This window comes from Thamnophis elegans, chromosome 8, assembly GCF_009769535.1.
Source record: "Thamnophis elegans isolate rThaEle1 chromosome 8, rThaEle1.pri, whole genome shotgun sequence".
Lineage (NCBI taxonomy): Eukaryota > Metazoa > Chordata > Lepidosauria > Squamata > Colubridae > Thamnophis > Thamnophis elegans.
Genome location: NC_045548.1, coordinates 66,602,535 through 66,817,130, shown reverse-complemented (window position 1 = coordinate 66,817,130; position 214,596 = coordinate 66,602,535). Strand labels below are relative to the sequence as shown.

Here is a 214,596-nt window from a genome sequence, read left to right as displayed (position 1 = left end):
GTAAGCTAGTTCTAAGGCCCAAATAGCTTACTCATATTTCTTCCCAAGTGGGGAAAATGCAGGTGTTGGAAAATAAGGCTGTTCTGTTGTCTCAGAATGCAAACTTTTCCTGTTCTGCCACATTTGCTGGTCTGTTAGGAAGCGGGATAAAAAATTGTCACCCACATTTGGGAAAATCCCCCGTTCTATCTCTGGTTTGGTTGGCTCCAACTTCTGCCTACGAGGGTGCAGGTTTTCAGTTTCCTAAATGACATCCAGAGGCATGGAAAAAATAAGCTTGTACTATTTTCTCACATTCATCCCTAAGAGAATTCTCTGGTATCCCAAGGTTGGAAATTTCCCAGGTCTGATTTTGTTCTTCCTGATATAGATTGACCTTCAAGCAAAGCATGGAGCAAGTATAGAAAATAAACGCTGAAACAAGTGGATCTTTGCTCCAAGTATGTACTCCAGTCTTCAGCACTTTTTAAGAAGCTACCGGTTGGATTTCTGCATTCTGAGCGGTTTGATATTTCTTTAATGCACACAGACACAGACACGGAACATAGAATAATAGAGTCAGAAGGGACCTTGCAGGTCTTCTAGTCCAACCCACTTTCCTATGGCAAATACACGGAGGAAAGACACAGAGGAAAGGAAAGACAAACATACACATTAAATAAGTCGTTGCTCCTGCTCCAGAGCCCAATCTCTACTCCATACTGGACTTCTGTGCCATTGTTACTACCAATGAAAATGAGGTTTACATCTCTGAACAACACATGATTTATATATTCAGATTCTATCACATTTATGGGTTCTTGAAGTTCACAAAGAAAGATGCTTTGTTGGACGGCATCAAATCAAGGCAGATAAATTCTGCTATAGAGTGCCAAAGTCATATCAGCCCTTCAGGGTATATCAGATGAGGAAATCATAATAATGAAGGCCAAGAATACTTTTATTATAAAACTAGATGATCAACCGGCGTTGCTCAGGTAGTTATTTATAGGGGAGAAATGTCGGGACCAAATGTAATTTTGAATGTTGCATTTTCCTCCTTACCAGAGGGAGCCCCCTTGTGGAGTACTGTGAAGCTGTTACCATGGCAACTCCACTGCGGTGCTCAGTAGAAGCCATTTTACGGCAGTACAGTAGAAGCCATTTAAAGGCACAACAGGCTGTATCTTAACAGAACACATACCACAAGGGGTGTTAGGGGTGTCTTACCCCCACAGTATTTTTCTCCAAAGGGTAAGTCATCTGTGTACCAAGTCTGTTTGAAATTGCTCTAGTGTGTTGTCTTAAGATATTTTCTCAGATTATAATTCTGCCTCATGCTCGGGTTTCTTTCTTCCTGTCCATCAAGGTCATTCCTACTGCACATTACAGTTGGGAAAGGAAGGAAAGGGATTCTATTTTCTCTTTGCAGCCATATCAGTGAAGCAGGAATGGTAGATTCTCTTGACCCATTGAGTTTTGCTTATGCAATACACATTTCATAAATTCTCCTTCAGGCTAGATTCTGCTGTCCTTTCAATTAGGAGATTGCAAATTCAGGTCTTCAGATAGTTGACCAGCGGTTCATAGAGGCCTTCCAGTAGTTGCTGCCAGATTGTAATTAGTAGCGTGGCCAAAGGGAGGAAAGATAAAATACAAAAAGAATAGCTTAAAATCAAGCAAGGAAAGCGCCAAGAACAAAGCTGTGGGATTTTAATTGAGCCAAGGGTGCTTTGAACCTTTGAATAACACATCAGGGGCTGCACCCAGCAAAGAACGAAGAACATGATGACAAGCAAAGATCCCACTATCAATTGGAATAGAGCTGGAAGGGATCATGGAGGTTTTCTAGTCCAGCCCCTGCTCAAGCAGGAGACCCTACCATTTCAGATAGGTAGTTGTCCAATCCCTTCTTAAAAGCCTCCAATGATGAAGCACCTACATCTTCTGAAGGCAAGCTGTTCCGCTGGTCAATTGTTCTCACTGTTAGGAAATTTCTCCTTAATTCCAGGATGTTTCTCCTCTTGAATTAGTTTCCAGCCATTGTTTCTTGTCTTGCCTTCTGGTGCTTTGGAAAAAAAGTTGACCTCCTCTTCTCTGTGGCAGCCCCTCAAATACTGGAATGCTGCTGTCATTGGCGGTACCAATACTTCACGTGATTTTGATTCTATCGAGGATTGTATACACTTTTTTGGATGCTGCAGCGCACTGCTGGCTCATGTTTAAGTGATTGTCCACAAGAACTCCAAGGTCCCTGTTAGGTAAGCTCCCCATTGGGAGAGCGAGTACGTTCAGAGAAGCGTTGTGAGTGTGGTGTTGGAGAACACACAAACCAGCATACAGAGACACTGCAGTTTAAATAGGCTTTTACTTTCATGGAAATAGAGGTATCAGAGTCCATCAAACACGGATAAGTCATACACGGATAAGACAGTCAGTCATCAATGTCTTTCAGTTAAGGGACAATCCAAATAACATAGTCCAGTAATCATATAATCAGTTCAGTACTCAAAGTTTGCTAACAGTTGCAAAACTTACAATAGCTCACGGCACTTTCTAACAGCCAGCTTCCAAAACACTCAGATCAGATCAGCCCAGCATCTAACAAACAGTCATTCTGGCTCCCTCTTATGGCCGATTGAGGAAAACAGCAACCAATCACATTTTACAGTATGATTGAAAGAAACAGGTATAGCATTGTTACATGATTTATATATTGCCAACCCAACCGTTAGAATTATATTCCTAACAGTCCCTCTCATAGCGACTGTTTTTGAGCCAGGTTTAATCTAATCTGTACTTGTACCTTTTCCTGCCTCAGTATAAAACCTTGCTTTTCTCCACATTAAATTTCATGTACTTAGTTATTTGTGTCTTAGTTGGTGCACCAGTTGCATCCCTACCTGGACCGGGAGGCGCTCGCAACAGTCACTCACGCCCTCGTGACCTCAAGACTGGACTACTGCAATGCGCTCTACACGGGGCAGCCCTTGAAGAGTATTCGGAGACTTCAACTCGTCCAGAACGCAGCCGCGTGAGCGATTGTGGTATTGGATCTGGGTACTTGAGAGACCGCCTGCTGCCAATTACCTCCCACAGACCCATTAGATCTCACAGGGTTCCATCTACTAGCCAATGCCATCTGGCTACGACCCGGGGGAGGGCCTTCTCTGTGGCAGCTCCGGCCCTCTGGAATGAACTCCCCGCAGGGATTCGGACCCTCATCTCTCTCCAGGCCTTCCGAAAAGCCATCAAAACCTGGCTTTGCCGGCAGGCCTGGGGGTGATGAGTTCCCTCCCCTCTCGACTTGTATGATTGTGTGACTCTTGCTTATTTTAATTATTTGTATTCGTTTTATGTTCCCCTTCTTCCCCTTTTGAATTGTTCGCCACCCTGAGTCCTCCCGGAGAAGGGCAGCATATAAATAATAAAATTCAATTCAATTCAATTAGTTTGATTTTTTTTTTTGAGCCTGGCTGTCTGAGAACTCCCAGTTACACCCCACAATCTAAAATGAAGACGACAACCATGTGTTATCATTAACATATTTGGGACTTCAAAAAATCTAAAAAGTCTGCTCATTTATGTAGAGGTGCTTTAAATCATCTGGGAAAACCCTAACTTGTAAAGATACATCTGGGAGATTAATGTCTCCAGGTGTGTTTATTTTAGGCATTTACATAAATTTCTTTTCCTGGCTGATTTCAAGAGCTTGAGCACATTTTTATTTCTATCAACCTTCCTCTTTGGACACCCAAGATGTTTTGTGGCTATGGATTGCACCCAAAATATGATGAAAATTCTAACCGATAATAATTGTATTTAGGGGAGTGCATTCGTGCTGTAACAGGAAACAAAAATGATTAAAATCCCTGAGGGTATTTAGATAATAATTCAAAATTTTTAAGAACTTGTTTGTCCATGGGCAACATTCCTAACTGTTCCTGCATACTCCTTCACTCTAATAAAAATTACATCAAAATTATGACTCTTGATTGATTATTCTTCTAAGAACCTGTAACCTAAAGTTAGGATCTGAGCAGAATTTTTCAGAGTAACAAACCAGGAATTCAATCCCGACGTTATGCAAACGTTTTGCATTTCACTGTCATCCTGATGGCAGTAGAAGTCAAGGGAGTCTCATCTGGAACAACATGCTAGACTTCTGTAGGAATCTAGCTTATTTATATACAAACAGACTCAGAGGAATCCATGATTGCTTTGAAAATTGAAGTACTACCCCTCATTTTCTTCCTTGGCTCTGATGTTTTTTGCCTGACAAATCCCAGAGATATTGTTTATAAATCATGTGTTTAGAAAATTCTTTGAAGTTTCATTTCCATTTTTAAATTTCCTTTATACCCACATTTCCCAAGGAAAATAAGAACACTAAGCAAACTACCGTATTTTTCAGAGTATAACACGCACCTTTCCCCCCCCCCAAAAGAGGGTGAAAATCTGGGTGCATCTTATACACTAAATACAGCATTTTGGCCTCCTGAAACCCTGCCCCCTTTGCAAAAATGGCATTGCATAGCCTTTAGGAGGCTTCCAGAGTGATCCTGGGGGATGGGGAGGGCAAAAGTGAGTGAAAAATGGGCCATATTTTGCTCATTTTTGCCCCCTGCAGCCCCCAGGACCACTCTGGAAGCCTCCTAAAGGCTATGCAAGGCCATTTTTTTTTTGACAAAACCTGGGCCTGTATTTGCGAAAAAATGGGGCATTCTGGGGAGGTCTGCAGAGTGCAAAAACTTTTTTTTTTTAATTTGCCTCTTCAAAATCTTGGTGCGTCTTATACTCCGGTACATCTTATACTACGAAAAATACAGTATATCTTGTTCAAATGGTTCTGTAAGTTCTGTGAAATATCTCCAATACAATTGATGAAAGTTCTAGTTCCATTTTAGGCCCGAAAGCCATCTGGGTGTCTTTGGGCCAATCACCAGAAGACAGTGAGGTTTAGTCCCACTTTTGGCATGAAAGTCAACTGGGTGGGCCAATCACTAGGAAACTGTGAATTTCTAGTTCTGCCTTAGGCATGAGAGCCAGCTGGGTGACTCACTCCCAGCCCAACTCACCTCATCTTAAAGTTTTTGTTGTGAGGAAAATAGAAGAAGGAAGGAATATTATGTCTGTTCTCCACCTTGAGTTACCTATAAAGGTAATTAAAAAATCTAATAAAGAAATACTTTAGTTTTGTGCACTTCATCCAACAGGCCAATAAAAATTCATATATGCTCTAAGTCCGTGATGGCGAACTGTTCTGTCCCCGCTTCACGGCTCTTAACAAACGGCAGACAAATAAACTTAAAAGGAAGTCTTTTTATCAGTTCTCGGCTCAGACTGGCTTCGAGCTCAAAAATAACATAAATACAGTCTCTAACGAGATAATATAATACTAAACAAAAACTCTTACAACGCAATGCACTTCTCCAAGTGTATCCTTGAATCAGGGTTACATAAAACCAAGCACACAACCAAGTGTAAACCACGACTGCTGATTAATCAATGTTGAACAAACCAAGGAACGCACGAAGGAACATTGACTCCTGCGACTAGGGCGTGGCAGCATCCGTCCTTTTATCTCCAAAACCCCACTAACGAGCCCCAGCTGCATCGTTAATCTTGCATTCCGAAAAGACTCACAGAAGACTGCTGCTGAGTCACAACAGCGAACCTATGGCACTATGTGCTGGCACACGAGTCGTCAGCTCCAGCGCACATGCGCACACTAGCCAGCTGATTTTCAGCCTTCCGGAGGGCCGGGAGAGGCCATTTTCACCCTCCCAAGGCTCGAGGAAAGACTCTGGAACCTGGAGGGGGCGAAAAACTGGCCCAACAGGCCAACGGAACTTCCAGTTGTCCCGCTGAGCCCGTTTTACACCCTCCCCAGGTTCCGGAGGCTTTCCTGGAGCCTTGGGAGGGTGAAAACGGCCTCCCACGGCCCCCTGGAGGAAATACCAAGCTCAACTTGGAGGCGAAGTGCGGCCCGTGTTGAGAGGGCGTTGTACGCACATGCACATGTGGGGGGCGCTTTGCATTATGGGTGCTGGCACACGCGCATATGCATGCGCCCTTGCATTTTTGGCATCCAACAACAAAAAGATTAGCCATCCCTGCTCTAAGTCCATGTCTCCCGATTTTTCACACACACACACTAAAATGTATTATATTTCAAAATATTGTGAAACATTCATATTGGGTAAAACAAAACACACAGAGAATGGAAGAAAAGTGCACAAAACAATACTAGTGGAAAACATTTTTTAGAAAAATCACAAAGCACAGGTAGTTGTCAACTAATGACCACAATTGAACCTAATTTTTTTGTTGTTAAGTGAGACATATGTTAAGTGAGTTTTGCCCCATTTTACAACCTTTCTTTCCACAGTTGGTAAGGGAACTACTGCAGTTCTTAAGTGAGTAACACAGTTGTTACTCTGGGACACTCAGCTGTCATAAATATGAGTTGCCTAGCATCTGAATTTTGTTTTCATGGGGATGCTGCAAAGGTCGTAACTGAAAAAGCAAAAAAGTCACATTTTTCAGTGCTGTTGCATCTTTGAATCGTCACTAAACAAGCTGTTGTAAGTTGGGGACAACCTGTAGAAAACCTTGAATGGGATGAACTAAACTGAATTTATGAATAGAAGATTCAGATACTGAGAGTTACTGAAAAAAGGCGAATTTATCTCCTTGGTTTATATTTTGCTTTTTTTTTTTTTTCCCCATATTGAGACCGTTATCCATGAACCAATAATCCTTACTAGAAATTAGCCCCCTCGAACACGAGTAGCTGAAAAGAAACCAATGTCCCTCCAGCATCTTCATTCCATTGGAGGCAGATCCATAATTAGAAGGACCTTCTGTGGGAGGTTGGCAGGAATTGCTATCAAGGGGACTCGAGCAGACTTGTTTATCCACGTGGCTCAGAGGTCAGTTGGGGTTTAGCAGACTTGAATCTGAATCAAGAAGGACAACGTGATGTCCACGCAGAACAGATCTGATGTGAAAGTACATTAGATACGGTCTAATGTTGCGGATCGTCTATGTAGCATCAATATGAATGTCATCTCGCTAATGAATCTAGTGCAGTAGCTGCAGCTTACATTCTCCATGTGATGTTTTTCCTACAATCATTTGCTTAATATAGCCTTGCTGTAAAAAAAAACACAGCACAAAAAATGTTATGCCACAATGTTTTGGGCCAGCTTGCTTACCCGTGATATATCATTTATAGCACATTACAGTCTGAAAAAACAAATCGCTTTTTTGCATCATCCAAGCACTCAAAAATATCCCTGTTGGTTTGCCTTGGGGAAAAAATTCACTTGCCATGGGTATTAAAGAGATACTTCGGTTTAATATGATGTAGAGATTACAGTTCTTTCCCATTTATGAATTGTTTGACTTACCTGTTTCTAAAGGTAAAGATTCCCCTCACACATATGTGCTAGTCGTTCTCAACTCTAGGGGGCGATGCTCATCTCTGTTTCAAAGCCGAAGAGCCAGTGCTGTCCGAAGACGTCTCCATGGTCATGTGGCCAGCATGACTAAACGCCGAAAGCGCACGGAACATTGTTACCTTCCCACCAAAGATGGTTCCTATTTTTCTACTTGCATTTTTACATGTTTTCCAACTGCTAGGTTGGCAGAAGCTGGGACAAGTAACGGGAGCTCACTCGGTTACACAGCGCTAGGGATTCAAACTGCCGAACTGCCGACCTTTATGATTGACAAGCTCAGTGTCTTAGCCACTGAGCCACCATGTACCTGTTCCTTAGAGACTAATAAAACTGTCTTTAAAACTCTGCTTATTTTGAATTAGGATGCTTCTAACATAATTAGAATCCCACACAGTTGATGTTTCTTCAATAACCATCCTAGTCTAGAATGTAGAGGTTGGAAAGAACTTTGAAAATCATTTATTCCAATCCTTACTAGCATAGGAATTTACTACTAAAGGTTTCCTCTGGAGTAGTAATTCACGCATTTGAATCACAGAGGTGGAGGGATACAAAGAACTTCCCGCTTTTTGAAGAATCCTTCAGAACATCTCTGACAGGTTTCCATCTGGCCCCTGTTTGAAGATTCCAGTGAAGGACATTTTAGCATTTCATGTGTCAATATGTTTCGGATTGACCAGTCAAGATATCCCTCCTGATGTCTAACTGGAACCTTTTGTAGTTTTAATCCCTTAGTTCTGGGATTGTCTTCTGGAGCAATAGAAAATAAGTCTTTTAAAATATTTTTTATTAAATGTTTTGATCTTTAAAAACAATAGGAAAGACACAGCAAAGGAAAAAAACACAATAAGACAAATAGAAAATAAGTCTGTTCACTTCTCCATGTGACAATTCAGATGTTTGAAACAGCTGTCATATTCAATTTTCCCTTTGGTAGTTAAATATACTGGTAGTCCTTGACTTCCAACGGTTCATTTAGTGACCATTTGAAGTTACAATATACTGAAAAAAAAGGTGCCTTATGATCAGCTGGGGAATTCTGGGAGTTGAAGTCCGCACATCTTAAAGTTGTCAAGTTTGAAAAACACTGATCTAGTCCGTGTTTTATGCTTTTATCAAAGAGAATTTTGTGACTTTGCTGAGATCTAAGTATATAAAATCTACTTCATTCCCCTGATCAGCTAAGTTAATTAACCTCACTGGTGAAATTCAAAAGTTTTCCCTACCACAGTGGTGGGTACGTCCTGGTATGGGCATACCGGAGCCTGCCCTGAGCCTGCCTGGAGCATCGGATACCATTCTGCTATGGTGCTCCAGAGGGCCCACCCGCCCAAGCTCCTTACTGTCTTTTAAGGCTTCCTTGCTTCTGCGCACGCGCATGGCATGTACAGTGCCTGTGCAATGCTCCGTTGAGCAGCTGGAGCATCACGGAGGCGGAAAGATGCATGTGTGCGCTGTGTGCATATGTGCACGCACTGCGCACATTCACGTACACGCCGCCGAGCCCATTCCAATCGTACCGGTTCGAACGTGATCCGGAACCCACCACTACCCTACCGGTTCTGTGTGTGTGGCTTGGTGGTCATGTGACCGGGTGGGCGTGGCTGCACAACTGACTCACACACAGTATAAAAGCAGCTGGACTTCACACAAAATGGCCCCGGCAACAAGCAGGAACCTCACAATCAGGCACACAACTGACTGACGCACAGCTGATTGGTAGTTAAAAAATGGTAAAAAAAAGTTTAAAAAAAGTTCCCACGATTGCCCAGCACAGCTGATTGTTGCACAGCTGATTGTCGGAACGTTTTTTCCCCCCACTTTTTAAAGCATTTTTTACTACTGGTTCGGGCGAATCGGCCCAAACCAGTAGCATTTCACCCCTGGTAAACCTCCTCCCTAGTTAGAGGAAAGATGGATTAAGATGGAACAAACAGTGTGAAGAACTTTCTAGAAGCTTCATATTGTTTATGCCCTTTAGCATTACTAACCTCTGGGCCCTCTTCCTCCTCTTAGCCAAGACTTTGGCCAGTATCCCATCCCTAATCTCCCCTTCTATTTTCATTTGCAAGCCCTTTGGCACAAGAGCGCTCCTTGGCAAAGCAGAGATGCGTCCCCTTGGTTGCTAGAGAAGGCAATTGGAAAGTCACACGTAGCAACATTGCGGGGAAAAGCAACCGGCTTCGCTATTCTTAGCTCAGGAATGCACACAGTGCCCTGTTGTGGTACCTCGCTAACCACCCTTGGAAAAACAAGGACAGCTCCGTGATGTTAAACAAACCTAGAAACCATCCCCAATGAATCCTTCAAACGGCGAAAGAATAATATGGGGAGGTTTCATCATGGCTTCTCCTCTCCCTCTGCTTTTCAAACATTAATCTTCCGAGGCAAGTTATAAGCATGGAAAGTTTCAGCAGAGGATAAACAAGCCAGAGACACTGAAGGTTGGGAAAGGATTAAGGTAAACAGATCTGCCCCCATATTTTTTTTTAAACTACAAGCAAAAGCCATTAGATCTTGGAGAAAATTGCTTTGGGATTGTTGGGGTTTTAAACCTCTCCGTGCAATATATGCCGGTTATATTTTGTACATTTCGTTGAAGAATTGGATGATGGGGTGGAGGTGGGCTAGCAGCTGTTGTCCTCTTTAAAAAGTAGAGGGCTTTTTTTTTACAATCTATTGTTGTTTTGTGGTGCAGTCAGAACCCAAACTGATGCATTGAGAAAGAAAAGCTAAGCATTGGCTGCATCTTATCGTGGGTGTACAGTAGAGCTGAATATAATTATAGAGTTGGGGACAATGTTTTAGCAGACTTTGAAATCATGCAAAGAAAACAAATCCTGTTTGGGACTTATCTGAAATCATCACTGGAGGATTTCAAGAAGAGACTGGACAGCCATCTGTCAGAAATGGTGTAAGGTCTCCTGCTTGGGCGGGGGGTTGGACTAGATGACCTACAAGGTCCCTTCCAACTCTGTTCTTCTGAAAGCAAAGCAACTCACAGTTTAAAAAAAAAGTTTTTCCCTATAGAGTCCTAGACGCAGTTAGTTTAATTTATTGTGTTGTTCGGCAAAGTTACATTCTTTAGAAATGACTAAGGTTACTTTTTTGGTGGTGGGGGTGGGGATGTTAAATAGCCTAGAATTTTGAGAAAGTTTCCTCCTTATGAACAATTTTTCTTGGTCTTTCAATAATCCCTGATTATTGAAAGCATTTGAAACGTTAAGAAAAATATTTTTAACTCATTGGGCTATTAGAAGCCTAAAACAGGAATTGAATATCAGGTTTATTTAGCACGAGGAATGTGATACAGATAGTTCTCGACTTACGGCCACACTTGATTGTTAAGCAAAACCACAGTTAAATGAACCACTGATTCATTAGGCACTATTTTGTTGATCCAGCGAGGTAGCTGTTAGGTAACGTATTTTTCAGAGTATAAGACGCACCAAGATTTTGAAGAGGCAAATAAAAAAAACTTTTTGCACTCCACAGACCTCCCAAAAACGCCCTGTTTTTCACAAAAATGGCCTCATTTTTTCTCAAAAAAGGGCATGCATAGCCTTTAGAAGGTGTATAGAGTGCTCCTGGGGTTTGGGGAGGGAAAAACGAGCAAAAGATTCCCATTTTTCACTTGTTTCTGCCCTCCCCAGTCCCCAGGAGCACTCTGCAAGGCTCCTAAAGGCTATGCACGGCCATTTTGGTGAAGGGGGAGAGGTTTGAGGAGGCTAAAAATGCAGTGTATAAGATGCACCCAGATTTTCACCCTCTTTTTTGAGGGAAAAAGGTGCATCTTATACTCCGAAAAATACTGTAAGATTTGCTCCATTTTTATGACCTTTCTTGCCTCAGTTATTAAGCGAATTGCTGCAATTATTCAGTGAGGAACATGGTTGTTAAGTAAATCTGGCTCCCCGATTGCATTTGCTCGTCAGAAGGTCGCAAAAGGGGGATCACGTGACACCTGGAGACTACAAACGTCATAAATATGAGTCAGTTTCCAAGTGTCTTAATTTCAATCACGTGACCATGAGATGATGCTGGAGTGGTCATGAATGTGGAAAACAGCCATAAGTCACTTTTTTCAGTGCCATTGTAATTTTGAACAGTCACTAAATGAACTTAGTTGTTTAGTGTAAGTCAAGGACTACATATATATATATACCTTCTTTGTTGGTGTAAGCAACTGTTTTCTCCATTCTGTAATAGGTAAAGGGTCCCCTCACACATATGTGCTAGTTGTTCCTGACTCTAGGGGACGGTGCTCATCTCCATTTCAAAGCTGAAGAGCCAGCACTGTCCAAAGATGTCTCTGTGGTCATGTGGCCGGCATGACTAAATGCCAAAGGCGCATGGAACACTATTTACCTTCCCATCAAAGGTGGTCCCCATTTTTCTACTTGCATTTGTACATGCTATCGAACTGCTAGGTTGGCAGAAGCTGGGACAAGTAACGGGAGCTCACTCCGTTATGCGGTGCTAGGGATTCGAACTGCCGAACTGCCGACCTTTCTGATCGACAAGCTTAGCGTCTTAGCCACTGAGCCACCATATCCCTTTTCTGTAACAGATGGACAATATTTCAAGGGGACTTTTGCATTGCACCCCAAATAATTTTTGATACTGTCATCCTAAGAATTCTCCTTTGGATTCTCCTGTTTACGTCATGGAAGAAAACTGTCTCCAAGGCCTGCTCTTCAGAGACCAAGATTTCTCGTCGGATCTCCTAAAGCAGCTGAACGTCTTGAGACAAAACAGAATCCTAACCGACGTCCTCCTGTGCACCAACGACGTTGAAATTCCCTGCCACAAGAATGTCCTTGTCTCAAGCAGCCCCTATTTCAAGGCCATGTTCTGTGACAACTTTAAGGAGAGCATCCAGGAAAAAGTCAACCTCCAAGGAATGGACTCCAGCATTCTGCATTCGATTATCCTTTATGTCTACACGGGAGAGATTCTCATGACCCCCGAGAACATCCTGAGTCTCATGGAGACGGCATCCATGCTCCAGTACATGAAACTCTTCGAAGCTTGTTCAGCTTATCTCCAGGATCAGCTGTCTCCAGAAAATTGCCTCAGTCTCAGCAGGCTTTCTGAAATCCTCCATTGTCGGGATCTTAATCAGAAAGCGAAAGAGATGGCTCTGAGGTATTTCCCTGAAGTAGCCACTTCTGAAGATCTGAAAGAACTTTGTGTGTTAGAGTTGATAGACTACCTTGGGAATGACGAGCTTTGCGGAGAGGAGGAACAGGTTTTTGAGGCTATCATGGTCTGGGTAAGGCATGACCTTCAAGCGCGACAAGGCTATATTCAAGACTTGTTCCAAAAGGTGAGGCTTCAGTATGTCCACCCAACCTTCTTCTTCCGCTTCATAGCCAACGATTCCCTCATTCAGTCATCCCCCGCCTGTCAAAATATCCTAGAACTTGCAAATAAGCAGATGTTCTCGCTGTATAGTGTCAGTGCCCCTGACGTCAAACCCTTCTGGCATGTTCCGCGGCGCTATTCATGTCGGGAATTCCTCCTCTTAATCGGCGGTCGCAAAGACAATCAACAAACGACCAGGGACGTCTTGCTGTATGATGAGAAAACAAATCAATGGTTGAGGCTTGCCAAGTATCCAACCCGTCTCTACAAGGCCTCGGCCGTCAGTCTGCACAGTAATGTCTATCTTCTGGGGGGAATTCCTGTAGGTAATGGGAGGAACCAAGTCAGTAACAACGTTTACATCTTCTCTCTCAAACTGAATCAATGGAGGCCAATAGAGCCCATGTTCATGGCACGCTATTCCCATAGAAGTGTGGCCTACAAAAACTATATCTTTGCCATCGGGGGCATCGGCGTGAACCAGGAAATCTTAAATTCCATGGAGAGGTACGACAGCATCTACAACGTTTGGGAAGCCATGGCGAATATTCCCACTGCGACGCTGCATCCTGCTGTATCTGCCAAAGACCAAAGAATCTACCTGTTTGGGGGGGAAGACTTGATGCAAAACCCAGTCAGGCTAATACAGGTAATTCCCATTCTTAATCATCTCACCTGGGTTTTCTCAATTGCATGCTTCCCGCCATGTCTGACCTTTGGCTCAAAGTCTCCGGGCTATTCTCAGGGGTGGGCTTCAAAAATTTCAGCAACGGGTTCTCTGCCTGGTTGCTGGGTGGGCGTGGCCATGGTGGGGCGTGGCCTAGTCGGCCTCCTGCACTATGGCGGGGAGGGGGACGTTTTCGCCTTCCCCAGGCTCTGAAGGCTTTCTTTCAGCCTCTGGAAGGGCAAAAACTTCCTCCCCGGGCTCTGGAGGCCTTCCAGAAGGCCAGTTTTCCCCCCTCCCTGAGCTTCCGTGCGGCCCCTGCACTTAACTTGCATCCAAAACGGGCTGCGTGGAGACTCCTGAGAGGAGCGGAATAGGGTGGGAGAGATGGAAGCCAGGGGTGAGATTTGGAGGTTCTCCAAACTGGCCATAACATTAGCTACGGGTTCCCCCAAACCCGGGCGAACCTGTAGCAGCCCATCCCTGGCTATTCTTATGCTTTGCTAAGAAAATATCCTTAACAGAAAATGGAAAAACCTAGCTGTTATTTTAAGAATCCATTGGGAAGCCATGCAGTGGATAGCCAAACTCATTGGCTAAGCTAAAAGCTCCTGAAAAACCACATAAACATTCCTTTTTATTCATACAGGCAATCATTTTGCTGTTAAGAGCTTAAGCAACAGCCACAACGTCATTTTGCTAAGAGGCCCCACCATTATTTACAATATGCAATCCAGGGTGGTGTAAATATTACAGGATGGACAATGTGTGTATGTGTGTGTTGCATTTGTGGTGATAAATAAATAAAGGGAGACTAGTATAGATCTATTTCAAGCTATTTAGCTCTCATTAGCTAGCCATACCCTTACTGGGATTCGAACCTGGGCAGTTTTTACATGTTAGGCAGTTGTATTAGCCACTAAGCCACAAGCTCTCCTCCCTTATCAGCTGAGCCAAGGAAATAAGTAAGTGTTATGTCAAAGCACCTGGTATGCCTGTTATAGGGTTTCCTGCCTGGAAGGCTCCTAAAGTGGAGCTGAAAGGCAAAAAGCAGTATGCATATTTGGGCATACCAAGTGCTTTGACATATCACACACACACACACACACACACACACACACACACACACACACAATGTAGACAAATCCATTTTTTCAAAGGCTAATTTTGGGAACAATTGCAAATGTGAGTGTGTCTCAGCATTCCAATGTCAATTCAACAAGAGAAGGATTAGTTAGAGTGGTTGCATCCAAGGGCATCTACGGAAGGGAGAAAAAAAATATCAAGATGGTGGCTGCAACTGTGAAATAGGAATCCCGCCCCATCGTTCTTATTGGCTACAACAGCCAAAGAGAGGCTGGTCCTTCGGGGATCAGTAAAATAGGGGTGGGGCTTCAGTCACATGGTTGTGGCCGCCATCTTGACTGTTTAGACCTAACCTACCTTGCCATCCCAACCTGGCTTCCTAAATCCACAATGCAACCATCGTACCAGGTCAAGTGGTTAAAATGCATTCTATTTCATATTTACACACTTCTATGGCTGCAAACTGTTAGAAGATAGCAAAATAAGACCAAATCAATATTTTCCTGCCTGCTTCATGGGCTCATGAGTGCAACAGATCAATACCTTCACCGAGGCCAAGGGTCAAAAACAGGAAATCAGCTCCATGATTTCAACCAGACTGGTAAAAAAAAAAGGGGAGACCAGGTTAGATAAACTTGGTTTGATTCAGAGGTGGGTTGCTGCCGGTACGGCCTGGTACAGCCATACAGGTAGTGGCCGGGCGCAGCTGAGAGCGTACCGGTACGGTGGCTCATTTGGCCCACTCGCCCACGCTCTAGAGCTGTTTTTATGGCAAACAGCAAAGTGTGTGTACGCCAGGGATGGGTTTCAGGCGGTTCGTGGCGGTCCCCGTGAACCAGTTGGTCGGGCGAACCCAGAAGTAAATAACTTCCGGAAACGCCGAAGGTCCACCCGCCCGCCCGCGTTTCTTAGCCGGTTTTGACAAGTTCTGCGCTTCCACGCATGCGCAGGACGCATACAGTGCCTGCATGATCCTCCAGGAGCAGCTGGAGCATCGCACAGGCGCTAGTACGCATGCGTGCACTGCGCGCATGCATGAGGACGCCACCGGCCCCGTTCCAACCGAACCAGTTGGAACGGGGCGAGAAACCCACCCCTGGTGTACGCGCACAGCGTGCGGAAGCCCCAACAAGCAGCTGGTTGTCCCAGGGGCAGTGGATTGTACATGCATGCACAGTGCACATCCAGCACATGCGTCAACAGACTGCAATGTACACGGGTAGCGACAGTAAGAGCAACTCACCACTGCTTTGATTCCTTCTTTCCAAGATTCTGGACTTCCAAGCATAATAAAGATGACCCCATGGTTTTCTCAGATATAATTCGTTATCTGAGCACAGGTTCAAGGTTCAAGGTTCAAGGTTCATTTTATTTATATGCTGCCCTATTCCCAGCGGGACTTAGGGTGGCGCACAAACCCAAAGGAGGGGAAGGGAAACACAAAACCTACAACAAAAAATACAGGGCATTTAAAAACAACCAACAGCCACACGATTCGAGAGGGGAAGGGAACTCATCGACCCCAGGCCTGCCGACACAGCCAGGTTTTAATGGCTTTTCGGAAGGCCTGGAGAGAGATGAGGGTCTGAATCTCTGCGGGGAGCTCGTTCCAAAGGGCCAGAACCGTCACAGAGAAGGCCCTCCCCCGGGTAGTAGCCAGATGACATTGGCTAGTAGACGGAACCCGGAGGAGGCCTAATCTGTGTGATCTAATGCAGTGTTTTTCAACCTTTTTTGTGCAAAGGCACACTTTTTTCATGAAAAAAATCACGAGGCACACCACCATTAGAAAATGTTAAAAAAATTTAACTCTGTGCCTATATTGACTATATATAAAGTAATTCTCCCATGGCACACCTTACACTATGTCACGGCACACTAGTGTGCCACGGCACAGTGGTTGAAAAACACTGATCTAATGGGTCTTTGGGAGGTAATTGGCAGCAGGCGGTCTCTCAAGTACCCAGGTCCAACAGGATTTTTTTCAGCCAATTCAAATTTAGGGTTACATTATATCAGTGGTGAAATTCCTTTTTTTTTTTTACTAACTGGTTCTGTGTGCGTGGCTTGGTGGGCGTGGCAGGGGAAGGATACTGCAAAATCCTCATTCCCTCCCCATTTTGGGGCCAGCCAGAGGTGGTATTTGCCGGTTCTCCAAACTACTCAAAATTTCCACTACCGGTTCTCCAGAACCTGCTGAATTTCACCACTGCATTATATTACTTCACCAGTATTTCAAATTTTAAACTTAGAATTCTCTTAAGCCATCTTTCCTCAGCTTTGTGCCCCTGTGCATTTTATTTTCACGCCTATATCCTTCAGTGGCTATGCTGGCTGGAGATTACAGGAATGGAGGATACGAAAGTGGATGCCCCTTTTATAATATACAGCAATATGTTCAAATATTTGGTTTCAGAAAAAAGCAATTTGCAAACTGTTTCTACACCAGATGTTCTTTTAGTTACGGGTGGTCATTTAAAAAAAAAAAGAACCCTGAAAGTTAGGCAATTCCAGATGTCCATTGCAAGGGTTTTATCAGCATTTGGTGGCTATCATGATTCAGGTTTCAGTTAAATAGCTTGCAAGATACATTAACTGTTGACTTTCCCATTATATTTAATACAACAGCTAACATGGACTAATAGCAATAGCACTTAGACTTATATTATTGCTTTACCACCCCTCTCTAAGCAGTTTGCAGAGTCAGCATATTGCCCTCAACATTTGAGTTCTCATTTTGCCCACCTTGGAAGGATGGAAGGCTGAGTCAATCTTGAGCCTGGTGAGATTTGAACTGTCAAATTGGAGGCAGCCAGCAGTCAGCAGAAGTAGCCTGCAGTACTGCACTCTAACCACTGCGCCACCACTGCATCCTTTACAAGACTTTAAAACAAGCTATGGCATTGTTTTATCGTTTATTTTTTATTTACGCACTGTCTTATGTTTTATCTTGCACCCCCCTTCCCATGAACTGTAAAGCCGCCCTGAGTCCCCTCAGGGAAAAGGGCAGCCTATAAATAACAAATAAATTCTAAATTCTAAAATTCTAAATTCTTTTCATTTCTCAACTGCCAAATGGTATTAAATTGTGTGTGTGCGTGTGCTTGAATCTAATTGACACACAAGAATAGCTGGCCACAGAGACAAATGAGGATGGAGCTGAATATTCAAATGCCATTCAGTTTCTTGTGCATTGAAATGACGGCACACCCCTGTTGTAGTTTCCATCCTGTAAGCTAAAAACAGTATGCTAGTAACTGTCGACTTAACAACCATTTGTTTAGTGACCCAAGTTACAACCGCACTGAAAAGGTGACTTGCAACCAATCCTTGAACTTACAGCTGTCACAGCATCCCTAGATCATGCTGCCAATTACCTCCAACAGACCGATTAGATCCCACAGATTAGGCCTCCTCCGAATTCCATCCACTGGCCAATGCCGACTGGTGACCACCGGAGGAGGGCCTTCTCTGTGGCTGCTCCGGCCCTCTGGAACGAGCTCCCCGTGGAGATTCGGACCCTCACCACCCTCCAGGCTTTCCGCAAAGCCCTTAAAACCTGGCTGTTCCGACAGGCCTGGGGTTGACGAGTTCCTGTCCCCGCTCGAATGGTGTGGCTGTTGAGTGTTTTTAAATTGTGGTATTGTTTTGTCCATGTCTTTTTTTCATTTGTTTCCTTCCCCCCCCACCCGACTTGGGTTGTCAGCTGCCCTGAGTCCCTTCTGGGAATAGGGCGGCATAGAAATATAATAAATTCAATTCAATTCAATTCAATCAGTGATCCAAATTCAGGCACATGGCAATCGGCATGTATGAAAAGTTGCTGCTTGCTGGGGTCATATCATTGCCACTTGCAACTTTCCCTGCTGGCTTCCTACAAGCCAAGTTAATGGGGGAAGCAGATTCACTTAATAGCTGCATAATTCACTTAACAACTGTGGCAAAAAAAGGTCTTACGCAGGGGTGGGATCCTACTGGTTTAACCACCCGTTCACTTATCACTCGCTTCGCGTGCTGCACGCACAGTTTACAAAAAACTCACCTTTTGCATTACTGCTGGTGAGGAAAACAGCTGAGGCTGTTTCAATCCACTCTGCCATGCCGAACACCTGGGCTTCAGAAAAGGAAATATACTGTATTTTTGGAGTATAAGAGGGACATTTTTCCCTCAAAAAAGAGGCTGAAAATCTGGGTGCGTCTTATACACTGAGTACAACATTTTTTTGCCTCTTGAAACCCCTTCACCAAAATGGCCGTGCAGAGCCTTCAGGAGGCTTCCAGAGTGCTCCTGGGGGCTGGGGAGGGCAAAAATGAGTGGAAAATGGGCCATTGTTTGCTCAATTTTGCCCCCCACCCCACAGGAATACTATAAGCCTCCTAAAGCCTACGCATGCCCTTTTTTTGACAAAAAATGGGCCCATTTTCCGCAAAAAAAAAACCAGGCCGTTTTGGGAGGTCTGCAGAGTGCAAAAAACTTTTTTTAATTTGCCTCTTCAAAAACTTGGTGCATCTTATACTCCGGTGCGTCTTATACTCCAAAAAATACGGTAGGTGAGCATAGCGCAGGGGGCGGGCTGACAGGCCCACTTCAAAGTCAAAGCAAACCAGTTCACTCCCAGTTGATAGTCGGAGCTACCGGTTCCCCCGAACCGGTCTAACCAGTAGAATCCCACCCCTGGTCTTAAGGTCTACCATGACTCAATTAACAACTGCCTTGCTTAGCAATGGAAATTCTGGTTCCAGTTGTGGTTATGTCAAGGATTACCTGAATGATAGTAGTTAAGTAATTGAACTAGGACTAGGGAGTTCCATGTTCAAATCAACACCTGGGGATGGAAACTGATTGGTTGGTTTTGGGGCAATCACTCAAGTGAGGTGTAGAATTATATCTGCTAATTTACTTGGATTTCCAGATCCAGATCCAGAATTTAGTGCCTATTTGCCAAATAGGTAAACAATGGTAGCCTATTTGCAAATAAATACTGCATATTTATTGTATGACTATGATAATGCTCTATCACTATTATTGTATGTACATGAAGAGCTTATGCACTGGAGACAAATGCCTTGCGTTTCTAATCCCACTTGGCCAATAAAGAATTCTAACTCTATATCTTCACTTTTTTTAAAAAAAAATGGATTTATTATTAGAGATTTCCTTTTATGTCAAATCCCTCCATTTCATGCCCCTCCGTTTCATATTTTCCAGGTATATCATGTGTCCAGGAACATGTGGTTCCGAATGGAGACCAGGATGGTGAAAAATGTCTGTGCACCAGCGATTTCGATTGGAGACCGGATTTTTATCGTTGGAGGTAACATAAATTGAGAATCGCTGTCATGCAGGTGTCCCAAAATACAGCAATTTCTTTCTGCTTGACGTCATAGTGTAGATTTTCCCCCCCTTACATCTGGAGTGTCTGAATATGTCTTGTGGAGTCTATTACCATAGCAGCCTCGGATGTAATTTATATGAAATTCAATTTATGTTTTCTTCCCTCCCTACAATTTCATGTACTAATACGTCTTAATCCAGCACTCAAAGACTATTTACGATCCTTGATGCAAGCAAATTTTGCATATCTTTATTCAGAATGACCACTGAAAAAGGAAGCAAAACACACGGAGGAAAAAAGTAGAGTAGGTTAGAGGTAATATTTGGACAAAACCTTCAAATAATGTAATTGAAATTTACTATAGATGATATGCAACTTGTATGCAAATTACTATAGACAATATGCAATTTTTTGCTCCATATCTTACTTCTGAAACTTTGATCCAGAGATGGGTTCCTACCGGTTCGCACCAGTTCGATAGAACCGGTTCGTCAAATCTACCAAACCGGTTAGAAGAGGTTCCACCAGTGGACCCGGAAAGCAGGCCACACCTACAGAAGAGGTTGCAAAAAATTTTGAAACCCACCACTGCTTGATCTCATATTTAGATACTGCGAAACCCAACATTTTCTTATAATTTCCAGCCTGGAGATGCTATGAACTAGGTAGCACTCAAAGGAAAATCCTGATCTGGAGGTTAAGGAGAAAAACAAAGGCCAAGTCCAGGAGTTGGTGTGGGATGAGATGAAATTCATCCTACCTTAGACCTCTTCACCCTCCAGTAAATTACTCCTCATTAAGTCCATTGTCTATGCACTTTGTGAAATAAGATTGCAAGTCTTATGACTATATAACATTTGGAGCACTGAAATCTGGAACAATCTGCCTAGCAGCTTAACTTCACTGAGTTAGTAAACAAAAGAGCCATCAAACTGTTTCCTCCAGAAATCCAGTGGTCCTGAGTCCTCTTCTCCCTTCCTTTAATCTGTAGAAAATCCCTGTCTGCAGTATTGATCCTTATCCTGCTACTCTGAAGAACCTGCCAGCTTCAGTCAAGGCCTAAAAACTCAGAAAAAATCAAAATAACAAAGTTGGGTCTTCTACTCCAACTTCCCCCACCCCACTCAAGCAGAAGACTCTACACGAGTGATGGCTAACCTTTTTTGGACCGTGTGCAAAAGCGGGGGGAGTGCAGTGAGGTCGTGCACGGGCATGTCTACATCCATAATGCTATGGATGTGTGCACCCACCCCTTTTGGTGTGCTTTTTCCACCTCCCCAGGCTCCAGAGGCTTTCTAGGAGTCTGGGGAGGGCAAAAACAACCCCCCTGCCCCCCAGAGGCCCTCCAGAGGCTTCAGAAGCTTCCCTGAAACCTCCGGAGTGCAAAAGACCGGCCCTATGAGCAAACTGGAAGTTCAGAAACAAACTTTTGGTTTGCTCGTAGAGCCTTTTTTTGCCCTCTGGAGCCTTCAGGAGGCTTCCCTGAAGGCTCCGGAGGGCGAAAAATAGCCCTACGAGCAAACTGGAAGTCCATTCCCAAAGTTCCGGTTTGCCCATAGGGCCGGTTTTTCGTGCTCCGGAGACTTCAAGGAAGCCTCTGGAGGGCAAAAAAGGGTCTTAAAAGAAGGCTGAAATCAGCTGGCCAGTGCATGCATGCGTGCTGGAGCTGACAAGGCATCGCCTCGCATGCCCTAACAAATGGTTCCACATGCCACAAATGGCTGTCCAATCTCTTCTTTAAAACCTTCAGTGATGGAGCACTCACAACTCCCGAAGGCAAGCTGTTTCACGTTCTCACCGTCAGGAAATTTCTCCTCAGTTCTAGGTTGGATCTTTCTTTGATAAGTCTCCATGTGTTATGTCTTAGCCTGCTTTCAGGTGCTTTGGAAAACTCAACCAAATTCAGCTTTTGAAGAATGTATTCTGGAGATGTAGGGACACACTGTTGTTGGTAGTCTAACTGTATCATGTTTTGGTGTTGTGGTTTTTTTACATTTTGTAGGATCGGCAACACCAACTGTGCAACTACCTTCAAGCAAACCAAATAATTGTTCCTTTCCTGTTTTCCAGAAGTATATCTCAGTGTCCAATTTTGGTGCCACAATTTTTCATTTAGTTCTATACAAGAGAGAGCAGGAAGACCACAATGTGAACACTGGAAGAGATATACAAGAAGGATTGTAAAAAAAAAAAAAAAAACAACCCCAAACCTTGTTCTCTATTTATTCTGAAACTTTGTGCAATGACTCAGCAGACAAGCTTAAGCCACCAGCGTTTTGGTTTATTTAAGGAAAATCACAAACATTTCATCTAATTTCAAACATAATTCATTTTCCTTTAAAGCAAAGAGATTTACTACCGATAAATTTTCAGTTACCGAGTAAGTATGTCATAACATCATCTAGTGGTTCCTGGCTTATCGAGCAAATTGGAACTGGGGGGGGGGGAAATCTCAATAATAACAAACATATTTTTGATATTTTTCAAAAAGCATCTAATATATGACAAGTTTCCCTTGAATAAATCAGATCAAAACAAGACAAGAGTTTATTAACCGCAGCAATGTGACACTTGGCTTGAATTAGATAGAGTTCTTACTATTTACTGCAATTATGTCTGATTCTGTATTAGTTTTGAGCTGATCCAATATATGATAAAGCTTTATAGCTAATAGTATAGAAAGATAATTTTGCAGGTCTGTCTACCAGCTTTAGATTAAATTCAATGGGATATTTTTAGGGGAACACAATGGGGACACTGATTCTTCTTTCCTTGACGCTCATATTTCTGTAAATATTTCATCCATTCCTGTAGCTTTCCAATTTAATGCATACAAGGCATTGCCCTTTCAGATTAAATTAAATTCAATGGGAAAGCTGACTTCAGCTTTCTTTTGAGACTGTTTTTCACCCTCCAGAGGCTTCCCTGAAGCCTCCAAAGCACGAAAAACCAGCCCTAGGGCAAACCAGGAATTCAGGAACGGACTTCGGGTTTGGCTGTAGGGCCATTTTTTACCCTTTGGAGCCCTCAGGGAAGCTTCCTGAAGGTCCCTGAAGGCTCCGGAGGTCGAAAATCAGCCCTTCGGACAAACCCAAAGTCACCATTCCCGAACTTCCGGGTTCCCCATAGGTCTGTTTTTCGCCCTCTGGAGGCTTCAGGGAAGCTTCTGAGGCCTCCAGAGCGCATCAGGGTGGCGGGGAAGGCTGTTTTCGCCCCCCCCCCCAGGCTCCTAGAACTCCTTGAGCCTGGGGAAGGCAAAAAAATGCAGCAAAAGCAGTGGTGGGGGGGGTGTGCGCTGGGGTGGGGTCGCGCGCATAGCATTATGGGTGTGGCACACCGGCTCACAACCCCCCTGTGCTCCCCACGCTTTTGGCACGCCAGCCAAAACAGGTTTACCATCACTGTCCTAGGGATATGTTGGATGTTAACATCTGTGCTATACAGAATTTCAACACCAGCCTGAAAATGGCGAGTTAGACCTCGCCAAAATGTTGCCAAGACAATCTCAATTTTACACCGGAAAAGACCCAAATACAACAAGACCAGCATACCTACACTCGTGAAAATCTACAAATATATATATGTGTTTGTGTGTGGTGTGTGTGTGTGTGTACACACTATACATATACATATACATATACATATACATATACATATACATATACATATACATATACATATACATATACATATACATATACATACATACATACATACATACATACATACATATATATTCTTTGAATTACTTACTATCTGTTCGCTGACCTTCTTTAGCAACCATCTTCTAATCTAGGAGAGAAACTATCTAGAAATAAATAGAAATTTCCTAACAGGTAGAACAATTAATCTGTGGAACAGCTAGCCTCCAGTGCTTCAACAGTGAGGTTATAAGAAGACATTGGACAACTATTTGTCTGAAATGGTATAGGTTCTCTTGCTTGAGCAGGCTGTTGGACTAGAAGACTCCCAAGGTCCCTTCGAACTCTGTTATTCTATTCTGAGTTTGGAGATTTTTGGAAGACTGTCTTTGACTGTCTGTGTTTGTTTCAGAGGTGGGTTCCGGATTCCCTTCCAACCATTACGGTTGGAACGGGCCCGGTGTCATCCTCATGAATGTGCGCAGCGCGCACATGCGTCTTACCACTTCCATGAGCCTCTACAACGCTCCAGCTGCTCAGCGGAGTGTCGCACAAGGGCTGTACGTGCCGTGTGCAGAAGCGGCGAAGACTTAGAGCCGAGGTGGCGCAGTGGTTAGGGTGCAGTACTGCAGGCCACTTCAGCTGACTGTTATCTGCAGTTCAGCGGTTCTGATCTCACCGGCTCATGGTTGACTCAGCCTTCCATCCTTCCGAGGTGGGTGAAATGAGGACCCAGACTGTGGGGGCGATATGCTGACTCTGTAAACCGCTTAGAGAGGGTTGAAAGCCCTATGAAGTGGTGTATAAGTCTAACTGCTATTGCTATAAAAGACCAGTAAGTAGCTCAGGCGGGTGGGTGGGCCCTCCACAGCACCGTACCAGAACGGTATCTGGTGCTCCGGGCAGGCTCCAGTACGCCCTTACTGGGGCGCACCACCTGCAACCCACCACTGGTTTGTTTCATCTTTGATATCATTGTAATCCTGTCTCTTGCTCTTCTGAAATTCTTTGTTAAATTCCTTCCTAAGACTTTTGTTTTTCTTGGCTTCAGCTTCCCTTTTCTTCTCTTGGCAATTTCAGGGCCCTGTTCTGAAATCCAGTTTGTTTTATTCTTTTTCTGATCTTGGGTAGTTACTTTTCACACTAATCCTTAACAATTTATTTGTGTTCCTTCCACAGTTCTTCTGGTTTCCTATCAGTGTGGTTCAGAACCAGTGGTGAGTTAGCAATAGCAATAGCAATAGCAGTTAGACTTATATACCGCTTCATAGGGCTTTCAGCCCTCTCTAAGCGGTTTACAGAGTCAGCATATCACCCCCACAGTCTGGGTCCTCATTTCACCCACCTCAGAAGGATGGAAGGCTGAGTCAACCTTGAGCCGGTGAGATTAGAACCGCTGAACTGCAGATAACAGTCAGCTGAAGTGGCCTGCAGTACTGCACCCTAACCACTGTGCCACCTCAGCTCTAGTTGCTACCGGTTCAGACCAGTTTGGACGAACCTGTAGTAACTTGGCGGCCTGGGTCGCTGGAACGGACTGACACGCCCCCAAACTGGTTCTCCCACACCACTGAAGACACTGCCATCTTGTTTTTTGCTTCTGCACATGCACACATAGCCCAAGTGGCTGGGCGCATCCCTGAGTGAACCAGCAGTACCCTCTGCCGGAACCCACCCCTGTTCAGAACTCACTCTGATTCAAAACCTGATCATGGGACCCCAGGACACTGCAACCGTCATAAATATGAACCGGTTGCCAAGCATCTGAATTTTGACCACGTGTGACCATGGGGACGCTGCAACGGTTGCGAGTGTGAAAAACAGCCATAAGCCACTTTCTTTCAGAGCCGTGGTAACTTTGAACAGCCACTTAATGAACTGTTGTAAGTTGAGAACGATCTGTAAGTATTGCTGGCCTTGATAAAACAGTATTGTGGGAGTTGAAAAGGGTGGTAAATTCTGCTTACGGTCCCTACTTTACCCTCATCCTTCTGAACCCACCTCCCCAAATTGGCCTGGCCCTGCCTACATTTTTCATTACAACCCACAACCAAAGTCTATTGTGGCCCTTGAGCCGAAATTTTGCCCATCTGTACAAAGCAATGATCTGTTGAACTATTATTTATTTCAGGGGCCTCCAACCTTGGGAACTTAAGACTCGTGGACTGAAGTCCGAGTCTAAAGTTGTCAAGGTGGAGGCCCCTGATTTATTTGACTCAACGAGCCTGCCTCCTTCACATTCAAGGACTGTCATATGGGTGTAACAGGTCTGACTCGAGCCACGCAAGGGAAGAGCATAATAATTACGGAAAGATAAATCACCAAAATGAGAATACAGTAATATCATTTGTAGGGATCATTTAGGCCATGAGTCAGTGCGGTGCAAGCGTAAGGGAGGGGAGTGTCAAAGCAACATGCCAGGTGGTGCATCATGACCTAATGGAGTTTCCATTGCATGACTCCTCCGCCATCTTGCTGCAGTAACACACAAACTCTCTGGACGCCACTGCTTCAATTCAATCCTCTGCTCAAGACAAGAATCCAGATAAAAAAGAATTGCAGTGGAGAAACTTCTTTGACAAGGGTTTATGTGCTGCAACCGCCCAGGTGGATCCAGGCCCCAATCTTACTACAGGTAGTCCACCACTTAAAGGCATTTGTTCTGTGACCATCACAAGTTACAACGGCAATGAAAAAAAGGTGTGGCTTATGACCGTTTTTCACTCTTAGGACCATTTGTAGCATCTCCATGGTCGTGACAAAAGTACGACACTTGGTCATTGACTCAAATTTATGACGGTTGCAGTGTTCCCTTTTGCGCCTTCTGACAAACAAAGTCCACGGGGAGTCCAGATCATTGAACAACCAGGTTACGCATTCAACAATTGCAGTGATTGACCTAACACTGCAGCAAGACAGGTTGTAAAAATGGGGCAAAATTCACTGAACAACGGTCTCGCTTAGCCACAGAAATTCTGGGCTCAGTTGTAGTTGTAAACTGAGGACTATCTGGTTTCCATTGCCCTTCCCTCCCCTTCCAGAGACATTTTCCTGCTTAGCCTGTCACTTATGAATTTCACAATTTATTCTTTGGGTTTTTTTTTCCTAGGATCAACGAAGAGTAATTGCTTATGATACCAAGGACAATAATTTGTGAAGTGTGGGCCATGAAGGAAAGGCGGATGCACACGGGTAGTGCCATCAAGAGAAGCTGTATTTGACGCGGGGCGCCTGCTCTAACACGATAACGCCATCGTGGACTCGGATTCACTGGACTGACTATGACCCTCAGAGATACTGTGTTCAAAGGGGAACTACCCCCATAGACGTTTTGACCACGGATGCTCCCGCTTACAGTGTGTCCTTATGCAAACTATCTCGGGACCTTTTCCTAGGCGAGAAGGGAATGGAAGTAAAAGTAAAAGGTTTCCCTGATGGCAGAGAAGAGGCTAGTAACCTTCCCAAGCCATGAAAATGGATTCAGGACAGGGGTGGGATTCTACCGGTTCGGACGGTTTAGGCGATGATCAGCTTTGAGCGAACTGGTTCAGCCCAACAATCAGATTAGGAGCCGAGGTGGCGCAGTGGTTAGAGTGCAGTACTGCAGCCACTTCAGCTGACTGCTAAGCTGCAGTTCGGCAGTTCAAATCTCACCGGCTCAAGGTTGACTCAGCCTTCCATCCTTCCGAGGTGGGTTAAAATGAGGACCCAGGATGTGGGGGAAATATGCTGACTCTGTAAACCGCTTAGAGAGGGCTGAAAGCCTATGAAGCGATATATAAGTCTAATGCTATTGCTATTGCTAGATTAGCCCGCCCGCCTGGTATTTTCCTCCCTTTATCTTCTCAGCTGATTCACGCGGCAAAGCAAATTGCCACGCAAATCAGCTGTGTTACTCCTCCGAAGAAACCCGGAAGGAAGAGCAAATCGTGCCATCACAAAACCAGTTGTTAAACGGGAGGATCCCACACTAACTGGGGAATAGGTTTGAGAAGGTTCATCGTAACATGAGGTAAAATGAGCTCTTTGCCTCAAGCAGCAGGATACAGGATTCGATTAAAGCAGTGTTTGTGGTGTGTTGGCATGGTACACTATCCGGAGAGATTAACCCTGGTTTCTCTCCATTAACCGAATGTCCTGGGTTCACACAGCTTCCTGAATCCTGGACTAAGCTCTTGCTAGATTGCACTGTAATGTCTGCCAAATATACCTTACATGTTGCTAAAGATTTTCACTTTGTTCTTCAATTTGTTCCCTAATTTCAGGGACACCATGTTTTACGCAGGATTTGCCTCGTAGTTATGTGCATGAATTGAATGTTCTTTTTTAAAATTCTTTGGATTAAATGGATACAGTGCAATTCTGAAATAAATGGATGCCAGAGACATATAGAGCTGTGTCTGTCCCTCTCTTTTACTCTCGCTTGCCTTTTTTTTTTTTTTCACAGCAAGCTTGATGGAAGGGATATTAGTTTTCGTTCTAAGAAGTCCTAGCTCAGGGGTGGCAAACTTGATTTCATTGAGGGCCGCATCAGGGTTATGTTTGACCTTGGTGGGCCGGGGTGGGCATGGCCAGCTAGATGTCACTTGCGTCAGGGGTTCCTGTGATGGCCCGAGTACTCTGCCAGAGAAAATGGGCTCCGAGCTCTGTTTCAACTGGGACGGCCTCCTCAACCTCTACCAGCAAAAACGTAGCTCAGGAGGGCCACATGCAGCCCTCCCAAACTCTATTTTTGCTGAAAGAGACAACTGCGGGCCAGTCTTTTGCGTTTCCAGGATGGCCATGCGGGCCAGATCTAAGCACCCATGGGCCGGATCTGCCCCGGGCCTTGAGTTTGACACCCTGTCCCAGGGTGGGATCGAAAAAATTTAGCAACCATTTCTCTACCGATTGCTGGGTAGGCATGGCCATGGTGGGCATGGCCTACTCGACCTCCTGCACCATGGTGGGAGGGCAAAAATTGCCTCCCTCAGGCTTCAAAGACCCTTCAAAGGCCAGAAACGGGCCTCTTTCTGGACTTCCAGGAGTCTGTTTTTTGCCCTCTGCAGACTCCGGGGGCTTTCCTCAAGCTCTCGGAGGGCAAAAACAGTCTCCCCAGCAGATGTGGGTTCCTACCAGTTCGCACCAGTTCGCGTAGAACCAGTTCGTCAAATCTACCGAACCGGTTAGAAGAGGTTTCACCAGAAAGCAGGCCACACCTACAGAAGAGGTTCCAAAAAATTTTGAAACCCACCTCTGACACACACACACACACACACACACACAAACACACCAGACTCACACAGAGAGAGAAAGAGAAAGAGAAAGAAAGGAAGAAAGAAATAAAGAAAAAGAGGAAAAAAAAGAAACAAAAAGAGAGAGAGATGAAAGATAAAAAGGAAAAAGGGACAGAGAGACAAAAGGAAGGAAGAGAGAGAGAGAGAGAGAGAGAGAGAGAGGGAGAGAGAGAGAGAGAGAGAGAGAGAGAGAGAGAGGAGAGAGAGAGAGGAGAGAGAGAGAGAGAGAAAACATGGCCGGCAAGCCACTCCCACCAAGTCACATGACTGGCAAGCCACTCCCACAAAGGAGGCCACACCCACAGAGTAGGTTTGAAAATTTTTTGAAACCACCACTGTCCCCCAGGTACCAGAGGCCCTCCAGAGGCCAGAAACAGGCCTGAACTTCTGAACATTCCACGCGGCCCTTTTTTTCCTTCCCAGAGCCTCCATGCAGGCCCTGCACTAACTGGCATCCAAAATGGGCCACATGGAGACTCCTGGGAAGGGTGGGATGGGCAGGGCCAGCCAGTCCTTGCAACTACCAGTTCAGTGAACCAGATGTAAAATTAACATCCAGTTTACCCAAACTGGTCCGAACCAACGGTATCCCATCCCTGCCCTATCCTAGCTGAACAGCAGTTTTAAAGTAGGTCATCCTTCCATTCATTGAACAGAAGATGTCGAGTGAAAGAATGCCTTCCATCAAAAGTTCCCACCTGAATATTCAGTATCTAACACTTTTTTAATCTTCTTGTTTAAAAGTTTAAATGACAATTGCAGGTCGTCCTCAATTTGCGACCACAATTGAGCCCAGAATTTTGATCCTAAGTGAGACATTTGTTAAGTGAGTTTTGTCCCATTTTACGACTTTTTTCCACTGTTGTTAAGTGAATCACGGCATTTGTTAAATCAGTCAAACGGTTCTGAAGTGAACCGGGCTTCCCCATTGATTTTGCTTGCCAGAAGTTTACAAAACGGGATCACACGACCCCAAGACACCGCAACCACCATAAATATGAAACAGTTGCCACACGGCTGAATGTTGATCACGTGACTAGGGGGATGCTGCAATGGTCGTAAGTGTGGAAAAATGATCATAATTTACCTTTTGCAGTGCCCTCATAACTTTGAACAGTCACTAAACAAGTGGTTGTAAGTCGAGGACTACCTGTAGGTATTGTGGGCTGGATCACCTGGGCAGTTAATAATGGTGAAGCAAGTTGATCGTGGGTCCAGGGCAGGGGTGGGCTGCTGCCAGCATTACTGCCGGTTCAGTGCATTAAAAAAAGGGTGCACATTTGCACCTAAAATGGTCTACATATGCGCAAAACATTTAAAAAGGGTGGGGATTACATTTCTTTAATGAAAATTGTTCTGCACATGTGTAGAATCAAAAATCAAGATGGCGCCACCGTATGAGAACTGTTTCGGAGGTGTGGCAGGCCTAGGTCGCTACCAGTTCCAGGCCGCCAAGTTACTACCAGTTTGGCCAAACCGGTCCAAACCAGTAGGAACCTACCTCTGGTCCAGGAGGATGCTACAACAGTCATCAGTGTGAAAAATGCTCCCTTTTTTAGTGTCGTTGTAACTTCGAATAGTCACTAACTCAGTGGTGGGATTCAGCCAGTTCGCCCCTATTCGGGAGAACCAGTTGTTAACTTTCTAAGCAGTTCGGAGAATCGATTGTTGGAAGAAATCTCCTTTTGGTTTTTTCCACTTTACAGGGCTGATCCCTGTAAAGGAAGGCAGGAAGGAAACATTCTGGTGTTGTTTCTAGCCTAAACTTTATTGCCCTGCTTACAGAAACTGCCTCTCCTGTTAACCCTTGTTACATTGTAACAGTTGATGCGAAGCGCCCATTGACGTTAGTGACGTTGAGTTGGCCACACCTACCCAGTCACATGACCACCGAGCCATGCCTACCCAACTGGTCATAGAGAACCGGTTGCTAAATTATTTGAATCCCACCACTGCACTAAATGAACTGTTGTATGTCGAGCACTGCCTGTATATAGGAGATGAAACTGTGCCTCTGCAGGAAAGATACATCCTGTCAACAGCAGTTAACAGAGAGACCGCCAAATACAAGGAATACATTCTGTAAATCCACAGACCTGTTTATGTTGGTAGGGAAACTAGCAACGGCACTGTGTGTCCTTCATGTGACGGGACAAGTTCCTACAACACAAAGTATGGTGGTTGGATAGCAGGGGCGGTCAGGAGGTGACCGATTGCTCAAACGTAATTCCAGGAATGTAAGGAGAGAGCATGGAGAGAAGTGGAAAATACGATGGAGCAACAATGGGAGATGTACAGGAGCAGGTGGCCAGGTTGCCTGTGTCCCCAGGCAACCTTAGAAGAGAATATCTGAGTTTAGATTAGTCGGACGGTTCAGGGAAACTGTGGTCCAGCTAGGAATGTAAACAGCTTGGAAAAGAGATCTACTATGCAAACAACAGTGGCAGTAAATCAGATCATCGTTCTTTTGCTGGAGGAAAGGAACATCAACATCTCCTGCTCCGGGCATACAGAAGCCAGCAGGAGTACAATACAATAAAAGAGCAGAGTTGGAAGGGACCTTGGAGGTCTTCTAGTCCAACCCCCTGCCTAGGCAGGAAACTCTATACCATTTCAGACAAAAATGGCTATCCAATATCTTCTTAAAGACTTCCAGTGTTGGGGCATTCACAACTTCTGGAGGCAAGCTGTTCCACTGATTAATTGTTCTAACTGTCAGGAAATTTCTCCTCAGTTCTAAGTTGCTTCTCTCCTTGATTAGTTTTCACCCATTGCTTCTTGTTCCACCCTCAGGTGCCTTGGAGAATAGTTTGACTCCCTCTTCTTTGTGGCAACCCCTGAGATATTGGAAGACTGCTATCATGTCTCCCCTAGTCCTTCTTTTCATTAAACTAGACATACCCAGTTCCTGCAATTCTTCATATGTCTCCAGTCGCCTAATCATCTTTGTTGCTCTTCTCTGCACTCTTTCTAGAGTCTCAACATCTTTTTTACATCGTGGCGACCAAAACTGAATGCAGTATTCCATGTTTGGCCTTACCAAGGCCTTATAAAGTGGTATTAACACTTCACGTGATCTTGATTCTATCCCTCTGTTTATGCAGCCTAGAACTGTGTTGGCTTTTTTGGCAGCTGCTGCACACTGCTGGCTCATATTTAAATGGTTGTCCACTAGGACTCCAAGATCCCTCTCACAGTCACTACTATTGAGCAAGGTACCACCTATACCAGCGATGGCGAATCTTTTTGGGCTCACGTGCCATAAGTGGGGGGGAGCGTAGGGGGGCCTGTGCAGGCGTGCCACACCTGTAGTGCAATGTACTACCCCCCAATGCGCATGCACGCACTACAGGCGCCCCCAATTTTAAGGTGGGTGGACTTCTGTTTCTATGCTGGCTGGGAATTCTGGGAGTTGAAGTCCATTCATCTTAAAGTTGTCAAGGTTGAGAGACTTTGCACTGGCCATTGTATTCAACAGGAGCTGGATTGGTGAAAGACATCAAGGCTCTCAGTATTTAAAGAACTTTTCTGAAAAGCAACCAAACTCCCAGCAAACTGTGATGCAAAAAATTAAATGTAGTTTCATGGTGCCTTTCTGTTGATTTATAATACATAAGCTGTGAAACAAGGCCTCGCTTGAGTTGTTTAAGGTACAGGACATTATGTATTGGCTGGCTGGTTTGTTCTGATAATTGTGAAGATGTGCTGTTCTTGAACTGGAGGGAACTCTTCTTCTCCTATTAAATTTCTGAAATAATCAAGACATAAATCCTTTAAATACTGCATAGCATTAACCAGAACTCAGCGTGACAGAGAAGGAAGGAGGAAGATTTTTTTTAAAGTCCAAACTTGTTTTTATGTGAAGGGGGAAAAAGCATCTGTATTTTTCACCTGCAACCTCTTCATGCCCTATGAATACTATTCATGCAGTACAAAAGGAAAAATACATTAATTATTCCCCCTTGATTAAAACAGTTAAGGTCATATGTGTGAGTCAAAACAGGAAGGAATTAAAACCGAGGAAGGGAAAAACAGTTAACAGTTTATACTTGATGAGCTGGAAAATAATTGGCACAAACTATGCAAACAAATTAAGCATTAGGCCTTGTCGGCAAATTACGCTCTCCTTCTAGTAAAGTTGGATTCCTGATGACCAGTAGGATTACAGATAGTCTTTGACTATCCTATACCAGTGGTGGGATCCTCCCGGTTTAACTACTGATTCGGTAATTGCGCAATTTGCTCTGTTACTTACAATCTCCCTGTAACACACATACATAGTTATTTATCTCTCAGAATGTTAGCCATCAAAGTAATCCACATTCGTCTGAAAAAGAAATATGTTTCTATTTTACACCTAGCATTATGCAGGTTAAATGTCTCTGTTAGAATTAGCCGCCAAAGCAGAGGTGGGTTGCTCCCAGTTTGGACGGTTCAGGCGAACCGGGTAGTGATAATTGGAGTGGGTTCCAAGCCAGTAGTGACAGCTGGCTGGCCACGCCCGCGAACCAGCCCACTCTGATGCTCGCCCTGCCTCACTTTCGCCACATGCATCCAGAGAACTTCCGCCTTTTGCCTACACACAAGTAAACATTGCACTAGCCTGCCCCGCACACACACCGGCCAGTCTCTCCCAAAGCTGCCACTGTTGCAGCCATGGCGGGATGAGGATAACATGCTGGAGAAGCAGTGGTGTGGGAGGAGAGCCATGGCTTTGTGGGGTGGGGTCATGTGACTGAGTGCACGTGAGTGACATCAAGTTGGCCACGCCCATTGAGTCACATGCTGCTCCCGACCTAGCCATGCACACAGAACCGATAGTAAAAAAATTTGAAACCCACCCCTGCACTAAAGGATTAATACTGTCCTCAGAAAAAGGAGAAGAAGGCCTTCATATCAGCACCTATGCCAAGATCCTTTTTTATGCCGCTGCATTTGAAACAAAAGCAGTGGAAGCTATTGATTGTAGCAAACATTGCTCCAGGACAGGACGTTACAGCATCATGTGTCTCTAGCAACAGGAGCAAGCAAAGGACAAGGCAGCTTATAGAACCGCTCCAGCAATTGCCTGCAAAAAGTCACCACAGCTGGAAAATGAACAACACGCTAGAATAGCTGGGGAGAAAAAAATTAATTGGGTGTGTAATTAGACTAAAACGTCACCTCTCCTTGGTTACAAGCAGAATCAATTGAATTAGAGTTGGAAGGGACCTTGTAGGTCTTCTAGTCCAATTCCCAAATTCAAGCATAGAGCCATTGACGAGCACTCTTTGGGTGCAGTGATTCAATCAACTGTGAGTTTTGTTAACAAGAATGTCACTTACTTCGGTGTTTTTTCAAACTTGGCAACTTTAAGTTGACTTCTACACATCTTGTCAAGTTTGAAAAACACCGATCTAGTCAAAGAAAGTTTCTTGACTTGCTGAGATCTAAGTATCTAAGATCTACATCATTCCCCTGATCAGCTAATAACAGAGTTGAAAGGGGACCTTGGAGATCTTCTAGTCCAACTCCCTGCTCAAGCAGGAAACTCTATAACATTACAGACAAATAGTTGCTCAATCTCTTCTTTAAAATTTCCAGTGTTGGAGCACCCACAATGTCCTCTATGCTGATAATTATTCTGTCATGAAACTTCCCCTTAATTCTAGACTGGATTTCCCCTTGATTACTGAATTTGTCGGACTATAAGACGCACTGGAGTATAAGACGCGCCATGATTTTGAAGAGGTAAATTTTTTAAAAGGTTTTTTGCACTCTGCAGGCCTCCAAAATCCTCTGCACACCTCATTTTTTGCAAAAAAAGGGGGAGCATGCAGAGCTTTGGGAGGCTCTTAGAGTGCTCTGAGGGCTGGAGGGGCCAAAAGCAAGCAAAAACAGCTCGTTTTTTGCTCGTTTTTGCCGTCCCCAGCCCTCAGGAGTTTTTGCATGCCTCCCAAACAATCTGCATGTCCAATTTTGCAAAGGAGGTGGGGTTTTGGTAGGCCAAAAATGCTGTATTCAGTGTATAAGATGCACCCAGATTCCCCCTCTTTTTTGAGGGAAAAAGGTGCCGTCTTATACTCCGAAAAATACGGTAGTTTACACCCATTGCTTCTTGTTCTGCTTTCAGGTGTTTTGGAAACACCTTCTTTGTGACAGCCCTTTAGATATTGGAAGACTGCTATCAGGTCACTCCTAGTCCTTCAAAGATTTGAGCTTCAAATTAATCCAAGGCTGTCTGGAATGAGCTGTTTCAACTAACGTTCTTGTTCCTTAGCAATAGATTGGATATCTTTGGATTTTCAGTGTCCTTTTTCATCAACACCATGACACCAGAGCTAGTGGTGAAAAGAACTTGGACAAAAGCAAAGATCCTGTTGAGAGGGACAAGGAGTTCTTATGGTAGTCAGTAAGCCGGTGGACCTATCAGATTACCTGACCCATGATCAGGAACTCAACCTGCAAAACTACTGCTCTTCTTTGGAAATCATGGGATTCTAGAAGCTCTCTGTCCCCCAAATCATGGAAAGAACAGGTTTGAGGTCAGCTGACCCTTTCCAACTGTCCGACTGTTCTGACCGAGGCGCCCCGAGAGCATGAAGCAAACTCCTTGTCCCAACAAAACCCCTTTTATTAATTTACTGTGAATTTGGCTCATTCACATCCAGCAAAGTCTTCCAAGGGAGGATTTACAGTCACAGACCTATCTGGCTTGGGAACTGCCAGGCCGATATCTGCAAACTTGCCAAGGGGTCTTGGAGAGTCACGAACCAATTAAGTGAACTAATTGTCTCCTGCAAACTCCCCTCCCCTTTCGCTCATCTTTTATTTCCTATGGTCTTACTCCCAAGTCAACCCCTGTTCTTTAACACTGTTTCAGGGGGCTTAAGAATAATGAGTGGGGTCAGGATAAACCTTGATTTGATCTCATTCATTTCCGGCAAAATTCAGTTAAATATTGTTCAACTTTCCAGCATTTCTAGAACGCTGAAAGGTGATGGCCAAGCCGTTTGACAGCTCCCTATAAAAGGGCAAGCTGTCAAACAGAGTGGTGCTGGTTTGTACATAGTTATTGCAATAAAGAGCTGTTGTTTGTCACAAGCCTGAGTCTGCCTCATCCATTCACCCGATCTAACACTTCTAGACTGTACTTTAGAGTCAAGTTGAGTCACTCTGAAGCTGCTACTTGTCCCATAATGCTAATATCTGTAAAGCAATTTACCGTATTTTTCAGAGTATGAGACGCACCTTTTTCCCTCAAAAAAGAGGCTGAAAAACTGAGTACATCTTATACACTGAATACAGCATTTTTTGCCTCCCGAAACCCTTCGCCCTTCACCAAAATGCATAACCTCTAGGAAGCTTTAGAGAGCTTCTGGGGGCTGGGAAGGCCGGAAATGAGCAAAAAATGGGTCATTTTTGCTCAATTTTGCCACCCCCAGCCCTCAGGAGCATTCCATAAGCCTCCTAAAGGCTATCCATGCCCCCCCCCATTTTTTTTTGAAAAAATGGCCCATTTTGGGGGGAAATGGGCCGTTTTTGGCAGGTTGCAGAGTGCAAAAACTTTTTTAAAAAATTTGCCTCTTCAAAACCTTGGCGCATCTTATACTCCAGTGCATCTTATACTCCAAAAAATATGGCAGTTTTAGTCTTTGTGGCCATTAACATTTGCTGCCCATAGGCTGCAACATAAACTTAACAAAAAAGTGACCAAAAATTTCTAATTTGTTTTAGAAAACTGGGGAAGCTTTAATGCTAGCCTATCTTTTTTTAAAAACCAATTTAAGTCTGTATTCAATATTAGAAGAGGGAGATTGCGTTCATCTCACCTATGGAATATGCAAAACACCAAGCTACGATTAGCTCAAAAATAATTCCACACATTGCTATTTCCATAAAATCACACCGAGAATAAAAACTGTCCAGAATCTTATTATGGAGGAGACTCAGAAATTCGGTTGGAAAAATATTCTTTTGATGTTTCTTTATTCGGAAATTCAGGAAAAATATATTCTGCCAATAATTGCTAGGGTGTCCTGGCCATTCCGACACTGTTTATTTCCGGTGGCTGCTTAAGGATGAACAATCCAGAACTATAGCGCAAGTGGCTAGATTCTGCGCAGCAGCACTGAGGATTCGTCGGAAAAACATGTCTAATCCACCATAGTTACCTTATATAAAATTAGCTGATACCGGCATTGCCCAAGTATTTATTTATAGCGGGGGGCGGGGGGGAATGTGTGGACCAAACATAATTTCTAATGTTTGATTTTCCTGCTTACCAAAGAGGAGTACTTGTGGAGTTCTGTGAAGCAATTACCATGGCAACTCCACTCTGCTGTACAGTAGAAGCCATTTTATGGCAGAACAGTAGAAGCCATTTTAAGGCACAACAGGCTGTATCTTCACACCTCACACACCCAAGGGGTGTTAGGAATGTCTTACCCCCACAGTATTCAGAGAGTAAGTCATCTGTGTACCAAGTTTTGTTGAAATTGCTTGAGGCTTTCCAGAGTTATGCTGGGAAAACACACACACACACACACACACACACACAACACACTCCTTTACCTTTTAGTATTAAACTGACAATGGGGCACACAGTTTATGGATTGTAATTTTAGTGTAGTTAGACCATGTATAATCAACAGACTGGATTTTTTCATAGATTTTGATTGCTATATTTTTATACTAGAATTCTTAATTGTATATTTACTGGGTGTTTTTATTGTTCTGGTCTATGATTGTAAACAAAGGTGGGTTTCACATAATTTTATCACCAGCACGTACTGAAAATGTGAGTGCGCGCGCCCGCTTCATTTCCCCTTTAGGGAAATATAATATTCTGCCTTTTAAAATATTTCCCAAAATATTTCTTTCTTCTAACAGGGCGAGGTTCCCACAATCATCTCATTTGCTTAAGATTGTACACCGATCCAGGATCTCAGAGGACCGGAGCTGTGAGTCTACTATCCAGCATCCCGAGTCAGAAAAAGATTTAAATGGAAAATAAGATGGGAGGGGGAGAGAAATATGTTTTGTTTTGTTTTGTTTTTCACGCAGATGATTCCTTGGCACGGAGGAGTCCAGCAGAAGCGAGCAAACAAGTCTCCAATTTCTGAATTTGCTTTCTATTTGAGCAATCACCCTTGGCATACATTGCAAAGTTTTGCTGGGCTCCCAGGCAGGGAGGAAAATAGAGAAGGAGAACTGAGTTCTGAAGGGGAAAAAAAAACACACTTTAGAAAAACCCCACATTTTTCTTTTGTTTCGGTTAGGAAGCAGGATCGACACAGAAGGCAGGGCGGCCCTTTCCAGCATCTGGCAAATGGGTTGAATATTCAGAATTTTTCAGATACCTGGGCTGACGCTAGGATGAGGCCCAGAGAAAACAGACTGACTTTTAAATTTCTCACCAGTGACTTAGAATAGCTCATATTCCCTCAAACCGTGGCAGGAACGCATCCCCAGGAACAATTTTTAAGCATCTTTGTGATGTAGCCTTCATCTTCTGGACAATTTCACATTGTCTTAGCAGATCCACTTTTAAAGGAGAGGTTTTCCCCCCTCCCTCTCTTTTCCAGGCATGATTGTTGCCTTAGGTATGATTCAACACACTTCAATCATGATGTGGTTGATGACACCATTCGGTGCTCGGCATTTGTCCATTGTTTAACCAGCCAATTTAACTGTTGGAGACACGCTTTCCCTTCCAGTTGCTGAATGGGCCTTCTCTGTCATTAACAAGTGGTTTCACGTTACTTTATCCCTAGTTTTTATTCATTTGAATAGGGAGCACAAGTTTCCTTCTTCCGTTTGCTACTTCTATGCACGGCTGCCATTCTTGCAAGAGGAGTCAAGACCTTGTGATTTATTGCTCCCTTTCACCCTGTCAGGCAAGTTATTTTTGAACCTGGGCTTAACGCTCTTCCAGTACAGACACATGCTCAGAGATGTCTAAATGACGGGTGGCAGGTGCCTGCAATCTGTGGATGGACAAGGTAGATGAACCAGCCAGTCCCTGCCCTTGCTTACCTTTACTTGTCTTCACCTCATCACATATCAAGACAGCAATTGGTGATTGTTTGAGAAGTGAAGCAAAGGCAGGAACATTGAAAGGAAAGGATAAGTTAGGATAGGATAGGGAAGGGGAGGGGAGGAGGAGAGGAGAGAATGCAGAAGAAAATAGAGTAGAATAGAGTAGAGTAGAGTAGAGCAGAGCAGAGCAGAGTAGAAGAGTAGAGTAGAGTAGAGTAGAGTAGAGTAGAGCAGGAGAGTAGAGTAGGGTAGAGTAGAGTAGGGTAGAGTAGAGTAGAGTAGAAGAATAGAGTAGGGTAGAGTAGAGTAGGGTAGAGTAGAGTAGAGTAGAGTAGAGTAGAAGAATAGAGTAGGGTAGGGTAGAGTAGAGTAGGGTAGAGTAGAGTAGGGTAGAGTAGGGTAGAGTAGGGTAGAGTAGAGTAGAGTAGAAGAATAGAGTAGAGTAGGGTAGAGTAGGGTAGAGTAGAGTAGGGTAGAGTAGAGTAGAGTAGAAGAATAGAGTAGAGTAGAGTAGAATAGAGTAGAGTAAAAGAATAGAGTAGAGTAGGGTAGAGTATAGTAGGGTAGAGTAGGGTAGAGTAGAGTAGGGTAGAGTAGAGTAGAGTAGGGTAAAGTAGAGTAGGGTAGAGTAGAGTAGAGTAGAGTAGAACGCAACACAACACTACAGAATAGAACAAAACAGAATAGAATAGAAAACAGGACAGGACAGGGCAGAACAGAACAGAACAGAGCAGAACAGAACAGAACAGAACAGAATTCTTTATTGGCCAAGTGTGATTGAACACACGTGGAATTTATCTCCAGTGCATGAGCTCTCAGTGTAGATACAAACAACAAATGATGGGTCATAGATCATAAATCACAGTTCCAGTCATTAATCATGAGATATAAACAACAAGGGATAAATCATAAGGTACCAATAGGAGAAGGCAGCAGGAACGATGACAAGATGACAAAAGATGAGAAATGAAAAGATGAGAAGGAGAACAGCAATACAGCCCTACTATATGCTTTCAACAGTAAGAATGGCCCTCAGTCTCTGGCTTTCCAGAAAGGCAGAAGAAGAGGGATATGCAACAAGAACAAGGCAGCACATGCTGGCATTCAAATAGTCCTCATGTTAACAACCATTCATCTAGTGACCCAGGTTAGAGCAGCAATGAAAAAGGTGACTTATGAATGGTTTTCACACTTATTGCAAGACCCTGCAATCATGTGATCAAAATTTGGACTGGGCAACTGATTTGTATTTATGACCATTGCGGTGTCCCGGGGTCATGAAATCACTTTTCCAACCGTCTGACAAGCAAAGTCCATGGGCAAGCCAGGTTGACTTAACAACCGTGTTCCTAATTTAACAACTGCAGTGATTCACTTAGCAACTCTGGCAAGAAAGGTCATAAAATGGGGCAAAACTCACCTAACAACTGTCTTGCTTAGCTATGGAAATGTGGTGCTCACCTGTGGGTTGTAAGTCCAGGACCACCTGTACTGCAAAAATGCAGAATCTTAGAGTTGTTGGACTATTGCTATGACAAAATAATAGAAATGAAGACAAATTTCATATCGTGTCTGTGATAGGGGAAGCTATGAAGATTCAATGACCATAGAACATGAGTCGGCAACCTAAACACTCAGAGTCACAAAGGTCCTAACTGGAAGCCCCCATTCAATTCTGGAGCTGATCAGAAGTCCTGTTCCCCCACCATAGAGTCTCCTCCTAGCATGGTGTCCTTTTTCCTCTGCCAACCGGAAGTCCAGTTCCCCCATAGAGTCTTCTCCTAGCACGGCATTCTTTTTCCTCTACCTGTCCTAACCGAAAGCCCTATCACTTGTGGAGCTCACCGGCAACAGGGAGCCGCAGCAGAGGGATGAAAGAGCCACATGCGGCTCCAGAGCCGCGGGTTGCCAACCCTTTCTTTCTCCAACCTGCCACTCTCTGGAGGGGCAGGAGTACAATGGCCATAAATCACAGTGGAAAGGGATCTAGTGTACAGAATACACTGAATAAACCATGACTGGCTCCAATGTGCTCAGTCATTAACTATGTTCTGCAAACCACAAGGACTCAGTTCCTAGAACGGATAACACTAAAGCAAGACAAGCTACAGGATGACTTAACACATTGTTGGTTCCAATCTTCTGACTCAGCGCCAGAACATGGCTGAGGAATCTCCCACCCTGCCCTGTCAGTATCATGCTTTCAGCCAAGGTCTGGGCCACAATAAGAAAGCCTAACTGAGCAGATGTAGCTTAACCTTATAAAAAGTAGCTGTTAAGAGGATAAAATCTTGCCATCTCAATGAACATGGCCATGATAAGAGCCCAGCCCTATTTGAAACAGCTTTAGGTTTGGACAAAGCCTTGTCTGTTTAAAGCATGGATTCCAGAATGTCATTCAAAGGTTAGATGTGTGACTTTTGGCTCCAAGAAAAGTTGCACACTTTTTTTACTAGCATCCTTCAGTCCTGTTGAATGATGGCTCCTACCATCTCCACAGCTTCCAGAGAATACCAGGATGGAGTGTCTATGGAGATTCTCAACCAGGTCATGGTTGTCCCAAAGTTGCTTTTTATTTTTTAAAAAAAGACAACTGGACTTTCTGGGTTCTTTTTTCCTTTGAAAACGTTTCCTTCTCATGCAAGAAACTTGTTCAGTTCTTGGATGAGAAGCAAACATTTTCAAAGGAAAGAAAAACCAAGAGTGTCCAGAACTAAAGGATCTTTTTGAATGACAAGTGAAACATTTTCAAAGGAACAACCCAAAAAGTCCAGGTTTTTTTTTAATTAGACTTATATACCACTTCATAGGGCTTTCAGCTCTCTCTAAGCGGTTTACAGAGTTAGCATATTGCCCCCAACAATCCGGGTCCTCATTTTACCCACCTCGGAAGGATGGAAGGCTGAGTCAACCTTGAGCCGGTGAGATTTGAACAGCCGAACTGCAGAACTGCAGTCAGCTGAAGTAGCCTGCAGTGCTGCGTTTAACCACTGCGCCACCTCGGCTCTTTTTGTCTTTTGAAAAGAAAAAAACCACCTTTGGGATAACCAGGATGGAATGCTCCTGATGCATCCTATATGTCAGTCCAGGGAATCGCCTTTCCACCATAACACGAGTGGTGTGCTTTAACTTGTAAGAACAAAAACATTTATCATGTTTTGGGTTATTGCTTTCCTTTGTGCAAAAGCAATGAAGCAACTGTCTCTGAATTTGCACTGGGGCCAGGCGTTCCCATTTCCCATATTTTTTGTTTACTAACAGGGTATTAATCAAATATTTGCCGTCAGATGCTCTTCCAATTCTTTCGACCTGGGATAGGCTGGGCAGAAGAAAGACATAACATGTAGAATCAGCCCCTTCGTCCAAGTAGCCCTGACATTTGGGGGCAATTGAGCTCAGATGTTTCCTTTGATGCTTCATCTTCAATGTTAATTGTAATGGACTCTTCTTATCTTCCTCCAAGAAAAATGTGCCAGGTGCCTTCCTCCTTGGGCCTGGAACACACTGTTCCTGCACAATCCTGGAGAACCACAACAGGAGATGCACAAAGCAACAGCAGCTGTCTTTGGCATCCTGTCTCTCTTTGCCGTTTTTCAAACTGTGGTCTGTGTCCTCAGCATCGCCCCCGAAGCCAAACCACTGTACTCTTGGTGTGTGGGCTGTAGAAGCAACCTACCTACCTAAGCAGAGACAGCAGAAGAAACTCAGTTCTAGAAGAACAGCCTTTAAGAAAAGAAGACTGTAATCAGGGGTGGGCTTCAAAAATTTCAGCAACGGGTTCTCTACCTGGTTGCTGGGAGGGCATGGCCATGGTGGGCATGGCCTAGTCAGCCTACTGCACCATGGCGGGGGTGAGGCATTTTCACCTTCCCCAGCTCCGGAAGCTTTCCTTGAGCCTCTGGGAGGGTAAAAACTGCCTCCCCTGGGCTCCGGAAGCCCTCTGTTTCCAGCCTTCCAGAACTTCAGGGAGGCCATTTTCCCCCTCCCTGAGCCTCTGTGTAGGCTCTGAATTTACCTCATATCCAAAACGGGCTGCGTGGAGACTCCTGGGATGGGTGAGGTGGGGTGAGAGGGACCAGCTAGGGGTGGGATTTGGAGGTTTTCTGAACCAGCCGTAACGTTAGCTATGGGTTCTCCTGAACCCAGGTGAACTGGTAGCAGCCCACTCCTGACTGTAATCCTCTCCTAATCCCATAGCTTCAACAATAACTGATCCACCATGAGTTGGCTAAAACACATTTACATTTGGCAGTGTGTTCATGGTAGAACCTTCGACAAATAGTGTAAACATTTGTGATTATTCACTCCCCAGGAAAAACCCCATATTTTGGTTTGGAGGTATGTGATAACTATTATTCATGCCATGAAAGAACAACAACATTAAGCCGTATCTATTGCTCGGTGAAACCAATGGCGGATGTCATGGTTCCACCACAAATCCGCGAAGCCCTTATTCGCGGAGAAATAAGTGCGAAGACTAATTCGCGCCGTTCGAAGCGCTAAGGAAAAATGCAACCCTACCATGATGACATAATCGTGGAGGGCAAATCCGCGCATTCCCAAGCACTCAGTACCCTAAACCTAACCCTAAACCTAACCCTAAACCTAACCCTAAACCTAACCCTAAACCTAACCCTAAACCTAACCCTAAACCTAACCCTAACCCTAAACCTAACCCTAAACCTAACCCTAAACCTAACACTAACCCTAACCCTAAACCTAAACCTAACCCTAAACCTAACCGTAAACTTAACCCTAAAACAAACCCTAAAACAAACCCTAAAACAAACCCCTAAACCTAATCTAACCCTTATCTTAATTGAAATCGGCTTTCTGCCGCGGTGCCGTTTTAAAGCGCCCTTCTGTTGCCGCGCTGTTGTTGCGGCGGTGATGACGCGCGGTGATGACGTCGCGGCTTTAGCGACGCGATTTTATCACCGCTATTTTGACGAGCGCGGTTTTGTCGTGCCACGGGATGTCATCACATCAATGAGTCAGATTCAGAGGTGGTATTCAGCCAGTTCAGACAGGTTCACACAAACTGGTAGCGGAAATCACCCCGTCTCTATGCCGTCCTATTTAGGGATGTTGTGGATGCCAAGCGCATGTGCGGAAGCGGGCGGGGGTGCATGGTGAACCAGTGATAAGAAAATATGAAACCCATCGCTGGTCAGATCTGTTGTTTGTGCTCTTAGTGGACATTGAAGAAGCAGGATAAGAAGAGTTTGATCTTCAGGGGAAGATCTGAGAATATCATGGACAGCCAAAGGAACAAAAAAAATGGATCAAAGAAAAATCAATTCCAAGGTCTCACTTAAAGTAATATGGTAAAGTAAAGATAAAGGTTTCCCTTGCTCAGTTGTGTCCAATTTTAGGGGGCTCATCTCCATTTCCTAGATGAGGGAGCCAGCATTGTCCGAAGCAGGGACGTGCAGTCAGGGGAGGCAGGGGAGGCAGAGCCTCACCACTGTCATCATGAAAAGAAAAAAAATGTGAAAGGAAAAAGGCAAGAGCTGAGGTCAGGCTGAGCTAGTTGCTGCCAGAGTCACTGTGGATGACTCTGCTTAACTGTTTAAAAAAGCCTCTTAAAAAGCGCCCTCTACAGGAGGAGGCAGGAGAACGATGTGCCTCATCTAGTCTGACTTTAGACGTTTTATGATCACTCGAGCAGAGTTAAGCAAGGGTTAAAAGCCGAAAAATTCCTGACGTAGATGAGGCACAGTATGGCTCTTTGACTGGCTTCCTGCCTCCTCCTGTGGTCTCCCTGACTCCCTCCAATCCAACTTTGTGTGTGTGTGTGTGTGTGTGAGCGCACGTGCGCGCGCGCATGTGTGTTTGAGAGTAGGGGAAGGAGAGAAGGAGGAAGGAGGGAAAGGGAGAAGAGAAAGAAAAAGAAAGAAGGAAACTTATTTTTGCAAAGGAAAAACAAATGCTGTCGCTTTAAATCGGAACTGAGCATGCCTGGCTGTGGAATTCTGGGAGTTGAAGTCCACAAGTCTAAAAAAATTTGTGTCAGTGCCTCACCAGCCATAAACCTCACCGCACGTCACTGGTCCGAAGAAACTTCTGAAGTCATGTAGCCAGCATGATTATATGCAGAGGAGAATGCTGTTATCTTCCCACCAAAGTGGTGCCTATTTATCTACTCACATTTGCATGCCTTCGAACTGCTAGGTTGGCAGGAACTAACGCAAGGATGTCACATCCTGTCACATGGTTCTCAGGTCTTGAACCTGGGCTGCTGATTTTCCAGCCAACAAACCCAACATCTTAACCGCTGAGGCAAAGTAGTACGAGCAGCAGTGGTGGGTTTCAAAAAACTTTCCAACCTACTCTGTGGGTGTGGCCTCCTTTGTGGGAGTGGCTAGCCGGCCATGTGACCTGGTGGGAGTGGCTTGCCGGCCATGTGTTTTCTTTCTCTCTCTCTCTCTCTTTCTCTTTCCTTCCTTTTGCCTCTCTGTCCCTTTTTCCTTTTTTTCTTTCATCTCTCTCTCACTTTCTTTCTTTTTTATTTATTTATTTATTTATTTCTTCCTTTCTTTCTCTTTCTCTCTCTGGGTGAGTCTGTGTGTGTGTGTGTGTGTGTGTGTGTCAGTAGTGGGTTTCAAAAAAATTTTGGAACCTCTTCTGTAGGTGTGGCCTGCTTGCCGGGTCCACTGGTGGAACCTCTTCTAATCGGTTCGGTAGGTTTGACGAACCGGTTCTACCGAACTGGTGCGAACTGGCAGGAACCCACCTCTGACGAGCAGACTTAAATTACATTTTGAACAGATTATAAGACCCAATTCTCTTGAGAAGCCCATAATGCTAGAAAAGGAAAGGAGAAAAAAAACAAAGACTGGGCAACAGCAAATGGCACGGACTCAGTTGCAGTGGTGATGGGTGTTTTGTCGGACAGTACATCCTGAAGATCTGTCTATCGACATGGGTCAATTAAACTCTGTATTGATGCTGGTTTGATGGCACATCATCAGTCAATTGTGCTCTTGAACAGGAAATAATGAAAGGATATTAAACTTTCCAAAGAGTAGTCATGTTGAATTCATTTGGACTTATTTCTGAATCCGCATGCACAGAATTCTTGTATATTGCTGAGATGCAGACAATAAATTGTCGGCACAGCATCCTATGATCTAAAGCCACATTGCAAAACATGCTTGTCTGACCTGGTGAGAAAATATTCCAAGCCTTTTTCTGCCTTCTGCCAAGCCTGCCAGAAAAAAAAAAGAATGGTTAGCAGTAATACTATACAGGAAGAAATTTCATATAGTGTAGTATTATTTACAGTGGTGGATTTCACATTTTGTTACTCATCATCATCATCATTTATTAAATTTCTATGCCGCCCAATCCTGGAGGACTCCGGGCGGCTTACAGAAATGAAAAAAGATTAAAAAGGAATTATTAAAAACAATTGGACACAACAAGGGTAAAAAGGGAAACACAACAAACACGCAATCAGGAGGGGGCTGGACCTCAATCAAGGGGTCAACAGCCCCAAGCCTGCCGGAAAAGCCAGGTTTTAATGGCTTTGTGAAAGGCCATGAGAGTGGGCAGGGCCCGGATCTCAGGGGGCAGCTCATTCCACAGGGCCGGAGCGGCAACAGAGAAGGCCCTACTCCTAGGCGTCGCCAGTCGGCATTGTCCCGTTGACGGCACCCGGAGAAGGCCCATCCTGTGCGATCTTATTGGTCTGAGGGAGGTATGTGGCAGAAGACGGTCTCGCAGATGCCCGGGTCCTAGGCCATGTAGGGCTTTAAAGGTAAAGGTTACTATCGATTCACTGCATGCATGCCGCTCGCTTCGCGCTCGCCCAATTTGTGGGTGCACACGCCCCTTCTGCACATGTGTCCAGACTTCCACGCATGCGCTTTGCTAGCGCGCAAGCCTTCCGTGCAAGCACATCAGAAATGTGCTTAAATAGGACAGCATAGAGCTGGGGTAGGTGGGCAGGCCAACCCATGATTTCCACTACCAGTTTGAGTGAACCAGTCTGAACTGGCTGAATACCACCTCCGATTATTTAGTCTTATACTGTCATTATATGCGTACTATATAGGAATAATTCCCATACATTCCTATTTAATTCTCATCTCCTTGCTGTAGCAAGAGGATGATTACTACTGGGAATCACAAAGTACTTTCTAAAGTATGTTTCAGATAGGAGCAAATAGTTCGTAGACACAATTCACAGCATTGAAAAGCCCTGGTGATGCAGTGATTAGAATGCACTATTGCAGGTTAACTCTGCCCACAGCCAGGAGTTCGATCCTGACCAGTTCAAGGTTGACTCACCTTGCCATCCTTCCGAGGTCAGTAAAATGGGGGACCAGATTGTTGGGAGTAATATGCTGACACTGTGTAAACCGGTTAGAGAGGGCTGTACAGCACTATGCAGTGGTATATAAGTTTAAGTACTATTGCTATTCTATCCACTCTATAGAACGCAATTATTATGCTGCAAATCTTTCTCTTCAAAAGTTGAATCTCTATTATATTCTCAGTTTGCCATTTGAATCATCTAAGAAATCAGCATCTTGCAAGGATTTTGCGTATCTTAAAATCAATTTTTCCCGCTCATCCTTATTTTGGATTTTCAGAATCTACAGGGTCCTGAACTTTGAAATTTCACATAACCCTCCAAGCTGCTGGAGATGGATTTCCATAACAGTGTATGTCAGCTGTAGCTTCTCACAAACATAAGATAGCTAACTTCTCCTTTGAAAATATCAATCCCTGGGGAGGATCAGTCTAGCCCAGTGTTTCTCAATGTTGGCAACTTGAAGATGTCCGGACTTCGCTGGCTGGGGAATTCTGGGAGTTGAAGTCCAGACATCTTCAAGTTGCCAACGTTGAGAAACACTGGGCTAGCCTAAAGCCATTTAGATACTTATGGGGAAAGCCTGACCAATACCTTGCACGATAAGACCGAACTAGGTGGAAGTTTATCCACTAGGTGAAATTTTGTGACCATCAATTGTTTAATAGACAGTTTCACCATGTTAGGAATAGAATTCTGGCTCCTTGACAACAGAGTCAAACTGTTTGAGGGAAGTGGTCAATGGGTTATGAGTCTACCCTAGTTGGATGCCCTCACCAGCACTTTGATAAGGTTAAGAAGATCACTCAGAATTCTCCCTCAGAAAAATACTATTCTCAAGGTGAGAATTTGGGAAGCTGCCTTATACACAGTCAGGATGTGATCCATCTAACCAGTGGTGGGATTCAGCCAGTTCGGGGTGGTTCGAGCGAACTGGTGGTTAAATTGCTAGCTGGCCTCGCCACTTCCTGCATCGCCACTTTCAGGAGTCCCCCACGGACCCCGTTTTGGCTCCAAGATAGGTGCAGGGAGGTCTACTAGGCCCAAAATGGGGTGCAGGGGGTGCTCCCAGGGTACAGGAGGTCGAATGCTGCCTATCACATCCCCTGGCCATGCCCACCATGGCCATCTCCACCCAGCCTGTTATTAGGGCAGAGAACCGGTTGTTAAATTATTTGAATCCCACCACTGCATCTAACTCACAACTGAGAAAGCACATCACAGCCACTGTCCAACATTTCAGGTTGGAGGCATTTTCACACCACTCCAAGCCAAAGACACCAGGAAGTGGAACTGTATGACTTCTGACATGCAAAAATGGGATTTACCCCAAGAGCTATCTTTTCAGATAGAGGAAGACAACATTTTTGCAGGCAGGTGGGTGAGAGTAACTCTTATTTCAACCACCCTTATTTATGGTTTCAGGAAGCCCAACCAGATGTGCGAACTTCCTTGGAAAGAATATGGATGGAATCTTAAGTTTGGGTGTGTTTTTAAAAAAATAAAAATAGTATACTTGGGTTCAATCCACTTGAAGCTTATTGTGCCCCTATTCTTGCTTTTTAAACATTTTTTAAACAAATTCTATTTCATGAACCATTATGACTCAGCTCAGTAGGGAGAGCTGAAGCTTGCAAAAAAAAAAAAAAAATTTAAGACCTCGCCAAAAATAAGGCCAAGCGCTTATTTTGGAGGGTAAAAAGAAAATAAGAACCTGTCTTATTTTGGGGGGAAACATGGTAACAATGGAAATCTCCAGGAGCATCTTGATAGTTATAGCCTCAGTGCAGACCAAACTGAAGAAGACAATAATGATGCCTCCAGCAATCAAAACTCTGCCTGGTGTGTGTTTTGAACAGATAGCACAACAGGTCCCCCCCCCCCCCCCCCCGCACTCTCATGCACTTTGAGACAAAATAGAAGTAGCAACCAGAGGGTGACAAGACTGCATTAAGACATATTGCTGTGTTGTGATACTAGTTTGAGGTTACCATGAGCTTAACAATTCAGCTGTTCACTCAGCTGCGATCTATTTGCAATTTCATCATTCTCATATGTTGCCTTGGTCAGAAGTTATTTTCTTCAGCCACATGTGATGGGCCTTCATTTAGGCCTGCTGTGATTGTCACCATCATCCCCCTGGCTTGAGTTAGATTTCCTGGAGGAGAGATTCCTCCTGGTTCTTCCTTTCCACTTTTCACAGAAGACGAACTCTCTTGATCTGGAGTTCATTACTTTCCCAAGCAATTCACAAGGTTTACAGATGCTCTCTTGCAAAACACATGTCCACATGTCCCTGCCACATCATCAAGGGGGATGTGAAATTCTGTGGTAGGTTTGGGCAATAAGGATCTCAAATAACCAAGGTTGAGGAGTGATTTTTGCAACATTAATTAGTACATTGCTAAACAACCTTTGTTTTCCCTTTAGGGCAAGGGTGTCAAACTCGATTTCATTGTGGGCCACACCAGGGTTGTGTTTGATCTTGGGGGGCAGGTATGGGTGTGGCCAGCTTAACATCATTTGTGTTGGCACCTATGGTGGCCCAAGCACTCTACCAGCGAAAATGGGTTCCCAAGCTCCATCTTTCGCCTGCGACGGCCTCTTGCAACCCTCTGCCAATAACAAGGGATCTCCATTTTCACTGACAGAGGGTTGCAGGAGGCTGCTGTAGCCGAAAAACGGAGCTCGGGAGACTGTTTTCGCTGACATAGGCACTGCAGGCTGATCCTTCGCTGTATCCAGGGTAGCTCCGTGGCCAGATCTAAGCACCCCGTGGGCCGGATGTGGCCCACAGGCCTTGAGTTTGACACCCCTGTTTTAGGATTGCTCCATATTTAAAACCCCTAAGTTAACAGGTTCAGCAACTTATGTCCCCTAAATATTTTTGAAACTTCTCCTGTGAACCCAAGTTGGCAAGCTTATAGTGAAAGGCGCTGACTCTCGGCTGCATACATATTGCGATCAAGACAACTGCTTCTTCTTCTCGTTCCCATCCAATGGTTCACATTACAGGTAATCCTCCACTTACGACCAGAATTGAGCCCAAAATTTATGTTGCTAAGTGAGACATTGGTTAAGTGAGTTTTGTCCCATCTTACCAACTTTCTTCCCACAGGTGTTAAGTGAATCACTGCAGTTGTTAGGTTAGTGACACGATTGTTAAGTGAATCTGACTTCCCCATTGACTCCTGCTTGTCAGAAGGTCGCAAAAGGGGATCACATGAACCTGGGACATTGCAACCATCATAAATACGAGTCGGTTGCCAAGCTTCTGAATTTTGATCATAAGACAATGGGGATGCTGCAACAGTTCTGTGAAAAATAGTCATAGATCTGTTAGGTTTGAAGGCTATAACTTTAATCCGGCAAGATTCTGTCTATTAGATGCAAGCAGTTAAAGATCTGGAATTGAGTGGATCTCACTGTGTCATTCCTGGAGCTTGCCCTCCCTTGTTCTAACTCCCACCCCAAGGTGGACACATATAAGATGGACTCCATGTTTCAACCCTTTCTGGAAGACTAAATTTTCAAAATGAATTGAGTCCAAAATCCACATTATTAGGACGAAGCAATATTACAGCAAAGCACAATCTTATGGATTGCATCAGAAATCAAATTAAAAGCAAAAACAATTTTGGTCTAAACAGAACTTGAACAGGCTCAGGAGAAACAATGCACTTTTCTTAAACTTCAACCACTATTTTTCATTCTGTTTCTGCCTTTACTCCCACCGCCACATAACGAATCTGTCCTATCCAACCATATCCAATTTCAAAACCAGTAAAGGGACCTCTGGGTGAGAATTATTTTTTCTCAGTTAAAAGCAGCCCCAGAGCTCTCTCAACCCAGAATGTTGTCATGGTTAGAAAACCCAGCCAATTTATTTCTGGCTCAGCTGCAGCATCGCCAAAACCAGGGCAAAGCTACTATTTCCTACTGGAGTGCTTTGAAAGGCTGTCACTCCACAAAGCCTGAAGTCCCAGAGGTCACTCCTTTTCTCTTCAGCTCTTCTAGCAGGTTCTTCACCCAGCAGGGTAGCATCATGATTTTGAAGCTCAAATGCTCAGATTCTTTTCATTTTGTGGGATTGTAGCTTAGGTTAGGCCCATGATGGTGAACCTACAACACGCATGATGGAAATGTCACACAGAGCCATCTCTCTGGTCACCTGTTCCTCTTCCAGGTTCTAGCATGCACATGCACGCTGACCAGCTGGCCTTCGCGCACGCCAGAGCACCAGAAACCGAAAGACCAGATGACTGGCATGCTTGCGCACACCGGAAACCAGGAGCTCAGCAAGCACACAATGTTTACTTGATTGCCCTCCTCAGTGGAGTGGAAATAAACTTTCCTTCCTTCCTTTTTACCTTTCTTTCATAGGAAAAAAGACAGGGGTTGATATTTTGGTTTCTTGTCCCTAGGATAAAGGACAACTGTGGTTATGCTCAAATATTTACGGAGTGAAAATAATGGCAATGTGGAAGAAAACTAATATCAACAACCTCTGATACCCGGTTTCCCTGAAAATAAGACCTTCCCAGATAATAAGCCCAATCAGGCTTTTGAGCGCATGCGCTAAAATAAGCCCTCCCCTGAAAATATTGCAACACAGCAGCAGCCATGAGGTGACCATGCTCGCCGCTTCCTGCACCTCAAAAATAATAAGACCTCCTCGAAAATAAGGCCAAGGGCTTATTTGGGTGAGTCAAAAGAAAATAAGACCCTGTCTTATTTTGTGGGGAACACAGTATGTAGATGATACAACATTATTTGCAGAAAAAAGAAAGATCTGCAGTGGCTAATCCAGAGAGTCAAAGATGAAAGTGAAAAATTTGGTTTGTAGTTTAACTTCAAGAAAACAAAGATAACGAGGGCTGCAGAGAATACATAGGTCAGAGTCAGATCAGTCAAATTAGTAAAGGAATTCAACTTCCTGGGTTCTAAAATCAACCAACATACTAACTGAGATCTGAAGGTGTACAGTTCTTGGAACAACTGCAATGACTGGCATGAATAGCATCTGGAAGAGTAAAGAGATCGGTCTCCCAAGCAAATGCAAATTAGGATCCAATCTGGGTCGGTCACCAGGACCAGAGGTTTTATCTTCCAAGCTTTCGGACTCCTGCTGGAGCCCATCCTTAGGGAACGTATCTATGTGCTTTCTCTGTGTAGTATTTATATGGCACCTGTTGTGTGTAGCTTTTTAGATGTATATTAAGGGGTTGTCGGCTGGCTATTAAGTCATTGGCAGATTAGTCAACACAATAATTTGTCCAAAGGCTACTTAGGGCTCTGAAACTTCAACTCTGAAAAAGGCAGATAGGAGAATGGTGGACTCATTCAAATTATGGTGCTGGAGACTATTATTATGCATCCCATGGACTGCAAAAATCACACAAAAAAAGATGTCCTAGGCCAAGGGTGTCAAACTCGATTTCACTGAGGGCTGCATCAGGGTTGTGTTTGACCTTGGAGAGCCAGGGGAGTGAGCTCCTGTTACTTATCCCAGCTTCTGCCAACCTAGCAGTTCGAAAGCATGTAAAAATGCAAGTAGAAAAACAGGGACACCTTTGGTGGGAAGGTAACAGTGTTCCGTGCACCTTCGGTGTTTAGTCATGCTGGCACATGTCCACAGAGACATCTTCGGACAGCATTGGCTCTTCGACTTTGAAATGGAGATGAACACTGCCCCCTAGAGTCGGGAACAACAACTGTGAGGGGAACCTTTACCTATGACAGTATAACATGCCATATTATTAAACTATGCAACAATAAAGCATTATATTCTTTGCAGATCCTCGGATCTATGGCCAATCTTTATTTTTATAGGACTGAAAGAATAAAAATCAAAATTTCAACAATAGTGATATTTGGAACATAGAGTAAATGTGTTCAAGAATGCAAGGGCAGGGAAAAATCTTTAAACTAACATTCTTTTGCTTGATTGCAAACTCGGCAGGCTGTGGTTGGTTGAAGAAGAGCCTCATAAATTTATTTTGATGTCAGATTCCTGGCAGCTTTTTATGAGTAGTGCAGCAAAGAATGTCTATTTTAGGAATGTAGTCTGGCTGAAAATATTTGCAGATGCCAAAGCATTTCTAGCACTTTTGAGAATCGGAACTTACCAACACGAATTAGTTGACAAGGGTGGAATGTTTTACATTCGCTCCAGGAACAAAACTCCTGCCGTCCAATTATCAAAATGAGAATATCCCTAATGCTTCCTAAATTTAAGCCCCTTTCAAGAGAGCTGATATGCATTATACATAGTCCTCAACTTACAGCCAGAACTTGGCAATCACGCTCCCATGTTGTGATAGTAGCACTTAGACTTATATACTACTTCATAGTGCTTTACAGCCCTCTCTAAGTGGTTTACAGAGTCAGCATATTGCCCCCAACAATCTGGGTCCTAAATTTATTGACTTCAGAAGGATGAAAGGCGGAGTCAGCTTTGAGCCGGTTAGGATTAAAATGCTGGCAGTCGGCAGAGTTAGCCTGCAATACTACTTTTTAACCATTGCACCACCACGATAATCATAAAGTGGATCATTACATGACCAGAGATATTTTTACAGTCTTTTTGTAATAGTCATAAAGCAAATGCAGAAGTTGTTAAGCAAATGCCCTAGTCATTGTTTGCTATGAGCTGTAGAGATAAATGCTGGTGCCTACCAAAACCATCAAGAATAGACTAGACTAGACTAGACTAGACTAGAACAGAACAGAACAGAACAGAATAAACAGAGTTGGAAGGGACCTTGGAGGTCTTATAGTCCAACCCCCCGCTCAGACAGGAAACCCTATACCCATGATGGTGAACCTATGGCACGCCTGCCACAGGTGGCACGCAGAGCCATTTGTCAGGAAAGCCTCCTGAAGGCCCCTGAAGGCTCCAGAGAGCTGAAACCGGTCCTACGAGCAAACCGGAAGTCCGTTCCTGAACTTACGGTTTGCCCGTAGGACGGTTTTTTGCACTCTGGAGGCTTCAGGGAAGCTCCTAAAGCCTCCGGAGGGCTTCCAGGGGGGCGAGGAGGCTGTTTTCATCCTCCCCAGGCTCCTATAAAGCCTCTGGAGCCTGGGGAGGGCAAAAAAAGCACACCAAATATGGGGGGGAATGCTTGCTGTGCGTGCATGCACGTTGGGGTCGTGCACATAGCATTATGGGTGTGGCACGCCTGTGCACGACCCCCCTGCACTCCTCCTGCTTTTGGCACGTGAGCCAAAAAAGGTTCGCCATCTCTGCCCTATACCGTTTCAGACAAATGGTTGTCCAATCTCTTCTTAAAAACTTCCGGCGTTGGAGCAGTTACAACTTCTGGAGGCCAGCCGTTCCACTGATTCATTGTTCTAAATGTCAGGAAATTTCTCCTTAGTTCTAGGTTGCTTCTCATATCAGTCACATGGCCCCATTGCTCTACAAACTGTTGTAAATCCAGCGGTTACTGAACCCAAACTGCAGTGAACCTATGGCACTGGGTGGTGGTGGTTGCAACTTCAAAGCTGAGTCATAAATCCCTTTGGGGAGGGGCTCTCACAACTTATGTCATAAGTTATCGGCTGTAAATTGAGGATTAACTGTACTTTTCACTGGAGCATGACTGACGTTTATGATGAGTTTGAAAAGTGGTTAAAAAAAATCTATTCTCCCTTCACAGAACTATCAAAAATGGGTAGAAGGCCAATTGTGTGGTCATGAGCGCCATCTTGGCATTCTATCACCCCTTCATTGACATCAGTTGAGGATTCCTAGCAGGGGTGGGTTCCTGCCAGTTCTAATCTATTCTATAGAAGAGGTTCCACAAATCTACAGTGCCGTTTAGAACCGGTTCCAGCTCCCTCCCCCCACCCGTCCGGACATCATCAAGATGAAGAGCGAGAGGAGGAACTCTGGGAGTTGAAGTCCACAAGTCTTAAAGCTGTCAAATTTGAACACCCCTGGGGTTTTTTTCTAAAGGGTTAGGGGTGCAAGAGTCTTGTAACTTGACAGCTTTAAGACTTGCATGCTTCAATGCCACAGTTTCTGAGTGAACATTTTGGTTGCTAAGCAAGAGTGTTGTTAAGTGAGTTTCACCACATTTTGCAAGTTGGCCATGCCCACCCAGTCACATGACTGCCAAGCCACTCCCACTCGGTCACATGGCTGCCAAGCCACTCCCAACCCAGTGACATGGCCAGCAAGCCACTCCCATAAAGCAGGCCACACCTACAGAAGAGGTTCTAAAAAATTTGAAACTCACCACTGATTCCTAGATACAGGTAGTCCTCGACTTACAATAGTTCATTTAGTGATGGTTCGAAGTTACAACGGCACTGAAAAAAGTGATATAGCTATTTTTCATACGTCCGCTGCAGCCTCCCCATGGTCACATGATCAAAATTCAGACACTTGGCAACTTGCATGTACTTATGACAGTTGCAGTATCCCGGGGTCATGTGATCACCTTTTGCCAAGCATAGTCAATGGGGAAGCCAGATTCACTTAATAACTGGGTTCCTAATTTAACAACTGCACTGATTCACTTAACAACTGTAGCAAGTAAGGTCACGTAATAGGGCAAAGCTCACTTTACAACCATTCTCTTGCTTAGCAAGAGAAATTTGGGGCTCAATTGTGGTCATAAGTCAAGGACTTTCTATATTTATTTATTTATTCATTTATTTATTTATTTATTTATTTATTTATTTATTTGTTTGTTTATTAGACTTATATACCGCTTCATAGGGCTTTCAGCCCTCTCTAAGCGGTTTACAAATTTTTTTAGCAAATTGAGTCAGCAACTTGCCCCCACAGTCTGGGTCCTCATTTCACCCACCTCGGAAGGATGGAAGGCTGAGTCGACCTTGAGCCGGTGAGATTTGAACCGCTGAACTGCAGATCACAGTCAGCTAAAGTGGCCTGCAGTACTGCACCCTAACCACTGCGCCACCTCGGCTCATATTATTCCCAGAGGGTACAATTGCCACAGAGATATTTGACCAACTATCTCCACTTAGTTTTCTTTAGCGATAGGGTCGGGACTATAGCCAAGAAATTAAAAGACGCTTGCTCCTGGGGAGGAAAGCTGTGGCAAATCTAGACAGCATACTAAAAAGCAGAGACATCACCCTGGCAACAAAGGTGTGTACAGTGAAGGCTATGGTTTTCCCAGTTGCAATGGATGGCTGTGAAAGTTGGACCATAAGAAAGGCTGAGCACCAAAAAATGGAGGCCTTTGAATCAGGGGTGGGTTCCAGCAGGCACTACTGTCAGTTTGCTTGTGTGCGCACCCCATGCATGTGCATGCTTGCACAGTGTAATTAAAATTGTTCTGTGCATGCGCAGAACCAAAAAAGAGGGCGGTAGCACCTACAGCGGCGACCAGAGAACTGGTTTGGGGATGTGGCAGGCCTGGGTTGCTGCCGGTTCCAGTGACCCAGGCCGCCAAACCACTACCAGTTTGACCAATTGAGGCCTTTGAACTATGGTGCTGGAGAAGACTCCTGCGAGTTCCTTGGACTGCAAGGCGATCAAACCGGTCAGTCCTAGGGGAGATCAACCCTGACTGCTCTTTAGAAGACCAGATCCTGAAGATGAAACTCAAATACTTTGGCCACCTAATGAAAAGGAAGGACTCCCTGGAGAAGATCCTAACGCTGGGAACGATTGAGGGCAAAAAGAAGGGGACGACAGTGAATGAGGTGGCTGGATGGAGCGTGAAGCAGTCAGCGTGAGCTTAAATGGACTCATGGTAGAGGACAGGAAGGCCTGGAGGAACGTTGTCCATGGGGTTGCGATGGGTCGGACACGACTTCGCAACTAACAACAAGAGTGCCAGGGGAAGTAGGGTAGAGGGGGATGATGGAGGGAAGATAGAAAGTTGGAGGGGGGTGGAAGAAAGAGGTGTACGGAGTGTGGAAGAGATATATTGGGTTTTTATTTTTTGGGGTATTGTTGACAAGAGGAATTGCTGTGATTATTGTTTAATATTGTATGGCTCCGGCTATGCACGGTATATATGTGAGTGTATAAAATGAAAAAATGGAAAATAAAAATCTTTTCAAAGTCAAGAGTGCCAAAAGCAAAGAAAAATGGAGTGATATGCGATGCTGAACGTTTTAGTTCTTCAAGGCTGGAGATGGTTAACTGGCCAATTGTGATTCCTGTTTTTTTTAATGCATCTAAGTGCTTAAAGGAAATGCAACAGGCTGCAGTATTTTAGCAGAGACCATTCTCCTCCCTCAGGGAATGATTTAAAATGTGAGGATGTGAGGTTGAAAAACCCTGGTATAATCAGCCAAGGCTCTGACAACTTCCTTTGTTGTTCTGTTCTGTTCTGTTTTGTGTTCTTCTCACTCAACCTTCACTGAGCTTGGTGACGCATGTACAGCATCCGTAATCTTTATTGTGTAGCAGGTGAATATTACTGTGTTTATTTTGCTGTGCTTCTGCAAACCTTGGAATTCATTCAGCTATGTTGTCATAGTGTGTATCTAGCCTTGTACTCTTATAGTAGCCTGCTACCCTGTTTCCCTGAACACAAGAACCAACCAAAGAATAAGCCCTAGCATGATTTTTCAGGATGCTCTTAATATAAGCCCTACCCACAAAAAAGCCCGTTAAGATAATCAGCCAGACAATGCAATTAGTACTGTGCTTCTCCAAAAATAAGACCTAACCAGAAAATAAGCCCTAATGAATATTTGGTGGGGGGAAATAATATAAGACACGGTCTTATTTTGGGGAAAACACAGTAATACCTACGGACAGCTCATAAACAGGATGTCAGCGTTCCAAATATAATGCAGAATTAAATCAGAGTCAAAGGCAAATCTATGCTTAAAGTTCCAATTTAATAAGGCAGGCATGTTGGCATCGTGCTGTGGGATTCCAACTCTGGAAGTTACATCAGAATCCCACCCAGTTAAAAGTTCATGATCTTGTTCCCACACCCACAGTCCATCACATGGTCCAATCTTCTTCTTCCACGCTAGCACCTACGCCCAACTGCTTCCGATCAGGTGCAAAGGTTTGGGAGACAAAAGATGACCTTGAGCTTCTAGGAAGGAATTTTTTTATTTTGCAAACAACACATTCTACCCTTTGCTAAATCCCCCGCTTAATAAGAGTGTGGCAGGCCAAAGATTCTTAAAGGAACCACTGCAGGCCTGACACAGGAGCTGAAGAGTATCTTTTTGCTCTTGTGATGGTATCCAGGGAAAAGTATATAGCCAGGTAGAACTGCAATCAAAAGGAAGCAACCATTGATTTCAATGATAATCAAAAATCATTCCATACCCATTCTTATTCTTATTCTTTCCTGCACCCCAATTGCAGAAGACAGTGCCATGCTGCCCCCCTCCCCATCCTACATTTAACTATAAGGGGAGGGGACAAAATCTCTTTTGCAATGTAATAAAGACAAGATTACTCCAAGCTGTGGTGCACTGATGTCCTGTGAGGGTGCCTGTATCCAAAGCAACATCTTCCTAGAAGGAATAGAACATAAGATGATAAGCCACAAGCCTGGAACATTCTACCATATGTGGTGGGCGCGCCCCATCACAAGGAAATACTGGTGCAAAATTCGGAAATGGTTGGAAGAAATTATGGAGCGAAAAATAGAAGTGAAACCAGAAGCATTCTTATTAGGACTATTAGACCAAAAAAAATGGATAAACAATCTCAATACATAATCATACACAGACTCACGGCAGCCAGGATTGCTTTCGCACAAAACTGGGGGGAAATCAATACACCCGCAGATGAAACAATAATTAGAAAAGTACTTGAATCTGCAGAGATGGACAAAATGACAATAGAACTAAAAGAAAGAGAAGAATCAGATTTTTATAGGATATGGAATAAAATTTATAAGTGGCTAGAAAACAGAAGCCAAAACAGAAAATAGAGAATATATGGTGATATAAATAATCAACATTATTGTGTGTTAGCACTACTGTTGTTATATTATAGGATAAGGTTAAAGCAATAGGAATGCAATGCAGAAGGGAGAATTATAAAGGCTAAACAGGAAAGCGGATACAGAAGGCTGTATATAATTACTTTATATTGTTATGTGGGTTTTGTGTTTTGTTTGCTCTTGTGGTGTTTTTCTTTCTGTTTTTCAAGGTTAAAACATTCAATTTTTTTTTTAAAAAGAACATGATAAAACAGTGATAAAGCAATAACAAAGGAGGTACATATAGTCCTACATTAATATACAGTAATTATAACCCAGGGCACATACTGTAACTCCTAAATCACAACTGAAGAGAAAGACAGAGTTTCAAGGCATATTTAAAGTGCAGCAGGACTTTGGCAAACCCTGGGGAGATAGTATTCCAGAAGAAGACAGACTCTCCTCCTCCTCTACCACCTCCCACTCTTTCTCCCTCGCCTTCTCCTTCATTCTTCCCCTCCTCCCTCTTTCTTCTCCTTCTCCTCCCTCTCCTTCCCCTTCCCCTTCTCCCTCTCCTTCTTCTCCCTCTCTTTCCCCCTCCTCCTCCACCCCCACTCCTGCTGCTGCTCCTCCTCCTCTTTTACCACTTCTGGTGACAAGGGAGATACAGAGTTCTGATTTTTGCACTTCTTGTGGCCTCAACCACTGTTGCTCTACATGGGGCTGCCCTTGAAGAGCATTCGGCGACTTCAGCTGGTCCAGAATGCAGCCGCGCGAGCGATCGTGAGTGCACCTTGGTTCACCCACGTAACACCTATCCTCCGCGAGCTGCACTGGCTGCCTGTCGATCTCCGGGTGCGATTCAAGGTGCTACTTATCACCTACAAAGCCCTTCATGGTACTGGACCTGGGTACTTGAGAGACCGCCTACTGCCAATTACCTCCACTAGACCGATACGATCGCATAGATTAGGCCTCCTCCGAATTCCATCATCTAGCCAGTGTAGACTGGCAACTACCCGGAGGAGGGCCTTCTCGGTGGCTGCTCCGACCCTCTGGAACGAACTCCCCGTGGAGATTCGGACCCTCACCACCCTCCAGTCCTTCCGCGCCGCCCTAAAGATCTGGCTGTCCCGGCTGGCCTGGGATTAAGACTCTAACCCCACTCGAATTGTGTGGCTGTTGTGTTTTTTAATATGTTGTATTGTCTGTATGTTGGAAACTGTTTGTCCTCCCACCCCCCCTTTTTTGAACTGTGAGCCGCCCTGAGTCCCCCCAGGGAAAAGGGCGGCATACAAATAAAGGGAAAATGAAATGTTATTTAATCAGACATTGCAACCCCTTGAAATCCTTGGGCCTCCAAAGCCTCTCCTGCATGGTTACCTCCGTGTAGGACAGTTACCACTTCCATTTTTAATGCAAAAATCATTAAGTGAGTGGAAACAGTAACTAACTGCATCCATTTCATTTCATTTTAAATTAATTAGAAGAAAAATGAAATGATACTATAGGAAGTTATCACCCAGCCCTCTCCCAGAAAAAAATGAAATATCGTAGGACATATTGAAAAGGCAGAATATTTCTCTGGATGTGAAAAGGAAGAAACGTGTTTTAAAAGACAGATAGCTGCCTGCAGCTTCCTGCCCATCGCCCTTTGTGAATGAGCCATTAAAGCCTGTGCTAGTCCACTTTACATAATAAAGAGTTCTCCCCTTCAGCTCCAGAGTGATGGGATCAAGGCATGATAATATTGGCCCTTTACCCAACTCGCCACATGGCATCTGAGAACTCAATCAAACCTGGATTCAAAACGCAGCCTAGAGAGTTGCCCCTGCATGGGCCCATGGGAGTCTGACAACCAATCAGAATACAAGCTCAAGTTCAAAGGCCAGAGGGGGATAAAACCAGGGACTCAGCTTCTCTTCCCTTCCCTTCCCTTCTCCACCAACATTGAAGCATGTGATCACCTTTTCTGTTCAGGACTCAAGCCATGTGGCCCTATCCACCATTAAAACCATCTTTCCAAGCAGCCTCCATGTCTCCAGTGTCTTTTTCCCCACTTGGAGCTGAACCCAGAAGGACATTTCTTCCAACAATACCATGTGTATGTTTTTTCAGGCAATTTTAGATTTCGACCTGATATGACTTCTGAAGTTCATAGCGCGTCAAAGACTTATGACAGCTTTCAGCCTCAACAGCATTGTTCACTCCCACGCTATAAAGATGGGGATATTTTTTCTGGGGTGGGTTGAAAAGGTGTTTCCCCTTCCCCTTTATCTGACCACAGGGACGTGTGTTACGGCCCAGCAGTTTTTGTTCACTGGGTGAACAATCCATCTGCAGGGCTGTATTGCCTCAACCTCAGGTGTAGACTTGTGATTCTGCCTGGAGAGATTTGCCTGCATGTTTCTAAACATAGTTATACCCATGCCATTGTTGTAGCATGACCTGATGAGCAATTGGATCCAAAGTTGATACGAATCTCACTCAGCTGGCAAGGAAGAAAAAAAATGCTTTGGGCAGAAAGATGTTAGAACCTGTTCAGGTCAGGAAATGACTCTGCCATGGAAAATCCATATAGTATACATTTGCTTTGGTTTATTCCAGCAAGGCATGGAGGAGGAGGGGGAGGATTAGGAGGTGGAGGAGGAGGAGAAGGAGAAGAAGAGTAGTGGAGGAGGAGGGGGGGGAGGAGGAGGAGGAGAAGAAGAAGAGGAGGAGGAGGAGGGGAGGAGGAGGAGAAGGAGAAGGAGAAGGAGGAGGAGGAGGAGAGGAGGAGAAGGAGAAGAAAAAGAAGAAGGGGGAGGAAGAGGAGGAGGAGAAGAGGAGGGGGAAGAGGAGGAGGAGAAGGAGAGTAGTAGTAGTAGTAGTAGTAGTAGTAGTAGTAGTAATAGTTTGGTTGCTGCATTTTATGATGGTTCAGAACTGCCTTGACTCTGTGAGTCTAGAAGCTCTATGAAGAAAAATTCAGAAAGATGAATTTCTGAAATTCAGAGAAAATGGAAATAAGAATACTGAGATGAGGAGTTTTATTAAACTATTCTTAAGAAAGATTGAGAGAACTGACTATGTTTCACATTTTTCAAGTACCTGAAAGTTAGGATGCCTTCTCTAGTATCCCAAAGTTGCAGGACTTGGGATAATGGATTCAAATGAAATAACGGAATCTTGAATATTTGCAAAAACTCCTGGATACCTTCTTGGCTGAGATGCTGTCATTTGCATTCCAGCAAGTTAGATGGCACAGTTTAAGTGGTCTCTTCAGCTCTGTCAGTCAACTTCTACAAGACACTGGGCTATGTGCAAAAACCACCGTTCTGTTGCTTTAATGCTAGATCTAGTGGCATTAGTTAGACAAAAAAAAAAGCCAGGGATTTGTTTTTCTTTTACATTTGGATCTTGATTTTTCTTTCATTCGGGGTGGTTGGTCATTTCTTGAGCCGCCCTTAGGATTAGTCAGAAGCATTTCTGTCTAATACCTTTCTGCCAACCTGCCTCTGTTTGCCTGCCTGCCTGCCTGCCTGCTTGCCTGCCTGTGTATTGCCACACAGTTAAAATGCAGTACTGTAAGCTACTTCTGCTGACTGCAGACTGCCTGCAATTTGGCAGATCGAATCTCACCAGGCTCAAGGTTGACTCAGCCTTCCATCCTTCCAAGGTTGGTAAAATTAGGACCCAAATTGTTGGGGGCAATGTGCTGACTTTGTAAAACTGCTTAGAATCAGAGGAATGCTATTGCTATTGCTATGCTAGCCTATCTAACTATCTGTCTGTCTGTCTGTCTGTCCGTCCGTCCGTCCGTCCGTCCGTCCATCCATCCATCCATCCATATCTATCTATCTATCTATCTATCTATCTATCTATCTATCTATCTATCTATCTATCTATCTATCTATCTATCTATCTCCATATCTATCTATCTATCTATCTATCTATCTATCTATCTATCTATCTATCTATCTATCTATCTATCTATCTATCTATCTATCTATCTATCTGATATGGTTGTTTTTGTCCCCAGAAGTTCCACAGATTAGAATAAAAAACAATAAAATATACTGATAAAGAATTGGTAAACTATAGGCTTTAAGATGGGATAGTCATAAAATGTGTATGCAGATGTGATACAAGTGTCATCCTTCCTTCTGTCTTTCTCTCTCTATCTATCTATCTATCTATCTATCTATCTATCTATCTATCTATCTACCCATCTATCATTTCTGCCATTTCTCTATCATTAGTCTCTCTCCCTCTTATATCTCTATCATGTCTGTCTGTCTGTCTGTCTGTGTCTGTCTACCTATCTGTATCTCTATCATCTTCATTGTCATGTCATTGCTTATAGCAAGCTATGGTTTAGGACACAGTTTTATTGGATTTCTACCCCTGAGAATTATAGCCCAATATCTATAGAAAGATATTGTCTGGGTTCTGGGTTTATCCTTTTAAAAGAAAGGATAGCTTTAAGATACCAATTTCTCAATATCTCTCAGGCGTATTTATCTTGGTACGTCAGCTGGCCGTACCGCTAAGTGATAACGGCTATTACAAATGGTAAACATGTTCTCTGTTTCTTTCAGAGCTAAGTGATGTTTTTTTTTTAATTAAACATAGACGTAAACTCCAAACCTGCAGTTCCAGGAAATTCCAAGAACATTTATACAATATAAAACAATTGGGCAATGCAAAAATTGTTAGCTTTACAATAATGAAGGGAGCTCTGAACTTTAGCTTAATATTTCTCCCTTAAGAAATTCCACTACTACTTCTACAGATGATGGTTAATGTTTCTTCCCCAAAGAATCAAAGTGTTAGATCGGGTAAAGGAAGGCATACAAAGGCTCCAGTAACAACAGCTCTTTATTGCAAGTCAAGTAAACATCTGGATGAGGAAGGATCTGGCAGCATCCCCTTTTAAAGGATCTGTCAGACCTTTTGACCAATGGGATTAAACCTCTGTTCCTGCCGGAACAGAGGACCTAGGTGGAAACCTCTGTGGTGGTGGTGGTGGGGAATATTTAACACAAAAATCTTTGATCTTCGTAATGGGGATCACAAATACACCCTAAATTTTCCTGAGCACATCGTGCAAGGAAAGCTGTCCCTCAAAAACTGGGAAACAAGATGTTCCACATAAAATTATAAATATATGGATGTGGAAATGCAGAAAACATACATGACCACGGAGCATGTTATCTTTGTGACCATTTTCAGAGTTTATACATATAGGTGTAGGTCTATAGGTAGTCCTCATCTGATGACTGTAATTGTGAGCCTGGAATTACAATTGTAAATCATGGCAGTCATTAAGCAGATGATCGGACAAATTTTTACAAAAAATTTTGCAATGGTCATTAAGCAAATTTATTATCTGTTTTTTTTTTATTGGAAACTGGAAGTAAACACTGGAAACCAGCAAAACAACAATAACATTAAAATCATGATCCTATGCCATAAGACGCTGCAAACAGCTGTAAAGATGAGTCAATTGCCACCACTCAAAATGTGGTTGGTGAATAGAGTGTTTGTATGTGGGAAGCCATTATAACTTTGAAATTGGGTCATAAGCACCTTTTGAAGGTTCCATTGTAACTTCTAAAGATCTCTAAGCAATCTGTTGTAGTTTGAAAACCACCTGTAGCTTATTGGGCAATCTGCAGTTCATCACTGGTCAATATACCTGCAGAACATCCAAATTTTCCAACACAGTGCAGAAAGTTCATCTCTGGAGAGATCGTACCAGCAATGTTGGCAAAATTAGGCAACGTTTAGAGCAGGGGTGAACAACTATGCCCCTTTTACAACTTTGTGGACTTCAACTCCCAGAGTGACTGGCTCAGGAATTCTGGGAGGTGAAGTCCACAGGTCATAAGGGGGGGTGTAGTTACTCACCGCTAGTTTAGATGTCTATGGAGATTCTCAGTCATCCAGGTCATGGTTGTTCCAAAGATGCTATTTCAAGAGGCAACTGGACTTTCTGGTTTTTCTTTGAAGACATTTTGCTTCTCATTCAAGAAGCTTCTTGGATGAGAAGTGAAACATCTTCAAAGAAAAACCAGAAAGTCCAGTTGCCTCTTGAAAAAGCATCTTTGGAACAACCCTAGTTTAGAGTTGCCAGATACCCCACAAGAGGGACATAGCCCCCTTTTTTGTCCTCATGTGCTCCGTAAGCATAGTCTTAAATTCAAATAAGGTCCAGCATTTTGACTGTCCTTAAGGTATCTCTTCCTTAGCAGCTTTTCTCCAAGCCCTTCTCTAATAATGAAAAGTTAACAAGATCTGCTCTGTGACCTTAATTGGTTGATTGTATTCTCTCACAGGCCTCAAATTGACAAGACGTTAATCAGTTGCACGCTGAAGGCGTTTGTGTCCTAAGGTCTCTAGCACATTCCCAAATTAAAAACCAGTGTTTCTAGTGTTGGGAAAGGTAATTTCATAAACATATAAGTCTAAAACTTCATAATTCAACCTTAAGCTACGGATATTCTCATCCATTGGTCTTAACTGTGTCTCAGTCCTCTGGATTATTGTCAAATATAAATTGAGTAAATGAATAATAAATATCAAAAACATTTCCTTATTGCAAGTGATCCAATGGCTCTTTTCTTTTCAAGGAACACAATCAGGTAAAATATACTGTCAAATATTATGAGTATTTCATATTTTCTCACACACTCTCAGTTAATAGGGGAAGGAAGGAAGGAAGGAAGGAAGGAAGGAAGGTAGGTAGGAAGGAAGGAAGGAAGGAAGGAAGGAAGGAGGGAAAGAAGGAAATGTTGCTTTTTATTAGGATTAAAATTGTAGGAAAAGGATTTTGATTAGTCACAAGGAAAAGTTTCCTAGAAATGCAAGTGAACAAATGGTAGACACATATGGGATCTTTAGTGAAATTGTCTTTCTCCCACTAAAGATCGTTTCCCTAACAACATGTGTTGATTCTTGCACTTGTTTTCAGGTTGGTACATTTGGGGACCCAGGAAGGGCTCTCCACAGTCTGGGGTACATTTGTCGTTTGCCACTCGAATGGGCACACAACAAGGGTGCCAGGCCTGCAGCCGGTTCCTTTTAGGATCTTTGGCCTGCCACACTAATATTCTTTTCTACTATGCTTTTCATTACTGGGGAATTGGGAGGGGGAATAGTAAGGAGTAGAATGTGTTGTTGTCAAAATAAAAAATCCCTTTCTAGAAACCCAGGTCATCTTTTGTTCTCTACACCTCTGAGCCTGACCGGAACTGGATGGATGGAACTGCCAGCATGACAGTGGAAGATTGGACCATGTGATGGACTTGTGGGTGTGGGGGCAAGATCATGAACGTTCAACTGGGTGGGATAACCGGGAAGCTTTCAGATTCGGGTTTCCACAGATGTGCCAACACGTCTCTATTAATAAATTGGAACTTTGAGGAATACTTTGCCTTGGACTCTGATTAAATTTTGGATGATATTTGGAACACTGACAAAGGGATTGAGAGCCATCTTTTCAAAACCGAGACTAGCAGAGACCTTTCACTGTGGACCTGGAGCCTAATTCAAGGTTGCCACAACGCCGCTGAGCTCTCTGTGGAAGTCACAACAGGTAAATCAACAGCACAGAGATTTCTTGGCGATCAAGTTCTCCCAGAGCAGGAAGAAATCTTGGTGGACCTCCCTGGCGGTTCTGCCAGTAACAAAACAGAGACCATATCAATAGAGGTTGAAAGGATTCTTTTGCAGTTTGGAGCGATTGGCTAAAGATTTTACACTGCATGTCTTTACAGGCAGATATTTAAGGGTGTGTACAGAATGTCTTTTCATATGCCATGAAAGGTAAATCTTGATAAGGAACATAATAAAAAGCTATTACCTTGTTTTGCAATATTGGCTCCTGGAACTGTAAAAGACTGGAGAGAGTTTTTATCAGACTAACAAGTTAGTTTAACTCCTTTACGGCAAGAAAAGATGGCTCAAAGAGAACTTTGATGGATCAGGAGATGGACAAAGATTGAAGAGACCTGGATTCTAGCCCTCCTTTCAGCACGATAGCTTGCTGTGTCTTTCTCAGGCCAAAACCAGTGCCCACTGGATATATCATGCCTCGATGACTTTGCTATGTGAACCAGCTAATTATTGCAAACATGTAGGCTTTGAAGTCAAGCACTTTCGATGCTAAGAAGATGAACAAAGTTAAGAGGGTTTGCAGGATTTCCTAGAATTGCAAAAATCTGGAGGGCAGCAAAGAAACGGGGCTTATATCTCTTTGCTGCTCTCTATTGATCATCAGGAGTTTTGCAGCCCAGATGTGGCCACTGAGCTGCAATGAACAGCTCCACATGTCTACTTCGTGACAGCAAAGAGATAAACTTAAGAATATCATTTGCTGCACATCTAAGGAAATTGTCAGCCAACCAGATCATGGTTGTTTCAAAGGTGTTTTCTCAAAAGACAATTGGACTTTCTTGTTTTTCCTAGAAGGCATCTCGCTTCTCATCTAAGAAGCTTCTTCAATTCCCTTGAAGAAGCTTTCTAGATGAGAAGTGAAAAGGAAAGAAAAACAAGAAAATCCAGTTGCCTTTTCAAAAAGCACCTATGGGGTGACCTATTTACTACAGATTTGCAAATAATCTCTAGCACCCATTCATTCAACCAGTCTCTTGATCATCCAATGGCTTCTTCAAATATTCGGCTGAAGATATCTCCCTGCAAATGATTCCTTCCCCTCTTCCGTCCTTCCTGACCCATAGAGGGCAGGAACAGGATGCTACGTCACACCATGGCAGGCTTTCTCTCATACAACACCTTTATGCTAATTGTCACATGATAAACCAGTCGCCTGAATCCTTCATCACCTGATGACTCACTCAAAAACCCCTATTTTTTCACAGTAACTTGCAACAGGAGGGGAGAACAATTGTCATGTGATGAGGTCAGTCAAAGGGCTGCTGGAAACACCACTTGAAACCAGTGAGTAAGTGATACTGATGGGGTTTGTGTTATCAAACGACAGCTGAAGTGAACCAGTAAAATTCCAAGCCAATGGATGAGCTTAACCAAGCCCTTTCTGAGTCTGTTTTCCATTGACGTGGATTTTACACGTCACCTCTATATCTGATTCTGAAGTCTGTTCTCCTTCCAGCAGCTCCTGAAGGTTTTATTCTATGGATGCCAGATTAACCGTAAAGCAAGCACTCTTTGGTGAAGCTTCATAATCTTCCTGGAGGGGAAACACAAATTTATTTATTATGCAGTAAATAATAAAGCTACCTAAATAACTCGGTCCTTTCATAACGTGGTGCCTGGGCTAGAAAGAAATGCCTGGTAGGAAGGCAGATAAAGATAATTACAGAATACAGAATAACAGAGTTGGAAGCAGGGGTGGGATTCAGCCAGTTCGGACCAGTTCGGGCGAACCGGATGTTAATTTTAATTTGGTTCACTGAACTGGTAGTTACAAGGACCGGCTGACCCCTCCCACCCCTCCCCTCCCCGGAGTCCCTATGCAAACCGTTCTTCGTGCCAGGTAAGTACAGGGCCTGCATGGAGGCTCTGGGAGGGTGAAAAATGGGCTTACCAGAAGTCCGGAAATGGGTCCATTTCTGACCTCCCGAGGGCTTCTGGAGCCCGGGGAAGGCCATTTTCACCCTCCCAGAGGCTCGAGGAAAGCCTCCGGAGCCTAGGGAGGGTGAAAATGCCCACCCACCCCCCAGCCGCCGTGATACAGGGAGATGACTAGGCCACGCCCCCATGGCCACACCCACCCAGCAACCGGGCAGAGAACTGGTTGCTAAAAAAAATTCAATACCACCCCTGGTTAGAAGGGACCTTGGAAGTCTTCTAATCCAAGTGCCTGCTCAAATAGGAGACCCTATGATTTCAGACAAATGGCTGTTCAATCTCTTGTTAAAAACCTCCACAGTGATGGCGCATCCACATAATTGTGGCTGCCATTTATTTATTTATTTTGACACCTTCCACTCCCCCACCCAGGATCCTGCTGGCTTACGACTCTTCCTTCAAAAACCATTACTTCTTCTGTTCAAGAAGTGCTTTTTCCAAAAGGCAATAGGACTTTCTTGGGGTTTTTTCTTTCTTTGAAAACACTTCGCTTCTCATCCAAGTTCGTATTGAGTTAGAACGGAAGAAGCTTCTTGGATGACAAGCAAAATGTTTTCAAAGGAAAAAAACAGAACAAGAAAGTCCAGTTGTCTTTTTGGGGGGGAAAAGCACCTTGGGGACAACCATGACCTGGATGATGGAGAATCTGCATAGACGTGTCATTTTTTTTCTCTCTCCAAAAATACAGCATCTTCTCTTGCTAATAATCTGAATAATTGAGCATTGGTTAGCTTTCAAACATTCCTCCTTTCCCCTCAGGTATTTAATTGCACCTTGCTTCTCCCAACCCTAAATAAGACCCACAATTCAGAGATTAATATTTACAACCTTGAGCATTTCGCTTGGAGGAGAACATAACCCTTCAGGCACAGTGTGCCTGCCAGCTGTTGCTGTAACTCTGCCAGTCAGCAGATCAATCAAATCTGGGTCAGGGTGGGGGAAAGGGACAGTGTGGCTTGAATTATGACAACTAGACCTCCAGGGTTTGGGTGGGGGGTGGGGGCAGAGAAGGTGTTTATCTTTCAAGCAGTCTTATATAAGCAGCCATCTTTTCTGGCTATGTAATTTGCAAAGCAAGGACAAGCTCCCTCCTGTTGCAGGATCACTTTTTAACTACCAACAGCATCCGTTGGGAGAAATGTGAACAGCAATATGAGGTTTAGGATCTATTTGGCAATGTGGAGGTGCACAGCTGAAAGGGTATTTATTTATTTATTTTGTTTTATTTCTCCACGTTTATTATTTTTGCAAATCACTCAAGGTAGCAAACATATCCAACACATCTTCCTCCTATTTTCTCCACAACACCCAGTTTGGGAGGTGATTTTTTTTTTTTTTTTTTTGCCATTTTCTGGCAGAATACACAAAAAAACCCCACCCTATTGAATATGCTGGATTTGCTTAATGGCCCTGTGGTTCGCTTAACAGCTGCAGTGACCATCCTAAAAAACGGTCATAAAATCAAGCCAGGTCATGGGATGGCCTGCTTAACAACCATCCAGACTTACAATCAAAATTCCAGTCCTAATCGTGGTTGTAAATTGAGGACTACCAATATAGGGAAAACAGTTGATGAAAGAAATGTCCTTCTGGGTTCGGCTCCAAGTGGGGAAAAGGACACTGGAGACATGGAGGCTGCTTGGAAAGATGGTTTATTGTTGGACAGGGCCACATGGCTTGAGCCCTGAACAGAAAAGGTGATCACATGCTTCAATGTTGGTGGAGAAGAAGAGAAGGGCTGAGGGAGGGGCTTGCTAGGCTTTTTATAACCTGTTTAGTCCCCCCTCTCTGTTTCCTGCTCCTGTGTAAGAAATGTATTCTGATTAGTTGTCAGACTCCCATGGGGTCATGCAGGGGCAACTCTCTAGGCTGTGTTTTGAATCCAGGTTTGGTTGAGTTCTCAGATGCCATGTGGTCAGTTGGGGCCAATATTATCATGCTTTAATCCCATCCCCCTGGGGCTGCAGTGGAGAAGTCTTTATTATGTAAAGGGACTAGCTTGGCCTTCTTAATGGCCCATTGACAAAGTGGGGATGGGCAGGAAGCTGCAGGCAGCTATTCTGTCTTTTAAAACATGTTTCTTTCTTTTCACATCCAGAGAAATATTCTGCCTTTTCAATATTCCCTAGGATATTTCATTTTTCTGGGAGAGGGCTGGGTGATAACTTCCTACACAGTAATGCAGGAAGTTGAATTCTCAGTCAGACAATTGGTCTTTTTTAGCGCTGAGATTCTATAAAAATGTAGATTTCAACTCCCAGAATTCTCCAACAATATGGCCATTGGCTCGCTGTATCATTCCAGGTTTTTGATCAATATCTTCCCATCTGCGTGCACGCAGCACTTTATTCTGATCTTCAGCATCCTAAGAGTTGTTTAACAAATTAATTTAATAAATTATGCTATGTAGAGTTGTAGGACGTTAGCACCCACCCTTCTCCTAGAAAAATGAAATATTTTAGGAAATATTAAAAGGACAGAATATTTCCCCTAAAAGGGAGGCAGAAACTCAGCTCCCCCCACCTTTATCAACGGACTATTAAGGCCTGAGTCAGTTTATTCTACATAACAAAGATCTACCTCCTTCAGGCAGAGCCATAATAGGAATTGTCCAAAGCCCCTTCATTACATTATCACCCAACAAGAGTCAACCAAGCTTGGGACTTAGGACAGCCTACAGAGTTGCCCTTGCATGGCCCCATGGGAGTCTGGCAACCAATCAGAATACAAGCTCAAATTCAAAGCCCAACAGAGGGTATATATCTCTCTCTCACCCATGTGCCTTTTTGCCCAGGACCTCAAGTTATGTGGTCCTGTTCCCCATTAAACCTTCTTTCCAAGCAACTTCCATGAATCCAGTGTCCTCTTCCCCACTTGGAACTGAACCCAGAAGGACATTTCTTCCAACTGAGTAATTATGTAATTATTCTATATAAAATTATCATCCGTGCCACTTCATTTCAATCACTTTTTCAAACAGTTGTTGGGATATTGTTTCTTAAGTATATGTGCAGTGCAGTTCATCTACAACAGGTAAAAACCCAGAGTCTGCACTTCACATGCAAGATCAAACTTTTATTTTTTGAGAGCAAAACCATGGCTCCCTGACTGACCTCATTAGAAACGCTGGGAAGAAAGGTGACTTGCATAATCTTTGAAATAAGGAAAGCGTAACAATCGGATCCTTATGTGAATGCTTGAAGCACAAGAAATGGAACATGGGGGAAAAAGCAAAGACTTCTTCAGGAAAGCCATAAACATAACGAGATAGTTTAGAAGTTATGATTGTGTGTTATTGTTACGTGTACAAAACGATGTATCAGCCTTACCTCATCTAACCTCCGCTGCAGCCCTGGGAAATTAGATGAAGCAGAAGGTTTGGTGACACGATCCTTTGTCCTTGGGACGGTGATTGTCAAGATGTCTACCTTGAAGAAATACTTTCCACATGCGTTGGCCGGGCGGCCAAGAATCCTGTGCATCTGTCACAGATTCTCTGTGCTTAGCAGGGGATGTTGGAACATACAGTATCATAGAGTGCCCATTTGGGGCACACTCCATGCTACATGGCATAAGAAACAATGCAGGAGATGTACCTAATGTGTCTGCAAGATATAGGCCAAGAAATCAAGATGGTGGGCCAGAACAGGGCAATCAAAATTGCCTGTTTTTTAAAAAAAAAATCTAAGAGAGTTTCCCAAACTTTTTGGTCTTTTGAGGGGGAGGGGATGGTTCTGTATAAGTGGTCGAACCAGTGTGAGCATGCCATGCTGCTCCATTTGTGCAAATGGCAGGCAGGCAGGCTGTACTGTACTTTAACACACCACTGTTGAGCTTCAGAGCCACACAAGGTACTTCCTTTGGCAAGATTTTGATGGCTGTTGGAAGAATTATCCAGCTGATTCATTTCCAAGTGGGGAGAAAGACACTGGAAACATGGAGGCTGTTTGGAAAGAAGGTTTATTGATGAACAGGATGACATGGGTTTGAGGTCCTGGTACAGCTGAATATATGGAGGAGAGAGATAGAAGTATTTATACCCTCTCTTGGACCCTGCCCTTGAGCTTCCTGTTCCTGTGCAAGAAATGTACTATATTGGTTGTCAGCAGTGGTGGGTTTCAAAAAAATTTCGAACCTACTCTGTGGGTGTGGCCTCCTTTGTGGGAGTGGCTTGCCGGCCATTTGACCTGGTGGGAGTGGCTTGCCGGCCATGTGTTCTCTCTCTCTCTCTCTCTCTCTCCTTCCTTCCTTTTGTTTCTCTGTCCCTTTTTCCTTTTTTTCTTTCATCTCTCTCTCACTTTTTCTTTCTTTTTTCTTTTTTTATTTCTTTCTTTCTCCCTTTCTTTCTCTTTCTCTCTCTGTGTGAGTCTCTGTGTGTGTGTGTGTGTCTGTGTCTGTGTCTGTGTGTCTGCGTCAGTGGTGGGTTTCAAAAATTTTTGGAACCTACTCTGTGGGTGTGGCCACCTTTGTGGGAGTGGCTTGCCGGCCATGTGACCTGGTGGGAGTGACTTGCCGGCCATGTGTTCTCTCTCTCTCTCTCTCTCTCTCTCTCTCTCTCTCTCTCTCTCTCTCTCTCTCTCTCTCTCCTTCCTTCCTTCCTTTTGTCTCTCTGTCCCTTTTTCCTTTTTTTCTTTCATCTCTCTCTCACTTTTTCTTTCTTTTTTCTTTTTTTATTTCTTTCTTTCTCCCTTTCTTTCTCTTTCTCTTCCTCTCTCTGTGTGAGTCTGTCTGTGTGTGTGTGCGTGTGTCTGTGTCAGTGGTGGGTTTCAAAAATTTTTGGAACCTCTTCTGTAGGTGTGGCCTGCTTTCTGGTGGAACCTCTTCTAACTGGTTCGGTAGATTTGACGAACCGGTTCTACCGAACTGGTGCGAACTGGTAGGAACCCACCTCTGGTTGTCAGACTCCCAGGGGGTTATGCAGGGGTCATAGCTGAGGTTGTCTGAGATAAGTTCGGCTGAACCTTGCTGGATGATGCAATCAATTGGGTTTGGTTGTGCCACTTGGTGAGTTCTGCTGATAGATAATCCTATTATGTCCTGGAGGGTCATGTCTTAATCCCATCACCCTGGAGCTAAAGGTCTAATTGTCTTGTAGATAGGCTGGTCCAGTCCTGGTCAATGGGCACCAAATATCTGCTGGGGATGGGAGCTGTCTTTAAAAACATGTTTCTCCTTTTCTCATCCAGGGAAATATAATATTCTGCCTTTTTAATATTTCCCAGAATATTTCATTCTTCTAGAAGACGGGTGGGTGCTAACTTTCTACGTGCCCAGCCCCCAAAAGTAATGGAAGGAGGGAGACTGATCAACACCCATTACCAAGAACGCTTCTGCATATCTTCAGGCACAAAGATGGCATCAACCTCACGTTCTTCTGAGCTGTCTCCATACCATTCCTGGAACATATGCTAATCTCCCCTATTATCAGCAGCTCCTTCTGATCCCATCACAAATTGTGCTTTTCCTATTAAGCGATTACCTATCAGGTCTAACAAGATTGCTCCATTTCCTGCTTTGGCTTATGAAATCTAACCATTCTCTTCCTTCTCCACTATGTCTCTTGCCTCTATTTTTAATCAACTCCTTTATCTGTTTTAGATCTAATATTATTCAGTTTTTCATCTATGAATGTTGATTAATTGATTCATTAATTACAAGTATTGTGAATGGAACATCTCCCTTCTTCATCTATTTTAGTATAGACGAAACACAAAGTAATAACAGAATTGGAACTTGGAAGGGACCTTGGAGGTCTTCTAGTCCACCCCCTGCTCAAACAGGGAACCCTATACAATTCTGGACAAATGGCCGCCCAGGAAAACCATTATCAGCTCTGTGTCATTGAGTCTCTCTCTCCCTCTCTCCTACCTCGCAGGATTGTTGTTGAGGAGACAAAAGAAGTCCTGCACGGCCACAGCTCAACAAATACTTATTTGTATTTTATAAGTATTTTCATTATATTTCTTGGTTACATTTATATTCCATCTATCCTCCAGAAGTTCAGGACGATGATATATGTAGCACTCCTTTCTCTAATTATTTACACAGCCAACCTGTGAGATTTCATTACCAACAATAGATATGATTTCAAGCTGGGTCTTAATCGATCAACATCATGACCATTACATCTGCCTCCCTAGGTTGGATTTGCTCACAAGAATCTTGGATATTTTCCCCAAATACTAAAGTCCATGTTGGAGGAAATCTGGCCATGTGTGACTCCCAGCCACATAGGTGGCTTCTCTAATCAGCCAGAATATAAAAAGTAAAGTGTCCATTCATTAGCCCATGATTCAAAAGTGGAAGTGAAGTTGGGAGACAGCCAACAATTTCCAGAATGCCAAGGACATTTGAATTCATTATTTTTTATTCCAGGAGAAATTGCATGCAAATCATATTGAGTTTAGTTGTTTACATCCATAAAGGTTAACAGTAATAACTGTGAGAGGGATCTCGGAGTCTTAGTGGACGACCAATTAAATATGAACCAAAAGTGTGTGGCGGCAGCCAAAAAACCCAACGCAATCCTAAATTGCATTAACAGAGGGATACAATCAAGATCAACAGAGGTACTAATACCACTCTATAAAGCCTTAGTAAGACCATACCTAGAATACTGTATCCATCACACTATAAAAATGATGTTGAGACTCTAGAAAGAGTGCAGAGAAGAGCAACCAGGATGATTAGGGGACTGGAGGCTAAAACATATGAAGAACGGTTACAGGAATTGGGCATGGTTAGTCTAGCGAAGAGAAGGACCAGGGGAGACATGATAGCAGTGTTCCAATATTTGAAGGGCTGCCACAGAGAGGAGGGGGTTCAGCTATTTTCCAAAGCACCTGAAGGCCAGACAAGGAATAATGGATGGAAACTGATCAAAGAGAGATTCAATCTAAAAATAAGGAGAAATGTTCTGACAGTGAGAACAATCAACCAATAGAACAGCTTGCCTTCAGAAGTTGTGGGATATTCATCACTGGAAGCTTTCAAGAAGAGACAGGACTGCCATCTGTCAGAAATGGTGTAGGGCCTCCTGCTTGCGTGGGGTGGGGGGTTGGACTAGATGACCTACAAGGTCCCTTCCAACTCTGTCATTCTGTATTCCTGTAGAAAAACAGGATAGAATGTCATAGTGTTTCTGCCCACTCAACAATAACAGGGGAGGATCAACACACCCCTTCATTTTGCTCAATCAGAGTACAACTTATCTACAAACAAGCCTCAGATAGCTCTGGAACATGTCTAAACATCTGAACTCAGACATCACTTCTCAAAACATGTAACTTCCTTCCCTTGCACAGACACACTAGCATAGTGCTAATTTTATGGAAAAGAAACACTACACATGTGACCTATGCACATTTATTCAATTTATTGCTACATAAAAGAAGTCTATTAAACAAATAATTTCTTCTCAGAGGGAGGAATGTATTTCTCCCCCCCACACACACACGATGATGCAATAAGGAACATTTTTGGTGACATTTTGAAACTACTGTGTTATGGATGAGAGTGACTATATGTTTGGAAGTCAGGAAGTACAATCTCATACTAATCTTGAAAGTGTGGTAAAAGTTTCATTGTTTTCCTTGTAGACAAAACAGTTAACAAGCAGAAAGATTCTCCTCCCAATCTGATGCCAAAGGTTTCACTCTTGGTTTTAGTCTTTTTGAATCTGAATTTTAAGATATGTGAATTTCAGTGCTCAGAATTCCCCAACCAGCCATGCTGGCTGGGGAATTCTGGGAGCTGAAGTCTAAATATGTTCACATTCTCAAGGTTGAGAAAACACTGCACTAAATTATAGTTTTGGTGACCAAAAAGGAAATTAATAAATATAAGGAATGCATTTTATTATCCATAGTTTAATACAAACATGATGATGAATTAAATCCATTTTAGTTTTTGACACGCTCCCCAAAAAGTCACTCTTAAAAGGCACCCCAAGTTCCTACATAAGAGAATTCCAAGTAAAATATTCGCTGGACATTTGGGAACATCCTCACATGAGCATCAGTTGGGAAATTTATGTATTATAAAAATTCCATACTTATTTTTGCAGAAACGAAGAGCTCCAGGTAACTCCCAAATTTCCTAGCACTACTTTTGATCAGCGCTAATAAAGAGTCTGCGTAGCTGGGTGTCAAGAGTCAGTCAAACTTTCTTGTAAGATTGGGATTTGGGGTAGTGGTGTTCCAATGTCTAAGGAGCTGCCACAAAGAAGAAGGGGGCCAACCTATTCTCCAAAGCACCTGAAGGCAGAACAAGAAGCAATGGATGGAAACTAATCAAGGAGAGAAGCAACCTAGAACTCAGGAGACATTTCCTGACAGAACAGTCAGTGGAACAACTTGCCTCCAGAAGTTGTGGGTGCTCCAACAATGAAGGTTGTTAAGAGATTTATTTATTTATTTATTTATTTATTTATTTATTTATTTATTTATTTAGTTAGTTAGTTAGTTAGTTAGTTAGTTAGTTAGTTAGTTAGTTAGTTAGTTAGTTAGTTAGTAAATTTATAGGCCGCCCAATCCCGAAGGACTCCGGGTGGCTTACAAAGCGAAAAGAGAAATTAATAAAAAATAAAGGAAAAACAATTTAAAAACATCACACATGCACCCAATCTGATTGGGGCTGGACCCCAGCAATGAGGTCAACAGCCCCAGGCCTGCCGGAACAGCTAGGTTTTAACAGCTTTTCGGATGGCCATGAGAGTGGGCAAGGTCCGGATCTCTGGGGGGTAGCTCATTCCAAAGGGTCGGCGCAACCACAGAGAAGGCCCTCCTCCGGGGAGCCGCCAGCTGACATTGTCTGGCTGACAGCATCTGAAGGAGGCCCACCCTGTGGGATCTCACCGGCCGTTAGGAGGTATGTGGCAGTAGGTGGTCTCGCAGGTACCCTGGTTCTAAGCCATGTATGGCTTTAAAGGTGATAACCAGCACCTTGAATGGTTCCATCACAAATCCGCGAAACCCTTCTGCGCGGAGACATAAGCGCGAAGACTAAATCGCGCCGTTCTAAGCGCTAGGGAAAAACGCGACCCTACCGCGATGACATAATCGCGGAGGGCAAAATCGCGCATTCCCAAGCACTCACTACCCTAAACCTAACCCTAACCCTAACCCTAACGCTAAACCTAACGCTAAACCTAACGCTAAACCTAACGCTAAACCTAACCCTAACCCTAAATCTAACCCTAAACCTAACCCTAAAACAAACCCTAAAACAAACCCCTAAACCTAATCCTAACGCTTACCTTAAATGAAGTCGGCTTTCTGCCGCGGCGCCGTTTTAAAGCGCCCTTATGTTGCCGTGCTGTTGTTGCGGCGGTGATGACGCGCGGTGATGATGTCGCGGCTTTAGCGCCGCGATTTTGACCAGCGCGGTTTTGACCAGCGCGGTTTTGTCATGCCACGCCTTGAATTGCGTCAGGAGACCAATAGGAAGCCAGTGCAGCTCACGGAGGATAGGTTCGCTTGCACGCATGCGTTCTGGACTAGTTGCAGTCTCCGAACGCTTTTCAGGGGCAGCTATTGAACAGCTATTAGTCCACAATGATATACGGTCTCCTGCTTGAGCAGGGGGTTGGACTAGAAGACCTCCAAGGACCCTTCCAACCATGTTATTCTGTTAATATTTGGATGATGGAGACCACCAGGAAATCTCCCAATTATGAAGCGGCCTGGGAAACTGGGAGAAAAACTGACAACAAACTGGAAGAAACCAGCAACAAATTACTTTGGGGCATTTCCCTGTTCTGAAAATCATCCAGAATGGACTCAACCAAAAGAAGAGTTTACCTTTAATAACTACATTAGTTCCCAAAGGTGCTTTTTCAAGAGGCGACTGGACTTTCTGGTTTTTCTTTGAAGGAAGTTTGGCTTCTCATCCAAGAAGCTTCCTCAGCTCTTCAGAAGCTGAAGAATCGGAAGTGAAACCATCTTCAAACAAAAATCTCTTAAAAAAAAGACAACTGGACATTGTTTTTTCCTTGAAGACATTTTGCTTCTCATCCAAGAAGCTTCTTCCGCAAAGGCCTTCCGCAAAGCCCTTAAAACCTGGCTGTTCCGACAGGCCTGGGGCTAAAGAGCTTTTGCCCCCCCCCCCTCGAATGGTATGGTTGTCGTGTGCTTTTAAATTGTGTATTGTTATGTTCGTCTTTTTTATCCCTTGTCTGTACCCCCTTCCCTGACTTGGATTGTGAGCCGCCCTGAGTCCCCTTCCGGGAAAAGGGCGGCATATAAATGCAATAAATTCCAATTAAATTCCAATTCTTTAGTTCTCTTCAGTTCACTTCTCCAGAGCTGAAGCAGCTTATTGGATGAGAAACAAAACCTCTTCAAGGGGGGGGAAAAAAAGCCCAGTTGCCCTTTAAAAAAGCACCTTTGGGACAACACTGTCCTGGATGGCTAGGAATCTCCACCGACCAACTACGTTGGTCAACTTACTACTAATCACAATAATCATAACAGGGCCACCTCGGCGCGCTCCTTCTTAAGAGTAACCTCCCTTCGTTTGTTGTTTTCAAAACTTTGCTTTGGGGAGGGGGAGGGTGTCTTAAAATACCTAGGCAGCTGAGCGAGACCAAGTTTCCATTCCCAGGATTGTGCAATAAGGCACCGTGGCCAAAGCAACAACCCCTTGCACCCCTTGCCCCACTCCCCCCCCCCAAAATCTGGCAAGCTCTCTCCTCCCGAGAAACGGCCATAAACAAAGCCACGTGTCCTCCCTCCCCTCCCCGGGAGCGGGGCGGAGTTTGCGCGCTTCTTCCGGCAACAAAGAGCCACCAGCTGGCCCGGATAAATACAGATGCGGCCGGAGCCCGGGCAGAGAGAAGCGATCGAGGGGCCTGGTCACCGTCGTCCAAGGGGTGGTGGAGGGAAAGCGGCGTCCTAAATAACACGATACCGTCCAGCTCAGGCGGCATCTCCGGGTTTCCCTTCTTGGCTAACCGAGGCGTCGTTAGAGCTTCTGCTTTGGAGGCAGCCCAAGGCGCGCTCTTCTCTTGCGCCTTTTATATTTTTATTTTATTTTATTTTATTTTAAAAAACCGGCGGGCGTCTCTCTCTTTCGGTTGCCCGCAATGCCTTTTCTGGGGCAGGACTGGCGGTCGCCGGGCCAGAACTGGGTGAAGACGGCGGACGGCTGGACCAGGTTCCTGGACGGGAAGGAGCACGGCGGCTGCGACAACGAGAGGAACAGGTGAGATGCGCGGTGGGGAAGGGGTCCAAATGGCTTTTAAGGTAGCCTCGGAGTAGGAGCCGTGGAGGATGGGGAGACACTCGGGGCAATTGAGCAAGGTAATTGAGCAAGGAGGAGAAGCGGATCTTGGATGGGGAGGCGTATTTCACATATAGAATAGAATTCTTTATTGGCCAAGTGTGGTTGGACACCCCAGGAATTTGCCTTTGGTACATATGCTCTCAGTGTACGTAAAAGAACAATAAAATACATTCATCGAGAATCATAAGGTACAACACTTAGTGCTAGTCATAGGTACAAGTAAGCAATCAGGAAACAGTATCAGTACAAATCATAAGGATACAAGCAACAAAGTTAGTCATGCAGTCAACAAGTGGGAGGAGATAGGCGATATATATGGGTTGTGTGTGTGTGTGTGTGTGCCATTGCAAAAAAAAAAAATTAAATAAAAAATAAAAAAGCAACTGTACCACCAAGAACAATGCAGGATGCTTTTGTCCCGAGAGCACGTCATGTTTTGCTCCAGTCTGTTATGCCTTTTGTTTTTGTTTCTGGCGTCATCTGGGCAGGGAGATCTTGCAAGCTGAATTTAAGCGAATAACAAGCCAGGGGAAAGGAGGAACCAACCAGCCTTGCTGCTGCGTCCCCCACAAAACATCGGTTGGCTTAATCCTACTGTAGTTGATAACATTTTACCTTTGGCTTCAAGATGCCGGTCCCAACTGGCCTCCCCTTAACCTGCTATGAGTTGTCCAGATCTTTGGGGACTATAATAACAACTATGATCCTGTTTCCCTGGCCCTGGGTTTTTTTCTTTCTTTTATGGATTGGAAATTGTGAGACCTGTAACTTCTCGGCAGCTGGTTCAGGAGAGGGTGATCTAAAACAGGGTCTCCAACCTTGGCAATTTTAAGACTTGTGGACTTCAACTCCCAGAATTCTGTTGGCTGAGGAATTCTGGGAGTTGAAGCCCACAAGCCTTAAAGTTGCCAAGGTTGGAGACCCCTGATCTAAAATGTTGAAGGTGATGCTAGCTTCTGGTAGTTAAGTCTCCAGGTTCAATGATTCCGTAATTGTTCCTAAGCTTTAACTCAGTGTGTATTGCTGCTTTACTTACTGAGAACAAGTCAACATTTGGAGAACTAGAGCAGTAGTAAAGGAAATCATGGGACGATCAGAATATCCGAAGCTTAGGGATGTCTCTAAAACTCTTTTGTAGACTGGAAAACATAGAATTATGTATTTCATTGTAAATTTTCATGAACTTCAATCATGGTAATTAATTCCAGTGTTCCTCTGTATTTTCTAAGGAAATAGGTGAGCGTGTGGCTGTTTAATTAGCCATACCACTATTTTTAAAAAATTGAAAGTCATTCATGAAAGTCATGATATGCTGTCAAGTATCAGATATCCCCACCAGGCAAAAAAAAAATTGATGTGTCCTCCTTCCTGTCATCTCCTGTCCCCTCCCATTGCTCTTATGACCCCTGCCTGAAATGTACTGGTTCTATGTCAGTGTTGGTGAACCTTTTCGGCATCAAGTGCCGAAACGGGAGTGCTAGAAACCGGAAGAGCAGTGCGCATGTGCAGCAATGCCAGAAACCGGAAGAGCAATTCTCCTGCACACATGCACACGCCGGGAAGCTGAGCTTCCAGTTTATGGCATGCGCATCGGTCACATGCTCTTCTGGTTTCTGGTGTGCGTATGCACACGAGGACCAGCTCACCAGCGCACATGCATGTGCTGGAAACCAGAAGCTCAGCTTCCCAGTGTGTGCATGTGTGCCAGGGAGCTGCTCTTCCAGTTCCCACTTCTCCCATCCGTGCGAAGACGAGCTGGCCAGCGTGCATGTGCATGCCGGAACCTGTAAGAGCAAAGGGTGACGCCTGGTGTGCCTAGAGAGATGGCTCTGTGTGCCACTTTCGGCACTTGTGCCACAGGTTTGCCATCACTGTTTTATGTAAATCTGATCCTCCCGATTGATGGTCTGAAGTCTGAGACCCAATACCGGCAAGAAAAACATGGACTGAGCCATCCCTATTGCAGTGGTTCCCAAACTTGGCAACTTTAAGATTTGTGGACTTCAACTCCCAGAATTCTCCAGCCAGCTCTGGTGGCTGGAGATTTCTGGGAGTTGAAGTCCACAAGTCTTAAAGTTGCCAAGTTGTGCCACAGGTTCGCCATCACTGGCGAACCTGTTTCCACTTGTGCCACAGGTTTGCCATCACTGTTTTATGTAAATCTGATCCTCCCGATTGATGGTCTGAAGTCTGAGACCCAATACCGGCAAGAAAAACATGGACTGAGCCATCCCTATTGCAGTGGTTCCCAAACTTGGCAACTTTAAGACTCTGCTGGCTGGAGATTTCTGGGAGTTGAAGTCCACAAGTCTTAAAGTTGCCAAGTTTGGGAACCACTGCCCTATTGCATGACAGTGCTATCACAAGGAATATGAGTTTGGTGTTCCACTCAAGAGTTCCTGGGAAACAAGTGTGCTGTGAAGACATGTGCAATGTTCTCTTTGTTGTTATAAATGAGCTCCACCCATTAAAAACATGACTGTCTCCCTCGTGGAAGGGCAGCCTGCCAGCGTGCTTGAGAGGTGTCACCTTCAGCTACAAGTCGCATAACCAACTGGAGCTAATGGGAATTGTAATCCAAGACTCCCTAAAAGGGATCATATTTAATGGCGAGGATCTCCCAAAGACTGAGTTCCCAAAATATTATTGGGCTGGAAAATGAGCTATCAGCTTGTGGCACTGGTTGGTTCCATTGGTAAGACAGTTGAAAGATACAATGGGCAATAGAAATAATCTGGGAGGAAGAAGAGCCACAACCTAAAGGTGCCTTTTTCAAAAGGCAACTGGACATTGTTTTCCCTTGAAGACATTTTGCTTCTCATCCAAGAAGCTTCTTCAGTTCACTTCTCCAGAACTGAAGAAGCCTCTTGGATGAGAAGCAACATGTCTTCAAGGGAAAACAAAGTCCAGTTGCCCTTTAAAAAAGCACCTTTGGGACAAATAACTGAGAATCTCCATAGACAAGAGCCACATCTAAAAACAACAGTCAGATAAAAGAAATTTGAGTCTGGGGCAGAAATGTAAGTTGAGAAAACATCTCAGAGATGAATGTCCCTAGTTGAAGATTGAAGATAAAAGGCGAGAGGAGGAAGTCGCAAACCTGCAAGATTCTGCCATGGTAACTTTATAATAAAAGTAGCATGAGCACACATAACTCTGGCGTCCTTGTCTGATCTACCTTAAAGGGCTGAGAAAAAGACAGCAGAACTACAAATCTCCTCCTCCACCTCTAGGTCTCATTTAGCTGTGGATGATGCTGGTTGTAGGCTGATAAATCCTGGGCAGTTGTAATCTAGGGAAGGCCTGTAGAGCAGTGTTTTTCAGCTTTGGCCACTTCGACGTGTGGATTTCAACTCCCAGAATTCCCTAGCCAGTATGACTACTGGAACTCTGGGAGTTGAAGTCCATATGTCTTAAAGTGGCCAACTTTTTATAGCCTACAGCTGCCCAGCATGGCTAGCTGGGGAATTCTGGGAGTTGAAGTCCACACGTCATAAAGTGGCCGAAGTTGAGAAACATGCGAATGATAATAACAATATACCAATAACCGGGTTTGCAGTCCAGTTTGGGCAAAGTATTTTGGATTTAAACAGATGTTGGACCAAATCCTCACTTAGCTTTTCGCTAAAATCCTTCTGAGCACAGTACAGTTTGTTTCAGAGTTAGTAGGCATACTGTTGAACTGCCAAAGACTTAGCTTACATCTTCGAAACAAAGTTCATTAAATGTGACGACGTTGACTTCTTTACACAATAAATAAGTTGTCTGCAAAGGACAGAAACCAGGCTGCCGATTGAAACTTTAATGTGGTCAGTTTTTGAGGGCTTCATTTCTGCCTCTCCTGTTCTTATTTTCCAGGAAAATGTCAGTTTAAATAAACTCGGGGTTAGCTTTGCATCATAATCAGCGGGCGGCTATTGTGGTGAAATACCCATCTATATATTTTTTTAAAAAGAGAGAGAACGTCCCCAATAGTTGAATTTTGGCTTAGTTGTGTTATCTGTTCAGTTACAAGCAATCGATGCTGACAGTTACGTGGTTTCAAGGCTCCCTTATTGAGAAGTTGAACTAAACAAAATGGGCCCGAATCTATTTTTAAACTCTTGAGAGCTCTGTTGCTTTAATATGTTTAGTTAACAAAAGTCTGTATGGGTATTATAGCAGGTCATTCTGGTTTGTTTTGCTTGGCATGTGACTCAGCGTCCAGTTAAACAGTAATCTCTGTTTGCGAATTAAACCCTCCTCTGCATAACGGCAATAAAATTATTAAGCGCTGACCAATCTAGCTCCAGGATTCTTTGTGTCTTGCGGTGACTTTCGCATCACAAAGAAAGATTTTGCATCCCCGTCCGGTCCAATAAAATGAAAACCAGAAGAAAACAAAGCTTTCATAGAGGACTAGTTACTTTCCCCAGAGTTTTTCCTGTTTTGATGCAGAGCTCTTCAGAACAAAATGAAAAACAATGACTTTGTGTGAAGACTAGGTTACCTAGTACAGTGTTTCCCAACCTTGGCAACTTTCAGTCCTTTGGACTTCAACTCCCAGAATCCCCCAGCCAGCATAGCTGGCTGGGGGAATTCTGGGAGTTGAAGTCCACAGGACTGAAAGTCACCAAGGTTGAGAAACACTGACCTAGTAGAATCGACAAAGTTCTTTTAAAGGATTAGCCCCAACACATTTTTGTTTGGGATGCTAATTTTATAAAGGGTGCATTGTTTTGCCACCGAAACAATGAAGCAGCGAAATTAATTGCAACTTTTTTGAGGCGAGGGCCTTTTGTGGCTAAGTATAACAGTCCCTGAGAACATTTATTGGTAGTTCATATAAAAGTTCTCATCCTTTAAATCAACATTTTGTCAATACAGACCCAGGTGAGATTTTTAAATTTATGCAATATCGCTGATTCATCCTGTGTGAAATAGATTTTTAGAAGGTCAAATTCTGAGGTGAAATACTAGTTTGCACTTTTATTAAGCGCTTCAATTTGCTGCTTCTGCTGGTTAAACCAGTATTGCAAAAATTTTTTAAAAATGGATAACTGATCTGATGTCATGGAAAGCACTTTTGTGTGATTAATCCAGCTTCTGTTGGTTTATATGAGCGATTCTACTGTGGAATGCTGTGTGGAAATAATCTTATATCCCCAACCTGTGTCAGAGTCTTTTTTAGCAGGCACACTAACTTGGTTGGTTTTAATCCAAGCATATGTCAAAGCAGCCTATTTTCCTTTCTTCCTAATCCGAATAAACTCCGGAGAGTCAACAGAATTCTGAAGATTCTCAGCAGTTAGTATAAATTAAAACATCTGTCTATAACAGTTCCAGCTGGAGATTTTGGAGCAAGATGCCCTGAGTAAGAGGTCCCATCTCCCCATTTTGAGCACACTTATCATTGTCAAGCAAGGCAATGTACAGGAATTGGGATCTTGCCTGCCTGTTAAAATGCAGCCAATTACAACATGGAAAGGAAGAGTTATGGAAAATAGTGGTAGTAGTGGTAGTATCAGAATAGCAGAATTGGAAAATACCTTGGAGGTCAAGTAGTCCAGCCCCCTACTCAAGCAGGAGACTGCATACAATTCCTGACAAATGGCTGTCCAGTCTCTTCTTAAAAGCATCCAATGATGGAGCACCCACAACCTCTGGAGACACGCCATTCTGCTGATTAAATGTTCTCACAGTTAGGAAAATCTCATCTTCCCTTCCCTTCCCTTCTCTTCTCTCCTTTCTTCTCCTCTCCTTTAATATTGGAACACTGTCATAATGTCACCCCTAGTCCTTCCTTTCACTAGATTAGACACACCCAATTCCTGCAACCATTTTACATACTGTACGTTTTAGCCTCTTAATCATCCTTGTTGCTCTTTTCTGCACTCTTTCCAGAATCCGTACATCTTTTTTATAATATGCTGGCTAAAACGGGATGCAGTATTTTAAGTGTGGTTTTTCATTACTTGCTTGCTCAGGGAATTCGGAAAATAGGTGGTGAGAGTACAATAAATGAACAGGAAGATTGGAGTCCCTGTGTGAATCTATTCATTAACACCTTCTCAGTGATGATGGCTTCTGACTTCACCTAGAATTTCTGAAAGTCATCCGTGCTAGTGACATTTCAAAATAGTCTTTTTAAGATGTTCCAGAACCTATCACATGATGTTGAGCAATACAGTACTGTTGAGTAATCTGAGCAGGTGATATTTCAATGCCCTGGTAACATGCCCAGTAAACAAAGATATAGTTTCAGCTGAAAATAAGGAGTAAATTGGTTCCTGGGAGACATGTATTGCCTCCTTAGATAACATCTAGACCAGTGTTTCTCAACTCTTGTAATTTTAATATGTGTGGACTTCAACTTCTAGAATCCCCCAGCCAGCATGAATTCTGGGAGTTGAAGTCCACACATCTTAAAAATTACCAAGGTTGAAAAACAATGGTTTAGACAGTGTTGTTCTTCCTGGATTCAAGTTATAGCTGCTCCGGTTAATGATTTTTCATTGCTGTGTCATCAGTTACTGTCAGGTATTATATGGACAAGTACATTTGTGTAGATACATCAGAATATTCCTGGATATTCTATATTCTCTAAGCACTTGTTGATGCCCTTCCTGAAAATTATGCATTTTTGGATTGGCTGTATACAAAATGCCAACATAAATTCACTCCCAACTCCACATCAATAGCATGAAAAGAATATTTCATGATTTGATGATATGGCTCCTTTCTTTAACAGTTAATTGAAGCAGAGAACTGGAAATCAAGGCACCTAATTTGATTGGTGATTATCAAGATAGTCATAGGTGCAATAAACTCATATAAATGAAGTTTATATGGCAGTTGTACATTGGTGGTGAGGGACAGGGAGAGACAAATATTTTTGCCTTGGGATATCATTAGTATCCAATAGTTTACTCCTATGTATATGCACTTTTACCTTCCAAGTGATTATAATGAGCATAATAATATGCAGGTAGTCCTTGACTTATAACCATTCATTTAGTGACCAATCAAAGTTACAGTGGCACCGAAAAAGGTGACTTATAGCCAGTGGTGGGATTCAGCCAGTTCACACCACTTCAGGAGAACTGGTTGTTAACTTTCTGAGCAGTTTGGTGAACTGGTTGGTGGAAGAAATAATTAGGGAAGAGAACTGGTTGTTAAATTATTTGAATCCCATCACTGCTCATGACTGGTTTTCACAGTTATGACTGTTGCAGCATCCCCATGGTCACATGATCAAAATTCAGGCACTGGCAACTGACATGTATTTATCACAGTTGCGCTGTCCCAAGGTCATATGATCCACAACTTGTGGCTTTCCCAGCTGACTTCCAACAAGCCAACTCAATGGAGAAAACCAGAATTCCTTAACAAGTGAATGATTCCCTTAACAATTGCAATAATTCGCTTAACAATTGTGGTTAAAAAAAAGTTGTAAAATGGGGGGCAACTCACTTAACAACTTTTTTGGGCTCAAGTGTGGTTGTAACTCATTTCTTATGACGACCTGGATATGGTAACCTACAGATTTATAATAGATTTATTATAACTGAAGAATGATTATATGTTGTAGGTTAAAAGTCTCCATCTCTAAAACCTGGGAAATTGGCCCCTCATTTCAAACAGATTTGCTTGCTGGAGTTATAGCTAAAGCACCACATTTCCTATTTCCTTTTGCAATTGTTTGTTGTTAGTATGCAAAGAGAAAATGAGAAAAGCTCATGTTACCGGACTGTATTCCTGTGCAATACGTTCAATTTTGAATTTATATTGCTATTTCAATATACAGAAACTCTTGAGCAAGAATCTTTCCTGGGTTTTAATCAGATTTTGGAGTGGAACAGTTTTCATATATCAACACGAATATTAATTCTAATAATTAAGTTAATATTTGTGGCCCAAGCTTTGTCTTTGGCATCTCGGATCACTTGTAAGAAGGACCAAGGCTCAGTTTTCTAGAAAACATCTCTTTTCATGCATTCTCTTCCCCTTTCCTTTCATGAAGCAACGGCCTAAAAACTTTCAGGGGAATTTGAGAAGAATGATGTCCAATTCCCATCTGTTAAATATAAACATGAGTCATGTGTTCTGTTCATGTGTTTGTCTACACAGCGGAAGAGCATCGAATGACTAAGTTTACTGTACCATGCAAGTCAAACCACTTCTTATTCTTGCTTGTTGCTTTAGAGTTTAAACAACCAAGAATGAGATTGAATACAAATCCATAAATTGTCCAGGAGGTTCAACAACAGAGTTGCCTGTGAATAGGATCTTGTTACCAATGTATGCAGGAACACGATATCTTTGTAGCCAAAGCGATGGGTCAGCTTTTAGGGAAGCACTTAAAAAAACCATAACAGCCTTGTAACGAGAGAGATAAAACAGGCTGCAATGTAAATAAGAACATTTGCTACTGAGGGCTAAACAATTATAAATAGAATTTTTGCAAAGTTAGCCTGATGTGAAATATAGTTTTATTTCGTTTAGCCTGAAATACTGTAAAACTCTTCCCGGGGAGTGATAGGTGTGCACAATCCTGCATTTTGTGACAATTACTGCAATCCCAGAGGTTACACATAGTCCTTGACTTACAACTGTTTTTTTTAGTGACCATTCAAAGTTACAGTGGCAATGAAAAAAAAGGGACTTTTTCACATTTATGATTAAAATTACGGCATGCACCTGATCTAGATTTAGAAGCTTGGCAACTGGCATGTACTTATGATGGTTGCAGTATCCCGGGGTTATGCGATAACCTTTTGTGACCTTCTGACAAGCAAAAGTCAATGAGGAAGCCAGATTCACTTACAAACCGTGTTAAGCAAGTTATCTTAAGCAAGGGCAGTCATCCGCTTAAGAACTGTGGCAGGAGAGATAATAAAAAGGGGCAAAAGTCACTTAGCGTTTTGCTTAGTAATGGGAATTTTGGACTCCATTGTGGTCGTAAGTCGAGGACTACCTGTAATCAGTTTGTACTTGCATGATTTGCATGAACTGGATAGATCCTCTATTTTTGCCTCTGTACCAGTGGTGGGATTCAAAAAATTTTACTACCGGTTCTGTGGGCATGGCTTGGTGTGCGGGGCTTGGTGGGCATGGCAGGAGAAGGATATTGTAAAATCTCCACTCCAGGGGAACGATACTGCAAGATCCCCATTCTCACCTGATCAGCTGGGGCTCGGGAAGCAGAGAATAGATGGGGTCAGAGGTGGTATTTATACCGGTTCTCCGAATTGCTCAAAATTTCTGCTACCAGTTCTCCAGAACTGGTCAGAACCTGCTGAATACTACCTCTGCTCTGTACTTCTGAATAGAAAGGCAGTGGAAAGTAGATGCCTAAATCAAATGTAACTTCCTGGGTCTTCATTCTTCCTAGATGTGTAGACAGCTTTAGTTTCACATTGCTTTCCCCGGTCATCCACTTTGCAATCTCCTGCTCGCAACTGAGTATTTTTAGACCCTGGAAGAAGTCTGAATTGCAGTTAGCAAATATATGAGACATGAGTGTAACCATGCCTGAAGGTATCAGCGATATATCTTAGATGTGACACAAGCAGGAAGTTGTGACATCAAGTGAGCCAGAAGTGGTTAGTGGAAGGGCACAATTATTGCCCTAAGGTCATGAGTCTTGTGGTGCAATGATATTTAATGATTGTTACGATTGCAGAAAGCATCTGGGGGTTTTTTTTTTGGTTGAGAAAATGGCAGCTGGATCTTGTATCAAGAAACATCCTTCTGAAGACGAGACATTTTCTGGAACTGCTTTATGGTTCAACTTATTTATAGCTAGTCTTTAAAAAAAAACACCTCTAGATAATTCTTTTAACTTTCTTTTCCTTCCTGATTGCAATGGACCTTGAAATAACGGACTGTCAGAATGGTGTTGATGCAAAAACCAGGGATCAGAGTACATGGGCTTTGTATTTCTACCTACTTGCAAAAGAAATGCTTGGATTTCTTATAAGTTTGAAGATACTGCATGGGCTGCCCTTGGTTTGGCTGCCACGATGGAATTGTGATATTGAGACAAAGGATGGGGAACCTCTCTGGGGTCCTCTGTAAGGATTCTCCTCTATTCCCCAATAGGCTAACAGGGTAGTTGGGTATTTCCCATGTATTTAACCACTGAAGTGGTGAAGTTAGAAGAATGGTGTAACTAGACAAGATTATGGGGCTTACATGAACTTTCAATTCTGCCAATTGCTAACTCTGTTCACACAATATATTTAACTAGGTCAATTAAAGACCTGGGGTCTACATTTGTAGTTTGAACTAAGGTTAGTGTCTAAAGGTTTTGTTGTGCTCCTTCCCACCAGCAGCCAGGGTAGCTGGCAGCCGATTCAGACACTGAGGAGGTTGGGGAGGAACATGGGCCAGTCCTGGAGTCTGGGGAAAGAGCTGAGGATGGGTCTTTCAGATCAAAGAAATGAAATCAAAGTTTCAATTTTTTTCTACCTCAAGCATAAAGTCCAGAAATGGTTTCCAAGTAGAACCAAAAGTACTTGTGTTTGTTTTTTTGTTGTTGTTGATCGAAGCAGTCGATTTAGCCATCTCTGCTATTTTTTGTGGCATTCTCAATGTATGCAGGGTCAATTTACCCAACCTCCACACCTTTAAAGTTTTATTATCTAAACTATAAGTAGGGAAAAGAAAGGGAGGGGCAGCAAACTTTGGGAAGAGAGAATGTGGCAGATCCTGTTAGGGTATGTGCAAAGTTTTATTGTAGAAGATAGAGTAAGCCACGTTGAAAAGAAGAGTTTCAAGGAAAGAGAAGAGGAAAAGGAAGAGATGCGACACATAATTGTTGAGGGAAAAAATTCCTTTGCTTAAGGGGAGGAAGATAGAACCAATAAAAGCCGTGCTAAGAAAAACCTGAAAGAGCAGAGATCATAAACAAGCAAGAATGGTGTAAACATATCCTTCTTAATCATCTTTGCATGATAAACTGGGACTGTAAAGATAAAACCGAACTGTAAAATGCATTTCAGATAAATGTAGCATATAAATATGTAAACAACTCTTTAAAATAAATCTTAGAACCAACCTTTATTTGACTTCCAGATGTATTGTAATACAAGCCTTATTACCTTCAGCCTACGCACACCTAGAGGGTATCAGATTGATGAAGACACTAAAAACTACTGGCATGCAATAAAGGAATTGAAATAATAATTTTAAAAAATGGCCTTTGATTTCAGTAGGATCTTAGGTGTGAATGCCTTTGAGTCAGTTTTCACTCCTAGAGATTGCCTAGATAGGTCCTTGCAGACCAGAGGTGGTATTCAGCAGGTTCTGACATGTTCTGGAGAACCGGTAGCGGAAATTTTGAGTAGTTCGGAGAACCGGTAAAGACCATCTGTGGCTGGGCTTGCCCCTATCTCTTCTCTGCCTCCCAAGTCCCAGCTGATTGGGAAGAAATAGGGATTTTTCAGTATCCTTCCCCTGGAGTGGGGAGGGAATGGAGATTTTACAGTATCCTTCCCTTACCAGGCCCACCAAGCCAAGCCCACAGAACCGGTAGTTGAATCCCACCACGGTTGCAGACTTTGGGCAACATTTCTTGATAATATTTTCAGTTGTGGTCGGCAGTAGCATTCTTTTTAGGAGTGAGAGAGAATGAATGACTCAAACTCACCCAGTTGGCTTCATATCTAAGGTGGGATCATCTTCCTGTTCCTAGTCTAGTGCCTTAGATTACTACACCAAATCGGGGCCTAAGAACACTGAATATAGAGAAGATCCAGACCTATAGTTTGATAGAATAGAACTCTTCATTGGCCAAGTGTGATTGGACACACAAGGAATTTGATCTGGAACAGAAAAGCAATCAGTGGGAGAAAGAAGGGATTCCAACTACCTTGGATGTGAAATTTTAGAGGAAAGAAGCCATCCTTGATGAAAGTTTGTAGTTGTGAGATGGCCATTTGAAGAGTAAGGCAATTCTGCAAGGCTTCCATCATCCACCCCATCACTGTTTTCTCACTCCATTCATGATTATTAATGGTTCCCAAGTAGCCTTCCTCAGAGTTAGCAACTATTTCTAAGAAAAATAATTCCCTCTGGTCTTTTAGAAGAGGCTGCCATGCAGTGCCGTTTTGGGACATACGCCAACATAATTCTTTATGTTTCTAGTCCAACTCCTTTTTAGGAAGGGGTGGAGGAGTCTTCATGAAAACAAATGTATAAGAGATTCAAGATCTTTTCCCCTTTTCTTGTGTCATTTCCAGTTACTGCTGGAAAGAGGAATTCAACAAGGAGAACATCTTCCACAACCTGAACTGCGATGTGGCTGCAAAAAAACGAAAGAAGGACCAGCTGAACAATAAGACCAGGATTCAGTGTAAGACATGACCTATAGAAATATATTAGAATATTAAACTAACAAGAGACAGCTTCAATTGGAGGGAGAACTGAGGGGAAAAAAAGACATATTTCTCACACCCTGAAATGGTTTTTGCAACTCTTCCAGAGGTTTCTGGAGAGATTTTGCACTCGGATTTTGACCTTAACCAGAGAACTTGGAGTCATTGCAATATGAAGATGGATGACTTTGAAACTTTGCTCTGTGTGCAATGCCTTTGCACTGACATTTATCGTCATTTGTATTTGGCAGAGATGTCCCCTTTCTTTCCCACCAGTGAACTGATCTCAACTTTTCACAACTCTGAATGTTTGAACAGGAGTTTTTATACCCCTGTTTTTGTTTCTTAAAAACAGGGGTATCCATTGTGTGTGGGGAAGGATGGTGTTCATAAAAATCCAGATGGGGGAACTGAAGGCCTAACATAATTTCTGAGTACAAAGTATTTAATGCCTGTATGAGTTTAAACAGAATGTATTTTTCTTTGAACAGATTTTCACCAAGAAAAATGGATTTATGTACACAAGGGAAGCACCAAAGAAGTGAGTACCCATCATTATTTTAAACAAATAATCATTTTCCTTGAAAATTTCCCATCTCTTCTGTCACTGTTTCCATCGAATGCAGTTGATAACATGGACTACATGCCTTTGACAAGTGATGGTGATATGGGTATAGTTTACTAAAAGTGCTAATTTTTGACTGGCTGCACTTTGCATTTAATAAAAATGTTTTAGATTAGGAGAGTCCAACCTTGTCAACTTTAAGGCTTGTGGGCTTCCACTCCCAGAATTCTCTCACCAGCATGGCTGACTGAGGAATTCTGGGAGTGGAAGCCCACAGATCGTAAAGTTGCCAAGGTTGGACATTCCTGTTTTTAGACCAATGTTTCCCATCTCCAGCAACTTTAAGCTGCAAGGACGTCAACTCCCTGTCAACCTTGAAGTTGATCTGGCCGGAGTCATCTTGGAGCTTCAGTGCTACCACACTGGAGCTGAGGGATAGGGAGGGGATGGGATTAGAGACAGATGAAGCTGTGTAGTCAAAACAAAATACTTTCTCTTGAGAACCAAGGACGTTCTCACACCTGGCGGGAGGAAGGAGGAGTGATGTCACCAGATGCTGCCTTGATTGGGCCATGTGACTGATTGTTTGGGGTTGAGGGAAAAACCTTTGCTTTTAATTAGGTGAAAATCAAGAGGCCCCTCAGAGTTGGTTTTCACCAGATCTGTGCCAATGATACTGTGTTTCCCTGAAAATAAGACAGCGTCTTATTTTCTTTTGACCCCCTGAAATAAACTCTTGGCCTTATTTCTGGGGAGATCTTATTATTTTTGAGCTGCAGGAGGCAGCAAGTGTAGTCACCTCATGGCTGTTGCTGTGTGGCAATATTTTCAGGAAGGGCTTATTTTCAGGGGAGGGCTTATTTTCGGGGAAACAGGGTATTTCCAATAAAGCTTTATTTATTTATATATATATATATATATATATATATATATATATATATATATATATATATATATATATATATATATATATATATATATATTATATGTGACTTTAAGTGTGTATATATATATATATATATATATATATATGTTTTCTGAGGTTTTCGCGGGTGTTAGTATGTAGGTCTCTAGTTGTTCGGGTCATTTATGTACAATGGTGATAAATGTACACCTCTCTTCTTCCTGAAGTCAATTATAAGTTCTTTAGTATTTTTGGTGTTAAGTGTAAGATTGTTTTCTTTACACCACAATGGCAGCCCTTGTACTTCCTTCCTATAAGCAGACTCATTGTTCTTATCATTGAGCCTCACCACTGTTGTGTCAGCTGCAAATTTAATTATTGTGTTGGTGTTATACAATGGGGTACAGTCATGTGTGTACAAAGAATAAAGGAAGGGGCTTAGCACACAACCCTGGGGGGCTCATGTGCTTAATATCACAGTAGAAGAATGGTGAGATCCCATCTTTACTGACTGTGGCCTATCTGTCAGAAAATCCTTTATCCACAAAAAATTCATTCTGATTCATACCCAAATTGGACATTTTTAGAAACAACCTGTTGGGTAGAATGGTATTAAAGGCAGATCTATAATCCACAAATAGCAACCTTACATATGTTCCCTGTTGTTCCAAATGGTTTAATACAGTATGGACAACAATAGACACAGCTTCATCAGTTGATCTATTCTTGGAGGAATCCACCTGCCTCAGAGTTTTTGCGTGCAATGGATCTATTACCTGACATGTCTACCTGACATTAAACCATCAGTCACATGGCCCAATCAACACTGACACTCCCATCATTCTCCTACTGCCTAGGGAATTCTTGGAGTTGAAGTCCCACATCTTAAAGTTGCTGAGAATTGAGAAACATTGCTTCAGAATGTACTCGTTCAAATTAGAACTGAGAAAGAGCTGGCCTACTTCATCTAAGAGCTTGGAAGAATAAACCTTTGGTGATCTTAAAAGTTCTCCAGATCATGATTATTCAAAATTGATGGTATATTTCCCTTTGGTGCTGAGATGGGAAACATATATCATAAGCACAGTTTTAAAAATGATCTTCCATGAGCCCAAAAAAATGGACAAACTTGGTCTTGTCCATTTGCTTAATTTGGAGTTCCCCTCCTGATTCCTTTTATGGGCATTTGCCTATGTAATATAAAATAAAAGCATCATTTCTGCAGCATGATAGTTCTAAACCCCACAAAGAAAGGAATACTGCCTAGGCAGGTTGGTGATCAGCAAATCCAGGCCAAGAAGTCTCCAGTAGAAAGGTAGAATCTTCCCCTGTGATTGCTGCATTGGAAAAACCCCTCTTAGTGTTAGCTTTAATGAAAGCCGAGATCCTGATTATTTCTGAGCCTTGAAGTCAACCATACTCAGTTGTTCTACAGATCTAATTCCAGACCGTCAACCCTTTTGGTTCTAATCAGAATAGAAAGAAATCACTCATGTATTTCATTCTCTCCTTTAGCGCCATGGGTATTGCACCCTGGGAGAAGCTTTCAATAGACTGGATTTCTCTAATGCGATTCTGGATTCCAGAAGGTTCAACTATGTCGTACGGGTGAGTGTCAAGGGTTGGTTTACTCCATTGAAGCAGTTCATTCAGATGTGGTAGTTTTTGTCCCCAGAAGATCCACAGATTAGAGTAAAATTAAATTAAATACACTGATAAAGAATCAGTAAACTATAGCTTTTAAGATGGGGTAGTCATAAAATGTGTATGCAGATCTGACATAAATGTCATTTTTCCCTCTGTCTTTCTCAGTCTCTGTCTGTCTGTCTGTCCATCTATCCATCCACCAATCTGTCCGTCCATCCATCCATCTATCTAATTTCCATTTATTTTATGACCTGGGATAGTTGTTTAAAACCACTGTCCCTGGCAGTAGAGATGGACTTGTCCCTGGGTGAGATCACACGGCTTGCTTTAGCAGGTCAATTACAGATTTTATGGCTGCATTCACACAGAATAATATGTTTGCTTGGTTGCTTAATTTGTGGCTCAGCACCATATTTTGTCTGGCTCTAAATCATTGATTCATTAAGTCAACATGTGGGATAAAGTTAGACATGAAACAGGGGTAAAAAGTAGGCTTGAAGGAATTGTTTGCATGTGTGAAGGCTTAATTGCAAGCATTGCGGAGTTGTTGTTAGTTGTGAAGTAGTGTCCTACCCATCGCGATCCTATGGACAACGTTCCTCCAGGCCTTCCTGTCCTCTACCATCCTCTGGAGTCCATTTAAGCTCACACCTACTGCTTCGGTGACTCCAGCCCGCCATCTCCTTCTCTGTTGTTCCCTTCTTCTCTTGCCCTCCATCTTTCCCAGCATTAGGCTCTTCTCCAGTGAGTCCTTCTCATTAGGTGGCCAAAGTATTTGAGTTTCCTCTTCAGGATCTGGCCTTCTAAAGAGCAGTCAGGGTTGATCTCCTCTAGGACTGACCAGTTTGATTGCCTTGCAGTCCAAGGGACTCACAGGAGTCTTCTCCAGCACCATAGTTCAAAGGCCTCAATTCTTTGGAGCTTCAGTGATCAATTTAAAACCCAAGAGAATTAGTGGAAGACTTTATTTTTAAGAACAAAAAATACCCAGCCCAACCTCCTGGATTGGTTGGGATTATAACTTCCATCCTGGAAGAGAATTCGGGGAGGGGGGGGGGGAAATCCCAATAAATTTGGAAGGCAAATTTGGAGACTAGCGAAGGCTAATTGAAACCTTTTATTGAAAGACATTTCAAAAGCTACTGATAACTTCTGTTTTAAGATTGAAAGCTCAAGAGCATCTGGGTTTGGTAATATGGTTTATCGAATCCCAGAAGTATATATCATCATTTGCTATGGTTACAAATAAGTCTCTGTTCCAGAATAGTTCCAGGTCCTAAATCCATCCAGCACCTGTTTGCCCCCTTTGGCTTAAGTCTCAATTTTAGTTCTGGCCTAGTCTTGTTATGCGCTCCCATTTTTCCATTCCCCCCCCCCACCTCCCTGAATTGAATGTTGTAGGAAAGCCAGCTGGCAGGTCAAAGCTGTTTACACATAACTGTCATCCTGCTTAGTCATTGTTGTCGACTGCTTTAGCTTTTCACTTCTAGGAGAAAGTTGTGGCTGGCAAATTGCCAGAACCAGTCAAGTCAAGGGCTTCACTGCAGACAAACAAAGAGATGATATACAGCCTTTTGGTCATAGTTCGGGAGCCAGTTATATGTTGTTAGATCGAGAATACCAAACAAAGACTCAGTTGCTTTTCATTTTATCAGTCAAAAACAATCCAGGGGTCTTGTGACAGTGACTTCTCTCTGAATTGTACACTAAATAAAATAATTCCTAGCACGTAGATTATAAACAGGTTGAAAGAACAGGCAGACTGGCCCCTTCGTCTCGGGATGACTCTGTAACTGTTCTAGGCCAGGATTTGTTTTAACGATGGGTTACTGAATTTGTTGTGCAGTCCCGTCCCCCCCAACCTATTGCTAGAAACCCTGGCTGACATTCTGCAACAAATCCATAAAAGCTCCGAATTTTAATTTAGGAAACGTTCAAGCTAGACGTATAAAAATGTATGTCTGTGTGGAAAAGGACGTTCTTCTTGAATTTAAATAAATCTTTCATTGCTCGTTGCACAAGAACAGCCAAGGGCAGTTGTCCTTTATCGAAGTCATTTCCTGGAGAACTGGCATGGTGTATTCTGGCACATGATACTGAATTTTAAATTTTCAGACAAATCAATTACTACTTTTGTTTTTAAGTAGAATCGGTAGGAAGAAAAAAGGAAGAGCATAAACATTAGAGGATCGCCCACAACCTGCTTTTAAATTTTAGTGGCAGCTTTTGAAATCACAATTGCTTACTGCAACTATTTATGGGAGGAGGGACCAATTGGTACAGGTTTTATCAAATTTTACTATATTGTGTAGGAGAAGGAGCGGCAGGACCTGGAGGTGGAGTCAAATGTGCAATCAGCCTAGAATCTTTACGTAGTCACAAACAGACTAAGACCAAACTGTCTTTAATTCTGTTGATCCTTATCTTTCAGCTGAGTAAATTCTTGTGCATAAGCACCTTTAGTAATCAATCAGTTTAATTGGAACTTCATGTGTGGTCCTGAGCTTTTGTGCCTGATACTTGCCTAGTTTGAAACACATCTCATGCTGTAATTAATACAACTTGAAACAAGCACTTCCAAATTGCTTCATTGCAGCCAAGATGGAATCACAGGGTAAATCCAAAGCTTTGTTCCATTTTCAATATCCTAATTTGTGATAGATCTTTTTTTGGAATGATAGATGACAGGGTGACCTCAGGATGGCTGCAAGAGTGGAAGGGAGACTGCTATAGGTACCTGGCTATTAAGCTAGATTTGGCCACCCAAAAAACATCACTAGAAAGCAAATACATGAAACAGTTATCCATGGAAGGAGGACATATGGGGGTAAATCCGGGGTGAAATTCAGCAGGTTCGGAAAGGTTCTGGAGAACCAGTAGCAGAAATTTTGAGTGTTTGGAGAACCAGCAAACATCACCTCTGGTTGGCCCCAGAGTGGGGTGGGAATGAGATTTTGCAATATCCTTCCCCCAGGAGTGGAGAGGGAATGGAGATTTTGCAGTATCCTTTCCCTGCCACACCCACCAAGCCACACCCACAGAACTGGTAGTAAAAAAAAATGACTTTCACCACTGGGGTAAATGATGACATGTAAGGTCATCCAGATTCTGCAATTTACAACCTTGCATAAAATCTCATGATTTTAAGATGTTGTGATGCAGGAATGCAGTGGCATCATTTACTTGAGGAAGTCATCACAGTTTGCAAGTGAACTGCGAGTGAAAATGCAGTTACATAATTCATCATTTTGGGGATGATATCACAAAGTGTACACTCCAGGGTCATTATGATGAGGAGAGGATATTTTCTAGTTTGCCTTTTGGTGAGTGAGAGAAGAGGCTGGACAATCACTTGTCTGAAATGGTAGGGCCTCCTGCTTGAGCAGAGGAGGCTGGACTACAAGACCTCCAAGGTCCCTTTTAGCTCTGTTCTGATTCTGAGTGTTTGTAAAATGACTCTTTCTGCCTGAAATGGCTCAAAATAACTTACAGAGCATTTAAACCACCATATCTAAGACAGAGACAGATGGCAGCTATTTTGTCCTTTTAACATGTATGTTCAGCCTTCACCCAAAATGGGGGTTTCGTCCACCTTTACTGGAGCATGGCACTCAACATATGCTCTTGAGTTGTGCATGCTCTTGTCTTAGACTGTGCCCAGTTTAGATATAAATGAGTAGAAATGCATATGAGAAAGCATTCTTGGTCAGGACTGTGATTTCCTGTGGGGCTTCGAAAGCACACAGTTGTGGTGAGTGCGAACATTCGATTTTATTTTTGTCAAGTCCCTGGTGATTCATAAAGATTAAGCTGATTACTCTCGGCATTGGGTAGATTAGCCAATTAGCTGTGACTGTTTTCCCAGCTCCCTGGGTTTATATTATCAGTCATGTGCCTATGGAAGGTATTAATAGAACGCCCCATGTGTGTTTTCCATTGTCATTCAGAATTGGGGAGAACGATAAGCAGGAGTTGACCAGTCCTTAATACCACTTTGCTGTCATCTCCACTGTTGAAAGTACAATTGAAAAGCATATGCACATTTTCTATAACAAGAAGGGAGGGAAGGACTTTTGGCTCTCTCTCTCTCACTGCCATCATGTAGATTCATGTATATTTCTAAACAGATTAAATGTCAACCATCTGTCTATCTTTGTCTTCTGTTTTAATGACTCGGCTTGGTAAGTAAATCTACCAGAAGAAGCCAATAGATTATAATTATTTTAAATCTTGCATAATTTCGTCTGGCTCAAAGCCTCTTTTTTTCCTTTTTTTTTTCCTTTTTTTTTTTTGTTAAGTCGAGCAGCAAATAACTAAAATGGTTTCATTGGGTCACATGAGAAGAAAACCCAGATTAGAAGTGCTCAAGAGGTTGAATGTCTTATTTTTATTCACAGTTGTTGGAGCTGATTGCAAAGTCTCAGCTGACATCACTGAGTGGAATCGCCCAGAAAAACTTTATGAATATCTTGGAGAAAGTTGTGCAAAAAGGTATGGGTATATATAAATAGAAAAGGTGGAATATTGACTTTCCAAGAAACAGGCTGATCTCCAGTACATTAATTTAGCAAATAATCTGGCTGGGTTTAGGTCTTTGATTTTGGACCACCTTGTTAAGGTGAGAGATGGAACTAAATCCTACTAAATGCAATATACAGTAATAATAATTCTTCTCAGTATGATGCCCTCCAATCTCCTTGCAGCCTCCATTATATATAGCAGTATAGTAAAGGTAACAGTTCCCTTCACATATGTGCTAGTCGTTCCCGACTCTAAGGGGCGGTGCTCATCTCCATTTCAAAGCTGAAGATCCAGCACTGTTTGAAGACGTCTACATGGTTATGTGGCCGGCATGACTAAATGCCAAAGGCTCACAGAATGCTGTTAATCTTCCCACCAAAGTGGTCCCTATTTTTCTACTTGCATTTTTACATGCTTTCGAACTGCTAGGTTGGCAGAAGCTGGGACAAGTAACAGGAGGTCACTCCATTACACGGAGGTAGGGATTCAAACCGCCAAACTGCCAACCTTTCTGATCAACAAGATGAGCGTCTTAGCCACTGAGCCACCGCGTCCCTTGCAATATATAGTAATCACGATTCTTCTCAATATGACATCCTCCTTAGAACCTCCATTATATATAGCCAGCATAACTAGTGGTAATCCAACGTCTTAGATATGGAGGACACCAATTAGAAAAGGATGAAAAAATGACATGGATGAGTAAAATCGCTTTGGCTTGCTCTTCCCAACCCTCTCTGAATGTCATATCAGCCTGTCTTTCCCAAGAGTGATACCGTTATATGCATGTCTCACACTTCGGAGTGGTGACAGGTTTTGAGATAGGAGAAGGTAATGACGATTTGGCTTATCACCCAAGGCAGAAAGGCCCCAAATAATAATAAAAAAATAACTTTGTTTAAGGTCTTATGAAGATCAGCAGCACTGGTCAACATCAGGGGAACATTGGCTGGGTCATGGCGTTCTCTACATTTCTAATTATTGTTAAGTCTATGGGATAATTGCAAGGCCATTTCAAATGGTTGTGTAAGGACTGAAAGCTATATAGGATGGAAACTCTGAAATATTCCTGGAAGCGAAGGACGAGAAGTAAAAGTGAACCTTCTCTGTGGCTCTCTGGAAGAAAGTGACTTTTCTTTAGTTTGTTGGCTTCTTTCTTCTTCGCCTGTATCTGAATGTCCCTTTTCTCTCATTTCCCCCATCAAGTTCTAGAGGATCAACAGAATATCAGACTGATAAAAGAATTGCTGCAGACTCTATACATGTCACTTTGCACCTTGGTCCAGAGTGTTGGCAAGTCCGTTCTAGTTGGCAACATAAACATGTGGGTCCACCGAATGGAGATGATTCTTTATTGGCAGCAGCAGCTGAACAATATCCAGATCACCAAGGTGAGCAAAGGTGTCAGAATATTCATGACTGGCAGAGACATGGTAACAAGGTCAGCCAATGAATAGGCATAGCAACTAAGTTACAACCAACATCTTCATCAATGATTTGGATGAGGGAATAGGGAACTCATCAAATTTGCAGATGACTCCAAGCTGGCAGGAATAGCCAACACTCCAGAAGATAGGCTTAAGATACAGAAGGATTTTGACAAACTTGAACATGGAGCACTGTCTAATAAAATGAAATTCAATGGTGAAAAGAGTAAGGTTCTACATTTAGGCAAGAAAAACGAAATGCACAGGTACAGTATAGGTGGTGCCTTGCTCAATAGTAGTAACTGTGAGAGGGATCTTGGAGTCCTAGTGGACAACCATTTAAATATGAGCCAGCAGTGTGCAGCAGCTGCCAAAAAAGCCAACACAGTTCTAGGCTACATAAATAGAGGGATAGAATCAAGATCACGTGAAGTGTTAATACCACTTTATAATGCCTTGGTAAGCATTCAGTTTGGGTCATCACAATGTAGAAAAGATGTGGAGACTAGAAAGAGTGCAGAGAAGAGCAACAAATATGATTACGAGGCTAAAACATATGAAGAAACAGTTGCAGGAACTGGGTATGTCTAATGAAAATAAGGACTAGGGGAGACATGATAGCAATGTTCCAATTGCCACAAAGAAGAGGGAGTCAAACTATTCTCCAAAGCACCCAAGAAAGAAATGTCACGTGATCAAAATCCAGGCTTTTCCCGCTCCCACTTATGACCGTAGTGTGCACTTTAACTCCCCCGTCTTGCCTATCTCCCCCCCCCCCATTTCTTCCCTTTCGGCTGCCCTGCACTCTGTCTCCTACCCATTCCCAGGTGGCAGCCTAAGAGAAAGGTGAGTCCTCACCTAATGATGTCACTGTCCTCGCCTAATGACTGCAACCAAGACTACCAAAACTGTTGTTGCTAATCAGTGTGGTTGTGTGATGTTTCACTGAATGATCACTTCGCTTAGCAATGGAAATTCCAGTCCCGGTTAGGGTTGTGAAGTGAGCTAATACCTGTACCTGGCCCTGGTTAATGTAGCATGCTAAGCCGGGTTAGAGTTATTACTTGAATAGGCACCATTTGTTGTTGTTGTTAGTTACAAAGTCGTGTCCAACCCATCGCAACCCCATGAACAACATTCCTCCAGGACTTCCTGTCCTCTAACATCTCCCAGAGTCCATTTAAGCTCACACCTACTGCTTCAGTGACTCCATCCAGCCACCTCTTTCTCTGTCATCCCCTTCTTCTTTTGCCCTCAATTTTTCCCAGCATTAGGCTGCTCTCCAGTGAGGGCACCATTTAGGAAGTCTTAAAGCTATAGGCCAGGTGGGAAATAGGAAAAAAAATATTCTGGAAAGAACACATAATGGCAAACCTTTTCAATACCACCTGAAGGGTCTGTTCCTGAAGCCCCGAGGTTGTCAGCTCCAACTTGAAGGCACCTTTAATACAATAGGTGAACATTCTTACGAGTTGCATAAAAATCTTGGTATCTTTCAGTGTGGTCACCCATTCTCTTTTTCTCTCTTTTATTTCTCCCAGCCTGATTTCAAAGGGTTGACTTTCACAGACCTGCCCTTCTGTTTACAACTGGACATCATGCAGCGGCTGTCGGATGGGCGAGACATCGTGAGTCTTGGGCAAGTGACGCCAAGTCTTCAGGTGCTCAGTGAAGACCGACTCCTCTGGAAAAAACTTTGCCACTACCACTTCACAGACCGGCAGGTAAACGGCAGTGGAAAGTGATATTGTGGAAGTGTTGTGGTCCACCGGTGTGGCCTGCGGAGATAGTAGCAGAGTCAGACAATAAGGAGGTTGGAGAGGAACATGGGCCAGTCCTGGAGTCTGGGGAAGGCTCAGATGAGGGCTCTGTGTCAGAGGCAGAGAGGGGGCCAGGGCCATCTGGTAGCTATGTGCTGCCTCCGGAGTCCGACATCCAGGAGGCATAGGAACAGGGGGAGCCTGTTCCCAGTGAGCGCGTGTGCAGAGCTGCCAGAAGGCAAGAACAATTAAGAAAAAAGGGTGACTTGGGAGTAAGGCTTGGAGATTATTGTCCCCCTCTCATAAGACATAAAAGAGGAGCAAACGGAGGTGAGCCTTTGCAGGAAGCAATTAGTTCATCTCATCAGAGCCAAGATGGCGCAGTGGTTAAATGCAGCACTGCAAGCTACTGCTAGATCAGCAGTTCAGCGGTTCAAATCTCACCGGCTCAGGGTTGACTCAGCCTTCCATCCTTCCGAGGTGGGTAAAATGAGGACCCAGATTGTTGGGGGCAATATGCTGACTCTCTGTAAACCGCTTAGAGAGGGCTGAAAGCCCTATGAAGCGGTATATAAGTCTATTGCTATTGCTATCAGTTCAAGCTCTGTGAGTTCCATTTGACTCTGCTACGTTTGGCCTTGCAAAACTAATTGGCAATAAGGTCTCTGGCAGCATTTCAAGGAAGATAAAGGTGGGTGCTTATCAACATTCCCCTGAAAGACTGTGGCAACTCGAGCAGACATCTGTCGGAATCTTCATAGACGGTTGGGGAAGCAGTGCGGGCTGTGAATGACCATAATTCACAGCCGTATAAAGAAAAGAGGGTTTGGGGACTAAGATTGTGATTTATGCTTTCTCGGGAAGCCTAGGTCAGAACAGGAAGCTCCAAAGAAATATAGAGAAAATGACTCGGAATCATCCTTAGTTCACCATCCATTCTTGATTAATCATGAAGCTTATTCAACCAAGGTGGCCTATTTACACATGGAGACTAACTTGCCTCTGGGGCGTCTCTTGAGGGCATTTTGTTGTCCACAAAGCAATGGTGGCATGCAGCTTATTCTTAAACGCTCCATTTCCTTCGTGCCCTTAATAAAGAACTTTTTTTTCTAATTCCACACCATTCTTGGAGAAGGAACACCTTGTAGATGCTTCTGACGTTATTTTTAACTAGCCAATAACCCGGCGTTGCCCAGGTATTCATTTATAGGGGGGAAATGTCTGGACCAAATGTAATTTCTAATGTTGGATTTTCCCCCTTATCAGAGGGAGCCCCCTTGTGGAGTACTGTGAAGTCGTTACCATGGCAACTCCACTGTGCTGCATAGTAGAAGCCATTTTAAGGCACAACAGGCTGTATCTTAACAGAACACTCAACCCGAGGAGTTTTAGGGGTGTCTTATCCCCACAATATTTTTCTCACACTTACTGTTTTAAGGCAGCATGCATTCTCTCACACTTACTTCTTCATGGGTTCTCTTGTTGTGGAGCGACCATACCATTAGCCATATCTCCATGTATTTTTGCAAATCTATAATTTTGTGGGGTCTTTCTTCTTTGCTTTAGATACGCAAGCGGCTAATACTATCAGATAAAGGGCAGTTGGATTGGAAGAAGATGTACTTCAAGCTTGTCAGATGTTATCCACGGAAAGAACAATATGGAGATACTTTGCAGCTTTGCAGACATTGTCATATCCTTTCATGGAAGGTAGGTGGCCACTTTGTCCAGTTCCATGAAAAATACCCTGTAGAGCTGGGATTTTTATTTTGTCTACATAATTCATTGATTTTTAGCTAGCTTGTGGATTTTCAGGCCATTTAAAAAAAATCACAAATTTAAATTTAATATAATGGTGGGTAAATTAATGAATGTCCTGGTGTGTGAATGTCCTGGTGTGTGAATGTCCTGGTGTGTGTTTCTATTCTAAATGTTCCATTAACACGTGAAACCAGGAGACTGTGAGTTCTATTGCCGCCTTAGGCAGGAAAGCTGGCTGGGATGATTTTGGGCCAATCCCCAGGAGACTATGAGTCAGTGGTGGGATTCAGCCAGTTCTCACCTATTCGGGAGAACTGGTTCTTAACTTTCTAAGCAGTTCGGAGAACCGGTTGTTGGAAGAAATCTCATTTTGTCCCCCCACCCCCTTACAGAGCTAATCCTGTAAGGAAGGCAGGAAGGAAACATTCTGGTGTTGTTTCTAGCCTAATCTTTATTACCCTGCTTACAAAAACTGCCTCTCCAGTTAACCCTTGTTACATTATAACCGCTAAGGCGAAGCCCCCATCGACCTGAGTGACGTTGAGTTGGCCACGCCCACCCAGTCACATGACCACTGATCCCCGCCTAGCCAGCTGGTCATCAGGGCAGAGAACCGGTTGTTAAATTATTTGAATCCCACTACTGCTATGAGTTCTAATCCCGCTATAGGCATGAAAGCTGGCTGGGAACTTTATGCCAGTCGCTCACTCTCAGCCAAACCCATCTGATAGGATTGTTATTGTGGGGAAAATAGGAGGAGGAAGGAGTATGTACAGCATGTCACAGAAGAGAGTACACCCTGTGGGGCATCCTGAAATGAAAGGTGGAGGTACGCAAGGTCTCTAACGTCCACCAGCTCCGTGACGTCATCATGGAGGAGTGGAAGAGGACTCCAGTGGCAATCTGTGAACCTCTGGTGAACTCTATGCCCAAAAGGTTAAGGCAGTGCTGGAAAATAATATAGCAATAGCAATAGCAGTTAGACTTATATACCGCTTCATAGGGCTTTCAGCCCTCTCTAAGCGGTTTACAGAGTCAGCATATCGCCCCCAACAACAATCCGGGTCCTCATTTTACCCACCTCGGAAGGATGGAAGGCTGAGTCAACCTTGAGCCGGTGAGATTAGAATCACTGAACTGCAGATAACAGTCAGCTGAAGTGGCCTGCAGTACTGCACCCTAACCACTGCGCCACCTCGGCTCTTGTCTGCCACACAAAATATTGACACTTTGGACCCCATGTGGACATGATCACTTAGAGCTATAGTCATCTTTGTTGCCAGCAGTTTAAACATAATAGCTGAGTGTTGTGTTATTTTGAGGGGACAGCACGTTTACACTCTTATACAAGCTGTATACTCACTACTTTACATTGTAGCCAAGTGTCATGTCTTCAGTGTTGTCACATGAAAAGATATACCTAAATATTTACAAAACGTGAGGGGGTGTACTCACTTCTGTGATATACTGTATGTTCACTGCCTATAAAGTAATAAAGGGGTAAAAAAATTAAAAAGGATGTGAATTTAAACCAACTTTGCATACCTTAATATGATCGATGAATGAGTTGATCGATGAGCATTTAGTGTGCTATTTGTCCTTCTGGTGCTTGTAGAACTACCGGATACAACTTTTAAGGATATTGATGTTCTTGTTTTGTAGGGCACCGATCACCCCTGTACGGCTAACAACCCCGAAAGCTGCTTGACTGCTCTTTCGCCGCAAGACTTTATCAACTTGTTCAGATTCTGAATTCCCAAATAATTTCACTCCCTGTCGTACTGTTCTGATGGGACTCTCTACGCAGCTGAGCAAGATGGCTCAGTTTGTATCATAGCTTGTAAATAACACGGCTTGATTGTTCCTGAGTCAAAGAAGACAAGAGACTTTTTAGGAGGCAGAAGGAGCCATAATCTCGTGGCCTTGGACTCTTGAGAGAACATAGCCTCCTAGTTGGACATATGTAAAAAGGCAAGATTTTTGTAAATATTAAGCTTGGTGAGAATTGGTGTGCAAGCTGTCGGGGACAATCCATTTAGGAAATGCAATGAAGAGTCATCCTTGCAAATATTTGGAAATGTCTTCTGGATTTTCAAAGCCGGAGGAATGACACACTACCGTCAGGTTAAAACTTGGAACGGTTCCCAACTTTGCTTTTTTATTTGTTTGCAGAAGATATTTATACCTAAAACTTTTTTTAAAAAAGAGATTTACAATGATATATCCCTTTATTCTTAAATAAAAAAAAAAGAACTGAATCCAGATAAAATAATATCCCAGTTTCTACCTCTTGAAACAGCTTTCCAAATAAACCAGTGTGTGGTATGAAGCATCTGTACGTCATCTAAAGAGTTGTTGTTGTTGTTGTTGTTGTTGTTTAAAAGAAACTGTTGATAGTAGCTTTCCTGGTGCTGCTTTTTGTTAACACTTAAGTTTTAATTTAGCTGGCTGCCTTTTTTTGTGGTATTTAAATGTAACTGAGTTCTGGGAAATTTGGAAATTTCCCTAGGTCGATCTTGAAGGCAGACTATGTGGCTTAGGCAGCTGGATAAACTACTTGAGTTGAGCTTTTACTAAACACATTATGTTTCGATTTGTCAACTTCATGTGCAATGCAGAGATGTCTTAACAAAAAAACACCAAGAATCTTTGTGCAATTTCAATGTGTAAGGTCACCTCTCAATGAGGATTGCAATATTTGGGCTACAAAATACGAGCAGCCAGTAGATGTCAGCAAAGAGTCACCATTTCTTAAACTAACTCTTTGCTGACATCTGCTGGTCGTTGCGCACTTTGCAACCCAGGAATAACCACCTTATCCTTAGAGGGCATTCTATGATTTCATGAACCCAGTTTGGCAGTTTCCGTATCATTTGATGTTAAAATTGGTAATGCCACACGGGTTATACCCAGAGCCTTCTCGGGATAAACGATGAGTCAGCTAGGAAGCCTCTTCCTAATGGTTAACACGGGGTTTGAATCCTGAGTGTAGATAGCATATCTGATTTTAAGAAAAAATAGAGATACTGTACATGCATGCTACATATCCAAGTACCGTGTTTCCCCCCAAATAAGACAGAGTCTTATTTTCTTTTGACCCCTGAAATAAGCACTTGGCCTTATTTTCAGGGAGGTCCTGTTGTTTTTGGGGTGCAGGAGGCAAGTGTGGTGACATCATGACAGCTGGTGTCTTGCAATATTTTGGGGGAGGGTTTCTTTTAGCACATGCACTCAAAAGCCCGATTGGGTTTATTATCCGGAGAGGTCTTATTTTGGGGGAAACAGGATAATGACATTTCTAGTCTCAAATTCAGATTTCATTATGGCTGAGAAAGAGTGTCTGAATTACCAAGACATTACCTTAGTCCTTGAGGCATTCCCACTGTATAGTAGGAAAAATTCCCATTTGGGCATCGTCTTTGCATCAAAGGTTGAGGGTTTGAGGCACTAATGTGGTCAGGAAAATAGGAAGTCAGACTGGAATACAGGTAGTTCTTGACTTACAATCATCTGTTTAGTGACAAAGGTACAACAGCGACCCTTTTGTAGCGCTTAAAACTTCTCACAATATCCTTCTGATCACATGATCAAAATTTTGGCGCCTGGCAACTGGCATTTATTTACGACGGTTGTGGCATCCTGGGGTCTTGTGACTGCCATTTGCAACCTTCCCAGCTAGTTTCAATAAGCAAAATCAATAGAGGAAACCAGATTCGCTTAACAAACACGTGATTCACTTAACAACTGCAACGATTTGCTTACCCACCATGGCAAAAAAAAGTGAGCGTGGCTCACTGAACAACTGCCCTGCTTAGCAGCGGAACTTCTGCTCTTCACTGTGGTTGTAAACAGTCACAGTTTCGTTTATCGTGACTGCCTCGCTTAACAAGCTAGTTGCCGATCCCAATTGTGGTCACTAAACAAGGACTACTTGTGAGTGAATAGGAAACTCATGTGTTTAATAGATAGGCTGAGTCAGAAAGAAAGCCCCATTGGGGTGAAGAAAGGAGTATCAAATGTTGAGGAAAAGGTTTTATGATTGGGAGATGATTCGATGCAAATGAGAATTGAAAAAGAATCAGAAAGTCTTAGTGGACATCTGCAAGAAGGGTGCAAAATGGATGAAAGCAATATTGCAATCTTATGAGACAAGGCCCAACCCTTTTGTAAAAAGTTTGCAAAAAGTTATGGCAAGACAAAACTGCTATTACTACAAGTTCCTACAGATGCTTGTGGGAAATGGGATTTTAAAGTGTGTTTAAAGTGTAGATATGTTTGTGTGAAGCCATTTTTATTTACTGGATCACTTACTTTCAAAAAAATTACTCTGCCATTTAGCTAACCTTCCCTACAAATACATAAACACACAAAGAGACACGTCCTGCTTGCCTTTTTTTGAAACAGGCCTGGAATCTTCCAAGTGCAGTAAAGTATCTACGAAATCTTGGTATTTCTTTGATATTTCTTTGGCTCCTATTCACGCACTACAAAAGGGAGAACAGACTTGACACATTTTTCCCAGCAACCTGTTGATGGTTCATTTTAGCAGCTCTGCAGAGTTCGACACAAAATCTTGCCGTGCTTTGTGAAAACAGTTACCCTTGTTGGCTAAATTGTTGGCAGAAATACTGTCCTGCTGTCAATATGAAGCTTTTATGACTTCAAAGTGTCCTATCTATTTCACCTACCATGATTCTTTCTTTTAAGATTTGGCAGTCTAAAATTCTGCTATAATGTACAAAATGCAAAATGTTTTTTTTTTAATTGTTCGCTTCAAACCTTTTCACTGTTACTTGTCTTTTTCCTTTCCATAAAAGTATCCAGGTCATCAGAAAAAAAAAGAGAATTAGCTGCACTGTTTGTTTTTTTTAATTAGATATCTATTAAGACACCATCAACATATTATCTGTTTTGTATTTTGGTTTTGTAATTATTATTTTTTATATATTATCGTGAACCACTCTGGAATCTTTTTCGTGATAAGAGGTATAAAACTATTTTGAGGAGGATAAGGAATAGGAATCTGGAAAAAAATCTGGAAGCAAATCCAAACACTTGCCAGATAAAATACTTTTGCATTATAGCAGATTCTGTATCTTCTATATCTTTGCAAACATTTGATGGCTAACAACTGTTGCAATTCCAGGTTTTTCCCATTTCCATAATCTAAAACTTTGGAGATATTTATAAACTATCCCCATGCAGGATACAAAATAACACAAAATCAGTGCAACTAAGCCCAGAAACCAATGAGCCACATTAAAACTAGTAAAACCAACCATGAAAATGATGGCTACAATTTTCTTTTTGGCAGAAGCGCTAATTGTTCTCTTGCATGGAAATGCGCCACAAGTGCAATCCCAGATTTGATCATCGTTTCCCAACTCTCTCCAAAAGCGTGTATTTTCAGCATTCGAGCTTTATTCCACAAATATTTGGACCTGGAAATCTTGTAATGTTTACTCTTACAATGCTGAACTTAATACAGGTAGTTCTCGATTTACAACAGTTGGTGTAATGCGCATTCAAAGTTACAACAGGACTGAAAAAAGTGACTGATGATCGTTTTTCACACTTAACGACCATTGCAGCATCCCCAGGATCATGTAATTAAATGTCAGACATTTGGCAACTGACTCATATTTATGACAGTTGCAGTGTCCCAGGGTCTCCTTTTGCAACATTCTGAGAAACAATGGGAAAGCTGGATTCACTCAACTAACTTTGACAACTGCAGTGGTTCCCTTAAGAACTGTGGCAAGAAAGGTTGTAAAATGGGGCAAAACTCACTTAACAAATGCCTCGCTTAGTGACAGAAATTTTGCACTCAATTGTGGTAATAAGTCGAAGACTACCTGTATCTGTCTTCCGAAATGGCTTTGTTGTTTTGTTAGTATTTTATGTTCACTCGTATTCTGTGGTAGGAACCAGATGGTACATTGGAAAGACCCTTGAAATATTTTTTTTACCCCAGTTCTTCCATCCTCCTGTTTAAATTATTCTTTATTTATCCTTTTTTTAAACAGATTGAGATTAAAAAATAGATGGTGGTTAGATCAGATCTGGGGAAATCTGTAGGAAATCTATTCTAAAAGGACCTTTCTGGAATCTTGGGTTAGATCCTATCACAGTGATAAATACTGATGTCAGTGATCTTCTTATAAATACTGTAGGATCCACAATGTTTGAAGAGCAAGGAAGATTACTCTATTGCCATAGGACAGGGCTTACTCATCCACGCTATTATGTAATTTATTTCTCTTTCTTGAAGAAATTTTGTAGAGAAGATTCTCCTATACCGAACTTATTTTCTGCTCCTACAATTTCAGGCATTAGGCTAAGCCAACGTCAGCAACTTTTAAGAGGTATGGACTTCAACTCCCAGAATTTCTGAACTCCGCAATTCTTAAAGTTGTAACTGTTGAGAAACGCCAGGCTAAGCTATTATATCACTTCTTGTGGTAATCAGTGATTTTAGTTTCAAGAATCCAGCCACGAAAGGATTGTAAATTGTAGATTACAGTGTATCAGGATACATGAAGTTAGTCATTTGTGGCTTGGCTAACAAACCATGGTTAAATCAACAATAACTTAAAGCCTTGACTCACGCACAGTCTTGACAAATATTACAAATTTTGCTGTACATAATATCAGGAATTCAGTTCCAAAATGAGTAACAGTAATCCCATAAATTAATGGACCTTGGTTTAAATGTATACTTTGAGTACAATGCACAAATACTGGGTTTCTATTAGATTTCACTCTCATTTAACAGATTAATATCCATTTTGTCCAGTTAGCAGAGGATATGTCAAATAATTTAAGGTTTTACTGCAAATTATCCTACTTTAGTTATGCAAATGAGGCAAATTCAGATTTAATAGGCACACTCCTCCCAATGGTCCATTAAATCACCTTTTACTGTATTTTGTAATTTTTGCAAGTTTTCATTTTAGATTCTAATATGTATATATATATATATCTGCCTATATTTGTATATTTGTTTAAGCGGGTTTTTGAAATAACATACAGGAGTGATAACGATAAAAAGACCCACCTCATTATGTAATTTTAAAAATCCTTTTGTGCAGCCTTTTTTCAGGCTACTGAAAATCCTTCTGTATAAATTTTGCACATTCTTTTTCTTGCATGTTCACTATTCGACAACTGCTTGGTACAAGTAGCAATTATTCTCTTTCCTTTTTGTAAACTCTTTTTGACACTGAAATTATGAATAAAATATTGATAAGATTAAAAGACTGGCATTTCTATTGCTTTAGCTTCTTCTGGTTTCAGAATGTCAGAAAGGTGGCATTCATTACACTTCTCCCTATTTTTTTTATAGGAAAACACAAACATGTCACTATAATTTTCAGAAATGAAGATGCAGAATAATTATTGAGTGTATACAGCAGCCTTCTCGGTTTAGTGGCCTCCAGAGATGATGGGAATATAACTTCCAAGATTTTGCACATCTGCCTGGGAATTTGAGTGTGTTGTCCAAGCTTGGAAGATCAATTTTGTTATATTTATTCAATTTATTTCATTGGGGAAGCTGGCAGAAAGTTGGGAGTACTCAATGCTTTTTTGTCCACTTTTGGTCACTCTGTCTAAAGGTTGAATCATGGCAACTGGACCAAATGAACATTGGTACTTAACCTGAACGTCGATTCTAATGATGGGAACGGGAGGTGCTACCACTGGAATGGGCAATTAAGCCAGCAGCAGCGGCTTCCTTTTTTAATAGAACAACTGTTATGGTTGCAGCAACTGGAGGAGCGCGCACCACCTGAGGATGCTCGCACCCTGAAAGATCTTAGCAAGATTATTGCTACAACGCAATTCTCAGCAGATGCTACACTGGACTCCGTCAAGTTCGCTTCACGAGAGTTGTCTGCTTCTGTGGCTTCCAGGCGCCTCCTCTGACTCAGGAACTGGCAAGCAGACAACAAATCTAAATTTCATCTGGCGTCTGCTCCTTATGGGGGAGGGTCTCTTTTTGGGGAGTCCTTGGATCCCATTTTAGTGGAGAACAAGGAGAAAAAGAAAGTATTCCCCACTCCCAAAAAGCGACAGGAGAACCAGCCGGCTTTCTCCTGCCGACGATCCTCCTTCCGTCCCAGTCAGCCTGATTATCAGCAGAACAGGTAGTATGACTCGAGGGTGAATCGTTTCCAAAGTAGAAATTATTTCCCTGACAGAAGGTTGAATCATGGCAATTGGACCAAACTTGGTTGATCTGAGACATTTCATTGCTCATCCAAGCAGCTTCGTCAGTGTGGCCCACCAGCAGCCAACAGAGCTGGCAGCAGATTCGGACAATGAGGAGGTTGGGGAGGAACATGGGCCAGTCCTGGAGTCTGGGGAAGGCTCTGATGAGGGCTCTGTGTCGGAGGCAGAGAGTGGGCCAGAGCTGTATGTCAGTTATCTGAGTCAGACATCAGTGAGGCAGATGAACAGCTGGAGCCTGTTCCCAGTGTGCGCATGTGCAGAGTTGCCAGACGAAGGGAAGAGCTAAAGAACAGGGGTCGACTTGGGAGTAAGGCCACAGGTGGACAATGAATGGCCCCTCCCAGAGGAAACAAAAGAAGAGTGAAAGGGGAGTGGAGTTTATAGGAGACAATTAGTTCGCTTAATTGGTTCGTGATTCTCCAAGACTCCTTGCCAGGTTTTGCAGATATCAGCCTCTCAGCTCTCCAACCAAGATAAGATCTGTGACTGTAAATCCTCCCTTGAAAGACTTTGCTGGATGTGACTGAGCAGTAAATTAATAAAAGGTTTTTTTGTGAGAACAAGGAGTTTGCTTCATGCTCTTGGGAAGCCTCGGTCAAAACAATCAGTCAATTTCGTTGGATGAGTAATGAAACGTCTCAGATTAACCAAGTTTGGTTGAGTTGTTATGATTCAATCTTTAGACACTTTTGGCCTGAATGTCTGAGTCTTTATTGACATATCTTGGTCATTCTGTTTCTCAGTTCAGATAATGAAATATTGTGGATATAATGACAAACAGGGCATGATTTGTTTAGTATGGATTAAGAATGACTGCTTACTTCTATCCTGCTAAAAATATTCAGCTGCAAATTCCACATTGGATGTAGTACAAAAATCTTGTTCTGGTGGAATCCTTCCCATCTACCCAGAAATGAAATAGTTTCTCTGTGTCTGAACACTATCTGATTTTATCTTGAATAAGTAAATAAAGAATTCCAAACTCAAGAGAGGCAGGTTACTCTTGCTGAATCAATAAATTTCTTGATCTTTATTTCATTTGCAAAAAAGGCCACATATTTCCCTTCAAAACAGCTTAAGACTTCCAAAACTGCAAGTTAAACCAGGATTGGCAACTATAGCCATTTTACATCCTGTGGACTTCAACTCCCAGAATTCCTGAGCCAGCCCTACTGAATTCTGGGAGTTGAAGTCGACAGGTCATAAAGTTGTCATAGTTGGCCACCTCTGATTTAAATCTCTAAACCTGGAAAAGAACCTTAACACACATGACTAGCCACAATGTCAGAGAGTCAGAAACAAAAACAGCATTTGAAAAAAAATGTAAAGGCTCCATTTCAACTTGAAGATTTTGAAATGTTAAAACAGTAACAATCATTACTCAGAGAATGGAGGGAAATCAGGTTTGTGAAGAAAAAGCCAGATTTTTAGAAAGATTCCCCACTAAGCCCACAATATATTTCTTTCTTCTTTGGAAGAAAAACATTGGAGTTAAATTATACCTCTTTTATGTATCTCCCTCGGGGAAACAATATATGCATCACCTATTGTAGCTCAACAACTATATTTTGCAATGCAATACATTTTGCATTTTGTATTATCAAAGCCACCTGCTCCTGTTGAAATTTCAGAGATTTCACCTTTTTCTGGTAGACAATTATTTCACCAAAAGAGCAACCTTTTGGAACTGAATCACATTTTTATTTTGCCACAAGCCTTGCACATTGAAAAGCATGATTTCTTACTTGGTGGTTAAAATGGTAACCACCGGTATAAACCAAAATTTACACTAGTTTGTGGAGGTGCCTGGCAATCACTGTGGATGGGGTGGATGGCAGAGAGAACAAAGAAATAAGCTATATTGGAAAGAGAATATACACAGCACGTCAACCCTTATAGGGAACAGAGAAACATAAATCATTTCTGACAGCCAGTTTATGGTAGTAGTTAAGGAGTTGGACGAGAACCCAGGAGGTCACAAATTCTTCTCCTACCTTAGTCATGAAAGCTGGCTGTGTGACTTTGGGCCAATCACCAGGAGATTGTGAGTTCTAGTCTGACTTTAGTCATGAAAGCTGGCTGTGTGACTTTGGGCCAATCACCGGGAGACTGAGAATTCTAGTCCCACCTTGGGCAGGAAAGCTGTTTGGGTGATCTTGAGCCAATCACTCCCAGCCAGTGGTGGGTTTCAAAAATTGTTCGAACCTACTCTGTGGGTGTGGCCACCTTTGTGGGAGTGGCTTTCTGCCCATGTGACCGGATGGGAGTGGCTTGCCGCCCATGTGACCGGATATGAAGATGCCGACGACACTTGTCAGAACCACCTTAAATCACATCACACATGCATAAGAATAGGATGAAAACTTGTTTTTTAAAAGGCATCTTTGGTTTGCGTTAAAACAACTTCAACACGCGCAATGTTCTGATTGCACCACAAACGCAGTAGTCATCCTTACCTTCCACAGAGGCACTGAGTTTTATCAATATGAGCATGATAGTGTAGAATAATCATATCCAAGGACCAGTGGTGGGTTTCAAAACATTTTGGAACCTCTTCTGTAGGTGTGGCCTGCTTTCCGGGTCCACTGGTGGAACCTCTTCTAACCGGTTCGGTAGATTTGACGAACCGGTTCTACCGAATAGGTGCGAACTGGTAGGAACCCACCTCTGCTCCCAGCCCAACTCACACCATAAGGCTGCTTTTGTAGGAATATAGGCACTGGGCACATTCTGTACATGGCCTTGAGTTGTGCAAAGAAGGTGGAATATAAGTTATAATGCAGTTTTAAAACTGCGTGTAGCTCGAGGTTGAACTATCAGGCATTTGCAGAACTAGGTTTTCTTCCTGAGATGTTTCATTACTCGGCTAATGTCAAAAACACTTAAAGTTATTGAGTTTGCTCATAAAACATTGGCAAGAAGAAAACCAAGTACGAAACAAACTTGGATTTGCTTCTGAGATTTATTTGGGAACTGTGGAGAAGCTACAAAAATAAAAAGAAAGCCAAACGACTGGAACAGGCAACATATGCTGATCCAAGACGAGTCACATTAAATATTCCTCTGTAAATTATTCCAAGTTTAGCGCATAGAAACTGCTATGTTAAATATATATTTTTGCAACACCACAGATGCCTCTCTTTTACTGTAGAGCTGGAAAGGGCTGCTTAGGCTACATTTATGTCTCTGTTCAGGGCAGGAGTCCAGATTAAAGCATTCACTATAGAATAATTTACACCAGATCAAGGAACTTGTAGATATTTTAGAGGTCGCCTCTCTTAAGGAGTTCCATTTAGTGCAACCAAGAAGGGCCTTCTCTGTGGTTGCTCCCTTCTTGTGGAACGTAATCCTCAAGGAGGTAAGATTGGCCTTGATACTCTTTCCAAAGGCCTTGAAGACATGGTTTTGTCACTGAGCCTGGGGTCCCAGGGTGATACAGAGCCCATCAAGTGGTTTGTTTGACTGTTGTCACCAGGGGGTTGCAGTGGGTTATTGGGTTTTGTTTTGAGCCTTTAAAGGGACACGCTGGCTCAGGGGCTAAGATGCTGAACTTGCCGATCAGAAAGGTCGGCAGTTCGAATCCCTAGCACTGCGTAACAGAGTGAGCTCCCGTTACTTGTCCCAGCTTCTGCCAACCTAGCAGTTTGAAAGCATGTAAAAATGCAAGTAGAAAAATAGGGAACACTTTAGTGGGAAGGTAACAGCGCTACCTGCACCTTCAGCATTTAGTCATGCTGGCCACATGACCACGGAGACGTCTTCGGACAGCACTGGCTCTTCGGCTTAGAAACGGAGATGACCACCGCCTACTAGAGTCAGGAACAACTAGCACCTATGTACGAGCAGAACCTTTACCTATTTGAGCCTTTACTTCTGTAAACTGCCTGGAGTCACCGTGAGTTGGGCAGTCATATATATTTTCTTAATACCGTAAGTAAAAATCCATCAGACAACTCATAGCCTTGCTTGGTCTTTGGATCTATTGCTGATTTGTTCTTATATTACGATTTCCTCCCGAAAATTTGCCCAGAATCTGAGTTGTTAAACAACTGAACTTGATCGGTCATAATGCCCTTGACTGTCTTTTCCCAAGATTAACACATTCAGTCTCTTCTCATAAGATTTTCCAGTTCCTGATATCTTTATTGCCCTTCTATGCAACTGTCCGTTTTTCCTGAATCTTTGTTAAACTGCAATGCACACACGTGACTTAAAGCAGATCTGAATAATGCAGATTACAACTGAAACAGTATTTTCCGTGATCTGGACGCTGTTCTATCCACGCAGTGTAATATTGCCTTTTGTCAGCCACATCACGCTCCTGATTTCTATTTTCAGCTTGCGATCAAACTGTCCTTGAGACTTGGGATCAGTGGCTTAAACTGCTCCCAAATCAGAGGTGGTGTTTAGCCAGTTCTGACAGGTTCTGAAGAACCAGTAGCGGAAATTTTGAGTAGTTCCGAGAATGGGCAAAGAGGCTGGCCCCGCCCTCACTGCTTCGCAGCCTCCCAGCTGATCTTCTTTTGTTGCCCTGAACAGGAGAGCAGAGCTGGAAAGCAGGTTAGTGGGATGGGGAGGGAATGGGGATTTTACAGTATCCTTCCCCTGCCACGGCTACAAAGCCACGACCAGAAAGCCACACCGCGCCCACAGAACCGATAGTAAAAAAATTTGAATCCCACCACTGTGCCAAATATCTGAGTAGGATGGTGCTTCAATCAATTTCACCAGACTGGTGGTGCAACTAGAGCCCACAAAGAGTAGATCCAACCAATTTTATTTCTCAAATGGTTCAAATATTCCCTGCAGTGGACTTGTAGATGTTCTTCCAGCCTCTTTTCTGAAGAGAGTTAGGTTTAATTTAAGGCCATTGCCTGGCAATCATCAGACAGAGTAAGAACAGAGAAACAATGATTTGCCCCTGTTATAATCACAAAGTAGTGCTTAATAAAGGCTCTTATTCATATCTATCACTTATCTTTTCCCTGTAATGCACTAATCCAGGAGGCTCCAACCTTAACAACTTTAAGCCTGGAGGACTTCAAGCAAGCTGGCTAGGGAATTCTGGGAATTGAAGTCCTCCAGGCTTAAAGTTGCCAAAGTTGGAGACCTCTGGACTAGTCAACTCTTTTCATGTTTCATTTCTTGAAGTTCCTTGGATAACCAGTGGGCTCTGGGATCCAAGAGCAGGGAGAAGCCACACAGAAACAATCTGATCCCAAACCATCATCACACTTTCATTCCAGGGCCTGAGTCAAATTATATATCAGAGCCTCAAGAATAACTCCAAGCTCCTTCTGGAGTCCAGCTAGGTCTGTCAAGAGTCAGGAACAGATTGAAGGAATACATCTACTCCATGCAGTAGTGGGATTCAAATAATTTAACAACTGGTTCTCTGCCCTAATGACCAGCTGGGTAGGCGTGGCTCGGTGGTCATGTGACCATGTGGGCGTGGCCAATTCAACATCACTCATGTCAATGGGCGCTTCGCCTTAGCTGTTACAATCTAATAAGGGTTAACGAGAGACACAGTTTCTGTAAGCAGGGCAATAAAGATGAGGCTAGAAACAACACCAGAATGTTTCCTTTCTGCCTTCTTTACAGGATTAGCCCTGTAAAGTGGGAAAAAAACAGAATGAGATTTCTTCCAACAAGTTGGATGCTCCAAACTACTTAGAAAGTTAACAACTGATTTTCCCGAATAGGTGTGAACTAGCTGAATCTCATCAGTGGGTCCACCCTCTAAAATGGAGAACTCCAAGTAGACACAGAGTGATTGCTCAATATTAGTAACTGTGAGAGGGATCTTGGAGTCCTAGTGGACAACCATTTAAATATGAGCCAGCAGTGTGCAGCAGCTGCCAAAAAAACCAACACAGTTCTAGCTGCATAAACAGAGGGATAGAATCAAGATCACGTGAAGTGTTAATACCACTTTATAATGCCTTGGTAAGACCACACTTGGAATTCTGCATTCAGTTTTGGTTGCCACGATGTAGAGAAGATGTGGAGACTCTAGAAAAAGTGCAGAGAAGAGCAACAAAGATGACTAGGGGACTGGAGACTAAAACATATGAAGAACCGTTGCAGGAACTGGGTATGTCTAGTTTAATAGAAAGAAGGACGAGGGGAGCCATGATAGCAGTTCCAATATCTCAGGGGCTGCCAGAAAGAAGAGGGAGTCAAACTATTATCCAAGGCTCCTGAGTGTAGAACAAGAAGCAATGGGTGGAAACTAATCAAGGACAGAAGCAACTTAGAACTAAAGAGGAATTTCCTGACAGTTAGAACAATTAATCAGTGGGAGACAGGAGAGGACAGGGTGTCAGGGTTCCAAGTAACACCCCACAACGAAAGAAGACTCCGAGGCTTGAAGTTCCTCAAAGTTCCATTTATTAGAGATGTCATATTGGCACATCTGGGAAAACCCGAATCAGAAAGCTTCCAGGTTTTCCCACCAAAACGAAAGTCCAAGCAACCACCCCCAGCACCCACATGTCCATCACATGGCCAAATCGGACACTGTCCCAACTGGCCATGACCCCCAGTCACACCACTCCAGGTGCAGGGCAAGTTGTCCTTGACTCTCTGAGAAAGGAATGTTATGATTATGTAGCTCCCATACTTCCATATAATTCCCCCCTCCCATTTCCCCACAGCACTGAATGTGGCAGGCTGAAGGCCCAATGCAAAAGATGGCTTCCAGGTCTGACAGGTGCACTATGGTCCACAGGGATGCAAAGAGGTGGGACACGTCTTAGCGATTCAACAACATTAAAAACTTGGGAACTGGAATGCAGACTAGAGCTAACGCATTAAAACCATCTTCCCTGCAGTGAGCTGTTCCTAATCCCCTGCCGTATCTTCCTCGGCTTATCACCAGTGAGACACTGCTACCTAACCCATCAAGCCCAACAGGTCAACTCCCTGTCAGAGTTCCAAGTATCATGTAGAATTAAATCAGAGTCCAAGGCAAAACGATCCTTAAAGTTCCAATTTAATAAATCAGACATCTTAGCACTTCTGTGGAATCCCAATTCTGGATGTTACATTGGATTCCCACCCAGTTGAAAGTTCATGATCTTGTCCCCACACCCACAAATCCATCACATGATCCAATCTCCTTCTTCCAGGCTGGCAACTCCACCCAGCTGGTTCCGGTCATATGCAGAGGTGCGGAGACAAAAGATGACCTTGGGCTTCTAGAAAAGAATGACAACAACACATTCCACAATTCTACTCCGTTCTATTCCCCCCTCCCAACTACTACACTAATGAAACAGCATAATGAAATAAAAGAGAGTGTGGCAGGCCAAAGATCCTAAAAGGGATATAACTTCAGGCCTGACACTCCCATTAGCTCATGCCAACCAGAGGGATCCACCCAAACTCTAAGCCAAGGGTGTCAAACTCAAGGCCTGGGGTCCAGATCTGGCCCACATGGTGCTTAGATCTGGCCCAAGGGGCCACCCTGAAAACAGCCAAGGACCGGCTTTGCCAGTGCAAACGGAGCTCAGGAGGGCTGCTGGCAGAGGGTTGCAGGAAGCTGTCATAGCCCAAAACAGAGGTCAGGAGCAGGTTTTTGCTGGCAGAGCGCTCAGGCCACCACCCTGACACGAGGTTGAGCTGGCCACGTCCGCCCCCTTCCCTCCCCCACCCAAGATCAAACACAACCCTGATGCGGCCCTCAATGAAATCGAGTTTGACGCCCCTGCTCTAAGCCAACAGCCAATTAAAATGATGTTCACCAGGACATAGAGAGTCAAAGTGGCTGGCAATGGTATCTACGCGTCTATATGTGGGTACTAAACGCCCCCATATCTGATGAGATGCAAATGATTTATGCCTAAGTTCTCACTTGAGTCAGGCAAGAACCTCAAAATATCATGAGTTCTTGTTGGGAGGGGAATTGTTGAAGACTTATGATAAGCCAGCCATGTTGGTTTTTGTGGCGACGCCCTGTGTAACATCGTATGATGGTGCCTAATACCTAAAGAAGTCAGTAAGTCCTCTGAAGGAGGTTTGTTGATCATTATGGCTCTGATTAAACTACCCACTTGAGGAGAAAAAAGATACCTAAGAAACCAACATTTTCTTACAGCTTTGTTTTACTGAGAGACTAGAAGTAAAGACTGACATCTAGTGATAGGCCACTGTTAGTCCCAACTCTCCTGTTTCCAGGATCTCTTAACATCAAAAATTCATAACTGGAAACGTTTTTAATCATGCTTGGTGAACATTCGAAAAAGCTATTTTTTGGTTTCAAATCCTTAATCCAGAAGATATTAAAGATTGATATGCAACTGAAACTAGAAATGTTTGAGACTGATTGTGAAAAAAAATGGAAAATAAACTCTGGGAACTTTTTTTTTAACTGTATGACAACAGCAGTAAAACTTTTATATGCGTAATAGTGCAAAAAGATTTGACAATACCCATAATGAAGAATGGATGGCGAAGATGATGGAATTTGCCGAGATGATAACATTGACAGTTTTGATTAAAGACAGGAGTCTTAATGCTGATTGGAAACCCTTTTAGACTTTTTGTGTGAGACAGAAATGAAATTATAATATATGGATTTTGTGGTTAGAAAACATTGTAGATTATATAAAAAATGAAATGTAATCTTAGAGTAAGTTTGAATTTATTTTTAATCCCGCTTTTATCACTTTGTAAGTAACTCAAGGTGGTGAACATACATAATATTCCTTCCTCCTCTTTTCTCCACAACAACCCTATGAGGTGGGTTGGGCTAAGAGAGAGGGGCTGGCCCAAAGTCAGCCAATCAGCTTTTATGCCTAAGGCGAGACTAGAATTTACTGTTTCCTGCTGATTGGCCCAAAGTTGCCCAGCCAGCTTTCAGGCCTAAGGCAGAACTAAAATTTATCGTCTCCTGGTTTCTAGCCACTTGATCCGTGATGGTGAACCTATGCCACACGTGGCATGCAGAGCCATATCGGTGGGCACGCGAGCTCAGCTCCGGCGCGCATGCATGGGTCGGCCAGCTGATTTTTGGGCCTTGTGGGCCCATCAGATGTCGGGAAACAGGGTGTTTTTGGCCTCTGGGGGGCCTCTGGGGGGCTGGGGAAGGCCATTTTCGCCTTCCCCAGGCTCCTAGAAAGGGTCTGGAACCTGGGGAGGACAAAAAATGGGTCCAGCGTGCCATAAAGCAGGGGGAGTGCTGGGGGGCCACGCAGACATGTGCGGAGGGAAGGGCGTATAGAATTATGGGTGATCCCCATAAGGGCACATCCCCCCCCCGTGTTCCCCGTTTTAGCAATAGCAATAGCAGTTAGACTTATATACCGCTTCATAGGGCTTTCAGCCCTCTCTAAGCGGTTTACAGAGTCAGCATATTGCCCCCAACAATCTGGATCCTCATTTTACCCACCTCGGAAGGATGGAAGGCTGAGTCAACCCTGAGCCAATGAGATTTGAACAGCTGAATTGCAGAACTGCAGTCAGCTGAAGTAGCCTGCAGTGCTGCATTTAACCACTGCGCCACCTCAGCTCTTTAAGCATGCGATGGCAAAAAGGTTAGCCATCACTGCACTAGACAAAACTGGCTGTCTTTTGTGTCATACATATTCAAAAATAAAGCTTTATTTTCTAAGTTTATTTTTATTTGCTGCAACACAATTAACATTATTCCAATTTTAACAGCGGTAATATACAAATAGCATGGCAAGTCTATATACGTACTTTGACTCTTCATTATTCTTCTTCATAGGTCTGACTGCCAAATTTTTGCACAAAATCAGGGAGTTTCAGCACAGAACCCCAGCCTGCCTTTGGATTCATACTAATAAAGTCATCCAGATTCATCTTGTAATCTTAAAAAGAAAAAAAAGAAAAGAAGCATTGAAAGTTATTTAAGTTCTTTGGAGCAGAGAAAACATTCTCTGCTTTAGAGTACAGAAAAGAGGCTAAGTATTCATGATATGCAACTATTTTCATTTTCAATTTTCTTCTTCCAAGACTCATTTCCAAATGACAAAGCTAGCATTGCTCCATGGAGGAATTGAGTCCTCCAGATGTTCTAGACTCTTGTTGCCCTTTAAGCCACCATGGCAGAAGTGGGAAGAGCTTAGAGTTTGGAAGAAAATAGCCCAGGACTGATCCATGTTATCTAAACTTTAGCAGAGAGTAAGGAAGTAGCTGAGTAAAGAACCGGGTTGATGAAACTGCAAAAATGAGATGAATTAAACTAAGAAAATGCAATACTACTCTCTGAATTTGGAATCTTCTGATTAGTGTTTCTCGGGCAGGCTGAGGAATTCTGGGAGTTGAAGTCCATCACACATCTTAAAGTTGCCATGGTTGAGAAACACTGTCCTGGATACAAAGTATTTGCTGCACCAAGTCTTGGAGCTAATCATGAGTCCCTACGAATCGGTTCCACCACAAAACCGCGGACGACAAAATCGCGGTCGACGAAAGTGCGCATTTGACGTCATCACAGTGTGACGAAAACATCGCGCTGTGATCAAAAAATGTAAAAATAAAGCGAAAACCTTACCCTAACCCCCCCCAAACCTAAACCTAAACCTAACCCTAAACCTAACCCTTAACCTAAGCCTAAATCTAACCCTAAACCTAACCCTTAACCTAACGCTAAACCTAACGCTAACCTTTAACGTAACGCTAAACGTAACCCTAACACTCTAACCCTAACCCTTAACCTAACCCTAACCCTAACCCTAACCCTTACCTTTATGTGAATCGGCTTGCTTTAATTTTATTTTTATTTCCATTTTTAATTTTTTTCGTCGCGCTGTGATGACGTCAAATGCGCGCTTTCGTCGATCGCGCTTTTGTGGACCGCGGTTTTGACAGGTCATGCTACGAATCAAGCTCAGTTTGGAGACTTACTGCTTTACACCAGCAATGGCGAACCTTTTTCTTACAGCATGCCAAAATTGTGCGTGTGCACTCTATCACACGCGTGCATGCCCACTCAATCCTCCCCGGCCACCTGCACATGACATCCCCCTCATGCATGCACACACAACCTCTACCCAGGGACGGGAGGCTTTCCTGAAGCCTGGGGAGGGGGAAAATGGCCTCCCCTGGTCCTCTGAAAGGGCAAAAAATCAACTGGCCAGCGCACGCAATGCTCGCCGGAGCTGACGGCTGGTGTGCCACCCAATATGGTTCCATAGGTTCGCCATCACGACTTTACACTGTACAAATTCAACCAAACAAGGCTTATTCGACAGAAACAAACCACAGTTTACTGCAATATTTAAACTCAGTATCAACAGGTGATCTAGGGTTGTTTGGGTGTAGAACACTAACATTTACCTGCAGTTTCAATACATGGATATAGGGGAGGAGATTTCCGCCAGTTCCCGCTGGCATCTTTCATGTGCGACCGGTCAGAAGCAAAATTCTTCAGATACGTATCAGCTTGAACCAATCTGACTTTCCTAAGGGAGACAAGCATTTAGAATAATCGATCAGTATTACCTATCCCAGAAAGCAGAAGGCCGAGTTCCCACAAGCATCTTCAACTACAGCTAAATCAAGTATTTAATAGCTGTTCAGCATTTGACTCACCTTGTGTTAATTAAATGAATGGTTGCCATTTGACATTAAACAGAAATATTTTACAGGTTAAATGTACATATAAGCCAAAAGTGAAGCACAAAGAATTCTATACCTATGAAAAAAAACCTATTGGATAAATTTGCCAACTATGCCGAGCTATAAAATGCTTTGGTTGGTCCAGTGGTTGTGTTAATCCACAAGCCACAGTTTATACCTACTCACAAGTCATAATTTGTACCTACCCACAAGCCACAGTTTATACCCGTGATGGCGAACCTAAGGCACGCATGCCAGAAGTGGCACGCAGAGCCATCTCTCCGGGCACACGAGCCCTCGCCCGTTGCTCTTCCAGGTTCTGGCGCACCACCCAGCTGGTCTTCACACGTGCAGGAATGCTGGAAACCAGAAGAGAAGCCGCCTGATGCGAATGCGCAGCAGCTCTTCCGGTTTCTGGCGTGCATGCATGCGTGAATACCAGCTGGCCGGTACGCATGGGTGTGCTGAACCGCTGGAAGATCATCTTCCCAGCAGGCGGCTGTTCTTCTGGTTTCTGGTGCGTGCATGCACGCTGGCCAGCTGGTCTTTGCTTGTGCATGCGCGCCGGAAACTGGAAGACCAGGAGGCCGGCACGCATACACGCTCCCATTTCAGCACTCGGTGCTGAAAAGGTTCGCCAACACTGGTTTATACCGAGTACATGGTGGCTAATGCAGTCGATTTACAGGGGGTGCCTGCAATATTATAATGGTCAATTGGAAATATCTTGCTTAATGATCCCACTCTCTGCTCTCCCTGATAACCTTTGTTCAGTGAATATGAAGATTGTTCAATGGAGCATAGGAGGCTTCAGGGATGGGAGAGTCCTGGGATGCCCATACAAGTTTGGCAATGGGATTGCTGTGAGGCTGGGTCTGGAAGAAAGCTGATCCTGTATCAGCTTGCAAGCTGGCCTGATCTCTCCTTGCTTGCTGGAGGTGGGTACTGGTAGTCTTTGACTTACAACTACAATTGAACCCATTTCTGTTGCTAAATGAAACACCTGTGAAGTGAATGTTGCCTCATTGTACGACCTTGCTTGCCACAGTTGTTAAATGAATCACTGCAGGTGTTAAGTTAATAGCAATGACACTCAGGCTTATATATTGGTTCACAGTGCTTTTACAGCCCTCTCCAAGCGGTTTACAGAGTCAGCATAATTGCCCCCAACAACCTGGGTCTGCGTTTTATCCACCTCGGAAGGGATGGAAGGCTGAATCAACCTTGAGCCTGGTGAGATTCCATCTGCCAAACTGCTGGCAGCCAGTGATCAGCAGAAGGAGCCTGCAGTACTGCACTCTAACCACTGCGCCACCGCCACTCATATAACACAGTAACACAGTTGTTAAGTGAATGTGGCTTCCCCACTGACTTTGCCTATCAGGAGGTTGCAAAAGGGAATCACATGACCCTGGGACACTGCAACTGTTGGAAATATGAGTCAGTTGCCAAGCATCCGAATTTTGATCATGTGACCATGGGGATGCTGCAGTGATTGTAAGTGTGAAAAATGGGCCATAAGTTCCTTTTTTTTAAAATGCCACTGTAACTTTGAATAGTCGCTTAAGTGAACTGTTATAAGTCGAGGACTACCTGCACTACAGCATCCCTGAGGTCGGTCATAATGGTGAATGACTGCCAGGTGGTGCAGCCACTGGAACTTTGAAACTAGGTCGTTAGTAGCTTTTGGGGAGCCTGTAGTTAACTTTCAACAGTAGCTAAGCGGCCAGTTGCAAGTCAAGGATTAGTAATACCAATAGCACTTAGACTTATATACCGCTTCACAGTGCTTTTACAGCCCTCTCTAAGCGGTTTACAGAGTCAACCTATTGCCCCCAACAATCTGGGTCCTCATTTTACCCACCTCGGAAGGATGGAAGGTTGAGTCAACCTTGAGCCAGTGAGATTTGAACTGCAGCTAGCAGTCAGCTGAAGTAGCCTGAAGTATGGCACTCTTAACCACTGCGCCACCTCGACTACCCGTTTGCTTAAGTAAGCAATGGTCTTGATACAATTCCAGCTAGAGACTCACTGGGATTTACTTCTAGGTTACAGATTGTAAGACTTCAACCAAGTGTAATAAATGCTATTGAAGACAACTTATGGAATAGATACAAACGGCATCATTTTATATTCTGGACTTAAAGCAAAATGAAGGCTTAAACAAATTGTGCTATTCATTTCTTCGGATGTATTCTTGGCATTAGTGCAATAAGATTTGATTACTTCATACAGACTCCATTAACAGATTAATAGAACTCTGCAGCTGAAATTTATTTTTATGGTCCTAGAGAGTTTTCCGCTTCTCCAGGCTGAAGCAATAAGAATCTCAAATTATGAACTGTAACAGATCAGTCTAACTTTGGCACACCCAAGCCTTACTGCTATTAAAGCTGTGCTGGGAACGTTTGTGATTGATATCCCCACCTTCGAAATTCAGCGTCAATAATGCTGTCCGATTTGAAAGCCTCTTCAATGTAAGTGCCAAAAGGGCATGGAAAAGGTAGGACAGTATCAAGATCATAGATATAGTTCTGGTCTCCCTTCGACACATGTAACAAAATAACATGGTAATCCTGAAAAGAAAAGATGGAGAATGAGAACCTGTGATGGTTACAGAGGAAGGTGGAAAAAGGATAAGCCGCTACATATAAAACCCAATTCAACAATATGTTATATATGATTTATTCGGTTTTAGTTATTGGGTTCCTTCTTAGTTCTGGTATACAAGAATGCTAGCCAGTTGAATCATAGGATGGATCATTCTAAAGAGTTTAGCATGCATGATTTGAGCATTTTGTCATTGTCCTGGTACAAAGTGGCTTCTGGATTTAAGCTAAAAAGTCAAATATAGCTAAAATATGTATGAGAGTTAAGTTGCATGTGACAATTTGCACAGGAAAACAAGTACACCAAAAATGTCTGTTTAAATTGTTCATTCAAATTGGTAAAATCGTTTTAGAATTAATCAGGAATATATCAACATCAAAACAAAGTTTGGCAGCCGTTTAGTTTTGGTGATTTTCTAATGTAAACAAACCAGGAAGCACATTCCTAGTTTAATATATACAGCTGGTTTAAGGAATGAACTCCTATTTTAAAAACCTGTTCATAACTCACCACATTAATCTACAATCTGATCACCCAAACAGAATAGTTGAAAATGATGACTTCAAATTAGACTCATCCAGAGGACGTTGTTGTTCACCAGATGTATCTCCTGCCCTTTGTTTAGGAGTTCAAGGTAGCATGCACAGTGCTCCTTCTTCCCATCTGCCCCCAAACAACAACTTTGTGATATAGGTTGGCTGAGCCAGAGTGACTGGCCCAAAGTCATCCAGGAAACGTCTATGGTTGAGTATAGACTAGAACAGTGATGGCAAACCTTTTCGGCACCGAATCCCCAAACTGGAGAGAGAGAGACCGCACATGCGCACACACACACCAGAAACCTGAAGACCAGCTGGCCGGTGTGCATGCATGCACCAGCCACCTAGTCTTTGCGTTTCTGGTACTCGTGAAGAACAGCTGGCTGGCGTGCAGGCGTGTGCCAGAAACCAGAAGAGCAGCTGGTGATGGCGTGCGTGTCCACAGAGAGGGCTCTGCGTGCCACCTCTGCCTAGGTTCTCCATCACAGGACTAGATCTTGGTATCTCTACTCTTGGGTCCACCAACTTATCCACCATACTAGGGTGTGATGGTAGTTCACCTCCTTGTGTTGCACCCTGGATAACATGATAGTGTGAATCAAACGACTAGCAACAATTGGCAGCCAGACTACATTGAAGAATTGGCAGTTAACAAGAGTTGGCAGCCAGACATCTTAGTAGAACTCCTGGCTCTCTAAATACATGGCAACGTATATAGGCCACCCTGTCCTTGAATGGCTGTGTGGACTGGACATTAACATTTGAACCACTATAAGTCCATGTATTTGCATACGCTAAATAAATAAATAAAACTACCATACTGGCTGAAGAAACATTTTAAAATCCCATTGGGTTGCATTGGACTGAGCGCATTTCACTGATCTGGTTGTCAAAGATACATTTAGAAAAACAATTGCATGGTAGGGGCAGTGGGAAACGGTGCAAAGAAAATGTAGATTTGTTCACCCAGATCACAGGCTGATCCTCACGTCCTGCCTGCTGCTTCCAAAGTGGCACCTGCAGGTTATAAAAGATCATAGTTAAAATAATTTAACGTCTAAGACTCCCATCAACTAATAGCTAATACATTTTTTAAAAATGCCATGTAAATACTCAAGGGTGCTTTTTGTGGCTATAACATCTATTACACAAATTCTTTTTCTAGCATAAGCTCAGTAGTTTTCCCTCCAAAAACATGACAGCTAAATAAATGCCTATCCTTTTCTTATGTCCAGCACATATTTCCCAACTGTTCCTTCTACAACTCCTCTCTGCCTGCTTCCATTGTATAAAATTCTAGCTGATAACCCAGCATTGCTTGGGTATTTATTTATCCTAATCCATATATTTGTCCTCAAAAATACTCCTGGACCAAACGTAATTTATAATGTTGGATTTTTCCCCTTACCAGAGGGAGCACACTTGTGGAATACTGTGAAGCTGTTACCATGGCAACTCCACTGCACTATATAGTAGAAGCCATTTTATGGCAGTACAGTTGAAGTCATTTTAAGGCACAACAGGCTGGATCTTAACAGAACACCCACCACTCCAGGGGTGTTAGGAGTGTCTTAACCCAACAGTATTTGTTTCCAGGGAGTAAGTCATCTGTGTACCAAGTTTGGTTGAAATTGCTTGAGGAGTTCCAGAGTTATGCTGGAAAACACACACACACACACACACACACACACACAGAGCGGTTTTTATATATATATAGATGCATTGTTTGAACAGATTGCATTGTTCAAACAACACAGTAATAATAACAAAGCCCTTTTTCCCTTTCAAAGATTTTGACTTGACCTTTCTCCAACCATTTATTCTGCTACATTGGATTCTATTTACATAGTTAGCTAAGTGAATAATTAACTAGGTAGTTAATGGCTCTAGACATACACAGGCACACTAGCTGGGTCAATAATTTCCACCTGGGGAAACACCAACAGTTCAACATATGACCTATTGTTGCAAAACAGTTTTGCCAAGCTTTGTTACATCAATGTCCCTTTCCTATTGGCTATGTCAGCAGTATGCTAAAAAGTTGTGTTTTGGGGAACTGTGTCATGTGACTGGCAGGCTTCTGTAGGGGTAGAGTAAATTACATTAATGGCTGATCAACAGCACCACCTCATTTCTTTGGAGGACTGACTGAATCTTCCAGTGTGTAAAGCATGGCAGACCAGGAAAGATAGTTGGACTCAAACTATTTAGGTACAGTTTGGGCTTAGAACTGTGCCTCTCCAGCCCCAGGATTAACTAGGTTAGTGAGTTCATGCAACATGCCGCCCTGCTGGCTAAGATGAATACCTCAACTGTATCACTATCTCTGGATTAGGATTGTAGGTTGCAAATTACCTGTACTGCAGCATCAACCCACTCTTAAAACTTTGGGAATTTTAAGAACACAAGCTACAGTTGATAAAATAGAAATATAAGAAGATGCCGATGCCGTGTGTTTTATTCTCCTTGTTGGATTGAGAAAGTACATTTGTTTTAATGACCACAACTGGAAGCAATATTTCTGCTGCTAAGCAAAGCAGTTATTTCCTATTTAATTCATCTGTATCCTATTATTTTTACAAATAACTCAATGAGATGATCATATCCAACACACCTTCCTATTTTCCCCACAATAACCCTGTGAGATGAGTTGGACTGAGTGTGACTGCACTGGAACTCATAGTCTCTGATTTTCTAGCCACCTCCCCTATTTTTCAGAGTATAAGATGCACCAAGGTTTTGAAGAGGCAAATTTTTTAAAAAAGTAGGTAGGTAGATAGAGGGATAGAGAGGGAGAGAAAGAGAGAGAAATACAGTAGGTAGGTAGGGAGAGAGAGTAGTTAGGTAGGTAGGTAGGTAGGTAGGTAAAGGGAGAGAGAGAGAGAGAGAGAGAGAGAGAGAGAGAGAGGGAGGGAGGGAGGGAGAGAGAAATATAGGTAGGTAGGGGGAGAGAGAGGGGGTGTAGGTAGGTAGGTAGAGGGATAGAGAGAGAAAAAAGAGCATGAGCAATACAGTAGATAGGTAGGGAGAGAGAGTAGGTAAGTAGATAGATAGAGGGAGAGAGAGAAATACAGTAGATAGGGAGAGAGAGTAGGTAAGTAGGTAGGTAGATAGAGGGAGAGAGAAATACAATAGGTAGGAGGAGGGAGAGAGAGAGAGAGAGAGAGAGAGAGAGAGAGAGAGAGAGAGAGAGAGACCTCCCCAAAATGTTTTTTTTTTAAAGGCATGAATAGCCTTGGGGGGGCTTGCAGAGTGCTTCGGGGGGGGGACAAAAAACAAGCAAAAAACAGCCCTTTTTTGTCAAAAAAATTGCATGCATAGTCTTATGGAGGCTTATAGAGTGCTGCTGGGGGATGGGGGGGGCAAAAACAGCCCATTTTTTGCTCATTTCTGTCCTCCCCAGCCCCCAGGAGCTCTCTGAAAACCTCCATAAGGCTATGCACAGCCATTTTGGTGAGGGTGCGGGGCTTCGGGAGGCAAAAGAATGCTGTATTCGATGTATAAGACGCACCCAGATTTTCAGCCTCCTTTTTGAGGAAAAAAGGTGCATCTTATAGTCCGAAAAATACGGTAACTTTAACCGTTAGACCAAAATGGTTCTTATTAGGCTATTAGAATTGTCAGCAATGGGATAAGGGGAATCTGCAGCCCCAAACCAAGTAGAACAGCTTTGATCCTGACATTTATGGCAGTTGGTTTTTGTTTGCTCTACCGCCACATCCCAACTTACCATCCTTCTGTCATTGGAAATGAAAACAGCATAAAATTCTTCTAAAGGGTATTGATTCTTGCTTCGGATATGTTCACAAAGTTTCCAGATATTTTCTTCACTGTAGATAAATGAAAACACGAGCTCACATACTTTTAAGTTTCTGTTCTTTTCTGGTACTAAAATCTTAATTGTTCAAGGTTATTATGTATTCCCACGTTTTATTCAATTCATTCTCTCTTCTACACAATTGTACAAATGGTCATAAATTACCTGGAATCAGTGTTTAATTCTGCCAGGGTACATTTTGTATACAATACCTTTTTACCAGATACCCCAAAATTAAATTTCCATTAAGGAAAATAAACAGGACTTGAAACATGGAGGAAAAGCGAAGGCTAGCTTTGGAGATGTAATATCAATTTGATTAAATGGGTTCCTTGTGTATATAGTACAATGACTAATTGCAATGTGTTGTGTCATTCATTCTGCATCTATTTATCAGCAGCTAATAAATCAAAATGTTCTTTCAAAAATGCTTCCGGATTGTTTGGAAAGCTAGAGGAAAGTTTGGTAGACTGACATCGGCTGCCCTAGTAAGATTTTCTGGAACTATAACGGCGATCGCTCCTAGGTTTTATAATAGGGATAACCCTTCCTTACCAATAGCAACTCGTATAGACGCAAACGGAGCGAGAAGAGACCACCGGGTCGTAGCGGGCCATGACAGCCTCCGCCATTGAAGCCCGACGTTGGCTGGCCAAGGGGAAAGATTAAGAGGTGCATTTCCCGGATAAAGCCTGATCAAGAAGCCGCTCGTCTCTGGCAACGGGGGTCGGTTGAAGAAGCATCGCTCCACGCGTGCGGTTCCGAACGTCCTGGGGGGACGCGTTACAAGGAACGCCTTCCCCCGGAAACGCCGGCTGCATTGCAAGGCTGCTCGACTCAACTAAGAGGAGGCAAAAAGAGACGAAGCGGTTAAGCGATCTTGTGGCAATTCCAATGTGCGTGTGTTTAGAATTAGATACATAATAGAATAACAAAGTTGGAAAGGACCACCTTGGAGGTCTTCTAGTCCAATCCCCTGCTTAGGCAGGAAACCCTAGACCACTTCAGACAAATGGTTATCCAGCATCTTCTTAAAAACTTCCAGTGTTGGAGCATTCACAACTTCTGGAGGCAAGTCGTTCCTCTGATTAATTGTTCTAACTGTCAGGAAATTTCTCCTCAGTTCTAAATTGCTTTTCTCCTTGATTAGTTTCCACCCATTGCTTCTTGTTCTACCTTCAGGTACTTTGGAGAATAGGATTCTGTCCAGTTTGCCCCTAAAGGGCGAGGCCAAATCTTTTATTAGGGCAAAGACTTTCTTAGGCGAAGGCAGAAGCTGCAAATTAACAAAGTACTTTATAGTTTTTGAGTTAGTGTCAGTTAAACTAATCGGAGAGAAGCATCCTGGAATTAAGGAGAAGCTTCCTAACAGAACAATTAACCAGTGGAAAAGCTTGCCTCCATAAACCGTGGAGGCTGCTCCATCACTGGAGGTTTTTAAGAAGAGACTGGACAGCCACTTGTGTGCCATTGTATAGGTTCTCCTCCTTGAGCAGGGAGCTGGACTAGAAGACCTCCAAGGTCCCTTCCAGCTCATTCATTCTATGGAGCCTGATTTCCCCACCCCCCTTCCCTCCCATTTTATTGCAACCTTGTTTAGAAGTGCTCATTTCACTTTAAATAAAGGCGGGTCTGTTTTCATAATTATATCTCTCCAGTCATGTGTCAGTGCTGAAGTTATAAGCATAAACATCAGACCTCTAAATCCTCCTTTCTAAGTGCATTGGAACTACAATTTGCAATCAATGGCTTTCCAGGAGACATAAAGGGTGCTAAGTCGGAGATATTTACACTTATTTATTTAATTTAATTTATTTCTTTAGTTTATCACTCATGTACAAGATAACAGGAATAGGAATAAACATGAATAAGAGCGCAGGAAATGGGTACAAATAAATGGGGACAGTAGGACAGGGACCTTAGGAATGCTGGTGGACTTATGTACACCCCAATTGACTTCTTAGGAATGGGGTGAGGTCAACAGTAGACAGTTTAAGGTTAAAGTTATGGTTGTTTGAGGATGTAACAACAGAGTCAGGTAGAGCATTCCAGGCATTGACCACTCTGTTGCTGAAGTCATATTTTCTGCAATCGAGTTTGGAGCGGTTTACCTTGAGTTTGTATCTATTATATGCTCGTGTGTTATTATGATTGAAGCTGAAGTAATCATTGACAGGTAAGACACTTGCCTAGGAGTAAAACCTCAGAAATACTTCTGAATAGTATTCTGTGGATAACCAAGAAAACAAACCAGTGGATTGTTGAACAGTTCAACCAGAGTTCTCATTGAAGGCACAAATGACCAGGCTCCAATTATCTTTCTTGGGATACATTATGCCAAGATCCAGTTCTCTGGAAACGGATCTAACGCTGGGAAAGGTAAAAAAAGAGTGAGATCCCTTGCTTTTTCATGCTTGCCAGCTTTTACCTCTATGTTCTATAGGTTTTATAATAATTTGATTGTTAGCCACCCACAGTTGTTGAAAGTTGTAGGATACACCGGTAGTTTAATTCATCCTCACCTTGGAAAACCCAATGGAAAAGGGCTTTTAATTTTCAGGAGAATCTAAAAATGTGTAAAATACAACCCCAAATAAATATTTGCTGCTGTTACTATTAGTACATCATGTAAATAAGCCATGTAATTCCACCTTTTAAGTATTATGTGGGGGTGTTGCTTCTGTGTTTTTAACAATAGCTGGCTATATAGAAATCAAACAGGTGAAGCCTTTCCTGGCAAGCAGGTAAAGTGATTAGCCAAGTCCCACCTGTTGCCTGAAAGAGAATATAAAGCTCTTGGGGTTGTAGAGAAGAGTCAGCTTTCTGATCAGCTTAAGAAAAATCATTCATTTGGGAATCAATGTTCCTGACTCCATCAACGTCTCTTCAGTAAGAAAACATTTTAGATTATTTTTAACTGCTGTGGGAGGACTGGTTAGGAAATAAAATTAAGGGGATACCCCTTTGCTAAAGGGACATATGTCAGGACCTACTCAGCATTAGTGCCCTGATTCTATACGTTGTGCGAGTCCCTTGGATGCAAGCTATACTTGGCTCCATAGGAGCAGTAAGGAGTTTTAGTAATCCCAGCGACCAAGGGATCTCATGGTGGCACTGTATATTTGGAGAGGAGTTGGCTTCTTTTTTTTTAAGCAGAAACCTAACTTTGATGGGCCACCTTAGTCCAATTCAGCGCTGTGTGCCATTCCACTGTACTGCCACAATTATTTTGACTTTTCACAAGCCAATAGGGAAGTAGGTCCTCCTTATACAAAAGAGTTGATTCTCCAGCTGATTACAATCCCGGTGCAATTGTTAAAAAGAATAGATAAAATGTTGAAGACAAAAGGAGGAATAAGTGTTTATTTTTGCAGCAGGATTTTTTTTAAATATCCGGAGCCTGTTTTTTTTCTAGATGTAAACTGTTTTGGCACCTTTCCTTTGCGGTTAAGGATTTCATTCTCTCCCTTCTGCTCCTCCAACAGATGCAAAATTATATGGGAAATGCAATTTTTCCTTCCATTTTGGTGATGTCGAGGAAAACAGCTTAAAGCATGTACGCGTTTAGCACTTAAAAAGGCATCGTTACTTATTTCCCTTTCCGTGGGATCGCCTTTTCTATGGCCAAAAGAGCGCAAATAGGCTTCCTCTGGTAATGGATATATTTCGATTAGCTCAGCGGGCAGGAGATTGCAGCGCGTAGGGCTTTGAAACCCAGGTTGGAGAGAGGTTTGCTACAAACTTTAATCCGGTTTGCATAATAATAATTCTTTATTGTCCGTGCACAACATATGTACGAGACTAGTTGATTGTTCCATAAAATTGTTCCACCAGAATAGTGGCGTTGTTTTGTCTTGCCCATTGGGAGTGCATCACATACAAGTGCAACTTTATATGTATTCTTAAGAAGATTTATACGTGTGAATTTCAAGGCGTTTCCAAACATAAGAGTGAGCTGGTTGCGTTGATACAGAAAACGCGCCTTTCTCAAAGAGTCGTGCAAAGTTTTAAACATTCTCTATTTGAGAGCTTCGCGGGCAGTAGCAGCAAAACACCGCGCGCCAGAGCGCGGACCAATCAGAGCGAAGGAAAACAAGCCGCACTCCAACTTGCCCACGCGCCAAAAACTTTTAGGGCGCAGGACGCGAGTCGTGTCCTTCCGCGGCGGTGGATCTATTTAACGGGAGGGAGAAAACTAGCGCCGAGACAGAAGTGCTCCCGCCGAGCGTAACCTAGTCAACGGGGGCAGTCCCAGCAAGCCTCTTGAATCGGGACGGATCGCTGAGGCGGCGGCTTGGATGAAAATTAAATCCCGCAGGAAAGAAGGACGGCACGGCGGAGGGATCCGAGGAACGGTTGGTGACGAGATGGCGCTCCGGCTTGTGGCGCCAGAATTCAGAGGCAGTTGAGGAGAGGCGGACATCGCCATGGTGGTGCTCCGTAGCGGTTCGGGTGGCTCTGGCCGCCCCGAGCCTCAAGGCGGGGCCTCTTCCAGATCCCCGCAGTCTCTCTACGAAGCGATGGAATCGAGTTCGGAGTTTCTCACTTTGAGGACCGCGGCTTCGTCTCGGAGGAAACGCTCGGTGGAAAGTCGATCCCTCGGACCGGCCAGCGGGGATCCACCCGCCGATCGGAAAGCCCGGACGGTGAGTTTAGAGAAGGGGTAGAACATAACAGGAACGAGCGCGGGGTTCAAAATACAGGCCGGGGGACGATGACAATCCTCCGGTTGAGTTATTGGATACAAAAATGGGTAATATAAACAAAAAGAATATAGTTTAGTCTCACTCTTAGCCAATCTGGTGCCAGTCGGTTTGTCCATCTCCTGTAGATGGGTTCCCATGAGGATAATTGGAATGAATTTCCATTTTCCTGAGCACTTTCTATAGTTTAACGCAGAGGACTTCAAACTTGTGGACATGTGGACTTCAACTCCCAGAATTCTCCAGCCAGTGACTTAATTTGGGTATTTTGGGGCTTCATTGCCACAAAGCCTTTTCTAACATCTGGTTGAACATCTGGCATCTTCCTTTTCCAGTTTCATCTCATCAGCCGTTGGGTGGCCCTGAGCATTTTTCTGCTAACTTGTGGAATTAAGGATATTGTATTTGTAACCTGCATTTATGGCTTTGGGGAGGTGGGGATGGATATTGATAGGTGTAGTGATGTCAGCCTCTTCCCAGGTAGACCAGTTCTGGAAATTGTCCATAGGAAGACTAGAACTATATTTTATTGACAGACTGTAATAGCCCCCCACCCCCAACACAATTACTGGATTACTGCTAAACAAGTAATTACTATTAGTTCCTATTACCTATTTTCTCCCACTTATGACTGCAGGATTGTAACTTTGTTGCTTGTATCCTTACTATTGATATTGTTTCCTGATTGCTTATTTGTACCCTATGACTATCATTAAGTATTATATCTTATGATTCTTGAGGAATGTATCTCGTCTTTTTATGTACACTGAGACATATAAAGACAAATTACTTGTGTTTCCAATCACACTTGGCTAATAAAGAATTGAATTCTATTCTATTCTAACAGAATTCTGCAGGTCTAATTGTGATATCCAACTTCTTATATTAGGTTGAATAAGGTTGGCATCTGCTTGAATTGCTTCTGAATATTATGTCCTTTCTCTGCACTTAAAAAAGTGGTTCAGCCCCCTTTGCATAGATAATGTTTAATATTTCCATCAAGGTCTTTTTTCTTACTCTTTATAGCTGACCTTACAAATTGTTAACCATTGTGGTGTTCTCCAGATTTGCTGGCATTGTTTGGTTAGAACTTTTACTAACTTTTCTGTTGCTGGCATTATTTTTGTAACTATTCATCCGCTCCTATACTCCTCCAACTTGGGTAATAGCTGGAGTTGTGATTCAGTCTATAAACTTTTTTTTATTTGGTTTGATTTTAAATGAAACACTACTGCTGGATGTAAAAAAGAAAGAGAAGGGATCCAATATTTGTTAGGCTACAGAAGTACTGGATTGTAACTTCCTTATTTGAAGAATTTTTCATTAAGAATATAGGTTTGAAAAGGGGTTGGGGGTAATGTGCCTCCAAGCTGCAATTGAGCTGCAGTTGTTTCAATTTACGTGGTTGTGTGAATCACTAAAGAGCTTTAGCCATGCAAATTTGGGTTTTATTGGGTACACACATCTTAACTTGTTTACCTAACAAAGAGATATAGCCTTAGTCTATGGACTGAATTGGTATGTTTAGAACTTTATTGTTCCATCAGGGAACTTGTGATAATCATTAAAACAAGAATGTTTTTATCAGGAAGTACTAAACAGCAGCCAACATAATTTGGTTAGCCAAAAATTACAGCCACCAATTATTCCAACTAATTTTATTATGATGGGTAATTGCATATAATAGAGTTTGATACATTGGCTTATAAAACATCCCACAGGAATAACACCCTTAACATTTAACTTTATTTTACAGCTTTTAAGAATTGTCACCCATCCACTATTCCTCATGCATAAAGGTACACATCAATTCATGGAAGTAGTAAAATAGACACATATTTTTAATCTGTGAAGAAAAGAGATTAATTTCTGATCTCTACAATTTTATAATAAACTTTTTAGGTTGCAATTTTGTACACACTATACTGAAAGTTAAACTTCCTAGCACCACAAGGTTACATGGTTTTTAGAGTGCCAAAATATATTTCTATATTTTCTATATTTACTCCATAGTATCTGCTATGGAGTTTGATGTTAAAATATTAAATACTAACAAGTAATAAATGATATGACAGAAAATCAAATTTATATATCTAGGAAAAATGAATTCATCTTAAAGCACTGTGATTAAAAGTTTTTATTTTCAGCAACTTATAGTATGACGGTGTTAAAGTTAATTAGAAATTTGCAATGTCTTGCATGTATGAAATTTTGAAAAAGCTCATGAACAGATTTAAACAGTAATGCATATGCAATGGTACCTTTAAAATTAAGCACAGAACATAATTGGGAAGCTAATTATAAAAAAATACTGCTCATACAATTAACAAATGTTACTTTCTGGAATTTTTAATATACATTTCTATTTTAGAGAATATTCCAACATATTTTATTTCTAAAGTTATTAAAATATAATGTCCCAGTCTGCTATCTGCCTCTAGGAAGAGATTATTTCAGAAACTGAGTAATCTACAAATTCTTGTTGAGTAGGAGGACTGAAGAGTCATTGTGTAGTACTATATCATACTCTAAAAAAGGTTGTAGTCAGAAATATATTTTATAAAACATGCTCTACTTAAGGACTACTTTGACTGAAAAATAATTTGTAATTATGAAAAAGTATAATTGTTAAATACAACAGAAACTAAACATGTCATTTGTGATGGGAAATTTTATCAATCAAATTTTAATCCAAATTTTAATTCTTCAGTTGATAATATTCTAGAAATACATATTCATGCAGATGCTTCTAGTTCTTTAAAAAAGTAATTTAAGCACTTTCTGTAATTCATAAAAGGTAAAAGTGGTCAAGCATATTTGAATACAATGTATCAGAGAAGCTACAATAAATTATACTCATAAATGTTGCTGAAAATATAAGTACATAAAGATAGTCTACAGAGATACTATTTAAATAAATCTTTTGAGCTCATTCAATTTTAATAGATATATTTTCTGGGTAATTTAGTTTGCTGATATATCTAAATAATGTATATTGAATCTGAATAAAGCAGTTTTTCATCAAAATGTACCATATTTTTCTGAGTATAAGAAGCACCTTTTTCCCTCAAAAAAGAGGCTAGAAATTTGGGTGCATCTTATACACTGAATACAGCATTTTTTGCCTCCCGAAACTGTGCCTCCTTCACCAAAATGGCCATGCATAGCTTTTAGAAGGCTTTCAGAGAGCTGGGGAGGGCAGAAATGAGGGGAAAGGGCCATTTTTTGCCCAGCCCCCAGCAGCACTCTATAAGCTTTCTAAGGGCTATACATTCCCTTTTTTTGATGAAAAACGGCGGATTTTTGCTTATTTTTGCCCCCACCCCCACCCTGCAGCAGCACTCTACAAGCCTCCTAAGGGCTATTCATGCCCTTTTTAAAAAAGGGGGGGGGAGCCTGTTTTCATGAAAAATGGGCCATTTTGGGAGGTTTGCAGAGTGAAAAAACTTTTTTTTAAAGTTTTCCTTTTCAAAGCCTTGCTGCGTCTTATACTCTGAAAAATACAATTGAAATAGAGTTGAAGTATCTTTTCTGCTGTTTTGCATTTTTTCTTTTAAGTAAGGGCATTTCTCACAATTTTAAATACTGCTGACTAGTTTTCCAGTGTATTGTTACAGTTAATCTGGCAGCTGACAACACACTGAATTATTTATTGCATTGCACCATATTTACGTGAATTGGGGAAAAGGATGTTTTCCCCCATTTTACAACTTTTCTTGCCACATTTGTTAAGTGAATCACTGCAGATGTTAAATTAGTATAACAGTGGTTTAAATGAATCTGTTTTGGCATTCTGAATGTAAATCACGTGACCATGGGGATGCTGCAAGGACCATAAGTGTGAAAAATGGTCATAAGTCACTTTTTTCAGTGCCATTGTATGGTCACTAAAGGAACTACATTAGTGGACTACTTGTATTGTAAACTGAATCATACTGGTCACTAGCCAAGGGCTCAAACTGATCCAAACTATTCCCAGCTTGGTCTTTCCCATCTCTGAGTCTTGGTAAAGTAAGGGATTGTCTATTCTTTAACTCCCCCACCTGCCTCTCTTCCCCCACCCCCTAATCTAACCCTTTTGGCCTCCTTCCACTCTGCTGCCCTTGCTGCCCTGTGCTTATTGGCCCTGGTAGAGCTGCAGCCCAAACTGATCCTAGCTGCCTTACTGCTTCTGTTGACAATGCATACCCTGCCCAGCTGTTCAGGAGGCAGCTGCTGGCTATCCTGGTCATTTTTCCAGAGGCTGTTCAGCCAAATTGTGTGAGGGCTTGTTCAAATGACATTCAACCTTTTCATGAGCCTTTTGAAATTATGGCTCTATAACTTGAATGGTCCCTGAATGATCATAATTTTAGAACTATGTGTATGTGTATGAAATGAGGTAGTGTCAGAATGATATATATATACATACATACATACATTTTGTATTCAAATACAGAAGTGAATTACAAATATAAAATAAGTTGTCATATTCTCAGATAATGTGTTACGTTCATGTGATGTTAGGCTAACAAATGTTTTACAAGAATATGGAATTGAAGGTTCTACATTGATTACCAAACTTGCTTTTAATGAATCATTTTTATCTGTTCTGAGCCATCCATTGTCACTTAGATGAGATGCAAGTTGCATAAATAAATGCATAAATAAAAGGTTGGTTGTCATATGCAATAAGAAGTATATAATGGTGATAAACTATGCATAAATGGAATTCTTGGTGAGTGGTTCCATATTTCACAGGACATAAATTGTCTCCTTGTTTAATGAATTTTTGGATAATCTTATAAGAATACTTATGGAAATACCAGAGATATATTAGTTGGAGTTGTGAATGTATATATACAACCTAATTTTGTTTTTGTCTTTTAAAACTTAAGCAGCTTAGGACATCATTTGATGGATCACTTTTGCTATCTACTTTGTTTTAATAACTTACAGAAGTATTAAATCAGAATTAAGGTGCATAAATATTTCAAATTAAAAGAAAGTTGTTAACATCAGAGTTAGAACATAATTAACTATGCAATCTTAATTATCCTTCTTGTACTGCTTCAGGAGTTCTCTTCAGACAAAGAATGTGGGCATTTTACAAGGCAGCACACCTTAAGATCTATGAGGAAAAATAATCCGCATTATTCAAGCCCTAGCTTTGACAAAACGATGTCAACACTGAGTGAAAATGAGATTAACAGGAAACATTTTACAAGGTATTTTTTTTCTTTTACAGATCACTTGATAAAATTATGTTATACTTGGATCCTTTAGAGCACAGCAGTGTTATAGGACTAGAAAATGATTTTCTGATTAAAACCTTATTTTCTAAGAAAAGCTTACAGAAATAAAAAAAAATAAAAATGTTTATACCAACAGAACTTATTAGAACTAAGAAAAGCACAAATGTTTTTAAAGGGTGTTTGGAAGACTAGCAAATTAAAAAGATAATTCATATTTTATCTTCTACAATACTGTTAGAACATTTTAATTTTATTGTATCCTTTGAAAAACCAGCCAGGAGCTGCATTTCTTTCTTTTTTTCTTTTTTCAAATTGGAAGTCAATGTTTTGCAATACAACTGTAATTCAGTGAAAACTAAAATTATATAACCAATTTTCAGCATGGTTTTTTTTTTAATAAACAAAAACTACCTCCCAAAACCAAAAGACTCTGAAAAAACAATTTAGTTAGTTAGATAGATAGATAGATAGATAGATAGATAGATAGATAGAAGAGGCAAGGTAACAAAGCAAATAAAAAAATGAAATAATCATAAGTAAGGAAGTATATAGAAACTAAAACAGCACAAACCATTTTTAAGTCCACTTAATTCTTCTGATACTAAATCTTATTCTAGTACTGACCTAAATAAAAACTATTAATTGAACGTCAAGCTGATAAAAACTTGATATCTTTGCTTCTATGCAGACAACTGGCTAGAATGCAGGCGGGTGGAAAGAATGAAGATGGTGAAGAAGGTAAATCTAGTAAAATATACATTCTATTGGTTGTGGATAGACTGCAGAGGCTCAAATATATTGACTGAAATTTCTAGTTCAGAGAATTATTGTTTATGCAAAACATCCTTGGGTTTGCTTTTACAAAGGTAGCCTTGGTGGCTTGAGGTTTGAAATATGCAAAATATTCTATTTCAGCTGAACCATGTTCAAACTGGGGTGGAAATATACATTTCCAGTATTTTGGTTTCAATGAAATATAACGGCTGATTTTTTCCAGAAGTTGGGTAGCAAAGGAGAGAGGAAAGGAAGCCTCTGGAAAGATTGAAGACATGGTGTGATAGCAGTGGTTGAAAGGGGGAGAAGGAGATGCCCCCCAGCATTAAAGAGGGGAGACAAGGAACATTTGTACTTCAACTTTGTCTCTCCTTTCTCAGCTGGATGTTGTTTCATCCAAAATCTGGAAATCAGCCAAAACCTCTTGGGATTTGCTTGGGCCAAAATTTATCAGTACATTGGTTAATAATCAATCTACATGCTATTCATATTTTTGGGTGACAGGCTGGATGTTTTTCTTTTTTGTCCTCTCAAATATCTTACTATGTATCATTTTCAGCTTCTTGCATCAAAGTCTATACCTAAGAAGAGTATTTCTTAGTTTGGTCAAAGAACCCTTTCACGCTATCAGAGAGATTCAAATTTCAAAATTAATTGCCAAGTATTGAAGTTATTTGCAAAATTTTAAAACAATGTCACTCTTCTCATTTTTATTTGATAATAAAAATGTTTTTTAAATAAAGAACACTTTTTTTGATAATTTTTTATGGTTCATTAAATACATATACAAATGGATGCATTTTAATATTTAATGTGATAAATATCCATAAATATAATTCATATAAGCAAAAAAAAATTGGGGATTCTCTATAGTTTTTAAAAGTAGGAAGGCACAAAGTTTAAGCAAAAAGTTCAAGAAATACTACCTTAGAAGTTTAGAATATATTAATTCAATAGTAATTATGCGAACAAGTTTCTGAAAAGGAATATTTCAGAGAAGCTTCACAGCAAATGGCCAAAGTAGGAGGGATAATTAATACTGTGGAATGGAAACAGTCATGTGGAGATGTGTAGCTGAAACTGAAGGGTGAATATATGTATGTCTATTCCTACCTGTACTTCTATTCACATAGTATAAAGCTCCTAAAATTTTCTGATTTCCTACCACCATGGCAACCTTTAATGCCTTGTGCTATGTCATTTTTATTTTTTTGCAATCAGAATAAGTCAGCTTTGTGAAAGGTTAGGTAGAAGTGTGCAGTAGAAAAAAAGACACTGGAAAAGAAATGTATTTTATATAAGTATAATCTTTATTGTCATTATACTTAAATACAACAAAATTGGTACAAAGTTACTTTATTATTGTGATAAATAATGAAAGTATTTTTGTTTCCGTTGACAAAGTTACTTTTAAACAAATGTTACTAATTATATGGATGAGATTTGTGGGTGAAGGATGCTTATCAAATTTACAGGCAATTCAGATATTCTGGGGAACTATCCTTGAACACATAAAAACAGTTTTAAAAAGATCTCAACATAAAGATTGAAAGTGAAGTGAAATTTAATTGACATGATCCTTAATTTAGGAAACAAACTGAAGTGCAGCAAAGGAAAATTCTTCATTTTACTTTAGGAGCTGTAGTTCCTGTTACCAGATCTCTGAAGAAAGGAGTAGATGGGAAGCCTGAAGAACATGCTGCAGAAGAAAATGGGGATGTTGAAGTCCGTCGTAGTTGCAGAATTAGACGAAGTCGCTATAGTACTATGAACCAGTCGGTACTGTTTGACAAACTAATTACAAAGTAAGGTTTTATCTTTTTATTTCCTCCATAATTGATTCCTTCTATAAAAAATAGGAAGCTCCAGTTGATTAATGGCTCTTCCTTTTTGTATATTGGAAGTGGCAAGCATTTTGGAAGACCATAAATTAAATAGGGTCATATCTCGTGTAGGGGCAGAGCTCTGCCCCCAGGGACAGTTCTTTGCTTCTGAAGCAGACACTTTTAAGAACTAAATACAGGTAGTCTTCGACTTACAACAGTTCATTTAGTGACTGACAGTTACATTGAAAAAAAGTGACATCATTTTTCATCCGGCATCCGGCGACTTCAGCTGGTCCAGAACGCAGCCGCGCGAGTGATTGTGGGTGCACCTCGGTTCACCCACATAACACCTATCCTCCGCGAGCTGCGCTGGCTACCTGTGGATCTCCGGGTGCGCTTCAAGGTGCTACTTGTCACTCATAAAGCCCTTCATGGTAGTGGGTCTGTGTACTTGAGAGACCGCCTCCTGCCAATTACCTCCCTGCGACCAATTACATCACATAGATTAGGCCTTCTCCGAGTTCCATCTGCCAGTCAGTGCCGACTGGCAACTACAAGGAGGAGAGCCTTTTCAGTAGTAGCTCCGACCCTTTGGAATGATCTCCCCGTGGAGATTCGTACCCTCACCACCGTCCAGGCCTTCCGCACAGCCCTTAAGACCTGGCTAGCCCGTCAGGCCTGGGGACAAAGATAATTGCCCCCGCCCGAATGATGAATGAATGTTGCTTATTATTTTACTTTATGTATTGTATGTGTTACTGTTTGTATATCCCTTCCCTTCATTTTATGTAAGCCGCCCTGAGTCCCCTCAGGGAAAAGGGCGGCCTATAAGTATTAATAAATACTCTAAATACTCATACTGTAGCATATCCCCATGATCATGTGACCAAAATTCAGGCGCTTGGGAATTGCTTCATATTTATGATGGTTACAGAATCTTGGGATCATGTGATCCTTTTTTTTTGCAACCTTCTGACAAGCAAAGGCAATGGTGAAGCCAGATTCACTTAACCAATTGTGTAACTAACTTAACAGCTGCAGTGATTCACTTAATAATTGTGGCACAAAGTGATAAAAATGGGGCAAAATTCACTTAACTCACTTAGAAACAAATTTTGGGCTTAATTACAGTTGTAAGTCTAGGACTACTTGTAGTGTGGTTCCTACTGAAATTGGTTTTTTCACAAGATGTTTGATGTAGTATATCCTTACACCATCTATTTTAAATAAGATAATAAAATAAAAATCAGGAGGATATTGGAATGCTGCATAACAAACACCAGTAGCTGCTTTATTAATTTGAGCATGGAATATTCTGGATACCTCGGGAATATTCCCCCACCCACTGATTATGTTTTTCTGGGAGAAGTTCAACACTTTTTTAAACTAAGTTTTCTGACTAGGAATTAGTTGGAGATATCTGGAAAGTGGTTTTAGAATGTCCCTGAGTTTTGCAGATCCACATTATTTATTTTCTGGCAAAATAATGCTTTATGACTAACCATACCTGCCTGATAATCATTTTCTTAGAGTACCTACCAACATACTCTAAAAATTCAAAATATACCTGTTTTGGAAAATATTACATGCACCTACATTAGTGTTTGTTTTTTCCCCACTCCAAAATGGTAGGAAATTTTGTATTTGGTAGTGTGTTGTTGTTTTTATGATAGAAGGAGCTCCAAGAGTAAAGAAAAGGGCAAACTTTCTGGAATGGACAACATACAAATGAAAAAAGAAACAAACAAGTAGGGACATTATTGCTTGTCTGTTGATATACACAGGATTGGACCTGCTTTTATTAATAGTTCTAGCTTTCTATGAACTGAATATTGTGGCATTCTTTGTTTAACTGATTCTTTGTTAACATTTTGTTTAATTATACGTTGCTTACTTTGTCAGTACTGCAGAAGCTGTACTACAAAAAATGGACGATATGAAGAAGATGCGCCGTAGACGAATGATGGAAGACCTTGTGGTGTTCAATGGTAGAAAAGGAGTAAGTGCACATTTATTATTGTGGAGGTACCAATATTGCTTTTGCTTTGATAGTTTGAAAATAACCTGCGAGAAAATTCTATGTAATTCTAAGATGTACTTTATAACTGCAGGAGATATATTTCTTTCCAAATCATTAAATTAGAAGTGCTGTTTGTAAGGCTTTGGAAGTGGCTGTGACCTGTCTTTCTGCATCCTCAAACTAGATCAGGTCAAAGGCCAAACACATCTGCAAGCACCAGTAGCGGCTTCCAAAGCAATTGAGTAAGATAAATACAGCTCAGAAAGGTGTGCATCTGTACTTTATGAAAGATCTTTTTCAACAGATTTGCGCAGTCCAATAATTGTACTGATTCCATTTACTGAATCTACTGAAATTGTCACCGAAGCATCATGTAATGCTGGATTACTTGAATGAGATTTTATGCTATTTCCAGGGAAACCTTGATATGTACTCTGGAGGGAAACCTGCTATCCAAAGGACAGATGAAGAAACCTCTGACAATCAGGATGGAAGTGCAGGTTGTTGTGCTGCTTTTACTTTTTAGAACTGTACTGTTATATATGAAAATTTGGAGTATGGAGTATGAGTGAGGGATATACTTATGGGTAAATTAATGAAAGATGTTTTAATCAAAAACCTCTGAGAAGTGTTTGGTGAATGTTGGTCGTATGACCGACTGGTCTTATGAATTGATTATCCAGAATTTTCAGGTTAATCCCTGGTGGTCCTCTCAGAGAATTCACTAAAACTCTTCTCTTACTATATTGTACTTTTGCATATGTGTACCTACACCTATTTTCCAGGCAGTTTTGACTCCTGGCAACTGCCTGGACCAGGTCTCTGCAGTTGTTGGATGGTATTTTCAGTGGTTGTGGGCAATGTTTTCAGAAGTGATTTGCCCATTACCTTCTACCAAGGGTTGAAATTATCTGTTTCCTTCAGATCATGATTAGAATTTTGAGGTAGCTTCAAATTGGATCTGGTTTGATATGGACATTGAAGCTGCATTTTTTTCTAGCAAAAAATAAAACTGATAAATGTGTATGTTTCTAGCTGAAATAGAAAATAGCAATTGTGAAATTTGTTATGGGTTCAGAAACTATTAAAGCTAGAGCAATTTATTTAATTTAATTAGAATCTTCAGAAGAAGTTGAGGACCATGAAGATGAAGATGGAGAAGAAAATCAAAAGCGCTATGATCTCCGACAGCGAAAAACTGTTGTACGTTATCAAGTTTCAGCAGAAAGTAGGTTTCTTTTATACCATTCCTGGAAATCTCGTTTGTTTATTGTAAATTTTCAAATTTCCAATATCAAAATATATACCGTATTTTTCAGAGTATAAGATGCACCGCAGTATGACGCACCAAGGTTTTGAAGAGGCAAATTAAAAAAAAAGTTTTTGCATTCTGCAGACCTCCCAAAAATGGCTAGTTTTTTGCGAAAACTGGCCCATTTTTTTTAGTGGCTTTAGGAGGCTTGTAGAGTGCTCCTGGGGGCTGAGGGGGGGAAATCGAGCAAAAAACGGCCCGTTTTTTGCTCATTTCTGCCATCCCCAGCCCCCAGGAGCACTCTATAAGCCTCATACAGGCTCTGCATGGCCATTTTGGTGAAGGGGATGGAGTTTTGGGAAGCAAAAAATGCTGTATTCAATATATAAGACGCACCCAGATTTATAGCCTCTTTTTTGAGGGAAAAAGGTGCATCTTATACTCCGAAAAATACGGTATTTAATGTGTGTTGATATCCAACCAAACTCCTCATAAACATTGTAAGTTGAAGGCAAAAAGAGGCATTTTATTCCATAAAATAAAGGTTCATGATTAGTTCTTTTTTAATGTTTTTTCTTATTGAAACTTTCAAAGTCATTAGTCAATAAATCAGTGACAGATTCTATCCCTTCTCTACTTGGAATTAGAGGATTGGGGAGGCAGTTGGTTAAGCACATACAGTACTTAAGGACTGAACATACTGCTTTGATCATAAGAAAAAAAATTCAATTTCTCTAGTAAATTCTGCAGTTTTCACATTTCTGGAAGTTAGAGATTGTGACTTGTAATGTTTTGTTGTTCCTGTGTGGTATGCTTTTTTCCCCATGGAAGATTTCCAAGTGCAAAAGCATAATATACCTGTGGATTTCATAAAGATTTACTGGGCTTTGTCTTTGCAGGCCTGATTAAATGCAGAGTCATATATTGTGCAACCATGTTAATTAGGAAGATGCTTCAAGCCTTTAACCCAGGGAATTTAGGTTTTGCTTTTATAACCTTGATGATGGCTGCTAAAATTAACTCATTTGGCTCTTTGTTTGGTTCTGTTCTATAATTGTACAGATTAGCCGGATTGCTAGAATCCATTTAATTGTTGCTTGGTTGGAATTTTAAAAAAAACATTCTGAGTTAAATTTGATTCATATGTCCTCTATTTGTGGTTGTGAATATATTACTTGGAAAAGTTACTTTTTGATGCAAATCTGCTTTTGTTTTGCTTTGGGTGAGGGGCTGCCATCTTAACATTTCATGCAGTTGTACATCTTTATTGTGTAACTTTTCAGCCAATGTTGCCTGGATTTGTTTTCTGATTGTCTTTCCAGGAACAAAGTTAACAAATGAACTTTGTGTAAGTTAAAAATTAGGCTTATTGTAAACAAATGTTTTGCTACGTGTTTTCTCATTCTCTATCATAGAAGCAAGAATATTAGCCTACTTTTTAAAAAAAAAAATGTTTGATATTGTTAACAGAGCCCAGGCATCAGAAGAAGCCTAAATTATTTTATGATGATGCAGCCTCTCCAGTAAGAGGGAGTTTCTCTTTTAGCCCTGCAGGACCACGGAGTCCTTTCTGTAAAAAGATAAATAGGTATGTTTTTGTGTGTGCAACAGATACAGTTGTAGCAATGTTTCAGATGCTGCTTGTATCCCCCTAATGATTAATTTAGCAAAAGTTTATTATAATTTATTATAGAATAAACTTTACTGTCTGATCTCCTGACCATGGGACACTGCAGTGGTTATAATTCACTTTTTCAATGTCATTGTAACTTCAGCTTATTCAGCTCCATTGTAACTGAATGGTTGCTAAGTGAGAACTACATGTACAGTATGTCCTCATAAATGTTGTTTTCAAGAGAGATTTGGTTTACATAGTATGCAGAATCAAGTATCAGCTTCTTAGTATAAATTAAAATTATGCTTTGCTTGTCAGTCTATGTTTGTCAGAGTGACTAACCATAACTATATATCCAGCCAATGAGTGGTCGGTTCCGTATCCCATTCCAACTAGTACGGTTGGAACGGGCCCGGCATCGTCCACATGGACGCACACAGTGTGCGCATGTATCTTGCCATCCGGTGACGCTCCAGTTGTGCAGGCGCTGTATGCACCATGCACAGAAGCACTGAAAACTTTAAAGACAGGTAAGGAGGGCGGATCGGCCCTCCAGAGCACCGTACCGATGTGGTACCCAGTGCTGCGGGCAGGCTCTGGTACGCCCGTACTGGGGTGTACTGCCTGCAACCCACCACTGCAGCCAATGTAGATTCATGGAGGAAATCCAACATGGATTTTAGCTGCACCTTCTCCTTATTCTTCAACCCTTTTTCTACTCAACCACTCATATCTACACTCATTCAGCATATATTTACTAATACATTAATATTACCACAACAAGCATTTTCATACTTATTTTTTTTAAAAAAAAATAGGCGAAAACATGCGATTCATAATAGTGATTCCACAACTTCGTCGTCATCTGATGATGAAGAACGCTTTGAGAGACGTAGGAAAAGAAGTCGCAACAAAGCATTGAGCAGGTATTTATTCTAAGTGGGTAGTGTATTTTTCCCAGAGATTACATTGGGGGGTTCTGTCTAAAATAATGTCAGTGAAAAAAGGTAAATTCTGACTTTCCATAATTAAATGTTACCAGGCTTTAACATTAACTATGAAACTACTGTACATCTATTTTTCTATTCAGGGTTTTAAATTTTGGCTAAATTAAATTCTACTTTTTACTTCAGCACTTTCAACAACTATTAATTCTCACTTTAGGTGCCTTCCGCTGAATTTTCAAAAAGATGAGTTGAAGGGAATCCACAGAGATCGAATGAAAATTGGAGCAAGCCTGGCTGACGTTGATCCAATGCAAATAGACACTTCAGTAAGGATTTGATGTCTTGCATTCTGACATAAAACTTGAATGTAGATAATCTTATCTTTAAAATTAATGTAACTATTCTTTGGTTATTCATTATGTGACATTGAGTTATTGTTGATTCCTGGATACCATGTAGATTGAGCTGTTCTTTAATATACTGATAATAAACTTAAAAGATACTTTTGAGGACAGTGATAGATAATATTTAGCATTTACTTTGGCTATGATTTTTATTATTTCCATTTGTCAACTGTCTCCCTTTTTAGGTGCGATTTACTAGTGTGGGTGGACTTTCTGATCATATTTCAGCTTTAAAGGAGATGGTAGTTTTCCCACTACTTTATCCAGAAGTGTTTGAGAGATTCAAGATTCAACCTCCAAGGTAGTACTTAAAATTATTTCCTTTTACTGGATGTTAAAGTCGTTTTAAAATTTGGACTTTCTTGGGATAGTTTCTTAAGACCTCTAGACAACAAGATCATTTCTTAATAAACACTTTGATGCACTATTTAGATCAATTTGAGTAGCAAGTTAAAATTGACAAGGTCATAGTCATAGTAGTTTACAAAAAAAATATACATGTGTTCTAACTTTATATTATATTAACTTATACTATATTATATTAAGAAGTACTCAAACCTTAAAGGAACCTGAAGGTGTCTTTGAATTATTTTTGTGTACATTTTTGTAATTTCAAATTAATATATTATTATAGCTAGACTTCCACAAGAGATCATGCAAAATATAAACAAGTCCGAATTAAGAAAGAACAAATTAAGAATTGGGAAATAAGAAATTACATTATTTACAGAGGTTAGAAATTGAAATAATTATTGGAGCCAAGAAAATGTAAATATAGCAGCCAATACAAAAGCACCAAATATAGAAGAAAATAACCATTAAAAAAATTGGACGAAGGAACAATCCTAAATGCTATCAGTTTTGTCAGAAAATGGTTTAGAATAATTTTAGCTGGAAGGATGGGCCAGTCCTTTGCTATTTCTGGGCTGGATCTAAGCACCCCGAGTGCCACATCCGTCCCGCGGTTCTTGAGTTTGACACCCCTGCTCTAGAGGGAAATCCATTCATGTTGCCTCCTTCTGAAGAGCCACAGAGATTCATTAAATGCTGCTGCCAATTGATACTTTTGGTTTCAATTCATTCTATCTCATGTCTGCATCTTCTCCTAGAACTCCTGAAATCAGATAATTGATGCATATCAAAAACCTGTGGGTTATTTCAACAACAACTTTAATATTTTGAATAATTATTAATGCAGAACGCTTGTTAAGAAAGGATAACACATACAAACATTTCAGAAAATTGAAATGATGATATGTATTAAAATTGCTACCACCTTTGTTCTTGGTATCATGTACAGTCCTATTGTTCTCCATTATCTTTCATGATCATTTCTGTAATTTTAGAAAAGGGTTTATGCCCAAAAGCACCATTGCCACCTCTGAATTTTGACCTCATATGAGAAGAAGTTCACAGAAAATTCTGCATCAGCATTTGAGTCCATAATCATGGACAAAAACCTGCCTGTGGTGCCTGGCTTGGGCAATCTATAATCTAGAAATTTGGGGATCTTTTACAGGAAATTTATAGGTCCTTAATTACAATTTTCAGATTCCTTATGGAATTTCAAGTGGAAAAATTCTGAGATCTCTTGGTTATGTATATATAAAATTAGCATTCTGGGAAATTTTTGAATGGAGACATACTCAGATAGCTTCATTGCTGAACTGGTTTCTTTTATTCTTTCAATACCAAGATTTCTACACAATCTAATATCGATTTGTTCTTCAGTCGTTTGTATATCTTGCCTATATTGTTGTTTGTTTATATGTGGTTTTAACTGTTCGTTATGCACTGCCCAGAGTTGCCTTTGTGAGATGGGTGGCTGTATAAATATGATAAATAAATGTGACTGACTGCTCCACAGTTGGTTTGTAGTATTCCAGAAGTTAAACTTCAAAACAAGAAGTGAGATTTCTTTGTTAAGATGAGTAACTTCTGGAAAATAGCTGGAACAATAGTGAGGACATTCTTGTGTCTGTGAGAAAATATGCCCTGAGCCTCTACGTTTTGTGACCATTGAGGATGATTATTAATTAGCATGCTCATACCTCCAAATTCATAGGCACCGATATTGATAACTAAAAACATCAGTGTAATAAGCTCTGTGCCTTTTGTGTGCTGTTTGTAGGAGGTTTTTCTTAAAAACCTGGTTGCCAATGTCTTAAAGTGATTAGGTAGAGTATGCTGAAATGATTACTTTTAACTGCAAGTTTGAATTCTTCCAGGGGCTGCCTTTTCTATGGTCCACCGGGGACTGGAAAAACTCTTGTTGCCAGGGCACTTGCTAATGAGTGCAGTCATGGAGACAAAAGAATAGCATTTTTCATGAGAAAAGGTGCTGATTGTCTCAGTAAATGGGTGGGCGAATCTGAGCGACAGCTTCGTCTGCTGTTTGATCAGGTAAATTTGCTTTCTTTGTGTCTTGAGTTCTGCACAACTACTTTGAATCATAATTAATTTGAACTTCTCTTTTTAGGCCTTTCAGATGCGTCCTTCAATTATATTCTTTGATGAGATAGATGGCCTTGCTCCTGTAAGGTCCAGTAGGCAAGATCAGATTCACAGGTATGTGCTTTGTAATTAAAAACTATAACTCTTCAAAATTTATTTGCACTTCAATATGACAGATTAAATTCAAAAGATTGTAAAAAGTAATTTGACCTTGAATCCATTCTATTTTGAGAAAATTTGTACAGAGATGGTTAAATAAGCAAGGAAACATAGTATTTAGTTATTTGCCTACATAAATAACAGTACTTTTGATCAAGTAATATGCATATTTAAAAATCTGTAGGTTTTCTTTGATTCATTAAAAATAGTAATAAAATAATGTTGCAAAAATACATTGTCATCACCTTTATAGTCTAATATTTAATAACAATTATATAAAGTATTTTTCCATTGTAACTAGCCCTAAGATATATGTAGTTTAATAAGGTTAGAGTCGCCTCCTTCCACTTAATTATATTTAGATTTTGTTATTATATCAACTCAAAACCTTTATTTGAATTTTAATCATACTACTACTTTGTATACTTGAAGTAACTTCCTACAACCTTTTGCTTATGGATATATTTAATCTTCCATGAACATATTTCAACTGAAATGTTCCCTAACTTTTCTCTTACACTTCACTATTTCCATTCTATTGAACAATTTTTAATAAACTCTTTAGGTCAAGCATGAAAGTATAAAATATCTGAAAACATTGCAGATTTTAACTGAGGTGCCTTTTATTATTATTATATATTTTCTAGCTTTCTCTGTTATGGTGTTATTAAAAAAAATCTGATCTCAGCTGTCCTTTCTATTTCTTTTCAATGAAATCCAGCAGTTTCATACAGGCTTTTGTGTACAGCTCTAGGAATCCTTCAAAAAACGATTGAACTGCAGTTTTCTACACCAACTTATTAGTAATGTAGAAATGCAAAAATGTTTATTTCTGGAACATCTCTTTCAGAAGGGACTAACTCGGGTATTGTGGAGCTTGTTTGTCTGTTTTGGAACTAGATTGTGTCCAGAAAAAAAAAAATTTTTGTTACAGATAATACACTTCCAGAAACATGTTTGTTTATTGCTTTTAAAGATTTGTGTATTTGTTCATATTAAACAACTCTAGGCAACTCACAACAGCAATAAAACCTAATAACTCTAAAACTTAACCATCAAACAATCAAAAACCATAGCTCCATATCAACTCCTTAGGACAGCTCTGGAGCTGCATGTAGCTCTTTCATCCCTCTGTTGTGGCTCCCTGTCTCCAGTCAGCGCCACAATTTTGAGAGGACCTTCCGGTTGAGGGAGGGGTTAGCACTGTGCGCCAAGAGGTTCTGTGGCAACTAGCAGGTTCTCTGGTTGGGTCCACAATTGATAGGGCTTTCAATTGGGACAGGTAGATGAAAAAGGATGCCAAGCTATGGTGGGGGAAACCGGACTTCCAGTCAACTCCAGAATTGAATGGGGAGCTTCCGGTTAGGATCTTAGGCTCCCTGTGTTTTCTGTGGGAAACTGGTCCAAATGGCTCTTTGAGTGTTTAAAGTTGCTGTGCCCAATCTTAGGATGTTCCACAGCCAACTTTAATTGCCTTCAGTCCATCCTGTCCTATCCCAGCACCTGGGTGAAAGGGTATTCATAAGGTAGGGGCGGCCATGGAAAAGGCATGCTTCTAAGGTCCCTCTAGGTCAGGATTTCAGGAAGGAGATCTCAAGCTTGCCTACCTTCTCCAAACTGGAACAGGCAGATATTCTTAGGGAAAGGCAGTCCCACATATAATCAGGTTCCATGTAGGGCTTTAAAGATGATAACCAGCATCTTGGAATTGCACCCGGAAGAAACTGGGAACCATTGCATCTTGCATAAAGAGGTGTAACATGGCCAAAGTTAGGAACACCCAATATTGTTGCTCCATTGTGGACCATTTGTAGCTGTAGAATAGTGTTCAAGAACAGCCCCCATATAAAGCATATTGCATTCGTTCAAGCAGGAGTGTGTAAAGCATGAGTGACTGGGAGCAAGGACTCCTGGTCCAGGAAAGAGCAAAATCCAGAGCTGCTCTGCATTGTCAGGTTAAGCAAAAGTCAGTTTCTCTTCATCCTCTCAGCCTCCAGAGATACCAGTACTGCATCAAGGACCTATACTTGAAAATGAACCGAGTAATTAATCATATTAGCAGCATTTATTTATTTATTGGTACATACTTCATGTATATTTTATGTTTTTGCTTTATGTCATTGTCTTATCAAAGAAAGTAATCCTGAGGTGCACGTTAAGCAAAACATAGTCCTGAGTCTGAAAAGGATTGTGAAGACCTGCTGTAAAATCACTTTTCTCAGGCATTTAAAATAAGTCCTGTGGATTTTACCATGTAAAGGATAACATATTTTAAATTTTTGTTTTTAAGCTCAATTGTGTCTACATTGCTTGCATTGATGGATGGCTTAGACCATAGAGGTGAGATTGTGGTGATTGGTGCTACAAACAGATTGGATTCCATAGACCCCGCTTTGAGACGACCTGGACGTTTTGACAGAGAATTCCTATTTACATTACCAGATAAAGAGGTAAGAAATTCTACTACTGATGAATAATTAGCTTCGGCTTACCACGATGGAGCATTTTGTATAGAGCAATAAACATAAGGCTTACAGAGCAACTGTGTTTAAATCAGTGGAAATGAACTGGATGTCTATAATTATTATACAGAAACAAGTTCAAGTTGTGCAGAGTGAGATATCACATTGTTTCTAATAAATATATTTCCTGTATTGTCTTTTGTTTTTCATTTGGTCCATCATAAATCAAGAAAGTAGACTTATGCTGACATTGAAACTACTCAGAAATTGCTGTAAAGCACTATGGAGCGGTATATAAGTCTTAAGTGCTATTGCTATGCATTCTCTTCTGCTCTCTTTGGTGTGCTGCCAGTTCCATGATTGTAGATCCACTGCACATTTTTCTTAAAAGTGGCTGCTCAAAGGGACCTTCTCCCCAGGAGATCCCCCTGCCTCCTACAAGAAGAGTTAACCCTATCCAGTTAACCCTATCCTGTATTAACCCCATCAATCTACTCATCAAAACACATAATGCATCAGATTGAAATACATTCCATTATTAACTAGTGGAATGATTTTCTAAAATGCTTCATCCTAAGATGGTAGCATACTTTACTTGGGGCTGCCCTTCTTTGCATTTCCCAACAACTATTCATTTAGAAACAAGCCCATTAAAATCTGACTTATGAAGACAATAATCAGACTGAAATGGAAAACTATAGGGCATCCCAGGAAACAATCTTATTGTTCATTCTGTAATTCCATCCATCTCTATACCACTGTGGGTCACTAAATACTGTATTTTTTGAAGTATAAGATGCACCTTTCGCCCCAAAACAAGAGGATGAAAATTTGGGTGCGTCTTATACACTGCATGAAGATAAAAATCACATAAAGCTTACACTGTTAGCTTTTTCCAAAGTTATTTTGTTATATAATTAGAATTATATTGAGGAATTGTAATAATGAACAGTACAGTAGTTTTGTCTATATAAAAATTAATGTTAATGTAAGCATAGAGCATTCATGAATGGGAACTGGAATATTTGATACCTTAAAATTAAGAAATCTTAAAAACTTTTTTTTTATGTTTCTAGGCAAGAAAGGAGATTCTTAAGATCCACACACGTGAATGGACCCCTAAGCCATCAGAAATATTTCTACAAGAGGTTGCTGAAAAATGTGTTGGTAAGAACAGGACTTCAAAATATTTTGCACAATCCCTTTCTAAAGAGTATTGTTTTGTATAGTTGCTTGGAAATATAGCTTTACATATTTTGTTTTGACCCGATTTTTGTAATTATTTAGAATGTGTGCAGGTACTTCATTATATGCTTGCACACGTTAATGATTAGCATCATCTCTGAGCATCTATTTTTGTGCAGTGATTAAGATGCTGGATCAGAAACTGGGAGACTATAAATTCTGGTCTTCCCTCTAGGCATGAAAGCCAGCCAACTTTTGGCTGTTTTTTTTCCTTAGCCCAACCCACCTCACTGGAAGGATGGTGGTTTTGAGGAAAATAAGAGGGGAAAGCAGTATGACTTGAGTTGTACAGAATAAAGATGGGCTATAAATATAACAACAATAATAATTGTTGGTTCTCCTTAAATCCAATAATAAAAGACTACTGCTGCATAAGCAATTGATCCCACTCTTGATCTGCCTTTGCTGTAAAGAATTTTCCTAGTATTAGCTGGAAACTAGCCATGTGCATACAAAGCTCAGAATAATTTCTGCCACGATTTGTAGAAGTGTATTTTTTTTAGCAGAAAAAAAAATAGGCAAGGGACATGGGTAGTCCTTGATTTATGATCATCTATCCAGTGATTGTTCAAAGTGACAATTGGGCCCCAGCTCTGCACTTTTGGATACCTTACACTTTGCCACAAATACTGCTGCTCCCCAACTGACTTTTGCCATCTTCTTCCTTCTGATGATCTGGGATCCAGATGCTGGGTGAAGGTGTAGCCCTGGCATGCAGAAGGTACCAACAGATAAAGGTGGATGCTGTGTACTTTTCCTAGTAAACTAAACATATTAAGCGGAATACAAGGAAGAATTGGCTTTTCCAGCAAGCCGGCCTGGCCTGAACAAAATAAAATAAATGATTGATTATTGTTAATTTTAATCGAATTTTTTAAATGTTATTGTTAATCTTAATTGGGTTTGTTTTTTGGATACTCTATCTAATTTTTTTTTTTAACTTTTGTGTTTTTTTAATGTATGCCGCCCTGAGTCCTTTGGGAGAAGGGCGGCATATAAATCCAATAAACAAACAAACAATTTCTAATGTATTGCAGTGGGGTTTTTTTCTTCACTTTAATTGACTACCAGGAAGCAGTGTATGCCTGCTTTTATTCTTTAGTGCTTGACAGAGAAGATTGAGTGAGGGACTGTAAATTATATATAAATGATGCTTATGAAATGAAATGATTATATATAAATAGCAGAGCAATTTGACACATGTACTTAATATTGGTAGAATGCTTACCAAAGAATGCTAAATCCCATGAGACCATCTTTCTACTCAATTTATTATAGTGAAATGGAAGTTAGATATGTTAAGGGAACCATAAAAATGACTTGAATGCTGATGGCTTGGCAGATATAAAAAGTGTATATCGTTAAACAAGGGAATCGTAAAGAAATGAATGCTAAATATGAACTCTGAATACAAATAGCAAGTGACTAGTATAAAGAAATATTTGAAATATTCATTATTTAAGAGAATAAATTAGGATTGAATTGCAAAACATATATGAGGGAGGAATGGAGATCAAGAAGATAATAATTGGGGGAGTACATGTGTTCCTTGGAAGTTTTTAAAATGCATTGTGGGAGCAAGGATGGTTTGCAGGAGTAATGGACACTGTAGTCAGTATAACTTTTTTTCTTTTTCTTATCATCAAGGTAAGTGGGGAGGTGTTTACCTAGTAATCTTCAGCTGTTTTTTTTTAGTCATGTTTTGACTCCTCACAGCTGCCTGAACTAGTCCCTGCAACTTTCTTGGCAAGATTTTCAGAAGGGATTTGCTCTTTCCTTTTTTCCTAGGTCTAAAAGAGAGAGACTGGCCCAAAGCCACCTTAGGCAACACTCAGAGTCTCTTTGTTTCTAGCCTCATACCTTAATCATCATACCAATCTGGTTGTCTTACATGACAATGCTTATTCTTATAAGAAGTGGCATGATAGATATGCATATACCTATTGTTTTTGCATTCATTCACAAATTTATATATTTATTTTTTAAATTCTCACTTTTTATGCCTGTCAGTTACCCAGTTGGGAAATGCCACTTTAGAAACTTCTATAAAGCATAAAGCCCAGGTGGGTTTAAAAAAAAACATTTCTGTGTTTAGTTGTAGGTCTTGTGATGGTAGATTCTTTGTTTCAGGGAGAAAATAACTCTTCCAATTTCTTACATGGCACATATATCATTAAATGGTTTTAAATGGCTTCTTTTAAAGATATTTTAATATAAATGTTTTTCTTTATAGGGTACTGTGGGGCTGATATTAAATCGATATGTACTGAGGCAGCCTTGTGTGCCTTGCGTCGACGTTATCCTCAGATTTATACCAGCAGCGTGAAGCTGCAGTTAGATATCTCTTCTATTAACATAACCGCTAAGGATTTTGTGGTTGCTATGCAAAAGACTATACCTGCTTCTCAGCGGGCAGTAACCTCACCTGGTCAAGCGCTCTCTACAATTTCAAAACCACTGCTTGAAAATGTACTGCAAAGAATTATGGAAGTTGTACAAAATGTATTTCCACATGCAGAACTGGCACAGAAAGGAGGGAATAAATCAGGTATTTAAATTTCTTATTTTCTGAAACAGAATATTTTATCTACTGTAAAATTAGGACTGATAGTTGAGTCACCTTCATTTTAATAAAATACTAGTATTGAAAGATTGCCTTTTCTTCTCTTTGAAAATAGGGCAGAAAAGAATCAGTGCAGATTGATCTTTTGGTTAGTCAAATTAATTCATAAAAATACTTAGAATTCAATAAAGTTTATGTACTTAGAGTTTGGGTGGAGGTATGTATGTTTGCTGTAGAATGGGTTTTGTACAAGCTAAAATGTTAGCATATCCTTCTCTAATTCATGTTGTCCAGATGTTTTAAGAATATAGCTTTGTGGCTTCCCAAGCAACATGAAAGCCACACAATTAGAGAAGCTGTTTTAATGTAGTCATTAACAAATTATAAATAGGTTCAAAATGCTGGACAATTAGAGCCATTTTTGTCTAGTGGTTAAGACACCAGGCTAGCAAGCAGGAGACCGGGAGTTCCAGTCCTGCTTCAGCCTGGGCCAACCACTGTCTCTTAGCCCAACCACATCACAGATTGTCCCGAAGATGCTTTTTCAGGGGCAACTGGACTTCCTTGTTTTTTCTTTTGAAGGTGTTTCACTTCTTATCCAAGAAGCTTCTTCAGCTCTGATAGGACAGTGGGGAATGGAAGGATTTACATTCCTTGCAGACAGCTGGTAATCTGCATCCTGTTAGGATCCTTCCATTCCCCACTGTTCTGTCAGAGGTGAATGAGAGCTTTTTGGATGAGAAGGGAAATGTCTTCAAAAGAAAAAACAAGGGAGTCCAGTTGCCCCCTGAAAAAGCACCTTTGGAACAACCATGACCTGAATGACTGAGAATCTCTACACATCACATATTGTTGTTGTGGGGAAAATTGGAGGAGGAAAGTGTGTTGGATATGTTTTCTGCCTTCAATTATTTGTAAAAATAATAAAGGCAGGATAGAAATAGGTAAATAAATAAAATATCTAACTGAAACTCCTTCCTCCTCATTTCTTATCAATATTTATCTAATAATAGGAATGCATATTGTACAATCACTTAAATCAGTTTTTATACAATCATTGACCAGCAAATAAAACAAGCACCCCCCCCCCAAAAAAAAATATTTACAATAAAAAATATTGCAAAATATCTAAGAAGGGTTGTAATGGCTCAGTGGTTAAGACACTGAGCTTGTCAACTGGAAAGCTGACAGCCCAGATTCGAGACCTGAGTCCCGTTGAGCTCACACAATATTACTTGCAAAGAAATAAAATGAAATTGATGTGATAATAACTTAAGATAAAACAAGTTGAAAAGAGCAGGATATTGTGTAAGGAATGGAGATGATAATCCCTGACAAGTTAGAGGGACAATACAAAACAACATGTTCTATTGTTCCAATTATTCCTCCACCAATATATTGCTGCATTTTATCAGTGGAAGGAAAAAATTGCTACAAGAAATCAAAATAATATTGATGAGGCCACATAGGTTTGCCAGTGAAACAAATGGCCCTGTCCGTTGTTCCTTTTTCCCATAATGCAGCACACAGCAGAGGAAAATAGAAGCGTGAAGAACTAGCTTACAATGAAACACCTCTGCAGTTTATATGGCCCTTAGTGAATAATTGCTTCCCAACATTAGTTTTCCTGCTAACTATTTTACATAGAAACCATGAGAACTGATTAAAGGTTGTGATTCTAATTGCATCAAAATTGCAAGCACATTTTATTTTGTGGAATAGAATATACTTTTAAATAAACCAGGTTATTTAAAATGTAACAGCAAACAAAAAATAGTATCTAAAACAGGTACATTTGAGCTGTAATTTAATAGGATATAATTCTACCCTGGGGCCTTTTTTCATTTTATTATATTTTCACTAGGAAGTTGGTATCAGGCTTCTTGACAACTTATTCCTTTTAATTGCCTGTGTTTAAATAAAAATCTAAAATTGGCCTTAAAATAAGATTCAATGACCCAGTGAGAAGAAAAAAATCTTAGCCTTAGAAATAAGATACAACATTCACATGAAAATCTTTGCCTCTTGTTTCATTTAAAGATTTTGCTTATCCTGTGTCAGAAGATCTGCTATACAGCGATGAAGAAGGACCACCAGTATTTGAAACAGGACATTTTCAGAAAGGTTCTGAAAAACAGACACATTTTCTTAATTTTAATAGGTGGGTGATTAATGGCAATCTTTTACACACACACACACACACACACCCAAATAAACCCACCCTAACATTTACTATTTTCATGCATGTTTTAGGGTTTTTTTCTTTACTGAATAGGATTTATTTGTTGCCTTCTATTTCTTGATGAGTACTAAATTTAAAAGGACGGTATTATTTTTGCAGAGTTTTTGGATGAACTTGTGCATAAATATATGAATTAGAACTTTGTAACTTTAATAAAATTTGTATGCCGCCCACTCCCTAGGGACTCTGGGCGGCTCACAACAAAGCAAAGACATAGAATATTAAAAGTACAATTATTTAAAACAAAATCACCATTCAGTCACGTGGGGCTGGAATATTACTCAATAGCCCCAGGCCTGCCGGAACAGCCAGAACATTGAAAAGCTGAGTGAGAAAAGGATATTTAGTGATGCTAACACAGGTTAATTTTTAGGCAGAAAAAATGGAGCTATTTAGCTTTGAATTTTTGGTGTGCACATAGATATTTTTTTTAAAAACTACAGGTCATGAATACTTGCAGTTTGTGATAGCTTAGTTGTTGAAGCATTATATATATCTTTATATGAATGAACTGAAATGCTTTATTACACCCTTTATTGTTTTGATTTAAAACAATCAAGGGCATTGTATATTTAAAATTTGTTAAGTAAAAACAATTACTTGACGTTTCAAGCTGATCTTGGATCTTACATGATTGAAAAAGTAATATTTGAATTGAGTTTGGAGCTCTTCGTTTCCTTTTTTTCTTTTAATAGAAATGCTTGTCACCAACCAACATCTTGCCGACCAAGACTCTTAATTAGTGGTGAGCCAGAATATGGACAAGCCTCTCATTTGGCTCCAGCAGTTATACATGCTTTAGAAAAGTTTCCTGTTTATACATTAGACCTTTCTATCCTCTTTGGTGTCAGTTCCAAAACCCCTGAAGAAACATGTGCACAGGTATTTCATTATCCTGTACTACTTAGTTCTTTTTAAGTAGTTTTGGTTCCAATTGCCTTTGTAAGTCAAGGACTACCTATAAACACTCCCTATTTCTATGGAGAATATCAACCTTGGAAATGAATGCTATCTCTTCCCCAGGGGTTACCAAGATAAATTTCCAGGAAGTAGAAATTACTTCTTCCTGAAGAATTCAGTATGAATGGATTGGAGAACAGTCAGTTTTTTCCTGTCCCAGCATACGCTGTTTGCTTCTGTCAACTTCTTAGTAATTCTGCTTGCAATCTAAGAGGGCAGAGGCTGGAGGTTGGAGAATTTGTCTCTTCCATGCCAGAGTCTTTTGTTACATCAGGGTCAGTTTGACTGAAATGCAGACAATGCCTGTTGGTTGTAAGTTGTCCAGTCTGTTTTGCAAAATACTATCTGACTTCAAATGGAAATTCAAATTCCAAAAATTGTGGCTATCAAACAACAACTTATTCCTAGACAGGATACAGACCAGATTTATCAAGCCTACCTGGCAAACCAAATAAGGATACAATGATTTTAGAAATATATCTTTATCGCTAACCATGAGTAAAACCATAATCTTGAAAACTAAGTGTAAATTCTTATTATAGGCTTAATTGAATCACTAAAGCCAAGTCTTTTTTAAAATGTTTCATTTCCATAGTTTTTCTGCTTCTTAAATTAAGCTGGTCTGCTTTCTTACCTTTTTTCAGTCTTTCATACATTTAAAAACTTGATTTTATCAACTGAAGCCATCATAATTGGCTATGAACTCTGGGGGGATATAAGTACAGTTTAAATTATGATCTGTTAATTGACTAGGTAATCAGTGGACATCTGAATTTTAATGATTAAAATGTCTTCTTTTTCTAGTTGATCTGTGAAGCTAAGAGAACAGCGCCAAGTATAATATACATTCCAAATATTCACATATGGTGGGGAACGATTGGACACACGTTGCAAGCAACCTTTACTACATTATTACAGAACATTCCATCCTTTGCTCCTATTTTTCTTCTTGCAACATCAGATACACATCATGAAGCTCTGCCAGGCGAGGTATGTGCAATTTGTTCATGGGATAATCTACTATACCTTATTGTATCTGATTTTGCCCTTATCTAGCAACACAAGTTTAAGATAAGGAAATTTAAAAAAAACCACCATCCTAATTCACCATCCTTAATGTTTTTTAAGAGAATGGGGGTTTCTTTTTTAAAATAAAAGTGTATACACACACCTCATACTTAAGTATTGCTTGCTTATCAAAAACTCTTGCATTACCACAATAAAGATTGATACTCTATAATAAATTGCTAAGTTGGCTAAATGTTTCCCACAATTGTATTTTCAACGCTCTCTATTTTTGTCAGACTTTCTGCATGAAGCAATAGTAGTTCGATAGGTCTAGAATTTTGCGAGGCTACAGACACAGTAACTTCAGTTACCTTTTGATTTTTTCATACATTTCTTCTCTTATTAATTTGTTTTCCATGATGCATCTTTTTTTAGGTAAAGAAATTATTTGTTAATGGCTTTAGAGAACCATTTGGAGAAGTTTTTGAAGTTCATTTGCCGAGTTTTGAAGAAAGAAGAAAATTCTTTGAGAGTTTAATTCTCCATGAAGCAATTAAACCACCGGTGTCAAAAAAGAAAACAGGTAGATGTGCTGCAAATACCTCAGATATAGCTTATTGTAGGATGATTTGTAAATAGCTACATGTTTACAAATCCATTTTCTTTTTAAGTTTTGCAGGCATTAGAGGTATTACCAGTAGCTCCCCCACCTCAACCACGGCAGCTGACAGAACAGGAGATCAAGCAACTTGAGGAGCAGGAAGAAGATACTCTACGAGAACTCAGAAATTTTTTAAGAAATGTGACACACAGACTTGCCATTGATAAACGCTTCCGAGCCTTTTCAAAACCTGTTGATTTGCACGAGGTAACAAGTTTCAAAATAATTTGCTTTCTTCTCTTGTACATTCCTCAGTGTAATCATTGACTATTGTTGATTATATTAAGTTTGAAATTTGCCAAATGTTGCTATTAGATCAGTGGTCTCCAATCTTTCTGGCTCGACAGACCAACAGTGGTGGCGAATGGGAGAGGGATGATTTTGTTTGTGCGACGCCACTTTCACAAATGCAACTTTGCCTGCGTCTCAGCCACCCATTAATTCTGACTGGTTCTGAATGGACTGCAGCCTGGCACCGGGCTGCGGATCAGAGGTTAGGGACTCCTGTATCATAAGGTTATAATTATCAGTTAGAAAAAGTAATGAATGCAGACAAAATTTACATCAAAATGCTAAGCTAAATGCTGCTGAAGATGAATACTGTAAATGGTAAATTTGATTTTAAAATATTAAAATTTGATCTCAAACTATTAAAAGTGTTCTCTCTCCCTCTGTCGCTTTCCTTTTGATTATAACCTGCTTGCCTTACCTTTTGAGGGATAATATAAGATACCCCTTTTGCTTCTCTCCTCTGAAAAGGAAAAATTGACCTGATTTGGAGAGCTTTCATTTTTATTCTAAAATCAGGAAAATTTACACTTTTAAAAATTAATTGCTTGATAGTTTCTCTGGAAGCTCTAAAATGGAAGCTGGAGTTATATGTGGCCTGTGGACTCCAAGTCTCCTATTCTCCCAGGTTGCCATATGTAATTGGTTACATTTCCAGAACTGTGCAGTTGACTAAAATATTTTTGGTACCCCCCCCCCTCAAATTGAATACAAAATATGATCTTTAAAAGGTAGTTCAGAAGCATTCATGCCAACATTTTTAGTATCAACCATTCTTAAAACATACAGAAATGTAAACTTATTTTACTCCTAAAGGCAGATAATATATTCAGACGTTTTTCTTATAATGCTCCTGTAGGTACCAGACTATGTCACAGTTATCAAGCAGCCGATGGATCTTTCAACCATTATTTCAAAAATTGATCTTCACAAGTATCTGTCTGCCAAAGATTATCTAAAAGATATTGACCTCATCTGTAGCAATGCATTAGAGTACAATCCTGATAGAGATCCTGGAGGTAAACCTTAATGTTTATACATAAGCAAACTATGATACAAGTAATCCCCAACTTGCGACCACAAGTAAACCCAAAATTTCTGTGGCTGAGACAGTTGTTAAGTAAATGTTGCCCCATCGTTTACTTTTCTTGCCACAGTTGTTACGTGAATCACTGTAGTTGTTAAGTTAGTAACATAGTTGTTAAATAAATCTGGCTTGCCCATTTATTGTCAAAAGATCACAGAGAGTGATCACATGGTCTTGAGATACTGAAACCTTCATAAGTATGAACCAGTTGCCAAGCATCCAAATTTTGATGATGTGACCATGGAGATGCTGCAACAATTGTAATAGGGGAAAACAATCATAAGTCACTTTTTCAGTGCTAGTTTTAGGTCACTAAACAAACTCCGCTGTATATTGCATTAAATAAGCAGATGTTGTTTTAAAAGCTTGCAGTACCCAACTTGTTCTCTATCATGTTAAAAAAGAAGGAATTAAGAGTAGTGTAACTTAAAGCTGAAATTGTACTATTAAAAGGTATTAAAGTTCATACTAACTATTTCTGAAATATTCACAGACTTTTCTGTGGAATTATTAAATTTCATGACAAAGTATTTTCTTGTCTATTTGTTTTAGATCGTTTGATTAGACATAGAGCCTGTTTTCTCAAAGATACAGCCTATGCAATAATAAAGGAAGAAATGGATGAAAATTTTGAACACCTTTGTGAAGAAATTCAGGAATCACGCAAAAAAAGAGGTGGGTTTTCTCATTATTTGGCTCTTCAAAAAAACCAATTACAGTATGATTTTAACACTGTTATATTATAATAACGTATTGCATCACTGTGACTGAAATAGAGTGAATGTGCCTGTGCGTATTCTATGTATAAGAAACATTTTATTTCTGCCTAGAGGACTTAAAGCAGTATCAATAGCAATGGCAATAGCACTTAGACTTATATACTGCTTCACAGTGCTTTACAGAATTCTTTAAGCCGTTTATAGAATCAACATATTGCCCCCAACAATCTGGATTCTCATTTTACTGGCCTCAGAAGGATGGAAGGTTCAGTCCACCTTGAGTCAGTGAAAATTGAACTGCTGGCAATTGGCAGAATTAGCCTGCAATACTGCATTCTTACCAGTATGAGATGCCTCTTTACAAGAATCCCTGTCTTTAGAACGTGGCATCATCCCCACGTGTATTTGTTGTTCACAACATATTAGAATAATTCAACAAAGTGGGTAAAGGATTCTTACAATGTATTGTTACTTTTAAAGGTTGTAGTTCTTCAAAATATGCTCCATCCTATTACCATGTCATGCCAAAGCAAAGTAGCACATTGCAGGACAAGAAATTGGATTCTGAATGTGGTGACAAGATGAAAAACCCACCAATACCTCTGGATTCTAGTTCTCCTTTCATTCCTAATGGTAAGTGCTAATTCATCTGGTCTTGCATTGTACGCCAAGAATGGGCATGCTTGAATTTTCTCTTATTGTCTATTTCCACTAATTTAGTGGATTGTTCCTCCTCTAATTTCTTTGCCTATAGATAAAGGATACATGAACGTTTTTATAACCCACATCTACTCATATCCTACTGATGCCACTCTGGAATCACTTTACTATTTAGTCACAAAGGACAACAAAAATGATTACTGGATTGCTTTCTTCTGGCTTCTTTCTTGAAATGCTGTCCTTTTGCTATGTGAATAATTTGTGAAAGGAAATTGGCCATTTGACCCTACAGAAAACTTTAAGTTCTTTCTCCCAATAAGTATTTTATTTTGCATCAATATTTGGTTACTGGTAGGTTGTGCTTTTCCCCCCAAAAAACCCCATCTCTCGAATCTTTATATTCTTTGAAAATGTGCAGGTGGTCTCGATTTATGACCACAATTGAGCCCAAAATTTCTGTTGCTAAGTGAGACAGATTGAGTTTTGCCCATTTTATGACCTTTCTTGCCACAGTTAAGTGAATCCTTGCAAGTTGTTAAGTTAGTTATATGATTGTTAAGTAAATCTGACTTCCTTGTTGACTTTGCTTGTCAGAAGTCACAAAAGGGGATCACCTGACCATGAAACACTGCAACCGTCATAAATATGAGTTAGTTGCCAATCATCTGAATTTTGATCACATGACCATGGGGATGCTGCAACGGTTGTAAATGTGGGGAAACGGTCATAAGTCACTTTTTTCAGTGCCGTTGTAACTTTGAACGGTCACTAAATAAACTGTTGTAAGTTGAGGACTACCTATATACACCTGATCTTAAACTAAAAAGCTGAGGAGCAGGGTATACATGGAAAATGTATCTGGTTCTTTCAGATAATGCTAAAGAGTTCCTTAGCGTCACTTTCATTTTCTTACCAGGTTGTCAAAGTCTCTTATTTTCTTCTGGCTGGATGTCATATTCCAGTGGGGGAGGGAGGGATCAACCCCAATCTCACCCCCTGCTAAGACCTCATGGCAAAAGAATGAGCCTCTTTAGGCCTCAAAGTGGCAGCTGCATGACACTAGTAGCAACATTTCTTCAATTACTTATTCTGACACACTGCTGGGTTACTCAGCCAAGGAAAGGCCAAGGGACTTCCAAGCTGCAAAAGCGTTTTGCAAGCAGCTGCTGCAATAACTGAACAACATAACCCATAGTATTCTTCTGGCAGTTGTAAAGCAAGGACATTGCATAGCCTTTTCACAATAATTAGTTGTGGTCACCTTGATGGAGTTGAGATCCAGAAATGGAAACATTAACATAACAGGCTGTATTTTTCCATCTGTTCTTCCATTTTGTTCTGAAATCAATGTGTATCAGAAATGAATGTGTTTTGGTTGGAATGTGCTTATCTTGGAATTTATCTGCACTAATACATGTGGCCTTTTTGTGTGGAGGAAAATGGATCCAACATTGCTACAACACAAAGAAGGAATTCTTTTTGATTTTCAGCTTTTCTGTAGGGGGACAAGGGGACAAGAAATTATTTCAAGCGATGGGATTGAGAGATTTTAAAGTTGTATTTTAAGAATTTAAAATGGTTTTTTCTCTTCTTCTGCATCATTACATTGTGTTGATAGTGTTGTAAGCACACAATTCTTCATACTTAGTTTGAAAAATGCATAAAAATGAATAGGAAAGCAGAAACCATAGCTTGAGGCACTTTCAAGAAGAGAGAATGTCTGTCTTTTATTTGTTTATTTTACCCTTCTTCCAAATTTTCTTTAAAAAAATTTCATTAAAAAGGTCTTTCTATGCTGATCCTAGAAATGGCATCTATAAAGCATGTTACCATTATGCCTTTTAAAGATATGAATGGTTATCTAAACTATATTAATACATTTTTTCCCAGATAAGGAAGATGTTGGAATTCAGGTCTAGCTTCTTATAGTTATATCAGACTGTTTAAACGAATACAGCAGAGAAGGCAAATAGTCTTTTTATGTGCAAATTCGTGTGCAGATTTTTTTTGCATCTGTAGTAACATAAGTACCATGCTGGTTTCCCATAGTATTCCCAAAACTTGTTCTGAATTTGTTAGTTTTAAGAGAAGGAAAAACTAGTCAATTTGTTTGTATTTGTTAATGTAGCCTTATCAAAGAGAAAACTAAGAAGGAAGAGTCGATGGTGCCTGGGCAACCTAGCAAAGCGGAAAAAGATTTTGCATTTCAATAAGGAGAACAAAGCCCCAGGAGAAGAGCCAGATGAAGCGGAGAGTGATGGAGAAGAATGTATGGAAAATAATAACTCCAGTATGGAGCAGACTGAAGTTGAAAGAACACAGACGTCTCTGAATGACTCTGAACCTGTGCCTCCGGAGCAGTATATCAGTATATCCGATGCAGAGAATGAGCTGTCAGCCATTCACAATGATGCTAAGTGTAAATTTGTCAAGAACAACAAAGACTCTGAACTTTCAGAACCCCAAAAAGCATGTAATGGTGATGCAACAGAACATTCATTAGATAGGGATGCTAATGGTGAGTGGAAAGCATCAAAATAGACTTTGAAGTAGTGGTTCCCAACCTTTCTGGCTCAATGGACTGGCTGTAGGGAGATGGTTTCACATGTGCAATCTAGATTCCGCACATGCACAGATGAAGCTTTGTGCCTTCACCCGCTGGTTGCGTGGCCTTGTTCTCAACAGGCCACGGACCAGTGCCTGTCCATGGACAGGGAGTTGTGGACCCCTGCTTTAAGGAGAGTGTTTAATTCTACCTCACATTCTCTTAAACATTGTAGCGCTCTCTCCATTCTAGTGATTCTACCAGCTAAGTTTAAATTCACATTGCAGTGCCTGTCTAACAGTATTAGTTAATTAGTTTCATTCAGTGAAATTGTGATTATTTCATTAGAATTATATTGCTACAATTAATATTTGTGGGGTAGTTACAGAACATCATCAAAAGAAAAACAAAAAAGAAAAACAACATAGTATTATAAAATATTTTCCTTTAGGATGATTTTATTGCATATACAGTATGATGACCAAAATCTCTATATGTGGCCCACTTAGGTAGAAGACCTTCCCCCCACAACTGCTAATACAGAAACCAATACCTGAATTATTGAAAAGAAAGCCTTAGGAAAGTAAGGGCACTTTTGGTTGGGAATCCCTAATATCCCCGTTTGTTGACTGTAGAACACTTCCAAGTTCTTTTAGTGAAGTTTGACAATACAGTGGGCAGATTTTGGTGTAGGCCAAGATATAACCCTGATCTTTCAGTGTTTTCCACCCCTAATAAGATAAGATCAATCATCTCAATGATTAATTATTTGATGTGACCCTATATATTGCTAGGCTTCAAATGGGATATTGTAGGATACTAGATAGACTAAACTATTCTATAGGAACTCTACTACTAGATATTACTTCTAAGCACAACAAGGCTTATTCATTTACTATATATTAGTAATAAATCCTACTTTTTCTTTTATTATTCTAGCTGTAGGTATGCTTCGTATGACCCGTGGAAGGCGTTCACAGGTAGAGCAGCAGCACCTCATAAATGTTGAGAAAGCCATGGAAATTCTGTCGGAGCAAACACCACCACTCATTGTGGATCAAGACAAGCTGAATGTATGTCTTAGAGAAAACCTGTTACTGAATTGGCAGTCTTCCTTCTCTATTATTTACTTTTGTGTATCTTAATATAGCCTACACCTGAGTGCAGAGTGTCTTGCCTTCTGTTGTGTGCATGGGGATGGGTGGGTCTTTTTTTCTGAATAATTTATAGTGTTAAATCTGCTAAATGTTACATCGCTATTAGATCACAGTTTCTAATAATCATAAATGGAGTATAAATGATGCTGTGTATTTTCTATACAGTGGCACTTTCCAGTTCAGTGAATTGAAATGTGCTAGTACTCAAACCAAAATAATATTTTGGAAGTTACAAACTAAGATGTTAAATAGTTTTGGGAAAGGAGAACAGACATTCAGGTTTACAAATAGCTTCACTGCTAAGATCATAAAGGAAACCTATTTTATTTTTTTAATGCCCTTTTATTCCATATAGGAAATTGCTCCTGTGTTTGGAATATGCCAACTCTCAAATGTCCATGTGTTTTAATTTTGACAGTTGGCCTATCATGAGTGATGTGTTTTTCATGGTTTTGGTTAAAAATTCAAGATCTGCTTATCCGTGAAAAGACTCATCCTCTAATATATACAAGTACTTTTAAAAAGTATTACTCTACATGCTTGCTCATATGCCTGTTCACATATAAACCAAACCAGGAAAGGTGTGTGTGTGTGTGTACAGTATTTTGTTACTTAAAATTCTTATCTGCAAGTATACAGAATGTATGGAAGTATAACCAGCCTTTTGAAGGAAATGCTCGGTCTTATTTGAAGGAATAAATAGTAGTATCTGTTTTCTCCAGGAATTACTGAACATGGTTGTTGACAAAAGTGGAGACTACACTATACTTGAGTTGGAGAAACTCTATGCCTTACTCAGTCAGTGTATTTACCGACATCGTGGAGACTATGACAAAAGCAAATTGATTGAGGTACACTATTTGGCATGAATGTGTTCTAGTGATAATTTAAATCTGCATCTGCATTATATATTACTAGTATTCTCTCATAGTAGATATCAAAGTTTGTATTTTGTTTTATTGCAGCTTTCCTGTTGTACTAGTGCATTAGTCTGTTGCTTGAAAAAAAAGTCAAAAGAGTAATTATACACACAAATTTATTGGAACATGTGATTCCAAGTTTGTCATTTTACATTGGGAGGAAACATGCTTCCAATTGCACTTCTTACAATCTATAAACATCTTGTTGGCTCTCTTGTATTTGCATCTATTTGTTTCCTTTTGTGGTGACCTATTCCATAGTAGTTCGGTTCTCCATGCGGATTTTGGTTAAGCCTTTGCTATAACAAGCTGTCTTCAGCTTTAAATCGTATTGAGAGCTGATGCCTTTAAATGAGATTGCTTTATATCTGGGCCGTGGCCTGTTAGGAACCAAGCAGCTCCACTTGCACTTTGCGGCAGGTTCTTTTGTGCAAAGTTCCACTTATGCAAGTGGTGGGAGCCTGCGCTCACGTGCACTTGCCATTCACACAAATCGTGTGTTTCAAGTTTAGAGTTAAAGTTTATTGCCTTGGATTAATTATAGGTGATAATTGGTCAAAAATGGTGTCATGATTTGCATTTGCCTCCAAATTGGGGAATCAATTGCTTGATTTCTCCAGTACAATGTTTCTTTACACCTAACTTTTTTTTTCTTTTAAACATTGAAAATTTGGAAATGACATTGTTTTGATAGCTAATTTGTGATTGTGAATAAATAGCAGAACTTTCCATTGTTTTTTTTTTAATGTGTCAGTCCAGTCTTGTTTTGTTTCTTCCAACAAAACAAGAGCTGGAAACTTGAGCAATTGGCTTGGTATCTGGCAAACAAGCCAGAGAACCAACATTGTGTCTTATCAGAAGAGCCACCCTGAAGTGATGAAGCTCATTCATGCTAGTCAGAATTCTGACTTCACCTGAAGTGCAAATGCTGGCAATTTCATGAGATAAGAAAGGAATCTGTCCTTGAAGGGAGATAGAAGATAATGCCTGCTTGCCCCACCAAACCCTCTGCAACACAATTTACAATTCAAAACTATACTTCCAACAATAGAAGGAAGTGACACAGCCAATTAAAATGTTGCTTGATTGCTATGTATTCTTTTTTCCATTTTCAGGCAATGACCAGAGAAATTGAAGCCTTCAATCCATACTAATTCATAATTTCTAATATTTTCAAATCCCTGAAATCCTATTGGAAATTAATGTGAGAACAAATATATGTGCACAGTAAGTTTTGTCTAATGTAGCATTTCTAGATTTCTACCCATATGGAGGACAAGCCATCGAGAAGAAGAATTATAGAAGACCAATGGATGGGCCAGTGCATCTACTAGTGCTTGCTTTTTGCTCCCTCCTGGAACTGAAACTCTTACAACCATCAGGATTTAATGAGTTTAAAAAAGAAACAGCCTAATCTGTCAAGCTTCTTATGTGGGGAGCATGTTGGTCTTTTGAAAAATACATTTTTCTGTAAATTGAATAAACAATATTAATTTATCCCAATGTTCTTTGATCAAATCATGTACATATGTTGAATTGCACGTGATGCTTAACTGTATCATCAAATTGCTTTAACTGGAGATGATATTTTTGGTTCTATTAGCTCAGTTGAAGCTGCATTTGTGGGGTTGGTGGGTTTTTTTGCACTAATTTCTAGTGGTAATACCGTTTGTACAATCTTTGTAATGGTCCAAATATTATGTAATATATAAATATGTTAAAATTGTAATGGACAAAATAAATTACTCCTGATATTAATTATCAATGGTATTTTTTTTCAATTACATGTACTGGTTGCAGCCTTAGCCCCAAATCACATTTGCCGAAGATTAAAATAATCACTTGTTCCTAGATTGGTACTAAGGAGAGCTCTATATACTGTGCTGTTATGGAGATTGTGCCCATTGACAGTTCTTTGCATAACTTCCTTGCAAATGCAGGTGATTGAAAGCTTACCAGGGCTGGGGATACTACAGCACAGGTAGTCTTCACTTTTACAACCATAATTGAGCCCCAAATTTCTGTTACTAAGCGAGACATTTGTTAAGTGAATGTTGCTCTGTTTTTCAACCTTTCCTGCTGTAGTTCTTAAGTGAATCACTAGAGTTATTAAGTTAGTAACATGGGTGCTAATGTTATGGCCCACCAGCAGAGCTGGCAGCAGATTTGGACAGTGAGGAGGTTGGGGAGGAACATGGGCCAGTCCTGGAGTCTGGGGAAGGCTCTGTATTGGAGGCAGAGATGGGGCCAGGGCCGCCTGACAGTTATCGGCTGCCTTTGGAGTTGGACATCAGTGAGGCAGATGAACAGCTGGAGCCTGTTCCCAGTATGTTCATGTGCAGAGTTACCAAACAAAGGAAACAGCTAAGGAACAAGGGTCGACTTGGGAGTAAGGCCATAGGTGGAAGATGAATGGCTCCTCCCATAGGGAATAAAAAAGCGAAAGAGGAGTGGAGTTTGCAGGAGACAATTAGTTCACTTAATTGGTTTGTGGCTCTCAGAGACACCTTGCCAAGTTTTGAAGATATTGGCCTGGCAGTTCTCCAAGCCAGATAAGGTCTGTGACTATAAATTCGCCCTTGAAAGTCTTTGCTGGATGTGAATGAGAGAAATTCACAGTAACATAATAAAAGGGGTTTTGTCAGGACCAGGAGTTTGCTTCATGTTCTTGGGAAGCCTCAGAACAGTTAAGTGGATCTGGCTTCCCCATGGACTTGGCTTGTCAGGTGGTCACAAAAGGAGAATTCACATAATCGCCGGGTACTGTAACCGTCATAAATATAAACCCATTGACAAACATCCAATTTTTGATCACGTGACTGGGGATGCTGCAACAGTCATAAGTATGAAAAACGGTCATAAGTCACTTTTTCCCTGGTGCCTTTAACTTTGGTTACTAAATGAACTGTTGCAAGTTGAGAACTGCCTGACATGAAATGTTACTCGTCCCCAGTATTTTTTTCACAGGGGGGGGGAAAGGGGAACTACTCCATTGCTTCCACTTTGAAATTTCCAGCATGGAGGCTAACATTATAACGAATGTGACTCCAGATGTTTCAAGGCTATGAAAATTGCCCAGAACCATGGGAAATGCTAAAGCACCTTTGTTTTCCATTAGAATGTGCCTAGCACTCAATTGTCTTTAATCTTCAAAATGTTTCCTCAAAGTTTATTATAAACTACATTTGATTTTGCCCTCTGTTGTTTAACAAAAAAAGGTTCATACCCAAATTAGTTTTTAAGTAAGCTGGGATCTGTAAATTTCAATGTTAGATCAGGGAGATCAGCAAAATAGGAGTTCGCTTTAAATTGTTTTTATAAGCTAAATAAAATAGTACATTTACATTCGGAGTGCATAAATATAATTCCTCGTGTAATATCTAATTGGATGGATGAATAATTAGGAAAGTGATCTCAGGGTTGTGTAGATAGGGGGGGGGGGGAAAGCAGCTGCAAACACCATCATTTGGATCATCCGGGATGAGAAAACTGGCAAGATTGTGAAGCTTTCATCACGGCTGAATTTGCACAACACGCTAATCCAAAGCCAAGTAAATAACCCAGGTCAGCATATTTGTGTACAGTATCCAGCTGGAGCTTGGCTTTTCTAAGTGAGCCATCATGTTTTTAGCTAGATCGTTCCCAGAGCTTCTGGCACTGCCTTCACGTGAATTATTTAGAAAAAAAATGTAAAATATTGATGTGCAACAGTGCAATCCAGTTTGCATCTAGAATGAACCTTTGTGGTCCTTTGTGCCACAAATGGCTTTTAGGAGTGTTCGGTTGTTGTTTTTTCCTGGGCACTGTTCTTTTGTAGTGTTTTAAATGGCTTTCATATTGTACGCCACCCAGAGCTATGAGAAAGCTTTATAAAATCTCATAAACCAATACAAAACGTGCAAAATACAGGAGATGATTGAGATGGAGCATCTTAGGGCGAATCCCCCCCCCTTATTTATTGCAAATCATGGTGTGTGGTGAAACTGACAGAGGAGGTTTTCTGTGCTAAATGCTGGAGATCTTCACTCTGATGCTCTTCAGATGACCTGACCGACAAAATCCCCCCAATACTGATGCCAAAGCATGGCGCAACCAGCAATCCATGAGCAGGGAGCAGATGTCTATGGAGATTCTCAGTCATCCAGGTCAGTGGTCTCCAACCTTGTCAACTTTGCTGGCTGAGGGATTCTGGGAGTTGAAGTCCACAAGTCTTAAAGTTGACAAGCTTTGCTGGCTGAGGGATTCTGGGAGTTGAAGTCCACAAGTCTTAAAGTTGACAAGCTTTGCTGGCTGAGGGATTCTGGGAGTTGAAGTTCACAAGTCTTAAAGTTGACAGGCTTTGCTGGCTGAGGGATTCTGGGAGTTGAAGTCCACAAGTCTTAACGTTGACAAGCTTTGCTGGCTGAGGGATTCTGGGAGTTGAAATCCACAAGTCTTAAAATGGACAAAGTTGGAGACCCCTGATCCAGGTCATTTCCTGATCCAGCTTCTTCACTTCTGCTTCTTGGATGAGAAGCAAAAAACGTCTTCAAGGAAAAAACAAAGTCCAGTTGCCTTTTGAAAAAGCACCTTAGCCCACAACTCCTTTCCTATCCGAAAAGGCATCCTACATAACCTCCTTCTGCAGAAGAGGATTTACACACAACCCGAAGCCCATAAAAGCGTGATTGATTGCTACACGGGGTAAACTCCCAAGACTGATAAATCTCTTAAGGGCCGCCTGAATTTTTGCAGCCCCAGTTTGGTGGCGCCAATAAGAGCAAGGCCAGAATAGACTTCCAGTAAGCTTTGAACCGCTGCACTAATTTTCCAGGGACTGCTCTGATCCTCCCCTTGTCTATGGAGATTCTCAGTCATCCAGGTCATAGTTGTCCCAAAGGTGCTTTTTTAAAAGGCAACTGGACCTTCTTGCTTTTCTCTGAAGACGTTTCGCTTCTCCTCCAAGAAGCTTCTTCAGCTCTTACTGGATGGTGGGGAATGGAAGGATTTATATTCCTTGCAGACAGCTGGTCATTTACAGTCTTCTCCCCACCACTCTCCCCCCCCCTCCCATCCAGTCAGAGCTGCTTCTTGGAGGAGAGGCGAAATGTCTTCAAAGAAAAAAAAACCCAGAAAGTCCAGTTGCCTCTAGGGGGGGGGGACACCTTTGGGAATCCTCCCCCTGGGTTTGCACCTTGAAAGAAATCCAGGGACCACTAGGGATCTCCAGGGCACAGAGCAAGCAGATCCGCTTTTCCCTCTCTTCCCCTTTCCTCTCCTCCCTCCCCTTTTCCTTCACTTCTATTGGAAGAAATGCCCCATTCACAAAGGTGGGAGAGGCTGAGGTTTTGCCTGAGTTTCTACTTTTCTTTTTAGGGGAAATATTCTGCCTTTTTAATATTTTCTAAAATATTTCATTTCTCTAGGAGAGAGGTGGGTTTTAACTTCCAACACTTTCCTTTTCCTTCCGTTTTCCTTCCCTCCCTTTCATTCCCCTTTCCTTCTTCTGTTCCCTTCCCAATTCTTCTTTCCTTTCCCCTTCCCTCCCTCCTTTTCCTTTCCTCCCCCTTCCCTTTCTTCCCTTCCCTCCCGCTTACTTTTCTTCCCCTTCTTTTCCTCCCCTTTTCCTCCCTTCCCTTCCCTTCCCTTTCCCCCCTTCCCCTTCCCTCCCCTCCCTTCCCCTTTCCTCCCCCTTTACTTTCTTCCCTCTATTCCCCTTCCCTCCCTTCCGCTTACTTTTCCTCCCCCTTTCTTTTCCTCCCTTCCCTTTCCTTTCTTCCCTTCCCCCCTCTCTTCCCCTTTCCTTTCCTCCCTTCCCCTTCCCTTCCCCTTCCCTCCCCCTTTACTTTCTTCCCTCTATTCCCCTTCTGTCCCTTCCCCTTTCCTTTCCTCCCCCTTCCCTTTTTTCCCTTCCCTCCGGCTTACTTTTCCTCCCCCTTTCTTTTCCTCCCTTCCCTTCCCTTCCCTCTCTTCCCTTCCCTCCCTTCCCCTTCCCTCCATTTCCCTTTCCTTTCTTCCCTTCCCCTTCCCTCCCCCTTTACTTTCTTCCCTCCCCTCCACTTTCTTTTCCTCTCTTCCCTTCCTTCCCCTTTACTTTCTTGCCTTCCCCTTCCTCTTCCCTTTCGTTTCCTCCCTCCCATCCCCTCCCTCCTCCTTCCTTTCCTTTTCAGCCCCGCCGAACGTCGCCGCGGCCAATCAGGCGCTTGCTTTTCTTTTGCTCCAGCTGGCTCCCGGGGAGGCGGCGACCCCTCCTCTCCCCCCGCCTGCTTTCCCACACTCGAGGGACGAGGGCGGGGTAGAAAAGGTGGGGGGGGGGGGGACAGTTACAGACGCTTGCAAGAAGGGGCCGGCCCCGCCCCTCCTTCGCGTCGACCACATAGCGGGATGCCCAGATCCCCCCCCCACCCCCGCCGCCGCCGCCGATTGTAGCGCTCGATCCCTCCCCCCTTCCCTCCCTCCCTCCCTCGTTTAATAAAACCGGTGCATTTCACAGCTCCGGAGGACGCGCGTTACTTTCCAAGGGGGGATTTTTGCAAGCTGGGTGGGGAAAAAGTGACTCGGGAAGAGGGAAGTTTGTTTGCTTTTTTTCCCCCCTTCTCCCCTCCCCCCCAAAAAAGCTGGATTCCAGTTCAAAGTTCACAAAGCATCCCTCCCCCCTCCCCTCCCAAAAAGTGCAGTAGATTTTTTTTTTAATGCAAGATGGCGGACTTTCCCTGAACGGCCACAATCCGAGGACTCCACCGCAGCCTGCAAACATTGGCGAGGTACGGCTCTTTTTTTTTTTTTAGTTTTTTTTTTGCAGCGGATCTTTGGCGCTGGGCGTCTCAACCGAGTCCGGTGGTCCGAAAAAGGTTCTCTGCCCCCTTCCTACATACACACCCGCCGGGGGCCACTGGGGGCTGAAGAACGGGCAAGGCAAAAAAAAAAAAGACCCTCGCCCGCCTTTCCTTCCATACAAACAACCGGAGATCTCGAAGCCGAGAGAGAGACAGAGAGAGAGAGTCCTGGCGAGCAGGTTCGCTTCTGCCGGGGAGATCCCCTAGGATCCGGAATCGCTTTGGGGAGGGAGCAGGGCGAGAAGAGCCAAGGGCGGCACCCCCGCCCCCCATCCCATCCCCCAGATTTTCTGCCATGGACCCCTTCCTTGGGGAGCGAACTGGGTGGGAACCCGAGTAAGGAAAAGAGGAGGAGGGAACACCCCCCCCAAAAAATTTAGAGATTTTAATAGCCAAAAATAAATAAAAAACAGATAGATCCCAGGAAGTATTTCCAAAAAGTTGGCCTCCTTTGGCAAGAAAAACCTTTGGAAGTGCCCCCCCCCCCAAAAAAATAAGCCTTTCGCCTCTATTGTCGGAGCATGTTGTGTTCTGGGTGTTGTGATGAATCAAAGGTTGTGGGGGGAAACGGGAAGGACGAGGGAGGGTGGTGGTGGGGCCAGACCCGGGCCTGTTCCGGGAAGGAAGCGAGAGCTAACTAAGCCTGGGTGGAAATGTTCCCACCACCACTTGGGACTTGTCTGTGTGTGTGTATGTGTGTGTATGTGTGATAAATAGAAAAGAGATCATTGTGCTATGCGCGGATGCGTTGCACGACGGGCTGTTGGGTTGGCCAACGCCAACAGTGCGTCTACACCAGTAAAACAAAATGTGTAGAAGCTGCTGCAGCTTAGGGTGCCCTCTGCAAAATCCACGGGCTGTCAAGGAGAGGTAGGGTTGAGGTGGGTGAGTTTGAAACTCTCCCTCCCCGAGGCTGGAGGGGAGGGGAACAGGCTGCAATAAATTGAATAGTTTCCGTGAAGGGTTTTACTGCGATCCGTTCACTGTACACAGGTAGTCCTCAACGTACGGCCGGCCGCAATGGAGCGCAAAGTTCCTACTAAGTGAGACATTTTTAATGTCATAGTTGTTAAAAGAATCACTGCAGTGGATAACTTAATAATTTGTAGTTACTTTATTTTGTAATTAGTTTACTTTACTTTATTGTCATTGCACCTTGTACAACGAAATTAAATGCGATCTTCAGTGTACAATGACAGTTCAGGTTGTGGTTGTTAAGGAATCGTGTGCAGTCATTAAACACAACACAGGTGGTGGCTGGTTTCCTCATTGACTTGACTCATTGGAAGCTGGCAGTGAAGATCACAAGTGGTGATGATGTGACTGTGGGAAGCTGTAACTATTGTAACTGTGTGCCTGTTGCTAAGTGCCCCAATCATGATCCTGTGACTGTGGGGACACTGCGACAGCCACAACTTCCAAGGACCGGCCATAAGTCTTCTTGTTGAGCACTGTTGTAACTTCAAATGGTTGCTGAACAAGAAGTCACTAAGTGAGGACTACCTGTATAGTCAAAAGCCCTTCCCTGTCTTTCATGGTTGACAAAGCATAATAATACCTCTGATCACAACAATTTAATAATAATAATAATAATACGTTACGACGTCCCAGGCCCCTGGGTGAGCCCTGACTAGTAACCAATGCCAAATCCGGCGAAACAACTGGCCGCTGTGATACAATTGTATAATAATAATAGCAGTAGTAGTAATAATAATATCCTCCGACGTTACCTTAACAGTTCCTAGGTCCTTGGTTAAGACTCGAGCTGTTGAGTTACCAACTAGCCCCAAAGGCTGTGAATCTCACCAAAGATTAACCACATAATAATAACAACAACAACAACAACAACAACTAACTTACTAATAACTTAGTAATTTGGTTGTGAAGTGAATCTAGTTTTCCCGTGGACTTTGCTTGCCAGAAGTTTTCAAAAGCAGATCACCTGACCTTGGGAAACTGCAACCGTCCTAATTATGAATCAGTTGCTAAGCATCTGCACTTTAATCGTCTGACTGTGGGGATGCTGCTATGGTTGTAAGTGTGAAAAATGGCCATAAGTCACTTTTTAAAGTGCTGTCGTAACTTTGAACGGTCACTAAATGATCTGTTTATTGTAGGGTTTTTCTTATTACTTCTGGCGTACCAAGATCTCCACGCTTATGGTGCTTAGTCAGGACTTTGAGGTGGGCTTCCCACCTCCAACTCTGTAATCTTGGGGTTCCAGATAGAATCCCTCCCTTTTGGGCATCCACCTGTCTCTGGACTCCAGGTGACTCATTTGTCAAAAAGATTCATTAAATTTTTTTTAAAAAGAGTATATGGGAATATCCTTTAGCATGGAATAAGGTCTTCTGCCTTATACAGGGGATTGGACTAGAAGACTTCCAAGGTCCCTTCCAGCCGTATAATTCTATGTTCATTAATATTTTCAAGGCTACGTGGGCCATGTTGATGTTTAGAACAATAATCCTGGAAGAAGTCAAGAGTTTTCTTGAGGTGCCCCCACCCACCTAAGGGGGGGAAACATAAGCTGGGATGCTACTTGATTATCTGGGCCATCGAGAGCAACTTCTTGTCTCTTAGAAGGGAAGTGTTTTATAATAAGCCACTATTCATTCCCATGGCAACCATGGAGACTGTAGGATTAAAGTATAGTTGGGCTATGGGGAATTTTAAATTTTAGGTTGCTGGAGAGCACAAGAGGATGGAGTGTCCACATTTCACTCTCTGTCCAGTCAGTATTCATTCTGTTGCCTCTTGCAGGAAGATACTTGTGAGGTCCAGCAGCCAGTATGTGTAGAACAAGGGTGGGGAACGATGGCCTTTTTATGACTTGTGGACTTCAACTCCCAGAATTCCTGATCTATTCGCTCAGGAATTCTGGGAGTTGAAGTCCACAAGTCATAAAAGGGTCATCGTTCCCCACCCCTCAGGCTATTTAGCAGTGACAAAGTCACATTGCCAAGGATGCATCACAAGGAGGTTAGTCTATATGGCACTATGGCTGTGGGAATGTCCCGCAAACTAGTTTAGTTTAGTTTAGTTGCACATCGTACAACCAAATTAAATGCCATCTTCAGTGTACATTAGAACTATAAAAACAAAAACAAACACACATCCTTCACATGCTATATAATTGAAATTGAAAACCCGATATTGCATTAATATTGCACTATACTGTAGAATTCAGTATAGTTACTGCCCTGGGATAGAACCTGTTTTTCAGCCTATTTGTCCTTGTTTTTATTGTCCTGTACCGTCTGCCAGATGGTAATAGTTCAAAAAAAGGGTGCCCAGGATGAGATAAATCTTTAAGAATGTTTTGAACTTTCTTAAGGCAGCTGGAGCTAGAAAGCTCTTCCAAAGTGGGGAGAGGGCAACCAATGATCCTCTGGGCAATGACGTTATCCCTATATATGAAGGGATGCCCCCTCAGAAGTTTCCTTAGATTCCTGCAAGAACTACATCATCTTGAGGGGACTGTTCTCTAATGATCTACATACCTGGGCAGAGGCTTAATCACTCTACTAATTGCTCATACATAATTTAATTTTATTCATCGTTTTAATTCACCATTCATATTGCATCAGTTTTTAAAATAATTCACAGTTCTGGTGTTTTATACAGGTAGCCCTTGGCTTACGATCAAAATTGAGCCCAGCATTTACGTCGCTATGACAGTCATTAAGTGAATTTTGCCCCGTTGTTGACTTTTCCTGCCACAGTTGTTACGTGAATATCCACAGTTGAAATTAATAATTAATTTACTAATTAATTTAAATTAATTTACTAATATCAAATTAGTAAAGCAGTTGTTAAATGAATCTGACTTCCCTGTTGACTTGCTTGTCAGATGATCCTGTGACAGGGCAATCGTCATGAATACAAGTCAGTTGCCAAGTGTTTAAACTTTGGTCACGTCCCCATGGGGCTGCTACAGTGGGTGTAAGTGTAAAAAATGTTATAAGTCACTTTTTCAGTGCTGTTGTAACTTCAAATATTCGCTAAACGAACTGTTGTGAGTTGAGGACTGCCTGTGTTTCAATACGTATTTTATATGTTGTTTTTGTGAATTTTATGCCTTATGCATTGATTCTATTATGCCATATAGAATACATAAATAAAAATCTTCTTGTCACTCTGTCTTGGGGGGTGACAGAAATCTTTCCCATAAATTAGAGGGAAATGATTCTTCATTCCTACACTACCCAGTTGTGTTTCCTGGTCTTAACGTAGCCTGGTTGTGCTATTTATCAGAAGTGTGTGCCATTTTGTTTTTCAGACCAAGCGATGATCACTGTGGGATAAATGATGCTCATGCTTTCATCCCAAGGACTGATGGATAGAAACAGCTGGAATCTTGGAATAGCAATAGCACTTAGACTTGTATACCGCTTCACAGTGCTTTACAGCCCTCTCTAAGCGGTTTACAGAGTCAGCATCTTGCCCCCAACAATCTGGGTCCTCATTTTACTGACCGAGGAAGGATGGAAGACTGAGTCAACCTTGAGCCGGTGAGATTTGAACTGCCGAACTGCAACTAGCAGTCGGCAAAAGTAGCCTGCAATCTAACCACAGTCTAACCACTGGGCCACTTTGGAAGAGCCTTAAATCAAGCATATGCAAACAGAAAGTTCTAGAACTCTGGAAAAATACCTGAACTCATAATAGGTACTCTTGGGCTACAACTAGCTTTATTTGAGGCAGGGTTTATAGGGAGTCCTTGACTTACGACTAGTCACTTAACAAGCATTTAAAGTTACAAGGGACCCTTAAAAGTTACTTTGGTGTTATGAAAGCTTCACATACCTCTCTGCAGTCATGTAACTGCATTTTGGCACTTGGCAACTGGCTCAAATTTAAAGACATTTGCAGCATCTCCGTGGCCATGATTTGTGGTGTTTTTTTGCCAGCTTACAGTGTTTGCTTCTGGTTTGTGGCAAAAAAAAAAATGCCCATTGGGGAAATTTGCTTTAACAATTGTGATATTTGTTTAACAACCACAGTGCTTGTTTAATGACCAAAATGCTGAAAAATTGGGTCTGATCACCCAAAGCCTCGACTTACAACCAGGCTTAATTACGGTCGTAAGTTGAGCGCTGTGTTGGATAAAGTCAACTTACGACCAGGCTTAATTACGTTGAGTGCTGTGTTGGATAAAGTCAACTTACCTCTAGGCTTAATTACAGTCGTAAATTGAGTGCTGTGTTGGATAAAGTCAACGAAAATCATTTTCACCCCACAGTCTTTCCTCTCATCATCTCCCCTCGCTCTCCATTGTTATCTTCAAAAACTCAGGTCAAAAAAGAGGCCACTATTGGCTCTGCAATGAGAAAGGCACTTATCATTTTTAAGAAAGACCACGTAGCAGAGGAGTGTCAAACTCGAGGCCCGTGAGCTGGATCCGGCCCACAGGCTGCTTGAATCTGGCCTGTGGGGCCAGCCTGGAAATAGCAAAGGACTAGCCCGCTGTGCCTCTGGCAGCCAAAATGGGGCAGGGAAGGGCACAGGTGACTCCCTGCGCCCTGTTTTGGCCAGCAAAGTGCTGTAGGAGGTCATTCAGACCTAACCCCCCCATTCCCTGTGGCCGGCCCATGGAGGAGCACTACAATGTCTTCGACCCTCAAAGAAATCCAGTTTGACACTCCTGATTCCTAGCATGGTTTTCCTGAGTGTGTCGGTAATGTTCACTCAAGGCCATGATGAATTCTGCACTTTACTCCAATGTTGAACTTAGATGGCATTGGTCCCATGCGTGTTTTATGTGCCTCAGCATAAAATAACATCATCAGAGAAGCTGTTGGTGCAAGTGGGCACTTTACACGCTTCATGAATGTGTGCCTGTAGTAACCTCGCCTCACAGAACCCTTTTGTTACCTCAGCGGCAATAGCCCAGCAGGACAGGAAAACAATACCACATGGACGAATTTGAATAGTCTGGCCTAAGTCTGACCCTTCTACTACCCGGTTTCCCTGAAAATAAGACCTCCCTGGATAATAAGCCCAATTGGGCTTTTGAGCGCATGCGCTAAAATAAGCCCTCCCCCAAAATATTGCAACACAGCAGCAGCCATGAGGTGACCACGCTCACCGCCTCCTGTACCTCAAAAATAATAAGACCTTGAAAATAAGGCCAAGAGCTTATTTCAGGGGTCAAAAGAAAATAAGACCCTGTCTTATTTTCGGGGAAACACGGTACCTGAGATGCACTAAGTAATTTACAGGTAGTTTTCAACAATGTTTCATTTAGTGACCGTTCCAAGTTACAACAGCACTGAAACAACTTGTGACCGTTTTTCACACTTGTTGCAGCCTTTCCCCATGGTCAGAATTCAGATGCTTGGCAAATGACTCATATTTATGATGGTTGCCTTGCCCTGGGGTCATGTCGGGCCATCTTAACAGCCTTATGGGCCCCAGGCAAAGCAGCGTACCAGGGCCCCTTTGGCAACTACTGACAGGAATAAAAACGTAAATGGTCGATAAAATTAAACATATATTTATTGTATTGGCACTTCCAACAAAATGGGTGTTGAAAAACACAAGAATACTCCGTAAGCCATATAGTGGCTGTATTTATATGATACAAGGTGCATTGAAGGGTTAACATGCACAGATTAGTATGGGGCCGCTATACTCGTGGGGGCCATGGGCAAGGGCCCATCAGGCCCATGCGTTAAGACAGCCCTGGGGTCATGTGATTGCCTCTTGCGACTTTCCGACAAGCAAAGTCAACGGGGGAAGCCAGATAACAACCTTGTGGCTAACTTAACGACCACAAGGATTCACTTAACAAATGTTGCAAGAAAGGGGGGCAAAACTCACCCAACTAATGTCTCTCTGAACAACCTAAATTTTGGGCTCAATTGTGGTCATAAGTCGAGAAACTATCTGTATTGTAGATATTATTAACGTTTTAAGAGTTGTATCCTTAATATGTGATTGGGTAACTCATTTTTCACTCCCGCATTTACATGAAGGTATAGTAGAGATAAGACCTGTTTTAAACCCATTTGGAAATGGAACTTGTGGAGCTCCTGGGGAAGGAAAGGGGTTTATGAAGATCAGGAACAACTCCTCTCATTGATAGTAAGAAGAATAGAATAACAGAGTTGGAAGGGACATTTGAGGTCTTCTAGGAAACCCTACACCACTTCAGACAAATGGTTATCCAACATCTTCTTAAAAACTTCCAGTGTTGGAACATTCACAACTTCTGGAGGCAAGTTGTTCCACCAATGGCTATTAGACAGATTTTAAAAAGTCAGCCTCTCATTTTCTTCAGTTAAATGTCTGCCTTTTCTGCATGATTATCAGCTTAGAACAGTGATGGCGAACCTCAGGTGCCAAAAGCGTGCAAGTGTGTGTTATCACACATGCGTGTGTACCAGGGGTGGGTTCCTGTCAGTTCTAACCTCTTCTATAGAAGAGGTTCCACAAATCTACAGTGCCGTTTAGAACCGGTTCCAGCTCCCTCCCCTCGCCCGTCCGCACATCATCAAGATGAAGAGCGAGAGGAGGAATTCTGGGAGTTGAAGTCCACACGTCTTAAAGCTGTCACGTTTGAACACCCCTGGGTTTTTTCCCTAAAGGGTTAGGGGTGCAAGGGTCTTGTAACTTGACAGCTTTAAGACTTGCACACTTCAATGCCAGAGTTTCTGAGCCAATATTTTGGTTGCTAAGCAAGAGCGTGGTTAAGTGAGTTTCACCACATTTTACAAGTTGGCCACACCCACCCAGTCACATGGCTGGCAAGCCACTCCCATCCAGTCACATGGCCAGCAAGCCACTCCCACAAAGCAGGCCACACCTACAAAAGAGGTTCTAAAAAATTTGAAACCCACCACTGGTGTGTACCCACCCCCATAAATGCCCCCTCGCATTGTGCCCACCCTACGCATACACGCATGGCTGTATTGGAGCCTGGGGAGGGCGAAAACAGCCACCCTCCTGCCCCGCTCCCGGCCCTCCAGAGGCAGGAAACAGCACGTTTCCCAACTTCCGGTGGGCCCGTTTTTCACCTTTTCCAAGCTCCAGAGGCTTTCTTGGAGCCTGGGGAGGGTGAATACAGCCTCCCCACACCCTTCTGAAAGGCCAAAAATCACCTGGGGCGCACTGATGTTAACAGATGTGGCTCCGTGTGCCACATGTGACATCCATGCCATAGGTTGACCATCACTGGCTTAGAACTATAATTAACCTATCCATCTATGTTCAGAAATGAATTCTTGGAGGGAAAACAGTGTTAGGTCTGAGTGGTCCTTGGTGCCCTCTGAGCTTGGTTGTTTTCTTGCAGACATTTCATTACCCAACTAGGTAACACCATCAGTTCTAGTGTTAGGTCTAGGCTTCAGAAAAAGGAAAAGAGTCTTATGGCCCTTTAAAGACCAACAAATACAATGCGATACACCTAATCCTCATTTAGTGACCAAAATGGGACTGGCCACTGAGTAGTTATGCAGTCTCTTAAGTGAAACCACAACTGTGCTTATCATCTTACTCTCACCTTTCGTTTGCTTTACAGACCTGCAAAGATCCTAATATGAGGATGGGTCACTGAATTACTTTTTCATCACTATTGCAAGTCGCTAAATGAGGAGTCGCTAAACAAGGACCACTGTATAAGTTTTCGTTGACTTTGACCACTTCTTCAGGGGCAAATGCTACAGAATTCAAGTAAATGTGTGTAGGATCCAACCTAATAGCCACAAATCCTGTTCGTTGCCTTAGAAAAACGCCCCATTATGGGGCATTATGATTAGTAAGACTTCTGTTAAGTAAATCTATTTACTTAACAGAAGTCTTATGAGGTTTTTACACCATAAACACTCCTCCACCTTACTCCACCACCTGATTTCCTTCCTTAGGCTTGCTTTAAATCTCCTGATTTCACAGCTTCCTCTTTCATTTATTCATTTTTTCTTCAGAAGAAATGCAAAATATTGAGTGGAGTCCTTGACTTACTCACTTCATTTAGTGAATGTTTGAAGTTACAATGACACTGGAAAAAAGTGACTTAAGACCATTTCCCACACCATTGTACCTTGACGGCATCCCTGGTCATAGTCACGTGATCAGAATTCAGATGCTGGGCAACTGACTCGTATTTATGACAGTTGCTGTGTCCCGGGGTCACGTGATTCCCCTTTTGAAATCTTCTGAGGTAAAATGCAGAATCCTTTCCTTATTTTCTTTATTCCCTAACCGGATCCGGAAGAATGGAGTGAAAAAATTGGCTTCCAATGCATGGAATACATATGCCTTATGTATGCAGAGTTGTATCTCCATACATAAGGCTACTCAGCATTTATCTTAGGGGCAGCAGAAGCTCAGAGATAATTATTTACAACTTTCAGGGCTAAACCCATCCTAAACAATGATAGGGCAGGTTCTTTTCTCTCACAGACTGGACGTAAGACAGGCTAATGATATAATCTCAATCCTGTTAAAGGAAACTACCGCTTCAAAGAATTACAAGCCAGTATTACCTGAATACTGAATAGGGATGTGGTGGCTCAGTGGCTAAAACGCTGAGCTTGTCGATAAGAAAGGTCGGCAGTTTGGCAGTTTGAAACCCTAGTGCCGCATAATGGAGTGAGCTCCCGTTACTTGTCTCAGCTTCTGCCAACCTAGCAGTTCGAAAGCATGTAAAAATGAAGGTAGAAAAATAGGGACCACCTTTGGTGGGAAGGTAACAGCGTTCCGTGCTCCTTCGACATTTAGTCATGCCAGCCACATGACCATGGAACTGTCTTCGGACAGCGCTGGCTCTTCAGCTTTGAAATGGAGATGAGCACCGCCCCTTAGAGTCGGGCAAAAACATCTATCAAAGGGGAAGTATTGTATTTTGGAATCTGTAGGACAGGAGTCCCCAACCTATGAGCCACGGCCTACTACTTGGCCACCAGGCTGTGTGAGTAACTGGCTGGTGTGTGTACATGTGCGGGCTTGGCCCCACTCGTGCGAGGGGGGAAGAGGGGCCAGTTTTGTGGGAGGGAGATTGCACATGTGCGCATGCATGCACACGGACAAATACAAGTCCCATTTGTGCAGGCGCCTGTGGTCCCACTCACACAAGCATTGTCATGAGTGCTCAGAGCCTCACTCGGGTGAGCAACAGGTGTTCACGCTATGCATGTGTGTGCCCCTCCCACAAAACCATCTCTTTCTCCCCTCCCTCCACTCCAGGGCTCCAACCCAGAAATGTTGGGGAACTCTGCTGGAGGAGACATACCTTCTTCTGCATTGTGGCTTTGAGTGAATGACACAGTGATCTTCCAGACATGCAGTTTGTCCGGCTAGCATGGGGGTGTCAAACTCAATTTCATTGAGAGACACATCAGGGTTGGGTTGGACCTCGGAGACTGGGGCGGGCGTGGCCAGCTTGATGTCACTCGTGTCGAAGGCACCTGTGCTGGCCCGACTAATCTTCCAGCAAAAACAGGCTCCCGAGTTCTGTTTTCGGCTGGGACGGCCCTCTGCCAGGGAAAACACAGCTCAGGAGGGCCCTCACGAGCTCAGTTTTCAAACTGGCAGAGACACCGTGGGCCGTTCCTTTGCTGTTTCTAGGGTGGCCCCATGGTGCCAGATCTAAACACCCTGTGGGCCAGCTCTGGCCCGCAAGCCTTGAGTTTGACACCCCTGAGCTAGCAGAATCCCACCTGGCCCAGTGACAGCACTTTGCTGAGTCTCCTGGCAGAAAGACATCTATTTCTTACCATGGATACAGGCAGTTCTCAATTTACGTCTATTCAATGATTGTTCAAGTTACGATGGTGCTAAAAAAAAGTGACTTAAGATAGTTTTTCACACTTCACAACTCTTACAGCGTCCCTGCAGTCACATGAACCATATCCAGCCAGCCATCTGCACATATTAATGACCGTTGCAGTTTCCTGGGCTCAGCCTTCTCAGGGGGCTTCCAACAAGCAATGGGGGAAGGTGGCTTCTCTTAAACAGCCGTGTGATTAGCTTAGCAACCATTGCACAGTGGGTAAAATGAGGCATGACTGAATGGCTACATCTCACTTAGAGGCTGAAGTTCTGTTCCTAATCAAAGTCATAGGTTGAGGACTATTTGTCACCTGATCTCTTTTGAAAATTAGAAGGGATTGAGTGCAAGACTTTGGGGTTTCTGCATGTGTGCATGCATGCTATGAACCTGTGACAGACTCTCAACCTTAGAACCTTAATAGAAGCAAGGATTCTTATTCTATTCTATCCTATCCCATCCCATCCCTTAATAGAAGCAAGGTTTCAGTCTTAGGATTACATTATTTACGCTAGTTAAAATTCAGGCTTCCTGAAAGATGCGCACCATTAAGTTCTTTGCAGGAACTTGTTGCATGCCAGATGATAATCCTCCCTAGGAGTTCCCAGAGTAAGTGTTTTATGGTGCAAGACCTCTGTTTGGCAAGATTTCTGTCCATACATGAGGAACAATAAAGGAAACGGCTCAGAACAGCTGTTCCAGCTTGGTGGACTGGCGGGGAGGGGGAAGAGGCAGGACTCACGCCCAAGGGTGGGATTGAAAATTTTTAGCAACCAGATCTCTGCCAGGTTGGTGGGTAGGTGTCGCCATGGTGGGTGTGGCCTACTCAGCCTGCTGCACCATGGGGGGGGGGGATTTGCAGGTTCACCCACAAATGCGTGAACGACAAAAGCGCGCCTGACTAAACCGCGGTGACAAAACCGCGAGTTCTAAAGTGCGCCAACGAATGAGCGCTGAAGCGCGCCGACAACAGTGCGCCGACAGAAGCGCGCTGTAACCCTAACTCTAAACCTAAACCTAACCCTCACCTTAACTTAAATCGCGCTTCTGTCTGCACGCTGTTGTCAGCGCACTATTGTTGGCACGTTGATGACATCGCGGTTTTAGCGCCGCGGTTTTGTCGGCGCGCTTTTGTTGTTCGCGCATTTGTCGGGTCACGGCATTTGCATCCTCACCGGGGTTCAGAGGTTTTTCTTGAGCCTCCGGGAGGGCGAAAATGGCCTCCCCTGGGCTCTGGAGGCTGGAAACAAGCACGTTTCTGGAGTTCCCGGAGGCCCGTTTTTTGTCCTCCCCAGGTTCTGGAGGCATTCCTTGAGCCTCTGGGAGGGCAGAAACAGCCTCCTTCGGGCTCTGGAGGCTGGAAATGAGCCTGTTTCCGGACTTCCGGGAGGCCTATTTTTCACCTTCCAGAACCTCCACTCGGGCCCTGCACTTACCTGATATCCAAAATGGGCTGCGTGGAGCCTCCCGGGATGGATGCAGCAGGGTGGGTGGGGCCAGCCGGTTCTTGCAAGTACCGGTTCGGTGAACCAGATGTAAAATTAGCATCCGGTTTGCCCGAACCGGTCCGAACTAGTTGAATCCCACCCATACTCACGCCTCTCATGCACACGGCTCCATTGGCACAAGCGGGTGCACATGCCCTCCACTCACACCACTGAAGTTGTGCCCGTGCACTCACACCACTCACACAAATGGTGCATTCTGTGTGTGTACGTTTGCCTGCTGCTTGCCTGCTGGTTCCGAATCAGCCGTGGCCTGGGGGTTGAGGATCCCTAGCTTAAAAGGAGCTCAATATGTCTTTCTTGGTTTTCAGAATCTGAATGAGATTGATTCAAATGCATCCTCATATAATGTCCTCATATAATGAAAACAAGTCTTTTTTAAAAAAAGAAATCTCATTTTTCCCCCTTTCCCTTTTCTTTTTTAAATCCAGGGTGCACGGAGAGTTGTTAAGAAGTTGCTGCTCGTTGCCTCTTCCTTCGGACGGCAAATTGTTGTCTTACTGAATTGCACTATGACGATGCTGCTAAGGGCCGAAATTGGGAGAAGCCGCCCTGCAGGGCTGTAGTGCCCAAAGCCTCTGGAAAGCTTGAAGGATTGAAACTTGAATTGGGTTTGGCTCGTTGCCTTTTCGTCAGAGAGGGAAATGGCGAGCAAACGAAAATCCACCGTGCCTTGCATGGTCCCGGCGAGAGAGCCGGAGATGGATCTAGAAGCCATATCGGATGTTGAGGAGGTCGTGCCGGCGATGAAGTCTGCGGGAAGCGTGTCAAGCGATGACAACTCTGGAGAATGTGCTGATTCAGACAGCCAGCCAAATAAAAAAGTTGAAGGCGGCTACGAATGCAAATACTGTACCTTCCAGACTCCCGATTTAAACATGTTTACTTTCCACGTGGATTCTGAGCATCCCAACGTGGTCCTCAGCTCCTCTTACGTCTGCTTCGAATGCAAATTTGTGACCAAACGGTATGATGCTCTTTCGGAACATAATACCAAATACCATCCCGGAGAGGAGAACTTTAAACTGAACATGGTCAAACGTAACAACCAAACCATCTTCGAGCAAACGGTGAACGACCTGACTTTTGACGGGGGTTTTGTCCAAGAGGATAAAATGGGAGAAGAATCGGAAGGCTCGGAAAGCCAGTTGACCGGCATCTCCATCAGCAAAACACCCATTATGAAAATGATGAAGAATAAGAATGAAACGAAGCGGATTGTGGTTTTTCACAACGCCGAGGATGATCCCACGGAAGAAAAAGATGGGGACACCGACGTGGAGTGTGAGGAAATTGTAGAAAAAGGAGCCACTGCAGGTTCAGATACCAACACAGATAATTCCTCAGCTGGGGAAGCGGTCACCACAGTTGTGAACCCCACGGCGGTGATTCAGCCTGCTCAGGTGATCACCACTCTCGCCTCTCCACCGACTTCTAATTTAATTTCTAAAGTCTTGATCCCTATTAATAGCATCCCAGCCTATAACACCGCTTTGGATAACAACCCTCTCCTGCAAAACACTTACAATAAATTTCCATATCCAACTGTGTCAGAAATCGCGCTCCTGGCTACTCAAGCTAAATACACGGAGGAACAAATCAAAATCTGGTTCTCTGCCCAACGCTTGAAACACGGGGTGAGCTGGACCCCGGAAGAAGTAGAGGAGGCAAGAAGGAAACAGTTTAACGGCACCGTGCATACCGTTCCTCAGACAATTACAGTGATTCCAGCCCATATTTCGGCAGCTGGCAATGGTCTGCCTTCCATTTTGCAGACTTGTCAAATCGTCGGCCAACCGGGCCTTGTCCTTACGCAAGTGGCGGGAACTGGCACGCTTCCCGTGACGACCCCCATCACCTTGGCGATGGCAGGCGTCCCAAACCCAGCCCAACTGCAAAAAGCCCAGGGCCAAGCTACACAGCCCGTTCCCGAAAGTAAGCAAGTAGCAGCTGTTCCCGCGCCCCAGCTTACGAAATCGGAGGTGGTGGCGGCTGCAGCCACTACCAACATTGATACAATTCCCTTCCGGGCGAAGAAGACGAAGGAGCAGCTGATGGAATTAAAAGTCAGCTATCTGAAAAGCCACTTTCCTCTCGATTCGGAGATAATCCGTCTGATGGAAACCACAGGGTTGACGAAAGGGGAGATTAAAAAATGGTTCAGCGATACCAGGTACAATCAGAGGAATTCAAAGCACAATTATCACAATAATCAGAACAGTGATTCTTGCACTATCGTTATTGACTCCAGCGATGAAACGAGTGAACCCCCCATGCTGGTTCAGCCACCCCATAAACAGTTTTCGGCGGCCTCCGATTTGAGCGCTCAGACGTTTAAAGACAAGACTGCGGAGCAACTTAAAGTCCTCCAGGACAGTCTCCACAACCACCCGGTCCTTTCTGAGGATGAACTGAACAGGATAAGTTCGGAAACAAAGCTGTCCAAGGAAGAGATCGAGGCTTGGTTTGCAGAACAGAAAAAACCGAGCGGTTCTGCAGAAGAAGGTGAGGAGTTGCCTGAAGGTCATCCCGAGAGTCAGAAAGAAATTGCTGCAGCGGAAACTTCTGGAGGTGAAGGCTCTGGAGTTTTGAGGGCAGGGAAGCAGGCCAAAAAGTCCCCGGAGCAGTTGCATATGCTCAAAATGTCATTCATCCGAACTCAGTGGCCTTCTTCCGAGGAGTATGACAAGTTGGCCCAAGAAACGGCGCTTCCTCGAACGGACATCGTGAGTTGGTTCGGGGACACTCGCTACGCCTGGAAAAATGGCGGCTTGAAATGGTACTACTACTATCAAGGGAACAACGCAAACAGTGCCAATGGTCAAGGCCATTCCAGGCGGAGGGGGAGGGGAAGGTCCAAGGGGAGGGGGAGGGGCCGCACCCGCGGACGGCTGACGTCCAACAAAAGGCTCAAAACTTGGGACCGAACCCCAGTCATCAAGTTTAAAACTGGAAAAGCAATCCTCAAGGATTATTACCTGAAACACAAGTTCCTCAATGAACAGGACCTCGACGAACTGGTGGCGAGATCACACATGGGCTACGAGCAGGTCAGGGAGTGGTTTGGGGAGAAGCAGAGGCGAGCCGATCTTGGCCTTGAGCTGTTTGACGAAGAAGACGAAGAAGAGATGGTGGACGAGCAGGACGACGAAGAGGAGGAGGAGGAGGATGAAGAAACGGACGACAGCGACAACTGGGAGCCACCACGGCACGTTAGGCGTAGGCTGTCAAAATCTGACTGACCTGGACGTCCTTGGCATTGTCAGAACGCAACCTTGCCACGCGGTTGCCCTTGCCAGGCGATGGGCGCTGACCTTCTACGTCTAGCAATTGCCTACTTTTGAGTTTGCTCCACGTTGAAGGCAGCATTGAGAGAGTGACTCTTGTACCCGATGCAAACTTGTGGAGCAGGAATGGAAAAGCAAGTCTGGAACTTAAGATTTCCCAAGTTCTCCAGAAAGTTAGCCGCTGTCCAATATCTGCTGATAAGAGGCACGTTGAAGGGACTATGCGCTCAATTGCCTTGTGTTTGCTTCCAAAAATCCTGTAAAGAAAGAGGTTCGGGTTTGTTTTTTTTAAAAAGAAAATTATAACCTCTTTGGGCTGAAGGAATTGTCACTAAATGAAAAGAAAAGTGCTCGTGGCGTCCCTATTGCTAAGCTGCATGTCAGTTTTCTTCCCTCCAAACATAACAAAGCCCTCACGAGAAACTTGAGGTTCCTGAAAAGTCGTCCCTAAGAAGAGAATCAAGATTGGTTGGCTCTCTTCTCAGCATGCAAGATGATGAATCACAGATTTCAGTTACAGGAAGGCAGATTCTGGTTAGAAGGTTGAAGGGAGATTTTTTTTTAAAAAACAACAATCCGTAGTTAAGAACAGTTTCTCCAGAGAAGTTGATGGGCAAGTTGAGACTAAACCATCATTGGTTGGACATGCATTCATTTGGATTCTTATCCTGAGAAGGTGGCTGGCCACAATGACCCCTTTGGCTCTCTTGAGTCTAGAAAAATAAAATGATTCGGGGAGAAAGGTTACCAAAGGTGGGAAACCATGATAGTTGCTTGTGGTCTTTGAGGTTTTTTTTTAAAGAAAAAGAAGTTAAGAGGAAAGGACTATCTTTGTTACATGCAGAACCTGTGTACTAGGTTTACAGAACTCCTGTTGAATGTGTCCCTCTAGCTGTGTTCAGGGAATTGGGGTCCGAAGTATGTTTTTATATTAAAACTAATCCGTGTATATCATATTTAAATACTAGAATCAATTAATGCAGCCAATACCAAAAAAAACTTGGCTTTGATTGTGTAATTCTTTTTTCCTCCCTTCCGTCTATCCAAGAAGCATTTTCAGGGAAAAAACCCATTTTCCCCTAAAGTTCTGAGGGACAGTTTCTTTAATGAAAGCTTCATGGCTGAGAGGTCACCCAAGGCGCCTTATGGAAAGCGAGACTCATGACTTTTTATTTTTTATTTTTTAGTCTTCAGAATGCCTTTGTCGTCTTCTACTTCCTTGTCTCAAGAATCTTTGGACCTGTGTTTCTCAGCTATGGCAGCTTGAAGCTGTGTGAACTTCAACTCTCAGAATATGTGAAGTTGGGTCAACTTCACTTCCCAGAATGTTGAAGTCACAATGCGTAAACTTCAACTCCCACCATTCATGGCTGCCAGGGGAATTCTGGGAGTTGAAGTCCACATATTTTCTGTTCTGATCTAGGCTTCCCAAGAACTTGAAGCAAACTCCTTGTCCCGACAAAAAACCCTTTTATTAATTTACTGTGAATTCTGCTTATTCACATCCAGGAAAGTCTTTCAAGGGAGGATTTAGAGTCACAGACCTTATTTGGCTTGGAGAGCTGCCAGGCCGATATCTGCAAAACTTGGCAAGGAGTCTCGGAGAGTCACAAACCAATTAAACATACTAATTGTCTCTTGTACAACCCCCCCCCCACTTTCACTCCTCTTTTATTTCCTCTGGGAGGGGCCCATTCATCGTCCACCTATGGCCTTACTCCCAAGTCGACCCCTGTTCTTAGCTGTTCCCTTAATCTGGCATGCACATACTGGGAACAAGCTCCAGTTATTTGTCTGCCTCACTAATGTCTGACTCTGAAGGCAACTGATAACTGCCAGACGGCCTTGCGCCCCCCCCCCCTGCTTCCAACACAGAGCCCTCATCCAAGCTTTCCCCAGCCTCCAGGACCTGCCCATGCTTCTCCCCAACCTCCTCATTGTCCAACTCTACTGCCAGCTCTGCTGGCTGCTGGCAGGCCACAACATCTTCAATTTGCGTGATGCTCCGCTAAGCAGCTGCAGCATCGCGGAAGCGACGCTGGATGGCAAGGCATGTGTGTACTGTGCGTGTGCACTGCGTGCGTCCATGAGGACGCCAGGACCGTTCCGACCGTACCAGTTGAAACGGGATCCGGAATCCACCACTGGTAGTTATGCTTGTCGATGAAAAAAATAGGCAGTTTGGTGGTTCAAATCCCAAGCGCCACGTAATGGAGTGAGCTCCCGTTACTTGTCCCAGCTTCTCCCAACCTAGTAGTTCGAAAACATGTAAAAAATGCAAGTAGAAAAATAGGAACCACCTTTGGTGGGAGGGAACACTCTTCCATGCGCCTTTGGCATTGAGTCATGCCAGCTACATAACCACGGAGACCTCTTCGGACAGCGCTGGTTCTTCAGCTTTGAAGTGGAGATGAGCACAGCCCCCTGGAGTCAGGAACAACTAGCATCGAGATGGCGAACCTGTGGCACGTTTGCCACAGGTGGTACACAGAGCCATTTGTCAGGGCATGTAAGGCATTGTCCTGTCAGCTGGCCAGCTGAGTTCAGCCTTTTTTAAAGCCATTTTTCACCGTCCCCAGGCTCCAAGGCTTTATAGGAGCCTGGGGAGGGCGAAAATAGCCCCCGCGCCCCCCCCAGAGGCCCTCCAGAGGCTTCAGGAGCTTCCCTGAAGCCTCGGGAGTGCAAAAAAAACCGGCCCTATGGGACAAACCGGAAATTCGGGAATGGACTTCTAGTTTGCTTGTAGGGTCGTTTTTAGTCCTCTGGAGCCTTCAGGAAAGCCTCCTGAAGGTCCCTGAAGGCTGCGGAGGGCCTCTTGGTGGGGGGAGGCTGTTTTCGCCCTCCCCAGGCTCCTATAAAGGCTCTGGAGCCTGGAGAGGATGAAAAAAGCATGCACAAAGGGGGGGGGGAAGTGCCTGTCATGTGCACTGGGGGGTTGCGCATTGCATTATGGGTGTGGCACACCCGCGAACAACCCCCCTGTGCTCCCCCCGCTTATGGCACGTGAGCCAAAAAGGGTTGGTCATCGCTGAACTAGCACATACGTGCGAGGGGAGCCTTTATCTTTAGGTATTGGCGATACTTGCAGAGTCGCTAAGTCTTGTGATTACCATTTACATCCTTTCCAGCTGCTTTCAACAAGCAAAGTCAGTGGTGGAAACTGGATTTGCTTAATGACCATGTGATTCAGTTAGCAACTGCAGCGATTCTCTTAATTGTGGCGCAAAAAAAGTCACTTAAAAGTCATTAACCACTTCTACCCGGCAACCACAATCGAACCCAACATTTTGGTTGCTAAGTGAGTAAGTTATTAAGTGAATTTTTGCCCCATTTTACCACCTTTCTTACCACAGTCGTTAACTGAATCACTGCAGTTAACCCGGCTGTTAAGAAAATCTGGCTTTCCCCATTGATTTAGCTTGTCGGAAGGTCACCAACGGGGATTACAAACCCAGGGACACTGCAACCGTCATAAATACGAGTCAGTTGCCAATCATCTGAATTTCGATCATGTGACCGTGGGGATGCTGCAACGGTCATAAGTGTGAAAAACGGTCATAACCCACTTTTTTCAGTGCTGTTGCAACTTTGAGCGGTCACTAAGGGAACTGTTGTAAGACGAGGACTACCTATAGTAGTCTCATTGATCGCAATTGCAACTAAAGGGTGCAATGCAGAGTTTCTAAAAGCCATGCTCCCAAGCCACACACAGTGGAGATTCGTGGCTCAGTCCAGGATCACCCTTAGCAGAGATCCTCAGTCAGCCGTGCAGTCTTGGAACCTGAGATTTACAGCAGAGATTGAATTTTAAAAAAAGAGATTGAGTAAAAAAAAAAACAACTAACAGATTCCTACAAGAGGTTTGTTTGTTTTTTAACAGAGATCCAGTGTGGGAAATCGTAAAATACAGTATTTCCTGCTATTTGGGCTTTAGCGTATTGCTAAATCATCCCTGTATTTCATGCAATTCACTGTTGCTTAATCCACCTTCCTTTCCAGTTACTAGCTCAAGTGAGTTAATTTCTGCAACTAGTTGAACTGGCTTTTTATCAAATTGAGGGAATGGAATTCTATGTGCAACACAGTTGCTCCTACTCTCTTTTAGAGTTATTTTTGAGTGAAGCTTTCCCCCCAGTATGCATTAATCTAATTGTTTTAGATTAATTAATTGATTGATTGATTTGTTTTAGGGGTTTCAATGTCAATGTGGGCAGCTGTGTTTTCTCCAAATTTTAGAAGGGTCAGCTTCAGAATATAGTTATGGCGAGGGGTAAAATTTAGCAGGTTGTGGAGAACCAGTAGTGGAAATGTTGAGTAGTTTGGAGAACTGGCAAATACCACCTCTGGCTGGCCACAGGAGTGGGGAGGGAATGGAGATTTTGCAGTATCCTTCCCCTGTCATACCCACCAAGCCAAGTCCACAGAACCAGTAGTAAAAAAAATTAAATTTCACCACTGATTATGACCATCACTTAGTTGAAGTTACAGCAGTCCTTGAAAAGGGTACCTACAACCCAGATTTGAAGTTATGATAGCCACTCCCCATGGTCATCTGACTGCATTTGGGGTGCATAAATATATGTATTTATACTTATTAAGCATTTTACATGAAATGAAAGACGCATCTAAAGAAAAGCAAGAAAAAAGGGGAAAGGTGCAAGAAAAGGAAAAAGAACTATAGTTATACAATGATTTTCAAGCCCCCTACAATAGATAAAGTACAATCTTATATGAACGGAATAGGCTGGGGAATTCTGGGAGTTGAAATCCACCTATTTTAAAAGTGGTCAAGCTGAGAAACTGCTTTAGGGTCTCCAGACCAGCAATGATTTCACATAATAGTATTGATGAAAGAAATATGCTTCTGAGTTCGGCTCCAAGTAGGGAAAAAGACACTGGAGACATGGAGGCTGCTTGGAAAGTTGGTTTATTTGTGGACAGGACCACATGGCTTGAACCCTGAACAGAAAAGGTGATCACATGCTTCAATGTTGGTGGAGAAGAGAAGGGAAGGAAAAGGAGGAAGAGAAGCTGAGACCCTGGTTTTATGCCCTCTCTGGCCTTTGATCTTGAGCTTGCATTCTGATTGGTTGTCAGACTCCCATGGGGCCATGCAGGGGCAACTCTCTAGGCTGCGTTTTGAATCCAGGTTTGGTTGAGTTCTCAGATGCCATGTGGTGAGTTGGGTAAAAGTGCCAAAATTATCACGCCCTAATCCATCACTCTAAGGCTGAAAGGGAGAACTCTTTATTATGTAAAGTGGACTAGCTCAGGCTTTAATGGCTCATTGACAAAGGGGGATGGGCAGGAAGCTGCAAGCAGCTATTCTGTCTTTTAAAACATGTTTCTTTCTTTTCACATCCAGAGAAATATTCTGCCTTTTCAATATTTCCTAGGATATTTCATTTTTCTGGGAGAGGGCTGGGTGATAACTTCCTACAACTGATCAAGAGAAAGCAGGAACTATAGGATGGAAGTCCCAAAGGTGCTTTTTTTTCCTCAGAGGCAACTGGACTTTCTGGTTTTTCTCTGAAGATGTTTCGCTTCTCATCCAAGAAGCTTCTTCGGCTCTGATGCTTAGCTAAATGTCTATGGAGATTCTCAGGCATCCAAGGCCCGGTTGTCCCCAAGGTGCTTTTTTTCTTCAAGAGGCAACTGGTTTTCCTGGTTTTACTTTGAAGACATTTCGCTTCTCATCCAAGAAGCTTCTTCAGTTCTATAGGATGGGAGACTATTGTCTTTCACCCAGTCATGTTTTAGTCAGCTTGTTGTGTGAACTGAACTAAACACGCTGGTTGGAGAATTCTTAGGTTGTCCAGCTCAAGTAACATTGAATTAAATTTTTAGCACAATTAGCTATATAAACCGGCTCCCCTGAGTCATTTGAAGTGCAGGGAAAAAAAGTTAACAGGTTACATGAGGACTGGAAAAGAGCTGATGTGGTTCCCATCTTCAAAAAAAGGAAAAAAAAAACAGACCCAGTAAACTACAGACCAATCAGCCTGACCTCAATACCAGGAAAGATTCTGGAAAAGATAATCAAGCAACGAATTAGCGAACACCTAGAAGTAAACAAAGTAATAGCCAAAAGCCAAGATCGGTTTCTCAAAACAGATCATGCCAGACTAATCTTATTGCATTCTTTCACAAAATGACAAAAATTAGTGGACCAGAGGAATGCCGTCGATATAGTTTACTTGGACTTCAGTAAGGCATTCGATAAGGAAGACCATAACCTACTAATAGATAAAGTAGAAGAATGTGAGTTGGACAGCATCACCACCAGATGGATTCGTAACTGGCTGACCAACCACACTCAACGTGTAGTCCTCAATGGAACTGCATCTACATGGAGGGAAGTATGCAGTGGAGTACCCCAAAGCTCTGTTTTGGGCCCAGTACTCTTCAACATCTTCATCAGTGATTTGGATGAGGGAATAAATGGGGAACTCATCAAATTTGCAGATGACACCAAGCTGGCAGGAATAGCCAACACTCCAGAAGACAGGCTTAAGATACAGAAGGATCTTGACAAACTTGAACATTGGGCACTATCTAATAAAATGAATGGTGAAAAGAGTAAGGTTCTACATTTAGGCAAGGAAAACCAAATGCACAGGTACAATATAGGTGGTTCCTTGCTCAGTAATAGTAACTGTGAGAAGGATTTTGGAGTCCTAGTGGACAACCATTTAAATATGAGCCAGCAGTGTGCAGCAGCTGCCAAAAAAGTCATCACAGTTCTAGGCTACATAAACAGAGGGATAGAATCAAGATCACATGAAGTGTTAATACCACTTTATAATGCCTTGGTAAGGCCACACTTGGAATACTGCATTCTGTTCTGGTCGCCACGATGTAGAAAAGATGTGGAGACTCTGGAAAGAGTGCAGAAAAGAGCAACAAAGATGATTAGGGGACTGGAGACTAAAACATATGAAGAACAGTTGCAGGAACTGGGTATGTTTAAGAGAAAGAAGGACTAGGGGAGACATGATAGCAGTGTTCCAATATCTCAGGGGTTGCCCCAAAGAAGAGGGAATCAAACTATTCTCCAAGGCACCTGAGGGTAGAACAAGAAGCAATGGGTGGAAACTAATCAAGGAGAGAAGCAACTTAGAAATAAGGAGAAATTTCCTGACAGTTAGAACAATTTATCAGTGGAACAGCTTGCCTCCAAAAGTTGCGAATGCCCCAACACTGGAAGTCTTTAAGAAGATGTTGGATAGCCATTTGTCTGGAACGGTATAGAGTTTCCTGCCTAGGCATGGGGTTGGACTAGAAGACCTCCAACTCTGCTATTGTATTGTATTGTATTGTATTGTATTGTATTGTATTGTATTGTATTGTATTGTATTGTATTGTATTGTATTGTATTGTATTTATTGTATTTATTGTATTTATTGTATTGTATTGTATTGTATTGTATTGTATTGTATTGTATTGTATTGTAGTGTAGTGTAGTGTAGTGTAGTGTAGTATAGTATAGTATAGTATAGTATAGTATAGTATAGTATAGTATAGTATAGTATAGTATAGTATAGTATAGTATAGTATAGTATAGTATAGTAATGAATTTGTAACTGGCTCAGCCATGTGGGACCCTAACCCTAAACACCATCGCTTTCCAAAGTGATCTTGTGAATAGCTCTCTCTTCTAAGAAAGAACTTCTAAAGCGAACCCGAAAACTCGAAGCAGCGGGTGAGTGGTATTTGTAAGTCTAGGGCAGCATCGTTTGATGGGGGCGATCTAGCCGTGATTGTGGGCGTCATCTATGATTCGCGAGGAAACCGCTCTAGCAGCGAAGCCTCCGGAGCTTGTCGCTCACCGGCGCCGAGGATGGCGCTTCTCCCTTTTGCCTTCGAGGAGTCGGTCTTCGAAGATGAGGAGGGCGGCGGGGCGTCCAGGGCTGGCGGCCCCCTTGCTTCTCCTTACAGCGCCCGGTGCTGCGAGCCCGAGGTGAAGGGGGTGGTGGTGGCAGGTTCACTGACCTTCGTGCCTCCAGACCAACGTGTTGGAGGAAGGACATTGCACTCTGCACATGCTCTGGGGCAAGCTGTTCTTCTGCTACCCTGCAGAAACGGAGGACAGATGTGGCTGGGTTTAATTTAGTGTTTCGGGGGACGTCATCCACTTAGATGATCGTCCCGATCCTTACAAATTTGAACAAGCTGGGATCCAATGCTGTTGTCATTGATCATGATGTTGAGATCAAAGCAGGCTGTTCGGAGGTCAGTGCCTGGAAAGGAGACCACCAGGACAGGACAGGGATGCTCTCAATCCCAGCCATCTAAAAGGGAGAGTTCCTGCAGGGTTTTTCAGGGTGTCTTTTATATTATTGTTGTTGTTGTTGTTGTTGTTATTATTAGTATTATTAGTATTGGTTAATCTTTGGTGAGATTCACAGCCTTTGGGCAGCCCCAAAGTAGCTTCTGCTGCCTCTAGGAATTGCAGTATCCACTAGCCAAACATTTTTTTTCTTTCTTATTGAAAATTATTAAGTCTTGGATGTTGCACTGGTATTATTATATTATTATCCTGCCATTTTTATAGTGGGTGTGTATGTGTAAACACTCCTCACAGTCCTGTCTCCTGTTTTTCCTCCTATAACAACTTTGTGGGGTGGGCTGGGATGAAAGATAGTGACTGCCCATAATCACCCAACCAGCTTTTGAGCCTCGGGGAGGACTAGATCTCACCGCATCATGATTTCTAATCCAGCTACTCATAGCCACTACATGAAATTGGCTTTCGATTAGTCAAACCTGTGGTCTCTTGGTGGTCTCCTCTCCAGGCTCTAACCTCTGACAGTCTTTTCAATGGCCTCACTAGAAGTTAAATTCCACTCAAAAGTCTTTCTCTTTCTTGATGGTGGAAGGAAGAAGTGGGATAGAAGGGAAGAACTCTGTGGTTGCTTTGCCAAGTTGGAAGTTCTTGTATGGTCATTCTGATACATCCCTTGAATTCAGGGAGGTTCCAATCAAACTCTTTGGGGAGGGGGCTGTTATTGATTGGAGGAAATTGTAGGAACTAATAATAAAGCATCCCTGCGTGTTTAAGAGGGACTATCTAAATTTGGTGTGCAACTTTTATACTTTATGATACTGCTGTTCCTTTGTAGTAGTGCCACAAAGTGTAGTAATGCCTCCTCTTCCTCTTGACAGTGGTTTTGTGAACAGGTAGACTGCCAGGACGATCTTGAAAGGATCAACATAAAAAAGTTCAGAGGAGATCTGGCGTATAAGAAACAAGAATTTCAGGTATTTTCATGGTGCATTCATAAACCAGCCTTGTAAAATTGGCGTCTTCCAAAATTGCAGCTAAACATGTTTTTTGATTTGATTTTTTGATTTTATTGACATTTGTAGGCCGCCCTTTTCCCTGAGGGGACTCAGGGCGGCTCACATAAAATCAGGGAGGGGGAAATGCAAACAGTAACATAGACACATATAATAAAAACAATAAGCAACATACATTCATCATTCGGGAGGGGCAACTATCTTTGTCCCCAGGCCTGACGGGCTAGCCAGTTCTTCAAGGCTGTGCGGAAGGCCTGGACGGTGGTGAGGGTACGAATCTCCACGGGGAGTTCGTTCCAAAGGGTCGGGGCTACTACTGAGAAGGCCCTCCTCCTTGTAGTTGCCAGCCGACACTGGCTGGCCGATGGAATACGGAGGAGGCCCAATCTGTGTGATCTAATTGGTCGCAGGGAGGTGATTGGCAGAAGGCGGTCTCTCAAGTATCCAGATCCACTACCATGCAGGGCTTTATGGGTGACTAATAGCACCTTGAAGCGCATCCGGAAATCGACAGGTAGCCAGCGCAGCTCGCGGAGGATAGGTGTTATGTGGGTGAACCGCGGTGCACCCACAATCGCTCGCGCGGCCGCGTTCTGTACCAGCTGAAGACGCCGGATGCTCTTCAAGGGCAGCCCCATGTAGAGCACATTGCAGTATTCCAGCCTAGAGGTCACAAGGGCCCGAGTGACTGTTGTGAGTGCCTCCCGATTCAGGTAGGGTCGCAACTGGCGCACCAGGCGAACCTGGGCGAATGCCCCCCTAGCCACAGCCGTCAGTGGTGGTCAAACGATTAGCTGTGGATCTAGGAGGACTCCCAAGTTGCGAACCCTTTCTGAGGGGTATAAAATTTGACCCCCCAGCCTGAGAGATGGAATATTGGTGGAATCTTTGGGAGGGAAACACAACAGCCACTCGGTCTTTTCTGGGTTGAGCACAAGCTTGTTAACCCTCATCCAGTCCATAACAGCCTCCAGGCCTCGGTTCATCACGTCTGCCGCTTCATTGAGTTGGCACGGGGCGGACAGATACAGTTGAGTATCGTCCGCATATTGATGGTATCTGATCCCGTGCCTGCGGATGATCTCTCCCAGCGGTTTCATGTAGATGTTGAATAGTAGGGGGGATAAGACCGAGCCCTGAGGCACCCCATATGTTAGGGGCCTAGGGGACGATCTCTGCCCCCCCACTAACACCGACTGCGACCTGTCCGAGAGGTAGGAAGAGAACCACCGCAGCACGGTGCCTCCCACTCCCACCTCCCGCAGTCGTCGCAGAAGGATACCATGGTCGATGGTATCGAAAGCCGCTGAGAGGTCAAGGAAAATCCATCAGTCATAGTCCATCACAATCCAGTTTCAGCACAATTATTCTATATATTCATGAAACAATCTGTCTGGTTGCTTTTCTTTCAACTTTGCATGAATGGATGGATGGATGGATAAATAGATGATAGAGATAGATAGATAGGTTAGATTATTTATTTATTTATTGATAGATAAGATAGATAGATAGATAGCTAGATAGATAGATAGATAGAGATAGATAGATAGATAGATAGATAGATAGATAGATAGATAGATAGATAGATAGATAGATAGATACATATGTACGTACGTATTCTGGAAAGGCCATGATATTATTTGGCAAGTGAATTAATAATCCAGTTCTAGTAAAAAGAGCCCTTTTGAGTTTGATGGAACTTAAAAATCAAGTAAATCTCCATGCATGTTTACTTTTAATCACGTACAGTTGCCACCTGATGTTAAATAATTGGCACAATTCACAACCCATCCATGCATTTGGAGTTACACTAAAATTTGGTAAATCTAATTTCAGAAGGCCCTTCAGGAATATTCCAGTTGCCTTGCCCTGGTACCTTCCAGTAATATTGCCATGAGAAGAGATTTAAAAGAGAGTCAGGCCCGCTGTTTAGCTCATCTGGGGAAACACGAGGAAGCCATGAGAATTGCAGAAAACTTGGTTGGTATTTTTCTAAGTTATTTTTCTCTTTATAGATCAGCTTGGATCCTCAACATATACATGTCACTATATCTGGGGTTCGTTCTTTTCATGTCTGTCATGCCCTGTTCGATTCTTTTTAAAGTTTCTTTTTAATTAAAAAAGCTTGCAGCAAAATGGGCGGCAATAAATTTAAATAAACATATAAGAGAAATTAGTGTACTGTCAAGTGCTAGCATTAAGATTAATTTCTGTTTTCAGGAATGCTTCTGGACCCAATTGTACACTGGAGAAATTCTTGGGAAAAAATTTAGCTTGCCATTTCAGTAAATTGTGGACTTGTTTTATTGGGGAAAGTATATTTTGTCATTTCCAGAGGTTAGATTTAAGAAGATGTTGGCACTGCGTTTTTCAAACTTGGCCACTTTAAGATAGCAATAGCATTTAGACTTATATACCACTTCACAGTGCTTTGATAGCACTCCCTAAACGGTTTACAGAGGCAACATCTTGCCCCCAACAATCTGGTTCTTCATTTTACTGACCTGGGAAGGATGGAAGGCTGAGTCAACCTTGAGTAGGTCAGGATTGAACTGGAGTGAGCAGTGAATTAGCCCTGCAGTGCTGCATTCTAACCACTGCACCGCCATGCCTCTCTGTCTAAGATATCTGGACTTCAATTCCCAGAATTCCCCAGTCAGCTTAGGCTAGCTGGGGAATACTGGGAGTTGAAGTCTTAATTAATGAAGTTAAGAAAAAAAAACACATTAGAATAACTCTTTTTCTCCCTTTACTCTTTTTTTCTTTGTATCTAGAAAAACGGGGCAACGAATACCGACCATGTAACAGCCGTACTTAATCTGCAATACGCCATTTATCGCCTTCTGGAGGACATTGAGAACGTAATCGGGTGCTTGCAAAAATTGATCTCGCTGCACCCGTTTCATCCACAAACTTGGAATTTGCTGGCTGAAACTTACCTGAGTTTGTTGCAATTCCCGGTCCCCTTATCTTCTGGAACCAAAGCCCACCTGTGGCAAAGCAATGGCTTAATTGCAGGCAGCTGCCTCCGGGTATCATCCCAAGAAGTCAGCATTGTATGTCATCAGACACAGAGCCTGAGGAAGGATGGTCCTTTGTCATGTACCATCCACACCAACGACAGCTTTGGGCCTTGTGTGGAATTGCAAAGTGTACAGAGACCTGTTTGTGCCCTGGAAAATTCAGGGCCACGACCCACAATGAAGAGAGCTCCCTTAGGGGAGAGAAGGTTGAAAGACACGTGTGTCTATGCGTGTGCCTCCTTTGTTAGAGCCAGGTACACGTAACAACCACCTTTTCATATCCTTATTTGCATATAAAGAATGGTTCCACCACAAAACCGCGGACGACAAAATCGCGGTCGACGAAAGCGCGCATTTGACGTCATCACAGCGCGACGAAAACATCGCGCTGTGATCGAAAAATGTAAAAATAAAGCGAAAACCTTACCCTAACCGCCCCAAACCTAACCCTAAACCTAACCCTAACCCTTAACCTAACCCTAAATCTAACCCTAAACCTAACCGTTAACCTAACGCTAAACCTAACGCTAACCTTTAACCTAACGCTAAACGTAACCCTAACGCTCTAAACCTAACCCTAACCTTTAACCTAACCCTAACCCTAAACCTAACCCTTACCTTTATGTGAATCGGCTTGCTTTAATTTTATTTTTATTTCAATTTTTAATTTTTTTCGTCGCGCTGTGATGACGTCAAATGCGCGTTTTCGTCGATCGCGCTTTTGTGGACTGCGGTTTTGACGGGTCACGATAAAGAATAGGTAGGCCTCAACTTAGCAACCATTCATCTAACAACAATTCAAAGTTGCAACAGTGGTGGAAAAAGTGACTTACAGCCGTTGTAGTTTCCCTGTGGTCATGTGATCAGACTTTGGGACACTTGGCAACGGGCATGTGTAGATAGTCCTCAACTTACAACATTTCATTTAGTGACCATTCAAAAGTTACGACACTGAAAAAAAAATGACTTATGACCATTTTTCACACCACCGTTGTAGCATCCCCATGGTCACATGATCAAAATCACACCTCTTGGCAACTGACTCATATTTGTGACAGTTGCAGTATCCCAGGGTTATGTGATCCTCTTCTGTGACCTAACAAGCAAAGTCAACGGGGAGGTCAGATTCATTTCACAACTGTGTTACTAATGTATCATCTGCAGTGATTCACTTAACAACCGTGGCAACAATTGGGGAAAACTTACTTAAGAAATGTCTCACTTAACAATGGAAATTTTGGGCTCAATTGTGCCCCAATTACATTGTTTGTGGATCCTGTGGTCACATGATTTGCAATCTTCCCTGGGGAGTTTTGACCAACAAAGTCAAGGGGGAAGTGTTGTGGCCTGCCAGCGGCCAGCAGAGCTGGCAGCAGATTCGGACAGTGAGGAGGTTGGGGAGGAACATGGGCCAGTCCTGGAGTCTGGGGAAGGCTCTGATGAGGCTCTGTGTCAAAGGCAGAGAGGGGGCAGGGCCGTATGCCAGTTATCAGCTGCCTTCAGAGTCAGACATCAGTGAGGAAGACGAACAGCTGGAGCCTGTTGCCAGTGTGCGAATGCGCAGAGTTGCCAGACAAAGGGAATAGCTAAAGAACAGGGGTCGACTTGGGAGTAAGGCCACAGGTGGATGGTGAATGGCCCCTCCCAGAAGAAATAAAACAGGAGCGAAAGGGGAGTGGAGTTTGCAGGAGACAATTAGTTTGCTTAATTGGTTTGTGACTCTCCGAGACTCCTTGCCAAGTTTTGCAGATATTGGCCTGTCAGCTCTCCAAGCCAGATAAGGTCTGTGACTGTAATCCTCCTTGAAAGATTTTGCTGGAGGTGAATGAACAGAATTCACAGTCAATAATAAAAGTGATTTTTTGTTGGGACTAGGAGTTTGCTTCATGCTCTTGGGAAGCCTAGGTCAGAATAGGACAGTGGTTCCCAAACTTGGCAACTTTAAGACTTGTGGACTTCAACTCCCAGAATTCTCCAGCCAGCTCTGCTCTGCTGGCTGGAGATTCTGGGAGTTGAAGTCCACAAGTCTTAAAGTTGCCAAGTTTGGGAACCACTGGAATAGGAAGTCAGATTCACTTAACAGTTGTGCTGCTTCGCTTCACAATTGCAGTGATTTGCGTAACAATCCCAGCAAAAGTCATAAAATGGTGTACAGCTCCCTTAATGATCGTGTTGTTTTGCAGTGAAAGTTCCAATTCCAATTCTGGTCATAAGGCGATCTATTCTTGCGTTCTCACCAGAGACCTATGATCAGCCTCCTCATTGAAAGAACAATTTGTTGTGGAGGTCAAATATTAATCAGTACAGAATGCTAGTTTATTGCAAAGCTGGCTAGGGATACTAATCAATACAAAATTCTAGTTTACTGCAGCCTGCTCAGATTAAAGTTATGGTTTAGGATGATTTTAAAACTGACCAGTTATTAAATTGCAGGTTTCAATGCAAGAACCCCCCCCCCCACCCCCCGTAATTTGATCTTTCAAAAGTACCCTCTTCCTGCGTACAATGGCCCATGGTCAACTTGCAAGCTTGATTTAGTTTGATTTAATTTATATAGCTGTGCGGTTCACCCACAAAACCGCACTCGACTAAACCGCGTCGCTGACGTCATCAACAGGGCGACAACAGCGCGGAGACAGAAGCACGCTGTAAACCCTAAACCTAAAATTAACCCCTAAACCTAACCTAACCCCCCTAAACCTAATCCTAAACCTACCCTAAACCTAACCCTTAACCTAACCTAAACCTAATCCTAACCCTTAACCTAACCCTAACCCTAACCCTTAACCTAACCCTAAAGCTAACCCTAAAGCTAACCCTTACCTTAAGTTGAATCGGCTTGCTTTCAAAGCGCTATTTAAAGCGCCCTTCTTTCTCCGCGCTGGCTGTTGTCGCCCTGTTGATGTCAGGGACGCGGTTTAATCAGGCGCGGTTTAGTCGAGTGCGGTTTTGATGGGTCATGTAGCTGTGCAATTAGCCAAAGGAACTCTGGGTGGCTAAGAAAAATCAAAACAAGCCAGTTTTACAGACCTATTAAAAAGAACCTGGGTCAAGACTAAAAATCATATTATCAGCTAATCCAACAAGCTACTTCCCCACCAGAGTTCCTGCAACATCCACACCCCATTGTCAGGAGGAAAGCTAGATTTTACAACCTTCTGGAAATCCAACAATAACCCTCTGATGTGCAGATTGGAATGTTGCACTGACAATCTCATCAAAAATTGTGATTTATTCAATGGCAGAGTTTTGCACATCAAGGCAGTTGGATGTTGGTCTAAGCCAGTGTTTTTCCACCGTGGCAACTTTTAAGCTGTGTGGACTTCAACTCCCAGAATTCCTCTGCCAGTTTTGCTAGCTGGAGAAACGCTGATCTAAGCCATTTCAAAGATCCACTCAGCTGGTTCATTTATAAACAAAGGACTCCGTTTGAAAACATTTTTTACCTCTTTGATGGGAAAAGGTCCTATGAACAAAAACAAGAGTGACTTTAAACTATTGTCGTGTGCTGATTTTAAACACTTCATTTTTCTCTTCTGTTTTGTAGGCTTTTGTTTCAGCTTATGCAGTTGACACAGTCGTCTTTTGCTTTAGAGAATAACCTGAAAATGCAACGGGAAATTGAAGACAAAATTAGATTTTTTGAATTGGAGGCAGATACCTTGTCCTTGATGACCGAGGTCAGTCACAATTCAGCAAGGGTTGTGCAAACATTCTCCGTTAAGTAGGAATCATGAAGAAATGGTTCCACCACAAAACCGCGTTCGACTAAAGCGCGCTTGACGAAACCGCGTAGCTGACGTCATCACAGGGCGACAACAGCGCGGAGACAGAAGCACGCTGTAAACGCTAAACCTAAAATTAACCCCTAAACCTAAACCTAACCCCCCTAAACCTAACCCCCTAAACCTAACCCTAAACCTAACCCTTAACCTAACCCTTAACCTAACCCTAAACCTAACCCTAACCCTTAACCTAACCCTAAACCTAACCCTAAAGCTAACCCTAAAGCTAACCCTAAACCTAACCCTTACCTTAAGTTGAATCGACTTGCTTTCAAAGCGCTATTTAAAGCACCCTTCTTTCTCCGCGCTCACTGTTGTCGCCCTGTTGATGACATCAGCGACGCAGTTTAATCGGGCGGCGCTTTAGTCAGAGCGCGGTTTTTGTCGTGCCACGGAAGAAATAACATCCATAATTTGCCGATAGCTGCTTTATTATTATTTTCCTATTAGCCCTAAAGAAGAATAAGAGGTGACGGTGACAGCAATTTAAAGGGATGCCTGTTCAGAAATGTCAGAATATGGGTAGAATTTTAGACTTAGAGTTACAAGGTGTTCTAGAGGTCATCTACTCTATCCCTTCCCCAATGCAGGAATTCTGTAATTACAGGGCCCATTAAAATGTCTTCTCTCTCTGCTTAAATACAAGTAGTCCTTGAGTTACAACTATAATGGAACCTCCCTGTAAGGGTTGTAAGTCGTAATGATTGTGAAATAGTGGGTTCGTACTTATGACCGTGGCACTCACTGGCAATTGGCCTTACGATCACCACAAAAATCATTCTTATGGTTGGATGATATTTTTTTGTGGTTATTGTAAGTCACTAAACTGCAGGTTATTAAATGAATGTCATGGTCATAGGTGCAAACCCATTGTTCATTAAGGCATAGTTTTGCTGAAAACCAGAAATAGGTTTCTGATTTTGGGCAAAACTGTCATAAATTGCAGTCTTGTGACCATCAGACACTGCCACTGGCTATAAATCCTGTCATGATTATGGAGGACTTCATACTGTTGAATCTTTGGATCTGGATCGTAAGTTCCATTTTTCAGGTAGGAAAAGGTCATTAAGTGAATTCTTGTAAGTCGAAAGGGAGCTCAATAGCAATAGCAGTTAGACTTATATACCACTTCATAGGGCTTTCAGCCCTCTCTAAGCGGTTTACAGAGTCAGCCTATCGCCCCCACAGTCTGGGTCCTCATTTCACCCACCTCGGAAGGATGGAAGGCTGAGTCAACCTTGAGCCGGTGAGATTAGAACCGCTGAACTGCAGATAACAGTCAGCTGAAGTGGCTTGCAGTACTGCACCCTAACCACTGCTCCACCTCATTTCTTGCTGACAGCTCAGCAAATCCTGAGTCAGGATTAGGGTTAATATAGGAAAAACTTTCAAACCTTGCTTGCTTGGGATGTTCCTGCACTGTGTTAAACCATCCCTGATCATTAACATAAACAAATATGCTGCCTCTTCAACCTTATCCTATATAAATCCTTAACAAGATCAGATTTTTTTTCATGCTTAAGGATTGCATGAATTGAGCCATCCTTTCCAGTTAGCTGGGATGCGGTGGCTCAGTGGCTAAGATGCTGAGCTTGTTGACCAGAAAGGTCGGCAGTTCAGCGCTTCGAATCCCTAGCCTCGTGTAACGGAGTGAGCTCCCGTTACATGTCCAAGCTTACTTATCCCAACCTAGCAGTTCAAAAGTATGTAAAAATGCAAATAGAAAGATAGGGACCACCTTTGGTGGGAAGATAACAGCATTCCATGTGCCTTCGGCATTTAATCATGCCGGTCACATGACCACGGAGACGTCTTCGGACAGCACTGGCTCTTCGGCTTTGAAACGGAGCTGAGCACCATCCCCTAGAGTCAGGAACGACTAGCACATATGTGCAAGGGGAACTTTTACCTTTACCTTCCAGTTATCATTAACCAAATTAGAAATCTACTAGTAGCTATAATTTCAGAATATTAATCCTGCTTTTTTTTAAAAAAAAACTTTGCAAATGTCCAACTCTGTCTCAATTTGATGTGAGAGAGAGGAGAGAAATATTTTTGGTCAGAAATAACAAAGTATACATAAAGTATTTTTTCCCTGAGACTCTTATAAAAAATAACTGTATGCTAACATATAGTGGAAATACACCGAGGGGAGGAGGAGTAGGAAAGAAGAAAGATGGGGAGAGAGGGAAAGGGAGAGAGGGTGGGGGGGAAGGCGAAAAGGAAGGGGGGGGAGTGGATCTGGAGAGAGGAGTGGTAAAGGGGGAGGGGAAGTAGGGTAGAGGGGGATGATGGAGGGAAGATAGAAAGTTGGAGGGTGGTGGAAGAAAGAGGTGTATGGAGAATGGAAGAGGTATATTGGGCTTTTATTTTCTGGGGCATTGTCGACAAGAGGAATTGATGCAATTATTGTTTAATACTGTATGGTGGGTTCCACCACAAAACCGCGTTCGACTAAACCGCGCTCAACTAAACCGCGTAGCTGACGTCATCAACAGGGCGACAACAGCACGGAGACAGAAGCACGCTGTAAACCCTAAACCTAAAATTAACACCTAAACCTAACCCCCCTAAACCTAATCCTAAACCTAACCCTAAACCTAACCCTTAACCTAACCCTAAACCTAACCCTAAACCTAACCCTTAACCTAACCCTAAACCTAATCCTAATCCTAACCCTTAACCTAACCCTAAACCTAACCCTTAACCTAACCCTAACCCTAAACCTAACCCTAACCCTAACCCTAACCCTTAACCTAACCCTAAACCTAACCCTAAAGCTAACCCTAAACCTAACCCTTACCTTAAGTTGAATTGGCTTGCTTTCAAGGCGCCCTTCTTTCTCCGCGCTGGCTGTTGTCGCCCTGTTGATGACGTCAGCGATGCGGTTTAATCGGGCGTGGCTTAGTCGAGCGCGGTTTTGACGGGTCCCGGTATGGTGTATACATGTGAGTGAATGAAAACGAAAATGAAAATAAAATATATTAAAAATAAAAAATAACAGTATGCTGCAAAATAATCATTAAAATGGCATTGAACGTGACAATGTAGTGTATTAGTTTAGTTACAGTATTCCTCATACTGTATTAAACAATATTAATCACACAAAAATTAGTTAGACAATGTACTGTATATAACAATATTAATCACGCAAAATTCTGTATGCTTTACTTGGAAAGCAAACGTACATTCGAAAGTACGCGATGTATATATAGAAACTAAGGTTAGGGCCACGAATCTGAATATTTCTTTTTGTTTTTGTGTGAAGTTACAGATTGGTTCCTTTCTGAATGGTTTTTTAAGCTGATATTTCTGCTTCATGTACACACATTTCCTCGTAGGTTATGGGAGAAGATCTTGTCCCGGAAAAGCTGAAAGGAGAAGCTCAGGAAGAGGTGAAATGCTTCTCTGCTGCAGCCTTCCCATCCATCCTGACTGTATCCACCGTGGAGTTTGAAAGAAAATGGTTCCAGAAACTCCAAGGTTGCTTTCATCACATGGACTGTCCCACCTAACACCATGTGGCTGCACTGAAGAGCTTCTTCAGTTTTTCGGTCCTGTTTATCCCATCTGTATTTTAACAGAGCTGGAAGGGACCTTGGAGGTCTTCTAGTCCAACCCGCAGGAGACTCTGTGCCATTTCAGACAAAGGGTTTAGCTTGCCAAGAGAACATGGGAACAGGAACGGAGCCTTTCATTGTAGCTCATGCAGTTCACACTGGAGTGTTTTTACCATTGGGAAGGATGAGCCCCTTCGTTTGAAGATCACCTTAACATCCGGCCCTTCTTATACCTGTTTTCGCCAGCTGTGCTGCCATCACTGTTTCTCCATGGATCTTAACCTACCTTCCTCCCCATCTTGAGGCTCAGTAACTGGATCTTGTCTGTATTTTATTTATGTCTTCGAGGTTTTGTATAGTTTTGATCTTTTTTCAGATTGCAAGCTTCCCAAAGTTACCCTGTGGTAAGATGGATGGCCAACAAGTTTGCAAATAAATAAATAAACGTGTCAAAATTTCTGGGGGTGTGTATAGTTCTGTTCAAAAGACTTTTAATTCATCATCATTTGAAAAACTTTAGGGAACAGAGAATAAAGTCTTTTTAATCACTGTTACTTCTTTGGGAGTGGTACACTAATATTTTTTTTAAAAAGAATAAAAATATAAAACAGTTGAAGACTTGAGAGGGCGAGGCAGGCTGCCCCTGAACAGATATCTTTGGTTTAATCTATATAGGTAGTCCTCAACTTACAACAGTTCATTTAGTGACTCTTCCAAGTTACAATGACACTGAGAAAAGTGACTTATGATCGCTTTTCACGCTCACGACTGTTGGAGCATCTTAATGGTCAAATGTAATCAAATTTCAGACACTGTCATAAAATGCAGTCATGTCACCGCAGGATGCTGCAAATTTCCAAATGTCTTAAATTCGGTCACATGATCACAAAGCGGGCCTGACTGTCAGATTTTGAATTCAGGACATGAGTACTGTTTTTGGAGGTTGTTTGCAACATTGAACAGTTGCTAATTGACTGGTCATAAGTCGAGGACTACC

The 214,596-nt window shown here is 42.2% G+C and overlaps 6 protein-coding genes across 12 annotated transcripts; 5 read left to right on the top strand and 1 right to left on the bottom strand.

Annotated features, from left to right (window-relative positions):
- Positions 1 to 11,954: 11,954 nt before the first annotated feature.
- KLHL38 (kelch like family member 38) lies at positions 11,955 to 24,133 on the top strand. Its single transcript, XM_032222296.1, has 3 exons — positions 11,955 to 13,461; positions 19,772 to 19,877; positions 23,952 to 24,133. The coding sequence occupies exons 1-3, from the start codon at positions 12,112 to 12,114 to the stop codon at positions 24,131 to 24,133; spliced, it is 1,638 nt and encodes a 545-aa protein (XP_032078187.1). The 5' UTR covers positions 11,955 to 12,111.
- Positions 24,134 to 79,416: 55,283 nt separating this feature from the next.
- FBXO32 (F-box protein 32) lies at positions 79,417 to 108,244 on the top strand. The gene is made up of 9 exons (XM_032222547.1): positions 79,417 to 79,836; positions 92,142 to 92,254; positions 92,768 to 92,817; positions 95,261 to 95,353; positions 99,790 to 99,883; positions 101,120 to 101,304; positions 102,882 to 103,064; positions 104,667 to 104,810; positions 106,524 to 108,244. The coding sequence occupies exons 1-9, from the start codon at positions 79,718 to 79,720 to the stop codon at positions 106,611 to 106,613; spliced, it is 1,071 nt and encodes a 356-aa protein (XP_032078438.1). The 5' UTR covers positions 79,417 to 79,717; the 3' UTR covers positions 106,614 to 108,244.
- A 12,011-nt stretch (positions 108,245 to 120,255) lies between these two features.
- On the bottom strand, positions 120,256 to 132,457 carry WDYHV1 (WDYHV motif containing 1). Of its 3 annotated transcripts, none has more exons than XM_032223331.1 (7): positions 132,204 to 132,457; positions 131,562 to 131,661; positions 128,798 to 128,848; positions 127,110 to 127,258; positions 124,401 to 124,525; positions 122,799 to 122,929; positions 120,256 to 120,295 (listed from the first exon to the last, which is right to left on the bottom strand). In XM_032223331.1, exons 1-6 carry the CDS (start codon positions 132,278 to 132,280, stop codon positions 122,811 to 122,813), a joined length of 621 nt encoding a protein of 206 aa, XP_032079222.1. In that variant the 5' UTR covers positions 132,281 to 132,457; the 3' UTR covers positions 120,256 to 120,295; positions 122,799 to 122,810. The 3 variants fall into 3 exon arrangements, with proteins under 3 accessions (XP_032079222.1, XP_032079223.1, XP_032079221.1); XM_032223332.1 differs by lacking the exon at positions 120,256 to 120,295 and adding an exon at positions 121,464 to 121,635; XM_032223330.1 differs by lacking the exon at positions 120,256 to 120,295 and having other exon boundaries at positions 122,698 to 122,929.
- A 3,385-nt stretch (positions 132,458 to 135,842) lies between these two features.
- Positions 135,843 to 173,312, top strand: ATAD2 (ATPase family AAA domain containing 2). The gene is made up of 28 exons (XM_032222793.1): positions 135,843 to 136,294; positions 141,407 to 141,558; positions 142,274 to 142,323; positions 143,996 to 144,164; positions 146,088 to 146,184; positions 146,621 to 146,705; positions 147,323 to 147,433; positions 148,928 to 149,045; positions 149,891 to 149,998; positions 150,237 to 150,345; positions 150,609 to 150,724; positions 152,652 to 152,826; positions 152,903 to 152,991; positions 155,327 to 155,486; positions 156,575 to 156,665; positions 158,977 to 159,291; positions 161,347 to 161,467; positions 162,244 to 162,430; positions 163,313 to 163,498; positions 163,952 to 164,099; positions 164,188 to 164,384; positions 165,325 to 165,484; positions 166,105 to 166,227; positions 166,752 to 166,904; positions 169,060 to 169,449; positions 170,416 to 170,549; positions 171,356 to 171,484; positions 172,669 to 173,312. Exons 1-28 carry the CDS (start codon positions 136,076 to 136,078, stop codon positions 172,705 to 172,707), a joined length of 4,131 nt encoding a protein of 1,376 aa, XP_032078684.1. The 5' UTR covers positions 135,843 to 136,075; the 3' UTR covers positions 172,708 to 173,312.
- Positions 173,313 to 177,700: 4,388 nt separating this feature from the next.
- Positions 177,701 to 194,643, top strand: ZHX1 (zinc fingers and homeoboxes 1). Of its 5 annotated transcripts, none has more exons than XM_032223104.1 (3): positions 177,702 to 178,296; positions 186,893 to 187,050; positions 191,076 to 194,643. In XM_032223104.1, the coding sequence occupies exon 3, from the start codon at positions 191,289 to 191,291 to the stop codon at positions 193,884 to 193,886; it is 2,598 nt and encodes an 865-aa protein (XP_032078995.1). In that variant the 5' UTR covers positions 177,702 to 178,296; positions 186,893 to 187,050; positions 191,076 to 191,288; the 3' UTR covers positions 193,887 to 194,643. The 5 variants fall into 5 exon arrangements, 4 of the variants coding, with proteins under 4 accessions (XP_032078995.1, XP_032078997.1, XP_032078996.1 ...); XM_032223105.1 differs by lacking the exon at positions 177,702 to 178,296 and adding an exon at positions 182,843 to 182,882 and having other exon boundaries at positions 186,893 to 187,044; XM_032223103.1 differs by lacking the exon at positions 177,702 to 178,296 and adding an exon at positions 182,843 to 182,882.
- A 7,036-nt stretch (positions 194,644 to 201,679) lies between these two features.
- On the top strand, positions 201,680 to 214,056 carry LOC116511986 (uncharacterized protein C8orf76-like). The gene is made up of 6 exons (XM_032222260.1): positions 201,680 to 201,891; positions 203,097 to 203,192; positions 205,068 to 205,211; positions 206,006 to 206,508; positions 209,802 to 209,934; positions 213,381 to 214,056. The coding sequence occupies exons 1-6, from the start codon at positions 201,772 to 201,774 to the stop codon at positions 213,552 to 213,554; spliced, it is 1,170 nt and encodes a 389-aa protein (XP_032078151.1). The 5' UTR covers positions 201,680 to 201,771; the 3' UTR covers positions 213,555 to 214,056.
- The last annotated feature ends 540 nt before the right edge of the window (positions 214,057 to 214,596 follow it).

Bases quoted from the DNA above. Each gene is read 5' to 3' on its own strand.
- KLHL38 (XM_032222296.1), top strand. From the start codon at position 12,112: ATGGAAGAAAACTGTCTCCAAGGCCTGCTCTTCAGAGACCAAGATTTC. The intron at 13,462-19,771 runs GTAATTCCCATT...CATATTTTCCAG, and splicing joins ACCCAGTCAGGCTAATACAG to GTATATCATGTGTCCAGGAA. The intron at 19,878-23,951 runs GTAACATAAATT...TGTTTGTTTCAG, and splicing joins CCGGATTTTTATCGTTGGAG to AGGTGGGTTCCGGATTCCCT.
- FBXO32 (XM_032222547.1), top strand. From the start codon at position 79,718: ATGCCTTTTCTGGGGCAGGACTGGCGGTCGCCGGGCCAGAACTGGGTG. The intron at 99,884-101,119 runs GTATGGGTATAT...TCCCCCATCAAG, and splicing joins GGAGAAAGTTGTGCAAAAAG to TTCTAGAGGATCAACAGAAT. The intron at 104,811-106,523 runs GTAGGTGGCCAC...CTTGTTTTGTAG, and splicing joins GTCATATCCTTTCATGGAAG to GGCACCGATCACCCCTGTAC.
- WDYHV1 (XM_032223331.1), bottom strand. From the start codon at position 132,280: ATGGCGGAGGCTGTCATGGCCCGCTACGACCCGGTGGTCTCTTCTCGC. The intron at 127,259-128,797 runs GTGAACAAATCT...TTTTCTTTTCAG, and splicing joins AGGATCAGCCTGTGATCTGG to GATTACCATGTTATTTTGTT. The intron at 122,930-124,400 runs GTAAATGTTAGT...TTTCTTTTTAAG, and splicing joins TCCATGTATTGAAACTGCAG to ATTACAAGATGAATCTGGAT.
- ATAD2 (XM_032222793.1), top strand. From the start codon at position 136,076: ATGGTGGTGCTCCGTAGCGGTTCGGGTGGCTCTGGCCGCCCCGAGCCT. The intron at 152,827-152,902 runs GTAAATTTGCTT...TTCTCTTTTTAG, and splicing joins TTCGTCTGCTGTTTGATCAG to GCCTTTCAGATGCGTCCTTC. The intron at 161,468-162,243 runs GTGGGTGATTAA...TTCTTTTAATAG, and splicing joins CATTTTCTTAATTTTAATAG to AAATGCTTGTCACCAACCAA.
- ZHX1 (XM_032223106.1), top strand. From the start codon at position 191,289: ATGGCGAGCAAACGAAAATCCACCGTGCCTTGCATGGTCCCGGCGAGA.
- LOC116511986 (XM_032222260.1), top strand. From the start codon at position 201,772: ATGGCGCTTCTCCCTTTTGCCTTCGAGGAGTCGGTCTTCGAAGATGAG. The intron at 201,892-203,096 runs GTGAAGGGGGTG...TCCTCTTGACAG, and splicing joins CCCGGTGCTGCGAGCCCGAG to TGGTTTTGTGAACAGGTAGA. The intron at 205,212-206,005 runs GTTGGTATTTTT...CTTTGTATCTAG, and splicing joins TGAGAATTGCAGAAAACTTG to AAAAACGGGGCAACGAATAC.